This window comes from Mchenga conophoros, linkage group LG18 (genome assembly GCF_057382185.1).
Source record: "Mchenga conophoros isolate Kocher_MC1m ecotype Shallow Benthic linkage group LG18, M_conophoros_male_GT1.1, whole genome shotgun sequence".
NCBI lineage: Eukaryota > Metazoa > Chordata > Actinopteri > Cichliformes > Cichlidae > Mchenga > Mchenga conophoros.
In genome coordinates, this window is record NC_140543.1 from 18729389 (window position 1) to 18947107 (window position 217719).

Here is a 217719-nt window from a genome sequence, read left to right on the forward strand (position 1 = left end):
CAGAAATGAAGGAGAACATATTTTGTACATTTGTTTCTACATGAGCTCTGTGTGATTTGATAAGTATCTGAGGCTGAGACCACAGGACTGTAAAACATGACTTTTGGGCTTCATTTCTGTACTGAACAGTCATTTAAGATTAGCTAGTAAATAACAATTAGCTAATGTTGTTCATCTCACTTTGGTAATGTAAATATAATATGGCCAATATTATATTAATCATTATTAGTTATTACAGCAGTGAACATGAACTCTGTGCCAAACACTGAGCTTCAGTAAAGATTCAAGTTGCATTTATTTATATTTCCCTTCACCTTAAATCTTCACTTAAAGACAAGTATCTGTGACAGTGTATATATAGATGTATTATATATAAGAGACAAATATTGTTCTTTTAATATGTTGGCATTACTAAATTTGGCTCAATATGTGTGGAAAAAGCAAATGTACGAACTGTGATAACTGTTTCTGATAGAATTGGGTGAGAAAATCAGACCCTGTCATAACTGCTTTAAGTCATACAGAATAGATATCAGAGCCTTAAACAGGCTGACTTCTGTTAAATGGGTCAAACTGGGCAGAAAGTAGGGCTGCTCGATTATGGCAATAATCACGATTATTTTCACTGAAATTGAGATCTCGATTATTTGACGATATTTATTTAACCCTTACGACCTACTATAGAACCAAGTCCGCCAGAGCTTATATTATTTTTTTACATGTTGTAGTGCCATTTGTGGGAGCATTTCAAGTTGCTATACAACTGTTATAGCCCATATTTTAATAATATGTATGCATTAAGTCCATAGTAATTACATTAATTGCAAAAAACTACAAAAAAATTGAAAATCGTTTTTGTTTTGTTTTTTTACATATATTTCTACTTGGAGAAATTTAAGAGGTTTATCCCTCAAAACTTTAAATACAAAAAAGTTGCAAAAAATAGTTTACAACAACAGGAAATTTATTTTGAGTGCCTTCATAGTTTTATTTTGGAGATACACCAATTTTTATATACTGCAGGAAAAACGAAAAAACAATCCTATGACGCAAATTTGCAAAGAAAACAGCATGTGCATCAAAATAAAATATTTCCAGCAGTGCAATTTGAGTTCTAAGCATCCCAGAAACTATTCAGGAAAGTCAAACATGACCAGTATAGGCTTTTAAGGCCTACAAGTAAAAAACTACATTTTCTGCGAAAATGACGTCACTTCCAGTTTCGGGCAGGAAATGGCGGACATGCGATAGTTCGCGCTGATGTCTGTTTCACTGCTGTGGGAAGTGTTACGAACAGCTGATCGGATCGGCAAAGCGTGTTTCTGGAATATTATGTTTTTGTTCCTGCAAGAGCTTTTTACGCAATTTTTGCAAAGCTATATGTGGAAGGAAACCGTGACCGAGGACAAGCTGATGGCATAAGATGTAAGTACAACTCCTCCGGTTTCATATGCAAAACAAATTATTGCGCTAGCTTACACGGTTCAGGTTCTACAGGGATTTAAAAATAGTTACACAGCGTGCTGCTCTGACTGGCTTTAAAGGGTTAACAATAACAACGTATTGAATAATGACTTTAAAAAATAATATAAAATAGTGTGCAACACCACTGAAGTTTTTTTTACCTCTCTTTTCAACCAACGGCAGTCACTCTCCTCTCCAAATAACTTCTGCTTAGCTTTCCGAGCTTCCCTCGGGTCCTCTTAATCAGCGGTCTCCACCCTTTTTTGCGCCACGGACCGGTTTATGCCCGACAATATTTTCACGGACCGGCCTTTAAGGTGTCGCGGATAAATGAGGGAGGGGCTAATAATCGGCTCAGTTATTTTTAATGATCGTTGAAAGCCCAGATCGTAATCGTGATTAAAATTTGATTAATTGACCAGCCCTAGCAGAAAGTATACAAACACATAACATCCTTATAGAATATGATGTAACGCTATAGATCAACTTACCTCAGAATATATAAAGCATATAAAAAATTACAGCAATATGATGCAACAAACACAGCAGTGCTACTAATCCAAAAATACTCAAAGCTTCATAGAACTGAAACAAAGATTTATTTTTAGCTCCATTCTGCTGCTGATACATACTTTAGGTTTCTGAACATTAAACTTGTTGCTGCCTTTCATAGTGTGTAACTTGAAGGCCCTGAGTACTTTCTCCCACACTGAAAACACTGGGATGATAACATTATTTGAACATTACCTAATAAGACTGATTCAGGACAGACAATTAGCTATGTTAAACTTTTCTAGCAGTCCTTCACAAACAGGGAACAGTCTGTCTATTCTCTCCATCTGTCAGCTGCTGCTGGCTCTTCCTCCTCCTCTTCCTCACACACTGCTGAGTTTGTCCTGGTGGATCATCAGGGGTGCAAAGCCTCACAGATGATGTGCAGCAGTGGGTCCCTCAGTCTGTCCTCACTCTGGACACTTGCAGTTGTCACACATGGAAATCAAATGTGTGATAAGCTGCAGGATTCAAACACAAGTGTAACTTATAAACACATGTTCATACTTTTATTACACAATCAGAGAGAAAGAAACAGAGAGAGAGTGCACGACAGACAGACAGGTGACAGTCTCAGGTGTATACACTGCTACAAACAGGAGGATTTAATGTTTGTGTTATTACGAGTGCTAAACAAGAAGAGTTCCCAGATGGTACAGTGGACATATGTGTGACTCCTGTGATTAAAGCATCTTTCTTTCAGCTTAACGAGTGAACCGTCAGCTCGTTCAAACACACGTTAAAGTCCCTTTGGCTGACACCACCGAACAGAGGCAGCAATATAACATAGCTAACATTAACAGTGCAGTGGATCCTGCTTGTGCCGTGATATTCAGGACTGCAAACCGAGCAGCATCACTGACTTTCAGCTTGTTGTGTTTGTGGATATATGACTGACTTTAATTATCCACAAAATCATCAGATTCTCTGTAAGATTAAGGTCGACTATCTAACGGCGTATAAAGTAAAGGCTTTAAAACAAAGTAAATGCTGAAAGTACAAACATCGCTAATGAAACATAACTTTGCCAGCATGTGGCCAACAGTAATGTTTTAATGTTCCTCATTATTAAACATTTGCACATAAATAAGTGACATAATATTCAGAACTTACTTTTGAAAGTTTACTCTTTGGCCGCTCCAGTTCTTTGAAGTGTCTCCCAGTCGCTCTGCCCAGTCCCAGTGCACTTGTTAGCATGTTTTGGTTCGTGCAACTGGTCCGTCCGGTTATTGTCTCCCCAGAAACATTTCCGTTGTCTTTTTTCCTATTTCCGTTGTGTTGTGTGTGCTTTTGCAGCGTTTTTCTTTTTGCAGCATTTTTCTTTTTGCAGCGTTTTTCTTTTTGCAGCATTTTTCTTTTTGCAGCGTTTTTCTTTTTGCAAGTGTTTTCTGAAGTTGCAGTCCGTTTGGCCTCTCAGGGCCACCGTAGTAGGTTTACAGTTTTTTTTAAGTATGTTTATTGAGATTTTTTGATATAAGGAAAAAAGAGACACACAAAAAAACAAACAAAAAAAACAGACAACACAACAGCAAGGGCTAAAACACACAAATAAGACAAAAGATTACACTGCAAAGACAAAAATACTACATCAACACTGGCAATAAACAGAAATAAAACTCTAAGGTGGTAGGCTGAGTTATTGGTGATCGATCAAACAGGACTTTGTTTTAATACATGGTCTAAAAATGGCTGCCACACATCAAATTATTTGCAAACCAAGTTCCCCCCATGCCATCTTCAAAAAGTCAGATTTAAAATTTAAATACTCAGAAAAAGCTTTCACAAAACCAGAAACCAACTTTTTAGAATCCGGGGAACTCAGAAGGAGTGTAAAAATTGACCCCTCTTCCAGAAGAGATGGAAAATTAAGAATACTCTGACGAACATAGTTTCTTATCTGTAAATAGTGAAAAAAATGTGACGCAGGGAGAGAGAACTTGTTTTGCAACTGAGTAAATGATGCAAACTGCCTGTCAATATATACGTCTTTGAGAGTAATAATACCTTTCTGTGTCCAGACCTCAAAAGAGGCGTCGAAACACGAGGGTGGAAATGCATGATTACAATATATTGGAGTGTCTGGTAGAGCACAACCTTTTTTGATCTGACTAAAGATTTTAACGCAGTTCAAAGGTTTACAGTTAGGTGAAAACTTCAAGCTATCCAAAGGCAGTGTAGCTTTTTTTTTAAGTTTAAAGGAAGTATATGACACTATAAAGGAAAGAGGGGGATTATTGGCGCATTCTCAGTAAGACAGTTTTTTGGAACATAAATACAGAATAGGCACTTTCCTTGATGAGGATAATTATACTGTTTTTTTTTTTCTTCAATCAGCTTTTCAGCTCAGCATGGGACCCAAGAGTCTAACTTGGATGAATTTTTCACAGCCTTTCAACAGCTTTCAGTTTCAGCCAGTGAGCAACTGACATAAGAGGAACAGGGTACTTAGCTAACCTAAATAAACAGCATCACTGAGCACAACTCAACAGGAGGACACAGTAATGTGCTGCAGCACTCTGGTATTGTTTTTCTGAAGAGACAGGCTCCTCTTCAACCATTTTGTGGCAATGCAACACAGCCAACAGAGACAGGGGTAAAACTGTCACTGGCACTTTCATAAATGCATCCCCATGAATGCCTCGTCTAAGCTATGCAAAGTTTTTTTGTTTTGTTTTGTTGTTTTTTTTTACACAGAAACCACTGTGGCCAGCAGATATTGCACCAGTTTAAGTCAGGAACTGTTACTCGTCCAAAAAAGCAAGGGGCCCATTTAATATTCACTGACTGTAAATCATTTAACAGGAGTCCAACATAATAAAGGCAAACCTTATCAATTTGGCTAGATAGTATAAAGCATTAAAAAACAAACAAATCAAAACTGTAGGAAAGCCAAAAACTGTTATATGGTAAGCTGAAATAATACAGCCAGTGAGAACCAGTTCTTAATGTTTTGATAGTTTCACTACTGTAGTTAATGCAATAGAAGATGTACACTGGTAACGTGAGTTTGTACTTTTACTATATCAGGACCATCAAAATAGGAATATTATTGTATCTACATATTTCAAATTATGGTTCTGTGCTGGGAAGAACCTTAAATAGAGACAATATCATGACTTCATCATTGATTCTGACTTTATGACATCATATTGACAGAGTGAGAATTAGCATGAAATGAAGGCGCTAGAATGGAGGGGAGTTTGTAAAGCAGCTTTCAGAGGCTGTAGCAACGGCCCATATGAACTCTGATAAAAGGATTCAGAAAGAGGTTTCAGCTGAAGCATATGCTGAAACTTGGGCTAGCGTTAAGATCGGCTAATCTGAGCTGAAGTTCACATTTTTATTTTAGCAGATAAAGGAGAAACTTCTCAAGTCAGTTCTACAAGCCACAGGAATTAAATAGTGTGCTATGTTTGAAATGTTATTTAAACAAATATCACTTATAACAAGATTGTGAAAATAAAATGATGGAAGCTATTCCTTTAATTTCTCCTGTTCCAATGTGGTGCAAGCAGCTGCTCTACTTGATTTTGACTTTCAGTAAGTTAGTGCTATTGCTCTTGTTCTCAATGTTAACTTCAACTGAAAAATGATAACGCTGTTGATTTTTCATCCTTCCTTACAGAATGATGACCTTTGTTGATAGGATTTTGAACATCATTCCTTGATCTTTTTTAATTAACGCCCACGACACTATATAAATACACCACATTAAATTTGCTGCCCAAGAAAAGGTTTCTTGCTTCAAAGTTTCATTCATCTAGGTTATGTGTCATATTTAGGACATAATTCCTCATTGCTTAATGTTTCCTGGAGACACTTTGTATAGCAGGAACTACCACAGCACTGTGGTTCTGTGGTTGGTGTTTATCATTCTCTGTCTTTCTGGGGACAGATTTTGTCATCAAGACAGAACTGTAACTGAGCATGAAACAGTCGCAAAACTTTTACATTACCTTACTTTTCGAAATGAAGGTCAAGCTTGAAGATAGCTGTGGTCTGACCCACGGATACTGAATAACAGGGAGATGGACGAGGACAGCCATAGGGGCAGTGGCACCCCAGCATTAACCCTAACCCTTTGTTCTTTTTACGATTTCTAATATATTTTTAAGCGCCCACTATACTTTTAGTATATAAATTTGATTTATCATGTGCATAAACATGTATAATAATGCATGTACATAAAGAGTGTGCATCAAGCCGCTGCATGAGCATTGCAGCTGGTTAAATTCGATTGAATAGAGGTCTCTAGTTTGTTACTGTCTGAAGTCTTGTCCATTTCATTTTCTTAAACTGTTTGATCATATCACTGTGAACAGTGACTTTCATTTGTTTTAACATTTCCCTTCATTCTGCGGATAGAATGGAAAGTGTTGCCATAATGTGTTGCCATGTGGGAAGAGTCATGAAGCCAGAGGCTAACAGCCGAGCCCGTCAAAGGCAAAGTCGGAGCCACGTCCGCCCTTCACATGCACCCACAATACACACATCAGGCCTATGTGTGCATTTCAGCCACTGACTTTCGCTGCAAATGAGTGTTCTCTGAATGTTTCCAGGCTAATTTCAAGCTCACATAAAAATGATTTGAAAAAAAGAAAAAGAAAAGAATGCATTATACAGTAATAAAAAGATGGTACAGATGCCCATCAATCCTTGACTGTTTTCCCATAAGAAGTATGGTTTAGCCCATAAATTCATATCTATATACAATAGCTTGCGCCTATAGTGCATTAAGGGAAGGGTTTGCTCCTACAGGGACCGGCCTTTGGCAGCCTCACTAATGGGACATGGTCCACAGCACCACCTGTTCCAATGAATTTCTCTCTCTGGATCAGCTAGACACCATCACGTGAGAGGCTGCAGAACGGGAGTAATGGAGGGGTAGTGATTTGTGAGACAGCAACGATCATCCCTGATTTCATGGATATTATTCCTGCAGCCATTTAAAAATCAAACATCATCACTACTCTCTCTGCAGGGACAGAGAAGGGGGGCAAGAAGTTAAAAAAAGACAAAAAGGCTTCAAGGACAGGAACCAAAGAGCCCTGCCAGCATAACTTTAGTGGCTTTCAAGTTGATGTGGCTGTGTCACATATAATTATGATTTTTTTGATCACAACAGAGTGACAGTGTTGACAAAAAAAGAAGAAAAAAAACCTCTGGCTGTCCTATTCCAGAGGGGGTATCCCTGCACATTAAATAACTTATATTATGTATAAACTTATATTATGTATTTGACGGGTTATTATTTTAGACTATAAGATAAGAAAAAGTCACAAGCAGAAGACCTGAAAGGCGAGTTAAGTGTGCCTTTCACCTCTACTTGAAGCTCATTTGTAATACAGATGATTCTGTTTGAACACTTTTCCTATCAAATGCACTGTACGTGGCAGGGTGCACAATTTACTGCCAATCCATCTTAATAATTGTCATATGCCAAGTGGAGTGTTGACAGGATGAAACATGGTTATGCACCACCTCGCAAGTATTAAGAAGGACATTTTGTTTTATCACAACACACAACCTATATGTAAAGTAAATCATATTAAGGGGAAATGTTCAATGTGGACTGTTGTGACAAGCAGGGTATACTGTGGAGAATGGGATCGTTAAAATGTGCATTGATGTCGAATGGGGCTTTCAATCTACTCTTGTCTTACCCCTCACCCTATTTATTGTCTTCCTACCAAGTCGCTTTACATTTACAGCTCCAGTCGCATATTCACTTTGAACGCGTGTGCTTGCGTTCATGCATGTTTGTGTAAGTGTGTGTGGTCGGTGCATGTGTGTGTGCCATCCCTGGGTGTTTGTTTGCTAATAGAGTTCTTTAGTCACAGATCTATGTGACAGGTGGCCCTGCTGGCCTCTAGTGAGTGCTCAGTACAAGTGCTCTCCTGGGTGAGGATCTGTCACATTCACTTACATGAGGGAACAATGCCACCCCCACCCCCTCTCAAAACTCAGTGTCCTCCCACACTTTTCTTGAACAGTTTCACAATTTTAAATTCACACTGTTTCCTCTTTTTTTCAGCAAAGTCTACTATGTGCACAAATATCCTGAAGAAAATCCTGACAAACTACCCTAAAGTTTATTGGAAAGTCTGTGACTGCACTCAGAAATAACATTAGTACACATAAAATAACTCACTCTGCTGGTGTCTGGAAGATCTGTTAGATTTAAGCAATGACCATACATACACACGGGTGTGTGTGTGTGTTTTTGTGTACAAATATGCTGCATACTCTTTCTCCAGGAAAAAGTTGTTTTGACTTAGCGACTGAAGTGAAGGAAATAAGTTTTCTACTTCATATTCTTTCTATGCACCCTCTCCAGAACTTTTTATTCTAAGGTCACAATTATGCATTTTGAACTTAGGCAGGCAGTGTGGCTGTGGAAACTCAGATAAACATGCATCTGAGTTTCCACAGCCACACTGTCTTCTTGATGTTGGTGATAACGGTGGTTCTTAAGCCAAAGGTGTGGTCATCTCTACTACTGTCAGATTAATTTTCGCCACTGTTCTGACTTTGTTAAAGGAATAGTCTGACATTATTATTATCATCATCAGTAGTAGTAGTTGATAGATAGACACTGGCTCTACCCTACATTAACAATCCAGAAATTATAATAATAAAATCAAGAAAGCAATAAGAACATTTCCCCACCTGTACTCTGTTCTCCATATTATGACAGTGCTGGTTTACCCAACAAACTGTGGTAACCTGTAGCAGGGTGCTTTATTAAATTTTAATGCTTTCCAGTTAGCTACCTAACAATAGCCCCAGCCAACAGGTGTTGGCAGTTGGCTTGGCTTGTTTTATCTTGTTGATTACCACAAGATAAACAACAACAACAACAAGCTTTTTTATGTCACATCAATGCAGCTATTATATAGATGCACTCAAGGGTTGGACATTGACTTGGTGCAGTCATGAATATGTCAGTGTGCACCTTCATGACAAAACGGACTGGTCTGTCAACACTGAGACCCTCTGCAACAAAGGGTAGAGCTTTATTCTCAGGAGACTTGAATCCTTTAATATGCGTCATGAAATATTGATATTATACTGCTTTGGTTTGTTGGGATAAAAACATCACTCATAAAGACAGTAAGAAGTGGGACAAGCTGGTTAAAACGGCCAGCTCAGCTAGGAGCCAACTAGGAGAGACTGGACTTTGTGCGTGCTGTGCAGGAGAGCTGTATAAGGATCATGTTGCAGGTCATCCTCAGCAACCCCAGACCCCCCCCCCCCCTCCACGTAACACTGGTCAGGCAGAAAAGCACACTAAACAAACGTCTCCTGTTCCTGTACTGCAGAACTGAGCAGTAAAGATTATTGCTCTTACAGGGATGATTCACACTTATCTATCGATCTATGTATCTATAGTAACTTCTCAAGCCATTTTCCCAATATTTTTGCATGCAGCCATTGCTTGAGTTGCCACAAGCTGAGATGTTGACACAACTGGAAAAGCTCTGAAGATTTTTTTTTTCTAAGCATGCTTTTCTTATTAAGTCATCATCCTGGGATAAGACTGATAGAAATATTAATATCAGAAAGCTGAAAGAGAGCTCATACTGTGTCACAGCATTCGCTGTTAAGTTAATGTCATACTGTATGATGCCACTAAGACTGTCACTCAGACTGTAAAGCTGAGGATCTGTTAATCTGTAGGTGGCCATGGTCTCAGTGTTTCAAAGCACACTGGCACCATCCTGAGGCTTCACTCAGCACCTACATCAGTTTAGAAAACATTTTGTCAGGTCTATTGCAGTAAACAAGGGAAATACCCATTCGCCATGTTCATCACAACTCTTTTATGATTCTAAAAACCGCTGTTGTGTGTGACACTAAGTTAAAAAATATTTTGCACATTTATCATACAGCTACTATTATTCATGCTGTGTTGACAAAAATATAGGTTTTGCTTTTTACAGTGTTGTGCTAGATGATTTTGTCTTTCTGGAGGTGTGACTTCTCTTTCTTGGCCTGAAGCAAAATCCATATTGTAAATGATGCATGCAGGCAAACTCTGCACGCTCTGTTTCCTAAACCAAAACCAGTACTTAAAAATTAACATCTGTAGGGAGTGCATCCTTTTTTTTAAAGTCCAGTCTATACACCAAATACGTTCTTGTAACTACAGGTTATATCTAAGGAGCATCCCACTGTTTTGCTTTGATCAGACTAAAAAGAGCTCAAAAGTGGTGGAGCAGACACTAAAGTATGCTAGAGTTTGAGTCAAGTCCGTAAGTCAAGGGTAGAAATCATGGATCTTTCACTTCCAATATTGCGTCTGAATTGCATCTTCCTCTGCCTAGCAGAGCTTACATCTTTAAAATTGTGAATCTCCTCTCTGTATGCAGGCTCTCTGAAAAATTTCACTTTTAGACTAGATTAATTTCTCAGACCTCTGAAAGATCTCTCCACAGGCACAGACCCTGTTTTTTTTTCCAGAAACTAAACAATAACAATTATAACAATTATATTTGCGATATAATCCTTTCCGGAAAAATAACACTCTACTTTAGTTATTTCATCCATTTTATTTTAATCCATTTTCATGTTTTCTGTTGTTTTATCATTGGCCTGATTGCCTGGGATCCAGGGTAATCATTGACCTGTGGGCAGTCCATACATTACCTTGCTGTTCTTTTAGGCCAGACAGGCAGCTCCTTTCTCTATGAGTGAGGTGATCGATGAAAAAAAAAAAAAACAACTGGTGTATTTCTTTCTACTGGCCCGACTACAACACCAGCCTGTTTTTGGCAAATGGAAAGGAGTGAAATGTTTCCAGGACCGAGCTGATGAATGACTGCCATCAAATAGTATATTTTAAAAAAAGGAGCACAATGAAAAGAGCAGAGTTGGCACTGAGGCCAAAGAGGCAACATTCAGTAGCAAATCCGCCAGAGGCTGATTTATAAGTGGAAGTGCCCTAGAATTACAAAAGAAGGAGAGAGACACACAGAGAGAGAAAGAGAGAATATAACTATAACTAATGAATTAGAAATTTTAAATGAAACTGGTGAAACATAAGCTAGCTGACAAGATTTGGTATTTTCCTTTTGTTCTCTGTAAAAAATGTGGTCTACTCCTAAAGGAGGTTTTATGAAACAACAGATAAAGGAGAAGCCTTTTTACAGGAAAAGCTACAGAATACAGACAAAAATCTCCATCACACCCTTGGGTTTTCTGCTCTGTAGAAGTCTCATTTATTGAAGTTTTTTCAAGTCTTTGTCTTATCTACTTTTTATTTCTTTCCTGTGTGGATTTGCCTTTCTTAGAAACCCCTAATATAAGACCTCATGACTCAAAAAAAATTGTTGGCCTTGAGAGTTGGTGTCACATAAGTATTAAGGCACTGGTGGAGTGGTAAAGCCCTCACCTCTTGACTTGACAAATAAGTGAATGTCTTCCTATTTGCCTCAGTAACTTAAAGATGTTTTCCTCATTGACAAGACTTTCAGCTTGTACTCTGACTGTAAAACAATAGGTTATAGAGTAAAACATTAATCATCCCTGATATGTGGCGTGAATATGATGCAGTTTAAAGATATTTAAAAAATGGTTGGTATAATCCCCCTCCAAAAAAATAAAAATCAATAATCGGCCGACTTAGCGCTTTTTTTTTTCTATTGCCTTTTTTGCACAATATTCACAGTCATTTGTATATGATTTATTGATTGACCTTGGTCTAAACAAGAGCATGGATGGCATGGATCAATTCATGAGGAGGAAGCTCTATAGCTCACGAATATAACATATTGATCACCTTGGGCGATAAAGAAGTTGTCAGTGGAGGTCTTGGGAGATTTCTCTCACTCATTCTAACTCTAAAAAATGTGGAGAATCAGTGTTGTGTTATTGAAGGAAGATTTTACTACTGGGACATCCAGATTTTTATGAGCATATTAGTAAAATAGTTAAATCTGTCCACTGGCAGCTCTGACAGCAGATTGTAAACTCAAGCTGAACCCAATGGACCGACACCTTGTGGAAGAGTAAGCTTATAATCAAAAATTCAGTTTGAATGCTTACCTCGTAAATATTTTCTTTTCCCTCTAATGCTGATGCTTGCAGACATCCTATTTCCTTCGATTTGGGAGTTGATGCTGATGGTTTGCAGCATCTGCAGTAGGCTCTTGTGGGTTTCAACCTGACAGCTTGCCTCAATGAAGGCTTGGTAATGAGAAAGACCGTGTTCATTCTGTCTACACGTGTCAGAATGACATATATACGAGTGTTTTTGGAGCTTGTGTGCACTGTGGTTTTCTTCTAACATTGCTTGACAAGTATAGCGACTGAAAAAAAGAGGAAAAATATTCAAACATTTATCTGAACCATCTACTTGTCCAGGATTGAAGATGTGTGAAGATGGTGTAGGCTTTTTGGAGTAATTTTATCCAGACATGACAACAGTGTGGTGCAAATCTCAGCCCCCCTCTGGGTGATGTTTTCAGTGCTGGCTGAACAAAATTGATTAGACTTTGTACTGTAATGTTAGAGTAGCTATGATAGTGTTGTAGTAGCTTTATAATCATACAAATGAAAAGCCCAAAAAAGGGTTAAAATCAGGTTTTGCAAATGTAAAATTGTCAATCATTTTTGCCCAAATGGAGGCCGTGCAACAAGCTACAAACTCAATATGGACTTACACCAACCAGTAAGATGATAGAGAGAGCTTCTCAGCATTACTGATGTAGAGCCATCGGCATCCATGTGCCAGGATTCTGTCCATTTATTCCCCTCTTAGCCCTGTTTTGATCTTCACCATTCTTAAGGAGACATTTAACTGCTAAATTTCATGTTCAACAGCTACTCCCAAATTTTCCTTTTTCTAGCAGCTGGAAATGGGGCTGATAAGAGCAGTGGGCCTGAACCAGAACACAAACTTGCAGACTGTAATAACCAAAGTTTAAAGATAAGGAAACTTTAACAGGACTGAGGCGAACTGAGGAAATTGGGATTTTCTTTTATTTCTTTAAGACCTTTTTACGATGCACATCATCCTTTCTTATTAGAAAAATAATAAGGGTGGCTGTATCTAGACATGTACTGGTACCATGCCATACATCATCAGCTTTGCATTTTGCATCAATTTAGGAAACAAGATTATTCACTGCTTCAACTTTTTCTTTCTGAAAAAAAAGACAGAACAATTATACTATAATCTATGTTATGAAGCTCATCTCCAGGTTGTGAATTAAATGTATATATGTGTATGTGTGTATGTGTGTGTGTATACAGTAGGCAGTAACCAGTTGTGAGATATTCATTTCTGCAGTGTTACAAGAGCCTGAATCATCTTTCCTTGACACTGTGGAAAATCTAAAAGGCCTGAAAGCCACTCTCTCATTATTTACTTATACTTCCACAACACAGAAGAATTTGTTCCCCTCTAATGATCTTGTCATTTGCTGCAATGAAAAACACAAGAATGCAGGCAAAATCACTTAACAAAACACACAGTTGTTGCTGTGAAGGCAAGATATTTATGATCTTTGGCGAGTGGGTGGTAGGTCCCAAACTGATCTTGACAGTACATAACATGCTTAGTGAGGCTGGATTTTCTCAGTCTCTCAGTTTGCAAATGAAGTGGAAAGACAACATGATATACTCAGAACTGACAGAGTTATAAAACCTAAAGCATTTGTGTCACTACCTTTTGTAAAATATGCAAAATGGGAGTGAAACTAAGTGTCAAACTACATGTGTTAGACAGACTGTTCAGTTGTTTTCCAGCTTCTGCTGATAATCATGTTTGTATACAGTTTTTCTGTAGCTCCAATGACAGTATTAACGGTGGAAAATTCTGGTCAAGTCACTGAATGTCTTTGAAGTCAATAGAACTGAACGAGACAGATAGTGGAAAAAAGAGGGGTAAAGGGAAAAAGGGGTCTTAAAATTAAATCCTGGGCAGGTGACAGTGACTTATGCTGAAGGTGATGCAATTTTCCTGTAAAAGCTTCTTGTGACATGTATTACCCTACCCTAGAAAAATACCACAAGTGATGATGGTCAGATGGTTCCCTTCAATTAAGAAGGTTTGGATTCTAAATTTACATTTGAGCTACATTCATCTTTTTTTGTTTTGTTTTGTTTTTCAAAATCACAGAGCATTTACTGCAGTGTATATAACGGTAAACACAGGACAACTAGTCATCTGTTCTCTATGTAATGTAGCTGTCAGCTTTGTTGACTGTTATCTGGCTATGTGTAAATGAGATGAGTGGCCTATGGCTGTTGTGTTCCATAAACTTTGTAGTGCTCATCTAGCAGTATCCAGTTTGCGAAACTTGTATAATTGATTTTTATGTGTCCTTCCTAGAATATGGATTCATTTATAATGAAGATTTCCTTTTTTCAAAGGGTAGAAAAGTGTGTAGAAACAAACATCAGTAATGACAGGATGAGTCTGAACCACCATCTACCACTAGAGGGAGCTGAAGTGCACTGTGTTGAAGTTGAGGAAACCAAAGATCTAGATTCACTCAACCACAGTAGTTTTGGCTGTAACTATGCATTGGCAGGTGAGATAAGGGAATAGGTGGTTTCATCTTCCTGGTTAGGTAAAAAAAACAAAAAAAAACATTATTTTTGTCTTTCAGTTAAAAAATTTAATAAATAAAATAAAAATGAAATATTGTTTTTAGCTCCATATTTCTGCCCCAGCAGTGAGGCTTTTTGCTTAAGTTAGCCCAAGTAGAAAATCTGAGTATGCTCTCTGCATGATTGAATAGGAGTAATGAAGCTGACATGGAATGTGCTCCCTCCCCAGAGCAGAAGACAGAGGGATCCTTTCAAGTTGTTTTTGTCTAACAGCGCTATAATCTCAAGGTCTTTTGGGTCCCTCTGTGAAACAGACAGGGAGAAACAGAACAGATGATAAAGAAAGAGAAGAATCTGTTCTCTCTCTCTCTGTGTCCATCTGTGTGTGTGTGTGTGTGTGTGTGTGTGTGTGTGTGTGTGTGTGTGTGTGTGTGTGTGTGTGTGTGTGTGTGTGTGTGGTCAGCTGACTCATGTTAAGCTGCTAGCCACTTATACTGTGCAGGCATTTCTGTGTTGTGCTGATTCACCTCACTGGTTTGCCATTTTCTATAAAATAACAGCAGAAACTGGATATCCAGTTCTCTGGTCTGTGAGTCTAGGATACAATTTCAGGGGAAATAAGAAAAGATACAGCGCACTGACTTGGATAGAAAAAGGTTTAAATTGCAGAGAAACCATTTATGCTGCATGCATGCATGTACTAGCTGCATCATTCACTTGCATGAATCCATTTTGTTGCACATTTTTCTCTGCATTTCAAAGTTCAAACAAGCTTTTGAAGCACAGTCATGATTGGAGCACACAGAAAGAAGGTTAGGTAACAGAAACTAGCCTTTCATTGTGTTAAACTGAGAAAGTTACAAAATCTAAAAGGGCATGAGGCCAGGAAGCAAGAACACGCACCACTGTGACTAGACTGTGACTAGATATACACAGAAGACTAATTAGGGCAGTCTAGAGACGCCAAGGAAACTAGACACACCTGAACTAGACGAGACCTGGGGATTTAAAATTAAAAGCAAGGTACTAGGAATACCAAACACCTGATACAAACAGAATATACAGAATTACAAATGAATTAAAAATCCCCAGAATACCAACGAACAACAGGAATTAACTAGAAATGATAGTTAACCTAAAATAAAAGGGGCAGAGACAAGAAAACATAAACATAAAACCATAAGTAACAAATGGTAACAGCAGTAAAGCAAACCCAGATTTTAAGTAAATAACTCGAAACCACAAAACACAAGAACCATAACCGAAGAGCGAGTGCTTAATAATGAATTCAAAATCCAAAAGCAGAGCACTGGGAGTCCAAAGTCCAGGACCATTACAAGCATTCGTTTTCTTCATTTACTTCCATAAGAATAAACCCTTTCACAAGTTTTGAAAAGAGGCCTCACATTTGGTTCCCAGGCAAGCCTATAGATTATATAACAGTGTTGGGATTCTCTTCACTGTGGCATGTAGAGAACTTGGCGTGGTGCAGTGATAACAAAGACAGTAGCTTCTGCCTAACAATGCATGGCAACATTACCGAGCAAGTTGTTCACTACTAGAGACAGTTTGCCAGCGTTGCTCTCCATAAATTCCCAAGGTTACAGCTGAAATAAATATGTATTAAGTATTAATTAGCACTGCCCATGTGTAAATGGTAAATAATACCCAAAGTGATAATGAAATCCACTTAGTTGTTGTATTTGTTTGATGGCTCGTATGCACATGTTTAAAAGTTAGAAGCTTCTATGACAAACATGAAGAGTAAAAGTGAATACACAAAGTATTAAAAGCTCAAATATTTTAATACAGTGTCATCTTATGGAATATACACAATCCACATTTCACTTTCACAAGTGCGATAAGAACTCCTTTCTTTAAAGATTACTTAATTTGAAACTGAACAGCATAATCTAGGGGACAGCTCCCTAATCAAACACAACTCATACTATATCAACAAACATTAAGCGACTCAACTGCAATTTAAAGACATGCAAATCTGAAGAATTAAAGCAAGCTTTTAATTAGTAAAGAAGGGACTCCTCTGATGTGTGTGACGCCTGGAGGAACTATTGAAACAGGATCCAGGAAAAGAACCCCACATGATACTAAGTAACTGTTTTAAACGATTTATGTAGCTCATCAATATTCAAGTGTGTATACTGCGCAGATATAAATTTCAGTGTAAAATGAGAAAGCCTGGTGGCCATATTTAGCATTGTAAATAATACTGTATGCATGCATAATTATCAGATTATGCATAAGGTGACTTTTTTGTTTGTTTTTCTTAATTGAGAGTAATCAAAAGAAGAGAAATCCTTCTTCTATGAAACTACTCATTCTGTGTTGTTTTTTGGCTGGACTTGCACGAAGGTAATTACTGGCATTACTCAAGCGTGATGATTGACAATAACAATATATGTCTATATGGCTTTATGTCATGAATGAGATTTTAAATTCAGAGACAAAAATTTAACTTCTGAAATTTATAGTGAATAGTGGATCAATCATGTTATGTGTACACTGATTAGCAGTAATTCAAAATACCCCCAACTGCACCTTGACATGATAAAGTTCTACAAGTTGTAACCTTCATGCCCAAACAGCTAAAGGTTGTCCTGCAAAGGTTGTGTTTGCAGAACAACTAATAAGTCATCTATAAATGAGATTTTGCATGTTATTGCGCGCGTGTGTGTGTGTGTGTGTGTGTGTGTGTGTGTGTGTGTGTGTGTGTGTGTGTGTGTAGGACACACAAAGGTCAAAAGATTTTATCTGAATTATTTATATTGCAACTTAGTGACACATTAACACAGATAACACCAGAGAGACAGACATGGGAAGAGAGATGAAGAGGAGAGGTTGTCAGTTGTTACTTTTAACTGAATTTTATCTTAAACTCTTACTATGTTAACAAAATCCTGTAATATATTTTGATAAAGTGTGTATGTTTTTCTTTCTTTTCCTTTGTTAAAGAAGCATTGTGTTTTCTCGTTGCATTCTCACAAGTTACTGTATGTCAAAGTCACCTCTACTTTGTTGTTGGCCTTTTTGTTCGTTGATAGGGAGCAGAATTGGTGTGTTGGCCTGTGAAGGATCTTTAAGACAAATACTAACACATGAACTATATTAACACTTGAAAATTTTTGGGGAAAGTCCTTCTAGAACAAGGTCACTTACATGGTCACTGAATGCATCATTAGGTTTGGTCTGACAAAATTGTATTGTTACATGTGCAGTACAAGTAAATCATTGTAGATGTGCACTCAGGGCTCACACACTACTCCATCTCAATGCCACCAGCATCTAGCTGGGGGTCATAGTTGGAGGGTAAAGTGGGACAGACTAGCTAAGAACCTAATGCTAGGAGGGGTTATAACAACTGTGGATTCATATATTTGTTTTAGTTTATGATTTTTTTTTTAATTTCTAAGTAATAATCAAAGTAAACAATTAAATTGTCTCTCACCAACAAAGCAAATTCAGATATTTAAAAAAAAAAAAAAAAAAAAAAAAAAAAAACACCAAAAGAAGAGAAAGAGAACGTAAACTGGGGGATGTCAGTTGTTAACAACCTTCATAGATAACGTGTTAAGAATGGATTAGCTATGGATTAAGTATGAGCAGTTGTTAAAGACAGCAATCCAATCTTAGATGTGACACCGTATTCATCATAATGAGCTATGACACAGCTTAACACCGTGAAACCCTTAATTTCAGAAACAGCCAGGGAGAGTGAGGCAGCAGCAGGTCACTCTCCAAATGATGTGACAGAAGATGAGCTCATATCACAGCAGCTAAAAGATATTCCAAGCAATTATTTGTATCAATAGCAGTTTCAGCTTAAACTTTTACATCGCTGACATCAAGTAGCATTCAGCTTTATTGTAATCTGGACCAGTGGTTCTCAGCCCGTGTGCTGTGACTCTTAAACTGCTGCATAACTCTCATGTTCGACAACATGAACACTAACACGAACAAAAAATGGATACGATATGTCATGTAACTGCAGATAACGTAAATCTAATGTAACCTAATGCATTTTAACATGCAAGTACTGTAGTTCAGCATTACAGTTTTAAAAACATAGTACGGTTTGAACACATATTTAAGCTTTTGCATATTAACATTATTGGGTAGTACTTTATAATAATGTCACACTATTAATTGATAAGGTATTAAAAAGTGCTTAATTTACCATTCATATATAATTCGACAACCTTAATATGCCATTTATAAATACAGATATATTATTATGCCTATGATTATGACTATGATTAGGATTATTACTAGCAGTGATATAGTAGCACTGATAGCTGTACATAGTCACACCATGTACTGCAGTGATAGCTGTAATGGCATAACAGTAACAGTTGGATAAACATATCTGTATTTGTAAATGTCATATTAAGGAGCAGTAGTGATATAAAAATGATGACTTAAGCACTTGCCTTATACAGCCTTACTAATGCTTAATAGTGTTATGTTATAACAAAGTGCTAAAGTGCTTTGAAGCTGGATTGAGGATATAAGTACATAAAATTAAAGTTCTGAAACGTTTATTTCCATCTTGTTAAAGTACAGAACATCACATCATGGGGTTGGTTGGGTGGTTGCAGTTAACTGACTTACATTAGTTTATGTTAACTAACTAGTGACAGAACTGATAAGTCAGTGCAAAACAAGGGGACCAAAACTAGCAATCAGTCTAAGGGGATCACTTTTTCACTTCAAGTAAACATACAATTTATGGTTTTAATGGTCGTTGCACATCTTCTTAAGCTGATAACTTGGATGTGTGTATACCAACAGACTGTCGAACTAGGCCAGTGTTAATGGGGTTAATCCCCAAAACCTTTTGCACAGTGGTCTTGTCAAAGGTCTTGCCTTGTTTAAACAATGAGGTGATGTTCAAAAGGACAAAACAAAGCACTCTTTATTCCTGTTTTGTTAATTTGCTCTTGTCACCCCAACTAACTGAATGAGTTCACATGAAAAAATATTGCGTGTGAGATCTGTACACATGTTTTTTTTATGGTGGAAGTAGATACAGTAGCAAATCTGCAATCTAAAAACTAAATTCCAAAAATCAAACTAACAAATTCTAAGACTTATGAAGCATAATGAACCAAAAGTAAAACTGTAAATTATGTATATGATCCTTTTCACAGCTTCATGTTATGTTATGATCATAACATTTTTAACTGTTGATAGAATCAGGGTAATTTTGTCTTATTTTAATGTAGATATTTAAGCAGTATTTATGGTATGGTATTTATTTAGGTATGGTATGTGTTTATATTTAGTATGATGTATTTTTGTATAAAATCACTTTAGCCAAAACATTTTGCTTGAATAGTTTTTTAACCTGATATACCTTGTTTTCATTCAAGGTATTACAATAATTTCAGTGTAATATTTAGATATTACACTGAAATTATTGTAATACCTTGAATGATCTAAATATGGCAATCTTTTCATAACAAGCTATTTTGGGATTACCATACCTTATTATTGTTGAGGGGTTTTATTGTTTACAACTTTTTAAATGGGCTGTGATAAACGGGTGGACATCTAAAGTGACTATAAATGGGCAGTTGCACAGCAAGAATGATTACAGCTTAATATTTGACCTCTATCACATGTTCTGCCTACTATATAAACGTGTCATTTGAATGCCAACCTAACGTCCTGTAAGAATGTCTGTTACAGAAACTAAATCAACATGTTTGATGGAAGCGTGTCAATAAACTACAGGAGGAAAGTGCTGCTTTTATGTTCAACGAATACAGTTTAATAGTTTCCCCTGTTTTGTATGCTCTCTGCTTGATAAGCCTGTCATTTGAATGACATCCAGAACTACTGTAAGAATGTCTGTCAGAGAAAGTTAATCAACATGTTTGATTTAGTTGTGTCAATACACTGCATCAGTAAAGTACTGCTTTTATGTTTAGTGATTACAGCTTCATATTTAACCACTGTTAGGTATGCTGTCTGATATGAAGGCTAACATTTGAATGACATACAGTCAGACATACAGTCAGAATTTCTGCTACAGTGACCTACTCAGCATGTCTGTGTTTAACGCTCCCCTGCAATAGTTCAGCTCAGGCAGCTTGAAGATTTTCAAGCTGTTTGTCCTTTTTTTCCTTAAATCATTACAACCAACCAAAGCACCAATGGCTCAACTGCCTTTTCTCACGCATGGTCATAAAGTGTAAGAAGAAGGTAAGATTATTTACTTTGGAACGTTTCTTTAAAGTGCCATACCAGAAATAAAAATAAATTAATAATATAAAACAACAAATTAATTAAAAGCTGGTCTGTATAGAGACGTCTTCAGCTGCTTTTTGAAAGAGTCAGTGGAGTCTGCACAGCGTAAAGACAGTGGAAGAGAATTCCACAACCTTGGTGCCACTGCCTGAAAAGCCGGATCCCCACGTGTTTGGAACAGAGTACATGGGGCCAAGAGCAACCTCTGACCTGAAGACCTAAGTGCTGGGGAAGAAGCATGAGGTTTCAACAGGTCAGAGATACATTGGGGAGCTTTACCATGTAGAGCCCTAAAAGTTCAAACTGAAATTTTAAATTGAAACCTAAAATTTATTGACAACCAGTGAAGAGAAGCCAAAAGAAGAGTAATAATAATAATAGTAATAACAAAGTAATAGGAGTAGTAAAGGAGCAGAGAAGCCTCCTGTCAGGATTTTTCAGTTTTACTTAATTTAGCATATTTAGAAATTCACTTTTCTCCGATTCAGACCAACACTCTGCAGTAATGGATGTTTTTCTAACACTTGTTTGAGGTTGGTTTGAATGTTATGACATATTATCAAATGCATGTTAGGGAAATCATTTCTGACAGTGAGGACAGTGAGATAGATAACAGTGAGGAGGAGTGAAGAAGAGATGTAGAAGGCAGAAAAACAGTAAAAAGGGTTTAAAATATTGCTTGTCTGGTTGTTACTGAACACATTTAACCCTCCTGTTGTGTTCGCCTCTCAGTAACAGTAGTGATGTTCCTGGGTAAATTTGACCCGGGGCATATTTAAACCGAATAGTTAAATAGTTTTAATAGTGTAAAACTTCTTTGCTTGGATTAATAAGTGTAATCACCGTAAAAGATGAAAACCTGCAAACCCTCCTGCATGTTTATATGGCATAGATACTGTTTGGGTCAGTTTGACCCAGCTGTCAAATGAACGTTAAAGACCTCAGAAGTGTCAAATAATATTTGTTTCTTTGCATTTGTGACAAATATGTCACTCCAATTACACACACACATAAACACACACGTGCACAGACTCCCTATCCTATTGACTTCATCTGTAAAGTGCAAGAATGTAGATGTTGTTGTGACTTTTGACGGGAACCTTTTCTGTTCCCATGAGCAAACTCCGCCTAGTGTGTGTGCACATAAGTGGAGATTCAGCAGAGAAGGAGTAAAAACTTAAAGATATAAAGGATTTTTTTTGTTTCTAACACTTTTGGGTCATTAACAGATGAAGTTGAGTGAGTGATTTATTTTATTATTTTTTATTTGACAACTTTTCTGAACTGGTGACTTTGCACCTTAAAAAATAATCATTTGTAAATATTCTTCTTACTCCTGCAAGTTTTCAAAGCTCCAATATGAATGCGATTTGACACTGAATGAGTAAATGTGCAGTTGCACTGTGTGCATCAAAGATATTGTTTGCTCAGCAGGCAAATCTCTTGACTCCTCCTCCTGAGCAGGATGTTTAATTCCTGTGAGGGGATGCTCGGGTAGTAACCTAATAAAGCTGCTGGATGCAATCCCAGGGCACAATGAGTGGATCATGCTCATCTGACAGACCTGCTTTCTCCAACAACCCTGCGCACGCACGACCTGCTGCTCCTCTGTAAGTACTGCAGGTCACAGCAATTACAACTTGTACAGTAGATAAAATGAAGAGTCAAGTGTCTCTGCTGGTTGAAAAGATCATCAGGACGCATGAATGAAATATATTTCACGTTATGGGGACAAGGAGAGAGAGAATACATTATTGCTTTCGGTAAGTTTTAGATTTTTGTTTGTATTTTTTTTTTCAAAGTTATTGTTTGTTGTCCTGCAGGTTTGCAGGTCTTATATTGTTTTTTGAACGTACATTTTTGTTTTGCAGATATTTGAATTCGTACAAAACAGATTCCTTTTAGCATTAATACTCAAACAATGTACAGTCTTTCCTCATCCTGGTTAAAGTCCCCTGAGTAGCAGCAATTAAAAGTTGTATGCTTTGACTCTAAGAATGATAATTTGCCCTTATGTACAATGTTTAAAGAATGCTCTCAATTGCATTTTGTCATGGAAAAGTCACTTGCTTAAATCCCTAGTGGAGTTATAAATGTTTTGCCCAAAGGCAGCTGCTCTGATAGGGTTCAGTACAATTCCAGCCACATGCACACACTAGGAATCCACAAGTAGGCTAATCATTTTTCTCATTATTCTTTTTGCCAGGAGGTTGCTGTCCTGGTGTAACTGTCAGAACATAATGGTGGCATTTAAAGGGATCTGGACCAAGGACTTCTGGAGGGCTGTGTCTGGAGAATACCTAGCCACACTCATCTTTGTCCTTCTTGGCCTGGGCTCCACCATCAACTGGGCTGCAGGGGAGGAGAAGCCTCCGCCAGCTGACCTAGTCCTTATCTCCCTGTGCTTTGGCCTTACTATTGCCACTATGGTGCAATGCTTTGGCCACATCAGTGGTGGACACATTAACCCTGCAGTCACTGCAGCTATGGTTGTAACTAGAAAACTGAGCCTGGCAAAGGCTGTGTTCTATGTGGCAGCTCAGTGCCTGGGAGCTATTACAGGAGCTGGGATTCTCTACTTAGTCACACCTACTGCTGCCAGAGGGTCCTTTGGTGTGACCACAGTAAGAACTTGGTTGTTATTATGGTTATGATAAATGTAAAATAGGTTTTTACTATTGTTCCTATTGTTTCTTTTCATCATTTGTTTCCCAACCGCATTGTTTCCTAATAAGGTATTCTGATTCTGAATCCTAGGTGAATCCCACCATATCCGTGGGACACGGCTTTCTTGTGGAGCTCCTGATCACATTTGAACTGGTTTTTACCGTCTTCGCCACCTGTGATCCCAAACGCACAGACTTAGGTGGTTCTGCAAGCCTGGCTATTGGTATTGCTGTAGTGATAGGGCACTTATTTGCAGTAAGTAGCTTTCAGCAAGTTAAATAAATACATATAGATAGAAACAATGTCACATTCACAGGAATGGTATATTCAGATCACTTATATAAAAAAATTTAACTACATCAGAGCCTTAGAAATTTTCTGCAACCACATCTACATATCAGCTGACTCATCTAGTACTCCTACAACTAGCAGTGAAACAGATTTAAAGATTAACCTGAAGCTCACATTACATTCCCAAATTAAAGAATTTCAGTGCAAGTTCTTTTCCAAGTGCAAGCTTTTTCAGTGGAAAAAGAGCAGGTGGATCAAGCATCTATTCGTGAATGTGTGATACTCACACTTGTCAGTGTTCACACCCACACGCCATCGCATGGCAACCAATCTCTGGGGGCTTCCTGAAACCTGCAGAGAAAATGAATGCACAGGGAAACAGATATCATCTCTCACAACGCACAACTGATTTCTCATTTGGGCTGTTTACATACATACACACACACACACACACACACACATACACACACACACACACACACACACACACACACATATTGATAATATGCAAATTTATGATGTACAGTCCTTTTAGACTAAAATCAGTATTATTATCCATATTGCAGATCCCATACACAGGAGCCAGCATGAACCCTGCCCGTTCTTTTGGTCCTGCAATGGTCACACTTAACTTCGAGAACCATTGGGTGAGAGATCCTTCTGTATGATGTTATTCTTACTTTAAGGAGTCTGTGCAGGCGAAATTTAATTCAGCATTTCTTCCCTGTTATAGCAGAGAAAAGTCAGTCTTTCTGTGTGGAATGTTATAAATGTTAAATATACAGTATAAACATCCTTTTTAGGTGCGAAGTGTCTCTTTAAGTTGGTTCAATGAAAAAAAAATGCTTCAACTGAGGGTGACTAGTTAGTTGTGAGTTTTAGAAATGCTGAACTGAGATCAATGAAGTGCTAATCCTAATTGAATGAGTTGAGTGAACCCTTGCCAGACCATTTATTTAACTCATCATAGCCTTCAAGGCGTCAAGTCACAGTTTATTAATGTGTAATTATTTGCTAATTAAAATAATTTGCCTAGCGACATAAAAATTGGGTGTTCCATGATGTGAATGACACCAAGTGTAACTCGTTCTCACTGTGTCTGCCGTCATATTCAGAAGTCACTTCAGCCTGCAGACACAAAACGTACCTACCTCTAACAAGGCACCGATTAACCAATTGACTAATTAAGGTGTATGTCTTGCTGCTTGTGTTAGGTCTACTGGGTGGGACCTATTATCGGAGGTATCTTGGCTGCTGGTTTGTATGAGTACCTGTACTGCCCCGACCCTGAGATAAAGAAGAGGATGAAACAAGTCTTCAAGAAGGACCCAACGGGGAAATACAGGGAAGTGGAGGCAGGGGACATTGCCGTCAAGCCCAGCTCCATCCATAACATCAACGTGGAGAAAGCTGATGTTATGTTAACAGGAGAAGTATGACTATCACGTGCACTGGAAATGGAGACTAATTTGTAGAGCACAATCACAATCAAACTTTGGGGTTATCCAACTTAAGACTGCCCCCCCCACCACCACCACCACCACCACCACCACCACCAAACACCACACACACACACACACACACACACAACCCCCTCCCCATCTAAAGACTGTGTCTTTAAAACAGAAAAAAAAATTCTGTCTGTGACACACCCGAACTGCACTGCTTTTATTGTCATAAAGCTTGCGTGATGCTATGGCTCAACATCTGCACCCTGTATAAATGATTTAGGAACAGTGTTGGCATGTGGCATACATTGTACAGCCCACAGTACATGAAGTTAAGGAAATGTTGGTAGGGTCAACCAATTATGTGAGGTCATCGCAGTGAATTGGAGGCGAGAAGAAGAAAATGCAGCCTTGTTATTTTTGGATTAGTGTCACATTTGGTCCTCTTGCTTTATATGTAATTAAAAGTAGAGGCTTTCCTTGTAATCATTAATCACATTACAGATCCCAAGCAAAGTAAGACAGCTCTGACAAGCATTATTATCAGAGTCAGAGCATTAAGTTGGAGAAAAATAAATACAGCTCATTTTGTTTGAAACACAATGTCTTTTGTTTGTTTTTTGTTAAATAAAAATCAAACTCCACTTTTTGCTGTTTATTTTTATCATTTTCCATTTCGTAAAAATGTCATATTTATAAAATATTTTTCTTGTTTTTTTGTTTTATAGATCTATATTCTTGTAAGTGTTTGCTTGGCTGTATATCATATCTTCTCTTTTTTATAGGATAATTGGCTAATCTATGTTTATGTTCAAGTATTATTCAGTTATTGTGCTCGCAATCTGGAACATGTAAAACTGTGAAGTTGCAATAATAAACCTTCTACTACTCAGTTATCATTAATAATTCACCTTTTTTAATATTTCAGCCTCCATAAGAAAACTAGTAATGATACCTATATGTTGTTGTTTTTTTGTTATCCATTCCTCTTGGCTCATTGCTTTCTTATGGTAGGTGGTAGACTCCGGGGAAAAGATAAGTCCAGATCACTGATGTATTGGCTCATCTACACATGGATAATGTCTCCCTGTGGCCCAATAACTGTCTAGGATGTGTGTTCCTTGTGAGTTAAGTCGCTGAGAATATCTCCAAGTAATCTCATTTCATCAACAAAGCACAGGAAATGATAACGCTTCTGATAGGAAATAGAGGTGATCTATTATAGGATTTTTTTTCTTAACTGAAAAAAAAAAACACACACACACACACAAAAAAAATAGGTGCTATCTCATCTTTTTCTACAACATGGAGGAAATGATCAGCCCCACTGATTCTGTTGCATCCACTGAATTTGTCTACATGGTGCAACTAGATTGCATTTGCAAAGTGAAAATACAAGTATGAGTCAGATACTGACTCAAAAGTGTTATTACTCCCATATTGATAGGATCATACCAAAGTCACTGGTTCAGCACAACCTTTATATGGGACAACAGCATCATCTACTGGCCGTGGTGTGAGAAGGGTTCCCTTTTGCATTTCTCCAGGGGAGGGCAGCCACGAGCTTTTAATGGACAGGTTACGCTGCCATAGTCGGCAGACAGTTCGTCTTTTTCACAACTCTATATTTAAATCGATCTAGATCATCAAATGCAAAGTAAACAGCAGTATTAGGTCTTGTGCAGCCCCCATATTAGTACAACAAGAGTCCCAGTAAGTTAATAATGTTTTTTTTCTCTTAAGGGTTGTATTACAAGTTTAAAAATTGATTTAGTTATAGTATTTATTTATTGTGTGCATTTAAGAATGAATGGCAACACTTTTTGTGTTACCATCAGTAATAAATATAGAGAAGTAATGAGGCGGAAACAAAAAGGTAATAACGTAGAAATAGCAAGTTATTACCACTTAATTTCCAAGGTAATGCCTAGGTAACTCTTTTTCTCACCACCCATTATAGCTGAGTAATATGAAAATACTCAAATTTGTACAACTGGTTATAACTAGAATGTAATTAGTAATAGTATAATAATATCCTGGTAACAAAACAATAACCTGATAATAATAAAATGGTAATATGTATGCATTAGAATTTGTATATGCTGACTTTTCAATACTACCTTATGTCCTCTGCATTCTTCTTTTTTTAAAATTAGCAATGCAAAAATGATGCTTCATGTTGTGGTTATTACCTGAGAACACATGCAGCAGTTTCTGTGTAATAGCCAAGAGTAGGGCTGCAAACCCCAAGTGACCATTTTCAACTAATTCCATGTTTGTGTCCCATTAAAGCAAACTTTAAGAAATTTGATGAGTACCTGCAGATATGTGGTCGTTTATGTGTTTACAACTAGAAATCAGGCACAGAAATATCCATACTATTCCAGCTCAAACTTTTTGAACTTTGCTTTAACTGGTTATTAATGTGGAATTAGACAGAAGGGGGAAAGGTTTGATTTTGAAGCCTTGCCTCCTATTTATTACACAGAAACTACAACAAATGTTTCCAAGGAAAAAGCTGCAAGATTAAATATAATGTTTTCATCGTTATCGTCAAAAAAAAAATGCATTGGATATACCAGCATTATAATGTGGTAATAATACACTAATGTTTAAAGCATCAATAATATTGCCTTATGTTGCTAGCAGGTTATTATATTGTTACTAATATATTACTATACTGTCACTAATTGATTTGTTTCTACATTGTTACCTGTGGTTTCTGGCTTTTTATTACCTGATTACATAGATTTCAGCATAGCATCATTCATCATTACTTGGATAGTAGTCGATATTAATTTGGTAATTAAGTGGTAATAACTTGCTTTTCTATATTAGTACCTTCTTGTTTCTGCTGTGTTGTCCTACTATTACTATAACTGAACTGCATAGAATGTTCTACGAAATTAACTCCAACTGTGACTCTTCAGATACTGTTGTGTACTGGAGTTGAGCATTTACAGCACCATCCTTTACCTGCTTGCATGGGGCTATGTCCCTTAAGGCTTCAGTATTTTGAGTCCAGCACCCTTTCATTTATATAGCACAAACAAATGAGTACGTAAATCTGATGTTTTATGCACTGACTGTTTCCTCTCAAGACAGACGATGAGAAATTGATCGTTGGTTGGTTTGGATTTATTGACCCCACTCATCTTCAACTTACATTGAAGAAGACAGGTGACATTTTCCTGATGAATATTTGTGACCTGAAAGTATATGTGACTTTTGTTTCCATACACAGACATTGACTCTTAGATAAATGCGGGACTGTTGGAAATTACCAAACAACATCCTGAGCAAACCACTAGCACAAACAGACAGGAAGCCATTCTCATCAAATGCCCGAGCTATACATGTTTTTATGCCAGAGTACCCAGAGACACCATACAGACTCTACACAAAGGATGCCAGCCAGCTGGAGGGTTTGAACCCAGAAACTTCTTATTGTGACACAACAGTGTTTATCATTGCACTACAACGCCTCACGAAAGTATATCAAACAAATATATCCACTCTATGTTGACAAACTTTCAAAAGTTTGCCTCAGACCCCTCAATTAGGAAAAGCTAATAAAAAGTGATAGCAAATAATACACCAACATTTTTTTCAGCTGTTGTTTGTGAACATCTTGAATGGCTTGTCAGCAAGATGTTGAACAGAAAACTGATAACGCATGGCTAGCCCTCATCGCGTCTGCTTCCATGAGTCATTAATTTGCATTCACATTCAAATACCAACAATGGCTATATGATGGGAATATTGTTATACCCAAAGATTCATTTGCACATCACATAGATGCCAGAAAATTATATTTCAAAGTGCACCCCGTCCTTATCTAATTGAAAACAGACCAATTTCTTGCGACCTCAGATTCCCCATTCCCAGCGTAGAATAGAAAGGGCAAAAGATAAAACATACACCTTAAAGATCATTAGCAATTAATATTTGGGGATTCGTGAAGAAAAACAGCGTTAAACACTTGTTTAATAATTCATACTATAAACAAGAAAGTCTCCCACTTCCTTAATAATTTAGACGTAAGCTAATGTTGATTTATTCAGGAAGGTCTCTGCCACCAGCACTGCCTGGAGTGCCCAAATTTGAATTAAAGTAGGACAGTAGCAGGCGAGTCTGTAATAACATTTGTATAATTTTATTATTGCTCTGGGCTCAGTTCATTTCCTCCTCCAGTAGCTGCGTGAAATTGTTTGATTCTGGAAACTGCCTTGAGTCTGCGGCTCTGGGGTTGGAGGGTGGTACAGGAACAGGAAGGCATGCGACACTCTCTCTGTCTGATGCTGTCAGAAACATAAACACAGACACACACCTACGCGCACACACACTAAACTCCACGTACATGTACATACACACATGCTGAAATGGAGCGAGAGAGAGAGAAATAACTTTGTTATTCTGGGTTTTGTAATACTGTTACATTGGCTCACTTAATAACTCAAGCTGTCTAGAGGATATGATTGATATTCTCACTCACCTTGTCACTTATGATAAATATTATGCTGCATTTATGTGAGATGGCTAGGAAGTGGAATAACTCGTTCATTACATTATCATATCACACAAATATGAGAGTTTGTGTTTATGTCCCTTTCTAGCAGGGAGATTGTCATTTCTTCCTAATATTAGTCCTTTGACTAAGTCAAGCAAAAAATGTTTCTGTGCAAAAGAGTTTGTTTGTAAAGCGGCTAATCTGATGACAGCCCAGCTTTTTTTGGTAACTTTACCACTTGGAAAGCTTTAATTTTATTTGGCCCATGAGGAAGAATTAAACTCCATAATTATTTGGGGGGGGGGGGTTGCTAGGCTATCAACTCTTATCATGTGATTTCTAGTTTGTGTTGTTCCACTACAACTATATTGTGATTTTGTTTACCAATGATAGGACTATCATTTCCAAAATGGTAATTTAGAAAACTCTGATTACTCTAACACAAACAATCAAGTTTGGGAGGTATTAGCTCATGTAACACACACCTGAGACCCCAATGGCTTTGACACAGGAAGGGAGGGTGGAGAAGTTCTGATTGGTTTCCTCGGGGCTCTGCTTCCAACTTCCCACCCGCACACATTCTCTCACTCCTCCCCGTCCTCCCCCTTCAATTCCTTTATGCAGAGCAGCCCAAACTGCAGTTTGATGAAACACATTTGTTTGACTTAACTCTTGCCTCCCCATCATGGCTAAATCTCGAAGGCCTGTCGTTGTAATGTGGCCCAACAGCAATTGGGTTAATGAGAGGATATATGTACAAGTGTGGGACTTGACCGGAGGAGCTGTTTTCCATTTGGGTTTGGTCTGCTCATGTTATTAGGGAAACCTTTATTATTGTTGCCCTCTAGTGGGAACCATATAATAGGATTACATTTTATTAGAGCCTCCCAGCATTACCCAAGCAGCCCCCTCCTCTTGTCTCTCTTCCCCACATAGTAGTGTCACTGACTTCTGTCCACTGTGGGTGGGAAGGGTACATTTGGCGCTGCGAGGGAAGCCAACAAGTGGGGAAACCGATGACACCATAGAGTTGAGATCTCTATTGTTCCTCAGTTACTGAAAAAGAAACTCGCTGTGGTAAAATCTTAATTTTTGCATAACAAACTTGAACAATCTCATGAACATAACAGACTCTGTCATGTTTTGTTTAATGTAGGCTAATAATCAGCGGTTACACTGGTCAGGGCTCTATCTCATCACTCTTCTGCCACATCATAGCTGATATATTGTTACAATTCTCTGTCTTAATATTTTTACACATTACTATATTACATTTTGTCTAAGACCATTAGCTCTAATAGCTCTAGCTAATTGCAGCTGAGGGGTATAAGAAAGGGGTTCCAGTTCTACTTGCAGTGGTTTCCCCGCCTTTTGTTAGTCGGATGACGCAGGTGATGTGATAGATGCAAGCTACCTATGCCTAGGAAGTGGGAGAAATTATTCAAAAGTCGAAATGGAAATCTGGCAGGAGCCATCCTGAAGCTATTATATTAGGTCTGAAATATTCCACATGATGTCTTACCAGATATCTAGTGTGGATGGCATAACATTAGAGTACTACCAGAGACTAGAAAGAGAGGTCGTATTTCTCCCATATTAACTTCTCTCTGTTGGCTCCATGTTAAGTCGAGAATTGTATTTCAAATCCTTTTCCTCACAGATTCCTGAATGATCAGGCCGCATCATATATTAAATACCTCATAGTATCATATTAGTTCAATAGAGCACTTTGGTCTCAGAGTACAGGCTTACTCTTGGTTCCTAAAGTAGGTCCAAAAGTACAATGAGAGACAGAGCCTTCAGCTATCTCCTGTGGAACCAGCTTCCAGTTTGGGAGACAGACACACTCTCTATTTCATACTTTCCTTCTTCATAAAGCTTATAGTTAGATGATCCTGTTCGTGAACCACCCTTTGGCTATGCTGCTGTAGGCTCAGGCTGCTTGGGGACTTCCCATGATGAACTGAGCATTTCTCCTCCACTCCTGTCTTTTTACTCCCCATGCCACAATCGTTCATTTACTCCCACCTCCTTCATAGTATGTGTTTTACCCTATTTGGGGTCTCCATGTATTCCTATTTTCTGTCTTCTCTTTCTCCTCAGCCTTCAACCAAGGGGAGCAGATGGCTGCACCTCCCTAAGCCAGTTTTTTTTCCCCTGTTAAAAGTAAAGTTCTTCCTTCCCACCACTGCCAAATGCTTGTTCATAGGGAGTCATCTGGCTGTTGTGAAATTCTCTCTAGTATTAAACAGTCTTTACCTGAACATAAAGCAAACCTGGCCTGTTGTTGTGAAGTGACACCCTATAAATATAGCTTAGCTGAAATAAAATAAGATTAAACTTAATTGTGTAACTGGAATTAAACTGTTAAAAAAGTCTTAAATCACAAACGTCTCTCTTTTTACTAAATGCCTTTTACCAAGCTTTGGGCCTAGCTGAAATAATCCAGTATGGGTTGCTTGTAAGCTCAAACTCAATTTAACCTTCCACGCTAGCATGGTTTGAACAGAATACCATAGCAAGTCAAACAGGCTGTTAATGCAGGATAGTCTGAACTATAGTTTTAGTATTGTTTGTGTATATTTTGCTAGAATGTATAATATAAATTAATGATCCATTAATATAATTTTCTTTAAAATGATATTGATGCATATTGGCGATCGTGGCTCAAGAGTTGGGCGTTCGCCCCGGCTTGGACAGTCTCGGTCGTTGTGTCCTTGGGCAAGACACTTCACTCGTTGCCTACTGGTGGTGGTCAGAGGACCTGGTGGCCCCACCTCGCCTCTGTCAGTGCGCCCCAAGGTGGCTGTGGCTACAATGTAGCTTGCCATCACCAGTTGTGAATGTGTGTGTGAATGGGTGGATGACTGGATATGTAAAGCGCTTTGGGGTCCTTAGGGACTAGTAAAAGCACTATATAAATACAGACCATTTACCATATTACTGTCTCCTACTTATGATAGCCTGACACCATTATTCCTGTGTGCTAACACACTAGAGTGTGCACTTATAGAAAGGTGTTTTTTCACACTACAAGCAGTGTGCATCAGACCTTACAGTTATTTATATACAGTCTGGCACATGCTCTCTATCATAAGCCTACTCTTTATAGTTTGTTTTTGGATTCAAATCCAGGAAGAAGTATGTATGAAGATATATTTGTTACTGCGGGTAAGTTGTGGCAACCCTGTAACAAGGTCTACACATACTACAAATCCCAGTTTCACCCCTCGTAACAGCCCCACAGCAACACCGAGGGAGGCACATGTACATGCAAACTCAAAAGAGTTTGCATACTGAAAGTTTCTATTGAAGGGAGTGAACAAAGGCTCAACTATTATGCAGACACTTGTTTCTTGTCTTTTTCTGTTTGCTATTACTAATTGAATAAAAGAGCTTCAGTTATACAATTACTATAATTCATGTTTAGCCTTTCAAAGCCTGATGTGACTTGGACTATATTATGGCAAAGGAGAGGTTCTCCAAAGCTAAATTTCATTGTGCCAAAGATAATACTGTATTTGATGAACAGGTCTGGCCTCAAACTGTGCAACCCTGCAGGGCAGACTGAGTCAGGAGCTACAACAGCTACAGCACTTTCCCTTATCCATCCCACTCCCTTACATAACCACAGGCCATGAGAGGGGTGTGGCGGGTAAAGCAGCAGTTATTAACTTGGTCTCAGGCAAAACCAACATCTCTTTTAGTCAACACTGAATTGCAAAGAGAGGAGAGCCGAGTAAGGTACTATAAGTGCAGTGTTAATTCACACAATTTAGGTTTATCAACGGGTTTGGGCGCAGGGGTAGGGGGAGTGTCATGTGTGTAGGTAATAAAATATATATGCAGAGGGCAGTGAATTATTAATGGTAAATGGAGTTTGCTTAGAAGTTACATAAATTATCACTTTGTCCAGAACAGAAACTTATGGGATAATAATAAATGTTAACATGCAGTGTAGCTGTGGCACAATTAAATAATCACACAGTAAACAAGCTGACTAATCTAAATGTTGCACACCAGTACTATTTGAAGTTTGCAATCTTTAGCCACCATAAGGCAGTAGTTATTCTAGCAAGTTAGGGTGCAATTAGGAAAAGTCTAAAGAAAAGCTTTCCTGGACTTCTAATGCTTATTGAACTTCCTCTTTCAAAACTTACTCTCACTAAGTGTTAACAGCAGAGACCAATTGTCATGCAAGTAATCACACCTAGTGTTTCTGAGACATTACTGTAGTCCGTTAAAATAAATAAATAAATAAAAAAAAAGAAAAGAAAAATTCCAGCAGGCGGAGTGAGTTTTCCAGGCTTCCTCTCTGCTTTCTCCAGTGAGAGCATTTATAACCCTATGATGTCATTCAGGTTCGGCAGTTTCTGTTTGGGGCAAATTTAACATCTGCAACCAATCTGGATAATTTGTCCACCAAAATGTGGTACAGCCAGTGAGTGCAGGCCTGCTGTTGCTGCCATTATTTAGGTCTAAATCCAAGTTAAATACCTGCCGTTCACAGGGACATTGGAACAATTGCTTAGGTTCCTTTTTTTGGCAACCAACACCGCACTCATTCAGCAGTCTACCCTGGTTAGTTTCATGATACGCATTTTGAATGCTTTGAAGTTTATATTAAAGACAGCTTCACTCGTGCAGAAAAAAATAACATATGGGATTTCTATAAAGGTTGTTCATTCTTATGGCATCATGGCTGACACCTGATTCTTGAAGTATTGTGGCCCAAACCAGCAACCTGTGGAAAAAGTAACCTCATCTTAACAGTTGAATCCCCTGTCCCTGTGGGACGTGCTGGTCAAAAAGTGGAAAGTTTCATGGCCGAATTGGACGTTCATCCTCAAAAGGCAATTTTGTTTGTAATTTATAAAAGATCTGAGGACACCACTTTCCTGATGAAAAGAGCTGAAATATGTTTTCACATGGTTCAGTCCATCAGTCCCTAGTGACGTGGCATTGTTTCTCCACTGTTGCTTGAACTTCAAAACGAGCTTGGATTCAGTTTTGTCTCTGCGTGAACATTAGGCTACATGGCATGTTTATAAATATTTAGTTTAAATTGATGTCTTATCCATCTTTTTTTCTCTCTGGTTTCTCTGCTTTTTATGTTGGGTAAAGTTACACTAACAGCTTTGCTTTCATATAAGAAAGTTTATGTTCTGCCCAGTAGGGGGCGCAGGAGATATTTCAGCCTTCCTTCATAGTGTATGGTATGGGGATAACTATTAAGAATCTAAAGGAATAACTGTCAACCCTGTGCCCACATGTGCACAAAACACCACTCTTAACTCGGAAAGAATAATTATGCCTGTTGACTTGTAACTTTGAACATGTAATTCCTTTACTGTTTGCATCCCCAAAGTAATTCTAAAAGCCTCAGAAGTGCCTCAATCTTCCTGAAATCATGCATGGTTGAACATTTGAAATGAGCTCGCACATCACCCTCGGGCACTGATTCAGACTTGATTGAGGCAAGGCAAGCTGCAAGTGCTTATTTATACAACTGGTCTACGTCATTTGGAGGTTGTCCAAAGGGAGGAAAGAGACTGAAAAGATCACAAAGACCAAACTCGAGTGAAAATTTCATTTAAGCACATTCTATTAATTTCGTTGATTCAAGGTTAATCAACAAGTTGTCAGGGAGCACATGCTGCGTGTATACGTTAAAGAAGCAAACTAGTCAGGTTAGATGTCTGAAAAGTAAGGGGGAGAAAAAAAATCAAAGGACTCCACCAACAATCTATATAATTATCATCATCTGCTGCCTTTCCTCCCTGGCAGAAAAACACTCCATCCATTTGTAGAAATCGCCCGGGGGAACGTTACATCAAAACTAATCATAACGATTAAAATCAGCTTCTCTGCGAGACCGAGGCAATAGGCAAGTTGGAGGCAGGAGGGGTGAGGGTGTTGTAAATGCAGAAAGAAAAAAAATATTTGATTTTATAAAAACATAAACTCAACAAAGACTGAGGCACTGCTGCTGTGATCTCTTTCTTTGCTCGCGGTTTTATTTTGCAGATTGGTTTAGACTGGGGCAGAGACATGAGCTAATTGTATCCTGATCTTTGCCTTGAGGGGTTTCGGAGCCCTGGAGCAAGTATTCTCTGTATTTTGTTCTGTCTACCTTAGCCAAGCTATTGCATTTCTCACTGGTGTAGGAACAGAGGCAGATCGTGGGCCAAATCGGACGGAAAAGGTGCCCAAAAAGATACTTTATGCCGCTCTATGTTTCAGGTAAGCGAAGATTTATTTGGTTTGATTTTATTCCCGAGGTTGGATGGACTGGGACATAGAGGCGCAGCAGCTTTTACGCATGTGCCAAGCGATTCGAGCGGTACAGTTCTTAAAAAATATTTAACCACTTCCTGGCTATTGTCCCTTACTTACTGTACAAATGTATGCGCGTGACTACAATGTAGGACGTTCTGGTGCATCCAATCTAAACGAACAGCGGGCTCAGACTGTGATCTTGTCGAGCAAAGACTCTACTTATCCACCGTGTGAATTCGCTCCTGGCGCGTTTCAGATCGGAAAACATCGCCGTCTCCGTGTCTGCTGCTGCTGTGCAACTTGCTCGTAACTTACTTAAACCCGCGTTTGTCGTTTTCGTAAAGGTTTTTCGAAGTGAGTTTTGTCGTGAAACACTTCCATTTCCTGGCTGCCCTAGATCTTCTAATGAAAGACGCCATTGTGGAGTAATTTTGCCGAGGGCGTATTTCTTATTCTGTATGACAGGATGTACCTTTTACACACGTCAGTGCGGAATCTGTGAATCATCCGTTAATGCAAGCCATGTCCGCGTTATGAGATTCACATTTATGCATTTAAAGACGAAAATAGGAGCGAATTTAGTCTTTAGTCTAATCGCTTTACCACCGCGCCGTGCGTAATCAACTCCAAGGTCCGGATGCGAATCGGCACAGATATACTTACTCAGTAGTAGTAACAGTATCGACTTATTTCGCCTGTAGGACTATACTTTGTAAACAGACATGTACTCCGTTTAAAGTGTGTACTTTCTACAGTATTGCATGTGGTATCCTAAAATATAAAGATTTTTTTTAAATAAAATAAAATAAAAGATTGTGTTTGATTACTAAACATCTACCACTGGACCCCAGGGAGAATACTCAAATCCAGCTCTGGTCACCTGTAATGAAGCCCTTAGCCAGTTTCACGAGTTCCAGGGGGTGAATGAATAAAGAGAATGGTGGGACTGAGATGTTTGGTTGTCAGGACCGATCACCTGATGGCGCTGTTAAAAAGGGAAAGGGGGGAGGGGGGGGGGGGGGGGAGAACTGTATATAGGGCTTCAGTTCATCTGTTTCACAGTGACAGTAGATTTACAAACAGAGCTCTGAGCTGAAAGAAGACACTTAACAAAACAGGCCAGAATCGCATTAGTGAAACTACAGGATCGGTTTGAACTTCATCTTTGCTTGCTCTCGATTGGAACACTGGGAGAGAAATGCTGTTATTGTATTTTTGTAGTGGCTCTGCCACTCCTGTGCCCTGGGATAGTTTGCTCTATGCCAGTGAACATGCACTACAGTCTCTAACAGCCTGCGGCTACATAGCACTGATCACACTTCCTTATCTGTGATGTCATGCTGATGTACAGCTCCAGTAACTCCACAAAGAATCGTTTTCAAGTAGATTAGTACGTCTGAGAAAACTGAGGGAGTAATTGTGTGTTCCTGGTTGATAAATAAGTAAGCACTACTATGGCTTGTTTTATAGTTACCAGCTGTGTATGAAATTCTTGATCGTGTGGAGAATCAAAGCTTATCCGGACCACCGTGCTCTACTGGAAATGATTATTTTTATGCAAGTTACAGCCAAAAATTGAAATGGTGACTACACACAAAATCAACAAGATGCTTTAAAGTACGGTACAGGTTTGCATAGTATGTTCAAATGTGGTGATGTGTTTGTGTTTGTGTGGGCAACCTCTTCATTCTTTCATTTAATGCCTTAGTACTTTTTCATACTAAACACATCTCCACGGGTCATTTGAAGCATACCAAATACTCCCTTTACTGTTAAGTATAAGACGTGGAGTCAGTTTGAAGACAAAGTCTCTGCAGTCATTGTTCAGAACTTATATGCTTATGTCAGTTGTCATCAAAGAGGGGAGATGTGAAAACAAAAACATTAATGACAATGACAAAAGTTTTATTGAAATGCGGTATTTTGGCTTTGCTGCAGCATGCAGTTACTTTATATTTACAAAGTATACAAAGTCCAGTGGGATATGCATTTGATCTAGCTTACAGTTTTTACCCAAACCATGCTGTTATAACAGTTCATCATTACCTTTTTCATATATATTTTATATATACAGCTAGCAGCAACTGATGTTAACCCAGAGTTTGTAGTTGTCTGTGTATGGACATTTCAAACAAATGGCCACAGGCAACAAAGCAGAGACAACCCATCCAGATTATGTAAATACCAGTCTGCCTGCCTTGAACTGAATGTTAATGCTCTGATCTGAAATGCTAATTGTATCTTGTGAGATATGTCGAAACAGTGAAGAGTTGCATTCTGGGATGGCCAACTTAAAGTCAGTCTGTTACATATGCTGAACCCCAGAAGGCCCTTCAATTATTACAACAGCAGACAGATCCTTGCTTTCTATGTTTTTGGATTAATTATTAGTGGAACACATACCCTGCTATTTCTTACTAAATATTCAACCTGAGCTACTGTAAGGTGTTAGTTCCTTAAAGTTTGAAGAAAGATGGTCTTGCATTAAAGGCCTGAAAGAAAACTGGTGAAAAACAACAGAAACAAAAGGGAGTAGCTCGACTGCTCCGGGCTTTGATGCTCTGCGCATGTTTTAGATTTGTTTGTGCATACTGTGGTGCAACAAAATTACACGAGCTGGATAAACGAACAGATTCCCTGAACACATACGTTTTGACTTCTTTCGCAAACATCCTAACATGCATGGGAGACTTCTGTAGCGCTGTGCCAAATTCAAAATGGCAACAGGTTGGAAAAGCGCTCGTGTGGCACATCTCAGGATTCGTACTTGTAGATTCTGAGGACGCTGTGACCTTTGAACTGATTTTGAGCAACGTAGACACAGGTCCGACTAAAGGTTCACGACACGTCTTTATTTCCAGCAACTCGGGATGATTTTGTGATATGAGAGCTCATTCCCTCAACTGGCTCCCTCCAGCTCCCAACCCTCCACTTCCCACCCACCCAACCACCCGTTCTCTTTCACTCTCTCTTCTTTCTCCCCTGCAATTTTCCATAATGCCTCACAGATTTTACACTCAATCCACCTTTGCAATGACAAGGCTTTGAGGAAATCCAATTCCACCAAGCTGTTTTCAGAACTTACTCTCCACAGGCACACACTTTCTCTCACTCACTCTCTCTCACACACACACACGCACACACCACCATCTCCACAAATTAGTCAGGGAACAAATTACCTGCATTCTGAGTGTGATCCCACGCACTTTGCCGGCTGCCTTACACAGGTCCCCTTTTGAAGAGCAGCCATGTGATTTCTCTCTCTTTTGCCCCGCAGGCCCCTTTGCCTTCTGCGAGGGATTCTGGAGTTGAATTTTAAAACTATGTATGGCTGCTGCCTGCGCTTATCAGCGCGTGCACAAGTGGCATGCAAATCAGACCAGGATCACACACCGCATTGGAGGCCTACACTCAAAGGCAAGCTTAATTGCTAATTGGGTATCTAGGTGTGAAACTCACACTGCCAATGAGAAACAGGAATGTGGATGTTTTAAGGCCAGTGGTTGAACTAATTAATTTTAATCTGAATGTTATTAAAAATTGTGGATTCCCTACATTTCTTCTGCGGAAAAAAAAACAACCCAGGAGAGTGCTGTGGCAGTACTTTTAACCGCAATTGGACATGTTGTGGTCTGGTTTTATACTCCACGATATCATTAGTGTGGTAGCTTTGCAATGCTGATGTGGTCACTGGAGGTGGTGTTAACACCACACCGCAGCGCTTAGACTTGTCAGACACAGAGCCAGGGAGAAACAGATGAAGAAGTTTTATAGCTGCTCTGAGGGTCACACCGTTGATTTGAAGGGGTGTTAGCTGGTACTTCACATGCAGTGTTTCTTTGCTGACCTCAAGGACGTTTAGTTATTGATAACATCTTGCAGCCTGTAAATAGTGAAGAGTCTTTTCCCTTAAAACATCATATTCAGAATGCATTTGGCCATCTAAAAAATAAGAGTGATGTTCCTGACTGCTTTTGTGTGACTGGAAAGCGCACAATCAATCAGGTGCTTATGGCTGGTAAGTGTGTGTATGGGTGGGGGGAGGTTGTATTTTTTTTTGGGGGGGGGGGGGGGGGGGGTTGAATGGGCTATTGCAGTGGTATTTTTTTCTTTTCTTTTCTTTTTTTTGTCCATGTGATTGAGAAGGTTGGCCACTGTTTCGGCTTTGTCACAGACTCAACTTTGTTCGACTGATGTGTTGGAAGGCTGAACAAAAACTGCTGCTGAACAATGGGCAGCAACGTGTAGGGGGGGGGGGCAGTGGTCGCGCGTGGAAACACTGCTCCGAAAAGGGGGGCAAAGGCCAGCTGTTCAAGGTCCAGATGTGGCGTGTTAACCCAAATCGCATCATAAGCAGACGATCGCATTTTGCAGGCTAAGGCAGGATTTGTTTCATTCCGCGAAAATGCGACACACATACCTGCCACTGAAACAGCGACAGCCCAAAAGAGCCGCGGGCGCTACAATGCTAATGTTGTCGGGGGCTTTGACTTCTCCCAGCCACTGCAAAGAAGCCGCTCCGTGTGACAGCAACGGCTTTCGCTCTCACCCCCGGTGCTCGCTATTTTTTTCACGCCTCTTCATTTTTGGCAGGTGTGTTGGAGAGGGTGAAAAAAAAAAGCCTCACTGCTTTCTCCTATCTCTTTGACCCTAAACGTCTGAGCCGTAATGGACGAAACGGATATCATGGACTTAACGCATCAGAAGGCGAGAAAGCGTCCCCGTCCAATCAGTTCCGTGGATGAGTCCGTGCACGCTTCCCTCAAACGGCTCCCGATCCGAGCGGCGGAGTGCAGGGAGAGCTCGCTGATGTTCGCTGTCAGAGGAGAGCCCGTTCCCGCAGCATCTCTGAAGCAAAATGACCATTCGGTGACTTCCTCTCCAACCACAGTGATGCCGGCGCAGGTAAACGCGTAAAAGTGTCGTGTTGTCTGGGGAGGGGGAGAGCGATTTAACTTTCGACTTTATGGAGCGAAGTGCCGGACACTTTGTTTTTTGGTAGTTTTGTTTTTTTTATTTACCGAATCGAAGAAATCATCACCTCGGTGCCCTCAACCGTAGACTGCGCACACAGTGTCAGATAGTCCTTCCTGTGCAATATACTGTAAAATGTATGTGTTGAGTTCACGGTTTTGTTTTGTTTTTATTTGTTTTGTTTTTTAAAGCAGATGTGTCTAATGTCCTGCTCACTCCTTAGTGATCGGGACACTTTTGAGGTTTTCTCCAATCTTCACTCAAACTTTTTCGGGTATAAAGTCATTTTTCATCTCAGAGCTTAACAGAAATCGTCTCCTAATGGTGTTTGTAGGTTATCGTGAGACGTTATTCTCCAAATCCTATTATAGTATTCAAATCAGGAATCATTATTGCTCATTTTCATGACTGAGATTGATGCTCCAAATTAATTTGGTTTTGGAGATTATGGCCCACAGGAGTGGATGCTTGTGGATTGTGGCAACATTCAGGTCAAGGTCGGGCTGCTCTATCTTGCACAGAAAAGGGTAACAAGAAAAAAACCCACCCTTGCTCTCCACTCCTGACTGCAGAATATATTGGATAAAGAAATGCACAGATTGTTGTCTCTTATTAGCCTTTCTTTCTTTTTTCTTTCCTAATATACTAATTTTTTCGATCTTCCCTAGAGTTGTTTTAATTGTCTGTTTCATTTGCAGCAGAAGATTACAATCTAATGTGTCTTCCTACATGCATTTCCTTTGTGCTCCCTCAGGATAATCGCTCCAGCATGTCCAGGCCCATGATCACACGGTCACCGGTGTCTCCCTTGAGTAACCAGGGCATCCCAACACCTGCTCAGCTCACCAAGTCCAATGCTCCTGTGCACATCGATGTAGGTGGGCACATGTACACCAGCAGTCTGGCCACCTTAACAAAATTTCCAGAATCTCGGTGAGTTTGCCCTGCCATACAGATGTATTTTAAGTGGAGGGGGAAGGTTAAGATCCAGGGTCAGGGGTAACCATTTGTGGCAGGATTTTTGCATGTATTGTGTGTTTTACAGGGATGTTTTCTGATGGAGCCTAATGTTTTTTTGTCAGAATTTCCTCGCAGTTTGTTGTTTATTAGTTATTGTTGTAACGCGACGGCCAGATGTCACATTTTGTAAAACTCTGCTATTTTAAAGGGGTAAACAATTTGTGAGCACTTTAAGTGCAGAATGCAGAGAGCAGACAAAGGCAACTTGGTTATTCTGACAGATGTCACAGCGGCAGTAAAGAGCCAAAGGGCATGGAGCCATCTGGAGGCTGGGAGGCCACACTGTCGCTCCAAGCACAGGCCCGCGGGTGACTGCCTCCCTGCCTCAGGCAACCAAGCACCAGCTGGCCTTGACCTCTCAGGACCTTCTTTCTTTCTTTAAGACAGATTTAGTGAGATCAAGTTTAGGTTTTAAAAATTGTTACAAGTATTGTTTGTGAGTGTAAAAAATACACTGATATGTTGTCCTCCTTCTTCCTTCCTTACCTCCCTTTCTGCTTAAATCACCACCCCTCCTCTCTCTCTCTTACGGGCAGAATTGGTCGTCTCTTTGATGGCACAGAGCCTATAGTCCTGGACAGCCTGAAGCAGCACTACTTCATTGACAGGGATGGACACATGTTCCGCTATATCCTCAACTTCCTCAGGACGTCCAAGCTCCTCATCCCCGACGACTTCAAAGTAAGTTGATGCCCATCCTAGAAACTGTAAATTCCCATCAGCCAGTCAGCAGTCCTACAACTTAACACACACAATGAATGCTAAGGCCGTGGAACGCCTTTGGTCACTGGTCCTCCCTGAGTTACTGAAAATGGTTCACATGCTGGAGAGAAAATATCAGGGCTCTACCAAACAAACCCCAATTGCAAAGCATTTCCTCATCAAGAGATGCAGTTTGATTCCTTCTAGCTACAAACTGGCAAAGATTCTTTTGCAATACATAAGTAAAAAAGCAGGCTCGTACTGAAACAATTATACTGACACCCATGGCCATACGATATCCTTTTTTCTGCAGCTCTCTGTGTTCTTGTGCCAAGTGTCCATCCAAGGTGCCTGTCACTGTATGTGGCACATAAGCAGCCCACCCCCCACTCAAATAGTTAAGCAATAATTATTGAACTTGCCCTGGGAGAAAACAAATAACCACATTATCAGATGGACTGTCCACTGTGCAAAAAGTATGTCAGTTAAAATAAGCAGAGGCAAAAGACAAGACCAAGTTCAGGCTAAGGCCATATGCTCAGTGAGTAGATGTTGAGAGGATCATGTGAAAACTGGAATGTGGTGCAGTTTAGGCCCTGCAGTGCTGTGAGTAAAGGCTCTGCTCCTCTAGCCCATGCAACCCTGTGTTACACGTCGCCCTGTATCTTCTCTACTTTGGATCTTTTGTAATTTTTCCTGAGTGGTGTCTCGACTAGGGTTTATTGTTCATTCATGTAGAACAGTGCTTTTAAAGCTTCCTTGTTCTTTCTGGGGGTTTTTTTGGAATATCTCAGCTTTAGAAAGAAAATGACGACTTTTAACTGTTTTGCTTTTTGTGTCTTTTAGTATGTTGCTCTCTAGTATCCAGATTGTCCAGAATTCTGCATCAAGACTACCTGTGTAGAAGATAATATTGTACAATTAAGCATCGATCTAGGAGGGAAAAAACAAAAAATATTACAAAATACTTTGAAATCTAAACAGAATAATCAACAGGAACAACATATTTGATACAACCCTGAAAACATATACCATATTTACCATGGTTTTAATGTGTAAACCGTTAAGGCCGACAACTTCACATTTCTTTTTCGAGAATGCAATGATGTGAAAACCCTTCAACTTTTATATCCTACAGGACTACAGCCTGCTGTATGAGGAAGCACGATATTTCCAGCTGCAGCCCATGCTTGCTGAGCTGGAGCGCTGGCGCCAGGACCAGGAGCTAGGTCGGGTGTCCCGTCCCTGCGAGTGCTTGGTGGTGCGTGTTGCACCCGACCTGGGTGAGAGGATCACACTCAGCGGTGACAAGGCCCTGATCGAAGATGTGTTTCCAGAAATCGGAGACGTTATGTGCAACTCCGTCAATGCTGGCTGGAACCACGACTCCACACACGTCATCCGGTTCCCACTGAATGGGTACTGTCACCTCAACTCTGTCCAGGTTTGTATCCATCTATCTTGAAAACATAATAATTGATTGCAGTAATGTTGTGCTCATTTAGCCTTTTTCTGTCATAAAAAATTAGTTATGTCTGATTGCAGGCTTTCTTTTTTTTTATCTTTTTTAATCCAATCAAATTACAAGAACGGCCTCGCAGAAAAATGGGTGCTTTGATGAGTTCATCAAAGCGCTAATTTAGAAAGCTATCATTACACAAGTCTACCACCATCTTTACTTTCTGTGATTTGTATGGAATAATAATGTTGACTGTAACTGGAGAGCTGAAAAAGGGCTGAGCTTCAGTACTATCCACTGATGTAACACTATGTTTTTGGATGGTTTTGAACATATAACATTGCATCACACAAAAATGAAGCTGTAGGTGTGCTTCATATGCCAAAAAAAAAATCAGTTAATCTGGACTTTTGGTTTTACATACAGTTTGAAAGGTCTCTGTTCAACCCATTACTTCAGGTGAAACCATGTCTCACAACCTATAAACATTTTATTTTGGTCTCTTGGTCTAAAAAGTCATTACATTGGCCAGAGTCTTCCACCATGTGCTAGATGGTTTAAAGACTGAAAACAGAGACCAGAGAAGCTGAAGGAGCCTCTCAGCCCATTTCAAGTTTGTTGTGAATTATTTGAACAATGATGACCAAAACGCCAGCTTACAGTGGGCATTAGGGCCAAACTAATGAAAAGTGATGAGAAAGTTGTTAATGATGAGAGTTTTACATAGTGGAACAGCTGAGACCTTTATCAGTGGTGCAAAAGGAAACTGTAAGGAAGAAGAAAGAGGAAGTTCAGCGTGTAATGAAAACACAAGTCAGTAACTCTGAGTGTCTTAGTGGATCAACAGATTGACGTCCAATTTAAAATAAAATCAAGACTTTGATGGTGTTCTGTTCAAGTATTGTTTCTGCGTATAACATCCGAAAAGCATTTGGCAAGATTTCCTACTAAGAATTGGATGCCTTAGTGAATCAATACCAGCAATATCTTGAGGTTGTGCACTTCTGATATATTAGTTTATCTTTGTTTATTAAAGTTAACTTTGCCTTTGTAAACTCTTATAAGTTATTAGGGGTGTTATAAATCTAAGGGTTGGGAGTCTATTCGAACACCATTCATTACAAGGAGATAGAAAATAAGTTTGTTGTAAGAACTAGAGGTCAAGTTTCAATTTGCTTTCTATTAAAATATGATCCTTTCCCAGGAACTGTGTTTTTACCTGAAACTAATACATGCAAAACTGAAGCTTTTAAAAAATAGGTGTATGCTGCACACACAAGTAAGCCTTTACTCAACAAAACACTCTTTTTGTGTCAACCTCCATTGTTATTGTCTGCATGTATTTGGCAATCCTGCATTTCCCAGATTATAAATTCATACTCCAATAACTCATTGATGGTAAAATCCTCAGACATGCATCCATAAAGGATGAAGTAAAGGCATATTTGAAAAGATTTTACAATGATTTTGGACTATGTCTCCGTCTGAGGAAGTCAAATCACCACCTCCTTCCCAAAAAACACACACACAAACCAGACTCTGGAGTGTGTGTGTGTGTGTGTGTGTGTGTGTGTGAGTCGTGGAGAGCAAGCAAGAGAGTGAGCATGCTCCCTAGCAGGTTGTCCCCAGGCAGGGCCCATAATCCTGTTTGGTTATTAAAGCACGCCGGCGGTGAATGCTGTATCTGCGGCTAATGGAGGCAGGGCGGGGGGTTTGAGAGAAGGAAGGGGAGCAGAGAGAGCTGCCAGCAGTAGGGGGACCTTTGTAGTTTTGGTGAAGGCTTGGGCCTGGGGGAGAATTGGGGAGAGGGTTTTTTTTTTCCTGAGCAGCCCACACTGAGCCAAGTGGCAGAGAGAAAGCCTCACTGCTCCCTGGGGCCTCTTCGATGGAATGTGATCCTACAACCCCCCTGGACACGTCTGTAGATGTCTGCGAGGCTGTGGGATCAGGAACAGCTACACACACATAGACAAACACACATATACACTAGAAAACAATGAAAATGAGGTATGAGGCAATATGAGAGGCTCTTGGTTTTGTGAAAGTCTTGTGAAAGTCCCATCCAAATTCCCGTCACAAGCCGTATGTTGCTGCTACTTACTCCCAAAGCTGTTTCCAATGCTAGACTAAGGCAGCAGCACATAATTGGAGGAGTTTTGGGTGATTGAATGCTTTTCAGCTTTGCAGCAGTGAACAAAAGGTTAGTGGTTAACAATTTAGCATCACTGTTGTAGCGACTCCCTGACTGGCTTATCACACTGACTTTTACCAAGAAATGACCAACCGTGTGCATTTCCTTCTATAATCAATATCTTGCTTCTGACATCCTCCCCCCTTCTATCTTGTTCCACATTTCCCAGGTTCTAGAGCGTCTCCAGCAACGTGGCTTCGAGATCGCTGGCTCCTGCGGCGGAGGCGTGGACTCATCCCAGTTCAGCGAGTACGTCCTGAGGAGGGAACTGAGGAGGACAAGTCAGCGAGGGCCCAATTCAAACAGGATAAAGCAGGAGCAGCTAGACTAGAAGCCTCCCAAGCAGCAGGAGGTGCTAGACTTTTCTGTGGCAGCCAAACGCTTGACGCTGCAGAGCTCTGTGGACTCTGTTTTTCTTTGTTCCCTTGTTGATGTTTTTTGTTTTCTTAAACTTGAGAATCATCTAAAGAATAAAAATGAAGTGCAACAGGAGATTTTTTTTTTTTTTTTTTTTTTTGCCATAAGAAGATACAAGATATTTGATAAGTTTGAGATTGTCCCCCTAAACCAGTTTTAAAAAAGGATTTATATATGCTGGATCCCCAAACAAAGTTTGTTTTAAAACTTGGAGCCTACATTAGGTTGAATAGGAGTCCTAATTTTCCCATATAAATTAAAAAGAAAAGAATTTGTTGCTGATTTTATGTGTTGCATAGCTTTTTTATTTGTATTTTTTTTAACCAGTGACTTGATTCAGTGTCGCTGGCATATTGGTTAAATCAGTTTTTACCCCTTGTTTTGAAAAGGTCACTAATGTGTTGCTTACAGTGCAGAATGTCTTCGTTGTCATAAACAGTTAGTCTCAACAACAGCATCTGTTTTTCATATAATAACATGACGTTAAATAATTACGACACCAATGAAGTGTTTTTTTCTTTAATTGCTTATTTTATTGGCCTAAGTCAAAAAATACAGTTGACATCAAAATTTAACTTCAAAGACTTTTATTTATATATATATATATACACACACACATGTATGCAGTAAGGAAATAGAAGAAGCTACTTTCGTCTGCTCTCTTATTCACAAGGGGTCACCACAGCGGGTGGCTCTGCATGTTTGATTTGACAGATTGTTCTTATTCCGGATGCCCTTCCTGCCACAACCCCAAAAGGGATTTGTGTCTCCTCAAACTGGGGATCTTTCTTTTGTTGGGCAAATGTGTAAACCACTACACTATGGAGCCGCTAGATGCAGTAAGGAAATCATTTTGTGAATTATTATGACACACCATTTGCCTCATCAGGGACTATGAGCTGCAAACCCCCCGCGTCCTACTTTGGGAATTATTTAATTGGATCAAAAAAAATTCCCTTGAGTCATGACCTGTAAATTTTCATCGTATATGTGTTTGTGTTTTTTACATTTAAACTTTTTAAAGGAAATTTTGTTGCTTCAGACATGACTGAACAGATTAAAAGCTTATTGTACTACCCACTCCAAGATCACTTTTATTTGTAGCACATATTCATATGAAGTTGAATATAAAGTATTTCTTAAATAACTGACCCACCTATGCTCCCTAGATTTGAGTAAAGAAGAATGTAGCAAAAAAAAAAGTGAAATAAATCTCAGCTAAAGTAGTTATGGTGTCTGTTCACAGTTTTTACTTTGCTGCAGGGACTGCTTTCACATGTCTCACAGCAGTTAATTAGTAATTCCATAAATTTGATTTTGCTGCATCTGTTGTACCGCTCGCAATTATTTCAAGAAACCTGAATGTATTTATGGCAAACATGATAAAAAAAAAAACCCAAAACATGACATTATGTAGTGTCTTTGCTCTTTCCAACCAGAGAGGTAAAGCAAACTGCCGAGGCAATATTATACCTTGGAGGATTTATGCTGGTGCATCAGTGACTACACAGGGCATTCTTTACTTAGTTATATTGAATAGAGCCGACTTCTCCACGCAAGTCCTGTCAGTTGTACTTCCACATATTCCTGCAGGGTCAAAATCCAAAGTGAAATCCCACACGGAGCCATGTTGTCTTGTCTCCATCCCTTTTGGCAGAATCTCCACTTTCTTTGGCTATCTACAGTTTATGCTATATGTCTCCCTTTCAGGCCCCTTTGCCCCAGATTCCCTTTTGATTGACTGTTATGCTCATAGGCTAGAGGTGCAACTGTGAGTGGTTCAAAGCAATGCTCTGTTCTCAGTCATAAAATCAAAAACAATTCCTGTGCACGTGGAAGAAACTATCAACTTTCAATTAAAAGCACTAGAATTCACTCAATTAAAACTTTGTGTTTAAGACAATACATCATTGGCTAAACATTCTTTTAGCAAAGCTAAATATAATGCTTTAAATATTCAGCTCTTTTAATTTTTATTTCAGTACTCATTATTTAAAATGACTGATCATTTTAAGCAGAGCCATTTGCTTTTTTTTTTGAAAGTTAAGTGAAAAGGTGACATCTTGGCCAGGATATATTGCTACCAGTGACTGCAGATACATTTCTAAAAGCTAAATCATGATTGGAAGAGGTGACCTTGTTGGTTTCTAGATAGATGGGCATCACCCAATTTACAGGAACTTTACTTTGGTGCAACCAAAGCTTACTCAGATTGGTCTATAACACTCAGACTACGAATACACTACAAATCAGAAAGTTTCCACTACCACCAGTCTTATCCCTCCCCTACAGGGTCTGGATATTCACACAGATAGTGGTTTATAACATTTAACACATAGCATAACATATAGCAACAACCTGCAACGACAAAGTACAAAAACCTGCAAAACCAAAAGCCTGTTTTTACTTTACAGGCCAAACAAAGAACTTAATCTTTACATTTTTAGGATTGACTTAACATGTAGATGTTTACACGTAAAAACATGTAAAAACATGTTTTTACGCACACGTAAAAACATGTAAATATAGACATGTAGTTATCTTTGTAGGTGCTGCTGGATAGATTTTGTATCTACCGCTAAGCTAAGCTAAGTTAAGCTAACCAAACCAGCTACTGGCTGTAGCCTCATATGCATCGCATGAGAGTGGTATGCCTGTCTCTCAAGTATTTCTATAGTAACTAGAGCATTTTTTTCTTTTAAAAATATGTTGCTATTCTTAAATAAGTTGTAATTTTATAGGTATATTAATCTTCTTATGAATAAAATGTTATTAAGGATAGTGTCACTCACTAAACCAGTGAGCTTTATTTTAAATTCTGTAGCACTCCTACTTTTTGTGCAACATATGTGATTTTTGTTCTTTAAGTTTACTACCTGTGGGGCAGCCTCAGTATAATGAGACCTTGTCCATCCCTATCGCTTTTCACTTCCTGGATTTAGACTAACTTGAAAAGGAATTAGAGATATCCTCCTCTCAGAACGCATTATGCTGAAGAAAAGATGAATAGTATTAAAAACTGACTTCCAGTTCTTTAAAGGGCAGTAGTTTGGAGGAGAATAAAGTAATCTGGGATCCTCCTCCTTCTTCTGTGGCGCCTCTGTGATTATGTCTCTTTCACTTGCTTTCTCTCTAGTGATTATTTCCAGTCATCAAAAGGCATTGCAGGGCCTGGAGAAAGTGGCTGTGGCCATCTTTCCCTCAATCCCGAGGCTCTGCTTACTCACCACTAGTGAAGGTCAGTGGATGGACTCATTCACCTCATCTTCAGATCATCAGCCCTCGCAGTGCTCAGTTCTACAGCCTATAGTGCAAGCAGTGGCTCCAGTTCCTAATGAATATACAAACTAAACAGACTTATTAGATCATGTACGCTGTACACCATCTTCCTCTAGCTGCAGTCTTCTCTCTTGTTCTGTGTTGATCTGTAGGTAATATTTTCTACCGTAGGTGCCTCCTACCTTTATTGAAAAAGCCTCTTGGCCATTTTATGCCAGCAAGATAATTATAAATGTAACCTATGGCAAAAAAGAAAAACACAACTCCCACATCTCTCCCTTGCCATTTCTCTCTCTCTCTCTCTCTTTCTCTCTTTCTCTTTCCTTCTCTTTCTCTCCCTCCCTTCCTCCCCCAACCTCAGCCTCAGGAGCTGATTTCAAATTTTCAAAGATATCTCATAGTGAGGCTGTGAGATTGAAGGCTCATAAATACCTTTATTATAATATAATGGTCACATATTTCCACCCATTATTTCTGGTGGAAAAGAATAGTTCATTGGTGTGATGAATGTCTCGCAGTCTTTGGTACTTTAAATGTTTTTAGTTGGACAATCGCCGGTAGAATAATATCTCAAACGGACACTCGCTAGTATAATGATATCTCATTGTGGCTTTGCTTCAGTTAATAGCCATTCTCAACCACTGGATGTGTAACATTGCTGACCTTATTTATCTGTTAAAGTCACAAGGCCCTGTCCGTCATGTAGGTTTTGGGAATGCCTACTTTCCAGTAATTTGGGACTATGTAAATATGCTGTCTTCTGGTTCCTTTTTTTCTTTTATAAGAGGAGTGATGGACAATGCTAACGAGGCAGACTTGGTAACATTTATGTATCACTATTCCCATTGGCACAAGCCTGACTGCATGTGCTCACATTAATGAATAGGTGTGTACAAGATTACCACTATGGAATGAAAACAATCTCAAGTCTAATCAACTTCATTTCAAATCTGAAATAAGATTAAGACATTAATCCATGAGGCAGTGTGCAAGGTGTATGGGCAGTTGCTGCAGCACACAGTGCACAGACTCTGCGTTTATGCACAATGTTGATCGAGTGAATTTTTGGGTGAACACTGACAATTCCTATTCCTGTATGTGCAACAAGCCATTTGCACTTCCGAAGAATCATGTGCAGACCTTAACTCTTTCCATCACTGTCATAGATTATATGGACCAGAGTACTGGGCCACATTACAAGTACAGAAGGCACCCAGTCATGGAAATCCATGCCAAAAGACCCTGGTTCACAGTTTTTGTGCTGCTGTTAATGTCAAAGTAGGTTTTAAAAGCTGCACTTAGTGGTCTGCCACTTTGTGGCTGAATTACTTTGTTTTCTATATGGTTCCACTTTGCAATAAGACTGCTCACCGATAGTTAAACAAACTGACTTGTTGCAGTTTTGTCATCCTATTACAGTGCTGAGTGAGCTCTTTAGAAAGACCCATCGTTTCCACAATTTTTGTATGGCAATGAGCCTGAAAGCACCTGAATTCAGATGAAGAGGTGTGGCTCAATTCTTTTGTTTATATAGCGTATATGCGAATGAAGCTATGAGGGACACTAATGAGAGAGTTAACAGAATTATGATCCAGTAATTTATGATAAGTACTTGAGACTTAGAATGATTTTTTTAGGTTCATATGACTGCATTCAGTTTCATCCAGACATTTCCACAACTATAATGGAGCCAAGGTTCAGGTGCATACCATGTGTGTATCGACAGAGGTGTGAAAAAGTATTTACCCATTTCCTAATTTCTTCTTTTTTGATTATTTCATTTATACAGGGTAAAAATCTATCCAGACCTAGTTGGCATTGTGTGAAAGTAATTGTCCCCCAAGACTACTGGGAACACATTCTGTGCACTGTCCAAACTAAAGTTTAGCTTTTTGGAAGATTTGAGTCCCACTGCATCTGGCATAAAATTAACACAGAATTTCATAAAAAGAACATCATGCTTAAAGTCAAACATGGATTTGGCTTTGCTGCTTTAGGACTTGGATGACTTGCCATAATTGATGGAAACGTGAATTTTGCTCTCTACCAGAAAATCCTGAAAGAGAACGTTTGGCCTGCAGTTTGTGGTCTAAAGCTCAAGCCCACTTGGGTTATGCAACAAGACAGTGATCCAAAACATCAGCAAGTCCACCACTGAATGGCACCAAAAAAATAGATAAATAAATAAAAGTGCGTGTTGGAATGGCCTAGTCAAACTTAAATCCAATTGAGATGCTTTGCCATGACCTTAAACATGCTCACAAAACCTCCAGTGTTCCTTTAGCTGTACACTTGTCTCTTGTTCTGTGTTGATCTGTAGAAATATTTTCTACAGTAGGTGCCTCCCATACCTTTATTTAAATTTTGGTGTGGCACAGTCAATGTCGGGACTTAAAGCCAATTGAGATGCCCAGGCATGACCTTAAAAAACCTCCAGTGTGGGTGAATTAAAACAATTCTGCAAAGATGAGTGGACCACAATTCCTCCGCAGCAATATGAAAGGCTCATTGCCAGTTACCACAAACACTTGATTCCAGTTCTTGCTACCAAGGATGGCGCATCCAGTTATACAGGTTTGGGTGCAATTAGTTTTTCAAAGGCAAGTTTTGGATAGCTTTTATTCTGAAATGTTTTTCTCTGATGATCTGATGAACAAATAAGCAAAGATAAGAAATCAGTATGGGGATAAATACTTTTTCACAGCACTGTATGCAGATTTCTAGCACTTGTGGCAGCTAATATTGACTGTGGAGTCTGTAATTAGGTCCCATTTTTTCCTATGTGAAATACATGCTAAGCGTTGCAGTCTTTCGTGTGCTTATCCATTAATGTGACAACATCCAATTTAGACTTCTGAAATGTTGATAGAAGTTAGTAAAATTTGCTAAGTCTGACAGGTTGCTTCCTTAGTTTTTAGGAGAAAGTAACCTGGTGCTCATTCATGGCTGAAGCTAAATGTCTTAGATTAATTGAAAAGTGTTTATATCTGAAAGAGTAGCTTGGTATCTTTATGGATGCATCGTTAAAGCCCGCTCTTACTCCCAACTCATAATACGCTGAGGCTTCTCATACCATTTTAGCTTATACGGTGAGGAAAATTAATGTGTAAAATTGGCAGGTTTTATGCATTCATAAAAACTGAAATTATGTGAAACTTCAAATGGGTCGTTAGGATAACGTGGGCTTGAAACACTACATGTACTAAGAGTAATTTACACCATAGAGCCATACTTTTAAAAAAACCCTCTAAACAACTATTTCTTAAATATGGCTTTACAGAGTTAAATCTGTGTTTTATTTTTACTTATAAAGAGAAATACTTTGTGTATTGAAAACTGGTGGTAAAGGAGTACTCAGCGTAACTTAAAATGTGAAAAGAAAGGCTGATGACCAAGGACCTGTGTGTGGGATTTGGGAGTGACAGTGTGTTGGGGTGTGTTTTGGATATAAAACTGTTTAAGGCATGATGAATTCTATAGAGAATCTCTTACTTTTGTTGCAGGATACTTGTTTACACAAAATGAAAGGGAAACACACACACACACACACACACACACACACACACACACACACACACACACACACACACATGCATAAGGCAACTTCGTATCTATCCACACAAGCATGATACTTTCATTGTATATGGAACATAGCATTTTACCTGGAGTTATTTGCTGAATTTCAAAGATTCATCCTTATGTAAATGAAACAGTCCCTGCAAGTTATTCATGTACAGGGAACTGTCCAGTCAGTCGTTGGGCTACAAGCTCTATGAGACTGTACTTTGAGCTGAGAGGTAGCAGGGTTTAACTTACTGTGTGTACATTTCTTTCGGTTTTGCAGTGTTGTACATATGCATCCTCCACCATGATATACAGAATACTGTCAAAAACAGTAGTTATTATTCCGTAGACCCACCTTTACAATGTAGCCTATGGTGTTTGCCCTATAATGTGCGACAGTGCTCCAAGTGGAGACATTGAGGTAGTGCTTCACAGTATGCTGTGCTTTGTATTGTTTATTTATCAGTCAGGCCTTGAATTATGGTTTGCTTGCAGTGAAGAATTTTAGACCGGACTACGGTCGCTGCAGGCCCCTTGGCATACACTGTACACTGAGAGGGAATCATTTATATTCTACTCCAGAGGTAACAGAAGAACATGAGATTGGGAAACAGCTCAAACACCACTCTGCTTGTGAGGCTCAAGGCGGAGAAAAGTCAAGCTGTTTTTTTTTTTTCTTGTGGGCTGCAAAGCACATTCAAGCAAGTTGTGTTATTCTTTTCTATTTTTTAAACTTATTCCTCCTAAAAAAGAAAAGCTTCATATATAGGCTGTGTCCAGTTTCATTGCCATGCCTAGTGTCTCAGTGGAGGTCTGATGGAATGCTCAGCAGCACGGAAATCTGATCAGTGGAGCTACATGATTAAAGATGACATATTTTAACCTGTGCTGAGAACTGCAAAATCGACTTTTTGGCGAAAACACTAGCAAAGTTACCCCATCACAGCTTTTCTTATTTCCCCCCTCTTACCCTCCTTTCATTGGTTGAGAGTTAATATGAAAAAGCTAGCCTTAATCAAAAGGTCTCAACTATACTGTAACTGTACTGTTCACAAGGAGCACACCTCCCTGCACCAGTCTTTCACATGGGTAGACCTGCATGTTCGGAGTGCTCTAATGATTCTGGAGCTTGCCATTCGAGGGCCACCCATCCATCATAGTGGTAAGGCCAGCGGCTTTATTATAATACAGAGGACAGATATGCTCTGAGGCTATGTGGGACACAATAGAGGTCTTTCAACAGACCTATAAATACATGATCTGTCAGAGTTGCTATCCTGAGGGCGCTCTCAGCCAGGCTCTAGCCCTCCGGTTGGCCATCACTTATGCTAAGATATGCGCCAGCCCCCAGGCTAAGGCTAAGGCTCAGTTCATTTCAGCCCCTCATCAACCACCACATTCTACCTCCAGCCATGAGAATAAATAAGAACAAGATGAAAAAAAATGGTGATTCATTATGATGGAGTGCAAAACCTTAACAAAACAAACAAATCGAGGGAGTGAAAATAAGCAGTGATAGCCCACTATTGACTCTTTGGCAACAGCATCTGAACGAAAAAAAAAGAGCTGTTGCTGAAATAACACAGGGATGTTGATCCAACAGCACACTTCAATATGAGGCAAAAGCTGACTGAAAAGGCTTACATGCCAAGATATTTGCTTTGCTGCGTATCGCAATGGACGACTATATCAAAATTTCTCACAAACATCCCTGTGGAAGTGTGTGTGCTAATAAAAGAAATGTCTGGTGGGTAGATGTCACCTAGAGGAAGAAGTGGAACATCACTGTACTGTCTCCCATCAGCTCTTCCTCCAATATTGTGGGGTTTTTTTTTCAAAGTATATTTTAAGTGATATATGCAGCTCCTCCTCTCCTCCTCATCTTATCTCAGGTGAGAATCTCTTTTCACTGTTGCCTCCAAGCCAAGATCAGCAATCTGGGAGTTGGGTGTGTTCTTTTGGAGATTAGTGCGGATGGAGGCTGTTGCCTGTTGGAATAATAAACAGGTGAAGACTTTAGCTCTGCATAATTCTCTATCTCTGCGCCACCTTAATGTATTAAAATCATATTCTTCCTCTGGGCAGAAAACCAGCAGCAGATTATGTCCGGGGCACGGTGAGTGGAAACCCAATGACAAATCTCACAACTCTCACAACAATGATCACCTGGGCAGGAGGTAGCCATTTATCATGCTTTTCACCAAACCCCAGCTTTCAAAGGTACGATTCGAGCTGTTTAAATTATAAGCATTGCTTAAGTGCCTGGTGATGTGGTAATGCCGTGTTTACACTGCGACACACTTCACTGTATCTGTAAACAACACCTTTCTCCAAACACATGTTCATGTACGCGGCCCTCCACCCCTAACCCAAGTTCTTCCTGTCCCCACTCAGAGCATACCTACAAACCTCAGCCCATCTCTGAGTTCTCCAAGGGTTATTCCAGTCACGCTGACAGCCAAGCCAGGTAGAGAGTTGTGTTTATAATGGCTGGTGTTCCCAGCTTTAGATTTTTTGTGGCCTCATCCATTCACACACTACAACACAACACCCCACCCCCCACCCCCCCTGCACCAGCCTCATCCACCCCCAAGCGCTCCCTCCCCAACTCACTCTCTCCTCTTCTTCTTCCCCCAGATCTCTCTTTGCCACAGCTGCTGCCTCCTGGCCTCACCCAGAGCCTTCAGGAGGCTTCCCAGCTCCCTCTCCTTTTCCCTGAAGCCAAGAAGGAAAAGCAGGCAAAGAAGGAAAATAAAACTTCAGGCACACCACGCAAGGCCATCTGGGTAATCTTGTTCAAAAGGCTTGAGGTGATAGCTGCAATTTACACAGGCAAAAAAAAGAAGAAGAAGAAGAAGAACAGACCTCATTTCCATACCTACCAGCCTCAAGGAGATGAAATTGAATAAACTAAGAATTAGAAAAGAATTACAGTAAAACCAATACGGAATATTCAACATTAGTTCATTTTGTCCTTGTAACACCCCCCTTTTCTCTCACACACACATACACACACACTGACACACACGTGCATATTTTGATTTCTTAAGAAAGAAACCGTTGCGCTGACATGAAGGTGCCATGGACTAACTAACAGAAGCACACAAGTTTACACACTCGGCTGCAATCACACGCTGAAACAGTTCCACTTAAATACACGTGCAGACACACACACAGCCGAGGGGGGAAACAATATATGTGATGAAAGCAAATCAAACTGAAATCCAACATGTTAAAGTCAAGTTGATTAGTGTGGAAATGTAAAAGCATCCTCAACTGGCATATCCCACAGTCATAAAGATATGTTAATTTGCAACTTAATGGCTGAAAGCATAATTTTGCTTATATAAACCTTGAAACATGCTGCATTTCTTAAATGTGCCTTAATTTAATGAAGTAAACACCACCACAAAACAATAAATGCCCCAATTAAAGAACAGGCATGAAGAGAAGTGTCTATTTCCCACTTTGCCCCTGCGGACATATGTATCCAAGCGTGTCTGTGCATTTACCCACACGCAGAAACATATGCATTGTGTGCAACTCATAAACATCATGCCTTCACGTTTCACATTAGCATATCTGCCGTGTTGTTTTAGATGTAGTTTATCTGGTGTGAGATCCAGGCTGCATGTTTCTGTCAATATCGGCGATTATGCATTTTAGTATGAGTGTGGTGGGGGTAGGAATTTAACACGTAAAAGTACAGCAATAACTGCATAGCAATACTGTATAGTTAGCGCACAATGTAGACAGGGCTACCATTCATAATTGCATGCATGTTATTAAAACATATTGCGTATCGGAGGCAAGATGTGCCATCCTCTATTCTTCCTTCCTTCTTTTCCTGCCCCTGTGTCTGTATGTCATCTGGACTGCTTCACACCCCTGGGGGGCATATCCCATCAGGCTTGCTGTGCTCCAATGTGTCCCGACAGACCTGATGTGATCTGAGTGGCTGACGGGTTTGTCCCTGCTGCCCGCTGTCTTTTCACTTCCCTGCTTCGCTCGCACATGTGCCTAAGAAACACACAACCTGATGCAGGCTGACTGGAGTTTGCACCTCCTGTGGAAAGCTTCCAATGTGCATGTGCAATCATCTGCTGCATGCTCATCCACCAAAACGTTTGCAGCTTGCAGGAGTCATGCACAATGCCTCACAATAATAATCTCGAGTTTAATCTCGACTTTCAGTTTCGCCACAGATAATTCCAGTGCGGAACGGGGCTACGTGCTTCACTTCTACTTTTAGTATCTATTTGAATGTGTGCATAAATGTGAATGTTCAATTATGAAACCCCGCTGGAGAGAAACAATGCCCTCTTGGTTCAGTAGCCATCTTACGCACACACACACACACAGAAGCCTGAGGGGATGCAGAAAGAGTGGGGGTTGGATACCATGAGACTAGGGCATCAAACTGGAGCTTAGAGACAGAGATATACCAACTGGAACCTTATACCTACAGGGTGTGTGTCTGTATCTATGTGTGTGTGTGTGTGTGTGTCTCCTCGCATCCTCATGCTAACACAAACTCACACATACGGAGGAAGCAAGTGTCATACTGAGGAAGGGAGAATGCTACATAGGGGGAATGCTGTTTGTGGAGGCTTTGTGTGTGTGTGTATGTGTGCTTGAATATAATCTAATTGCTTACTAGTGGAGGACAAAATTGTTTTGCCTGCAGGTATAAGTATGGGTGGTGCTGATGAGAACTCATCTGATATCTCAATCCACCAATCAGCTAAGCTGGGCCGCCCCAAAGCTTACCTCCTAAAATCGTGACAGTCATATTACAAATAGGGTGTTTGTGAGAGCATTTTTTAAATAGACAGTAAGGGCGATTTAACTCTCAAGAGATCAAGTCATCATAAGCAATGACCTGCGTAGAATGAACATTTCAACTTGTATTTCTCCAAAACATAGGGTTAGGACTGAATCAGCTAAGCTAGGGTAAAAAGGTATTTGGGTGTAAGAGTACCCACTCGAGTATGGAAGCGACAGGGAGCATCAGGCTTTTAGCATTCAATTAAAAAAACAGAAAGAAAGATCAAGGGCACTTTTATTGATATTTGTCTGCACACTTCAGGCGCAGTGCTATATTGCCCTAAGTTCACAGTAATGTTTTTTTTTCTTTTTTTCTGATCAGTGATTAACTACCCTAGTCAGGATCTCAGATCACCTTTAGGTGCTTAACACAACCTAGTGTGTATCACGGCTAAAATAAACCACAGCATGAAGGAAATGGCTGCAGAAATGGCTTAGGGAGGGCATTGATGAAGCAATGCTATTATCGCACTTGTATCCACTCAAGCAGCACAGCTCGGTATTTGCTTGAACTCAAGGTAAAGGTCCGACAAGACAGGTGCTTTCAATCACAAATTTGCTCTCAGTGACTGCCATCAGTATAAATGATGAATTACTTGCTTAGTTTTACTGTAGCGCTCAAACTCTTTCCACTTGAATAATATTGCAGCTCTACTGCTTTAAGATGACACATAAAGTTGGCCATTTCTGACATGATGTTTTGACACTGTCAACTTGGAAAATTCTTCCTCCGAAAGCCCAAGGACATTACCGCCATTTTGGGGGGGCACATGTGACCCTTATGTTGTTTGCGATCATTCTAACTGACTCGTTGAGAGGAGGAGAGGGGTTGCAAGAGGCCACTCAGGTCAGGAGTCAGTCAAGGCATGTGACAACCCCAGGGCGTTGTTGGGAGTGACAGGGAGACCAAGAAGCAGAGCTGTGATGTAGCTGCGAGCCCACGGGTGAAAAGGAGGTCACTGGCCACAGGAAGCGGTGTATAAGTGAGCCCCGAGCTACCGTCCTTAATGAGTGCACATCCCCTGGGGTGTATATCCCAGCAGCCTAACTGCCACATGAAAAACTCCAATCTATAGAGCGCTGCAGGCACAAGAGAGCAGCCATTTTCATGGTCCATTCCCTAAGCCAGGAGCCATCTTATGAGGTAAACAAACCCCAAGTACAAAGATGCTCACCTTGGTATGTGGCCAGTGTTGTTCAATCATTCAATCCGTGCTCTGTGATCCCCTTGTCTTACAATTTGTTTGGTTTGAAAAGCTCACGTCTCAATCTGGGCCTCCTGCAAAGCACTGTAAACTGATTTATTAATAAAGTTTGTGTGCTGCCATGGAACGGAGGCTAATAAAACAGGATCCCTATAGGCTGAGTGGGAGAGATACATTTGAAAATAAACTTTGAGTAACTCATTAGATTAGGAAAATTATAAGAATAATAACCCTGAGCGCTGCCCGAGGAGGCAAATCTCATTAACAGGTTTTTCGATTCCCCCTTTCAATACATTTGTTAAAAGTGCCAGAGAGTGTTCAATTATCACCCGCCCTCTCACCTCCAAGACACGGGGTGACAAGAAACCCCAGAGAAACCTGCAGGGCTAGGGCGGGACCGCGTGTACACAAGAACAAACACATATACACACAGTTTCCATTCATCCACCCTGTGAGTAATGGGCTTTCTGACCATTTGTTTAATACAGTCAACAAACAAGACAAGAGCTGGAGGGCTACTCAGGCAATGCAGTGCCACTTTTGAATGAGTATGAGCACATGAAACACACATATGCTCTCAAGTCTACACATGTCCGAGTGTTATTACCTGGAAAAGAAAGCGTTTGCCCAAATGTATCTTTGTGTTCCCAAAACTCTTTCATTCAGCTGGGTTTCATAAGAGGAACATAAAAGCCCCACCTAAGTTTTTTTTCTCTCATCTCTTTCCAATCTTCCGATTGGCCTTTGGGCTATGTCCTTGAGGCAAAGTTTGGGAGGCTATATTTGCTCTGGAATTATTTACTCTGCCCTCCTCTTTCTCAAGACATGGCAGAGTGCCTAAGGGAGGGTTCAATCCAGCCTATACCTGGAGTGTCTCCACCCAACCCCCCTCTGGTGGTAGGGAAAACAGTGTGCAGCATTGGTTTCTGTCCCACAGGCCTCCAACTACTGCAACAGCTTAGAAAGACATCACAATCTGAAGATCATGGATGAACAAAGCCAGATCCTAAACATACTTTTCTTATGTATTTAGGTGAATGAACGGATTAAAGGCAAAGCTCTGTTAAGACGGTACCCATTATCGTTTACAAGTCAAACCTTTAAAGCAGGGATTTGTTGCCGAGTAAAATAAAAAGGAAGCCGAACTTTATGCTGGAAGTGCATAAACACCTTACACTCGTTTATTTCTGGTACCAATTGGCTAACAGTTAGCGTCATTGCAGCAACACCTAGAGGTAACCTATTTTGCCAGCTAATACTTCTTAAAATAACCTTCAAGATCCATGCAAAGAAGGCGTAAAATGGACTTGCACTCAGAAGACAGCTAAGCAGCTTCCTCATTAGAAAATAAGATTTAAGTTGAGCCACATGTGATTAGGCTGCTTGCAAGTGCCAAATTCAGAAGATTTTGCACAGGCTAAAAATGACTTATGCTGTACCAGAAATTGAATACTAATTGAAGTCTAATATAGTTCTACTTTTGTTGTGATATGCGTTTCTCACTATTAAAAATAATTTAGATCATGTATTAATTTTTTGCAGAAAAGTGTGTCAAACAAAGAAAACACCTGCGCAATCTGGCTGTGAACAACAAGTAAATAATAATAACAAAATAAAATAACACTCATATGAAATCTGTTGACGGGTTAATACATTTCTGCATTTTAAAGGCAGGGATCCACTAGAACGGTCCTCTGGAATTCAGATTTGAAATGTACAAATTAAAGACTACAAATTAAAAATTTAATTAAAGGACACTGTTTTGTTATTTTGTCATTTTAAATGAAAGGGATCAGCATCTGAACCAAAATGATGGATTGTCTCCACGAGTTTCATAAAAATTTCAATTGGCACTTTTTGAATAACAGATGGTAACAGTTACCTCTGCCTCAGCTCTCTGGTACCTGGCAGAGGAACAATGTAAATAACACATATTCGGTACACTGAAGTGCAGACACAAATGTATGATGGCTGTGTGCTATACTTACACTGAGTGTATGAACACGTGTTCTTTTTTACATAAAGAAGGAAGAGGATTGGTAGATATATACATACACTGTATAAAGGCAAGAGAGGAAGTCATTTCTATTCTAGCCTTCTAGCTCCAAACATGGCATCATTCATTTCCATTTCTGTGTTGCCTACGCAACTGTTGAAGCTGCATCACATGCTTGGCTTCATTATTGGTTTCCTTTTATTTTCCGTGGATTGACACTTGGCGTGACAGAGGAAAAGGAGAATGAGTTTAAAAATCAGTCCTTTGAAAATTGCTTTTCATCAAGGAAACGGTGTCTGATGTCTGTGTTATGTCAAAGCACAACCACACACTCTGCAGAGTGGCACTGATGCAGAGGAGCAGAAATCTACATGAGTGCAATGACAACAGTTTTAGGCTTGTAGGGCCCAACCTCTGCCTCATCATGAAGACTTTAAACTTTAAATCTACAAGAGCAGGAGATTTGCGGAATAAGCTGTTTTCCCAGCAGACATTTTGACTTGATTACACAGTGATTATTACAAACTATGGCGCTGCTTTGTTTCATGTCCAGGTAAGCCAATACAGTGAGTAGAGGTGGGCGGATAGATCTAAATATCAATAGTATCGATACCAATTGGTATTCAGAATCAGAATCAGAATCAGAATACTTTATTGATCCCTGGGGGAAATTATTTTGGTATTGGTATCAGATCGACACTAGTGCAATAGGATCGATACTTTATTTCTATCCCGTAAGTTCAGTAAGTATCCCACTGAATTGTGTTATATAAAATATGTTTCGGAAATGAAAAGAAATATACCTCAAACATGCACTATGAAAAATGTCTGGGCCTTTTTGTGTTGACTGTCACATCTATATTATACAGCACGTTTAAACAAGAGTAGTTGACCCAAAGCGCTTAGGAGACATTTACACATTTACATCCCAGCGGTCCAAAAAACCCCAACTGTTTTTAAAATCAATGAAAAGGTGAAATGTGTGTTTTGTTGTGTAACTAAATATTGTGGTGATGTAGTGGTCATTAAAATGTGGTCAGAATTTGCAAATTCATGATAATTTATCTCACAAATCATGCCATACTGCTCTCCCCTACATAAATTGAATATATAGGTTAAGAGTCTCGGCAATGCTGGCCCCGTATTTACTAGATATAAGATCGGACCAAAATTTGCAGTATGGCACAGCACTAACAGTGAGCCACAAGCGTAATACCAGGAAGGTGAAGCAGCTAAATGGAGTTCAACTGTCATTAATTATTTAAAGCTGTTCTTCCTCTATTGTGACATATCAAAAAGTATTCATAAAAAAAGCCTACAGGCAAAAAAAATTACTTCCATTTGCAATTTTGACAATAATGCCACCTGTGAGTGAGGCAGCAAGCAATGAATCATTTATTTGTGAGTATACATCTGTGCATTTAGGCCCACCTGTGTGGCCAAATTGAAAAAGAATACAAACACTAAGATTTGACAGATTTATTTTCATTGAAATGTACCCACCATGTATGAAAATATAATTGCATCTATAGGTTGTTTTTTTTTTGTTTGTTTGTTTGTTTTTTTGGGGAGAGGGGTTGTTTTTAAAGAAAAAAAGGGAACAGTTGTAAAATTTATTGTCTGTGGATGGTTTCATTTTATACCTGTCTTTGCCTGTAGGGGGCAACCTCAATGTGCCACCTAGCTTGAACAATTGTGGGTTCAATTCAGTGCTGTTCTATTTGCGTGACAAGGTAAAAAAGAAAAAAAAGAAAAAAAAAAAGAAAAAAAAAAGAAAACTATTATTGCGCCGTCTATGGCACACACTAACGCTCCTTGTCTAAAAACACAGTCGTGACGCAAAGAATTTAAAACAGAGCTCCTGTTGAAGTGAAATGAGTAACAGTGCTTTCGTGATAGACTGTAGGACAAAAAAAAACTGCAGGCATAGACACACACACACACACACACACACACACACACACACAGTCAAAGTTTTAGTGCTTAGTTTTGATTCAGCTCCTCATTAGCCACAGGGCCCAACTCCGGTTAGCTCCAGTATTAGGCTCAATTAGAACAAGATCCAATTAGAGGGCTCCTTTCCCCTGGGGCAAGGAGAGGCAGGAAATGGAGACTGAGAAATGTATAAGTCGACAACATGCGGACACAGCCAACATAAACAAACTTACTTTGTTGATCTCTGCTGTTGCTACGCAGGAGTCCTCTGGGAGTTAAAACCCTGCTAGTCTAAACTACGAGATAAAACAAAATAAAAAATAAAAAAAGAAAGCAAAAAAAAAAAAAAGCCCCGCAGCAAAACATGAACTCTGTGAACACAAGGGCTCCGACACCATGAAGGGAACGTCTGGGCCCAGAAAATGAAAAGCCCACAGGCGTTTTCCATTTACAGCTAAAAATCCAGCACTAGCTTCTAGCCACGGTTAGTATCAGACTCTCAAAATGAACACTAACACTACAGGGGGAACAAATGAGTAGCTTTCTATTTTCGCTCTATTAAATCTGTCGGTTAATAGACATATACCTTACTACTGACAGAAATCAATAATGTACAATAAGATAAAGGGCAACGAAGAAGTGAAGAATAGAAGGAATAAGTAGGGGGAAAAAGAAAGACAGAAGATCCAATGAGGCGATTCTGAGCTCAGTATTTCTGTCCTCCTATCCGTATGGTTAGAGGTGGTGATGGCGGCAATGTTGTGCGAGCTGTTTGGCTTGCCCTTGCCTCGGGCCCCTAGTGTTCCTCCCTCAGGCGCCATGTGAGGGAAATGGTGTGTGGTGCGAGGGTAAACCTTGACCTGCCTGCCAGGAGGCTGCACACGGAATGAAATGAGCACAAACAAAACGGGGGAAGAGAAGAGGAGGAAGAGGAAGGGTGTCAGGCCAGCAGCAACAGCAGCAGCGGAGGAGGAGGTATATGGCTTCACTTGTATCACCTTTCTGCACCTCTTTTTTTTATTGCTGTCTGATCTGACTCTGGGTGGCAGGATACATGCTGCACATCAGTGACAAGGCGCACACATCTTTCTGATTGGGAGTGCTCAGGTGTTGTGGGTGGCATCCTGGTACGCCGGCAAAGATGGAATGTGAAATGAACCGTTTTTCCTTCATGCTCTGCCAAGTTGTGTTTCAGGGAAAGATGGAAATCCCATTATGTCACATGTCTAACTTGGCCCCATACAAACTCTGAAACTCATTTGTGAAATTGGGTTCAAATCTTAATGAGTTGCAAAGTGGTTTTGGCTGTATAAGTCTGCGGAGAATATGTTTGTGGGGACGTTACGGGAAAATGTGGCAATGCGTCAGCTCTGTTTTAAAAGTTCACTTACAACCAACTTGCAACCTGGAAACCCAGACCTACAGGTCTATTCTGCTTCTAAGTCATTTAAGTGCAATAAGTGCTGTATTTGAAGATTTGCTTATCTTTATGCTGTGAGGATTTTAAAAAGAAAACAAAATTAACAGTTTTAATCACTCGAAACAAGCATGTTGACAGATGTGTGTTTGCCACATCACCCTGCTTACCTGTGAAAAGCCCAGTGAAATCCATTACATACTTTAGAGACGACTCATGAATGGAATAATTAGCACAGCATGCTTTCCGCCCGGCTGGAAGTCTCTCTCGATAATGAACAAAGGAAAGGAAATTAGCTTTTGTCTCATAAAGTCACAACTTCAAAGATCCCTGCCATTGCATTAATACAGCCATAGCCTGCAGCAGCAGGGAAGAGAATAAAATAAGCACTCTCACTCAGACCCCATTCTTATCAAGGTCTTTCTCAGGACAAATACAAGGAGTTTGGCTCTTATAGACCACACATACACACACTGAAAATGGATGAGTGTACGAAATAAGAGGAAGGGGCTTGCACGTCTTTAGGTGTAACGCTATTTCAATGCATTATTCTCCTTTGTGCAGCTGGATGTACACTTAATCATTTCAGATCAACACTTTGGCCCAGGGCTTCCCCAGCTGTGGCCTGGGCGACCTGTGATGGCTGTCTCGCCTAACTGCTGTTCCAGTCAGCTGCCCCCAGGAGCGTGAGTGCTACACTGATCTGGTGCTGGGTCATCTGGCCTGGCACTACTACATTACAGCGCATTAACAAAGGCCTAAACAACCCAGTGTTTGTATCTGACCTGATGCAATTGATGGTGATGGATACAGTTTAGCTCACAAATCGAATCAACGTCGGCGGGGGGTTGGAGGTTTCGAATGCTGTTCTCTGCATAAAACATATGTGCAAAGCAAAAGCACATTGTGGGCAAACTAATATGTATTTTGAATTAGAAAGAAAATGTATGCGGCTGCAGAATGATTGGTGTTGTCGGTGTTCTCATTATCAGCATTAAGAGTTCTGCTCTCAGAACTAAGGGAAGCAGTGCTGATGACGAGGGCGAGGCAAGTATTGTCCAAGGCACTCTCTCCTCGCTTATCTGCTCCTTTATCTGCCGGGATCAGTTGTTAGTGCTGGCAGTTTTCCTCTCCTGTCCTCTGGAGAGAGGTGGCTCTCAGCTGGAGAGAGGTGCCAGAGGCTATGCACTGTCTCCATTGTGTGGAGAGACACACAGAGGCATTGAGAGACTCAGTGCAGGTGCAGAGAGGAGGAGTGAGAGGGAACACACCTGAGGGGGCTGATTTTTTATTTTTTTTCCTCACAAAAGTCAGACTTGTTTTTTGAGGGCCTTTTTAGTGCAGGGACATTTCTTGTCTGGAGGACTTATTTACTGGAGGTGCACTATACTAGAGGGAGGGAAAGGGTTTGCAGTACAAATGCTTCCTCTCTGACTGCCAGAGATACTTGTTTACAGATAGAGGCTGCCAGAATAAATAAAGCATAAAGAACATAATGCAGGACAGCACTATCGCTGGTACTAAAACCGTCTCGTGAATTTAATTAGTCACTTTGTATGAAGAGCAGCCTATGGTATGATGAGGCATGAAACCGGTCCCTGCGTGAGGTCATATTCCTTCAATCACAGGGTGGGTGTTCCCATACAGGCAGAAGCCAAGAACCTAAAGCCGATAACCTCATCTCAGACTGGGAGTTTTCCTGTGAAAGTGATCCTTTTGGTAACTGTTTGTTTAAAAAGTGACAGGCTACAAGAGTCTCGGTGACAGCGTCTATTCATCTCAGAGTGTCAGTTGGAGAGAAAAAGGGAACGAGGGAGGCAGAAAGAGACAAGGAGAGAGGAAGGCAGAAGGAAAGATGCTAAAAGAAAGTCCAGTAAGGAGTAAACGGGAGATTAGAGTGTTTTCACCGAAGGTGTGATTTACCTTTAGCTCTTAACCATCTTCAGATCATCCTACTAGCAATTTCAGAAATTCATCTGTTGGGTGACTGAATGAGTGCTGATGTTTTCATCACTTTCGTTTTAATTATATGTCTCACTCAGCACAGTCTTCCTTCTACTCGGCTAATTTAGATTGAGATCCTTCCAGGCTTTCCCCTATCTTTCATTTCCCTCCCCTTCTTCTCTCCTCTCTGCATCCCATCAGCCCCTTTGTAGAAAAAAAGAGGAAGGAAAAAAACCTTCATGTCTGTGACTTTCTTGCCCTCCAGCGTATGAAGCCCTCTTTTATTTTGATCATCGCAGCACAATGGATTCATGCCATTCTGGCAACTTTATTCAGTATCAGCCCAAATTTACATACTGCTTAACAAGTTTGTGCGTGACTGTTGATGCCTCTGATCAAAGTGCTTTTGGAAATCTTTCTCATCTGATTTTTTTCCTGTCCTTCATTTCAAATGCATGCTGCAGACAGGCATCTTTAACTCAGGGGCAAAGAAAGGTAACCTTAGTGCTGCACAAGCCCAAATGTCATCCAACAAGGAGGGCTCATGTCCCGGGGATAAAGATAATGTAATCTAAGCAGTATACAGTGTGTGACTGTGTGTCTTTGAGTGTGTGTATCTACGCTAGCCTCAGTGTTTGTTGGAGGCTTGGGTTCGGGGGCGTAGGGAGACAGGGGATGACAAAAGTCAAAGCAGTCATGTGTCATTTTCAGTGCTGAAGGGCTGGGACCTGCCTCCAGGGCTGTCCTCTCTGTCAGACGCACTCAGATATCTGCGCTGAACTCTCTCGCTGTCTCTTTCTTTTCCTCTTTCCATCCTTCTCTCCGTCTTTATCTAATGCACGCGCATATGTGCAGCTGCACGTCCATGCACCAGCACACGCAACAACTCTGTGCTCGAAGAGCCATACAGCAACAAAGGTAGAAGAACATTTGCATAATAGAGACTATGCAAAACAGATGACGGTAAACCATAAACATCTGCTTTAGATATACAATATGCAATGAGTATTTTCACATTTCAACATCAGTGTCTTGACCGCGTGCCTGCTGCGGGAGCGAGACTGGAAGGGACGGGAATTGTTCCGTGACCAGAGACGCAACATGTAGCTCCCCACCCACCCAACCCCGATAGGGTCTGTGAAGACAAGTGGGGGAGAATATTTCACCACACTGCAAACCAGCGGTCCATAAATTTTCCACGAGGATAGAAAAGGCTTCACTGCAAAAGCCCTGAAGTAGCCTCTATTTACAATAAAACGGGACTTTTGTAAATTTATGTGGCTACCAGGGCAAACAAGGGAATTGAAAACATTAAAGAACTAAGATTCAAAAAAATACAATGAAAAGAGGGTGTGGGTGGAAAGAGAGGAATCGTGGGAATGCAAGATTGCACCTCCCTCAGGCAATCAAATTATCCTATGGGCCGATGGTTCCTCCTTATGCGTCGGCTGACATTTTCTTGTAACCCCATCCCGAGTAATGCTATGTGATGTGTGTGACTGGCTTCTGCCACGGCCCTCAGAGGCCATGAAGCCCTAGGGCCATTTGCTTTTGGCCTGCAGCATCCCGGGAATTGTTTATTTTAGCTCTGTCTGCCCCCATTTTTTTTTTGCCTCTCCCCCCATCATTTCACTTAAGCTCTCCTCATCTCTCCTGTTCTCTCCATTTCTCTTTCCTTCTTGCCCAGTGGTATCTACTTTCAATTAAAGAAGGATGCACTTCTATTCTTCTGTGAGACAAAACCACTGACAGGTGACTCTTGAGGGGTAACTTAAAACCATGCCTTTGGTCTCTTCACACAAACTGTTAGTAGTATCCCCGCACCTTTCAGAGATTACAAAGGTAATGACGGCTAACAACGACAGCGGTATCTGTTACTTGACTGTATCTCTGTGCTGTGATGGTGAGAGCGGTAGGGGTATGCTGGAGAAAGAAAACAGCTGAAAATCAATGTACGATGTGCATGTGTGCGAGAGAGAGAGAGAGAGGAAAGAGATTTGAAGACAGAAAAAGATAAGATGTGTGATAAGAGATAATAGAATGATATTCAAAATATATCCCTGGAGCTAGAAGTTAAAAGAGAACATTAAAAGAAAACATTTTTGGATAACTTATGGATATGTAAGCCAGTACACCAATACGCCCGAACTTTACTTCATACTGACGCAGAGCCCTAAAGGGCATTGGTGGAGGCAGGCCAATCTGCTATACCCAAACAATGTGTGTGTGTAACTGTCGACATGTGACATGCAGAAAAGGGACAGTGTTGAGAGCGTAGCCTTTTATGACCCAACACACTTTGACAGCTTGGCCATCGCTTGAGGACACAGGCAATGTTGCTTTTTCATGTGACAATTTTAAGCAAAACAACTCTCCCTCGATGGATTCGATTGTTTCAGAGAGCCTTTGTGGCCGTGTACGTTAAAGTACAGAGACACGTCACAGTGGCCAGTAGATTCTGCTCGCTGCTAGCTAGAGGAGTCATACTGTCAATCTGTAGAACAAAAAGTGAGAGAAAGTGTAAGCGATATGATGGAAACTGCTTTTATGCAACACTGCGCTCTGCTGGTAGAGAGGCTGCTAACACGTTGATTAATTTGGCACAAGGAGGGAGACAGGCTTTGCAGGACTAATGCAACCTTAGTTCCCCGAGGATGTGAGTGTGCTTCTATCCTTGAAGCAGTTACCTCATTTGGACCTAAGGACATTTTGCACTGGCAAATTTTAAATATCCCAGGAGGGGCATACTTTGAAATATGGCCACAGGGTGGAACATCAGAATGACAAAAATATAGATACTTAAAGTGAAATCTGCCTGTGACTTGGAGACCAACTAGAGAGGATAGCATTGAACAAGAGGTTCTGACTGTTGAAGTAGATCCAGCAAATTGCTTAAATCTCATCCAGCTATTGTTTAACATCATCTACAAAATACGAATGAATGACGCTTAAAGTGTACATGAACGCACGCAGATGGAAGAGATGCAAGGATTGTTTTTTTTTTAAAAGCTCTGTTACGTGTTCACATTAATACATTGTGTGTGTGCAATTGGCCTGTAAGCTGTGTGTATGCATGCGCATACAAATAATGCACCGTCGACAGCCTGCAGCAGTGTGCATTCTTGCTCGGAGAGTACATGTCCCGAGGCCTTGTTCCTCCGTCAATGACCTCTGGTGAAGCCATTATTTTCTGCATTAATGATGAGTAGCAGCCAGCGATGAGAGAGATGGACTTAGTCCTGAGGCACAGTAGCACCGATTATGGGCAACAACAATGCCAGCAAAAAGAAAGACGGAAAACTCTTCCCACAAGCAGTTCAAACGACTCGGAGTCTTAGCGAAGAATAAGCTGCATTTGCCTTATTGGCAAGATGAATTAGATAACCTAGAGGATTACCCAGAATGCACTATACCTATAGCTTTTCGTTTGGCTAATTTAGCGTCTCTCTGTCCACAATATGAACACCCCCCCAAAAAAACTAATGGCCGCTACAGCCAAGTAATATTAAAATCCAACTGGAAATGCATTAGTGAGAGCAATTAGCGTATGGATGAAATGGCTGAGAGTGAGTTACACAAAACCCATTATGTCCTACAATTTATTAACTTATTACATGGGAAAAGATATCAGAGCACTAATTGATCTCGGACATCAGCAGAAACACCAACCTGTAAAGACTCACAAACAAGACAAAGTGCAATTGCTCTAGTCAAGGCAGCCAGGGCACCCACTCAGGAAATCCTGGCTTGGGGAGATGACTCTAAATGAAGGACTTTACCATTCACCATTATGTCTTTGGTAAGAGTCAGAGGGAACCCCCGGGGCTCTTCAGCACAGCACGGTACAACTTTTCAAAGGGCTCCAGATTAAAGTCACTGAAAGTTCCCACTGGGGTCTGAGGCCAGGATCCCATTAAGCAGCCCTACCACACCGCCGGCCATAATTGTGTCGTTGAGAATTCAGAGCAGTGGTTGCTTGATAAGCGAATTTAGGGAGAAATAAAAAAGGAGAGGCAAAAAAGGGGGTCTCGTTGGGCCACCATTAGACACTTCATTCGTTCATCACTAATTCGTTTTAAATGACTGAGGGAAAGGTGAGCACTTTATAAAGCAATCCAAGCTTCCAGCAACTCCCCACCCCCTTCCATTTTCAGGTCTGTGCAACAGAATGCTGATAAATGAAAAACGTTACACTTTATAGCCACACGCTTCACTTCTGCTGGTGGCGTTTTTAAACTGTAGTTATCTTTATCACACTACTTGCGTTGCAGTAGAATAATCAATAAAGAGAGTGAGGAAATCTTGTGCTCTTTTTCCAAGCCTCATCTTGAAGAAACCAGTCTTTGTTACTAGGAGTGTCACTACTAATAATTTCAGTCATTTTTATACAATGGCTGTATTTCGTAGAGCAAGCTGGTATAATGGAGTGAAACAACTTTTATAATAAATCATACAAACAACTCTGCTTTTATTGAGTATTTTGTTTCATTAAGGTTCTGAGTATCACATACAGTTTATTTTAACACCGGGGAGTTATTAGAATTGCTTACTGAATGATAAAAAAAAATGTGACCATAGTTTAAGATCTGAACCCTAACCTGAGATCTACGACTGTGTGTTTTCGCAATAGTCAGCTCAACAGTTGGATGTATAATTCTGAAGGTCTTTACAACTGGTATAGCATCTACACAATAAGTGAAAATCACAAGTTATGAGTCAGTTCTTTACAATGAAATAAATGAATAAACCTTCTGAAACCTGCTAATATTTGGAACTTAAGTATGATATCATCATCATCATCCAAGTGCAATAAGGACAAGATTTTATACAACTGCTTTATGTGGATTTTTTCTGCTTTTTCTTCTCTGCTTCTTCTTCTTTTTCCTTTTCAATCTCAGCCACCAGGGTCTCAATTTCCTTGGATTCCAAAATCTGCAAAGAACAAAATGCAAACCCATTAGCACTTTAGTGAACTAGTAGAAAAAATAAAGTAACATTTGCCTTGTTAATTACCTTCAGTGGCTGATTTCGTCTGATAACAGCAAGTTCAATATTTTTCCCTCCTGACTGGACAACCTGTGACCAGCAAACAAAAAATAAAGTGAATACTGTGACCAATTCAGGACACATTTACTACGCCTGCTAAGACCCCACACACACACACACACACACACACACACACACCCACCCACCCACCCACCATTGGAAAGCTATATAGAAGTTATAGTTTATTTGGCAGCAGTTTGTGCTCTTTGATGAAACCACGACTGTTTAATTTCACATCATAGAAGATGTAAATACACTGAGTTCAACATATATGGAAATGCAGAAACTAATCGTAACCTTACCTCAAGCAAAGCTTTGATGGCCAACTTGATTGCCTCATTGTCCCCAGCAATGGCTTCTTCTGTGTAATTCTTCTCCAAGAACTCTCTCACAGTTTTTGCGCTACGGCCGATTGCATTTGCCTGTTTTGTTGTTTTTCAAAAATACATTTTTTAAAAGTCATTTTCATACTTGTACAAGAAACCTTTTGGACACAGAAATCCTACTGACCTTCCAGGCATGGTACGTTCCTGACGGGTCCGTCTGATACAGCCTGGGAGTTCCATCGTAGTCAAAGCCAACAATTAATGCAGAGATGCCAAACGGCCTGCGACCATTGCTTTGAGTATAGCGCTACAAATACATTTAAAAAAATAAAAATTAAAAAAAAATTTGACAGGTTATTCATGACTCTGTACTGAAAATGAAACGGCTAGCAACCATGGTGCAGTGCACAAATGCCTACTGAAAGGAATAGCTAACACATGCCTTTTTGAAGGTGTTAACAGTAAACGACTGCTCAGATGCTTCCATACCTGTTTCAGTGTAGCTATGTAGCGTGTGATGTATTCCACTGTGACTGGGTCCTCAACTGTTAGCCTGTGGCTCTGGCACTCAACACGAGCTCTGTTTATCACAATACGAGCATCTGCGGTCAAACCTATAAAACAATGAATGAGGCCATTTAACACATTACAAAGCTAAAACAAAAATATAAAAGCCAAGTACTAACACATGACACAGCTGTCTTCTACTATGCCATGTTAAATAATGAACACATTATTCAGTTATGGAAAGAAAAGTATTATCTGGGATACCTGCAAATGCCATGCAGACGTGCTCATCCAGTGCGCATATCTTGCGGACAGTCCTTTCCTCCTGTAACTTTGCAACAGATTTCTTCTCCACACCAAGGACAACAATGTCTTTACCTCTGATTCCCACCTGCATATATAAAAAAAGAAAACATTAATATTAATTTTCTCCCACAGGCTAGCAGTTGACGTGAGTAAATAGTATACAGCAAATATTCAGATTCCCAAATAAATCTACAAAGCGGATACCTCTGCATGTTTGATTTGGCAGAGTTTTAAGCTGCAAGGCTCCAAATAAGTTTATGTGTCCAGGTGTAAATGAAAAATTCCCCAATAAGTTGACTAAAGAAAGTAAGTACACAATGCAAAGTATATCAGAGGGACAGCTCAGGTTGAGGTTGAGGAGAGATAGTGAATACAGTGAACAAGGGAGCTGACTATGGAGCTGCCAGGCAGGAGCAAATGAGGAAGAGCAAAAAGAAGATACATAAATGTAATGAAGGTGGACATGCAGAGGGTTGGCATGACAGAAGAGGATTCTTGGGATAGGGTGAGACAAAGGCAGATGATCTGCTGTGTTGACCCCTAAAGGGAGCAGCCAAAAGAGGAATTAGAAGAGAGTGATGACATTTTTCAGTTACAACTAGGGCTGCCACAAACGATTATTTTGATAGTCGACTAGTCACCGATTATTTTTGCGATTAGTCGACTAATCAGATCATCATCCATTGGACGTAAAACTACAGCTTATTGCACCAGCAGCATCTGCTCTTATATAACTATCATTAGCTTACAGCTTTAAGTGTTTAAGGTCTGTGCTAACTAAAAATAAAGACAAGATGATAGTTTATTCAATTTTAATGAAATTTGCAGATTGTTTCGGTGAAGTTTAATAAACTTCTTGCTATCTAAAATATAACAGGACACTGGAGTATATTCTGGAGCATCTCACACTTCTGATAATCAGTTGTCTGCTTGACGTTTATTCAGCTGTGTAAAAACTATAACTTTAATCTCAGACAAACTGATTTACTCAGGAACAAATAAAATACAAAAAAAAAAAGCCAAACAATAACATTTTAAGTTATCTAAGTGACTCATATATATTTTAACCTGAGTAGCGAAAGACGGCGGTGGGTTTGAAAACGATTTGCGGGGAGTCCGGTGTTCTCACGGCGCTAGTGAGCCTAGCCCCCGGCTCGCTAACGAGCTAGTGGGTAACAGATGTCTCCGAAAACGTCGGAGCGCTTTTGAAAATATGTGGTGTCCTGATAAACTGAGCAGATATTTGAGGTTTACACAGCTACATTCTCGCCTGAAAATATGTTAAACGTTTATTTTGTGACCCAGAAAGAATAATAAGAGTAACATTAAAACTAACTAGCTGCCGCCATTGTTGGAAACTGCGCTGGGCCGCGCTATGAATTCTGGGACACAGCTGCTGCTCCTTCTTCTTCTTCGGGGTTTAGCGGTAGCTGACATCCTTGTACATGCAATGCTGCCATCTTCTGTTTCAGTCCGTTATTACACTCTTAAATCCTGCCACTTATTCCTGCGTCTTTTGTGATCTTACAAAGCTTCAAACGACGCGTCGACTATTAAATCAGTCGTCGATGATTTTGATAGTCGACGTAATCGTGACTAGTCGACAAATCGTGGCAGCCCTAGTTACAACCTCAGTAAAACCCAATTAAAAACTCTGCTCAGGTCACAGGTGTTTGGGTTTTTTATTTTTATGTGAGGTTTTTTCTGTGGTCCACCTGTCCAAAAAGGAGCCCTCTACAAAGTAATCAGTTATCATAGCCAAATTTACTCAACAACCCTGATTAGGACTTATTTAAGATTACTCCCAAACACTCTAAAGTTAGAATTTTTTTTTTTTTTTTTGCATTTATTTTCATATAATAAATATAAACCGTTTGGTTTAGCCTTCATCGTTTCTCAGTGTCCTTTCTAAGCCACTATTATGACAGATGTTACCTGTAACCAGGGGAGCTGTGACTTAGTAGCTTTGTGAGTTTATAACCTTTGTCACTAAACCTTAACATAACTACCATTAGTTATGAGGCTACTACAGTGGCTTTTCGGTGATTTAGAGGGAGATATAATATGCTGAGTAAAATTCAACTTTCCAGACCAGGTAATAATCAATCATGGGTACTTGCAAACTCCTGTCAGTTAGTACCAACACAACGAAAATGAAAGTTAAGTGAAGAGTGACACAGCGACAAAATGCTAGCTAACGCTGACTGCTTTTTGTTTGCCATTTCCGGCATTAAAAATATGTATTACACATTAGCACGCCAACAAGCTCGTAAAATTGCAACAAAGCCTTTGTCCATAACAGAAGGTGTTAAGAAAGAAAACTGCTAAACACATAAAGGAAACCGCTAGCCGCGCGTTGATCGGCTAATCTAGCGTCACCCATGTTGCTATCGTTAGCTTTAGCATTAGTTTCATTTAAAGACTTACCGCTGTAGAACCTTTCTTTACAGCTTCCTGTGCATACTCCACTTGAAACAGATGACCATCGGGAGAAAAGACAGTAATAGCTCTGTCATATCTTGCCGCCATTGCACCGCAAGACGCGTATTATAGCAATAAACTGGAGAAAAGGCTACCAAATGATTCAGCTTGTTAGCAACAAGCGATTCACTCCGTGTGTTGAAAAGGGCGCCTGCGCATGACCTGTGAACTGAGACGATACCAAAAGTGGAGTCCACCCAGAGGGAACTTGTGATTAAAACATAATACTCTGTATAATTTTATTGGTTCTCCGAAAAACAGAAATCGTAAAAAGTAGAATATTACACTACGAGCATATACGGTATTTTAATATCAAGTTTCATTTACTTTATATATTGAGAGAGGTTCCTCCTTTGAATACGGATGCTATAAGAGTGAATAAGAGTACATAAATCCCAGGACTGATATTAGTTATTACTACCAAAATATATGCAATGTTATTTTTGATTAGATATATACACTAAACGCTCCGCTTTCCCCCTTTTTCTGGCAGTTTATTTTATATGGTCTTATGGTCTAGCTCTAGACTGTTCCATTATATGAAAAATAGGTGAAATTGTAATTTAATTAAGCCAAAATGTGTGTGATTTTAGCTATTTAAATAAATTTTCTTATATATTATGATTTATCTGATCTTAAGTTTTACATCAATTACTCATGTATGGTCAGAACAAGCAGAAATCAGTAACTATGAGTTAAAATGTGCTACTTCGTCCCCCAAAACGGACCACCGCATTACGAAATTGCATCGTATTCTCAACTGCTTGATCTGAGTTCTACCGATTTGTTCAGTGTGTTAGCTACTTTTAACTTTTATGCTGTAGCTTACGTTAATATTCTATAGTATCACCATGTCGGTGGCATTTGCACCTCACAGACAGCGTGGGAAGGGTGATATAACACCCGCTGGAATACAAAAGGTAATTCATCTATTTTAGCGCGTCGCAGAATGGAGGCTGTGGCATCAAACGCGGCTAGCCGTTGAGATAATCAATGTAGCAGTGCCCATCCAAGTCCAACTGTGAGCAGCTCAGGAACAATGTTACAGGGTCAGAGCGCGGTGAATATGAACCTCCCTGGAAACGGCACTCCACGTGTGGAGTACGAGTCTTGGGTGGATTTATCGGACTAACGTATAATTGTGTTTTAGGTTAATGGAGGCCTGTGGTTTTGTTAGCAAAGCACAGCTAGCTAGCAAGACGCGTCTTTTGTTGGCTAGAAACGCACACTCACATTTTACAAAACACGACCCTTCACTGTCTCAAAATTAAGACAGAATAACATTCGGCAAGTAAATTAATTGTCACGCCAAATGACCAAGTTCGTCTGCTTTATTATGAATGTTTTGGGAAGTTATATTGAGTAACACACGTAATAGAAATATCTGAATTTACCATTGCAGTTACTTGATGAAAACAACCAGCTGATCCAGTGCATAATGGATTTCCAGAGTAAAGGCAAAACGGCTGAGTGTTCACAGTAAGTTATTTGAGTTATTAAGTTTTTTTATTTTTTTTATTTCACGTTATATTTATTTCAAGTTCCCATTCACTCAAACACTGCACTGTTCACTTGCCCAGGTATCAACAGATGCTGCACAGAAATTTAGTGTACTTGGCGACGATAGCAGACTCCAATCAGAACATGCAGTCTCTCCTCCCTGCTGTGAGTATGAATTCTTAGTGGTTGTTGTGAATGACTGAAATGTCTGACTGTCTTCTCTGTACCTGTCTTCTTCGATCATACCCAATTCAGGTCACTTGGGTGTTTTAGATAAATCATCAATGTTAAAGAAACATTTTTTTAATGAGATTAAGAATTTTGAACAAAGTCATGTTTTTTTTTTTCCCTGTCAGCAAAATTAAAATAAGTCTTTTGAAAACCCTCATTGTTATGGATGTTCAGTACAAACAGACTGCAGTATTTCTTTATGTATGAGTGCTATCTGTTGAGCTGTTGTAGCTGCCATTTAAGGATTTATTGCCAGTAGTGCTCATTCGCAAGGCTTCATTAAGTAGAATAAATATTTTGGGTGAACAAATTGAATCCTTTGCTGAGAAAATCTATTCATTTCTCAGTTTGGTTAAGCTCTCAGGCACTTGTTAGTAGTGTTTAATATTGATATTGTTTTTATTGGTAGTAGTAGTGTAATTATTGAGTCTGCTTATAGTTGGATTATCCATGCTCTTAATCATTTTGTAACAATTACCCATTTGAATAACAAGTAGGCTACAAGAGTCAAATATGTCAAAAACTAAAAGCACAATTTATTTTTTTCAAGTCATTAAATGTAATCTTGATTAACTCAAAGGAGTGTTTATCAACTAGAACATTTATTAAACCTCAAATAAAGGTGTGCTTTCCTTGACCTTTAAATATAACCGAATTCCAATAAAAGATGTAAATAGGTACATGGAGAGAGGGGGAAAAAATGGTTGAAGTTAGCCCGAGAAAGCCCATCTCACAAGAGCAACTGCCAGTCACAGTGGATGCAGGCAAATGGGGATAAAGAGTCATCATTATATCTCGATTACCTTTGGAAGCCAAAACTTAATTCATATTAAAACTTGATCAATTACTCAGCCCTAAGGTTCCCAGCATCAACAAGCAACACTGTGTACAATGTGTCTGAACACAGTGTAGAAATGGCCCAAAAAAGGCTTTTATTTGCAGTTTATTTGGCGTGCTCATCTACGCAAAACAGTTGTCGGCATCGAATAAGAAGAATTGATAAGCTTGGAGGCATAGAATTTTATTAGACTTGATTAATTCCATTAAAATCTGTTATCGATTTTCAACTGGAACTATTCTTGCATTCCCATCCGTAGTTGCGAAGAAGCACAGTGGTTACAAAAGTGATTGAAGTCACTGATTTGCTGACAATCATATAGTAAAGGAGTGAGTGTATTCTTATGAGTAAATGTTGCTTACATACCTTAAACTCAGATGATGAGTGTGGGCACATTCATTTTCTTAATATGCTGCATGGTGAGCATGTTTCTGGAGGGGTTGTCAATGACTCAAACAGCTGAGATTAGGACCAGCTGTTTGAAAGAAATGCAGACTAGAGAACGGTTTTAATTGCTGCTTTTAAGCCATAAACCGTTTAAACTGCTGCATGCATAACAGTCTTAGTTCAGGCTAGTTTTTTAAGCCAGTTTTGTTCAGTTTGTTGCAACTTTGTCTATCTATGCATTTTTTAATCATTGAAGGTTTCTAGCTGTTCCTTTTATTGAAAAACTTTTTTCCTTTCAGTGTATATTAATAGATTTTATTCTCCTTACATTAGTGTTCTACATGAATGCCGCAATCTCTGTATCAGAGTTATCATATTTTTTTCAGGAGTTTTTATCTCGAGTGGCTCAGGTTGAGATCTGTTTTCAGAGAGGTCATGTGGATTTATTTTTTTGTCTGTGTTGTGCACCTACAGCCGCCCACTCAAAATATGCCCATGGGTCCTGGTGGCATGAACCAAAGTGGCCCCCCTCCTCAGCCTCCTCACGGTCACAACATGCCCTCTGAGGGTATGGTCAGCGGCGGCCCTCCAGCCCCACATATGCAGAACCAGATGAATGGACAGATGCCTGGTATGTGTCCCCCCCCCCCTGCCTTGTCTTTCTTTTCTCTTTCTCCTTTTCCCTCAGTTCCTGTCTCACTTGGGTTGCCTAGCAACACCACAGAACTGTGAGGGAGGTCGCTCTAAGGTATTATAGGCAAACATGCTGAAGGATGATGTCACCCATTTGCCAGCTGTGGTGGTCTTGGGCTTGATTCTCCATCTGATTGTGGTTATCCTTCTCTGCTGAAGTAGCATAGTTCATGCATGCATCATTGTCTTTCTCCTGTTATTGATTGTTTTGTTTTTTTTGGGAGGGAGCATTTTCTTTTCTTTCTTTTCTCTTCTTTTTTTTTTTTTTTTTAAGAAGAACTGAATTAACAATTTTATAAAACAAAATGTGCTGACGTCTGCACCACATGGTAATTAACTGAGGAAAAATGAAAGATATTTGACAAGCCCTGGTAGTACACATTGTGTTTCCCATGTTTCCCATCATGCAGTTCTTATTGTTACATAACAAAGGTAACATCATACACAGTTGGATCAGACATTAAACAGTCTTTAACCTGCCAGCTGCGTAGCACAAAATCTGGGTAATGTCCTGTTGTAGCCATTTGAAAATTTAGGTATTTGTCCTTTGCTATTCACAGCAAGTGTGTGGGCATCATGTGCCTTTGCCTCCTGCACACTCGGGCAGCAAACTATAAGTGGAGTATTTCTTGTTGTGTGCTAGATACGAGAAAATGCAACAGCGAACAATCCCCTGACCTGATCATTCAGCACTATGTGCAGAAATGGAGTAGTCACACAACATAGAAAACACTCTATTATTGTTCTCCTTCGAATTGTGATATCTGGACCCCGTGTTTCATACATTGCTTAGAAGATCCAGTATTAACTGTGTGATCCAGGATCAACTGATCCTTGCTACTGTTATCCAGTTTGTTTGGTTATTCAAAGCTGCAAGAGACTTAAATTTGGCAGGCTGGAATGAATCCTTCAAGATGACTGCTCGTTCTTGTTGTTATCGACAAGGGAAAAATATAGAGACAAGAAAACTATGATTGTCAACTCTGTGATGAAATTATTAGAAAAGTCATCTGGATGTAAATAGCATCAATAGTAACTTACAATTCTACTGGAAGTCTCAGAATATATATATATATATATATATATTTTCTGTTACCTTTCAAAGCATCATGGAGATCTTCTTCTTATTTTTCAGGACCTAATCACATGCCCATGCAAGGTCCTGGTCCAGGCCCCAACCAGCCCCCGAACATGCCCAGTGGCTCTATGAATATGCCCCCCAGCAGCCACGGCTCCATGGGTGGCTACAATCACGCTGTCCCTTCCTCCCAGGGCATGCCATCTCAGAGCCAAATGAATATGACCCAAGGCCAACCCATGGGAAACTATGGGCCTCGTCCAAACATGAACATGCAGCCCAATCAAGGTAAAGCAGAAAACTTGTTATCTTCTACTCAATTGCATTAATTTCCAATTGCATTATTGTATAAAATCGCCCTTCTTTTCTTTTTAGTCATCGTGGACGTGAAATAGGTCTAAAAATACATTCACAAAAGAAAAGTCTTTAACATGTTGAAAATGGTTTTGCAGTGCCTTGTCATTTCTCTGACAGCTCATTTTTATTTTTTATTTTTTTGTTTACTTCAGGTCCAATGATGCACCAGCAGCCTCCCTCACAGCAATATAACATGCCTCCTGGTGGTGGTGGACAGCACTACCAAGGACAACAGAACCCAATGGGCATGATTGGCCAAGTCAACCAGGGGAATCATGTCATGGGGCAAAGGCCAATGCCGCCCTACAGACCCCCACAGCAAGGTATATTCTTTCGGAGTGTGTTTCTTATGTGTGCGAGTTGTGAGTGTTGGTCTTTCCTCTCCCTAACCCACCCTCCTGTATTTCTTACTCTCATTCCTCCCAGTTCCCTCTTATTTCCTCCACTGTTGCTCACAGAGATGTTGGCGACTAAAGATGTAACCTAGAGCCTCCCGCCTCTATAAAAATTAGTCAAGTGACCAAAAGAAAGCTTTCTACTAGGAACTAGTGGCAAGGAATCCATCCTCTTTACTCTTCCCCTCACACAACCAATCCAACAACACCTTGAATCTACTTGTGTGTATGTTGTGTGTATGTGTATGTAGGACCCCCTCAGCAGTATCCAGGGCAGGAAGACTACTATGGGGACCAGTACAGTCACGCAGGACAGGGAGCATCAGAAGGTAGGAGAACCTTCCAGCCGCTTGGAAACAAGGAAAAACAAAAACCTCAACAAATGAACCCAGGACTTGTGTTAAAACACAAATGATGCAAAGAGACTGTGACAAAGCAAACACTTCAGTTTCTTCATTATTTTCTGGGGAAATCAAAGTAAAAAACAAAGGTGCTGCTGTCCATTGATAAATCAGGATCTAAGCAGTCATACAGTTCTTGTAATGCTGACTCCGCTTATTCGTGAACGGGTCTCTTCGAGTTGGGGTGAAAGAAAAGTCAGGGACAGTCTTATTTGAGGCGTCACGGTAAAGTTGTGCAGAAGTAGCCTGATATCATGCTACTGCACTTTTTTGGTGCAGTAGCTGATAAGTACATATGTGTTTATATATATTTTCTATTTGAGCACTCAAGAGTTTTCCTCATTTACCCATTCACATACTCGCATTACAATAGATGCTATGGGGGAAACTTATGAATCACTATGTTGCCCAAGGATACTTCAACATGTAGATTAGAGGATCGAACTGCCAACTTTGCGATTTACCTCCTGAACCACAGCCACCTTATTCATATTTATAAGCACTTGTAGGTGTGCCTCTGTCCACTTCACGTAAAGCAGACTGACATTTGAAATCAAAAACTGTGGGGTTTGTTTAAGAGCCGCAGTAGCGACACTGAAGTCTTCAAATGTTTTTTTTTTTAAAGTATGGCACCTTTGCATTCTTGTCAAAATATAACGGCTCATGTGCAGTAGATTTTCTTGTTGTTGGTGTATTTAGGGATAGTATTAATTGCATAAGCAAACACACTTTTAAGATTACCTACTAAAATGTAGCTTTTTTTTCTTTTCTTTTTTTTTCTTCAATTAACATTTACCTTTTTTTTTTCTCCTTTTGTTTTGATTTTCCCTCTTTCTACACTGTTTCTCTTTTGACCTTTCAAACACAAGTGATTTGCTTTGGGATTTTTCTTTTTGTTTGTTTGTTTTTCTTTTTAGTCGTTTTAATGGCAAAAATGAGGAAAAATATGTATGTTAAAAATGTGCTGCTATTAAATATGATTGTGTATGTTTGAAATTCACAATAATGACCTGTTACCTCTTTTTCCTATCTTAGAAGAAATTATTAATATGTAAACTTGTACTTTATTTTTATATTCGTACTTATTCATACAAAACTGATGTTAGACTTCATACTTCACACAAATCTGATATGGTGGCTGGACACTGACTTCTGACCCTGACACTCCCTACTACAGCCGTAGTGTAGCAGTAGTGTCTGAGTTTTATTTCCTCTATAAGAGCACTGGCACATATCATACTCTTACAAATCAAATTCATCTCTTCATTGGATAGTAAGATATTTTATTCACAGTCTTCCTTGCTTTTGTGCTGTAGTCAATAACATGTTGCTCACATTCGCTGCTGCCCCCTTCCCCCTCAAAGGTAATGCTCAATATGGCCAGCAGCAGGAGGCATACCAGCAAGGCCCACCTCAGCAACAGGGATATCCTCCTCAGCAGCAGTACCCAGGTCAACAGGGCTATCCACCCCAACAACAGGGATATGGTGAGTTACGGCAAAAATTTTATTTCCCCTGTAGGAGGCGCTATAAGCCCTCTTTGGGTGCCTTATAGCCGTTGAAAAAACATTGTTCCTTTATACACTGTTGCTTGATGTAACTAAGCTTTGTGCATATCAAGATATCATTTTGAGCAGAGAGTTGAACGACACAACCGTTCTTAATGATTACAGTTACTTAATTTTAGTAGTGCTGTGTAATATCATGTTAGCAAATTATACATGATAATAGAAACTGTCTGAAAAATAATTGAAAGTAGAAACATTCATGTTTTACAACAATACCTGGAAATAAATTTGTCAAAAAATGTTTTCCTTGCACTTTCAGTGTAGCTCTTGCAGCTTTTAGGCTTTTCTTTCCTCATCCCATTTTTCTCTGCAACTTTCCATCACTCACCCTCTGTCTGAGCCAGAGCTCATGCAAGTAATGAGCTACTGGAGACGCAGAGGTTGTGAGGTGAGATCCATCTGGCACATACACATGCCTGCTCTCTCAGGCCCCCACAAGGTTATGCTCAACAGCATAAGGCATTATGAGCGCCTAATGATGTTGCGTGGGCCTCATTTGACTTCAACTCCAGTCAGACTTTGCCCAGTCCTTCACAACATCTGTACAGGAGCATATATAACATAATAATATAATATATACACAACCTTTTTTTCCCCCCCTGCTTTTTTTCCTGTCTTTCTGGGTTTTGTTTTTTTTTTTTTAAATGATGCTTGCTCCTCTAATGAAGACCAACAGAATCTCTTTGATGTCTCCTTGCATTAGGGAACCACTGCCTGTCTCCAGCCTGACTCACTCGCTCTCATTCATTACTGAGTCAGGCGTGGTGGAGGCAGCCGTAACAAATGGGTCTGACAGATCCGCTATTCTTTTTGTCATCCATCACTTTTTTTTTTATTGCAGCCCACTAGTTAATGTAAACTAACAGGTATTTCCCAAAGTTTTCAGAATAACAAGTCCAAAGCATAAGAAAAATGGAAATGAGTTTGGCAGAATCAGAGCCGGATTAGGACTTCAAGTATAAACCTGTTTTTGATGCTGCACCTTAACACTTCAGTAACACTGGTTGACAGTCAGTTTTTATAGAATTTTCCTGCACTGCATGCTTCAGTGCTTCAACCTAAATTAGTTTTTTTTTTGTTCCATATCCTTTCTTCTTCTTTTTAATAAACTGTGTTCATAATAAACTACACTGTGTGGAAGCATTTCATTTCTCTGTTAACAGTGCCCAGCAATCAAAGAGTTTTGGGTTCACTCAAGGCTGACAAGCATAAAAAGTTCTCCATTTATTAATGTGTTTGTTTGTAGGTCCCTCCCAAAGTGCCCCAGGACAGTATCCTAACTATCCTCAAGGGCAGGGACAGCAGTATGGGGGCTATCGCCCTCCACAACCCGGTCCCCCACAGGGCCAACAGCAGCGCCCTTATGGTTATGACCAGGTGAGTATAACCCCAACAATGGACAGTGACAGAGGCTTGTCTGTACATTGCACTTAGGCTTTCTCTTACTGTGTTTATTGCCATGCTAAGTTGTATGTTATATATAACTCTCAGTTAGACCAGTAATTAATGTAAGTGAAGTACGATGGTAAAAATTAAGCAGTAGTACGTTATGCATGCTGTCATCATATTCGGTGGTTAAATGTGTTCTTCCTAAAAGGGTTTTCTATGTTAATATTGTTGTGTTCTGGCTAATGTGGTATGCCATTCCAGTGAAATATGAGGGCTTTAAAGAAGATTCTTCCTTAAACTTGATGCAGACTGCTCTAGTGTTTAAAGGAAGATCTGTTTGTTGCCCTGTATTTCCTGTGGTCTTATGTGGGGACCACAGCTACACTTTGATATCTTTATCTTTGAATATTCAGGGGCACATGAGGAAATAAAGACCCAGGGATTTGAACCCCTGACTAGCTCTGTAAGAAGCAAAGGTAATGGTTGCTGTGAAGACCTCAACGTCCAATCTAGACGCTTGACCACCTAGCCTTAATTTGCATTTGTTTTGTTTCTTCTGTCTCTCGTCTGTCTTTCTTTACCCATCTTTTCTTTTTCTTAAATTTTTCCTTTTCTATTTTTTTTTCTTTTTTTTATTAACCAGGGGTCGAATTGTAAAGATATGAGGTCCAGAAACACAGCATTCTTAGATTGTAATAAGACAGACAGGAGCTCACATTCTCTGACTGTCCTTAATCTCTACAATGTATGACACTGGTCTTCATAACCAGTGTGTTTGTTGGATTTAAATTTTATCTTTCAAATCATTGTTTCCAAATTTGCTTCCATTGCATTTTCCATTAAAGTCAAACACATACTTCGACCCCTGTGTAGGAATAAAGAGAATACTGCTGTTCTTCCACTGAATTTGTCTCACTTGAAAATTAGTGTCCACTGTTTAATAAGGATTATCGTCCTCAGCCATGCTGCTGCTGAAACCTGAGGTAAAAAGTTCGAATTTAGAGCTCACAGGTTGTGAGGTTATGCTGCCATCTGCTGGTCAAAACCAGTCAGTGCAGGCATAAATCACGGTTTGCAGTATGATATGGTTGAAACCACAGATTTTTGTCTGCACCTTATTGAGATTTGTGAACATAAACTTCTGATTTTTTTTATTTTTTTATTTATTTTTGTTTGTTTGTTTGTTTTGAAAAGGTCAGTATCACGAGGATGTTGCATTTCTCTCCACAGGGCCAGTATGGAAATTACCAGCAATGAGAAGTGATCACAGCAACCAACACAGCTCTGCTCTGATCTCTAAGCTCTGACCTCTGGTCAGTTACGAAGCAGACTTTAATGATGGTTTTAATCTCTCGGACACAAACACACAATGCTCAAAAATACAAGATACAGTTTCCCCTCTCTTTGGGATTTTATCTTTGCTGATAAGATGTAGTCATGTTTATCATATTTGCTGACATTACGTCAAAGTCAGCGAGTCACCTCTGGTCCAGTATGTCTCAAAGCAGCAATGCCTTAAAAATGGAACTGCCTTATCCTTTAGCATTGCAGATTGTGAAATGGGCTAACAAAATTTTGGATAACACATGATGTAAATGTACAGTTTGAATCTACGTGGTGCATTGTTTCTCGATCCTTCAGCTCCCCGATCATCAGAAGCAATAATGCCAGCAGTAGGTAATTGTGTGGGGGACAGGGAAAGATGAAATGGTGCACCAAGTGAACTTCCAGCTAGGCCATGGTACATGTCTTGATGTATGTGATGATGTAAAAATATATTTTATGCTTTTTAGATCAAGCTAACTTTGTATAAGACATTGGAAACTAGTACTAAAGCTGTGTTGTTAATTTCATCAAGTGTATGTGTCAATGTTTTTGTTTCTTTGGTTTTTTTTAATGCTCTTTAAGATCCCATCCAGCACATTTCCTTTAATTGTTTAATTGTGGAACAATTAAATTAAATCTGCAACATCAGCAGCGCGAACACCGAAATATAAGAACAGGGATTTTTTTTGACATACACAGTAATTCATCAGTAAACAAATATGAACATCATACTTATCAGAAATCTGGTGTATTCTGCGAGTTCTTTAGATTTTTTTTTTTCTCTTAAAAAAGTGGGTGAGTAATTTTTTTTTTTTTTTTTTTTTTTTTTTCCCAAACCCACAGTACTTGACAGAATAATGGTTGTTGGCCTCTATTTCATAAATGCGCCCGAAGAGGTAATATGTAGCAGATGCCACTGAAAATTGTGAGTAAATGCTCTCTGGAGCCCTGTTTTTATTTTTTACTTTTTCTATACATGCACCTCAGTCTTGTCCATTGACTGCAAATTAGTGGATGGGGAAAGAATCCAACTCGGTATTACAAATATATCTGGCAAGTACTTCATTTGTTAGTTGATAACGTTAGTTTGTTCACAGTGCTGGAAACCCTCCTCCCCTTTGAATAAACGTCTAAGTTGATGCCATTCAAATAGTGTTGTGTGTGAATAAATGATTGTTACTGTCAAATATGTAACATAAGATGTGAAAATAATGTTCTGAAATCGATTCCTTAATTTCACAGTAAAGACTGGTTGTGCAGTTTTATATTACTGGCTTGATATCTGTATTATGGTGCATATTTTATTGATTCCCACGTGTACAGCGACATAAAAAGAGGAATTCAGTGTCCTCCTGGTATTGTTTATATGGTTGTTTTAATATTTTTCATTCTGCACCCCATTTAAGTGGTGGTCACATTTGTGTCATGGCAATGTATAACTGTACATTATAATAAATCGGAAGAATCTTTAATATATTTTGCCGTGTGTAATTTATAGATATTGACAGTTTATCAAGAGACTGTTTATGACACCAGAAACATTCATCCTGAACAGCATAAACAAGATGTGCACTATTGGTGCTGTCATAATGTGACAGTATGATATAATTGTTTTGTCTTCATCTGCTATCTGGTAGTCAGTTTCCAACTGATAATGACCCTGCCCTGCTCAGCAGCGTGTCTGCTTTGTCCAGATGCATCCAGAGAGGTCCAGACCACATTTACACCCAAAATTACCTTCCGTGTCCCTCTTTCCCCTTCTGCTCCCTCCAGAGAGGGAGAGGGACTACCTGTCACATTGGGGGGAGTGATACAGATGGTACACCAGATGTGTGGCCAAAGCACGTGATGGGAGAGCGGTGCGGTATTAAGAGCGCTGCGGACTGCTTGGGATGCCTTAGTGCTGATGAAATGTGTGTTTGGATTAATGAGTGCAGCAGAAGTGCTTTAAGAAAAGAAGCGAGAAAGAACTTTTTTTTTTTTTGCAGTGCGCCTGTTTTTATTTTTGCTTTATGTGCTTGTGTGAACATTTGTGTATCCCTGCTCAGGTTTAGTGGCGTCGCCTAGTCACCCCACCACCCTGCTGCTCCACAGCTGGCTGCCCCACCCTTCCCAGCTGCCACTGGGGCTCCCCCTGGCCCCTCTGCTTGGCAGAGCTGGCGTTTTGGGCGCTCCCCCACCAGTCCTCCCTGGCAGCTGCTGCCCTCAGCTGCGCTCTTGCAGACGGTATTGGGGTCGGACAAAGTCACTCCTCCTGTGACTGTGTCTCGGGCCGTCGTGGGAGGATGAAGAGGTGGCAAGGAGACTCTTGCTTCCTATAAAAGCTTTGCTTTTTAGGCTCTCGTGGATGCTTGAGGGTTGGAAATACATTCGACAAGCTTAACATTCGAAAAATCCACCTGTTTTTCCATTGAAGAAAAGAAGATGTCTTTGGCTGTGCAGATCTAAATAAGTTATCAAGAAAGCTTGCAGGAGAGCATTACACCATGCATGTTCTGTGATGGCAAATAGTGAAGTGGCAGCATCATTTAAGAGGATGATTATCTTGTTCAATATTTTGATAATTATAATTCAGGGCACCTTTCAGAGGAGGCTCCTAACCACTGAGGAGAAAATGACATCGTGATCATAGCTGGCAGGCAAGATGTGATCTCTCTCTCTTTCTCTCTCCCCCCCCGTCTCCACACTAGCTCTCCTTTTCACTCTCTCATACCCACACTCTCAGTGTGACAGAAAGTCTATGGGGAGGTATAAGAGGTAGTTATGGGGGGAATGCAGCAGCCTCCACAGTTTAATTGGAGATGTGTCACACTAAATAAATGGTGCAAAAACAAGCCCTGACTGGAGGCTTGAGGGAGGGGCCCTGGGGATGCAGCCTGTTTTATTGGGCAGGAGCTTTGCACCGCTCCAGGGTGAAACGGGGCTATGCACTGCTGAGATACCCTCCAACCACCAAACCACCAGGCCTCCCAAAGACTACTGTGGAGGAAAAGACAAAGGCATCCATTTCTCTCTTGCAGGGGAGAAAAGAAAAAAAATTGGTGCTGAGGAGAAGGTGTGGGTGAGTATGGTGACCCGATTGTTTCTCGTCCAAACGGGAGCACATCATAGTCCTCATTCAGTTTCTGAACGCCGGCAAACAAATCCATAACTGAAAAGTCTTGAGTAAGCGCTGTCTGCCTCACTTACTCCTAGATCTTATATATGTCAATTTATGTTTTGAGGAGAAGGCAGCCAACAGCCTCCAGCTAATCCCATTTCCCTGCGTAATCCATAAATGACCTCCAAGTTAGCAGAAGAATGTGTTTTCCGATATTCCATCAATGTTGATATAACTGTTGGACCGCTTTGCTTGTACAGTGCGTGTCTGTTTGTGTGTGCGTGCATTTGCACCTCGGATTGCAGAGTTCACGGCACGAGTTTTGATTTACTTCTACAGTGTGCTGCGGTAATTGGATGTGACACCATTCTCTCTGCTCTCCCTGGGGGATATAACAGAAATCTGACTATTATGGCCCCAGTCATGAATATGTCAGGAAAGCTGCAAACAAAAGGCCCGCGATTTGGATAAGACTCCTTTGTATGTTGTCTCTGCACTGATGTATGAGATAAATGCTGCAAGAGTAAATGAGTTTTCCGTAGAGCAATTTGCTGTGTTTACAAAGAAAGATTAATTGTCATTGTTTAGAAGAAATCATAAATATGGTCGAGACAACGTTTAGTATCGCATTATGCTTGCCAGATACACGCTCGCTTCACGCATATTTGTGTAAGCTATTATATCTAGTTTCAAAACAACTGAAAAGATTTTTTGGACCTGACGATACACAAACAGGGTGATCCCCTAGAAAGACATTGTTTTGCATGCATTTGATGTGCAGAGCTTCGCTTAAATCCCATCGTTTGTTGAGGGTTTAGCTATCAAATCAAATTGAGTGTGCTGTTTTGTATGTGTTCTAGCCTCAAAAAAGTAGTCTCTGGGTAAAATAGCAGGTATGCTGATATTAGTATTCCCACAGCCTGCATAATTGCTGTAATTTGCTTTCCCTTTGGGTAATCTGTAAACATGGCTGTTTTGATGTTTTTGGCATCCTCCATTGGCTGAGCTCTCAACTCCTCCAGTGGAGCCCCCATCCCGGCCCAGGGTGACACAAATAGATCCTTCCCCAGAAGGTGCACGTAGTTCCACATGGGCACAATCAATACAACCCAGTCATCGCTGGAACTGTGGCGGTATTAAAAGCACCCCGTGAGCTGGTTCTCACCATGCCGGCATTTTAGGGAAATAAAGCTATTGATCCTCCAGGGCTTCTGGCAGAGCATTAACCTGGGCCTACAAATTAGAACGTGCTCATCTGGACACATCTGCCTGCAATGTTCCAAAAAAGCCAGTCCCAGGGAGAGAAAAGGAGAGCTGTGAAGCCTGCTGCTTCCAGTGATGAGAAGAGCGCTACTTGACGCCCATGTCAGAGCGGGGGAGGCATCTGGATGCCCAGGACTTCCATTAGAGGCCCAGGATGGTGGCATGGGTCGATGTGGTAAGGTTTTGTTGGGGGTACTCCATCTCAGATCAGTGTGGTTTCTTCTCCCTGTTGTAGGAAGAGGGGGGTTGACCCACAGTAATCCCGAGCTCCTGACTGGAAGGACAATAAGGTAAAGGGCTGCTGCTAATACTGTTTCTTCCAGCAGTGTTGAAGACCTTGCCTTTTTCCCCCTGCTTTTGAATACACTTTATGAAAACTGGACTGTATCTATCACTGTCACTATTCACAAAAATATTCAGTAGAACTTCATATCTCCGTTTTCAGATTATATATTTATTTGTCTGCAAAAACACTTCCCAACATGGAGATCACGAGGCTGTATCAGCCGCTGATTCAAATGTATCACTTGCTCGAATGTCATACAGGTCAGTAATTATTTTTGAGTGGGAGATTAGACTCTGTGTATTAACACACACATTTTCAATACTTCTACTCAGACTTTATTCTAACCATTTTCCTCTGGAATGTAACCCACCTATATGAGATGTGACACCAGTCTAACCCCTTCTTTAACACATAATAGGGTTTAATTGTGAATTCTATATAATACATTTTACATTTAAATGTCTTGCAGACTAGAGGTATTCTGTGCACAACAGGCTTTTGCTTGATTATTGTTTACTGAACAAGAGAACTGATGATATCCCTTTTAACAACGCATTTCACTGGTAATGCTCAAACAGATCGAGACACTTTGGAAACTCTCCCTTTTTTCTCAGCCTGCCCTAACAGTGGGAAGCTTGGAAGTTCTCTGCCCCAGTTCTCCATGTCCTTGAGAGTTGTGCCTTCAGGCCGGGGCTGGTGGGGTCCCGCAGTGCACAATGTGTGCTTCTCACTCAGGCTCCCGCTGTACTCCGCAGCCCCTGCATGGCTCTGGAGAGTTGCCAAGCTCTGAGGGGATGTCCGTGTGAGGTGGGGGCGTGCGCACGTTAGCACAGAACTACTCTAAACATCTCACTTCCTTTTTCCCCATGACAGTCGACCGGATATAAATCACTTTGCTGGATTGGCGGACTACAATGGGATGCTTGGGAAGATTGTTGTTATGAATAATCAGACTAATTGCAATAACCAGTGTGAAGTGATGTGCAAATGAATGAGGAGCTTGTTTTTCCACATTCTGCTTTTGCAAAGGTTAAACCTTAGGGCACGGTCTGATTCCTACTTAGTGAAGTCAATGAAAGCCTGTGTGGAATTTGCATTAAATGGGACGAAAATTAAATTAGTCGTGGTATATTTTTATTATTTTTTTAAGTAATTTTTTAGACATTATTTTATGTCGGCCTTTTGATTGAATTAACATAAGAGCAGAGTATAGGAGGTGGTCTTAATTTGTAGCTGTATGTATTTGACAAATCTCTTTATATTTTATTCAGTGCATTTGTATTGTTGTTCTTTTTTCTCGCAATTAATATGGATATTGGCCAAGAGCAAAGATAAAGATCCATTTTCTAATATTTTGTCCTTGGATTGTGCACTCAGGGAATTCACTCCCCTTCTTCTCTTTCGTTTCCCTGGTTAAGGCATGGGGAATTGGTGGGATGAGAGGCTATTCCCTAAATAGCCCATGGCAAGAGGTATCCTGATTAGCATGCTGCCTGCTCTCTGGCAGCAGTCCTCCAGGCCACCAGTGCTATCACTTATGTGCTGTTTGTATTTGTAGTTGATAGTGTGTGCTGTTATAATTGGAATGAGCTCAGGAACCTCGTTTGCTTTTGATCCGCTGCCAGCCACTCAGAGTGCTACTGGGCCACAGCTCTCACCTCAACACTCCCAGTGGATTATGGGAAACTGCAACGCTTATGTTCTAAAAAGCGCCTGACAGCATCTCACTCAAGGTCGAACAATACAATGGTGAGTGTGGGGAGTAGAACAAAAAAAAAAATATGGGGGAAAAAGTTGAACAGATATTTGATGTAAGACTGGGTATTGAGCTTGGAACTGTCAAAATGACATTTCAGACTTGTGAAACTGAGGCAAAGGGCTGAATGATTGTTTAGAATCATTTTAATAACAAACAACGATATGTGGATTTGCAACTCTGAGAGCATAGCCTAAATCTGCCTTTTTATGAAGAGCAAGATGAGCTACCGATGTGTCGGCGAATCCGTGCGACATGAGCACCAGATGTTTACAACAGGTATCGCGTGTTGTTATCTTGGAATAGCACAGGCCTTACTAATAACTTTAAAGATATGATCTTTCAAAATTTCAGTGCTCCGTGATTTGGCGACACCTATGGTTGGTGTTGGTAACTACAAGTGTAGTTAGATAAGGCTGAAATGCATTGAACAGGTAACAGAAGAGTGACAGCAGACTAAACGTTTGATTCATACCATGAGTCACCACAATCAGATTTCATGCGTCACATAATGCAAAGAGCTTTCTAAGCAACAGCAGGTCACCTCACTGAGAATGTGGATTGGTACATTCGCTCTGGCTGCAACTATTTCTGTCTGGCAGTGCACATTTCAGTTGTTCTTACTGTCTTCATTTTGAAAAGAAAAAAAAAGGTAATTTTCTAGTTTAAAAAAAGTTTAAAATGTGGGATTTCTTCTTCACCAAAAATAGTGAATTCAATTCCACTTTTATTTTTATAGCTCAAAGCCACAACAACAATCATCTCAAGGTGCTTTATATTGTAAGGTAAAGACCCTAGAATAATCCAAATTAAACCCCAACAACCAGAAAACTCTTGGCAAGAGAGAGAAGGAAAATCTCACTTTTAACAGGAAGAAGTCTCCGACAGAACCAGGAGGAAGATGTGGAGGGTGACAGGAAGAAAAAATAAAAGATAGTGACTCTGTATTTTGGCAGATTAATGTTTTTAATGTGCAGACACAGCAGGAGATGATGGATTCCCAACAGCAATAAGGTAGTTTTTGCGATAATGCTGCAGAAGAACAGCAGAGAAATAGCTGCATTGCCACTATCAGTGAAAACCATGAGAATAAGAGTATAGAATTACTGAAAATGGCCTAATTACAAAAAATCAGGCTTGATTTAAAGACAGTCTTATTTAATTACTATTAAATAGTGATAAGTGATACTATTTCCCGGTGATAAGCAATGACACTGACATACAACAAACCCTAATTTTGTCTTATTATGAAAAATCAGGCACATTAAAAATTCTAGCTTCACTTTGGTTTTGTTCATATTAACATCATGGAAGTCTATAAGATGTGGAGAAGACTCTCAATCAATGCACGCTTGTAGTTCATTTTCTTTCACTCTGTGACATTTCTACAGTTTGATCTGCTGGCTCAGCACTTTTCCAGAGTGGACTAACTCTGGGGACTTATAGGAGTTTGATGCTCCCCTGCTGCCAAATGCCAGCAGGCCAATGAAAAAAGATATCTGAAACTCCGTAGCTCAATATTTAATCAAGCGCTGGGTTACATTTGCTGTTTGATTAGGTGAGAGAATTCCACCTCCCAGAGTCTTTGATTGCTTTGAAAATATTTGGCCAAAAAAATGAATACTTCTTTTTGAACTGCGTGCTCACAGCACTAATATTTCAGCATGCATAACAGTTTATGATTGTCAAGATTACATTGGTATTCTATCACAGATGGGACTCAAGTACTTTCTTCTTCTTCTGTTTTTTCCTACGTCATTTATTTTTCTTCTTCTTATAATGTGTAGTAGAAGTAGTAGTGGTGGTGGTGGTGGTGGTGGTAGCAGTGTCACTGTGAGTTTTGGTTATTTTTTTGTGATGATGATTATTATTATGTTGCTGTTTTTGTTGTTGTTACTGTCACCAGGTTCGGCAGCCTCTTTATTATCCATGTTTTTGTCCACAAGTCCATCTTGTCGCATAATAATCACACAGGACTGCAGAGATTCACCTGAGAATACTCCTGATGAGCTTGTTCCAGGAGGGCATTACCACTGGTTAAGTACAAACACCTGCTAAAATATTGGCAATTAGGACATAATTAGCTGCTAATGTATTTCTAATCCGAAGCGGGCCATAGATTTGTCTTTTTCTGCGTAGACTCCTTTTTTTTAATGTTCTCAGTTGTTATTGTTTTCCTCAGGTATTTGTATCCCGAGAACATTGACTAAGTGCCCTAGTTCATCATATGCAAATGGCTTATTAATTACACATGCATTATGCCCGTATTCACAAGACATCAAAGAGCCTGCGAGTCTTCAGATGGTCCCCCTCTGTACCACACTCAGGTTACAAATGCCTGCGTGTGCACTTTCCTGCATGCCTTTTCGGGCAGAATATCTACATCCTCAATTAAAAATTTTCACAGGAACCTCTCTCATCTTTCCTCCTAATATTTGAGAAACACCTCCGGTGGTCTGTGGTTGTTTGGGAACTGCAAATTGCAAATAATCATTTGAGCCTAGATTACATACCATTATTAGAAAGCAGCGAGTCTGTGAGTGCATCTTTGTAAGAAACTTAAACCAATGTTTTCTTTACTAACTCAGACGCATCACTACTAGTTATTTAGCTGTATGGCCCCCTTTTGTACCAGTTTTTCTCCTCACTGATCAGCTCTTTGGGTCACCATAATGACGGTCTAATATCAATTCGTTATCCTGAGCCTCAGACATTTGTGTTCAGCCTGTCTGCATGTTTGTTCTGTCTATCCCTCCCTGGTGAGTTCTCTGTTAACGACCCATACAGCAGGTGTCAGAGTGTGATTTATACAACCTATAATGTCTCACATTGATTAGCAATAGAGCTCTAATGGGATGCCAGCTCTTGAACTCGGGTTAAAAAGGGAACAAAAAAACCACGCATTGCACATCACACCTTCTTAATGTTGCTTTGTATCATCGCGCATCCTATTAATGCAGGAATATCAGCAACCTCAACCTGCCCAATGAGATGGCAAAGAGGAAGTGAGTGCAATCACTCTAACCCTGGGCAGTGCTCTGTTATCAGTCTCTTGTGGGCTCTGACTGGGTGCTACTAGCATAATTAGCACAGCACTCACTTTGATGATAAAAAGGGTAATAGAGCATTCCCCTCCCTCCCCTGCCTACCTGATTTTACCATAATTCATTGATCTAATTAAAATTATTCAGCTGTTAATGGTGTATTTTTTATAGCCGTCATTATTGAAAGGGGAGTTTTGATTAAAGATACTTAAAAATAACATGTGGTCTCCGTTTTAACACTCATAAGACTTTAATTCTTTTATTATTTTCTATTCAACTGTATGTGTTTCTGTTTTGTTACCATCTGCAGGCCCAAATGCTTAAAATATATATTTTCTAAAGTCAGTCTGAAGCAGATATAATGTTCTCCATCCACCCAAGATGTCTCAAAAAACAAAAATCTCACTGAAAATATTGCGTTGGTGTTGAAATACTGTGGTAAACTGAGGCTAATCTAAGCTATTTCTCCTCTTTATTTATAGCAGGGTATATTGTACATCAAAGCCACCAGGTGGGGCCCATTCCTTCACAAGTACATCTCACTTTTGCTATTTTTGTGGAGAATCACAGAAAATGCTTAAGCGAGGTGTTACTCTATGGCATTTTTGTATGGCACCTCTGAAAACATCATTTCTCGTTAGGAGACCAAACTGTTTGTGGTTGTCCTCATTACTAAAAAGGTAGAGCTCTACCCCCAAAGGTAACTTCATCAACACCAGAGACAAATCTATCTTAGGTGCTCTATTTATATTTCTAACTCACTGCCACAAAGATTTATTCTGCTTTCCTGTCAATCCATCTCTCTAATGGGCAATGGCATCCTTTTTAGTTTAGTGCGTGTGTGTATATGTGTGTGCGTGCGCGCATGGGCCCACGTTCTTTAGCACCAGGATTTTTTTTTCATCAGATGCGCAGACAAAAACAAGTACCTCGAAGTCACAGGGCCTGTCTCATCTCTGAAGAGACTCATCTTTAGATAAAGAGCTCAGATGTCATGTAATTAAGATGATAAAAAAAAAAGCCCATTTGCACTTCCATGGGTTATTAATGTGGACTAATGATGCTCAGATCAACTATAAGATGTCTGCTAGTTATGGGGTTAATCTCCTCATTCTCGCAAAAGCCATAAAGATAAACATCTTTACACAGAAATGGGCTTGTGAGGATCCCCAGAGATCTGTATCCCAACTTCATAGGAAAGTTTGAAGGACCAGAAATAAAACTGCTGTAAAGACTTGCATGGGCATTTTTACAAAATAAATTTAAAACAAAGCAAAGAACTCTAAGAAGAAAATGCACTAATTACATTTCTATGTGGGTGGTGGTTTCATGCATCGTATATTTTATTTGATGTGTGCGGAACGAAAATGAAAATGTATATTATTAAATATTTGTAGTACGTAATTTAAATCATTCTAAGCATGCTAAAAGTCTATTCGATAAAGTCCAAAAATATGGACCCTAGCACCCTGGGCAAGAACAGGATATTTACAATATATGCAGCAAAATATCTCCGTGGAGTAACAAATAGCAGTCCCTATATTTATCAATGAGACTTTTTCTTGGCCTCAAAGATTTCAGCTGTTTCAGTGGAGTTTGTAATTCTAACTCACTAAAAGTGGAAACACAAAGTTTCTGGCTAAAAAGTAAAGACGGGATAAATTGTTTCCTGCCTCTAAGGGTCACAAGTCTAAAGTTGAATGTGTAATCACTTCCCCACTTCTCAAATGGATAAAAGTGTGGCGGAACCTGGGTTCACCTGAGTGTATGGGTGGTAGAGCTCATGCTAATACATCAAAAGTGTAAGTGTCACGGCTTCTGATGACTTTATCATAAATGCTCTGATCATTACATTGTCATTAGTTAGCCGACTCGGTTGCATCTCGTTAATGCACGCAAACAATCCGAGGAGCAGCAGATAATGTTGTGTGGTGGTGGTAGTGTTTAATGAGGGTCTGCATTTGCATACTGGCCTCCACCCCCACTTGCATTCCCACCCCTCTCTCATTTATAAAAATAAATCACATTAGAACATCACCAGCTAATAAAGTCGACTCCGGCCCACATCCCACGTCCCAGTGATAGCCAAGTCTCAGTGCAGGAAATACACAAAGCAGTCTCCCAGGATTAGAGAAAACCTATTATAGAAAATTCTCATAAGGCACTGGAACATTCTTCATATTAACATTGTGCTGCTGAAGAAAATTATGCCAGTTGTTGTGCATGATACAATCAAATCATCTATCAAGAATCTCCTCTGGAAGTAGGAGCAAATGTTCAAAGTCAGCCTATCAAGTAATGCAACTACTTAGAGGAGTCAGATTTAATTACATATTCCATCACTGAAAATAGAAATAAAATAGGAGTGGGTTTGATTTTGAAGTAGTTTGTATTCTTGATTGCACTTAATTGTACAGGATACCACCTGAGGCGAGCCAGTTTCACTGCCATTTCTGCATTACCGAACAGCTTTGATTTGGTGAAGAAAAGATTGCACTTTGATTTTGAAGCAAATGCAGCTAATAGCAAAACCCACTTTTTCTTTTTTCCAACTTAAATAGCTCAACCTGTTTAATATGCTTTCCCGATATCATGCAGCGATGGCAACGAACATCGCAGCCAGAACTAGAGAGGTCAAGAGCTGCAACCTCGTAAGAGTACTTTGTCTTGTGTCGGTGTGTCTGTTCGAGTGTGCACACATTTGTGCCCCCAAGTCAAAACCCACTAAATAAACAGTGTGTTTCCTGATGCTTAACGGTGTGCACGGCCCATGCACAGCTGATGTCAATCCACCCAGGACTACCAGTGGCCCCACTTTGCTCACTTACTTACTCTTTGGCTCACTCCATCCTTCCTTCATGCTCAAATTGACACTTGGTGCAGAGGCAGTCAGACAGGGGGCCTCTCCGCCCTGCGCCTCCAGAGATGTGGCCCAGCTGTCAGCCGTCTAATCCAGTCCAACCTCCCCCTGAGCCAGGCAGGAACTCCAGGCTGCTCCCCCTCATCCTCACGCCTAGAGGCACAGCAAACAACTCAGCCTTTTTCAACACTACACACAGCAGGCCGGGAGGGGAGCACTTTGCTAGTCAAATCAGTCTGGACGACTCTTCATAAATCAAGCACAACTGTGTGATAGTGCACTCCAAAAGCCTCGTGATTGAGCTGAAAGACAACATGTTTTTGACCGTATGTCGATATTCTGTTGGTATCAGTTGCATCATATATCACCTGTTAATTTGATGAGAAACTATAGTAAAGATAAGGGATGTAAGGGGAAATAAGCGACACTGCTATTAGCGCAAAACACACACACAAAAACTGTCAAATACTGTAGCTGTACACGACTGTTTTTGTTTCCACTCAGCCATCACAATCTGAACAAAGGCTCAACTGGCTGTATCATCTCCTTTTACATCCTAGGTGTAACTGTTGCCATTGTTACTATGGAAACAACTATAGAGACAAAAACGGCATATTGTCAAATTTAGATACAATGCTAAGAATGAATGAGACACAATACAATCGATTCTATCCAATATTAAGCCACACTCTGGGTAAGCAGTCTGCATCACAATTACTGACTATTTGTTAATACATAAAACAGCATTTTTAAAAGTGGATTTGCTTTTTTGTGCGGTTTGTGAGCGCTCGTAACAGAGTTGTGGGCATGTGTGTTTTGAGGAGTACGTCTGTACCCTTTCGTGTGGATCCCCATGGCATTCCCAATATCTGTATTCCTGTAGATGTGTTTGATGTGTTTGAAGCCACGCAGCATACCTTGGAACATGACAGTAAACATGGCAGAGGCTCTCCCTCAGTGGAGCAGTGATGCACGTCACCCCTTCAGATGTGTGTGACGGGTGTACAAACCAAACCCACCGGGCCACGTTGCCTCCCGGGGATTTTCCTTTACCATGCAGCACTGACTGGCTGCATTTTGCTCAGCGCTCTGCTGTTCTACCCTCGGCCTGAAAACAAAAGAGCAAACTAAACTGGGTGACGAGGAAAGAAAAAGGAGTGCATAATGTGGACTTGTGACAAGTTGCGGAACCCAGTTAACTGGTTATCTGACCCAGCAGCGGTAGATGTCATGATATATTGTGGTCTAATGTTTTCCCTGTGTTTCATCCTTGGAAAATCACTAGTGTATGTTTCCCGCATGCATCCCCGGGGAAATTAAGAGGCACACTACGTATCTCGGGAGAATTCCCCCAAGAATGAGAATAAAGCAGGCAGCATGAAAGAGTAGTGTTGGTGTGAGGGAGTTATTGGTCTGGCAAAGGAATTGCCAACACATCAAAATAGCATGGGTGTTGAACAAGACAGAAACTTGCACCATTTACACCTGCCAGATAGAGAGAGCGTGAGAGAGACTGAATGAGAGGGAGCGTTATTCTAACATGGGAAATTTCCATAGCCACATACGCGCCACCTGATGTGAAGTGCAAGAGTTGAAGCTCCATGTCAGACTGAATTTTTCAAAGTGACATGTACAACATGTTCACATGACAGAGGTGCTTTGAATATTATTTTTGGGTTGATAAGATAAGTCCTTTGTATACAGTAGCAGTTTTATAATATCACAAAGCTTTGAAAGAGAATGTGTGGACCCGAATTAAAAAGTAAGTGCACGAGACTTGACAAAATGCTAAGTAGTTTACAGTATACAGTATGTAGTTTATGAAAATGTATAGTATAGCGTTCCTAAATTCAGTGCACAGACATTAACGTGCCGTACTGGACAGCAACATATGTGAGACAATACTGAAAATGAAACATAAAAAAGTAAGAGTAAATGAGTTTGTGTTGTTTATTTTCTGGGTTTTCTACTTCTTAACATACGAGCAGAGACAACCAACAACCAAAAGCAAACTCAACTCACCATCTCGCCATGAGATCACTTCAGTCATCCATCAACATCCATTAAGTATTCAAAAGTCATTAGTACTTAAGTACTCAGTGCTGTTATGTTCTGTGATATTGTATTTATTTAATTGAGTTAAGTTGTTTAAATATGTGCACTGGTTAATTTTTAATGTCTTTATCCCTGTAAAATAATGACTTACTTATTACTTTTTCAAAACTACTCTGAGTGCCTGGACTTTAGATGTTTTATGGCTTCGTCTGCTCATAATTTCACTTTTTCTCTCTTTTTTCTAAGCTGTCTTTTCATGTTTTGGCTGTTATAATGCCGTAATTTCCCAGATTTTAGAAATAACTAAAGTATTTCTTCTTTTTGTAGTATTATTACTGCCCATTACTGATCAAATTTGCCGTCCTGTAAAGTTTGTGACAGTGTTATTTCACATAGACAAATACTCAAAACCTCCTTTCTGGTAACTTTTGCTACAGTTTTGTTATGATGACACACGCACGCAGACTCATAGGTGATCCATCTAAAGGAAAAACAAGGCGAACACAGTGAAAACGTGTTCTCAAAACCAAATTAGTATGAGCTCTGATTTTGGGATTCTCTACCAGTTTTTTGCTGAATACAGAAGCAGCACTTGTTTTATGTCTATTTATAAAATGACTTAAGTCGTACCGAGATTTTAGAAGATTTCTGAGAACAAGTAAAAACAGGAAATGAAAGGACAGGGCAAAGGGAGAAGATGAAAAGGAGGGGCTGGAGAAGGGCAGTTCATTGAGGGCAGGATGACAGTAAAGAACAGATGAGATGGGGAGGCTGAGGAGTGTTGTTGTAGGTGGTATATTGTAGGAGGGAATAGGAAAGGAGGGGAGTAGTAGAGGGGGGTGAAACTAGGCCATTGTCCAGACTCAGAGCACCAAAGGCCCCGTGTCCCTAGATGCCCTGTGTCAGCCTTCTGACAGGAGAGATGGGACTTTAACACAGAGTTTCTCACCACCATACGCTCCCTGTCTCCTCTGAAGAATACCCCTCCTCCCTGACACACTCACCAGTCAGAGTTTGAGGAGAGAAATGCACTCGTTACAATAAGGAGGGCACATGGCATGGGACCTGAGGCTTTGAGTGCCGCCTCCTCCACACTCTCAGTAGAATTAGGATCTTTCCTGCAAGAAGTGTGCATTTCTAAAGTTGATGTGCAGTAAATAGAATGTTTTAGGCAAGTGCACGACCATATGTTTTTTGTTTTTTTTTTTGCTTGTTGGCCACAACCTTATTAACAGTGAATTCATGACTCTCTGATAGCTAAATTTGAATATTCCTCCTCATCCCTGCAGTCTATTCTGCTCACTCCTACCTCGCAGATAAAGCAGACTTATTGTCAGGCTTAATCAGGTGGTCTGTTACCTTGGCAATTAAAGCCTTGTTAGAGATATAAAACCTTGAGACTCAAATGGAGAGTCCCTAGTGAGTCAAACCACTGAGCAAATCCTTAAACCAAACAACCTTCCAGTGGGAACACTTCTTCTCTGAGGATAGATGTTTAATTATCTCTGCTTGTTTGGGGGGGAAAGGAAGGAAAAACTGTTTCACTCCCTCTTGTTTGTCTTAAAAGCTCATGAGTATTTATTGGAATTAATTAAAGTGGCAATCAGCGAGCTATGTTTGATTGTCACAATGTATTGACCTAAGATGGTGAATGATGGGAGCCGTTTGCGTTAAGATTTAAAATGACTTAGTGCGTTGTTGTGTTCACTGTGAAAATTAAGAACCAAAATCCAAACATAAAATGTCTGTAAAATAAAAAAAATCTTATTACTGGAATATTAAACAGATGCAGAGTTCTTAATGTAATTTAATGAATTAATCTTTAAAATATTGCTGCTAAATGGGAATCCATTTATCATTTATTCCCAGTTGATGCAAAACACCTAACTCTTCTAAACTAGGTCAACAGTTTTCCCCTGTGAACGTTGGAGTTTTTGGAAAATAACGCGGCAAAGTTGAGCGATATCAAGTGATAATTTATCATTATTTAATGATCTCCCACAGACAGTACATCACATATTGTGCAGTCAGTGACAACAGCTGTACGGCATGGCAACGTTCTAATCTCAGCGATTCAACGTTTCTGCACGTTCAGGTTCACAGAAAACTCTGACCCACGCTTTGGTGTCCACCAAAGGCCATTTCTGTTCCTCTCTGTCTCCCTTCATTTTGCCTTTTTTTTTATCTGTTTCTCCTTACCTCTCTGACATTCTCCTCTAAATGGGCCTGGCACACATCCCACTGTCTAACGAAGGTTTTTGTGTGTGTGTGTGTGTGTGTGTGGGAGGTGTTTAGGGAGGTGAGACCTTCTCTGGGACACACTAATCAGCTCAAAGCCAAAGCCCAGGCAGGGAGGCGCTGGACAGGTGAGCGGAACCACTCAGTACACCTACTGGCTGATCTTTAGTTTGAGGGTCAAATCCATCCTTTATGCCACAGTCACTTCTTCATTCTGGTGTCCCCCACTCACCTGGCCTCTGTCCCAGGTTGCCAACTCCCTTCCTTGGGGTCTCTGTGGGAGGAAACAGCGAGCAGCTGCTCTACCAAGGGAGCCTCCTGCTGAATGCACCTTCTGCTAACCCCAAGTGTGTTAACCTTTTCTTTTAATTAACACTGTACCAACTCCCAGCTCCTGCAACCATAGTCCAGAGAGAGGTGGCTGCAACTGTCAGAGAAGCCAAGGAATCATCAGGGGACATGAAAAGGTGGTGGGTGGGTGGGAGTGGTGAAGGTGAGAAGGGTGAGGAGGAAGAGGAGGAGGAGGTGGGATGAATAATGCGTTCATGGCCTGGAAGTGAGGCCTCTTCTAATCCTTCAGAGCCTTCTTTATCTGCATGCCTTCACAAAACTCCAACACACCAGTCACTCTACACAACAACTGCCTATTTTCCAGGGAAAATCCTGAAGTAAATGGGACATTCTGATGAGAAGATCACTACTTAAGTCCACCCTCAAAACTCATCTGTTTAAAATTGCCTATTCTTAAATTTCTGTATGTTTTAACTTTTATCTTCTATTTTTACCATTGTGTATATTTCCAGTTTTTATCTGTTGTACAGTGTCCTTGGGTGCTTTGAAAGGCGCTATTTAAATAAAATGTATTATTATTATTATTACTTCTAATTTACACTATAACTCATAAGGCTGCAGGATAATCAAAAAACCTTTAATTCGTTGTTTAGTCACTCAATTTGCAAGTGTGTGACATTTCAGGAAAACAAAAAAACAACAACTTTCGAACTGTGCATGTTTGTGTTTCTTCACCAGGTTATAAAAACTATAAGCAGTATAGAGGCAGCGGACACACTGAGTAATACATGATATACATTTATTTCTAATTTTATATGCTTCATTAACTTGTTAATTCAGTGTGAAATCCAGTGAACCAAATAACCAGACACCGGTACCCCTCCAGGTGTCTGTCTGACTGTGTAAAATGTTCTGTATGAGAAGGGGCTAGCACAGCTATGTGTGGCAGCCTAGTTAACTAGCACCATATAGAGAGGTGAGCATGCTTGATCTCACCATAAAGTGAAGATCTCCTAATGAGAGAGTGGTAATGAGCAAGAAAAAGAATTACTCTCATTTCTCTTTAAAAAAAAAGTGTTGAAAGCATGAAAGTATGCTGTCTTTTCCTTCCGTCTCATGTGGTGGTGCCAAGTGGAAAGTGTCCATCTTTCACCGGGAGATTTTTATGTTCACCTTGGCTCATGGTAACGTCCCTGGGGATCCTCTTTCTTGGCATGGTCACAGTGGTCACCATTTGCGAGAGATGGGCTGCTGAGGTCAAAACCATTTGAGAAGGACATAAAACCTCTAAAATAATTTTTGATCACACTATGAAACCATCCCATTGTGGTCAAATAATATTCTTTAGGCCAGTAACGCATCACTGTGGAGGTTATTGTTAGAAAAGTAATTTTAGCCGGTGTATATTCTGGACATCAATGCAGCCAGCTGGTGAATGCTAGAGCTTTAGTTTGTCTGCTAATTTTTCATGCTAGCAATTAGCTAGCTGATGGTATTAACCACCTTTCATTGCCTGATCCAGCGCCACGGGTGATAATTTAGTTATCAAACCATGCTAAGACCCTACAATTCAGGTCGCAGCGTTCCAAGTGAGCGATATATGCGAATCTAACATCTCGTGACCCTCGGTTTTATGATGGAGTAAGTAAGGGGGGAAACTGCCAGGACCTTCTCCTCATGAAGACCCAGAGCAAGGGCACTGTCTCCCCAGCCCCATAGATCAGCCAGCCCTGAATGTCAAACTGCACAGCAGCCACTACAGTGCCAGGAGTCCCTCTCTCACTCCCTCTCTGGCCCATGATCTGCTGTCTGGTGACACCACTGTGCTAATGACCTGGTTTGGGATTTGCACCATGGGGCTCCTTGGCTTACGAAGATGGAAGTTGTGGATATCCAGCTGGAAGGTCACCGTTGACGACGTCCACTCACTCCACATTTCCTCTATTCCGTTGACATCCTTCAGTTTTCAAGGAGGTTGACACAGTGCGGCTGTCACCGTTTCTTTGTATATATTTTTTTCAATATAATACACAGTTTCTCAAATTATGAAACAATAATGTCGTTTCCACAGAGTTATTGAAATGCACTATTTATTTATTTATTTATTTTGGTAGTGGGGGACACAATGTTTATGTGAACTGCATGCATATGATGTTTTTGTTTTTGTTTTTTTGCTCCAGAGTTTAATTGCTTGACAATTTGGATAACAGTAAAGTTGGAAAGCAGCACTCACGCCTTGCTTGCCAATGAAGCCTTGTGATTGTTAGCTCTCCATGTAGTTTTTGTTCTTTTTTTTTAATCAGTTTACTGTGAGAAAAAAAAATGCCTCATTGCTTGGAGAGGGCAATGTTTTCAGTCACTCGCTATCTTCACTTTTTTTTCAGCCTCAGGAGTTTGGCTTGTTGGAGCAGAGTGTAAAGTCCCTGGGGAGGAGCTCCTCTGGTGTTGGGGGCACTGCCTCGACCTCGCTCATGCCTGGTGTGGGTGGCATCCAACAAGGGAGACACACAATGGAGAGCAGGACTTGAAGATGGTGATGCTTCTGGTGGGCTCTCTCAGGACTCAGCCTTATTCTCAGGGTCATGCATTCCAGCAATCTCTGTAATTATAAGCAAGTGAGAAAAAAGTCGAGTCTTCTGCCTTTCTCAAAATGAACGTGCCCCACTCCTCAAGGGAAACATTCACATCTCTGAGTTCTAGTAGCTGGACGGGTTTTAATGAGGCAAGTCAAGTGTGTGTGTGTGAGTGTGTGATTGTGCGTGGTTGGTGTACATGTACGTCTGTGTATCTGCCCTCTTCTAACGAGCGTAATTGACCGACTATGCTTTTAAGCCGCCGTTTTTCACCATTTGTGAGAATATTCTACTAAATAGCCTTCAGTGATTATTACTTCTACGGGAGACACTTCATTGGGATTAAAACTTTCTCTGAGTTTTAAACTTCAGTTACTACTTTTTTTTCCTCCCTTTTTTGACAGTGTACTGTTAGAGCCAAATGGACAGAGGTTGAAGAGGCCACAGGTCAAAAGGAACTGCTGAAGAATCCCACCACCCGAGGACCATGAATTCCACTGGGGAACATTTCACCCTGCTGAGAGGCAGAGTGAAATCTGTGATGCAGCAGCACACGCTCGCTCGCTGTGGTGCCTCGATGTCTAGCTAAAATCTACGGGAGATGGGGGGGAAAAAAATCTCTGCACAACTGCTCAGTTTTACTACAAATACCGTGGCAAAAAAAATAAAAATGGAAAAAAAGACTGTGCTTTTGTGCATTCGATAGCATTTCAAAGACTTCTAGTCCACATAATGACTTTTGGAAGCACAACACAATATTGGGGATTGATGTTTATGCAAATGGCTTCATGTGAAGCTACAATGCAGGCCTATAAAACAAAAGAAAATAGTTGAATATTGAAGGCACGTGCAGGTACATGCATGACCTTATGCGCTGAATAGAAATTTCCTGGCTTGCGTTGTTTTCATTGCAAACATGTCATCTTTTCTGTATAACTTTGTTTGATTCCCCTTTCCATTCTCCTCAGAGATGAGACTTGAAACAAAAAACAAAAACAAAAAAAAACATTTGTGATGATCTTCATTGTGCCTATTTGCTCCCAAAATTTCCACATGGTTCTCCTTTCCTTATTTATAAGGGTATCCCTAAGAGGGAAGCCATGTCAGACACGTTTTTTTGGTTTTTTTTTTGGAGCTTCTTGAGCAACATTCCTCACATGAGGTTTCTTCTACTTGAAGAAAAAAAACAACTTCTGAGGAAAAGTGTACTGTAACTTAGAGACTTAACAGTGCAAGCTCTGAGTCAAGCCTTGCTTTGTCACTAATGAAAGTAGCAAAGAGCCCTCGAGGACTGAAGAGCACTGTTTGTTTGTGTTTGTGAGAGGAGGTGTGTATGTGGGGGGGGGGGGGGGGGGGGGGGGGGAGGCAAGGTGGTAAAACTTTGGGAGAGCCGCCTGACAGAGCGCTGAGACACCGAGGGGGGAACTTTGGAGCATTGTTAAGATTGAAGTTTTAAGGCAGCTGAGACCTCCTGACAGATTCCAAGCACCTACAAATAGATGTTTTATATGAGTGTGTTTACCAACTTTACTGTAGTTTGTGAGGGCTTTGAATTTACCAAAGCACCTCGTGTCAATCTGTGTCATACTACCTTTTATTGATCTTCTTCGAGCATTTTATGGCACCATGTGGGTGGGGAGATTATTCCAAAAGCAAAAGGTGTGGACTGCGATTACAAACCGGGGAAAGCTTTGACATCACATATACATCGAAAGCCATATCTTAGAATATTTTAGCCTTGCATTTACTACTGATTGGGGAGAAACGAAGGAAAACAACAAGGCCTCTTTAAAACACGAGCATAATAATGGCTGTCAGTTAATAGCTACGTCTTCTCCCTTATAGGTCTAAATTTTCTATTACTTGTGCATTACTTCTCACTAGATGATTACCTTAAATGCCTGTAACAGTATTGCCTCATTATGAACTCCAACGAGAAACTGGGTATGCCCTATAGAATAAGAGCAGCATTATTATACAACCACATCATTAACTTTTATAGTTATAGCTGACTTTATAGTGAATTTTCTTTAACAACATTACATTTGGCCACACTAAAGGCTATCAAAGGTTGCTGTTAATTTTCTTCTTCTACACCAGCCCGTATTCAGGAGTATATCCAGACTGACTGTTTCTCTCCTTCCCTTTAGGATTGCAGTTGAAAAAAAAAACAAACCTTTGGTTTCCTCTTATATTTGGCTCTGTGGATCAGTCCAAATAAGAATGCACTGAAAGTGGTGGAAAGCAGTTGCGTGACTGTGATTTTTAGATGGGGCCCCTGGCAGAGGCAGCCTCCAGCCTGCAGAGGGGAAGAGTGCAGAGTGAGAAGCCCACTGCAGGGCTCCTCTCTGGATCTCATTTTCACGTAGCAGGGGTAGGTTTGGGGCATGGACCTCCACATGCAGGTGAGGGTGTATTCCAGTGCACCGCTGTGAACATCTTGATAAGAAGGGAAAGGAAAAAAGAAAGAAAGAAAGGAAAAAAGCCATTTCAAACATCATTAAATTAAGACACACTAAAGTGATGATTAAAGAAATGATAAAACAAGAGAAATCACGGAATATTAATATTATAGTGGGTTGTTTTCATTCTATGTAGCCTCTTATTTGAAATGGAAGAAAACAATGTATTTCTCATGAATAACACTGAAATGATTAGGGGATAGGCTGTAATAGTTCTAGTCCGTAGTACGTTAAAAATCCCTCAATCTTAAAGTACACTCGATATCCCAATTCCACGCGTGCCGTTACATGTCATATATGTCAACAGCAAAAGAGAAAATGTCTTTCTGCTTAACCATTTCTACCAGAAGGGGGACCAGTCCGTCTGCCGTAGACGGAGAGTGGCCGACGGCGAGCTGAGGCAGAGGAGACGCCAGGGTGAGCAAGCCGACTTTGGGTTTAGAGTTCGACTCCGGATCCGGGGACAAGCAGATCCAGCAATCCGCATCTTGCCATGATCCCTAGGATTTTAATCATGCCTCTCTGTCTGTGTGTGAGTGCAGGCAGGCTGACAATGATTTCCTCAGTGATTACGTACAGAGCGAGTCCCTGCGGGGTAGGGGCCCCCTCTGGAGCCATCCTGATGGCTTTGGGGGCCTTGCTTCCATTTTCCATTATTATGTGGACTACCGGAGCGACAGCGCAGTCCAAGACCTTGCAGGTTTGTGATGAGGAGGGAGCTTCCATCTTCTCTCTGCTTCTTCATCCTCTTTTTAAGAGCAATTTAGACGTAGACTTAGATCAGATTCCGAACCTAATTCATGATTAGCTGACTGGAGTGAGAAAAGGAAGAGTCTGCAATAGTTTTGATGCTGTTAGGTGGATATGAAGTGAAAAGTGTTATTGTCATTTTTTTTTCCTCTTTTTTTGGGGGGGTTTTGTTGCATTTTTGCACACTCACGGGAGGCGTTTTGCTGATGTCTTTCTCACGCGGATGCATTTGAGATGAGAAGCGAAAAGCAAATATTGCGCTTTTGTTTCTAAACGAACATCATGCCTACACGCGTGTGTGTTTTCCCGGAGAATGGACGCGCATGACGGGATTACTATATTCTCACACTTTTCCCGATACCTAGCTCAACTAAATAAAGTCGCCTATAGCGATCGGGCTAATTGGATTTTATAACATCCACCTACTCATCACAAAATAACAGCAAACTCGTGTACAGACGGCGCGGCCGGGGCTAAGTTGCATCTTTATGTAATGGTAAAAAGGCAGCCGCGGTTTTGGTCAGTCAATTTTAGAGAGACTATACCTTTAGACTATCCCGTCCTACACAAATTGTCAGGCAGAAACTGAGCAACTTCAGCGTTTTCTATAGGATGTCGCGCCGCAAGCAAGCTAAACCAAGATCACTGAAAGGTAAGTGATAAGCCTGTTTGGTGGCTCTCAAAACATTTTGCTTTTTAAGGACATGACACAAAATGTGGACGAGCATGAACTGAATGCTCGTGAAATGTAACTGTCTCTCCCCCCACCCCTTTCTTTCTTTCTTCCTTTCTTTTTTACGCATTTCGAAGTGTTCCTTCCTATTTGTGTTGCGCATGAAATCGACTGTTTACGTACTTGGCATCGGAGGGGGATAAATAATAATACTAATAATATTAATAATAATAAAAAATTAAAAACATGCTCGGCTTTCGGTTCTCACTGTATACTGATGAGAGTTAAAGAAGGGGCAGGGATACGTTTAAAGAGCAACAGTGCAGCGCGACGCTGGCGAACATCTGGATGCGTTAAAGACGCTCCTGGTCGGAACTTGAGCCGTCTGATGGAATGGGGTGCACAGTCACGTGACTCACCCCGTCTGAAAACTCAAAGAGGAAACATTTTATACGTTGGGGAGGGGGGGCTGTGATGTGCGTGCTCGCAAGTGTGTGGTGAGGTGCAAATACTACCCAACGTTTAATACTAATGAGACATTTCATTAAGAAAAAGAAAAAGTTCTGGATTTATCAGTCAGGTTGCTTAAAGCTTGAAAACAGCTGAATTTAATCGGTAACGTCTATGATGTTATTTGGGGTTTTTTTTCTTACTCCCCTTTTTGGTCACTTTTTCCCTTTTTCTTCTTTAAACAGTTGGTTTGGTGGTAATCTGATCTACCATTTGCCACAGAGTGTACATGTCTGTGAGAGTTTCAGAAAGGGGGAGGGAGAGGGAAATAGAGACAGAAAGGGAGAGCAACATACACACACACACATACACACATATTCACACATTACTTTTCTCTGTAGCATTTTAGTGGGGGGAGCTGTAGGTTTTTGGAGGTTGAGCTCCAGTTCATCTGGCAGGCATTGTATTTTGCTCAGCAAATAATTGTCCACAATTTCACATTCCCAGCTTGTGGTCTGTGGACCCCTTTCTCTCTCCCCCCCTTTTCGTTCTCGGAAGTCTTCATCTCAAAGGAAGATTACATGGTCTGTGGTACATTCATGCAGCCACCATTTTAAATCAATACCCAGGAGAGAGTGGAAATGTGAGTGCATGCACATCTTAAAATTGTCACATTCTGTTTCCAGACCTGCACTGCTCTATTCGCGGTAAACAGCTCCATACATAGATTTCATATTTTCTCAGAGCAGATTGGCATTGGCATTATTTTTTTTTCTTGTTTAGTTGGTGTGACATTTGCTATTCTCAAAAGACATATCACATATAATCGTCTCCTGCCAGCATGCCTACATGCTACAAGTGTGTGTGTGTGTGTGTGTGTGTGTGTGTGTGTGTGTGTGTGTGTGTGTGTGTGTGTGTGTGTGTGAGAGAGAGAGAGAGAGACTGTGTGTGTGCATTCAGAAGAACATCTGTTAAGATTTGTGTACATCTAAGTGTGCAGCAGAGAGGGATGCAGAGTGAGCAAATCAGTATGCAAATGAAGTCAGAGTGATGACATTGTTTGTTTTGTTATTGTCACTAAAATTTAAATTGGGAAAATGTGGAGCACGGAACATCGTGACTTTTATGTCTTCATTCCGGCTGCTCAACCGGAGCAGAAATGCAGATACGTCATAGATATTCCCTTGTTTTGGATCGGACCCAAGGAAGGCCAGGCAGATGTTATTTATTGTTCTTTGTCCATCTATTTCCTCAGGGACAGAGATAAACTTATACAGATGTCCACAATAACTTTGTTTGTCTTTTTTTTTTAATTGACATTTGACACTTTATTCTTCTCTATTGTTCAAGGAAGACATGATTGGTCATTTTATTTGTAGTTTCTTGTTTTGTGGCATCTCCTAATTTGTGTCGCTCACATTCATACATGTGTGAGCCCGTGTCTCCTATTCCTGTGTCTTTTCGCGAGCAGACCGGGATCTCCGAGTTCAGATTTCACTTTTATAGGTTGTCTTGAGGCAGTGGTCAATGTGAACGTTCCAATTTTTTCCCCTTTGCTCAGAAAGAACGCATTGTTCTGCAGAGGGGAGAATGAACAGAGATGCCGATGGAACGTGGTGGGAAGGTAGAACGAGCATCATGTGCAGCGTTTTGAGGGACTGGTATGGATAGTATGGACGTGGGGTGCATGCAGAGAAGATGAGAAAATAATGCTGTGACAGTTGGCACTCCTTTTTCCCTTGTGTACCTCCAACACACACCCACTTGCTCAGTATTGGCTGCTTGTGGGAGTCAGAGGTTATGTTTTTGGTCCCATGGAGGAAAAGGGCAACATTACAAGTCCCGTTTCAATTAAGTCTGAGAGACAGATCCGGCTACGTTATTGCTTGGGGGAATAAATGGCACAGGACGAGACCATACATCATTCGCTTATATGCAAACACTTCACCCCAGCCACTGACATTTACTCAATCCTGAGCCTTCTATATTTCTCAACTGTAGGCACATTGTAATTTTGTTTTGATGTGCAGAGGCTTTGGGTCAGCACATTGCCTCAGTCAGTGGTGAGCAGCGAGGAAGGAGGATCTCACTCCAAATCCTGCATGATGACTGCCACGTTGCCTGTCCTCCACTACTTCCTGAATAACATGAGACGCGGTTGATATTTTCATTTGGAGCGCAAATTACACTCTCAGGTCTTGGCACTGATGTGTTCATTGGCCGAGGAGGAAGTTTCCAGGTCTGTCAATTGCATATATAAATATATTTTCTGCACCATTTCCATTAGGTATGGTGATTGCCATGTAATCAGGGCTGTGCCATGTACACCGTAAATATTTGATGATTTTAAGAAACTCAAATTCATCACCAGACAAGTGATCCCAGGAGGTTATCGTGCTTTAAATATACTTGACAGGAAATATCACTTTACACTTTAAATATACCCCTCATGCACTGGGTGGATTTGTAAAATCTGTAATAGGCCTGTAAAAATAAAATTAATGATTAAATTGTCTGTTTTGGGGGAGGGGTTGAATTCCTAAGCTTGTGCATAATAATTCGATTTAAAGTTTTTATTGACGTTTTTCTGGTATTGAAACCAGACCTTTCGGGAAAAACTGAAACAAATATTTACTTGCTTAATCAAAAAAAATTGGCCATAAAATTTGAAGCTTTTCCTTTTAGTGAAAACAAAATTGAACATTTGACACGCATAACCACTCCCACTCCTATTCTCTTCAGTACTTTGAAGCATAGGTCTGTGTATGTACAAAAAATAAATAAATAAAAGTGTGAAGGGGTGGTTAAAGCTTCTGTAGTTTAGTCGGAAACAAGTCAAAAACTAACTTGCCTGTTTTTTTGGGGTTTTTTTTAAGGCAGCCTGTTTGCAGTATGTTCACCGTTAAATGGTCTGAATGTCTAATCTTAATTTTATCAGCTGGAACGCAGACGCATGCTACAGTCCACTCTTTTTTTCTCTTTTCATGTCTAAAAGGTGCGTTATTCTTAGTTTACAGCAAGCTGCAGTATTCCAGTCTGTTCACAATTAATGATCTGTGGCATAACACCCATTAACACTTTTCTAATGTGACACAAAAATATGGATAGTATTATCATTAAGGAAATTATGATGGAGGCATGGAAAAATCCCATTAGCACGGCTGTCAGTGCTCTTGACATGCAGCTCAGTGTGTCGGACTGGGCGTCGCGGGAGCTGGCCGATATGTCTTCTTATTCCATGGCATGTGTCTCTCTTGTTGTCATGGATTGTCTGCCACATGGAGAAAGAGTTCTGATTCAGAGACAATGACGGATTTCCTCCACTGCCGCAAATGAAATGCTACGTTTCTGGGGTTTCTTTCTTTCTTTTTCTTGTCTTTTTTCCCCCTCTCCTCTTGTCTCGTTTGCATTTATGAATAGCATTAATATTTTTGGAAGCTGAAGTTGCAATAATTGCATAATGAGATTATTGATTTGTGACGTTTTTATAGTGCTGCTAGTGGAGTTCTCTCGCGCTCTCTTTCTTTTCTTTTTCTTTTTTCTTTTGCTTACAATGCAAGGCAAAATATAGAATATAAATATTATGCAACATGATTAACATGCTCCTCTATTGCAAATTATTTATGACACCAATCACCAGTTCAAATAATGCTCATTAAGAAAGTTATTCATGTGCAGTGTGTGTTCTCCTCCCTCCCTCCCCAACCCTAATTGAGGAGCGTTGACCTCGTGACCCGAGCTAAATTGAGTTGTAGTCCCTGTGGCGAGCGTCTCCTTCCCGGTCAGTCAGGGCGGATTACACAGCCATTGTGTTCGGCACTTTATCGTCCAAGCTGGCTGTAACCAAGCAGATGAGTCACGCATATCCAGGAACACACTCAGGGCTTTTTTTTTAAATGTCTGAGAAGTGCTGCGAGATACCCTCACACACAAACAGAGACACACCAAATTTGTGGCAATGCTCGCATAAAAGCGCAAGACATGTACGGCATTAAATACATGTATCTGTGCACATACACACTTCCCAAAGCAGCAGGAATTCATTTGATGGATTTGAAAAAGTCCAAGCTTCTGCGACTCTGCCTTATTCATCTCTGTTAAGCCATTAGTTGTTGCTGTTATGGCGTGTCATGGTTTGTGCGCATGTAAATTAGCGTGGGGTATTTTTTCAGTTGTTCAGTTGTGAGGGTTTTGGGGGGGTTTTGTTTCGTTTTGTGTTATTTTTTTATTTTTTGCTCCTCGTTTTGTTCCGATAGAAAATGAATTCATTTCCTAAAAAGTAAGCGTCCCGTCTTGGGAATTGTCACTCACGATATAATGACAGTTACTCCACATTCATTTTTTTTGTGTGTGTGTTTGGCCATTGTGTTAATTAGCGGCCTTTAATGCTGTGCCACTTGTTGTGGGATTATGTTTTTCCTGCTCTGCATTTTGAAAATCAAAGGAGCTGTGCTGAAATGGTCCCATGTGTGTTTGGTATTGTATCAACAAAACCTTGCGGCATGATTACAGTTTGTCACTGACTGAGTGATACACTGTACCTTGTCAAACATTAATTAACTGATAGCAGTGATGCAGTTACAGCAGTGTGGACTGAGTTGCAGTCAGCTGAAGTCATTATGAGGTAATCATGAGCTTCAGAGTATATTAATTAAAAGTGCCCACCCTATTTATATATGTACTGTTATGACTGTTCATCAAATGTCCAGCTAGAAGGAAACGTCACAGGAATTTGGCCTGACTTGACAGCTTACCCTCTATGATTGCTCCTAGCTAGCTATTAATTATCTAGCAGACAGGTGCAAATGAGAAAAGAATTTGCACGGTGATGGAAGTTGTTTACTTTAAATGGCAAAACTTTTAATAAGTTCACCGTGGTGACAAATCATCGCAAACTGCTGTAATGTTTAAGTTCTTATGGCAATGTAAAATAGAATTTTCTGCCTGAACTCCCTCATCTCACCAACAGGGACGGTAATCAAAACAAAAACTCCAGCTCCCACCACCAATCTCTGATAGAACCATGGGGGATTTATTAGGACCCCCTATCTCTAGCCCATTTAAATGATTCTAGATGCAAGGCGCTCAACGGTGTTAGAGAAACTCATTAAACTCTCAGGGCGCCAGCCACTAAGGCCTCCTTTAAGAGGACAAGGTTTCTCTGTTGGCTGAAACAGTCCTCTTTGGAGGCTCTGAGGGATATATACCTCCACGGTGTCCAACTATGTCTGCTCCATCACTTTTAATTGATTTAGCTAATTAATTGCTAGACCCATGACCATTTGTTTTGCATATTTTCTTCCTACATCAATTATAATTGTTGCTCGGGGAAATATTCAAGATATTCGGAAAACATCCCTATATGTAACTGAATTTACATTGTCGTTTCTTTACAAGTTTATTTTGAATAAAAGATTCTTTTTTTCTATATTGGAGTTCCTTGAAAATTCACTTTTGGCTGGACACCGGATGACAGCGAACCATAGTCGCTCCATCGTTTGCTGTCTTCATAAGAAACAGCTCGACACTTTCCTCTTCATTTTTCACTGAAGTTTGACACCTCACTTGACACTAACTTGTGCTCCCCTGTGGAAAAGGCTTCTGCCACCATAGGATCCTGGCTTAATTATGCAAAGTACAGGATATTTTGTGCGATTTTAAAAGTGCGCCAGTTTCTGCTTTGGCAGTCACTGCCACACTCCCCTACTGGGAGGTCCTGTCAGACTCCCCCTTCCTCTTTGCCCAGGAAAATGAAAGGCTAGAAAGAAAAGACATAATGGAGAATGCATTTCAACTGCAGGGGTGGAACGCAGAGGCGTAAGAAGTCCTCAGTGAGACCCTCATTTTACATGGAACAGGTGGGAGACTCTTTTGTTCTCTTCCCGCTGTTAAAATCCATTTCATTTCTTGTACTTGACATGCCACGAGGAACTCTCACCGGTTCCAAAAAGGCTCCAATGTAAAAGGTTCCTACCTTTTACTAAACATAAGTCGTGTTTTTCAAGGCCGGTGCTGTTGTCAGAAAGTCAAAAGTGGTTTAGCTGCCATGCACCTAATGAGCAGATGCGAGTGCCGATCAAGCCGTCACTATTTTGTCACCCACCCTGTTAAAGAGCAAAAACACTTTGCAGCCACTTTGGCTGCATCTATTTTCTATGTGTCTGTTGGCGTCTTATTACATTTGTATACTTTACTGTAGGTTTCATTTTGGATCACAGGATCACAGCTTTAGGAAGATCCATATTTATGCTGCAGTGCTCTTTTCATGATGCCAGTCTAACGTAGCTAACCAGTGCACCGTGCAACCTTCTTACTAATATAGTCATCAAGGTATTTTTCACTTGGTCACTGTTGATGTTGGGAGTGTGTTTCATGGGAGACGTTCATAATTCATCACGTCATTACTCAGTCCAATATGTTATTTACGTGGGTGGCTGTTTGCCTCGTTGCCAAACCTCATACATATGAAAGGCTTGTGCGGATTGCCAAACCACAGGTTGAGCTTTGGAAAGCTGCTGAAATCTCCTGGAGTTTCCATATAGAAAATCTCAATAGTAAATAATAGAAAAGAAGGAAATCTCAATGTGTCTAACTTGTTTTTCGCTGTTAACTGTTTCTTTCCCTCTGTTTCTCCCCCTTCTCTTTTTCTGGCAGTAGAAGACAATGTGACAGAGGACCAGCACAGTCCTGGGCAGACTGCCATTCCAAGCGGTAATGCTCCATTTCATATTTCATCATTTTCGGCTGGAAAGTGGATCATGTGTCTCTGTGTGCGTTTGTGTGTGTGCGCCTATGTGTGTGCGTCTGTCTGTAAAATTTTTTGTTGGGATCAGAATGAAATAAAGTCTGTGCTTCCTGTTTCTGAGGTTTTCTTGCTGTAAACCGAATGGTTGCATGTGTTTTTTATAACTCAAGCGCTTTAGTGCATTTTCCGTGTTTGTGTGCACGCATGCAGGTGTGCCTATAGCTGTCCTTGTGTTTCTGTGTGTTCTTGCCTCTTTTTTTTTTTTTACGCTCTTTGTTTCCAAACCCTCTGTATGATGTAGAATAGAGCTACGCAGATGAATGTGTCCTGTCTCCACGCGTGCCATTCACAGTGGCCCTCCAGGAACAGAGCGGTAATTCAGGTCAGGCTAGCAGAAAGCCCCCTATGAATGAAGCCTGCTCCTGATGCACCACACTGTATATTTTCATTTCATTTGTCTCTGGTAAAGGTTAAGTCTCAGGCGTGGTTATTTTAAACCCGATATGGATGGTTTTGCCCAGCAGGCTGGGGACCCTGGGTACTCCTAGGCTGCCACATTAGTCCAGCATTTACCCATAGCGTTCTGAGTGCCTCTGTGTAAAATACAGGAGCTGTATGCATTACTGCAGTAAATCCTGGCTTAACTCACTTGCTCACTAGTACTCAGTAACTGTTTTTGTCTGATGTCTTGTTTGTTAGCTGGTATCTTAAGGTAGATGTGAGGTTCCTGCACTGATTTAGAAAGAAGCAGTTTTTGCACATACACTTTTCTGCTATCTGTTTCCGACTGAGCTTTTCCTCTTCATCAGACTTACTATTAGACCCTTTTGCCACATATTTGTGTATGGCTAAACTAAATAGCCGGGCCAATACATCTTCTGCTGTGTTAATTTGTATTGATGGCTATTGGTGGGTGGTTCTTTGAAAAGAATCTGCCTCCTTTGCCCGTCTAACCCCGGCTCAAGGGATGAAGGACTGGGCATAAGAGGCAGACTTGCCTCGGAGACCTCCTGTCATCCAGAGCCAAAGCAGAGCTAATGAGTGTGCCTGATTACAACGACCCCCTCAGACACACGAATCTCCCCGTCTCTGCACCGCCTCTATCTCCAGAGCGAGGGGAGACAGCCGCCACATGATCGATGTCTGCCTGTGGAGAAATCAGGAGGGCGCACAAATTAATTTCTCACTTTCCTCATTTGACTTCGTTTGACTGATTTATTTTTTAACCTCCTCTCAGGATGCAGCTTGACGAATGGTCAATGAGGAAATAGTTGTTTGCAGCGATGAACTTTTAAGATACAGCGAGCTTTCGCTTTGCCTATCTGTCACCTGTCTGAGTTTTAAAATGCAGTAATTCTACATAATGCCCCAACAAGTCCTCATAAAATCAAACTGAAAAGCAGCAGAAAGAGCTTACCTGATTGTCATGCGTTTGCTGCTTTGACGGACAGGGCCACAATAGCCATTAGACTTCTGACAAGCTAAGGGCTTCACCAGACATGGTGTCAGGATCTGCCTCATAAGTAGACCCCCAGTTGCGCTCTTCTGTGACTCTGCAAGCATTCTGCAGACCCTGCATCCTGTTTCTTATTCATGTTTGATATGTAGCAAAGGCAAAGGAGAAATGCTAACAAAAGAGGCCCTCTAAAAGATAGACAGTATTATGCATAGTATAGAGGGGCAGGAACAGTGTGATATCTGAGATTTAATGAGGCAGTGTGCTTTTTTACCCAGAGAGTCTGGAGCAGGCTTAAGATCTGCAGCTTGGCTTTACCACTGCGCTGCCTGTGTGTAATTATAACCACATGCTCAGTGCTTTTTCTTCTCTTTTATATATACATCCCTTTCTTTTTTCTTTCTTTCTTTTTTTTTTTTGCTCTTGGCTATTACAGATTGAGGCTTTTTTCTTTCTTTGTTTCTTTTTTTTTTTTTAGAAGACTGTGTCAGCTCTGTCAAAGTGGAGTGGAGTGAGGCAAATAGAAGAGTTTCAGAGATCTGAAGGGGTGTCTGGGTGGCTAGGTGCTCTAGTGTGGAGTAGTGTTGCGTGTTGGTGCGGTGTCTGAGACTCTGGCTCTGGCTGAGGTTGAGGCTGCCCACAGATCAATGTACTGCAGGGCTCGCAACAGCAGGAAGAGGAAAAGGCTCTTTCACTACACCACTTCAGAAAATCATATTCTCTATTATTCATTTCCTTTGATGTTTTACTGCACTAATGGCATAGCAAGGCGCTCCGTGCAATATTATCACTGCCTGTGAGAGCGCAAGTGAGACGGCTGAACAAGAGAAAGAGCATTTGGTGTGTTCAAATGTTGTTTCTCATTCAGCTTCTTTGATTTCCATTCTTCTTTGTGTGCTCATATCTTTTTTTGGTGCAGAGATTTTAATGGCGGTTGATGCCATCTGTATACCTGTGATTATATGTGCTGCTTGCTTCATGAGCTGCTCTCTGTTGTCTCCGTTGTTTGTTCTTGTCTCTCCTGTAATTGTTTGACACCTTTTCTCCCTTCCTTTGCTACTCTTATCTTCATCTCAGCGTGCATCATAAAATTTTCATAAAAATACTACATGTTTATTTGTAATTTATAACAAGGTGCCAAACACTTTCTGCCAGTGCACCACTTTAAGCTCGTCTTTAGTGCTCTAAGAGAAATGGCTTTTGACAAACACCTCTGCTAATCGGTGTTCAAATTTAAAATGGATCAAATGACTGACTAATAATTAGACTTAATAATTAATAATTAGACTTAGACACACACACATGTAAATTCTTGACAATTATTAACAATCTGGCAAGTGTCAAGCTCACAGCCCTGTCGCCGCATCATATTCTTTAATGATGGCGAATCAGTGGATGTGACGGTTTAAGCGGAGAGCCCCGAGTCCCATCCTCACAGAGGAGGATATACTTGGAGGCACATGTGGCATTAGAATGTAGTGTGACCTATATATGGTAGGTTCTCGGCAAAAAAAAAAAAAAAAAAGAAAAGTTTCAGATTTTTAAATAATGAGGTGCCGGCAAGCGTGTGAAGGTTATTCAATCTTAATGTCCTCCTATTTCTGACAGCCTCCCTCACTCTGATAAAGAAGCGTGCCCACCTTTGATCAGGCCTGCCGACACGTGTCGAGAGAAGCTGCTTGCTGGTTGGAATAAATTCTTAATTCGAACTTGGGAGTGGGTTGTTGTAGGACGGGGTGCCATGGAGAGAGGGGAGGGGCGTGGGGTGGTGGAGTGGGGGCATCGTAAGATCAGGATCTTTGTAACATCATGGGGAAATGAGGAGATGGGTCCACTGGTAATGATGTTTTTGACACCCAAGTTCTTACGCTGCACAAAGGAGGCTCTGTCAGGCTAAACCCTGATGGAGCCTGTATCTACAGGCAAGTAAGAACATGGCCCTCAGTGGTTTCACACTTTTTTGTGCTCAGTATGTCTCAGATGCATTTGAGTCAAATTCAGATTAAAACCCTGACATCCGTTAAATTTTGTGCCTAGCATCCACAACTACTTTTTTGTCTTCTCTTTATTGTAGGCCCAAGTTTTTATGAATTTTTCTAGCTTAGGGTTAGATATTAAATCTCCAGTGTTAAGGTTCACGCAGAGACTTAAACTTTTTAGATTAAAATTCTATTAACAGGCTTGGCCAGACAGTTCACTTTATATTATTATTGTTTTTTATTATTATATTTTCTTCTATCCCTCTGTGCTCATGCCTCCCTCTCTCCCTGTGGTCAGTGTCTGCACCTGTCACAGTGTGTGGGCCAGACAGTGGGGGATGAGGCTACGCTTCCTTGCTAGGGACCACGGGTCCCTGGTGGGGCTAATGGAGCAGCGAAGAGAATATCAATTAAAAGGTTATAAATATTTAAAAGCAAAAAAATATTCAATAATATAAGGGTAGGGGGTCCAGGAGAGTCTTCAACTCACAAGATGAAAGTTGTGGCATGATAAATGTCACTAGGCACCATAAGAGATCATAAGTGTGCGCGTGATGGATGGATTTGGACCCGGACAGATATTACACGGCTCTAAAGACGTCAATCACCATTCAGATCCCCACATTTTATTAGTACAGTATTAATGTGCTTTTAGTACAATAAAGGTTTGAAATTTATCCTTAGAAATCATTTTGTTAGATCTTCATTATATCCCCCCTATGAATAATTTCTCAGTCGCAGCTATGATCATCTCCCTTTGAGCCGCCCTTATCAGAGTATGGATCAGCGGTCAGTGTAGCCTCTCTCTTGTCCTTACCTTCCACGCCGACGCTGTTAAGATGCTCATCGGAAATTAACAAGGGTGTTAATTCGAACCTTTGTTTTAAATTAACAAGGGCGTTGGGCCTGATGAAAAATTCTCAATATCTTACACATCTTCGCCCAATATTCCACAGCCATCCCGAGCATACTGGTATCGATCTGCTGTCCAGCCAGTAGAGGCTGGTAGAAGAGAATGTCCTGATCTGATGGATTACTGTATGAGGCCCAGAGGCACAGGAACCTCAGTATTGATGTGGCTCTTTAATCCCACGGTTGGACGTGACCTTGCCGTGTCTAAACCCCCACGCCCCCAGAGCGACTTTCCAAACCACCGCCCCCATCCCCTTCCCCCAAACATGTAACAGTTTACACTTCCAGTGCCGCATCGCTACAGCTCAGGTCGCTCACCTCAGCTGAGTGCAGTGACCCAGCTCGGATTCGCTGAAAGTTGGAGCAGAAAGTTGTTACCTAAAACAAGAGAAAGCAAGGGATTGGAAATCAAACTTACGAATGCATAACGCTGATCCTTTTCCCCGGTAATCATAAAAAAAATGTATTTTATTTGGTCGTTATTGTGGATCTATGAAATAATATGAGAATACCAGTGAAATTCATCCACGCTCTGCTCAGAGGAATGTATTTCTATTTCAGATTAGACATAAAATGCTTAAATGTAGCCATCAGTTGTTTTCCCTGACAGGACCATGCTGTAATATTAGAGAATTTAATGATTCATGAAGGCCTTTGGGAAAAAAAGAAAGTTTTAACCTCCTCCACAGGCACCCTGTAAAAAACACACACACATGAAGTGTTCATATTTCTGTGCATATTGTGAATTCTGTGCCTCTGTGTGCGGATGAATCATAACTCTATATTGTGTGGCTTTTGGCCTCAGTCAGAAGTGTTTCCCCCCAGAGCAAGAAAGGCCTGCATCTGTGAGGATTGGGTTGGGATTTTCATTTTCTTGAAACACCTTCTGTTCTGTTCTGCATGGTCCCACCGGGGACCACAGTGCTGATATTTTTAGAGGGCATGTTCCGAGAGCCTCAGTCGCCAAGAGGGAAGGACAATGGAGGGTGTGATGTTACATCAATACTTGGCGCAAGTGGGGGAAAGAAAAAACCCCTGGGTGGCCTTGATGAGTTCTCGACCGCCTTTCCTCAAGGAATTTCACAGTTTAAGAGCACCCTAACAGAAAGAGGACCTAAAATGGCCGCCCCAGTGCACACGCACCCAGCACCAGTACAGCCACACCTGCACGCTTTTGGTGCCACACACTCCTTGTCCTCAGGCTCTGTTAACTGTGTGCGGGGTGAAAAAAACAGGCTTACTCCTAACATTCCCCTCCGGAGTTTCCAGACAAGCCGAGGAACACTTATTGGAGTGGGGCTTAAAATGGCTGCCAGTGAAGTGCAGAGGCTTTTCTTCCACCCCGCAAAAGCCTAACCAGGGTGGCATGATTGTTTGATTGTAAATATGGTGTTTTAATTAGAAGTATTGTGAAGTGTAAAGGTCGCAATGTGAGGAGAGACAGGGCTGCGGGCCATTCTGCCTATTAATAAGATACTATTCCAAGCTGCTTTGGCTTAACTACGTGTCAGAATGAAGATATGCGTGGTACGCTGCGAGTGAGCGATGCGAGGTTTGATTTGCTGTCGGAACGCTTTAGTATCACGTGAAGAACTTCAGATTAGAGTGGTAATTTGAAAGATGGTTCCTCCTGATTCAGGGTAGTAAGTTGCCCACCCCTGGCACTGCTGCAGCACAAAGCCAACGAGAGACAAAACTGCAGATGGATTGAAGAATATTGATGTGCGCGACCCGCAGCTGCCTGCGAGCAAAGCTGAATAATTTAGGGAAGTGTGTCGTGACGACAGCCCAACACACACCAATCTCAGTTTTTGTGTGTCTTCCTGCGCTATGCTACATACATCCACAGTTCTGGTCTAAATGTCTGAGTAATATGGCAAGGTCTTTCTCCTCTGATAGATGCTGACTGATGCAATTCAGCACTCGCTGGCAGAATTTCATATTTCTTTGGTCCAGCCAAAACTGCAATCCAGGATTTATTAACTACACATATTCCCATCAGTCTAGTTTCATATACTGAAGTTTTGCTTGGGTGAAGCAGGGCAAACACAACGTAAAACCATTTCTAATAACAGAGGGTGCGTGCTTGTGTGTTTGTATGTGTGTGTCGGATTTGTGTGTGCGAGCGTCGTACCGCCTTCTCCGCCTGTATATCTCTCGCCCGCACCTGCCCAACAGTTCTGTTATGGCATGAGTGGTTGAGTTACAGAGGCCCAAATTGAACCTGCATTTTTATTACAGTTTTTATTATTGTTTTTATTAAATCCAGAGTCTAGAAATCCATTTTATTGTCACCCAGAGGAAGCCGTAGTACCTCGCTGTGTGGGTCACCCCTCTGACTATGTGGTGCTGTCATTTCCTGTGGCTCGGCAGATCCAGAGTGCGCCCTCGAGAGGGCGGCGGAGGATGGTGAGACCGGGCATCTAAGGAAGAGGCTGCTCTCTCCAGAGGAAGGAGAGGAGGGAGAGGAGGAGGACGAGGAGCCCGCGCTGCACAGCTGCGACAGCTGCCGGCAGGTGTTCGAGTCGCTGAGCGATCTCACCGAACACAAGATTAATCAATGCCAGCTGACAGGTAAACAACGTTCAGCCCACCGAGCCTCCCCTCCACTCTGCCACTCAGCTCTTCTCCCACTCTCACTCTATGCTTTCATCTGAGAATATGCCACACTATGTGTGTTAGTACACTGCACCAAGGGGAGCACAACACCAGACTACCAGTTTCTTTGGTAGATATCCAGCAGCACAGGCCTCCACACACATAGCGCATTAGTTATATTGTGGTGTACGTTAATATCATCAGAGACGACATCTAAACAGGCCCACACGTGCCCATTAAAATAGATAGCAGTATATGTATTTATAGTATGAGCCTCGTGTCCTTACATGTGTCAGTGCAAGGTTTTATACGGCACCATACTAATTCGAAACGTTTCAATAACACCGAGTATTAGTAACATGGAGCTAGTAGGTCCCACAGTAACCAGACCACCAACTGGAGATGGATCTTTGCTCCAGGAAAGTCCCTCAGCTGCTCCCAGTGCGAGCTAGCTGCAGTAGTAATACCTTGTGGGATTGAAAGAGAAGGATGCCATTGGCAGACTGTGTCATTGACCTGTTGATGGATGAATAGGACTATAAATACCCTGACAAGGTGGCAGACAGAACTAATGATGTGAACTGAAGGTTTCCATGTGCTTCTCCTGGACTTGCTGTCCTCCTTTACATGCCCTGACAGGCCCGTATTGAGAAACACCATCTGATACTCATTTCATAGTGTTTGGGCACATGTCTCGTCTCTTTCTACTGTCAAAAATAAAGTGAACTAAAATGTCCTATTTCTGTTTCAGATGTAGTACAGACGCTATTGTTTGTCATTCAACAGAAAAGCCCAGAGATGTTTACGATTGAGTTGCATTCAGTCTTTAAGTATGATGACTAGCCTGTTTCATTTGGGCTCAAAGTCCAATAAAGTCATGTAGTGCATGGTGTGTAAAAATGCCAGTCATAATTCTTTAATGACAGTCATTGCATGTGTTATCATGAGGATTTTTCTCTTTAATATGTTTAATATTTCTCACTGAACCCAGTAATCGACTCTTTTATTGATGCCCCAGGGATGGTAAATGGACACAAGAGGAGAAATTGCAAGCAAGAAAGTTTATGGCTTAAAGATACACTCGATAATTGAAGTGGAATAGATAGCACATTGAATTTTAAAAAGAAAATGAATGTATGTATAATGTATATATATAAATGAATGTATATAAAACATAAGACAGAAAAAAAAACTCAACTGCACTAGCAACATAAAAAGTAAGCTGGTAAGTAAGCATTTGCAGGAAACAACAACCTCAACCAATTAGAGATGTCGCTGTTTTCAGTTTTGTAGGGTAGTTCTTTTCCGTGACATTGCAAATAAGATGGGTTTCATGCAGACCTGTGGTTCCTACAAGAACACATACTGTTGTTTCACAGTGTTGTAGCTCTTGGTAAGTCTACATTACAACACCATGGCTCATAATCAAAACCCCTGCTTCTAGAACATCACTGTTGCGCTCCATTAGAGGTAGTCCTTTAAGCCTTGTGGTTATGTGCTCTAAGTTCAATGTCACAGCTTACTTTATCCATTTCAAATTTAAAGTCTTGGAGCACCTCAGTGCACAGAAACCCTTCCTAACAAGGCTTTTATTGTGAAACTTTGAAAGAAAGAAAGTGTCGTATAAACATCATATTGTAACCTTAGGTTGTTGTTTTTTTTTTTTAACACAACTTTTTTTGTTGGGTCACTCAGCAGCAGGATGTTATTACTGACTAGCTGACAGACACAGTTGTCGGGGTCATGCGCCTCTCTGACTGTAAGGAATCTTCCCCAGCTGGTAGAAACAGTATTTACGTGTGTTATGCCCCCTCTTAGAATGTTTCAGCTAGCACTTTTGTGTATGCCCAGCAATAGTCTCTTTTCTGTTTACATTCAAGCACAGTTTGATTTCATATTTTGCAACCGTCAGCAAACCACAAATTATAGGTTAGATATCCCATGAGTTTTACAAAGATTTTCCATTAACTGTGAGACAGCCTCAAGTCTCGTGTTTTTGTGTACTCAATATGTAAAAATGCCTTCTGTTACCCTCCTGTCTGTGTTAATTTGAGCAGAAACGCATACATGTGCATTGCACAATTGATTTTATGCCCTGCTATGTGTTTAAATTCAGAAGAAGCGACACTCAATCAGCTAAAGGTTTGAAAACTGACTGCACTCTTCACTTCTGCATTACTGTCATCCAACAAAAAAAATGACTGGTCTAAGGGAAAGAAAGTGCAGAGTCTCCTGTCACTCTTTTTTTCTTCAATCTGACACCCAATTCAATCAAGTCGTTGCAGATGTGTGGACAGTCTTTGTTTGGGGACAATTTGAGGAATGCAGAAAGAAAAGAAAAAAACCCCACAAAGGATTTTATTTAATTAAAGTTCTTCCTATACTTATACTGTTGCACAACACTGAGAAAACAATAATGTTATAAAGTTGTGTTTCTGATTCAGGGACAGGTCTTTAATGTTCAGCAGCATTTTCAGTATGTGGTCATGACTGACTCAGCCATATTTTTTTTCTATAATTAAGCCTGTCTTTTAAAAATGTCAATCTTATGGACAAATAACTCTTAATTGCTCAATGATGAAAAAAAAAAAACACAGTTTGGATAAGAGCCCCTGTGGAAGCCAAACAAAAGATTCTAATTGCCATTAGGGTATTGTGATTGTGCAGAAACACTCTATTAGTATTCAAACACAGTGGGAGAAAAGAAACTTCTAGATGGCATACTAAGTACTTTGAATGTGTGTGTGTATGTCTGTGAGTATGTGTTTGTGCATTCTCTGGAATATGGGATATGAGATTTCCTATGTGGCATTATGTAGACATCCATGACCAATTAATCTGCCTTACATCAAGTCTCTACTCACAGATGGATCCTTTATTAGAGCCGTTTTCTAATCAACCATCAGCACCTGCTAAACTCTCCATTTTTACGATTTCAAATATTTTATTTTTGGTTAACAAATTGCAAAAGCTTGACTGGAACCAATCCATGTATGAAGATTTGCATGCTGACACAACTCTGCATTTTTTCCCCTCCCATCAAAACATATACAGTGAGTTTCCTAAGACAGACAGCCCATATACAGTCAGTAAGCTTAAAAAATACATATTATAAAAGTAGTCGGATAAGGCAAGTGAAATAAAGTCTAAACAGATTCTAACTGTGTGTCGACCACACCCGATGGACAGAGAGAAAGAAAAAGATGTTACATGTCACTGCGATCAATGGCGGCCATTGTCTCTCCCCATCTGGCAGAGGTATAACACCTTCCCATGCACTTAAGCTGTGGCCACTGCAGTGCGCTAAGGGAGCACATGGGTATGGATTGCCTCGTGTCCCCGATGCGATCGGTGCTATTGATCGCACTAATGCTGGACTGCAGAGGAAGGCGAGCGCCTGAGAAAGAGAGCAAGGGAGAAGAAGGGAGATGTGGAGAGTGAAAGAGAGGGAGAGAGAGTGCTGCAGGAATGTGTCCCCAGGGAGCCCGTCTTGGGCTGGGGCAGGGCTTCAGGAATGCTCCCCAGGAGATCCCAGTGAAGGCTAGGGCAGGGCTGGAAGAATGCTCCTCTAGAGAGTTGAGAGTGGAGGCTGGCTGGGGCAGGGCTAGAAGAATGTTCCCCCAGAGCACCCCTCTAACTCTGGGGCAGAAGTAGAGAGGCTCTGAGGGGGGAGACCCCCCACCCCCCCCACCCCACCCCTCGGCTCCAGAATGGCTGCGGATCAGGTTTCCGTGTGGGGATCAGCATCCTGCCGACATGGCTTTAGGCTACCCTGGGGAAGAGACAGGAGGCTGGAGGCATAGCTATTCCATAGGACTTTCCAAAAACGCTTCACAAATGCTTTGTCTCACTATCACGCTGCATTGTCTGCGCACACTTATAGTGTTACCTATCCTTAATGGAGAAAGAGAAACAGTGTGTGTGTAGTTTGACTTTTGTTCTCAGTTGGCACAAGAGATGTTCATATGCCAGGTATGAGATTGCAGTGGTAGGCAAGGAAACATGCCTTCAGGCCTACTCGCCAAAGAAATACCTTGCTTCTCATCTCATTTCAGCTTGTGTTTACTAGCCCACACTGTAAATAAAAATAACACCTCTAGCTCAGAGTTTAATTCAAAAGATTGCATTTTCACACAGCCTTACTCGGTCAATTCTTCAATTCCGCGTCTCTGAAGGTATTTGAATAGCCTAGTGCACACATGGGCTGGCAGCCTAGTGGCCGTTCTTTCATTATGGGTCCAGCTCCCTTGAGCAACACCTTTTCTTGTGTCCTTCACTAGAGGAGGGGCATGTCTGCTCCCCCCAGAGAGATCTGTGCCCTGCTATTTTAACCCTCTGTGAGATGACCTTTTTAATAAGTGTCTTTCTCTGCTTTCCTGCCGGCCACTGTGCGAGCAAACAGAGCATGTCTTCTGCTTCCCTCAGATAAAGGAATCAATCAGAGTGGGTGCAACAGAGAAAGAGAGAGAGATAACTGGGCCATATATGGATTTATATTATGTAGATTTCCCCTTTTCCTCATCCCTGTAGACACTGCAAAATGCACTCAGCTTCAATAAAACACATTTCAGATTTATGAGAAAAATACAAATGAAACACTAATACTCACTGAAAAACAATAACATTTCCTCACAATGCAGAACATGCTAATATGATAGAAACTCTTTCTCTGTTTGCAATGGGCACCATTTCTTTTTTAAACCTGCTGATCAATGTCCCCCCCTTCTATTCCCAACCACAACATGTTTGCTTGAAGTGTTTGAATTCATTTACATCAAGCCTTTGGGTCAGCAGCATGGAAACATTCAGTAATACCCTCAACTATGAACAGACTCCTGGCAGTCCGTGCTTTATACTAACTGTTTCCAACAGGCTCCTATTGGTTGTACTGTTTTTTTTCTACTAACTTTGTGTATTGATCCAACAGCTGCTTTGTAGCTGCCAAGAAGAATGTGCCAAACTGCAAAGACTTTATTCGCTTCAAAAGGGCTCACATAAGAAGAAAAGCGACATGACAAGACCTGATTAGCCGAACTCTGAGCCACCGCCGTTCATCAGAAATTCTGCTGTGTTTTTGCCGGGGTGTCTTGCGACATCCTGGTACAAAGAGCAGCACACTGATTACAAGGCTTTGAAAGGAGGAGAGGCGGTCAGGGGAGAATAGCTACTTCTGGCACAACGCAGCCACTGAAAAGAGACCTCATGCTAGAGTGAGCTCTTACAATTGGGCTTGAGTCTTTCCTGTGTATGTGTTTGTGTGGGGGGCATGTTCTACGTGAGCGTCTGAGAGAAAAGAAAAATAGGTATGGAGGGAAAGAGGTAGAAAAGATATTAAAGTAGATGTTGACTCCGTGGTATAGAGTCCCCGTGCATTTCCTCTTTGTGCAACAGTGCCAGCAACGTTAACAGGAATGTCATTAGGAATTCAAAGCATATGCCCTCGTGAGGACGCCCTCTTTCTCTTTCCCCTGTGCTCCACACGGCACATATTATGCACTGTATAAAGTATTTATTGGTCTTTGTCAGACGAGGGCTGCATTTTCTGCAGAAAAACCATCAAAATAAGAATAGAGGAACTTGCAGGGTTTTTTTTGTGTGTTTTTTTTGCTCGGCTTTGTGGGTTTAAAGCATAAACAACAATGGCTAGCACTGCAACTCTTTGCTTTTCTCGTATCCGCATCCCCCATCTATCTAACACTCTGTGTCTCTCACGTTTTCGCTTGTTCAATCAGTCATCCGTGCACACACAAACACTTATTAACAAGCACGAGCACACACGCTCCCTCTCAGCACCTGCGTGCCTGCACTTTGCATTTTAGACGACACATAATTCATCGCCCAGGAGGCTAAACACATGCCGGGACTTCATCCAGTTGACCTCTTTCTTAAGTAGGTAGCCACAAAAGCCGAGATGACATGTGGACAAAACAGAGATAATCTCCTGCACTCACCCAGAACTACAAGCTACAAGCACCTGAGCGAAAACCTATACCAACAACAGTGTTCTTATTTCCCCTTTTTGCTGTGTAGCGGTCCTTTGAAACTACTGTCTTCAGTTCTGAGACAATGACCAGCCCAAGAAGCGGTTGTTTCGGTTTCTCTCACACTCAGTATCTCTCCCTGGCCCTGGCTCTGCCTGCTCTTTGTTCACTCTCTTCCTCAGCCTGCAAGTCTTTTTCAGCGGCACAAGCAGAAGAATGGCACATTAAATCTTAATAGGACTGCGTCTGGCCGTGTTGAATTGCAGAGCGTGTTAAGCCGGCGCTTTCCTCCCCCTTGGCACACGCTTGTGGAAGTGGAAAACAATTGAATAAAAGAAACCGCTCTCTCTCTCTGTAACACAAGTGACTTCGGCTGTTCTGCTGAAACTATGAGATTGAACTGACTCCAGCTCACAAATGGCTTAAGCCCTTACTAAGAGACTGTAAAATAAACATTTGTACTTTTCAAGATGCATATGTGGAAGGTGCACAGAGGATTTACCTGACCACCCACAATGAAGCCGTCACATTATTCCCTGTTCCAAGTGACAGCTGAAAAATGCTGCCGTAGACTCTGTGCTTAACTGGTGGCTGAGGAGGCAGGAGTAACCTCGCTAGGAGGGATATGTGAAATGTATGAAGAGAAGGAGATAAAAAACTGAATATTTAGATTGAATAAAGTCAGAAAAAATAATAAAGAAGTAGAGAAAAGACAGTGAAGGTAGGGAAGAGCCAATCTTAGCAGCAATGTGAGTCCAGGCCTTCTTTGTAAGGCAGTCAGAGGTGGTAATTAGCCAATGATGAGTTGACGGGTTGTGTGTCCAGTGCTCGGCACTGCTGGGTGGGGCTGTGGGAGGTAGATAAGGCCAGCAGTGGGCTTATCTCTGAGAAGGACAGGCACCAGGCCTGCCAGGCAAATCCACCCACAGACCTGCCGTATTTTATTAACAACATCATTAATGCCAGACAGGTTATGTGCGATGGCTCGGAAGAGAGACGGGAAAAAGTAAAAAACAAATAAAGTCTCAATTCCTGCTTGGCCGGCCAGTCTAAAGTACATAGGCACCGGTTGACGTGTTTTGAAAGCAAGGAGCTTGTGGAGATGTTTACCAGGTAGGCAGCCAACGGAAGGGCACGGAGAGCGAGCTTGGATCTTACCTCTGGGTTTTGCTCATTCTCCTCTGGGTCCCCAGAATTCAAATGATTTTCTTTTTTTCCCTTTCAAACGTGGGACTACTCACCAGAATAATGATGAAGCAGATACAGAGAAACATAACTAGACACAAAGAAAAGGCAAAAATGTTGTTTTTTTTTAACTTTACGGACATCCAGGGTTTCATTTTTAAACACATGCTTTGTAAAATGCTTAGTTTTCCCCATTTCTCTTTCTCTCGCTCACCTGCATCTTTCAATCAGGTGTTCAAAGTTTTGTCTTCTTCATGCTCCTTTAAATTATAGAGCATTAGTAATGCATTTATTACATTTTCTTTAGTTTGCAGTAATCTATTGACCTTGAATCAGATGGCACTATAACAGTTATCAGTTATCCTTTTGTATTAGTATGTGAAATATGCCAAATAGCGTTTGTTCAGTGGCATGTCTCCCTATAATAATAATCACCCCCAGGTTATGAGGATGTGACCTGGGTGCACCAATCAGTGTATACCTCACTCACCCCAATGCACACCTAAATGAAACAGGCTTTTGAATCGTCTTCTGCAATTTCCCCCAATGAAAAAAAAAAAAGTCTTAGGATTTTGCTCATGTCTGTGTGGAAATGTACTGCACATTGATCCCCATAGGGCTTTTTCCTTACATGGCTTTTGCCAAACTCACCAGTAATGGGAGGAAAGGAAGGAGGGAGTCGGAGGGTGGTGGAAAGAGTGACCAGTCCGACAGGTTTATGTCTCCCTGCAGGCTGAGCTCTGTGGAGCGGGCCCACAGGAAGGAACGGAGCCAGCTGTGACGGCATCCTGCTAGCCACTGTGGTTTAGGAGCTTTGGGGCTACACTATCACCAACTCAACATTTCCCCCTCTCCTCTACCCTTCCCAGGGGTTGTTTTTGTTGGCCAGGGGGCAGTGTTTGGGTGGGGGCTGCTATGTGGCTCTGTGGAACAGCCACTCCTACACTTCAGGATATGAGAAGTTGAACCACCCGCAAGGACAGGGATTCTCAAATATCGTGTAAAGTAGCACATTTGTTCCTTAGCACTAATTGCCATTTTCAGACTGGAAGGTAGGTTCATAAATGTTATTTTATGGGCACGATGGGTGTCATTTAAGGTCTCCAAGGCCACCAGCTGGACTATGCTTTGGCAGTGAAAGCACCATGTGCTATAACAGAATGTAATGGTTCAACAGTAAAGACATGCTGTCAGGTAGCACAGAGACGTCCTTCTAATGTTAAGAGCAGTGGACAGATTGGGTGGGGGGGGGGACTGAGAATGTAAAGGTTATCTGATCTATTCCACCTCCAACCTGCCTGGCTGATCAATCTGCTGGAAGAGTCAATCGATTTGATCAGAGAGCCTCTCCTTAGAGAGGACCTCCCAAGGAGTGGGTAGGATTCTGCGAAAGGCTGCCAGCTTGGAACATGTCTCCGCGATAAACCGAGACATTAAAATCCCTGATTAAATAGTAACTCACCACCTGTGGCAGCCATTCTCTAAATAAGCCACTGATTTAAGACGGCAAAGAACATCTACTGGTGCTGTCACTCCACCGTGTTATCAGGCTCATTATAAATGCAATATGTGTACAGTGAAATCACATCAACAAAATCCTGCAAGACTGACTGACAGCCAAGAGAGATCAGGCCGTAGTAAACAGAGTGGTAATCTTTATATTAGGACATTATGTGCCCCCAGTCAAAGCATGATGCATCTTTCTCATCATGAACTTGGTTTGTAGAACATACCCCACAAACAAAGTCAACAGACAAAACCATCTTATGATTGGATTTTAATCCAATTGCATTATTATTCAGGCCTCCCATTGGCCATTCATTACTCTCACATGGAGCCTGTGTGGGTTGTTATCACCCAATCAGGCTCAAGACTGTATTCTGGAGAGCATGCTTTCGTTTGCATCCTTTAAACCCTATGAGCCTTCCCTCTCTCTGGGCCCGCCAACAGAATACCTAATTCCAAAGTAAACTGATTGCTCTCTCCAACAAGATTACGCTGTGATGATGTTAGCCAAATGAGACTGCTATTCAGATGCAACCAGGGCAGGCAAGGATGCTTACCGCAAGATGACTGATCAGCATGTTAAGAGAAACAAGGTTGGGAAAAAAAGAGGAGAAAACGAGGGATAGAAATCGAAAGAGTGCGAGAGAGTTGTGTGCGTGGGGGTAAGCAGAAATGTAATTTGCTTCTCACCTCAGGCGACTGGGCTCTGAGGCCAGTAAATATGCAAACAAGCTGAGCCTGGCCATCAATATGAAGACCCTAGATGATTACTAATCTCCACCGCTGAAGTAGATTGAGGTCTGTTCAGCAGTGCCATGTAGCATGAGGGTAGGGGTGGGGGGGGATTGGGAGGTTAGAGTCCAAACTTCGTCTCCATGTTGGCTGCCAAGATTATGCACAATTTAGAGTTATAGGTGTAGCTGACCTTCAGTTTGGGAAGTGCTATACTATTTATGATGCATACCAATTAGCAATAGAGCGGCAATAAAAATGCAGGCGTCTTAAACCTATATTGTACATGTTTTTGAAAGGATACATTAATCATGTTGTGAATGTAATTCAGAAACTTCTGCTGCAAGTTTCCAGTAACTTTGAACCTTGTTTCAAACTCAGCCTAGTCTTTTCATCATGGAGAGCTCCTTGTCTGATATGAGCTCTTAGACGTGCGGCACAGTAGTTTACCAGCCCATTGTCATTCCCCATCCGTAATCCGGGATAAAACCTATGGGACGCAGACCGGTCTGGAGTCATTAGGTGTGTGCGTGGCTTACCCAGACAGCCAGATAAACCAGATGCCTCGGGATGGCCAGGGGTCATCTCTCTGTGTGAACACGTTGTTGATGTCCTTGTTTGTCTCTACCTCTTCTTTGCCCGTATCCCCCCTCACACCCTTCATCATTCCTTTTTTTGCGTGCTTTCTTTCACTCCCTTGATTGCCCTGCACAGTCATCACAAACACAGAAGTCCGCGTTGGAGCTTAGCAGTCGAAGAACCTGTCAGCTAAAGGGAAGGAGGAAAGAGAGACAGGGGAGTTGACTGTGGCCCTAGGTTGAATGCCTGAGGGTGTACTACGTGTGGAGGATAGTTAGTGCAGAAGGACACGCCACAGTCTGCAGGTGAATTCTCTCATTTTGGGAGACTTAATGCATTTGAATCATCACCTCTAGGGGGACGTCTTATGACTTTCTGTTACAGAATGAGCCTTGATATAAAATGCAGCAAAGGTTGTGTGTGTATGTGTGGTTTGTGTTTTTAATACAGCAGGAGGGCCTGTAAGAGGAATATATATATTCTAAGAAAGTCTTTCCAGTCCTAAACATAATTGACTATTTCTTGTATTTTGGAGTATGTTTCCAGCATTGAGCTTTACCCTCTGCAGTGAGTGCACAAGGCTTGAGGATGTTTACCTGGCATGGTGCCTGTTGTAGCTGCCCTCCTGTTGAGGAAAAGCAGGTCAGGGTATAGCTTTGTGTTTGTTTGTTTGTTTGTGCAGGTGTGTGTTTTTCTCGCACGTGTGTATTGTGTGGCTTGTGAATGTGTATGGCTTCGTGTGTGCACGTATGTGAAGAGGAGGGAAGATCATTAAGATAGAAATAGTCGGAGAGTGCATTACATTCAGCTAGTTAAAAAAAAAACACAGAATGTAATCTAATGTAAGCAGTTATTTTTCAGGAGAGGGCGGGGTGGTCAGTGATGGGGATGGTGGATGGCGGGTAACTGGATTCTCAGTTCACCTGAACCATCCATCTGCTCAGCCATCAATCTTCCTGCTTTCTAGCCCTCCGTTCATTTACTCATCCACCCATTTATCCAGCCTTACCCATGGCCAAAGGGCCATGTCTCTTTGTGGCCCTGATAATCTAGACCAATTTCCTCTGCAATTTATTTCCCAGCCAACCACCCACCTGGTCAAGCAGCATCAGGCTTCTCAAGGTAGAGCCACTCATCCCAGCAAGCCCCTTCCCACCAATCACAGCCTTCCCCCCCCCCCCCCCCCCCCCCTCTGTCCTCAAGCCTTAGATCTTTTTGTCTTTTGTGTTCTGAAGTTTCAGCTTTATACAATAGTAATGGAGCATCCTTTCCTTTACAGTAATCTCTGACACCACTCAGCATGTGTTGTTTACCTCTAATGCCTCAGCCCTTCTTCTTCTTTGATTTCTATTATCATTTCCTATTTCTACCACTTTCTGTGCTCCTTCATCTCCGTCTTTCTCTTCCTTTGTCACTTTCTCTTCCTCTCTTTCTTGCATTCTTTCCTCCTTTTCTCCATCCTGTCATGGCTCTTCAGTATTCTGCTGCTGTCTTGTGTAGAGTGATTTTGCCCAGACACGTCTGGCTCTGGGTAAAGTGCAGTCCCCAGAGAGCGTGCTCCGCAGCCCCCAGGTCGCCAGCACCATGAATACATTATGATCCCCATTTCCATCCTGTTGCCACGGCAGCACTTTTGGAGCCGCAGGGCGATTAAGACGTGTGCTGTCGATACCCTGATAGGAGCAGAAGTTGGATCTGGAAGCTGGCCTTTGATCAGATTTCATCCTCCTGCCTGCTATTGGTAGCTTCAGTGCAGGAAGACAAAGACGGAGTCTTGTGGGCTTTTTATTGGTTTGACAAGCTCACCTGCTGCACATAAGCATACCATGCATCCATCCTTGAGCTTTTTTTCCCACCTCTATGCTTTATCTCTGTCTTTCCTGCCTGAAACCATTTCCCTCCCTTTTTCTCATTTCCTTTGCTCCTCCCCATCACCGCAGTTCAGCTAAGGCAGCATTATACGCAGTCTCTCTCTGCTCTATGATATTCTGCTATGCTCACAAAGGAAGCAACTCCCTTACCTTTTATTGTTTCCTTTTTTCTTTGGGGGATGATGTATAAAACATGGTGCCTCAGGTAGAGGATGTTGGGTAGGAAGCCATGTCCCCCTAAATGGCCAGCCGTGTGCATGCGCCTAACACTTCACTGAGCAATCTGTCAACATGTCAGCAACACATGTTTTGTAAAAAGCCTCTGGTGGGAGCCAGGGGAAAAAAGGCACTCCTGCCAGACCAGAGAGGAAATGCTTTTTTCTCCTCTATGCAGTGGATTTTCTATTGCTGGTGCTCTGTCCCACGGGCCCCCCACCACCACGCTCTCCTCCCCCACACATACACCCGTTGTCTGCACTTCAGAAATTTGAACTGGGGACCCTCGAGGGGGTTTACTGGGAGGGTGGGGGTAGGCTGCGAGGGAGGGGCTCCCTCTTTTTCAGAGCGTATGAAATTGTGAAGGTATATTGTGGCAGGTCCCCAAGCGGTCTTTTCTAATACCTGAGTTTCTGGCGAAGCTGGAAATTACCAGCGGCTCCCCCGAGGGACGGCTTTATCCACACCAGGAAGGGGAGCAGAACTCAGTGGGGAGGTTACTTAATGCATGGCTGAAATAAAAGAATTTCTGAGAGACAGAGGCTGAAAAGCTAGCTTTTTTTTTCTTCATTTTTCACCCCCCTCCTCTCTTACTCTCGTTCCCTCTCCCTTTCTCTTTTCCTCCCCAGTAGTATAGTTTACTACTCTCTGCCTTCTCTTGAAGGGTTCTAGTTTAATAAACTTTCAGAGGATCCTGCTGGTGCAGACAGCTAGACAAATACCCTTGTGTGTTCTCTTTTGTCAGAGATACAGCTTTTTGTTATGTTCTTGCAAATTTGATTTCTCCCTCTGTCTTTCGTTTTCTCTGCCGCCCTCTGTCTCTCTCCCTTTCTGCATTTGTCTTCATCTCCCTTGTCCTTCTCTTGCTTTCTGTCTCCCTCTTTGATTCACAAACACATAAATACACACACACACACACACACACACACGAAGTTAAACTCTCTTGTGGTTGAGTTTATTGTTTGGTCTGTCTCTTCGTTCTCCCCCTCTGTGTTCCCTTTTGTTTTCTGTATGTTTTGTTGTATTGTGCACAGAGGCTGAGATGCAGATAGAATGCAGACAGTTTGCCCTGGGTGAAGAGTGTGCACAAGCATCGCTGTTATCTATTTAACAAAACACATTATTCTATTTATACATGACCAAATTCTTTAAGTTCCGCCTACCGTTAAGGTGCAAAGTGCAGTATATTTTTCATCAAGGAGATTTAGAGCAAAGTGTTGGGGGCAATTTACTCATCTCTGTATAGTTTCTACTCACTGAATCCAGCTGCCTTTTTAATCAGAGCCTGTATCTAATGTCTGTGCATCATTAAGCTTGCCATGTTCATAACCTATAAAAAAACAACAACATAAAAATCTCATCCATGTATGAAATGCCTCTCTCCTTGCATCTTAGTTCCTCTGTCTTCCTCCCCCTCTGCTGTTGGTAAATAATTCAACCTTTCCCTGTAACAAGTGCTGGCCTTAATAGGGAGCAGTACCTGTAGTTGGGATAAACAAGGCAGCCGGCCTCACCAGTGAAACAGAGGGATTTGGGCTTCATGAGGGCAGAGGAATAAGTCGTTTCCTTCTGAAAGGCAGAGTAGACTGGCTGACATTAATTAAACCCTATAGGATAAAGGTTATCTGAGGCCTAGCAAAGCAGAGGCCGTGAATGCAGGATGTTATGTCTGACGAATCCTAATCAAGACTTCTTGGTGAAGCAACATGTACGGGTTGAGGCATTATATGTACGCTATGTCTGTGATATTATTATTCTAAAATCTGTGTTCCTGCGGGAACTAATTTTACAAAAGAGTGGTATTTCATCGATAGAGGAAAGGCACTATGATGTTTGACTGTCTGTTTTCAGTTGCAGACACATGCTGATAAAACAAAAAAATCGTTTTAAAAAAAAAATAAAAAAAATACGAAGAACAGGCTTTGCTAGAGTTTCAATTCCAAGAAATTTCCTGGAGAATTTCATGTTGAGAAAACACTGTTGCCCACTGTGCTCTATGGCGGAAATTGTGCCAAGGAGTCTCCCATGTGATGTGTGATCAGTGTCGGATGTAATGTGTTACTGTAATCTCATCAGCTTGTTCATGACACAGTAATGTAACACAAAACTGCGACTTAATTCAGTAATCATATGATAATCACTAATCAAACAAATCTGAACTTGCTTTTGTTACAGTTCCTCAATTATCTGCATGACGAGTAGAGGGCAAAAGAAAAAAAACCTAATTAGCTTTTTTGTGTGCGCTTACACCAGAATCTCCTCACCTTAATTGGTAAGAGGGTGAAAACATGGCGATGGCAAAACTGCAGGACGGTTTATGACTTTTGAGTTGTTAAGTTATGCACATTGCTTTGAATTTCGTTTGCACACTGTGTCCAGGACAAAAGCAGCTATCTACTGCAGCAAACACAAGATCAAGGCTCTCCAAGTCGCTGCAAACGTGACATGCTAACACAAGGTTAATAGCAAACCACCCAACCCAGAAGTGAGTGTATAACGGCCTCAACCAAGCAGTCAAGGCTAACAAAAGCAGAGATGAACAGGCTTTTAGCTCTGTGTATTCTGCAGCCAAAACACTGTCACTACATTTTCCATGAAGTGTGATTAATCGTCTTTGCGATAAAAGCTGAAATACTACCAGAAAGATCTTGGGTTTGCTTTCCTTATTAGGTTTAGTGATTTGCACATTATATGCAGATTTGACTTAATGCAGTTAACTGTCACAAAAGTAATTAAACAAATAGTTTCATATAGGCAGCAAATAAGGAAAGAAATGCATTTAAAAATAAGTAGTGCCCAGTGCCTTACTTTTTTGAATAACGAACAAAATCCTGCTGTGACTGACTTAGCTGACCCTAAGTTTGGCATGCCACTCGGGTGCCAAGGCTCATGTTTTACAAATTACCCAGAGGGCCGTGCATCACCTCTGTGCCCATATTTTCTCCCTGCTGTATGCATAGTGTGTGGGATTATATTCCCCCAACTCTAGCTCTTCCCTAAGACAATGAACAGCTGCAGAGATGACAGTCACCTCACTAACCCAGGAATGCAGAGAAAATTTCAAATTAGGGGAGAAGCTTCACTCTGACCTATTGGCATACCCCATTTGTCCTGGTTTTAGGTAGGTAAGGCTCCATGTATATGTCATCAGGACACCCGTGGAAATTAAAAGTCACCTTCTTTGAAATGGTCTTGTTATTTAAAATAGCCAAGTAAGTGGGCGAGTGACACGGGTTTTATTACCATCTCATTGTGTTCAGTTTCTATATTAAGGACTTGTTTTGTAACACTAGCTCATCCGCGCGAGTAGTAAAATAGTAATGTGCGCTCCTTCCATATACTGATAACAGCTGATGTCCGCTCATGAAAAGTAATTAGCTGATATGGATGTTGCTGTCAGTGAGAGCTGATATTGGCGGATTATTACATTCACTCTCCTTGAAATGAGTTCATCACAGTAAGCTGTACATCCAGATAGACATTAAGATTGCCACATGTAAGAAGGACAGCTTGTTATTACAGCAGGATAGGAAGATTCCAAGAGGATGTCACAAAACGGCCGCACTATCCACAAAAATTAAAGGACCGAATATATTCTTCTTCTTCTTCTTCTCCTTTTTAAGATATCACAGAATTTGCCTGTGACCGTCGATCTACTCGCCATATGTTGCTTCAGATGCAAAAATCATATGTAAAATTATACAGGGCATCTGAGATGTTTCCTCTGATTTTCTTGTATTGAATTGATGGTAATTCATGTGGGGGATATTTTTTGGCAGGCATGCCAAGCTCCTCTCCTGAGACTAAGATAAATAACCTCCCCAGGTGGTGTTTTTACTTAGTAAACAGGTACTAACCCAAGAATCGCTGGTTTTATGTAAATAGGGAGATAAGTATTTGTTGAGGTGTTGGAGTGAGGGGATGGTATTCAAGGGTGAGATGAACCTCAATAATCTCTTTTAAGGATTTTTCGACAGTGACCCTGAAAGTTTTCCACTAAGTACGTCAGCATGCAAACTTTTAGCAAAACAATCTAGGGGAAAGTGGGTTTTTTTTCAGCTGATAAATAGATAAACATGAATAAATCAATGTGAAGTGATGGATGAATAAGTAAAATGCCCTGTAGTCATTTGTCTAGTTGTATTCAGGCCTCATATCCCATCCTTGTTCTGCAAATGAAGATGAGGGTGAGGGGCAGCGAAGAACGTGCTTCGCTCGGTGAGGTGTTGGCATGTTTGTTTGCCTGTATCGGCGTCTTGTGTGTGCATTTTTATCATCTTTTAGTATTAAGATAGGATGACGAGCTGCCTGGATACCAGCAGAAAACAATGGAAGGGGAAACAAAGCAAACCCCTAAATCTGTCTGCCATTTGCGCTCACATACTGTACACACATGTCATGAGTATCTTGGCACAGTTACTGGGCCAGGGAAGTGCTGGTCTGGGGCCTGGCCCATTCTCCAGAGACACCCCACCACCTCCCACCCCACCACCTCCCCTCGCCTCCTCATTCTCCCCCCCCCCCTCCCCCTTCCTGTGCAGTCTGTGGACGCAGTCTGAGGCGACAAGGTTGCACAACAGCTCTCAAAACCTTCACTTTGCAAAGATGATCATAAAAAAAAAACACAGTCTGCCATTAGAAATCTGTTAAAGAAGGAAAATAATTAGAAGGACTGTGATAATTGTGTCAAGGGGGAGATAGATCAGACGAATTATGGGAAGAACCACAAAATCTTGCCATGGCTTTGTTACTTTGCTGTTTGGTTCATTCCGACATTGATCCACCCTTCCATCTGTCATCCTTTTCCTGTGCTCCTTCTTCAACTCTCCATTTGTATCTCTCTTTCTTTCGTTCTTTCTTCCTTTGTTGGATTCGAGAGTGGAGGAGCCTTCTGGCTTTAACAGAGAAGGGATGAAGATGTTTATTCATCTGGAGGGTATTAGAGCCATGATTAAGGAGGGGAGGGAGTAGTAAGGCTGATGCGACGTCTGCAATGCTCGTTCTTGGGCCGCCTTTGGGATTCTGGCCAACACACACCAGGAAAACAAGAAGTGAAGAAGAATGAAAAAATACTTGTAGTGAAATTCGATTCTCTCGGGAAAGGACAGAAGTTTGAATTTTAGCTGGCTCGCTCTCCCTCTCTCCCTCTCTCTCGCACTCGTTCTCACTCCCTGTCCTCACAGCTAAGCTAATTATTAATGAATGCGGTTTCTGTTGAACCTTGGAGAGGTGTCAGCACTGCAGTCACTGAGGGTTAAGAAATCTTGACATTTAAGACAGGGATGCATGAAAATACATCGTCTTGCTTGAGTTGATGCTTGTTTTTCTTCCCCTCCCGCTTTCCTCTCCACGATGCATGTTTTCTTCTCCCTCTTGGGCTGTCTCCAGTTGTTTTACCACTGACAAGCTGGGCTGGTATTGAGGAGATATCAAATAAAGCCACAGTGTATTAATCGGGGGAACCAAAGGTCATGGGTCAAAAGACAGAGTCAGAGTTCGCTGATAAATGCTAATGCTAAACCTAACACAAGTTCATTTCCAGGTTGTTTGTCCACATGCATGTGATTCTCTTCGTTGTTTGCGATGAGGGGAAGAAAAAAGAGGGAGAGATGAGGATACAAGTATTTTTATGGGCATTTGGCAAACTAACTGGCCCTTTTAAAATATCTCCAGTGCAACTTAAACTAATAAGTGAGACGATCCTTTCTTGAAGTCTAGCCCAAGTTTTATGGGTCACTCTGAGGTAGTTTGATTAAAAAGAATTAGACCCTATTTTCTGAATTCAGTCAGTGCTGTGTTGGGTTTTAAGTAATGGATAGCGTCTCTGGAAACTTGCAGACCAAACCCTATTTTAATGAAGCAACCATACAGTAACTCAGCATATTTCTCTATGCACAACAATTTTTTTCTGTTCCACGGTGATCACATAAATCACATTTCTGTGAGTAACTAAGAGTGTTTGTGGGGGGAGGGGGAAATAAAAGAGCATCCAAGTAAACTCCCGCACAGTGAGAAAATATAGTAGCGGCACAGTGCTGCAGCATCTCTCAAATTGGCTGACTGGCTGGCTGGCTGGCTAGCTGACTGTCCACTGGGTCCTGCGCCTGGTCTGCCGCAGTGTTGAGGGAACAGCACGCACACACGCAGGCACCCTTGCCTATTGAAGCCCGGCCCAGTCCAGTCCCGCCTGGCCCAGCACTCCCTTAGAGCCAGTGCAGTGAGGCAGGCGGTGAAGGGCCATGCTGAGGGACAGATTGTCATCCTCCTTTCTCCCCCTGGGAGGCTCACTGTGGCTGCTGGTCCAGCCAAGACCTGAGGAACAGCCTCCTTCCTGTTTGTGCTGAAGTCTACCTGAAGTGGTCAACGGTCCTCCTACCTTACCAACACCACCAGCTGCTCAGTTGAAGAGGAAATGATACCACTGCCACCGTCGCACTCCCACACACAAACTGCTCCAACTACATCGCAAATACAGCATTGATCATAGATAGATAGATAGAACACCAACATGAGCCATCAAGCCCACCCACTACTACTCTGAATAATAACCTGCGGTGAACCCCAAATTCACCTTTTTGAATAATAGTTTAATTAAATGCCTTGATTTTCCGTTCTCTCGTTAATTTTCCTTTTTCTCATTTGAAAAACGGACTTAATTTTGAAAGGAGGAAAATGAAGCACTCCTGACAATTTAATTCCTCCGCTCCATGTTAGCTTGCCTCATCCTACTATAACACCTTCTTTTCTGGCAGAAAAACACAACAGGGCGCACACAGGGCCAAATAGCGATACAAGATGACATCCCTGCAAATGCTGTGAATTCACATTTTTACAAGCATCAAACGGCAAATTATTAAATTAAAAACATTTTCATAAATAAGTTCACATCTTCTATTAATATTAAGTGTTTTAAGTCTGTTGCTGGCTTCAGATATTTAATAGTATGCAGAATGATAAATGTGTTATCCAGCAGACAGACAGCCCTGACATGCTTTTAGAGTTCAGTCGCTGTGGTTATGGATTATGGTACGATGTTAGCTTTCACAGGAAATGCAATGAGTCAGATCATGCACTAAACATCCTCCCTCTTTTTAAGAAACCTTATCATTGATTATTATTATTCAGCTTGTCTGTTTTGGCAGAGACGCATTAGTGCTGCAGTGACACATCTTTGCAATAAGTAATAAAATTCCTCTTTGGCTGTGTCTCACCGTCACAGAGAGAAAAAAGCATAGTAAAGGATGACTGGCCGCCCTACTTTTCTTGCTCTGGCCTTCCATTTGTCTAACTTTCCTGTGTTGCCACTGGGGTGCTGTGATTTCTGGGACAGTGACCAAGTGCTCCTGTCTGAGCTGGGGGACGTGGGTAATGTGGACAAAGTAGTTGACAGTTTGCCGCTTCCCCATGGTTGAGAGACAGAGCCATGAGGGCCAGAATAATGGACACCCAGACCACAGAGTCAGGACAGCGCTTGATGTTCCAGCTCTTTGTGTCAGGCCCTGCGTGAAAAAATCCCCATTGACTGCAATTTTCCCTTCAAGTTTGTGTGTGTCTGTGTGTGTGTGGATATGTGTTGTGTTGCGCATGTACATGATGTTAGGCCAGAGTAACTTGCTGCTACGGCACTGATGAAACCGCGGGAAGTGAATCCTTATTCCATCTAATGTTTTTCTACCTTGTCCAGTAAAAGACAGCATCCTTGTTCGCTGATCCTCCAGCCGTCTCCCACCACCCCTCCTTCTCATCCTGTAGCATAGTGGATTTGATTGATCTGTAGCAAGGGGGGAGAGGGACCTGACATTTCTCAGCGATGTGTAAAAACATATTGTGTTTGCTAAGAAAAAAAAAGAGGAAAAGAGAGAGACAAACCCAGTATACACACAACACTAGTACCCACACACACACATACACAACACAATGTCTGAGGTTGGGGAAAAAGTGGTGAAAAAGCAGCCTCTTTAACTAGCTGTGCTTGTGCTTATTTGTGTGTGTTAATCAGCTGCATGGTGCAAAAAGCCACATCAAGCCACCTGGTACTTTTGTTGACAGCTACTGGGAATTATCAGTGCTTCATTTTGACTGGATTTGATGTCTTAAAACAGGGATGTAGCAGGACTACTGTGAGTAAAGCCCAGCACTGGGCCTCTTCCAATAGCTCTGTGTCCTCTGAGCTCTCTGTCCTGAATCAACTGAGTCATTTGTTCATCTGACTGGAATTAGTCCCCCCGAAAAAAAAAAAAAAAAAAAAAAGAAAAGAAAAAGCTATCCTTGCCCACCTCATCCTGCTTCTCTGTCAGGAAAAAGAGCGCTAATATAGAAAAAAATATATATATATGTATATTACACCACTTCTTCTATTAGATCTTAAGTGATTGTGTCACAAAGCGGCGTACATGAATACGTGTTGTTCAGACACGCACTGCTATTTGGACATCAGAACAGGGAAAAGTGTTGAGATGACACATGCATCATCTCATGGGAAAGGCTCACTACTTTTCCCAGTAACTGTAAAAAGATCCCCTCTCTGAATATGAAGTGGGGTCACGGTGTTACATCAGACAAGTTGTCAGCTTTTTGTTTATTCAATGAATCCCCAATCCCCAATGTGCCACAAATACACTCACACAAACACATCTCTTATGACAACCACTATGTACAGATCTCTGGTACAACACACAGGAAGATAAGGTTTGGCGACTGAAAGCCTGGCCATGCTTTGCTTCACTAGAATGGCTTTTGAACAAAGTCTAGCTTGTTATAGAAGTGGCAGATGAGTGATGGGGGGGGGAAACATTTTTTCTGATAAGATAAGGTCCTGGACCTGGATAAGAGTTTGGCTTCCTAAATAGAGGAGATGTACTCTGTTGCTGTCAGACAGTGATAAGGCATCATGAACAGCTTCCAGTGCCTCAGACACGAAGGTCTGGGCACCAGAAGTGAGTTGTTCCCAAATGATGCGGTCCCTGAAAGGTTTAAAGAGGGTGTAACTGCAAAAATTACATTTTCTGAAACACAAAAAAAGGTAGATAATTGCTTTTTTTATTGCTTTTTTTTTTTTTTGTACTTTTCATAATGTGGACTAAAAAAGTGTAGATACAAAAAAAATAAAAAATAAATTCCCCCCCCCAAAAAAACACCTCTAAAAAAATGTTTGGTCAACTGAGGCATGGTTTGTATTTTGAGCCAGCTGGAATAAAATAACCAAGGATATTTTCAGTATTTTAAAAGCTCTGCACAAAATCAGCTTGAATACAGATGTAGCTGTTTTTGCTCAGTTGTTTCATATTGTATGAGACATTTCATAATTATCTTTAAAAAGCGAGACATCTATGTGCATGTGTATGAAAGCAATAAAATGCTTTTGCAAAGCAAGATGCAGTTTTTTAGGATATACATGCAAAAGCATTAAATATTATACCAAATGTCAAACCAAGCACCCATGCTTTATCTCAATTACATTTAACAAGAGACTCAGTTACATTTGTGTGCACTCATTCCTGTTACAAATACTTAAAGGCCATTAAAATATTTTTATAATCCCATTTTAAATTTTTTTTCCTGCCAGTTGAACTTTAATGTATACCTTTGTTTCCCTTTTTGCAGTCTCTAACGGAAAGGAGCTTTATTAGATTTTAATATCAATAACTTGGATATTTTATTTATTGGGCCACTGCTAAGCACAGCATACAGCCATACATTTGAAGAACAGTTTATGTGAAAATCCGTCTTTGTTGCCTTCTTTTAAACTCTTACGCTCAAATTATACTGAGACCCAATAGTATTTGTCTACAAAGAAATCAACAGACATTATTCTTTAAACATTTTTGTATCATTTAGCTTTTAAAACATAGACACAGTTTGCCACCATATGTGTTAAAGTCCAAAGGGAAACAATGTCATCATGAAAATTAATGACTTGCTCTCAAAAAATATTTATGCATGCTAATTTTCAAATGCATTAATTGCATAAATAAAAGATTCTTCAGGGGCTTGGAAAGCTATTCTGCTGTGCAGAAAAATGGTAAGCGTACCTGTTCCCAGCATTAGGGATCTTATTTGAACAGGGGTATTTACTTTGGGAAAGGGTGCTATAAATGAACACAGAGGAAGTGCTGCACAAAAGGCAGTTCAGACTGGCTTAGAGGAAACTGAGACCTGCGTGTGAATCGGGAATTCTCAGTGGTTACTTCTGCAGTACCAGGAAAAAAAAAAAAGAAAACATAATTTGTATAGAACAGAAAACGTCTTTATTAATTTAGCATATTTTGATCAGTGAACTTCACAGGCCAAGTTATATTTTTGTGACTTTTAAGAAGTTCTTAGTTACTTTAGCTTCGACTTTAATGTTTATCTTTCTGGTAAATGTGGCAGTGGCACATTTTGTGCCATTCCCTATAGGGGAACTCCAAATGAGGTTGTTTTGTTCCATATAGGAGACATTAAAAAAAAGGAGGGAGGGGGGTAGGGACAGAACTCCCAGAGAGGGACAGGCCTTAAGATGGAGGTCTTCCTCCCAGGACGTGACAGGCTGTTGGCTGGAGGATGCTCAGGAAGGCCTTGGCAGACCAACAAAGACAGCCCTTCAGCTGCAGGGTGTAGTTTTTCAGGCCCCAGCATCCCCTTTGGCAGCGGCACAGAGAGTGCTGGCGTGCACAGGCCCCCGGCCCGAGAGACAGGGAAGTAAGGCCCGTTCTTTTATTTACTCAGGCTGCTGCTGAGGCCTGGGCATTTCTTGTCTGGGTGAAGAAGGAAAAAAAAACAAGTCTCTCTCTCTTTTTCCTCTTGAGGTCTCCTGAGGAAGATTGCTCTTTCATCTGCAGTTGTTCACACACTTGCTTCGGCCATTGGACTTGTATCTGTGTATTCTATGTGTACATGCTATGTGTGCACATGTATATTCTTGTCAGTGTATGCACACAAGTGTGCTCTTGCTCTGTGTGCGCGTGTGTTTGGTGTGAGGTTGGGTGGGGGTGAGCGGTACACAGTAAAACTCCTGCAGTTCTATAGTTTTATCTATCGACTCACCAGAAAAAATAGGTGAAGAAGCACAAAAGGAGAACCTTTGTCTACTGGTTACAGCATGGCTATAACGTATTTGTTGGCCAGTGTGACTATACCCTATGCAGTCCAACGTGAAATCAAATGATGCATTATTACTAACTGTGTTATATTTGCTATCCAGACACAAATTTTAACATAGCTACTTATTCAAAACCCTTCATTGCAACTTCCATATATATGAATCAGATATTACTCTATATATGTCATCACCGTAAGGCCCTAAATAAATAATATACACTGAGCAAACAAACAACGAGAATGGAATGAGATTGTCCTGACAGCTTAGTAATGTCTCAAGGCATCAAGACATCCTCATTTAAGACAGCAGAATTTCATTTAGCCTTGTATACAGAACCATTTATTTGTTTGTTTTATACTATTGTCTCGAAGCCAATACGTTTGACTGTAAGGCATTGGCTGGGGTCATTCTTCTTGCACTGTCTTCTTCTCCTATACCCGGAGAGGCAGTATGAGATAGGGCAGATCCGCCCCCTCTGTGGAGGAGGGCATAGCACTGAGTCACCCATCCTCCCTCAAACCAGAGAGAGAGAGAGAGAGAAAACATTGAGACATGTATGAAAGATAAAGCAAGTAAATCAGGCAAGGTTTGCTCCTTCAGTGAGATGTGTGTACAGAGTGGGCGCCTTGCCAGGGGTGGGAGGTTTCCGGGAGGGCCACGGTGTGGAGGTGGGCTCTCAATGTGCCGCTTTCAGCAGTTTGGAGGGGCAAGGGAATGGCCTCCGACCCCATCTGTTTCCTGAAGATAGGCCCTGATGGGGGTAAGTGCTCAGAGAGGGCATGATATCCTGACAAAGGGCAGATCTCCCAGCAAAAACAACAGAAAGGGGGAGAGAGAGAGAAAGACTTAGATTTGTCAGCTGAAGGAGAGTACAGAGGTTGGATCCTGGAAAGAGCTCGTGCTTTTCCTCCGTCCCTCTCATAAATCTTTGCAGCTTCCTCTTGTTTTTCCCATTCCAAGTTATGGCCTTTTGACATTTTTTTTTTCTGAAGAGGTTGGGATTATGTTGTTTTATTTAGGTAAGGAAGTTCACATCACTTAGATTTCAGCAGCGGGAAGAAGTGGCCTGTAACCTTTTGAACCTGTGGAAAGTGGTGCTCTGTTTTCCATGCATATAACCGCACAGTGAACCAGTGGATTGGAATGTTGGAGCCATTTGAATAGGAACACATTAAAGTGATTGTAAAAAAAAGTTGGTCATTCTCTGCACCTGCTTGTCCTTGACCGAGACAGTAAGCCACCACTAGCCACCTACCCCCTACCCCTCCTTGCATCAGAACATGGATGGCACGTTCATCCATCCACGATCACTTGCCTCACAGCTTAACGCAGACTGCACAGACAAATTTTGTAATAATGCATATTCTATAATCTGATATCTATTGACGGATGTTCTGATGGGTCTATGTTTCATGAAAATCATCCGTTTTGCAGCAGAGCGTTCCCAAAGGCTATGCATAGCTGTGGTTTAAATTGCATATTTAATCTTCTCCTTCATCCTTAAAACTGCTTTTGCCTGTTTTTTTCTTGTCTTAAGGTCATTTCAAGGGCTCTTGTTATTCAAAAATATTCAAGTAATTCTTCAGGAATAATAGAAATGTTCTAATTTACCTCATGCAGGGCTTACATCCTAGAGTAGACCCATTGTCTTGTGTTGGCTTTAAATGTCAGAGAGATTGTGTTTTGAGTCACAGTGGGCTAAGCCATTACATGGCCACATACAAGGTTAATTGTAGTAAAAGTATTTCCACTTATTCTCTTCTCTAATTATACTTTAAATTGCATATTTAATGTAACTTTTTAGATAACACCTAAGGAGAGGTATTGTTTCAGCTGAAGAAAAAATGGTCTACATTGCAAAGAATTTGAAAATCATACACCACAACCTTATAATTACTATGACAAATAACGCCACGGTGGCCTACCTTTTCAAGACTAATGACTTGCTAATATAGTGACTAGCTTACAAAACACCTTTCTAACTCACTCACTTTCTCCATTTTTCCTCCTCCATCTTTTTCCCTCTGACCTGCCCTCAATGCCTTCATTTCTACATTTCTTTCTGTCTTCTTCTCCAGACGGCGCTGATCTTGAGGATGACCCATCGTGTTCTTGGCCAGCATCATCTCCCTCTAGTAAGGATCAGACTTCTCCAGGACACTGTGAGGACTATGATTTTGGCGAGGAAGAAGGAGGCCCTGGCCTACCGTACCCATGCCAGTTCTGCGACAAGTCTTTCAGTCGTTTGAGTTTCCTCAAGCGTCACGAGCAGAGCCACGGTGATAAGCTGCCTTTCAGCTGTACCTTTTGCAGCCGCCTGTTTAAACACAAGCGGAGCCGAGATCGACACGTGAAGCTACACACGGGTGATAAGAAGTATCACTGCGGAGAGTGTGACTCTGCCTTCTCCCGCAGCGATCACCTCAAAATCCACATGAAAACCCACGCCTCCAACAAACCCCACAAGTGCCCTGTGTGCCGTCGAGGCTTCCTTTCCTCCAGCTCTCTCCACGGCCACATGCAAGTACACGAAAGGGGCAAAGATGGCACGGGCTCCGGTTTCTCTAGGGCTGATGAATGGAAGCTGAAAGAAACCCGCAAATGCAGCCGGTGTGAGGAAGGCTTCGATGTTCCAGAAGAGCTCCAAAGGCATATCGCAGAATGCCACCCTGAGTGCTCCCCATCAGAGGATGGAGGCCTGGGTGCCACCCTGCAGTGCATCTACTGCCACGAGCCTTTCAGCGATGAGGGCACCCTGCTGACCCACATTGACCAAGCCCACAGCAGAGATAGGAAGGGCCACACCTGTGCTATCTGCTCAGAGCATTTTCTGTCTGTTGAGGACCTCTATGCTCATATGGACATCCACCAGCTCCCTGAATCTAGTAACCATAGTAACAGCCCTTCCTTGCTGACTGTAGGCTACACCTCTGTGTCTAGCACAACTCCGGACTCCAACCTCTCCGTTGACAGCTCCACAATGGTGGAGACAGCACCACCTGTGCCCAAGACCAGGGGAAGGAGAAAGAGGGCTGCACAGAACACTTCAGACATGGGAGGACGTTCCTCTAAGCAGCCTAAAGTCTCTTACAGTTGCATCTACTGCAACAAGCAAGTGTTCTCCAGTTTGGCTGTGCTTCAAATTCACCTGCGAACCATGCATCTGGACAAGCCAGAGCAGGCTCACACTTGCCAGTTTTGTTTGGAAGTTCTGCCCTCTTTACTAAATCTGAATGAACATCTTAAGCAGGTCCACAATGCAGAAGATCACGCTGCCCTGTTAGCGAGCTTGCCTGATGCCCTCCTTCAGTGTAATTTCTGCCCCGAGGTGTTAAATGACCTAAATGCCCTCCAGGAACACATCCGCTGCTCTCATGGCTTTCCCAGTCCAGTGGCCAAGGAGAGCAATGCCTTTTTCTGCCCCCAGTGCTTCATGGGGTTCTTGACAGAGGCTACCTTGGAGGAGCATGTTCGCCAGACTCACTGTGATGGGGGGAGCCTACGCTTTGACTCCCCCTTGGCTGTTACTCCCAAGGAGCCAATAGTCGAAGTGTACTCCTGTTCATACTGCACCAACTCCCCCATATTCAACAGTGTTCTAAAGCTTAACAAGCACATCAAGGAGAATCACAAGAACATTCCACTAGCCCTGAACTACATCAACAATGGGAAGAAATCCCTCCGCACTCTCAGCCCCTCTTCGCCAATATCTGTGGAACAAACTGCCGTACTGAAACAAGGTAGCTCAGCCTCCCGTGCCACCAGTGAGTTCATATGTAACCAGTGTGGTGCCAAGTATACAAGCTTAGACCTTTTCCAGACTCACCTCAAAACGCATCTGGATGGTCTGCAGCCTCAGCTTACCTGTCCGCAGTGCAACAAGGAGTTTCCCAACCAGGAATCTCTGCTAAAGCATGTGACAATTCACTTCACTATTACGTCGACTTATTACATCTGCGAGAGCTGTGACAAGCAGTTCACTTCAGTGGATGACCTGCAGAAGCACCTACTCGACATGCATACTTTTGTGTTCTTTCGTTGCACTCTGTGCCAAGAGGTGTTCGACTCAAAAGTGTCTACTCAGCTCCACCTGGCTGTGAAGCACAGCAACGAGAAGAAAGTGTACCGCTGCACCTCCTGTAACTGGGACTTCAGGCATGAGACTGACTTGCAGCTTCACGTCAAACACAGCCACCTGGAAAACCAAGGCCGTGCCCACCGCTGCATTTTTTGCGGGGAGTCCTTTGGAACGGAAGTGGAGCTGCAGTGCCACATCACCACCCATAGCAAGAAGTATAACTGCCGCTTCTGCAGCAAGGCTTTCCATGCCATTGTTCTTTTGGAGAAACATTTGAGGGAGAAACACTGTGTGTTTGAGGGAAAGTCACAGAACTGTGGCGCCAATGGTTCTACTGTAGTTGGTGGGGAAAGCCAGCCTAAAGAAGATGCTGAGCTACAAGGTCTCCTAACTAACAGCCATGGTTCAGGGGCAGTAGGTGGATCTGTGATGGAGTCCCAGAACAGCCATGATGGAAGTGAGGAAGAGGTGGACACTGCAGAGCCCATGTATGGATGCGACATATGTGGGGCATCTTATACTATGGAGTCACTGCTCACTAACCACCAGTTGAGAGATCACAATATACGCCCTGGTGAGAGTGCCATGATAAAAAGAAAGGCTGAGATGATCAAGGGTAACCACAAGTGCAATGTTTGCTCCCGTACCTTCTTCTCTGAGGCTGGGCTGAGGGAACATATGCAGACCCACCTTGGGCCTGTCAAACACTACATGTGTCCCATCTGCGGGGAGCGCTTCCCCTCATTGCTCACCCTGACAGAGCACAAGGTCACCCATAGCAAGAGTTTGGACACGGGGAGCTGCCGCATTTGTAAGATGCCACTGCATAGTGAGGAGGACTTCCTGGAGCACTGCCAGATGCACCCTGACCTGAGGAACTCCCTTACAGGTTTCCGCTGTGTTGTTTGCATGCAGACGGTCACCTCCACATTGGAGCTCAAGATCCATGGTACTTTCCACATGCAAAAGACAGGCACTATGTCCGCAAACCAACCCATGGGCCGCACCAATGCCATGTCTCAAAACCAGCAGCAACACCACGCCCCAAAATTTTTCAAGTGTGCCTCCTGCCTAAAAGATTTCCGGTCCAAACTAGACCTGGTAAAGCTGGACATCAACGGACTGCCTTATGGACTCTGCGCGTCCTGTGTGGCGGCTGCCGGCTCCAAGAGCTCCAGCCCAACAGTGAATGGAGGGAGGCAACAGCAGCAGCAGGGGGGAGCCACCACTCCAGCAACAACTACAGCCACATGGGTCCAAGGGGAGAGTCTCAGCCCTGGAGATGGAAAAGGCAAAGGTGTTTCTTCATCGTCCTCATCCTCTTCCACGTCGTCCTCGTCTGCAGCCAAGACACGATGTTCCAGCTGCAATGTGAAGTTTGAATCTGAGGCAGAGTTGCAAAACCATGTCCAGACAGTGCATCGGGAACAGTCTGGGGACAGCAACAGTGGACAGCTGAAGACCCCCCAGGTGTCTCCCATGCCAAGAGCCAGTCCATCGCAAACTGAAGAGGTATTGCTAAGTAGCCTCGCACTAAATAAGTAAATGAAAACATGCAGAGAATTTACAATTTACAAATGACACAAATATTTCTACCATATATCTTTTATTCACACTTGACTGTAATCCCTGTTGTCTGATTTACAGAAGAAGACATACCAGTGCATCAAATGTCAGATGGTGTTCTACAGTGAATGGGACATCCAAGTTCATGTGGCCAACCACATGCTGGGTAGGAGATAGCACTTTCTGATTCATTTATTATGGTTTCTGTTATACTCCAGAAACAAGAGTCATTAAATACAGTGCTTGTGTAATATATACAAATATGTTTGTCCAAATTTCCCAAGTGTTTCTAAAATCTAGCGTAAATTTAATCAACATATCTTTTAGGCATGCAATTTAAGTGTTAAAATCTCACCCGCGCAGTGTGCAAATTATTAAGAAAAATTCACCCAATTTCAGTGTTTTCCTACCTTTTTAAAGATGAATCACATACTAAAAATAAATGTGATATGTAATAAAATATTTGACCCTGTCTCATTCAGGCTCACAAGTATCTGGATCACATCACCAAATAGGTGGAATTATTTTTTTATTTGACCATCAACTGCATCCCCAGTGTTGTGCTTTCATAAACCCACAAGCTTCATTTCTCCATGCATGTGAATGGTATAATATGGTCCGTGTGCATGCTTCAAGCTGAATTTCTCCACTTCAAACCACTCTGTAATTAAGGTAGTTTGAAGTAGTGGAAAATAAAATACACAGATTATTCAAATATTGAAATATCAAACAGATTTGATCATTCTGATCATCCCAAAGATTATCAATCAATTTTCTGAAAAAAAAAAAAAGGTAAAAATTTCTCTAGTTCTTCTATATGTATTTTTGGTTTGTTTGTCTGTTGTACTTTGTCACACAAGTACTGTTTTCAGATGACTGAGATCTGCATACTAGATTTTATACTTTCATGCTCTCTCCTTTTATGACGTCAAATCAACTGAAAAAATGGATATTTGCCATTTCGGTGTTTAATATCAAAAGAAATATTCCAAATTTTGCATTTCATTTCGCAAGATTTCTCAGCTAAGAGTGCTGGTGTACGACTAAGCTCCACATTTTCAAAATGTCTCTACTTTTGGTTGTCATTTGTATGCAGGCAGAATAATTTATAGGGAACAGACAATTGGAAAACAGGTTTTCTTGCCTGCAGTAAGTAGGCGTCTGAATTCCGGTCTCACGTTCCTTTATTCATTCATTTATTCAGCTCGTTTGGCGGCTCTTTCATTACACTGCATTATCTGTTGTCTTCAGTGGGAGAGAGACTCATTGATCTGGAACCAAACCGCCTCTCTGTTTGGGACACGCTTCTAGGCGCAGGTGAATTTAAACACGGTGGGCAATTCTATCAGGACCGGTAGGCAATTCTATCAGGGACCCACTGTTTGTGCATAAACAATCAGAAGCATGTGATTTGTGATTTTGATGCTGCGGTGTATTTGCAAAAGAGAGAGATGAGCTGAGAGTGTGTAGGTGTGTATTTTGTATTCATCTTTGCGATCTGCTCACCCACTAGTCTACTGGGGGTGCCTAATACAGTACCATGCCAGCATTAGTCCTTTCTCTCGCAAAGGCAGGCACGGAGCACACTGGGAGGGTAGAAAACAAACCCCCCTACTGGTTATTTTATGTTTTTCAGCCGCACAAGCACACAGTTTCCCCGTAATAGTGGAATTCAGACAGCTTAAGATAACAGGAGGATAGGTGATTGGGTTATTGTCTGATGTCTTACTTCTCTGATATGCCATCGCTTTGTATTCAACATGATCACGGGTTTCATCTGACTTCTCAAAAGGGTTTCTGTTAGATACGTTTGCTTTGTGATCTCTAAAATAAGGAGAAAACAAAACTCATTGTAATGTGAAGTTGTCAAACAAACAAGAGGAAAACAGAGCAGAATGAAGTAAAGTTAAGGAAATGTGTTTAATGGACAAGGCGTGAGGTACGACATGTGAGCCGTGTTTCAAGCGCTGATCTTGTTCTTTTACGTACCCTCTGAAAAATTGCTCTGTTTAATTTGGAGCATGGTTAAATTCAACCCACACTTTAATCACTGAAGAGCCAATTTGGGCCAAAAACAACCCCCCAAAAAATGCACATTTGGAAAAGCTCTAAATATCTTTTCGACAGAAAAAAAAGGGACACTTTCTCCTTTTAATGACCATCTGCACAGGAGAGGGGAAACAGGGGGCTGGGGTCATCTCCGCTCAGCTGTCAGCGTTATTAGCGTAGGTAATGGAGCAGACGCTGGATTCATAGGGGTGTTGTTTTCATCCATGCCCCGCTCCATGGTGTCAGTTCACACTGATAACTCTATATATAGTGATGTGCCGTGACATAACCATAGTGCTAAGTGTATGGAACAACAAAACCTGAGCCCGTCTCACCCAGACGAGTCCACATTAGCTGCCTTTGTAATACAATAGTCTCCCTCAAACCCGGCGCAATGAGCCTCCACCCCTTACCTCCTCCCATCAGGCCGAAGTGGTCGCGGCTGCCTCTTCTGTCCGACTGCCAGCACATTTTGATGCATGGATATTACACTCAGATGATGACGCTCCTGGTTCAGACATAAAGGGCAGCTCTGGTGCTCAGCTACTCAACATTTACTATGATAATGGAGGTAAATGAAAGGGACGGAGGTAGCCATGGGTGCAGAAGGGTGTGTTGCGGACCAGCCCCAGCCAAGCCTGTGAACGGCCCCACGTGTCTTAAGATGGAGGCTGCAGCCTGCTAGGGCCCAGATGGATCAGTACACATTTGCTGTACAGCTGGTCGCTCTGTTTGGGGACCTGGTGTGATACTCCTATGGAGAAAAAAATGATATCGCCACCATCCAAGGAGCAATTTAATAGCAGGCCAGAAGACAGCTGGCCACTCTTTAGTTTAGAGTTTTTTTGGCATGGCACACTTACAGAATTGAGGGTGTCCGATTTTTCTCCAGAGACACACAGATTTATACAGCTTTCAGCTGTCGCAGTCACTATCAATTCTTTAATTTTCTGTTTTTCTTTGAGATTAGAAGAAAGGCCTCTTCGTGAATAAAAATTTCTCATTTTGAGATGTAATAACTGCATTGCAAAAAAAAAAAATGTAAATAGTAGTCCCCGTTCATTTTTTTTCTTTTCTTTTTTTTTTAAGAGGACCTTTGAAGGTCCTTCACTGACACAAAAGCCTGTTTGGTTTTATCAGCATGCCATCATGCCACCCCATTGCTTCACTTTGACCCCAGTGTAAACTATGACATTTGGAGCCTCATGGGGGGCACGTTTGGCCCATTTATCGCACTGTTTCAAATGTCCCTGTGTGGATTTTCAGAGCCCTGACATGTTTTGAAGCATGGGCTCTGTCTTAAAGGGTTTTGAAGGTGAAAGAGGGTTTAGCTTTTTTTGTGATATCTGCTTTCAATCTCATTCTCATCTCACTTCTGTCCTTTCCAAGTAGCTACTGCCAAGGTGGCAGTACTGAGAAGGACAACTGTAAACAAACAAACCAAACCACATCCCCCCCCAAAAAAGTGTTTTTTGGGGTCACCTCTACAGATTTTTTGGGTTGGTGACAGCACAGAGCTTGAAGCCAAGTCAGGGAGGAGGCTTCTCTCTCAGAGTGGAGCCAGTGGCCTGGTCGGCCCAGGCAAAGGGGGGCACTGGAGGGGTGGAAAGGTTCGGGGGCGGAGAGGGAAAGGCACATTTGCTGTACAGCTGGCCGCTCTGTGTGAAGCAGGCACTGTGGGCCGTTACAGAGCTGGAGAGGAGAGCGAGTGAGAGGCCTTTAGCTCTCCTCTAGTTTCTCCTCCTCCGCTCTGTTCTCTCGTTCTCATTCCCCCTGTCCACTATCTCTCAATATTCCTCTGTCTCAGTATCTAGCGTTTGCATTTTCATATTAACTGAGCTCCATCCTGGCAAAACACACTGTGTTGGCTGTTATTGGAAGAACCGACAGGAGGCACACTGTAACAGTATTTGAAGCTGAAAGCCTTGTTTTGTTTCTTGCTAAGGGCCGCAAATTATCCTTGACACATATCCTCTTGTCTTGGGCCCCTAGAGCAGCTTGGCCAGTGTATGTTGATTATATGGTCTCCATCACTGTCTCTGCCCTGGTGGAAACACATTTACTACCCCATTAAGTGCTTTTTTTCCCTCTTGATACATAAGCAGAATGTGGTATTTTCATTCTTTGTTTCTTTTCCTATAATCCTCTTTGATTAGGTGCGTCTGATGGTGTTCCCTCCGTTTCTAGAGCTCATTCATAGAGCACATACACATGTAATCTGTTAACAAACATGACCAAACACTCCTCATTTGACTCCTAGGGGGCTAAATCAGAGTCAGAACTCAATAAACAACACAGCAGAGGAACAGGATCAATCTTATGAAATAAATAAGAGAACAGGTTTGGACCAGCCATTGGAAACAAAGGAAACCATGCATGCCTTATGCTGAGCGTGATATCTGCCTGCTTTTATTAATTGGTGATTAATAACGCCTCTCTGTTCGTTAGCATAGTCACCTCCCGTGCAGCCAAGTGTGTTGCTGCTAATATGCAATTATGCGCACCTTACTGCTCGTTACATTATACCTCTCCCTGACTAATGTGGGGTCCATGAGGAGAATAGAAATCAGAGCGAGCTGCATAAAAAAGAGCTATCAATAAGATTTTCGCACCCACTGTGTTACTTACCTGTCTGGATGGAAAACAAGAAAAAGTTGGGCTTTTTTTTTCTTTCTTTTTTTTTTCTTTACAAATTCCTCAATGTAACCAGGAGACTGTATTAAAAGTTTAACAGCATTGCAGAGACTGTTTTGCTCTTCCTGGTGTTTTTGTTGTAAAGCAGAGGTAATTGACATCACCATGGGGATGCTCTGTTGCTAGGCCAGACAAGCTCAGTCTGATGTGGTCCTTATCTATTGATTTTCCTGACATTTCCCCACACCTCACAGACTAGGCCAACATGTGAGAAAATATCTGATGCTCTCAGTTCATACAGCCTGTTTGTACAAACTCCGGGCGAACTCTTGCTGCCCCTGACTGCATCGCAATTGGTAGGTTGATGTCACCATGGTGACTTGGGGCAAATTCCTGCCAGTGATTGGCTGAAATCTGCTCAGTTGTTGAGTTAATCGTTGTACGGGACTAATAGTAGTTCAAAAGGAGCATTTAGATTTAAATACCTTGAATTTAAAGACATTCACTGGCATATTTTTCCAATTTTCCCATCCTAGGCTTAGTTAAGGACTTTGGCGACCTGAATAAAGGTAGGCTCTCCCTGTCCTTCTGTTATGTTTTATTGATATACAGGAGAGATGTCTCCTTTAGAGTGTTAATGCCAACCCTTGTTCTGAAGTGAAGCCCATAAATACTGGATGATCAGAATTAACCTCTGCATTACTCCACCTCCCCATGGTCTCTAAGATGTCACCAAGGCCGGAGGTGCATGCACACCCCTGGTCTGCTGGGGTTGCTTAGCAGTCTGACTGGAGGGGGGCTTATGGGAGGAGTGCAAACAGACAGTCCTGCCTTAGTAAAGGTCAGATCTGCAACCTACACCTCTCAAATCCCACTCTGGCCCTGATGGGACCTGGGTTCCAGGCGTGCCTAGAGATGCTTGTGGTAAGGGAGACTTGCAGTGAGAATGAAGTGGAGTGCAACCACTGAACTGCACTGCTTTTAGAGGTTGTCAGCACCAACAGTAGTGTGATAGATATGACCTAACTTTGTGTAGGGGCTCTTACCTGGCGTATTTTTGGAATGTCATTCTGTAGCTATCATATGCTGCTGAATAGAAATGGCTTCCAGTGTTGTTCTCAAAGCTGTTATTAAGCAAGCTTCATAGGTGTAGAGAGGTTTGTTTTAGAAAACAAACAGAGAACAAAAGAGTGCCGCAAAAAAGTTTTAGCTTTATGGACCACAATGGTGGTTTTCCAAAGTACCATGTAACAAATGACTATCCTCATCAAACTTTGGCTGTGTGAATGGTAGACAGGGGAGGAGCGGGGAGGGGAATAGGGTTCTGAAAGGCCCCCCAGCGTCAAAGCCTTAATAATCATGTGAGCAGCGCTGGACTTCATTACCCTCCTGTTCGACAGGCCGAGTGCCAGCCTGGATTGCTGGCTGGCTGTGGCAAGGTCAACGGCGGAGGAAAAACCAGTTACTGTGTTACTCTGGAGCGGAATGGAGAGGGGCGGCCATCTGTCAGCTCAGGCCTGCCATACCCGCAGAGCAAATGGACACGGGCGGCCAGAGGAGAGGCCACAGACACCCATAGAGCTAAACCCAGTGAGCATAACACTGAGGCATGGACACAAATCCAGCCAAAGTGATGGGCATTGGTACCACTAAAACACACACACGCACATATATCTATATATATATCTATATATATATATCTTTCTTTCCTCACAGCATATATATATATATATATATATATATATATATATATATATATATATATATATGAAAGGCAAGGCTGCAGTCAAGAAATTTGGCAGTAAGCTATGTCTGTGTTTATGCATGTTTATTTTTACTATCAGCACACTATTGGGCCCCTACTGCTTTAAATCCAGATGGCAAACCATTTGATAAAAAGTTGACAAAAGTTTCGCTTTGCTTGCCAACAGTAAATGTGTTTAATCAGCTCTTTTATGGAGGCAAACTCCTTCTGAATATAAGTGCAGAAAATGTAGACCATTTTGGACTTTAAAAGACTCATGTTTTCTTCCTAAACACAGCAACATAACACAGTTTTTTTTTCTTCATCAAACTCTCCCATATCCAGTTTTTAGTGTTTCACCTTGCTGGCTGTTTGTCAGCATCTGAGTCGCATGAAACTTCTTTGCGAGGACCTTTATGATGCCCTCTGGCCAAAGTGGAAGAACCCTGTGGAATGTTCCAAAACTCTCTAATAGGTTTCAGGTGCTGCAGGCCACCCGCCAGCCTCCCCACTATCACCCCACTCTGCGTGTCTTGTGTGATAAGACTTCAACAGTCAGAGCACCAGCAATTCTCCTCCATGGGATTGAGGGCAGAGCTAAATGCGAAATGTTTCCCCGTCTCCATTATATATGAGTGTTTTCCGTCTCCTTTGACCGAAGCGGCGAAGTAAATAAAAGTATAGCTTTTCTCGCGAGTGTGGCTCAAGTTCAGACAAGAAATTTAGCAACTCCGCCATCCCACAACTAAGCACAGCTAACGCTCCTTTTTGTTTTCCTCTCGAACCCCCCGGCTTGAGCATCAACACACTCCGGAAAACAGGGAGATGGTCCTGGGCGATTCCCCTCACATTAATGGAAATCACACAGGAACTCCCTGGATGAAAGCCTTATGCGTTATTAAGGTTTAATGTTGATATCAGTGCTTATATGTTTACTTGAGTGCGCGGTGTTGCTGATGTAGAATTGTCAGAGAGGTGCAGATTTAGTAAGGAATTAGTGTACACCCAGGATTTAATTAAGCGGATCTATTTCCATCTTGTTAGAAAGAGATAATGTGAGTACCGCATGCATCATAGGTTACCATATTAAATGCTGCTTCCTGTAACAGCATTATATCTTCTAGAGTGGTGCTTGCAGATTATAGAAAGGAAATGCTATGTTTATCTGAAACAGTTGTCGCTTAAAGACGAGGGCTAAAAACACACGAGCTAGCACGTTGTTTGCCATACTTCTTTGCATACGCAAACATGCTCATTAAAAATGAATTTTAAAAAAAGAAAAATGGTCACACTTCCAATTTCCTTTTACAGATACCTTGTTCCATTTCTCGCATGACAGTGGAGTGTGAACACTGAAGCGACATGGCCTCTTTGTCTCTCCATTCGTCCCACTGCTGCCTAGAGACGTAAACCTTAAGCCACTCACTCGCTGATTAATCTTTTAACATTTATAATTACTAATTAAGTTAGTAAGAGACTTTTAATGTAGTCCTCCTTCAATGGGGAGCAGAGAGGACAACAGATCATTAGCTTCAATAATGAACGCGGATGAGACAGATAATGGCCTATGATAGGTGAATACTGACAGTTATATTAAATGAGGCGAGTATATGGGAAATGCAGCATGGATTCCAAAAGCCATGCAGAGACAAGGTGGTAAAGTGCACCACTAACTCCAGAAAAAAAAGCATGTGAGGCATAAAGAAGTAGCTTGTACTAATTAAAGCATGCATGTAGCTCTCTGATAACGTCACTTTTATATATGCGCTGTGTATTTAACATGCAACGATATCTATATCTGATTTGATAATTGTGTCAAAGCCAGTTTCAAGTGCAGATTTCATGCAGCAATTCACACTGGTTTCATTGAGTTTTTGGTCTCCCTAATGTCATCGGTGTATCTCATTATCACATTATTACATTAGTGTCTGCGTTATCCTGGTGGCTGTAAGTTGCTGCCCATTAAAAGAGTCATTTCATCTCAGGTTTTCTTGTCTTTTTTTTTTTTTTTTTACCTTAACGACGATGCTACTCTGGCACATTTCGTGTGCTTTCCCACTTTGGGGAAGGTGCTTATGCCATAATGATTATTATCATTAAGAAGATATTAATGTGCTTAGTGTTTGCGACCCAGCTGCTCATCATGGCCCGAGCTACCTGCCGGGGGAGGGAAGTGAGCTGCTGCCAAAATGGACAGTGCACATAGGCCACCGCCCACCTGTCCAGAGGTTTCAGGGTCAGTGGAGGTCACACCTACCTCCCTTTCTGCACTCTGCTGAACTAGCGGAGGGATGGCTCAGAACATAAAATTGGAGGAGATGAATTGTGTTATGTGGGATGATGTTAAAAAGTGTAATGGAACGGGCTATGTTTCGGGCTTGACCGTGACTGTGTGCATCCCCTGTCTTATATATACATATTAAATAAATAGTAATATGGGGAATTATATCCTTTAATTCTTAAGTGGCATTAAATCGTGTTTCAGCCCATTTTAGAGGCACTACACTAATACTAAATTTGTTTGCATTAAACTAGAGTTTTACAAATACGTTTGTGTTAACTGGATTTAAAAAAAAATCTTTACATTTTGCACTGGCTCTTGTTTTGAAGCCTTATATCATCATCACCATAGATAGATGGTGCAAGCCAGACTGGCTCCACCTCCAGTCTCTCAGTTTCAAATTGCTGCTTCATTAGGACTTGGAAAAGAAACCCATGGTTACATTTAATCAAACGAATCTTTATGGCAGACCAACATAATCAATCACAATCCTTATCCAATATGCTACATTCTGTAACTACCAAGCTGGCTTGGAGAGAAGTCAATTATGGCCGTACTCTCTCTCATCCACTGCCGACGTAGCTGTGTGTGATATTATACCGTTTCTGCAGTTATTTTCATTATGCAAATCTGGACTGTGCATCTCACACGCGCAACCTTTTTCCTATTCGTGTGGTTAATTCCTGCTTCTCTCTTTTATACTTGCAGTTCTTGTATGATACATGAACTGGGGGGTTGTTGGAGAGTGTGATGTGCCATATCTAGAATAATCAAATTAAGTATTAATGATTTTTGCTCTCAAACTAACACTTGTGTTGCACAGTGGGCTGCAGTCAGTGGTGTTGTTCATATTTCATACGTTTTGTGTCCATACAGAGCTGTTTGCACTGAATCTTTGTGTGCGTGCTTGCGTGTGTGCGTGCGTGCGTGCGTGTGTCTATGAAATCATTTACAGTTTGTTTTTTCCATACAAGTTCTGCTCTCTCGCCCCATATCCTCAAGTACATTTATGTCTGGATGCAAAACACATGCAACTTCACACACTGCAAGCGCGTTTACACATTGTACAGGCGCTCATCGTTTAATCTATCAATCTGTTTTTTTTCCCTCCTTTCCTCCTCATCTTGTGTGTTCTTCCTCCACGCCTTTTCACTTCGGCACTCGGAATCACGCACAATCCACACACACCGCATAATACACATAAGCACGGAAACACACAGAGGCACACGCACACACAAGGTAGCTTGGTTGGTGGGGGCCATGGCTGCAGCTCTTCTGCGCAGTCCCAGAGTGGCTCCCGGGGCTCGGCTGCCAGTTGTTTGCCAGCGTCTCCGGGTGGAATTCATTCAAATTAAAGCGGTGGAATGAGGCCCGAGTCCCAGAATGCCTCGTCCCTCTCCTTCATCAGCATTCCGCCGATGAGAGTAATTAAAGCAGAAATTAATTCTGCTGTAAGCAGAGGAGCCACAGAATAACTGATATTAGAGGCTGGATGATGAATGCTTGGCATCAAGGGAGGTCTCAGGGGAGGAAGAGGAAATTCACAGATCTCTCTTTCTTTCTTTCTCTCTTTCTTTCTTTCTTTCTTTCCTCACAGCCTTTTTCTCTATTTTCCCCTTTTCTGCCCGTTCCTATGTTTGTATTTCTTTATTTTTTGTCGTCTGCATTTCTCTCTCCTGCGTGGTCTATTACTCGTTTCTCATCTTTGCATTTCTTTCATCCTCCATGGCAACATTTGTCCTTCTGTGCCACCTAAAGACTGCTACAAAGCACTGGATCTATTGACTTTAAGCATGACTGAAGACATTGGGAGTAAGCCCCCTCTGCTCAGAAACAGTATTTCACATTCTGTCAGCACCGGTGTTCGTATTTTCAGTCAAAAAAAAAGCATATTAGAGTGAGGTGATGCTGCAAATGCTCGTGCTTTGCTATTTGTTAACAGAAGCCGAAATGGAAAGTGCTTTCAGGTGAATTCTTTAAGGGCACAGTATCAGGCATCACAGAAAAATATAAAGCTGTTGTGATTAGAAATATAGATGATGTTGGCATGAATAAAAATATACAATTATTAAATTAGGGTGTTTATTTAAAAAGGCTTGGAAATAAATAATTTGTAATGTTTTTAAGGCAAGCTGCCTCTTTTTTTTCTCAGGCTTAATTTGAGACTGAACCTTGAATCTCTCCAGATGATGTGATATTCTACCCAGGATGATTCAGTGATCCCCCAGTGTCCCCTGACGCGTTATTTTTGGAATAGCACATCTTTAGCAAGAACAGTCACAAGACTGAAAGACAAACAACTGAACTCTTGAAACACCGGGCCTGGATGAGGCTGTCAGTGTTTTCCTCTCTTAGAATCAAATGGAATTGAACAAAGGTTAGCTCTTTGGGGCTTTATGGTAATGTGATATACGATGCTGCCATGGAATTTGCCAATGCATGTCTTAGCACTGTCTGACTCTAAGGAAGAAGTGAATGGTAATTACGCTGACCTCTGCCCCTCCCTTTCTTATTCTGCCCTCTGGGTAAAAAGCCCGAGGTGGTAATAAACAATAGATAGATCTGTCTTGTTTATATTGCAGCTGCCGCACTCTAATGACACACGAGATTGGTCTCTATTTTGAAAATAATGCATGCCAAGAGGTGCAGGTAGTAAAACTGCATTTTTAATTGGTTTTGTGCAAGAATATCTCAATCAGATGTAAATGAATGGAAGCCCAACCTGAGAGTTACCGACTGTTATTAAGAATTTAGGAGGCTGGCATGGAGTTGAAACACAGAATGAATGATTAGACACTGTAAAGAGCCCCAGATGCAAAAGAGATGCAGACTGGCTAAAGCAGCTACCGACCTGTTGATGAGGCCTCGCCGAATAGAGGCTAAAGATTTCGCTACTACTGCCCAGCAAAGGTGCCCTAAGGGGTCAGAGAAGGTGAATTGTACCCCTGCTCACAGTTTAAAGATGCATAAGATGTTAAAAAACAACATTTTTTTCACCATGATGATTATTTAGATGTAAAAATAATGAATTTCTCTGTTTTGACCTTTTTAAAGTTTCTGCTGAAACTATGAAGTCCTCCCCAATTCTTCCATGTCATTTTTTTTTTATTCCTCCTTTGGAAAGATGATATGAAGCATGAAGCAGAAATAGTGATCATACAGTAAAGACATTTCCTCTAAATTATTTAGCAAGAGTGGCTTTTTATAGACGCAAATTTACCTATGGACCTAAAAGCTTAGTACTTAGCTGCAGTTTTCTGAGAATATCTCTGCAGTGGATCATGTTGCTGTGGAGCATGATATTTCTCTCTATCATTCAAATGGTGTTGCCATTATGAACAGCGCTGGCCTATCTTGATGTCTGCCATCCTGGAAATGGCGGCAGCATTGTTTGTTTGTCTACTTGGTTCCATACACCAATAAAAATACACTCAAAATGAAACCTTGGTGTAACGATGACCTTAAACACAATGACACTCTTTCCCATAACATTGTCCTGTCCAATAGTCCAGAACTCCCCTAAGAGGCCTTACAGCAAGTCTAGGAGGAACCAAATGAGAGAGAAATCGATTACTTTCCTCTCTCCACTGTCTCTGCCCTGGCTGAATTACTGAAACAAGATGCTGCACTTAGAGGAGTCTTTGGAGAGGCAGAGGGAGAGAAAGAGAGGTGGGGAAGAGAGAAACACTTTTAGGGACATGGGTGCCATTTAGACTAGGACCATCTTCTCACAGAAAGCCACTAAAAGCAGTGAATGATCCTCTTCCTGTCCCAGGCTGGGAGTTGGTTAGCCTCCCGTGGTTAAGTGAATACAGAAAATACACTCAGGTTTGAGGTCAAAGCAAGATCATTAAAAACAATATTAATTTCTGAAATCCAAGCACAACAGTCATTCGCATTCACCCCGAACTTGGCCGGAGCACACTCGACTGCTACAGTGTGTGCGTGTCCAAAAGCACAAGACCTACATGGCTACACGGATCCAGTCTGATGTTGTTTTCTGACTTCATAATGTCAAATGGGTGTTGTTTAACATCCACAGATTTTATTGTCTGAACTATGAAGATGAAAATGAAGCCCGCTCGTTTGGTAGATAGAACGTGGTGCTTAAGGGACCCAATCCCTGTAAGTGCCATTAAGTGGAAATTGCCGTTCACATATTCCAGTGGTTTGATTAATTACACTCTCTCATGTGCTTTCATAAAGGCCCAATGAAATATGGGGAGCAAATTGCATTGTGTTCCTGTATCCTGTTATGTAAAAGCAGTTTAATTATTGACACATGTTTTGCCACCTGGCAGGGGAGAGGATGGTTGGACATGAATAGAAATCAAACAATAGATATTATGAAAGGGTAGAGCTAGCACTTGAGATGCCATGTGTTTCCGTATCTGTGACTCACGTTATGTCCCCTTCTTCACCTCGCCTCAGGTCCTCCTCCTGAATCAGAGCAAAGAGCAGTCGTGATCGGCTGCGTGTGTCAAAGTTGTAAGGGAAGCTTTATGTGGAAGTGAGCGCACTTTGAAACCTGTTTAACTTTGGAGGCAGGACTGCTTTTTTAAAGGTCTCTTCTAATAAATGTGTAGTTAATGTGATATTTTGTGAAGGCTTCATAGTCTCTCTAGAGAATTAAAAGATCCCTGCTGGCTTTGTGTGATATCTTAAGAAAGCTCTTTTTTGATCAGAGTAAAGACGCTACTTAGCTGCTGATACACTTTGAACTCAAGGAAGCGGTGTGAGAAGACAACAAGCAAAGTTGCAGTTTTAACATAAATGTCTTTATTTCCCTTTTCTTTCTTTTTTCTTTGTTCCTAGATAAGAGCAGTGCCCTCTACTGCCATGGAGACTGAATAACATGAGTGTTTCAGGGCAGTGTTTGCCTTCTGTTGTAGCCAGTAGTACTTAGGCTCCACTCTATTCTGTATTCTACAGTGTATGTGGAGGTATTAGCTCATAAAACCCTCCTACTGTCATATGAACCCACTGCAGTCCCTGAGCTCTATATGAACAGCAGGGCTCTGATACTTAGTCCCAAGCTGTTCCTGTTTGCCCAAAACGATCAGGCCTGGCCTCGTGCTCTCTACCTGATCTAGTTGACTGGGCTGTGTAAGTTAGGTAGGCAGTCCCTGTCTCCATCCCCCCTCCTCCCTCCCAATATGCACTTGGACCCGGGCTCAGGCTGCACCTTTTGTGTTCCACAGGGATAAGGGGGCCAGATGGAGGAATTTGATTAACCAGCAGTGGAGGACCAAATGTTCAATTGGATACAGAACCAGTTGGAAGACGGGAGGGAGCGAGGGATGAGGCGGGGTAGAGGGAGAAATCTAAAATGGCTGGTCATGTGCACCGGCCAACACTTTGCAAAGGGGAGCCCAAACAGACACTGAGGTGTAGTAATGCAGAAGCCCTTTTCCAAGTACCAGCTGGGCCTTTTAGGAGCCTCTATCCCCACAGCAGACACACGGCAGCCTCCAAGCAGCTTGACTTTACCATATGTGGAACTTTTTTATGCTCCACCTGGTTTCCCCAGGGGACCTGTGCCGCTGGGACGCCGGAGGCAGGTGAATTGCTCTTAATGCAAGGCACTGAATCACTAGGCCAACAACATGAGGGAAGTGCCTAGGGAGAGGAAATGGATCTGCAGAAAGACTGGCGCGGACTGGCGCGACCTTGGAGCTAGTGCCCGCTGTGCAGCAGAAAACTGTGTGCCGTGTCACTGTGCTTCATCTTTAATAATATCCACACTTAGATTTCTTGCACAACATTATGTATTATTTCACAAAGTGGTTTTTTTTCCAAAATGGAACTGTTCCATTTGTAAACTGGCTTTAGTTTAGAGCCTCTGTACTCTTGCCTGAATTCCCCCCCCCCCCCCCCCCTCCCATTTTTCCTATTAGCATTTTTTTTCTTAGAATAATTTACTGATTCACAAAGATTTTGGTTTATGTAATACATATTGTGTGCACTTTGCTAATATTTCTATGCACTCCTGCTTAAATCTAAGTTACATCGTAGCTTCAGTTGTTTCTACTCCTTTACATAGTTTGTGCTGACTTCCAGGACAGGTACTGTAGGTCGAATGAGGGAAAATTTGGCCAAGACAGTGAGGCTGTGGTCACTCTCCTGCTTGCACCTGTCTTACTGAGTCTGTGGCAAAAAGCCAGAGGTCAGGGGTCACCACAGGGGGCTGTCAAGGTCAAAGGTTTATCACTCTCCAAGGGGTCCTGGAGCCATCACTCAGACCCTACAGTACACACGATCTGCCCAGTTGAGGTTTTTTTTTTTTTTCCTTCCCTACTTTTTCTAATCCCTCCAAATGGCTCGGGCAAAACTCCTGACAGCAGCAAGAGAAACAAACTGTGGGGTGTGGAGCTCTAAGCCATCAGCTGGAGATTTCACTTTGAAAAGATTCCCTTTTACTCACTGCCCTTTCCACCAATCAGAGGGCTCGCCAGAGTCCAGGCACCCAGAGCTGCTGCCCTCTGACCCTGCCAGCGGTTGTTGGTTTATTTTGTTTGGGCATTTTGGAGAGGATGGGGCTGCTTTTGACAGTTCAGGCAGCAGGACTTGGATAAGGTCTTTAACAAAGACAGCCAGAGAGGGTGAGTTTCACAGCTCGAAAAAAGGCACAAGCTACCCTGAGCTGGTTTTTGCAGTTTCGGTACTGCACTCGTATTGCTGGAGAGGTTGTCATATTCATTGAGACATGTGGAAAATGGCCCATTTTGGAGGGGAAATAGGGGCCATTCATGCAAAGTCAATCCCATCAAGTAGACAGAAATTCCTCGATACCCATGTTTATGCAGCTGTGCCCGGCGATCAAATTACACCAACCCTCTTGTAACAACCTCGCCTCCTTCTGCCCTTTCTGCTTGTTCCCCCTGACCTCCTCTGAATATGAAAGGGGCCTCAGATGGGTCTCGCCATCACCGGGGAGCAAGGGAGAGGCAACGAGACAAAAGGGGGCACCTAACCTAGAGTTTTACCTACCCGCAACAGTAATTGGGTCAAAGCCACGGAGCTTCCATGGGTCAGCGGAGGGGCCCGTCATATGAGGGGCACATAGGGGCAGTCAAAGAAGGCCCGTCCCCAGAGAAGAAGTACTAACCGTCATGCTGTAGCACCAACTCTGACAGACCGCAGGGAACGGACCCACCGCATCGAGCTTGTCAGCTGTTCCGGCAGCGCGGAGCGATCGTGGAGCGCTCCACTGGGAGTGTATTACTGAAGGCTTTTCTTCTCTGCCTCTGTGTTTTATTTTTTTGGGTGGGGAGGGCAGGGTTGCAAGTCTGTGTGCAAGAGGGGGTGTTGAGGGGTATAATTTAGAGCACAGAGGGAGCTTCGTCTCTCCATCTTATGATTTGGAGGTGAAGACAAGCGCCCTCGGGGGCCCCCTGTCAGAGCTTTTGGGCGCGCTCAATGCAGACTTCAATAAAAACACACAAAAAGAATTCCCCCACAAGGGCGCCCGGCTGAATTGCTGACGCCAATGTAAAAGATTCAGTTTTCTGTGAATCATTTAGTACAGCGACCCTGAGCTCTCTACACAACGTGACAATAACAGGAAACCCCCCTCTGTCCTCCTCATCATGAAAAAACGAGACTTGCAACAAACCCGGAGAATGCAGAATTATTTTTTTCACACATACAATTTCACACATCGATCACCCTCTGCCACTCCTCCATTTTCCTCTTCCCCTCCCATCTCTCACTCCTCTTCTCTTTCCTTCTCTCACTGTATTCCTGTCATGACAAATGTCAAACACAGTCAGTTAGGAGAGCGGGGTTTTTTTTTCTAACCCTTTTTTTTCCTTCTTCTTCTTCTTGGTAACCAAGAGCTTGCCAAGACGAATGTGCGCTGGGACAAGACTGCTGCAGAAGCATCACATTGGAGCATCAGCATCAGATATTTCTGTGAAAGTAACAGAAATGTTTGAAGGTGTTGTCACAAGCTCACAGGTTCCTGCTGTTTGTGTGCACCAGAGGGAAATGGCGCCTTCTCAGCCCTTTTGTCTCCTCCCTCCCCATTGTTGTTTTTAAACTTATTTCTCTGTTTAGTTGTTATCACTTTTATTGTGGTTAAGAATCTCAGCATGGCTGTTTTTGTGGATTTTGACAGAGGGGGTTGGTGTTATAGTCAGAGTTAAAATTAGAGGAGTTGCTTTTCTGTGTGACTTGGAGACATGTCATCTTCTGGAAGCAGTGGGGAGTCTGTCAGTCACAGCCATGGTGTGTTTTAATCATCTCTGTCCCACTTGGTGAAGCGCTGACGGTTAGAGTGAGGGTTACCTCCCCTGGACAATACCAGTATGCTAGAATCTCATACACTCTGATGTCAGACATAGCAACCAGTTAAGAAATATGAGACGTTTCTTCCTCAAGTTAATCCTGCAAATTCAATGGGGGAATCAAGCAACGTCTGGTGAATCTGAAGATATATCACGAGTGCGTTTGAAGGGTTTTCTGATCTTTCAAAAGATATGACAGCTGGAAGGAGATTGGCAACAAAATAGCAGGAGTTTGTCACTATAATAAGAGCATGACGCTGATAGAATAATCAAAACCCACGACATCTTAGAAGCTTAATGAGTGGGGGCTCCCCCCAAGCGAGCAATAATAATAGTGTTTTGTAATTCTATCGCCATTATAATGATACTCTAAGGAATTTTAAATAGACATTTCTTTGTAAAACAAAGTAGGTTAGACTGCAAATTATATTTTCCATAATGAAGCAGCTGTGACTACAAGCATGTATTTACAGTGCTTGCATGTGACGACGCCATAAGAGTTAGGCCACACTGGCCTTTTTTACAGGACGCCCATCCTGCTCGTTTTCCTTTAACCCCTATCTGAGCATGCTCCCTGCTGTCCTCTCCAGAGATATGGATTCTCATTTCTGAGAGCATCCTCTGACAGTCTTAATGGACAAGTATTCTCTACGAGGATCGGAGAGCTCTCGCTGAAAAGACTGCTCTCGTCATCGCTGGAATAAGTACGTTTTTCTCCTCTCCTCTTCTGCCCCGAACCCATCTAAGGTTGCTTTTAAGGGGCAGAAATTAAACCGAGCCTTCAGAGAGCAATGAAAACAGAAAACAAGGGTGGAGAGCGGATGCTTTTGATGCCACCTTAATGTCAAACAAGCACTGTACAACAGAAAGCATTTAAATATTAAAGGATAAATTGCAAATGCATTAACAAATATGAATCCTAAATACCGTTTTCGTTCGCAGATGCATGACATAAGCCACTAAATTGAGCTTTAAACAGAAGTACTTAGAAAAATATTCCTGCAAGGCCCCAAGCAATTAGTCCAGCTGCCTGCCTTTGTCCACCTACCCATTGTGTTCTTTGTAAAAACCATTCTCTTACACCTCCACTTACTCCATCCTTTGAGACGCCATTGGAAATCCAGGGCTCTGAGTTGAACCCACAGTTGGTTTAAGTGTAATGAAATGTATGTCATGTCTCTGGCTCGCTCCCTCTGGCTTCCCCTCACCCCTGGCCCCCTGAAAGCACTGCCTTTGACAGGAAGGCCTCTGTGGCTTCTGCTGCAGTGATCTTTAGCCCCTTCAGGTCCCACTGACTATTTAGGATGTCCCTGTGATTTGAGGGTGGACTCAACCGTCCACACATGTTTCAGAGCACCAAGTGATAGACAGATAATAGACAGATAGATGAGAGTGGGAGCCTTGGACAGCTAAACAAGCCCCGTGGGAAATTTTACTCTGATTCCCGACTGCATTTTATAACAAATAACCTCTATCCTGTTACTATTTATTAATGTTTTACAGTACGCTTACGGAAAACACCAAGTTGGCTATGCTTATCATACGCACTGGGAGCCTAGCAATGTGCACATTTACTCTGCGGTTTATGCTGTTTATCTGTTATGTGTGTTCTGTCCTACATTGTGCACATTATAGAGACCCCATGGTAACAGAAGTCAGATGCAGTGTCTGTAAGAGGACCCAAGCTGAGCCATTTCAGATGATGCGCATTTAAATTTGTACATATATTGACTATGGAGTTCTCCGTTTATTTATCATACATTCAATCTTTATGCAGATGAGGGTGAACGCATCATGCATGGCACACCTAGGTTGCATCTCGATGTGTGTATCTTTATGAGGCTTTTTTTTGTTTTCTTTTTTTATTTACCTAAAGCTTTGTGAGCGTGAGACTCTTATGTGTCTGTGCATGGATATTGCAGCTTGGAGAGCGTGTGCATGTCCACTATATTAGACGGAGCGTGCGAGGGGTGCCTCAGCGTGAGTGTACTGCTGTCTGTTCAGAGCTCTCTGCACCAGCAGGGTGCGCCATTCCAATTTACCCATCAGCCGTGGAGGTAGGGGGTAAAAGTGCGGGGCAGCACTGTCGGAGATTTCACATTCGAGGGACGAGATTACCAGTCAGGGGACCCCTGTGTGGAGGTGATGAGGGAGGGCGACTGCAGGGGCACAGTGTGAGGGAGTTGGGGCTGATGGAGGATGGGGGAAGGGGGAAGGGGGAGGGCAACAAGACTCCAGCACCACCCTGGAATCCATGGGCTCTCTGTTTTCTGGGGAGCATAGCTGCCAAGCTGCACATCTGTTTGACACCAGGCGCTGTGGTATGGCAGTCAGGGGCTGTCTGTCCCGATTCACGTCTCTTCGCCCTCTAGTTTGTTGTAAGGATCTGGACAACTTTTGAAGCCTATCTCTTTTGAAATCCTTCTTAAAACTGTGCAGGTTTTTGGAAAAGAAAACCAAAAATAAAGGACAGATGGAGTCTCACTTTCATAACAGCAAATATTTATACTTCTACAGCTCTCTTTTTTTATTTCCTCTAATCACATGCTCGTGAAAGATTTGTATATCCTAAAACTCTGGAGCATAATCATGGCATTAAAAATCATCTTTAGCAGTTACCTCAGGCCCACAGACCAAGCCTGCTTTTGGCTGTACTCACTCAGTCTGTATTTGAGTGTCAGCCAAGTCAGCCGTGGCTGCTCCAGAGACCCAGAAGTCTGTTGGGGAGACAGGACATTCCAAACAGCATAACTCATTCTTTACACCATCTCCACCACTATTAGTTAATTATATGCAGGTGTTTTCCTTTCTGCTTTTTTTTCATTGTTGTTTTTTTTTTGTTTGTAGATCTAATAAAAATGTGACCAAAGTACATAAAGCCAGAAACACGGCGAAAAAAGAAGGGAGAGATAGTGTTGAGGAAGTGGCTGAATGTGCTGCATGAAGCAAATTATTGCCCCCATGTAGATTCATCAGTTCTCCCTGCTGGATTAAGGAAGGGCCTTTCTAATGAAGTTCGCCCCGTCAAAATGAAGGGACTAATTCTGATTTAGCTGAGGTAATGAACTTCCCCTCTCCTAGTGAGAGCAGCACCATGGGGTGGTTGTGCAGGGGGGGTGGGGGCAAAGGAGAGTGGCAGCAAGAGAGAGGGAAGACGAGACGGAAGAGAGACATGGAAGGAGGACAGATAGAGCTAGAAGGGAGAGAGAAAGCTAGGTGGAGAATGAGGGGGAAAAAAATTATGCAAAACGGCTGTCTCGTATTTGCTGAGATGTATTAAATTTCCAGTGCGGGTGCCTGTGTTATATAAAATTATGTTAATGTCTTGTGGCCCGCTGCGAATGGCGGCTTGCTGGTCCTGAGCATGCGTGGCTGGCCGCTACATGGAGCGCACTCAGTGGGACTCAGCTTTTCTATTAAGGAAAACCTCTAGACACCTGATGATGAATTCTCTCTCACCAAATGTTCCCCCTTTTTTGTGTCGAAAATATGAGCGCTTTTCTAAATGACTTTGGAGAGCCTGGCGTGGCGCTTGGCGGCCTCCATCGAGCAGGGGGGAAAGGGGTGTGGGGGGGGGTCCCTCTGCAGCAGGCTAAGGGAGTCAATTAAGGCAAGCGCTGATAATTATAAGCCGGCAGAACGCAGAGGCTGGCTAATTGTACAGTGTTCCATGCCGCGAGCCCAGCCATGGGGCCTCTGCTCAACGCTCTCCTTCCCTGCTCCATTGTGCGGACCTCAAACCCCATAAACCCACAAACCTCGGCGCGACAATGCCACAGTGAGGCTACCAAAAAAAGCCGGTCATGTGTCCATAATGAACTTTTTACATTCAGGCCACTCACTCTGTCGAGACCTGAAAGAGAGTCTGGTCTGTATTCACATCTCATGTATTTCTTTTTTGCTCTTTTACGTTACTTTTACTTTCCTCGCTGTTGTGTTTCTGTTCTTCTTTGTAAAAAAATTTTCCCTCACTTTGCGAAGCAACTTTCATAGAGTACAAGATCCTTGGAAAGTCAGGGCATAGTCACTTGACCTTTGTTTCCTTCTAACAAGAAAAAAAGCCCAGCAGTTTAGAATAGGCACGTATAGAGTAAATTAGAGCATTTCAGTGTAGAATGGTGTTTGTGTGGCTGCAGGGGGTCCGGCACTCCATGCAATCCATCTCAGCAGCCTGCACTGTTTGTCCCCAATGGACCTCCGTACCTGCCTGCAGCTGCAGCGCCTACATATCATTCGTTAACAAGTATTCGCCTCTTGCCTTTGTTGTTGTAGATTTCTCCCTTTTCTTTCTTCTTCTGTTCTGTCTCCGTGACCTGCACACTGTTCATTTGACCGAGTTTTAGCCATTGCGGGCTTTAGCTGCGAGAATTGCAGGTAGCGTGGAAACACAAAATGGCAGCGCATTCTTCAAACGGTACTGCAGATCCAAATCCTGCTGAAACGCCAGCTTCATCTGGTTTTACCAGCTACTCTCCCTTTGGCAGACTGAAGAGTGAAACATTCAATTCACTGTTTCAAATCTAAAATTATCCGTAAGCACAAAAACTGAAAAATAGACAGTGTTCTGGCCACTACACCAGATATTCCAAGATATCTGGACTTATTTGAAATATATATATATATATATATAATATATATATTCCTGGATGAGAGGCAACAGGTCTGCATAATTTCCGTCCAATTTTTCTTTTATGTAGTTATGTAGTCAAGTTATCATAAAGGTGAGTCATTAAACATAAAACAAAGCACAGAAGGCTCTGCACAAATACTGGCGTTCATGTAGTCAGTGGCACACAGACTCTTTTGCATAACTGGCCTCAGGTATTCTAGTAGAAAATGGTTTAATGTATTGTAGTAATTCATAGCGAAGCGGTGTCCTTAATAATTCAGTAATGACTGTTAATTATAGCCTTTTTCTATATATATATTACATTTTTATTTACATATATAAAAATCTGAGCATTGCTATATACATGTGTAGGGAATCGGAGCAAATAGCTCAACTAAAAATGTCTGCTCGTTGTGCTTATGGAGAAGGAGAAAAGTCCTTATGCTTGCATCCCTCTTGTTTTGTAAAACCCAAAAGGTGTTCTAGTCGGCTAAACCTTTTGTAACACCCATTCAAGCGTTACGCATGTTTATCTCGACACAAAAACCTGCCAGTTTGGTGTTTCTACCTCTGGCGTGGTAGCCAAGGGAGCTGTGAAGCGGTTAATGTAGGCGCAGAGTGGCTGATCCTAGCAGGAGCCTAGCCCTGCTCTGATTAGCACCTCCAACGAGCTGCCATGCATCAGAGCTGACATTCTCCGAGAGTCATGTTCCCCCAGAATCCTTTGCTCTCGCTGTGCGAGGGCGTCACCACTACTGACATGTCACAGCCAACAATCTCACTTCACCTCTCATTCTCCCTCTGGAGGTTGGAAAGCAGCATCAGCCGCGCTCCAGCGTTGGGACCCTGACATGGGGGCTCAGCTTATCTTTTTTTTTTTACTTCTTTCTTGCAGACACAGGCTATATCTTTTCCACGCAGGTCTTACTACAGTACCAACACCTTTCATTTTGTATTGTAGTAAGTTCTCCAGTATCTCGATTCCATTAGCTAGCTCAAACACATTACCATCACTGTTTGTGTAATGCATTAGGTCTTTGATGGAGTGTGTGGAGGGGTTGGGGGGATTTTACAATGCCTGAGTAAAATCTTATACTTGAATCTCAAACATTTTGCACTTGATTGACTCTGTCCTTCTAAAACTGTGGAGGCAGGAGATAGATATTAGTGCTGTTCCCCCCGGGCAGTTCTCCAATCAGCTTCAGTCCAGGGGGAGTCCATCCCTTTGCGTTCCCACCTACAACCTCCCTACCCCCACATGCTGCATTCACCAGGCCCTAATGGGTGTAGCAATACTTCTGAAATGAGTTTATTCCTTATGAGCAGTGCCTCCACCTCAAGAGAGCGCACCACACAGAGGTGGAGTCAATTTGTATTCACCCATAATTCCCTGGGCCTTAATCACTCTGATTTTCCTCCCATTATCTGTTAATGGATAGTTCCCGCGGAGAGAAGAGAGAAGTAAACCCACCTACTGTTTACAGGCCTGAAGCTGTCTACTCTGCTACCATCCACAATCCCATGGTGGGTTGTATATACAGCAGTGAGTCCGCTGAAAACCGAATCTTCTTGGATTATTAACATATAACTCCAATATGTGGCTGAATAGCAGGAGACAGATGGTGGAATAGAAACCAAACTCTTGCTAAAGGTGAAATTCCTCATAAACAAGATTGTTCTGAAAATAAATGTAAAAAAAGGCATTTCTGTTTTTATGGCCAGGTTTGGCAGCTTAGAAACTCAGCACTGACCTGTTAGTTATAAATCGACCCCCCCCCCCCCCCCCCCCCCCTACACACACACACACACACACGCATTCTTCACGCATTCCCTGTGATTACTATGGTTGTTGTGCCTGTATCTTGTTTAAAACAACCACTAAATATTCCCAATTTGTTCCCCCAGTTGTTTGCTCATTACTTTCAGCGCAGAAGTGCCTTGATTGATGCCGTTAATATCATCTGCTTTGGCGACACGAGAAACACGGGCCCCTGTGAGCCTGAGCTTCAGAGAACTGTTCATTATGCCCCAGAGAAGAGCGCAGATCTAAGTATCAGATTTTTCTTGTCCAAAGTCAAATGCTGAAAGTGGTCCTGAATTCCCTTCGCATTCTCACTGCTCCTCGGCAGAATTGTTTAAAGGGAGAAAGGGGCAGTGGTGGTGAGGGAAGCGGTGGCGTTGGAATGGAATAAGCTGAGGGAGAGTTTTTAATTAAGCAATGCCCTGCGATATACTTAATTACACATTATTGTCAGAAAGTTAGAGCGCCTTTAGTTACATCGGTTTCAGTCACTGTCAGCTGACGGCTGTGCGTTTGTACTCTTAAGCACAATAAAACATCTATCAGAATCGCAGGCGCTTTTACCGCTGCCTTACAAAATTCAATATGCTGCAGCTGTGTCGCTGTTACATAAAGAGTTCACTAAACTATGCAAGCGAGACCTGCAAGCCCCAGCGTCCCAAACAACCTTCAACGGCACATGAACTTCAGCCTGGATACAAAAAAAGGGAAAAAAGTAAACAGCGCAGAGAAATAAAGACCATTCTTTTTGAGAGTAGTTTTTTCCTCTCCCCCTCTCCTGTCCTCCACATGGGAGAGATATTAGGCGTTTGTGTTTTAAGGAGCTGTGAAATACATAAACCATGAGCCACAGGAACGCAAGGCCCTGTGGATATGCAGATGGGCTTACTTTGCTGGTGTCAGGGATGCTTAGAGGGAGCAGACACAGGAGCAGTTCTCATCTAAAGGATTTTCTTAGGAGTGCGGAGGGACAGGGTGGTGGCAGTGGAGAACACCCGGGAGACTCTGAAACAGAGAGTGGGAGGAGGGAAAGGGAGAGAGATGAGGATAGAGAGAGAGGGCTGACAGTCCCCTGTGGCCCTGTAACTATATCCAGAGTCTGCTCGGTGGATAGAGAGGGGTGGGGGCTCACGCAGGGCCATGCTGATTGGGCAGCCCAAGAGAAGGGCTGGGGGAGCAACAGGAAGTGACCTCAGCCCAATGAGGCAGCTATAGGGGCGAGCAAGCTGACTTCCTCCCTTGGCTCTCACTAAGAAACAAGCTGCCAGCCTGATTCAACCCCTGTTACACTGCTGAATACAAACCCAGCCCTAAACAGGCTACATTAGAGGTGCTAACGGAGCAGAATTTGCTTGTGATAGGCCCTCACTTAAACCTCGTTTTCCTTCTCAGTCGCATATCCTCAACACTAAAAGATATTATATATCAACAGTGGCGTCATCTTAATGTTGACAAATCATGTGAAAATTAATACTTTGACTCCACAAGTATAAGTAGCTTTGTGGCCAAAAGCCTTGTGAGCATTGTGGCCACATAAAGTGCCTGTAGAGAAATCATTCTAAGGCATGGATTTGCTAACAGTAAGAAAAAAACAAAATTGCTCCTGTATTCTTTAAATTGGGAACATTCTGTTTCATTTATATCTGTCATTTTCACCTGATGCACCTGCTCACAGACACAGTCACACACATGCACACATGCAAGGTCAGTCAGGCAGGTGCAGAGTTATATGCATAATGAAGCAGGCCAGGTCTCCAAAGGGACCGCATTGTGCACTAGGGTCAAATGAGGGCTGCACATATGGCAGAAGAACAGATCTGTGCACGCTGCAGCAAGGTTGACCTTAGTGTACACTGTCACACAGATAAGCAAACTGAATGGTGATCAAAGAGGACAGTGATCCTCTTGCACGGCTGCGTGGATGCGCTCGTGGCAAACACCCCCTCCCCTTCCCCTCTTTCGCTGATGCCTGCTGCTACACTCAGATGCACATGTAGGCTACAGAGTATCTCATCTGTCAAATGCATGATTGCAGAACACAGCATCAACTCTTTCCCTTTCAAACTACCATGAGCTGCTTTGATCAGCTTTTACCTTTTGTGAGACAGACATACAGGAATGTTGTCTGTGAGCTTGTGCTGATGCACAACTAATTTGGGTTTTTTTAGGTTTCAGACATCATATTAAAGGATATGCATGATGAAAGAAGATTAAGAAGAAAAAAAATGGAAAAAATGTGTTATAGTAAAAACTGCAGTGTACTGCAAAGAGCCTGACACTGTAGGAGATGTTTTCATTCCTTTTTTTTCCAGAATATTGGGGTTATTGGGTCACAGTTGTCTCTATTTGTCAGTATCAGTCGATGAGTGCAAACACTGCGATACTGCCTATTTTTATGTCTAGTTTCAGCTTTAAGAAATTCAGAAAAACATTTTAGAGCTAAGGCTTTTTTTTCATTCTCTAATATTTTAGAAATAATTGCCCAGTATAGCTTAAAATGTGGTGGCCAAGGTGACCATATTCTTGGAAAGCTTTGCTTTTCAGATTACTTGTTTGCCAAATTTGCCTAAAGCATGTTCAACTAACCCTCTACCTGGACCCACCAGGAATCAAGCTCTGCACAGCTGTTTAGGTGGATTATGTATACATGCTTCTGGCACCCAGGGTCTATGCGGTGAGCACTGGGCTGCAGAGACCTGGGGATAAACCATGGCTGAGTCCCAGAGGTATGCACCCCCGCCCCTTTGCCGTACAGTAGCAAGAGTTTGATCGAGCACTAGTCTGGCAGAGTGCATAAGCCTTTTATTGACACACTGGAGATGGGCAGTTCTCTAAAAGTCTGAGTCAGCAGATTGTTGTGCTGCAAAGAAATGTGCAGGTCTACCACGATGACATTTATTTAAGCTATCATTGGCTGTGGTTGAGGTAGTCAAATGTTGATATAGACATTTGGGTATTTTTAAAGCAAAGAAGATAATCTGTCGTGCAAGTGAGCGTGCTGTAAAGGAGAGTTGGGTTTATACGAGTTGATGAGAGCCGAGATCAGGGACATATAAGTAAGGTTTGAGAAGCATTTTTTCAGTTATTTGGGGGGGGATTTTGTCCTTGAAAAACTGATAATGACCCTCTGCACCGTTTGACATGCACTGTTTGACTATTGTTGATTTATTTTTGATTCGCAGTCTGCGAAGCACATATGACTCTTTCCTCCTCCATTTAGACTTTGCAGATTTATTTTTATGTAAGTTGATGAAAAGAAAAGGGAAAAAAAGATGACACTCGCCATGTTCAAAGTGCAAGCCCTCGTCTGAGCTATTAGGACCCCAGCTGGTCATCCAATTTATGCCTGATGGGAGCAGATCACACAATATTTTTTTTTCCTGTTTGAGTCATGAAAATCACAGACACAAGAGTGTTCCTATAAATTTGTTAAATTTAAATTTCATGTTAAAAGGGAAGAGGGAAAAAAGGACCAGGACAAAGTGAGATCTCTGCAACTCCTCAGCCATTCATGCTCTGCTTCTTCCGCCTCTTATGGTTTTCTGCGTATTTTCTTTTTTTTGTTGTTTCTTCTCTACAGAGGAAGGATTGAACCATGAATGCAAGCTCTGCAGTCAGTCATTCGACTCACCAGCGAAGCTTCAATGCCACCTGATTGAGCACAGCTTTGAGGGCATGGGTGGAACCTTCAAGTGCCCGGTCTGCTTTACAGGTGCGTATTGTGCATGTGTTTGTGTGCATGCAAGCGTGTGTGTATCGTGCAGTATCAGCCCAGTGAACACATGGAAAGATTATAAATTAAAAGTTTTTTTTATGTTAACTTTTCTAACACAGTTACATTTTCAACAAAGCTTCTTTGCATGTTTTTTCTTTTTCGCTTTGAAGGCAAATGGGTTCTAAATGAGTTGGGAAAGGTCGATCAAGCAGGCCAGCTAAAGCTAAGAGCAGTTTGCTGCATGTGGATTTTTATTTAGTCAAATTGCCTCCAAATCAAGGCCAAAGAAGTGTCATGAGGTGAGAGGGGGAGAAAGAAAGAGAGCAGGGGGGAAGGCAGTGTGAGCTGAGGGGAGATGGGGGATTGAGGAGTGGGGAAAGAAAAGGAGATGTGCTAATTGTGGATGGCAGTGGTGCTGATAGCTGTAATGATCTCATCTGTCTCTGTGCGTGGAGGTGGAAGGACCGGACTCCTCCTGAGAGGATAGCGCCCTCCTTCAGTGTCAACAGGGTTAACTATCTCTATAATGAAATCTGCAAAGTCGTTAACTTCAGCTCTTCACTCTTTCTCCCATCTCAGCTCTTTACTCTTCCTAACACTTTTTTGGTCCTCAGCTCATTTCCCCCTCTTGTGCTTCCTGTAACCCCCCATCCACCCATTGCACAAAAACTAATTTGTCTCTCCTTCACTTGTTACATCAATTAACATCATTAGTTCACATTTTGCGCGTTGCTCAAAGTTGTTTTCACATCTTTTTTTTTAACTCCAGATCCCCCTCACATCGCCGCTCCTTCTTCCTTTTCCTTCTTTCTCTCCACTCCCCTCCCTCTAGTCTGCTCCACTTCTCTCATTGCTGTTTTGGCCTTATCTCTCTTTTAGGAGAGGCCTATTGATATTTCCCCACCCCGAACCCCCCCCCCCCCCCCCCCCCCCTCCTCCTCCTCCTACCCCTCACAGGGGTCTGGGCATTTAATATACAGAGCATGCCTCCTTCATCTGAGCCTTCATTTTCCACCGCCGGCTTTGACAGACAGGTCCCCCCTCTCCCTCTGCGTCCATATCGATCACGGCGCATGAGAGAGAGGGATGCTGGGAGGGAGAGGGGAGGAGGGAGAGACAGAGTACACCCTCAGGACAGCGGTCGCAGTGCAGACAGACAGATGGGCGAAGGCCTATGGTAGCGGGGAAGGAAGGCTGTGGAGAGTATGGGATGAACAGAAAGGCCTCCCTCTGTTGGGGATGCAGGGGACAGGCAGACTGAAGTCAGAGCACTTGGAGAAAAAGGAGCAGTTGAGAGATTGGCTAAACAGCTGAATGTATCTCTTCAAGCTGAGCTTGACATAAAGTAAAGAAAAAACACTTGTTTAACACCCTAACATAACTCTACTTACAGTATATTGTCAGATAATATGCACTAAGTTCGTTTTTTTATGTGCTTCATTTCATGGACTTTTTTGGATTTTTTATCACTACACAGAGTAGTAGAAAAAGTTAATTACAACTTTTCATCGATAGAACATACATATTAAGTTAAGATACCAGTAAATTTAAGCAGCAAAAAACAAAATAATGTTTTCTATATATTTCTTTGTGTTTTACTGACACTTAATGGAAACCATAGAAGCCATTTAACTTTTGCACTTTAGTACTTTTGTTGCATTGTTGAGGCAGTAATGATGTAAAAAAAATAGTTTTCTACTAAAAAGTACCACACAAAAGTACTTTAAAGTAAATAAAAAGTACTTCAGTGTTATCAGAAAAATGTAGTACAAAAATTGCAAAAAGGTAAAAAAACAAACAAAAAAAACAGCTATTATGTACATTTATGAATGAGTTCTTATACATATGTTGCAACATACTTGTCCAAAGTAGAGCTAATTTTAACTGTTAGTTTAAGGTAGTGCATTAACATATAACAAGATTATCCGGTGATTCATACATAAAGTTGTAATATACAGATATCAAGTGATAATGGTAAATGAAACGGTTATATTCACATCGAAACACTTTAAAACAATACTTAAGTGTATTACCAAATAGACTGAAGTACTTTTTACTTCTGGTCATTAAAACTGTTTTGTTTTCAGGGAACGCTTTCTAAAATCAACCATTTTTGTTTGCACCATTTTAAATCCATATTTGCATATTAAAAGGATTCCCATTTTAGGTATAATGATTGGAACATGAACATGAAAGCAAAACTTTGATCAAACTAGGTGGTGGAGGTAGTAGTTCCTGGGTTATTGAGTCCGCTTGATTAACAAGGTTACTCTTTGTTTAAAAGATCATCCCCCCGTGATGCCCATGTTTTAGTTTGATCTACCCCCATGCGACCTGAAAAACGCAACGGGAGGTAGAGAATGAATGTCATTCTTTGACACACCTGATTACTCTCAATCCACACCAATGGGAATGGCGAGAGGACAAAAAAAAAAAAAACCTAGCACAAAACAGACCGGAGCAGAAGTATGGAGCGGGGGGGAAGTAAGTTGTCGATGGTGGATGAGGAGAGACAAAATAGAAGAGAAAAGGAGACAAACTTAGAGGAAACTGAGAAGGTTGCAACTGGCAAGTTTGGATGTGAGATGAAAGGAGGGAAGTGGAGGAGGAAAAGAGAACTGTGTAGGGGAGGGAGGGTAAATGGAGAGAGGTCCATAAGCCCCTGGATGATGAGAGAGAGGCTGACTCTCCCAGGACAGATTTGACAGGTTTCAGAAGTGGGGGAGCCTGCAGCTAGAAGTGTCTGCCTGCACCCTTAGGAGCAGTAGCGAGGGCTGGTGTGGAAATTGTGATTGGGAATATGTGCTTAAGACAAACAAAACAGAAGAAAGTGTGCCTGATGAAAGTCCTGTGTATGTGTGTGCGCGCGTGTGTGTCTGTACGTGTGTGTATACGTATACACTTTTCTTTTACTTATGTCACAGCGTGAAGTAGAAACTTAAAAAACTAGAGGAGGCGCTGCTTTAGAATCCACACGAGTCTGACAACTACAGTAGTTTAATTAGTTTTTTTTGTGTTTAGTTGCTGCGCATGTTTGCGCTGGTGCTTGATGTTAGAATTATGACATCTTACCACCAAAAACAAATAAAACACACGGGCTTAGCCTTTTCCCGAAATTTCGCAGTTATCGGCTCCATATCAACTCGCGCGGCCGACTTATTTGTGTTGCCTCGAAACTCTCGTATCGGCCTCTGCATTGTGAACCCTTGGATTAAGCAGGAACCAGTACGTGTAAGCTAGATGAATAAATAAAGGAAAAAGGAAAAAGAGGGGGGGAAGGATAAACTTATTTTTCCTCTCTGCACAAACAGCTCAGTATTGGTGCAGTGCAGCCTGCAGAGAGCACCACCCTGCCAAAATAAAGATGAGCTGGGGCCTGTAGTAAAGGAGACGTCTGCCATGGGCGGCCCCTGAGATCTAATCAGAGGGCTTAATATCCCCCACAGCGAGGAGACCTTGGCCCCTCAGCCCCCTCAGCCCTGACACCCCTGACGCCCAACCCGGCTCAGCGCTCTGTTCAGCTCTGCTCCGACTCCACAGCCAACAAACTCCACAAAGTTCTCTCTTTCCCTCTCTCGCTCCCTCCCTCTCTCGCTCCCTCCCTCTCTCTCTCCCTCGCTCATACTCAGCAGGGAGAGACACAATGGGCAGCCACTGATCCTGTTTGGATGTGGTTTTGGATTATTTCTTCCTTGTTTTTCTATGTCCTCATTTTAACCCTCTAGAAAGACATGCCTGTGTTCCTCCTCTAAATGGGCAATGCAATGGCATATTTTATATCTGACTCATGCTGCCAAATGCCAATGCAATGTCCCCCCATTGCCCATTTCAGCTTATCCCTTTATTACACGTTGCATGCTAATTTGAAAAACAACGACGAAGACAAAGGACTCCAAATTTGAACCCTGCTGTTAATTAAATGTTTACCACAGTAAATATTAGTGATTGCTGATTCTTGCAATCATCTTTAGTAAACATAAATACAGCCCGAGCCTTTAAAAATGTCAAAAACAAACATATATAAATTAGCAGAAAAGTATTTATTGGACTTACACTGGCATTAAAACATTTCAGGCCCCCGGTGCTTTAAATTAACTGTCACTTCCCACTTGTGTGTAAGTGACTGCCAAGCTATAAATTGATAAATGCGCTGCTGATTAAATGTAACTCTTACTGGAAGTGGACCAGAGATGCATGTAAATAGCAAGAAACAGCTAACTTGACATCTCAGTTGTGTTTGGCCCTATTGTACAGTATTTGAAGGCCCCCCAAGTCTCAAATCCATTTTTATTTTTGCTGTATTGACTTTTTCCTCCTCTAGCCAAAGACATAATGAAGGCTTCCTGCAGCTGCTGTGACCTGTTTCTGTACAGTATATGCAGACAAAACACAGCTAAAGAAATAGGCTATTGTTTATCAGCACATTATTTTTCCTTTCCAAGCTGTGTATTCCCCACAAAGAAAATTGTCATCGTTTTTGGAGCATAAAAGAGGCACAAATGTGCATGATAGCCGAGGCCTTAACCTTGAGCGGTAATATTTTGTAACCCGACTGTAAAAGCAGCCGTGTAGCCGCAGTTATGTTTATCCTCATATCGCCGCAGCCATTAGTTTCAGAAATGGACCATGGAGTTGTTTGTCAATTAGAGGAGGTTTGTTCATTTCTGGTTTAACATGCTGCCGTGTTCCAGAGACAGCTGTCACCCAGGCATTAGCAGTCGTAAGGCATCGCAGCACTGCGTCTGCTTTGGATCTAAACTTTTATTTCCCAGGTCAGGCGTGTGGCATTCGATGCGTCTCAAGTCTATATGACTCAGTAATTAATAACCCGGCTCTCACGTGAGCTCAAACTGGGACACGCTGAAGTTGCGGAGCCTCGCCAAGGGGGTTGCAGCAACCTCCCCAAAGCAATCGCCAGCAGACACTTCACCTTTTGTGGCTTTGCTCCCCCACCCCTCTTTCTCCTTGTGGCTCTCAGTGCATGCATTAGAAGAAAAGTTATTTCGAGCTGTAAGAAATTCAAATGAAGCCCCCACATGCTAACTTTTCCAGAGCATCCAGACCTTTGAGATTAGGCAGCCATCCTTAAAGCACAAGGGTCTGGGATAACAAACGGCATGTTTGAAGTGCTCCTTAGAGAATCCAGACACACACACACGTGCCAGACACATACACTCAAGACGCACACAGTTGCGTCCCCCTTGGCGTCTCAGCGTGGACTGTGGCTTAATTAAAGCACAAATGTACGGTATATGTTTTAAGTACCAGCAAGTTGTGTGTTTCCATGATGGTGAATGTAGTCTGCATGAATAAATAGCGCAACACCATGAATATTTATATTGTCAATATAATTAGCGATGTAGACTAATGGAGGCCATGTTTTGCACTTGAAGCCATGCCAATTTTTGCGGTTGTTTATTTTCCGGCTTGTTGTCCCCACAGTAGCGCTAAATAAAGACCGTTGTTATTCTCAAAACATTATGCATCCGCTAGCTGTGGCGCCATGCGTATGACCACTGCAGTTTTACTTTTAACACCTAAATTGTTCTCTGTTGTTTTTGGGGGGCTCATAGCGCATGCATTTGTTTGTGATTAACTTATTTTTCTTGCCATTTGACATAGTCTGCTTTTGATTTTTATTCGGGCTAAAGCACTCAGGACGTTGCCTTGATGGAAGCGACATCTTTCTTTAATTTAGCCCCATCAATAAGAAGAAGAAGCAGAAAAAAAACAAGTCTTAATCTTGCAGCGTGTAAGCTAATGTATGCTAATATTTATCAATTTCTTCTCTACCCTTTGACACCCCCCCCCCCCCCCCCCCCCCCCTACCTTCTCATGTATGTGAGCAGTGTTTGTCCAGGCCAATAAGCTCCAGCAGCACATCTTCTCTGCCCACGGACAGGAGGATAAGATCTATGACTGCTCACAGTGCCCGCAGAAGTTCTTCTTCCAGACAGAGTTACAGGTGAGCCTTGGGCCGGGGGGAGCTGAAGGGGCCTCTAGCAGAAACTGTGACTGCTAATCACACATGACAGCTTAACAAACACTAAACACCGCTCACAGCACTCTGGTTATCCCCCTCCATCCCGGCTGGGATGAGAGACTCAGAAGGAATTATTTCAGTCCGTTTCCAAAACTCATTTGTGATGTGCAGATATGATTTGATTTGCTTATTAGACCAGCAGAGCACTAAAATATCTGGAATTAGAGGATTAGTGGAATGTTCGTTTTTGAAGAGGTAATTACATACGGTGCAGAGGCAAAAACACAGTTGAGTCAATATGCCTGCATCTCCCCTTCTAATCACAGAGGAGGCCTCGTGGCTAAATATGAGCTTTGTCCTCTGGGAGACCGTATCTGCCCTTCAACAAAGTTAGTAGTTGGACTTATGAACTCGCAATGTTAGAGAGATAATCCATTTTCTAGCAATCTTTTTCCATGGTCCTTGGAGAACCTGAAAAAATGAAACAAACCTTATTATATTATTTCACTGTGGAGGTGCTTTCAAGCAGCTCTGTTTTGTTTGGGGGATTCTTTATCATACACATGGCACACTTCTCATATCCACATTTTTTCTCTTACCTTTTTGAAACGAAATCATTAAAATATGAGCGGTCTTAAAAGAACACCGTGTTCAGCGTAATCACTTAAAGTATTTTAATTCACCTTAAAGTGCTAAGAGAAGCCAGTAGCCCCTGACCATATCCTCTATGTGCATCTATTTGAAACTTGGATTAGCTGCGCCATGTATTAGCTGGGTAGCTGGTGGAAATATCCAGGGCTCGGCTGGCAATTGATCGGCAATGATTTTCATATTGAGATTCAGGTTGTAAACGCAGAGGTGTGCGTCTGCCAGGAGGAAGGTGAATGCGATCATTATCTGCTGGTCATTTGAGCATACAAACATGAATAAAACAAGGCCTGATCTACTGACATGCAACTCCACTGCAGAGAAGATTATTTAACAAGGCTCGCACTCCACCAAACTGCCAATGTGGAAGCCTTTCATTCACTTCAAGCTCTGCTATTTATCACATTTTCATCTCTCATTGGTACAAATGTTCTCTATATAGCGAGGGTTGTAGCAGGTACCTGTAAACAATCTCAAATAACCTGGGGATGTTTTCCTACTTTTTTTTTTTTTTTTTTTTTGTCTGACATTTTTTGGAATGAAGTGATCTCCACCTCCCGGAGGTGATGTTTCATGCATGATTATATTGTTTTACTCTGTGTGAAGAGACAAGAGCAGAACATGAAAGACCTATGGCACTCTCTTGTGAAACAGAGGGTTATGAAAGGAGAGCAGGAACGAGCTTGGGGGATAAGACGATCATTATGCTCAACATGTGCCATGCTCTCAAGGCAGTCCCATGTCTCTGCATGCTCACAGTCTCAAACATATACGGAGCACATATAGATACAAATATGTGCACTGCTTTCTTATGCAAAAACAGCGACTTTTTTTGTATACATGCCACGGCCAGCTCGTATCTTCAAGCTATTTTTTCACATTTTTATATTAGCATGCTAAAAATTGATTCAGTAAATGTTGGAATTGCTGCATCGCCCAGTTAAAACCTTACAAAGAGTGCAGGTTGGAGGCTTGTTTTTTAGTTGCTGTTTGTTTGCGGTTGCCATTTCCCATGCATCACACTTCAAAATGTCTCACTGACACAGGGCAGTCGTTTGTCAGTCTGTCAGAAGTGGAGCTGTCTTCCAGCAGCGAGAGCTCTCTCTCTTCGCCGGGTCTTGAGTTTGGAGTTTCTCCCTATTTCTCCCTGACACTCTGGCCCACTCACCGGCTGCCTGGGCTCCTCATCTCTCACAGTAGTCGGAGGGGTCAAAGGGCCGGTGCAAGCTGGGAGAAGGAGCGGCGAGAGGGAGAGCTGCCACGGCAGGTAAAGGGAAGCAGGAAAGATATTTTATTAATTTGCTGCTGAGATCCTGAAACAGACCAAAGGCTGTGACAGGTATCCAGCGCACCACTCCACATCATCCCCCCACCACCTCCCCCTGTGAACTCTACCCTGCAAGGGGCTAGCCAATTTTCGCCAGCCTGTCGAGATGGATGATGGGAGAGCATCCGTCTAATCAGCCCTCCTAGGACCCCCCGCCCAGCCACCCCCCTCAGACCGGCCAGATTGACTGACTCCTGGGCCTGTGTGCCCCAGAATCCATATTCCAATGGAGAATAATCTCTCTTTCTCTTCTTCACCTTCCCTCCATTTCTCAATTTCTCTCACAAAAATAAGCTGTGAGACGCATAGACCATCCTTCCCTTCGAAGATCTCCGGAGGACTCCCCTCTACCATCACAAACTCACACAGCCTGCACCCTGCGCATCCCTTTCCCTCAAATATGGAGCAGTCTAGATATTTCATGAAGTGCTGATAGGGAGGGCAAGGAGGCTGGCTGTGCTCTGCTCTCTCTGACCCTCAACTTCTGCCCACCCCTTGAGCAACAAACAGACATAGCTTCACTTCAGAATACACTCCCACCAAAGTAAAATCCACTGTCTTCCCGTTGCTAGCGTCCCCGTTTGAGACAAAAAAAAAATGTCCCTGGGTTCTAATAAAGGCCATATTGCAATGTGAAACTTGATAATGAACTTCCTTTCCCCTTCATGTTGCCGTCGGATACAGTAGCTTTTCACATTGCAGAAAGAACAGAGCCACTGACAATGCTGCTAGGCTGGATTAATTAGCCAGATTCATTAACTGATGGATGCGCAGTATTAGCCACAGCTTAAATCTGACATTTCTCCGAGTGCAGTTCGTTTGTGAAGAAACGGACAAGTTCAGCTCTCGTACCACAGTATACTGGAGGGCTGCAATCATAGGATTCTCTCCCAATGATCTCAATTTCTCCATAGACAAGACAATGAGGCTGAAGTTACACAACAGTCAAGATGACATTTTCTGCGTGAGACTCCCTTGTTCCTTTTAAGCTGGGGTTGTCTCTGCTCCTTCCATCCTCCAGTTTCATTATCATTCCTTGGAAGTGACATGAGATTTTAAGTCATGTGTTAAGTCGCGCTGTGATCGACGGAGGAGTGGAAGGACTGAGATGCTGCATGACTTCTCCCTCTCTCCTCAGACGCCCGCAGGACACATACCTTAATTGGAGTGTCTTTTAAAAGGATTCCTTCAAAGACAATTCAAAGCTCCCTGGCCTTAATGAGTGCTGAAAGTGACAAGAGCACATCTGCATCATGTTCTACTTCCCCACACAAATGAGATTCTCCTCTCCCCGTGTGATACCCATTATTGCCAAGCTGTGTCCAATTCTGCTGTTTTAATTAAGCATATTTATAGGCTTTGCGGTCACCAGGTCATTGTAAACAGCTATGTATGTCATAACATGTGTCCAGGATAGAAAATAGGGAGAAAAAGGGGACTGATGGACACCGAGTGAGAAGAAGGGGGTAGCTGTATTAGATGGAAATAATTGTTGCCAAAGAAATCAGCGCAGTGTATGCTTTGCGCATTACAATGCAGCAAATGTCTGGAGTTGATTCTCTGAGTGATGGATCTTTAAAAAAAAAAAGCAAAAACAATATTTTTGGGTTTTATTTCCCTCCTTCCTTTTCATGAAGCATTCTTCAGTCTGAAGCACAGAGACCCAATTCCCCAGAAGTTATTCTTTCTTTCTTTTTTTTTGCCTCATGAATTTTAAAATATGCCCCGAAAAAATGCCCTAACTGCCCCGAGTCCCAAACGTGCGGCAAAAAAAAGAAGTAAAGCTTCATGTGTTTGTCCCTAAGTGGTGCTCAAACACCAAATTTTCTCTGAATATCTTGATCTGCCAAGTGTGACAGCTCTTCACGCTTTTGGAAGTTGCATATATATTTATATATATTTCCTTTCATATGACAACTTGTTTTCTTCTTCATCACCCCAGGTGCTCCGCATCCTGTCACCATTTCAAAAAAAGTTGCACTACAAAATAAAAGAACAAGGAATTAGGAAGAAAGTAACGGTGGCTTTTGTGAGGTGCCATCATTAATATTTTAGCGTATTTGTAATTACACTGTACACACACGGCTCTGCACTGTAAACGGGGACATAAACTCTCTTAGACGACTCGTGATGAATCACTGGTGTTCTAGTTTTGTAGGTGGATCAGAATTAGACAGCATGACAGACCTAATGATCCTAGGAGGATATTCTTTTTCTTGGTGCAAGAGTATGTTTGTGTGTATACATCTGCGTGCGTGCTGTATGTATTTGTCTTTGTCTCCATCTCTCCCAGGGTCTGATATGTGCATGCAAACACAATGTCTGGAGGGAGACATGACAAAAACTCCCAGAAGCCTTTGAGCCACTCTTTTTTTTTTCCTTTTTCCTCTGTTGCACCACTGGGGAAAGTTAAATCCAAACAAAAGAGGAGACGCTTGGTGTACTGTGCTAGAATCCATCACCGGATCTCTCCCTCAAACATGTCTCCTTTACTTTTCTTAGTTGACTTTTTCCAGCAACTTTGATAAAATACCATTTCAAGCGCTTCCCAGGAAACTCACTACAGGTTTAATTTACTCTCCGTGGTGATCTGATTTTTCAAGTGTCTGTTATGCTGTTGATGTTAACAAAATGCAACAGAGGCCAAAATAAACAGCATTAGAACAATTATTCCCCCCTCGAATTTCATATTCGCACATCATAACAGCCAAGTAATTTGACTCTTCAGCTCTGGAAAAGCAGGCTGAATGGCACCAATTGTGGGTCAATTAAAAGTTTATTTTGCGATCCGCTCCTCTATTTTGGCGAGGAAAACAGGAGAGTGCAGCTCGACTGTCGCCTTCGTGTGAAAGCGTGGAAGTGCAAGAGAAAATATAGTCCTCAAATAAATTGCTGCATTTGTGAAGTGGCATATCTACTGCAGCGGCGCTGGAGAGGTGGGGGGGTGCTCTGTAGTATCCCTAGTCAAAGTCTGTCCCTGACTGAAGTGGTTAAATGTGAAAGTAATTGTGTTTTGTTTCTGGGACTGACATGTGGAACCCCATGGACCCCATCTCCCTCCTAGTGACAGGCAGAGATCCTCCCCCCTCGCTCTGTCTAATTAGAGGATGTAGCCCAGGGCTCATGTCCCAGGAAGACCCATCCCCCTCCCAAGATGGCTCCCCTAAGAAAGCCCTTAATTGGGTTCTTTAGTCATAGTCTTCATTTTGGCTGGAAAGGCATCTGTGTGTTGCTATCACCTCAGAATACAGTTTGTATCGCTCTCTTGTGTTTTTTTTTTTCGTTCTCTCTTTTTCTGCCTCTTGCTGGCCCTCTTTCTATTGCTTTTCCTCTCTCCCCTCTCCCCGTCTCCCACTCTCTCCTCACTTAATGAGGCCCCATAATAACACAGCAGTTGTGCAGTTGTTTTGCTACCTCAGTCAAACAGCGGGATCACTGCATAGTGTGTTTCTAGTACCATTCACTTGTCTACTTAGACAGGGTAATGAGTATCATTTGGAGCTACAAAGCACCAGCTCGCAAAAAAGGGTGGTCAGTCATCTCCAGTTACACCTCAGAAGTATTTGGTTGGGGTAGTTAGACATCTAATCAAAGCTTTTTTTGAACATTATGGATTTATTATATATTTTTACAACTGTTCGGTGTGGAAATGACTCACGTGGAAGACGCTGAAATCCATTGCTGTTGTCAACTCCACCCTAGCGTTTTGCTGTTACTGTATGACTATGACTCCCCGAGCACCTCGCTTCAAACAAGGCAGTCTGTTACCAAGGAGACCAGGCCGGTTGTGGCATAACAGTGTTTGGGGTCAACCCTCCCTACGGCCTGATAAGTGATGACTGTGGAGAATGCCAACCGCTGTATTATTTATTTATTTGATTGTGTTCTTCATTGGCTAAACTAGCCAGCAGTAAGCCTGGCCTCAGGTCAAAGCAGGAAGGGATTACTCCCTCAGTGGACTGGTCAACAGCAGAGAATGCACAAAGGGAGGACTGAGTCAATACTGGGCCGAGTTCAGCACACCATTAAAGATCAAGAAGGAATGCAACGCTCCTGTCTATCCCCACAGTAGTTTTGAACAGCGAGAAAACATTTTACGTGGCAGCAAAGCATGAATTGCAACCGCAAAAAATCACCAGAGAAACAGAGCGGCCATTACTTATCGAAGGCCGCTGTACATCTTTCGGTCGTTACGCAAACATAAATGAGCCTAAATAACTAAGTGATTAAATTCCTTCAAGTCAGTCTACAATGTGGAGGCTGCAGAAACGAATGCAGGTTCTTTGTTTTAGTATCGTTCGGTGACATTCTCTCTTATGCCTTAATTAAATTCCTGAGTGATGACTACGGGTATGCGTAGGTCTCAGTGGTTTTGTGCGTCGTCCCCGTGCTCCAGATGCGGCTATGCAGACTTACTGCATGCCAGGCATGTGATGTAAAGGCAGAGGCTTTCATTCGGAGCTTCGGGAGGGCGGCGTTTATAGTTTTGATTAGCTTTTTAAATATTTCATCATAGATAAATAAAAAAAGGAACTTGGGCTGCAGGTGTTACATGGATGTGCTGAACTCTTGAAATAAACAGTTTCTTTAATCTGATCTTTAATCTCCACTGTAAGTAAGTTTGATTTATGGATTGCTGTCACACCAGCATCTCCAATCATGTAAAGAAATGTTCTAACTCCAAGACTCTAACTCTACTTTATTTCTTTTTGTTAGAGCTTCCTTTACTAAAAATCAAAAGTGAGTAACATTATCATACTGTTTTCTAGCTGCATTTCTTCCTACCTTTGTATGGATTACTAATATAGTAATTATGCTGCTAGTGTAAATGTGACTTTATCATAAACTTCTTACGATTGTAGCTTATAGCAGCAGTTAAGCCATTTAATTACAGGTCAGTTACATTTTCAACACTTGTTTTTTGAGGGTGGCATAATGCGACAGATTCTGGTCTATTCACTAGTCAACGCTGCACAATGTTTTATTTGTTTAAGAAGCCTTAAATAGGCCATAGCTTATAAAGTCATTATTGTTCGCTCAGCTCTCTAACCACTCAATAAAGCCCGGGTTTAATGTTACATGCCGGATAACACCAGGTAGAAGAGCAGATACAATGTACTTAACATGTGCTCAGCAGGTATTAACATTATGCTAATCAAACATTGTTAGCTTTGTGATTAAGCTTTACATCCTCTCTCTGTGATGTTGGGCAATCTGAAGATTGTCTTTAATACGGCAAGATCAGATGAAAGGGAGAACGTGTCTGCTAGTCCACTGGCCTTCCTCTGCAGAGCTGATGTAAGAGATGCACCTCTGTTGCCTCACTGGAGACCGGGTGCTATCGATGGAGACCAGAGCAATGGGGAACGACATAAAGAATGATTAGTTAATAAATCAGCTCCCTAGCCTGCTTGCTCTTTCCCGGTCTCCGCTCTTCCCCAATCGTTCCCCATATTTTCCCCTCGCTCTCTCCTTCTTTGCAGCCGCGTTAAATTCCTAAGACATGTTGCACCTGTTTGCATGGGTACACAAGACCCCTGCCGGGTGTTCTCCCTTCTCTTCCACTACCCCTGAGGGCGTTGCAGTAGGGTGATGTAATAAGATGAAAGTGGTGGTTTAACGGTGGCGGGGAGTCGGTGAGAGAACGGGAGAGGAGGAAGAGGCTCGCTCCGAGCCAGTGCAGCCAGTGCTCATAAGGGAGAAGCGGGTGCGCATTATTGATCAGTGCAAAATTTAATTTAGTGGAGAATTGACTGCTATGGTTTACCTGAACACTGCTGGTAACTGGGCCCTGCAGCAGGCCTGTGTGGCCAGCAGGTGGTTGAAAGGATCGAGGAGGAGATTAAGGGTTGGATATAAGGGAAGGAAATGGATGATAAGGGGAATGGCAGAGTTTCAGGGGGAATAGGATGGCATTGAAGGAGGGAGTTAAGATGAGAGCTAAAAGGCTTAATGGAGGGCATCTAATCCTAAATTGCAGTGATTCTAGTGTGACACCATTAGTGACATCCTCCTTCCTAGGGCAGTGGACATTTTGGTCATTTTGATGTGAATAATGCGATTTTCTATGTAACGTGACATTTGTTGAAGCGCACCGTGGGTATTTTACTTATCCAACACTTGCGCCGAGGCACTCGAAGAACTTGACAAGGATGAAGACGGGAAAGTGAATTTTCACTCTCCCTCCCTTTTACCACCTTCCGCACTCGTACACAGAACAGTTTATAGCTACTCTGCAGAGTTCAGTATCCACAGAGATAAAGGTATCAGTTTCATTTTCTTTTAATGTTTTTTTTATTCCTCCCTCCCTCTTTTCCTCTATTTCCCTTTAGTCTGCATGGCTGCCACAGCCACTGAAGTCGTTTAACACCGTCCTTGAGAAAGCCCTCAGTGAGAAAACTCCTGGCATGTTTAAGGAAAAGGTAGAATGCAGTGTGTGTCAGACAGAGCTGGGACATGCAGAGGGGGGAGCCATTCCCCAGAGGGGTTATTTTCCCCTCTAATAGCTGTTACGAGCCCTACATTATATCCAAGGAGCTACATTCCTTTGGGGTCCACAGACACACACACACACACACACACACCTAGACGCACTGGCACACTCACACAAAGGCATGCACACTCAGTTGAGCACAAATTTTCTCTCTGTGTTTCTCTCTCTTTCACATACACACACACACACACACTCAGTTCTAGCCGCTTTGCTCTCCCCGTGTCAATATCCTGCCATTTGAAGTCACGTACTGCAGGGGCTTCTGGGAGTCGCTGAGGAGCCAGGCTGACGGGTAATGGGCCGCATTCATTAATAAGGTTGCCGTGCTCCTGTCCCTCCTCAGCAACGCCAAGGATGTCTTCACCGGGGGGTAGGGGGTTGGTGGAGTGTGAGGAGGGGGAGGAGGTGAGGTGAGGAGAAAGAGAGAGAGAGAGAGAGCATCCCATGGGGAGTCTCCTCCCAGACTCACTTAAAGGAGCTTTATTTCAGCAAGAGAGGAAAGATGGAAGCAGAGGAGCTGTCCGGAGCCGCCTCTCTTTAAAAAAGGGAGCGCAGGGCCCAGGTGAGCTACACTAACCCGTACAGGGGTCACAATCCTGTTCCCCGTCAAACAGCTTATTACCCCACCTGTCGGGAAGTAATCGTCCTAGCTGAAAGGAAAGCTGTCGAGGCGTTTAAATGCTTTATATGGAGGCAGCCGAAAGGGTAAAGAGGGAAGGAATGAATGCAAGGGGGCTAATAGTTGCTCCCTACTGCTGCCCGAGGGATTCTGCACCACTGAAGGTGACTGCTTTGGTAAACCTTCAGACTGAGGTTGCGCTACTCATTTTCGGTTGTATTTGAAAGGCTAGTTAAGCAGTAAATGTAGTGTAATTTCACATACTTTGATTACACATTTCCGTGCCTATGTGTAGGGTAAAATGTATGTGTGTACCGAGTGTGCGGCGGATGTGTGTATTTGTGCATGCATGCGTAGTGATGTCTCTGTGACAGGTGTGTCTAGTCCATGCCAGTTTAGAGAGTCCAAGGCTGTGTTTTAAACAGAGCACAGCAAGTGGGGCATGTAGTTTGCATTAAAGGGATTAGCAGTCACTTCAAAAGATGACCTGGATTCAGCCCACCAGGGACACCAGTTACACACCCCCTGGTCCACACTCCCTTTAAAGAACCTGGCACAGCTGCAACACTACAACCACTCTCGACGGTCTGTGTGTGTGCTTGCATAATTTTGGAAGATACAGCACAACAGTGCGATATTGTCAGCTTGTTATCCTGTCATAGTGAATTGTGCACAGTTAGAGACTTACAGAAGTGTGGAGGATCAAATCTTCTGAGGCCTTATCTGCGTGTGAAGTATTCCTTTTTTGGGGGTACATTTACAGCATGCTTAATGCACGTAGTCAGCGGACAGACAGAACTCCAAGGATGATATTCCATCGGGTCTGTCAGTGTGTTGTTATGGATTCGCTTTTGATTGGACAGGCAGGGTGGGATGTTATCGGTCAGTGGTCTTATGTGTCTGAGATTTAACTGTGGTATGGGCCCAAAGCTGACTACTATTGATCTACAGACCGATTTGACTTCCTTGCAAGTTAATTAGAAGGGAATGACGATGATATTCAAACATTGAGATGACCACACGGCAGTGCTCATGTCTGGATCATCGAATTTAAACAGAACTGTAAGCTTTGAGAACATCTACAGCCATATAAGGAGGTTTTGTTATGTCTTTTTAATGAAGGGGAAGGATTTTTTTTTTTTTTTTTTTGGATTTCTGTTTTTGCGGTGTATGCCATCATAATGTTTTCCCTCTTTCTTTTTGTGTCCTTGCAGAACCACACGTTGACTCAGCACAGCAGCTAACATGGCAAAGCTCAGCGCCGTGGCCGAGAACAAGGATCACATGACGCACAGAATTATGCCCGACCGCCAATTACCGTCAGTGCAGTTTCCCACTGACTGTCTTGCACTGAAATTTTCAGTTACACCACAAGAAACGATGCCAGAGCAAGAAAAAAGAAAAGCAAAGCAAAGAAAATAAAAGAAGGAGGGGGGGGAGAACAAAAAAGAAACCTCTCAGTAGGCCTACTTTACTAACCATTATTTCAGAAATAAAGAAAAAGCCAACTTGTTTGTACATAGACTTCTTCATGTGTTGCTTAACTACAGCTATATTGCAATCTTATACAGTATTTGCCGATGTACAGTTCAAAATGTTTGTCCAAAAAAAAAAATGAGAGACAGAGAAGAGGGAGGGAGGGAGGGAAAGAAAAAAATATTCATTACATTGTCAGTCAGACCAGATGGGACTGAAGGAGAAACAGGGTGCCACTGAGAGCATAGGAAGCTGTAGGAACTGGTGAGTGTTGTCAGGAAGACTCTTTTCATCAGTGCCACTCCTACTGCGCAGTACGTCACTCTGTATCCTGACATGGTCAATCATTATTGGGTGAAAAAAAAAAGCTCGATTCACCAGCGTAGGCTGAAACCTTGTCTGTGTGTTCGTCCTAATATGGCTGCCAGAGGACCAGCTGTGAACTGTGGTGCGACTAATCTCCACTGCCTGCGCTGGAGTTCAGACGAGAGGTGAAAAGGAAAAAAAATAAATTAAAAAATCATCCCAGAGAACAGAAAAAACAGGACAGAGGACAAGATGCTGATATATGCAAACGCAGTGACACAGATTTGGAAAAGGCTAGCTCCTTCTGTTGGCTCATGAACAGAGGCGCGAAACTCCCATGTGGCTCTCAGAGCGTGGGGAAATCTCCAGCCCACTGATTCAACCTGTACATTTCTGTTATTAATGTTTACTGCTCGTTCAAGCCTGGAGATTACTGGAATAATTTTTTTTTGTTTATGTTTTGTTATCTCTACTTGTTCTCTTTTTTTTCACAATGGGGGAAGTAAATCCAGTTGAATTTGGGATCATGAACGCTGAACACAATTTCGGTCTGTCACGGGATTTACCGTGGTTGCAAAACTCCATCCCTGGCTCTCCTGGAGAGTGCCCAAGTACTTTTTCTTGTTGTTGTGTTTTTATTTTGTTTTTTTCTTTAACTTTTTTAAATTTTTTTGCAGTGTCCCATTGCTCTCTGCTCAAGCTGGAAGCCACTGTGGCATCATACACAACTTTAATCCATTCTGTTATGTAAATGTTTTGCATTCATTGAACCTGAGATGCACTTTTGTATGAAACTTTAATGTTTTGACATTTTGATCGAGAATCGTTCGTACGCAGTTTACAGGAAATCACCATCTCCTGCGGCAAAAAGACAGTTATCTCCGATGTTATTAAAATGTATTGTACAAATATGGAGTTCTGTATTTGGCAGACCTCATTTTTTTGTGTTGCACATGTGATGGAAATATTAAAAACTGTATGAGGAAATGGACTCCATGTCCCTCCATCTTAACAGTCTGTATGTTAATGTGTTGGTGTGTGCGTGTGAGTGTGTGTGTGTGTGTGTGTGTGCGTGTGTGTGTGTGTGAGTGAGCGAGAACACAATTAACCCATCAGACGAGACCTATGACAGCATAAACAGGATCATCATCAGATGCTTACACCGCTTTTTTTTTTTTCATTGTATCAAATTGCATCCTATTTTTTCTCCCTCCCTCGTGGCTCACACTAACGAACATCTGAGCATCTTAAGGGAGGTCTGTGTTATTAATGACTCCATTACCCATCACCCTGTGCGGTCCCATTCTACACACCCTTGCGCTGGGTCTATTTAGGGAGCCTCCAGCACTCCGGGGGACAGAGGAAAAGATTCTTCTGCCTTTGCCGAATGGGACAAAACCCGCGCAACAACATCTGTCTGTCTCAGTAGATGATTCATCAGCGGTGACACACGAGCAGCATAACATTTGTTGAAGCTTTCAGTTTTGTTTTGAAAAGGCTCAGCGCTGCAGCTCAAAGCACTTTAACTGTGGTGAGTAACAAGACTGAAAAGTGATGGTTCATTTGAAATAAACAGTGGATACGGCTTTCGAGTTGTACTGTATCTAAAAACACTGCATACTTAACTGTGTTATAAGAACAATAGGAGGAAAAAAACACGCTTATATGTTATTTTGATCCATTAAGACCAGAATATATAAAAAAGCAAGGATGCGATCCCTTGGATTGGGATTTAAGCTAATTTGTGCCATGATCACAATCACAAGATCTGAGAATTTTATCAAACATCTGTATAATTCAGCTTTTCCTAAACATGCACAACATGAAATGCACATTAGGTTTTACAACATTAACATATTGGGGATTGTGGACAGGGCCTCACACAATGACTGACTTTCACAATGAAGATGCAACCCCTCATCCTAATCGAAAGTGGTACATCCCAGCATTAACTGTCATACCAAATGCAAGCTGGGCATCCATTAAACAACTTTGCTAGCATCTCCCTGTGCCAGGCACTTTTAATAAGCTTCAAGGGCATTTGAACAGGTCCAAAACTTTGCTTTGCCAGAGATGGACTGGCCCACATCATCCATTACATTAAATTGGGTGGCGGCCTCCAGCTCATATTTATGATTTAATTAAATTCACTTGTGAGGCGTATCAGAACCACTGCGGCCTCCCTTTTAACGCCAGCCTAAGCAGCAAAACGTACACACACGCGCGCAGCTACACACGTTGTGTTTTTGACACTCGCCCAAGTGTGTGAGACTTTGTGGGCGCTTTGGCAGGGGGGTTCTCATGGGTTCATTTAAAGCAATATAATTACACAGCCCCCAAGTATTCTTCCATCAGAAAGCAGCAGAATGGATGACTTGTTCAGAGATAACTTAGCCTGGCTGATCCTCTGCGGTGTCGTCGTACCGAACATAACCTCAGTGCAAGTGGCACTCAATGCTGCTCAGAGCCTGGCCGGTCCTTAGTGGAACTGGGCAATCGGGCCAGATGTTTGGGAGTCGCTGAAATGGCATTGTTCTTGTCCGGGATGTGTAAAATGGGATTTCTTTTTTTGGCGCTGTTGTTTTTGATTTTGATTTTTGTTTTGTTTTCCTATTCTATTCGACAGCCACACACCCTTAGTCCTCTGGAGTAAAAGTGTCAGCCTGTGTAAGGACTATATTAAAGAATTAAGAGAGCTTACTGAGGCTGTGCAATGTGCTGCACTCCAGGAAGCTCAAAATGTGTCATTTCTCCCCCTGTATGGACAAACCCACACAAATCTAAGTATGCATTCAGTGCTCGTCCCTTGTGTTCCAGTGTCCTTGCTATTGCTCTTCTTTGGTGCAAAATTTAGTTTGGTGAAAACTCCACATTGTTAGGCTGCACATTCCTCCCACTGAAGGAGACCTCAGAGACCTCTTATGGCATTCAATATGTGTGCCCAAGCGTGAGATCCAGATCCATTTGGCCGGGAGATCCGCTGGGAGTGTCTGAGGTAACCCAATCTCTCACACCGGCACTTCACATCCAGAGAGCCATCTTTTCACTTCAGAACTGTGTCAGCAAAATGGACGCCTCAACCTCAGCGTGTAGCTCTGCCAGGGTGTTTATGGACAGAGCGCCACGGCCTCTGTTATTGTTTGAGCATTTCCTGTGTAAGCTTGTGAACACCCTGTTTCTATTTATTTGAAATGCCACGAAAGTAATGAGAAAAGGAAAATAAACAACAGAAATGATATGTTGTCTTCCTCAGAGTGAAGTTACTTTAAAGACTTTTCTTCAGCAAATGTTTGAATGGAAAAAGAGCTTCATTGGGCATAATTAAGGACCACAATTGAAATTTCCAAGCTATTTTTCCTGTCCTGGGTCACAGGACAGGAAAAAGTGGGAAGCAAAGTTTGTCACGCAGGAAATGCATGTATAGATAAACAAATACACTCACACTCTTTCCTCCTCTGTAGCCCCTTCTAATGATCCCCCTGCTTCCTGTACAGGGAGAAGTGAAGGTGAGTATCCCCCTCCAGTCATCTCCTTTTGCCTCACCAAGACAGACACCTGAAATAGACAAGGTACTAGATGGGCTAGGATTTTCAAAAATGTATTAAACGCCAAGCAATAAAAAATAGACCAGGCGGGGTCAGATTTACTGCAACTCTCCAGGCTCTAAAGCCAGTGTGGCTGGTGTGATGATATGAGGACAAGAGAAGAGTCGAACAAAAGGAGGGGAAAGGGAAAGAAACTATCAATAATGCAGGGTACACTGTATACAGCTGACAGTAAAAATGGAAAAGACACTGCCTAACAGAGAGGAGGGATGAGTGCATTGTATGTAAGTGCCAGAACACATCATTGGTCAAGTTATTCAGTTTGGGGTTTTTTTTCTTTGTTTGTTTTTTGCAACTAGTTCGAATGGTCTACTTTTATGGAATAGTGTGCAGCAATGTCAGCACAAATATCTGCACTTCTTAACATGTTTTTAACATTTTTAATGAGCAGGACTATTTGCAGTTTGGGTTTATTTAATGAACACATGGCGCAAATAGTGGTGTGTGTGTGTGCATAAAGTAAATGTGCAGAAGGAGAATGTAGAGCAATATGAATTTATTGTTTTTAAAAAGGATCATCTTTATTTTTTGCTTTATTTTTGTTGAATTTTAGCAAAACACATTGCTTCATATTTTCTACTCATTTTGCTCTCGTTTGCTTGTTTGTAAGAATAATGGCTTCAATCCTCCAGTGTTCCACACTTTTTACCTCTTCTTCTTCTCTTTCTTCTTATTTTGTCTCTATCCCTATCCCCCCCCCCCTTTACATTGGAGCATCCCGTTCATTCCCTTCCCGTCTTTTCATCATTTATTCTCACCCTCTCTCACCCATGTCAGTCTTCCTGGCTGTTCGTCTTCCACCACTCCTCCTCTTGCTTTGCATCTCTTGTATTGTAAACAGCTCACAAAAGCATGACAAGGTCTCCGCTCGTGTTCCCTGTGCCTCCCTTCTCTGTTCTCCGAGCTATTTGTTATTGTCTCCTCGCTATCGTGCGTGTTTGTCTCTATCACGCGTTCTTTATTCTGTTTTTTTCCTCTGCGTCAGAAAAGCAAAAGTTAATTAAATATGGAACGAGATGGAGCAGCATCTCTTTAAACCATCATGTCATTAAAATGGCATCCCTGAGAGATCAGCTTAAAAGAAGTTGGAGAACAATGTCTTCTCAGTCAGATATTTATGGGCCTGGTTATGTAAACATGCTCCCTTTATTCACTATGTATATTTCATGTAATTATCGCTTTTTGTAGCGCTTTCCCCCTGAGATTCATACAGGCAAGAAGTTACTGGGGGAATGTCATTAGAAGAGACTATTGTTACAGCGCTGCTATGATACTGCACAGAAAGAAAAAAAAAGCTGCATTCGCCATCCTGGTGAAACTTTTATCTATATTTGACTTCATCATATTAAAAAAATCATCAATGTCTTGTTAAAATATATGTGCAGCTCATGGCCTATTCACACACTTACCCATATTTAACAACAACAACAAAAAAAGCACAGCGAGTAATGCATTCAACAGTATTTTTGCTCCTTCCAGCAGCATTTGATCTAGATACCAGGAACATTCACTGATGATTTACAGGTTTACGAAAAAACCTTGATGCCTCTTATTTAGACCGCCCATGCATTCATCTGTTAGACAAGCTAAAGATCTGGAGTGAACTAGATTCCTTCAGCAGCAGAGGCCAGCGACTGGTGCTTGAAGGCCTGGGTGCCAGCTGATGGAAGCCGCTAATTAAGAGGGCTGGAGAGCCAGTGGGGCGCCTTATGAAACAGGGGCACCTGGGTTTCACATGAGGGGGGCGGGTATCCATCACTACTCATCTGTGTTGCACAGCAAAGACGATAGTCGGCTCCAGCACCGTGCCACGTAGCGCGCTTTCACTCAAGCCTAATGTCAAAATACAGCTCTCGCAACGACCTCCTCTGCCCTCTCGCAGCTTGTTTGCCATCACAGAGGGAGGTGTTATTGCATAGCATGATGAAATTGCACGTGTCGAGATGCATTTCATTCGAGCCAAATGGACTTAAATGCAGATGCAAAAAGAAACAGCCGCGTATAGACACATAATAGAAAATGAAGCGTGCACACACTCAAACATCTATACTCCCACATGCATAACTTAATGCCCCTCTCCCTTCCATTGTTCAGTGAGTCTTCTTAGCTGCAGGGTCAAAATGTCTCCAAGTAATCTAACTAGCTCCGACTTATGGGACAATATAAGGTCTGCCATGAGTTCTGTCGTTACAGTTTCACGCACCAGAGGCAGATACAGCTCTAGACCACCAGTGAACCTGCCATATTGCTATCCAACCTGACCCCACAGTTGCAGTAAACCTAAGTGAACCGCAGTTTCGAAAGTCGACAGCAATAACCACTGCAGAATTGCTTTTAATCAACGTCTGAAATGAGGGTGACTTGAAGCGTCGCCCCATGCTGATTAAATGTAATTGTTTAATTGCCAAGTGCTGGGAACCCATCCTAAGAGGATTCCAATGGAATTATTTAATCTCTAGTCAGGAAGTACACTGCAGGAAAAAGCTGAGGGAAAACGAAAGCAAAAAAAAAAGAAAAAAAATCAAGCAGAATTAGCCTTTTTATATGTGTATTTTTGATTACATCATGAAATATTAACTGGGGTTTACAATTAGTTAGCTCAGAACAGAATGAGGTGGAGGACCATGATGCATTCACTAGTGTGGTTGCAGTTTTTGACCTGTCATGATAAAGTGTGTGATGCTGTCTGCAGGTTTACTTTTACATTCCAGCTTTACCCTGGAAATAACAAAACTGTAGAATATTGGCTCTACGTTGTAAAGAGTGCCTGTAGCTTTTGCCACATATTACCGTTGCTTCATACCACATCTGCCACCTTTTACAGTCTCTTTGGTATTATCCAGTTTGAAAACAAGAGATTCCAGCATTAAATCACTCCAACAAAGTGCTACAGGAGGAGCTCTAAGAGTTTACTATTCAAAGACCCTCATGGGGAAGTTAAAAAGGCCCTCTCCCCCCTCTGATCACCTACTGATCTCTGCTAATGGGGCTCTATAAACTTAAGGGGTACAGGTGTGCTCCATTTGAGGTCACAACACGTTGCTTGGGGTCACAAACAGCCACCATTAACACACAACACAGACATGGTGGGATTAAGAGCCACGTGAACACACATTTCTATGTGTTCGTAATTATTATCTCTCATCTGTATTTCCCATGGCGCTACCTCTCCTAGACCAATTTAAGCTGGCATGATCCCCAATTGGTTTGGCACACAAGCCATGACATTTCAATCTATCAACAAAATCAATAGCAGTACGCCTCTTAATATAACTGTACACAGTGCAAGTGCTCCACAGTAAAAAACGTTCTTGCTGTCGCATTCAAATAAACAGAGAGTAAAGCCAGCCTCGCCATTCTGCTGATAAATGCAGTTCTGCCCTCCCGAGGGAAACGTGCCTGCATCCCTCTGGTCAGAAGTGTGCTTCTGCCCCCCCATCCCCCCCCCCCCCCCCCAACACGCCACGGGCAGAGAGAGAGTGGGTTGGTTTGGGGTGGGGGTTGTGGGGGAGTAGGCAGAGGCCACTTCCCTGCAGCTGTGCCCTTATTCCCAGCACCTGACCAGGGGCCCAGATGTGCACACAGGCAAAAGCAACAATTTGAGAAATGTAAGTCCCCTGTGGGACCCAGGCACCTGCAAATGTAACCTCACTATCTAACATGATGGCGTAATTACAGGTCTAACAAGTCTACATCTGGAAAGGACTCATTTAATCTATCAAATCAAACGTTATCAGACTGGGGAACAATACAAAAATGGAATCGCACTCTCAGCATTTCATCTGCACATCAAACAAAGTCCACACTGCATTTGGCGCTGACCCAATTAGCCATCAAGTAGACAGCAACTACAGGGCACACGGCGGTCATTTACAACACAACGCAGAGAGAAACTTTTATTTATTTCACTCCACGCCTGCATAAAGATCATGAGCCAGTTAAAGACACGTGTTTTTATATTTGCTTTCATTCTTTAAAAAAGGAAAAAAGCTGATGTTTAATACAGTGCGGTTCCTATGAGCCAAGAAGATCACATACGAGCCGTCACTAATAGTAACTATTACAGCTGCACAAATATATAGCATTTATAGCACCAATAGCATTACATCACACGGTGACTCTATTTAACATTAGCCAGAGCACAGAACATACTGCTACTGATTAGGTTTTTAAAATTTTAAAGTTGCTATATGCAGTTTACAGTAAACTGACTGGCCGACTTCACTTCATAAAGCTTTGCACTCAAAGGAAACTATAAAGGTTAATGGTGACATCTAGTGGCACATACAGATATATACACATGGTAATCACAGTAAAAATGGGGGTTTGGGCATATATAATCCATCACTAATATATAACATTTTACCTTAAATATAGGCTTTAAAAGCAGATCTCATTTTTAAAATTGCACACTTGAACCTAATGGCACTTTGTATTTTCCTCACTGTGCTTCTGGCATTACAGGAGCAGTAAACCTTCTGACAGTAGAGGGTGATAGTGATCTGTTTATTTAAGCTCTGGCCACAGTGGAGGAAACCCTTTAAATATATTTATTCTCACACAAAATAATCTATCTATCTTACCTGTTGCTTAATTAAAAAAGACAATTAATGTGCCAATAAAATGAATTGCTTGACAATATTTCACTGACACGTAAGCTTGCAGATTATATTGCAATGTTTGGGGGTTTTTGCATTATATTTGTGTATATGTGTTTCACCTCCTCGTGATTTTTTTCTTCCTCATATTCAACAACTGACATAACACTGCTAATAGTTTTTCAGTTCCTTCTCCAGCTTCTTATCAAAATACATTTGGGGATATTTCTATGCCTCTTAACACATCCTTTGGCTGAACACAGGAAAACTGATTGCTAAATTCTGATATGTTTTGCAGCAAAAATCTTGAACTTCCAAATGCTGAAAAACACAACTGAAAACTGTGAGTTACTTTCTATATAACAAACTATGGTGCACAGATTGGTTTCAACGGTTTATAAACACATCCATCAACAGTTCAGGCGCATTGTTCATCACCATCCATCCACAGGCATCAGTTTGTCACTGGCCAGTGCGTAGGACAGATGATGGGGGAGTAGTGTGCCGCTTTGGGCAGAGAATCTTGCTAAAGGCCCTGCGGAAGCTACTGTGGCACAGCGGGTAGAGGAATGGGTTAATAGCAGAGTTGAGCCACAGGAGCCAGAAGGTGACCTCGTACCAGTGATGCTGGATGCATCGCCCTCTGCAGGCAGCACGGATGATCATCAGTAGGGTGTACGGTGCCCAGCAGATGGCAAACACACATACTATGATGGCCAGAGACTTAGCAATTTTCTTATCCCTGGACAGACGGCTAGGATGGGCTGCCCTGCTGTTTGAGGCATCTAGCTTACCCAAACCAGGAGAGGATGTCTGGGAGTTGATAGAGCCTCTTACAGCCAGTTTTATCCCAAACCCCCAATTGTGGGACAGGGGGATACCTTCCCCCTGGGCAGAGGCGGGTTCACTTGCTTGAAGGTGAAGCTGAGCCTCCCTGCTGTGCAGCCTCCTCCTGCGTATACTGAGGTAAATGCTGAGGTTGAAGAAAGCCACAGAGATGAAAGGAGAAAAAAACTCCAGCATAGAGGCACTCAGCAGGAAGTACCAAGAGTAATAGAACTCTGCGAAGCACTCATCCTTTGGCACACGGCTTCTGCCCACCACCAGCTCCCAGAATATGATAGCAGGGCCATAGAGGACAAAGGCTAGCACCCAGACTGCAGTCATGTTGATTATGGCTTGATGAGTCATGCTCTGTCTGGCACGGTAGCTTACCTGCAGTAAATACATACATAAATCAGGAAATATACTTTAGAAATCCTGCCAGGGTAAAGACACTCAATTAGTCAGTTATTGTAGACATATTTGCAAATGGTTGTTTAGCTACTGCAGCAATACTGGAGGATGAGGCTTTCTGGCTGTATAATGCAGTTTTAGAAGAAGGACACAATATGAAAAAGGTCATATTACAGCCTAACTCTCACATTCACAATATTCTTGATAATAAATTACAAGTGAAACTAGACTGAAAAATTATTATGTTTAAAAAGAAGAAGAAATGTCCGTCACTACTTAGTATTGTTCTCCAAATTTTTAGCCTATTTTCTTCATAATTTACTACTAAATCGCCAAAACAAGTGCAAATTTTATCTGTCATTCTGTCTGAAGGTTTGTCAAGATTAGTTTAAAAACTATCAAAACTACAATGTGGTGGAGAGGTGTAGAATGGCCGTAGGAAGAAAACATTGAAATTTGGTACAGATCCAGATCATTTTCACTGGCTTGGCAGAGGATGAGCCCTTTGAGTGCCCTTCTAAACTGAGCTGCTTTAGTCATGCATGAATAAGTGTGCAGCGTCTATGAATATCTAGTCAGAGTGGGGTTTAATGTAACTGTTTTATATACTGCAATGTTAATAATATTTAGTAAAATAGTTTTTTAAGTACCAAGTAGTATTTGTTTTTCTCAATAATGTGAGAGTACAGCAAAAGAATACATTTTTCCCCTAAGTTGTATCCAAAAATTTATTTAGTTTTTTTAAAAACACTATTTTACAATTCACTGTCTTGCTTCAGCTAATGATAGGCAGTAATTATGGTCACTGTGTCTGTAAGATTAGAGTCAGATGGTGAAACCCTTCAACACCAACACCTTTATTTTTAACTTGCAAAGAGCCAGAGTTTGTTGTCATTTTTAAGTTGATCTTGGAAATAGTTTTCCAGACTTTGTGAAGATCTTTCAAAGTTTTTCTTTGGACACTGCCTGCTTTTTGATTCGTTTTCAGCCCAGTCTTTTACCTGATCATTTTTATTTTCATTTAAGAGTTATAGAAAAAAAGGAAACTGGACAAGAGGAGGACACAGAAAGAGAAGTGCAGGATTACAAAGCAGGTGAAGATTGTCTTAAGGTCATGTCGGTCGAACGGTCGCTGTTAAGAAGCTCTTCTTAAGGAATGGAAACAGGGAAAAAATAATGTATCCCAAATTACACAAAAACTGGGCTTCAGTTCTTAGCTCTTACTGAGTGATGAATCCAAATTTAAAAATTTGGTTTGAATTGCCATCAGTAGATACAGAGGATGCCAGGCGAGAGGTAAAAAAGTGAGTGTCTAGAACCATCTGTAAAACAAGGGGAGAGGCTCTACCATGGTTTGATGCTGCGTTCTAGCCAGTGGTGTTGGGAATCTTGTCAAAACTGCTGAATTGTGAACTCAGAAAAGTACAGCAAGATTTTGAGCCACCATGCAATACCATCTGAAAAGCATCTGATTGGAAATGACTTCATTTTTAAGCATGACAGTGATTCCAAACACACTGCCAATGCAGTAAAAGCACACCTGGATAGAAAAACACATAATGGACCGCTATCAGTCATGATCTGAGGCCCAGACCTTAATATTACTGAAGCAGTGTGGGATCATCTTGACAAAGAAGAGAACAAAAGGCTGCCAACATCCAAAGAAGAGCTTTGGGTGTTCTTGAAGAAGCCTGGAAAAGTATTCCTGAAGACTGCTTAAAGAAAAGACAAGAAAGCTGCCTAACAGACTGTGAACCTACCAAATATTGACTTTCATGCATGTTAGAATTGTACAAACTCTATTTTTGCCTGATATGCTTTTTTCGTGCACGTTTGCACATGTTTAAATAATTTACCACATCTATTTCCCCAAAAGATGAGGGATGACTCACCACTTTTGTACAGTACTATATTTATCAACCGTCATAGTATACTGATGGAAAGACCAAATAAACACATAATGAGAACATCAATGTAACAATGTGCAGTACAAAAGTCAGTGAAGTACCCCTTATCACCACTTGTCTCAATTAGTGTCACATCCTATGTCTCTGCCCACATTCTTGCCCAGCTCGCAGCATCTCTGAGCACACACGTTTGTCACCTTCTGTCTTTCTGATTAACTCAAGACCTTCTGCAAATAATATGAAAGATGATTTCACTTTTGTTTGCATAAATTTGTATGACATGAACATGGCCCCTCAGCTATACATGTTAATCAGTTAAGACATATAGTGTTAACATGAGGCATGTTGACTCTACACTCGTAAATCTGTCTTTTTTATTTAAAGAAAACTTTGTTAAATTCTTTCTAAGATCTTAGTAGGCAAACTCCCTCTTACATTCCAAACTAGCTCATTAATTACGTTGTTTTCTCTCTGACACTGCTATTAGAATTTTAGAAATGTGTTGACATTTGATCTATTTAACAGTCAGTATTTGTCTACATCTTTTCATTTCAAAGACAAACTTTGTCTGTGACTGCTGCTGACCCTTTGTCTTTCCATGTTCAGAGAAAAATGCTTTTAGGAAAATGTTGCTTGGCTGCCGGTGGCCTGTTTCTACTACGATTGATCTCTTCAGGTTGGAACGACCATGGTACGGAGGAGGATCTCTATGATCAAAGCTTGCTAATTAAAGAAGACCCTCTTTCTCTCCGGTGTTATTTGTATTCATTGCTCTGATGTTAAGTGTTTCCTTTCTGAAAGGAAACAGAGCCCTCTCTTTGTCCACTATGCCAAGCCTTGTCCCACCTTTGAGTTATCGCACATATCTGTAGGACACAGTCAGCTGTGTAAGGCACAGACAAGCCCCGACAACAGGCTAAATGGGGCTAACGTCTTCAGAAAAAATTCTCCTCAGAAAGTGTGTTCCAAAGCAGGAAGAGATAGAGTATATACAGGAGCAGTGATGTACCATTGTCTTTCTATGTTTTAGAGGGGGGAAAAATCAATTAATTACTGAGTGGCAATAAAGCAGATTTTAAGATTAAACAATTTTTTTGACAGTGATTTATTGTATACTGAATATTTTCTGAAGCCCAGTTTGTCCCAAAGTCATAACGCAACTTTTTTCTATCTTCATCATGTGGAAAAACTATAATTAGCGGTGGCGCTGGGCCTGAACGGGTCAGGAATGATTAACCTCTGCAGATGGGCACATTTGGGAGACTGAGCTTCGATTGCCCCTACCGATGACCTGGGAGATTCATTGGAAACTAAGCCACACAGTGGAAGAATAAACACTGGTGTATCTGCAAATAAGTGAGATTTTAAACATTTAATATTACCCTTTAAAAGACTCATTCAAATAGATAAATGGGTGAATAGCAGAAAGAGGGCGACAATATTATTCTTTACAAATATGGGAGTTAATTTTGTTCTGTCAGAGTCCCTTAAATTATTTTTGACATCTGTGAGCATGGCAAATTCCACGACATATTCCACTCACTGCTCTGGTGACTGACAGGAAGCGGTCGTAGCTGATGAGAACAATGCTGAAGACAGACGCCGAACAAAGCAGGTAGTCCATGACCAGCCACAGCTTACACAGTCCTCGACCCAGCGTCCACCTGCCTGTGAGGATGTAGGGGATGTACACCGGGATGCAAAATGCTCCTAGAGAAATAGTGATGATGTAATGGGAGCAGAAACCAAAGCAAAAATAACAATACTTAGTATATTTTCATTTCTTTAGGGAGGAAAACATGTAACCAGATTATCAATATACCACAATACACTTGCTAACATAAAATATGTCTTTACAGGAGACGTTATGGTGGTGGATAATTAAAGAACACTTTAAATATATATTTAAATGTTATTACAACATTTCTGCATGACTGTTTCTATACTGCTTGCATTCTCTAATAAAGCAGATTAAACTGTAAATGTGAAAGAGAAGTGCTTATAAATGAGGCAAAATTCGCCCTTGCCAAATGAAAAATGTATCAAGCTCTCTGATTATTTATTGTCAGTCACATTCATTTAACTGATTAGCAGCTATTTAATCTTGTAATCTAGCTCCAGTCAATCAGTGCACAGGTATCTATTAGCAGCCATCTCCATTGCAGGGAGAATGAAAGCCATAAGAAACAGGTCCTTATCACTAAAATACTGTGGGAATTTCAAAACTTTACATATCATCGAATATTCACGCATGGATCATATGCTATCAGATTGCATCACATCAAAACATGTTAAGTTAATATGTGCATTTTATCATATCAACTTCACTAGCTTGTCTGATATTCCATGCTCTGCAAGGCAGACTGCGCTTGGACTTACCTACAAGAAAATCGGATATTGCTAGATTCAGGAAGTAGTAATTGCACTGTCTCCTCAAACTCTTGTCCACTTTAAATGCCAAGATGACGAGCGCGTTGCCCAAAACTATCACAACAACCAAAGTCACCATCATCACCATTAAAATGACAATCATGGGTCCCGAGAAGACGAAGCTGCTCTGGACTCTAGTGGAGGCATTGCCAAAATAGTACCCAGTGGAGTTGGAATCAGTTTGCCCCTCTGACATGGTCCTGATGTGAGGTGAATGCTGCGGTCGTTAAATCCCCAACGGGCCAGCTCTAAATGTAATAAGCAACAGGTGCCAGGCGAACGGACGCTGCGTTCAACACCCCATGTTCCGAAAGCTCCGGTTTACTGATGGAACTGAGCATTATGTCCACGGATATCCACGAGAGAGCGCAACGCACAACACGACCCGGGCACCTGATGAATTACGCACGTCTATCATTGTTTGTCTGGCATGAAGCACTTCGTTGAAATGAGAATTTTTCTCCACACAACCATTAAACTGCAATTTTAGAAGTGACCAAAGTCTGTGACGTTACTGGCACAAATCTTTAGTTTGGTTTTAAACTTAGGTGCGATATGCCTTTAATAAATAATTGAGGGAAAGCAAGCGAGCTTATATTTCAACAGCATCCTATCCGGTGGTGTTTATGGAAAGGTAGTTTCTGTCTTTTTACAGTAAATTGAGATGTCTCACCTCTGAATGCATTAGTCTGTGCCTTACTGACTTTTCCCCCCTTTAAAACATATTCAGGATGTGAATCAACACAGGAAGCACTTAATAGCCGTCCCTCGCATTTTCTTCGCTGAAATAAATTCATAAAAGTCTCATATCTGATTCACAGACGCACATTCCCCTCGCCACGGCTCACACAAGGTGAAAAGCATGTGGGTGTGCGCGCAGCTCGCAGGAAGCCCATTTAGGCTATGCTGTTATAGTAATTTAATTCGCTATGGGATGATGCATACACATAGTAGCATGCTGAGGGTTTGACACCAGCTAACTGTCCAGACAATTACCTCATCCCAAACGCATCGTGAGTGAGCAAAAGAACATTTCCTTTAAGCTATAAAAAACTTTTTTTCTTGTTTCGCTTGTTTACTTCCGTCCTTTGCTGTCAAAATGCTTCTTATATTGTTTTTTCCTAATCATGGAGTCTCTCTCTCTCTCTCTCTCTCTCTCTCTCTCTCTCTCTGTCTGGTTTCCTTGAAACCTCAACGTCTGAGGTTTGATTCTAAAAGAAGAAGTCTTACAATTTTTGTTGAGGATTCAATAAAAAAAAAATGATAAGGCTCATTTACATATTATCTTGCCAGCTCCTCAACTGTGATCCAGGAAAAATGAGAAACATTAAAGAACAGTAGAAGTGACTGAAAGAATTTAGTCTGAATAACTGTTATTTTGGAGCCACCGTCATCTCTCAGTTAGCCGCGTTGGAGATGCAACACTGAGTAGCAGAGTAATGCAAGTACACATTTTCACACAGTCCATTTAGCATTGTTAAAAGAAGATGAGTGCGCTATCATGTGAGAAATGTTTCAAAATTGGTCAAACATGACAATGCATTTGTGAGTTTGAAGAAACAGGGACTGAGTGGAAATGTGGAAAGATAATAACAAAAAGCACACCGGCAGCAAGGGTAGGTTAGGGATTACATAAGAGGCTACCCTCTCATATTGTACTGTGAGTTGAGCATACAGTCTATGTAATGACAGGTCTAAAGTATGAACAGCTGAATTGCTTTTAGTTGGACATTTACATATGAATTGAACAAAGTCTTGGACTGTAACTACTCAAATTGTTGTTCCTTATAACCTAATTAACACAATGCCACAGTCTGCTAAGGATTGGTTGTCTCAGCAACATTTCCCTAAGGTCAGACTGTGCAATACTCAATGTAACAGCAAAAACATCAAAGTGGTACATCCCAGACTCTACAGGGCCCCAATTAGCAAACATTTAACCAATTGTTAAATGTCCACAATAGTACAGATTGACAGAAAAAAGCCTCTTCTGTCCAAAAGGAAAATGACAGCACAGCTTTCATCTTCAAAGTTGCATTTAAACAAACCACAAGATTTCTGGAACAATGTCCTTTATGTACAAAAGACCAAAGTGGAGACGTTTGGAGACGCAGCAGAGGGCTGATCTGGGCAGCTTTGCAGGCACTGGACCGGGAAACCTTGCAGTCATTGAGTCGACCATGAACTCCTCTGTTTACCAATGTATTCTAGACTCAAATGTGTCAAACAGCTAAAGCTTTCCTGAAATGATGTCAAACAACAGGTCAATGATCCCAAGCACACCATTAAATCTACAATCTGGCTGAAAAAGAAAAGAATGAAGTTGTTCTAATGGCCCAGTCAATATCCAGACCTTAACCAGACTGAAATGTTGTAACGGGACCTTAAGAGAGCTGTGTATAAATGCATCCCCCAAACCTCAATGAACTGGAGATGCATTCTAAAGAAGCCTGGGTCAAAAGGTATAAACGTACAGGATATTAGTTGAAGTTATTGCAGTTAGAGACTAGAGACCAGACTGCATAGAGTCCTAGACTCCTGTGAAAATTCTTTTTTTCAGATAGATAGATAGATAGATAGATAGATAGATAGATAGATAGATAGATAGATAGATAGATAGATAGATAGATAGATAGATAGATAGATAGATAGATAGATAGATAGACTAAAGTATAGTTAGTGAAGCGCTGAAACAATTAAATATTGAGAACTGGTTAACATGAATATTCTTCTTCTTCTTAACAAAAGTGTGTCAGGAAAGCAATCTGTTTAGCAGGTGCACTGCTGCTGGATTTGGAAATACAAATGAAATACCTCATCTAAATATGGAGGGCACTCAAAAAGAAAGCAGTGTCATGGAGGGTACACAGAGGCTCTAGTGTTGCCTATTATACTGTGTCCTGCTGTGGCTCTCCATTACTCTAGTGCTCAAGTGTTTGCGTTTGGATGCTGGGCTGGAATACAGATGCTACAATACTGTAACAGTGTGCCTATCCACAGTAATCACCATCAAGATTTAACCAAAAACATGCACAGGTAAATGGCCTGTATTTGTATAGCGCTTTACTAGTCCCTAAGGACCCCAAGGCGCACACATTCATATGGTGACAGCAAGCTACATTGTAGCCACAGCCACCTGGGGTGCACTGACAGAGGCAAGGCTGCCAGACACTGGCGCCACTGAGCACTCTGACCACCACCAGTAGGCAATGGGTGAAGTGTCTTGCCCAAGGACACAACGACTGAGACTGTGCAAGCCGGGACTCGAACCGGCAACCTTCCGATTATAAGGCAAACTCCCAACTCTTGAGCCACAATCGCCCCAGCAAAGTTACACCCTGAGTCATCATTTTGCAAAATTGTTTCTGCCATTTTGTAAAAGTCTATTCCAGATTAGTTTTTAATGTGTAGAAATATATTTATATTTAAACTAAACATACTAAAGCAAAATGCATGGCTTCACACACGAACGCAAGCAATATTTGGGAAATATGATTGGCAAGAAAAAGGTTAAAAGGCCTTTTCACTATTGGTCATTGTTGTAAGTGGATTACAAAGGAATAATCAGAAAAATGCATTGACATACATGTATTCATTTTTTGTCTGTGGAGCTCAAAAATCTAAAATATGTGAAGTTTTTATAATTGCTGCCTTCATTTACTGTTTTGCAGCTTGAGACTTGATCTAAGTCTTCCTAAATGTCACACTGATAGCAAAATTGCAATCTTAAATCTCCTAGATAAATTGATTCCTGTCCTTGCTGATTTTTCTACCTGAAAGAACTCATGTTCAGTGAACACTAAACAGACCTATTATAGTGGATGGTTATGGGTGCAGATTTGTTTTCACTTGGCTCAGTTCTGAGGAGCTCCTGACAAGCAGCCAACTGCAACTTGGGTTTGAAAAAGCATTTAAAGAAATTGCAATCTGCCTCACACAACCCCAATAATAAAAAAAAAAATTGAGAAAAATCTAAATAAAAACAGAACAAAAACACAAAGGGTCTGGAGTGTGGGCAGGCCAAGTTACCACCTGGATTCTTCTACTACAAACCAGCGCTGTTATAATAGATCCAGTATGCAGTATGCAGTTTAGCATTGTCTTGGTCAAATATGTAAGGCTATCCCTGAAAAAGACGTGATCTAGATAAGTTGCTCTAATACCTTTATGTGAAAGTCAGATGATCCCTCTCCTCTTTTGTCCAGAGGATGCAGGGGCAATGTCCCCCCCCCCGCCCAAAAAAAAAGTGAACTTCAACTTGTTCCCATAGGGCGAGAGGCCGTGTGCAGCATGGACAGGTCGCCAGCCTGTCGCAGGTTGGTAGCTGGGAGAGGCTCCAGTCCCTCCGCGACCATGGATGGATGGATGTCATGGTCCTGGGTCGAGCGACCCAGTGTTTGAGTTTATGTATCTTTTGTATTTATTTGTGCCTTAGCTTAGTTCACCTAGTTAATTTCTAGATTACTGTGTAGTCCTGTTTCTTAGTTGTTTATGTCATCTCCCCCTGTACTAGTCTCCCTGGTTCATGAGTCATGTCTGTGTGGTTATGTTTGGTTCATGTCATGTCTAGTCTCCATGTTTCCTGTTTTACTTTGAAAGTCTGTATTCAATGTCAGTATATGTAGTTTCACTCTCCCTGTCCTGTCATTAGGTTCATGTGTATCAGCTGTTCCCCCTCATGTGTCTCCACTTCCCCTGATCACCTCATGTGTGTATTTAGTCCTCAGTCTTGCTGTGTTCAGTGTCGCGTCGTCTGTGTTATCTCCCATACCCCTTGTCATAGTTTCCCAGTCTATGTTCAGGTTTTCCCTCAGTTACTTTGTTGTTGTTTTTTCCGTGAGTTTTCGGCCCTAAATAAAGGCTCGCCTTTTTTTAAGTCCAGTTTTGTGTCCTCACCTCTGTCTGCGCTTGGGTCCTCTACTCACTCCACACGGTCTGCCCCGGCAGTCCGTGACAGATGGATACAGAAAAGCTTTCTATTTTCCAGTTCAGTCCATTATAAATTAGATTTGGCCCAGAGAAGACTGTGGTGTCTTAGGACCATGGACCCATCACACATGATAGACCGTTAACCTGTATTTGTGGATGACACAGTGAACTGTGTTCACAGACAGTGATTTCTGGAAGGCTTCCTGAGCCCATGCAGTGATTTCCATGACAGAATCATGCCTGTACTTAATGCAGTGCTGCCTGAGGGGATACTCATTTCAGCTTTGTCCCTTACACACAAAGATTTCTCCATATTTCCAGAATCTTTTGATGATAGTATGTGCTGTGGAAGATGAGATGTATTTGAGGTCATCACAATTTTACTTTGAGGAACATATTTTGAAATTGTTCCGTACTTTGTAGACGGAGTTTTTTACAGAATGCTGAACGTCTGCCCAGCTTTACTTCTGAGAAACTTTGGCTCTCTAAGATGCTCTTTTTGTGTTAATAACACAAAAAGAGTGTGTTAATAACCTTTTGCCAGTTAACCTAATTAGTTACAAAGTGTTCCTCCATGTGTTTTTCTCTTTAGCAGCACTCACTTTTCCAGCCTTTTGCTGCCCTTCTGCCAACTTCAGACTTTGTTGCTGCCATCAAATTCAAATTGAGCTTCTTAAAATTGTAAACATTTGATATGTTTTCTATGTTCTACCATGACTAAAATATGGCTTTATGAGATTTTTAAACCCCTAAATTCTGCTTTTATTTAGATTTCACACAATGGCTTTTCAGCTATTTTTATTTTTCAGCTTTATTTTTCTTAACTGTTAACTACTGTTGGACAGGGCTGCATCAATATGCTAGTATGGGCTAATTGCCATTTGGGCACAACAGATATATCCCCTGGTAGTCTAAGGCTTCACATCACATCAGCACTGTCAGAGTTTACATAATAAATGCTGATCATTAATGAGAGAGCTGAACTCATAGTTGGATGGCTTCTCAGTCTCACAGTCTGTTTGGGAAAGCTGCCTGTGAGATGAAGGGTGCTGGCATTTACCTTATGCTCTAGATCCACAGAAGCTCATTGAAATGCCGTGGGTGTGCCTCATCGTGACAGTATTTGGACTTGTTTAATTTTTCATCTGATTTTCAAAAGCTCCAAGCTGTTTAGTCCATGTATCTCTTTACCCCATCCACATGTCAAAATTTGTCAAGTAAGTCATCACTGCAAATATAACTGAATTGTATGTAAGTAAACATTAAGGGGAAATCCAATGCTTTAAGAGCGCGTTTATACTGCCATCACATTTTGAGCTGTTTGTGTGATTTAGAAATTCTTTCCTTTTTTAAAAGGTTCCCTTCCACCACGATGCAAACAGCTCTTGTGGTTTATTTTAATATCCTCTTAGATGCTGTGGAAAGACTTTCTGCTTTCACTAGTATTTAAATCAGTTTTGCTTATTGTGATGTAAATATTTATTATCATCTCTCCCAAAATAGCATCCTATCTAAATTGGAATATCAAAGTCTTATCAAAGCAATTATAAATGTCTTGACACCTATCAGTGCTACTGATAACAACCTTGTGAAAATAAACACAGCTGAACCTAAGGATCCACGGAGGTTCAGTCAATCAAGAGACAATTTGGAAGCTTCACTTTTTTTGAGAATCGATGCATGCACTCGGTTGATGAGTCATCCTTTAATTGATTGCAATAATTTATGATAAATGCTCTGTCTGGGCTTGATTTCCATGCGGTCCACGCTTTGTGATCCTGACCCGATCTTGATCCTGATGATGGGATCCTGTGTGTATTTCCACAACTTGTTACTAAGAATTCCTCCTTATGTAGATACAGTACACGTTGATATACAGATCACCTCTTAATACGCTCTTAAATATTGCTGAATCTACTGTTACATACAGTACAGCAGGAATGCTGCAGATGCAAAGTGCTGTGTGTATTTTTGGCAGTCTTGTACATTGATGAGACATCTGCTTGCAAGAACTTTATTTTCTTTATTTCAGGTATTACATTATATGTGGTATGGTATGACAATGTCTAAGGCAGCACAAGCAGGGAGCATGGGGGAAAATATAATAAAAGGATAGAGTAAGAATAGAAATGCACAATGTATCGCCAACTGCTGCACCTCTAAGAAAAATCAAACATACAGCACCTGGAACACAAAATTTACAAAATACACAGATACATAAATCGACAATCTTCTTGTAGTGTGAGTGTGAATATGATACAGAGAGCCAAGAAAGTGAGAGTGCCTGTGTCTTTCTCGCGAATGTACTTGATAATGAGGGTGGAGTGTCGCAATAATGCCCCCCCAGGAGCCAGAGGCAGACAGAGAAGGAATCAGGAAACCCACGCCATTGGCAGCCCCCAAGAGTACCAGAGACCTAAAGCCACACATCTCAGCAACATCTGCATATCCGTCCAAGCAGGAGAACGAGGGAAGCCTAAGATGGGGTGCCCAAGGACAAAAGGTGAGAGTTTACCCCACTAGAGGCTGCCTGGTACAAGTCAAGAACAGGGCTCCAAGTGGTGCGAGTCAAGAACAGGGCTCCAAGTGCCCAAGAACCACTTGGAGCCCTGTTCTTTACTCGCACCACTGCCGGGTACCAGAACCACCTGGCACCTGGCAGAACCCCCACGCCCCAAGAGGAGAAGCGGGCCACCAAGGGAGTGAGCAGGAGTGTTCAGCAGGGAGCAGTGACCATGTCCCACAGGGGCCAAAGCTCAGAAAGACCCAGACCCAGCCCAACACACTCACTCATACAGACCATTCACTCACTCACTCTCACCCACCCACTAATGACACACGGTTCGATCCCCGGGCTCTCTGTCGTGATCGTTGTGTCCTTGGGCAAGACACTTTACCCTACCGCCTACTGGTGTTGGCCAGAGGGGCCGATGGCGCGATATGGCAGCCTCGCTTCTG

At 41.8% G+C, this 217719-nt stretch overlaps 6 protein-coding genes and 1 long non-coding RNA gene across 19 annotated transcripts; 5 read left to right on the forward strand and 2 right to left on the reverse strand.

The window, feature by feature from the left end:
- The first annotated feature begins 22359 nt into the window (after positions 1 to 22359).
- On the forward strand, positions 22360 to 26135 carry LOC146553577 (aquaporin-4-like). Of its 2 annotated transcripts, none has more exons than XM_085254612.1 (5): positions 22360 to 22454; positions 23051 to 23468; positions 23602 to 23766; positions 24369 to 24449; positions 25017 to 26135. In XM_085254612.1, the coding sequence occupies exons 1-5, from the start codon at positions 22363 to 22365 to the stop codon at positions 25239 to 25241; spliced, it is 981 nt and encodes a 326-aa protein (XP_085110738.1). In that variant the 5' UTR covers positions 22360 to 22362; the 3' UTR covers positions 25242 to 26135. The 2 variants fall into 2 exon arrangements, with proteins under 2 accessions (XP_085110738.1, XP_085110739.1); XM_085254613.1 differs by having other exon boundaries at positions 22379 to 22607.
- Positions 26136 to 35646: 9511 nt separating this feature from the next.
- LOC146553578 (BTB/POZ domain-containing protein KCTD1) lies at positions 35647 to 47650 on the forward strand. 4 transcript variants are annotated; one of them, XM_085254986.1, is made up of 6 exons: positions 35647 to 36003; positions 39317 to 39456; positions 41768 to 41946; positions 42570 to 42714; positions 43874 to 44179; positions 46555 to 47650. In XM_085254986.1, exons 2-6 carry the CDS (start codon positions 39367 to 39369, stop codon positions 46714 to 46716), a joined length of 882 nt encoding a protein of 293 aa, XP_085111112.1. In that variant the 5' UTR covers positions 35647 to 36003; positions 39317 to 39366; the 3' UTR covers positions 46717 to 47650. The 4 variants fall into 4 exon arrangements, with proteins under 4 accessions (XP_085111112.1, XP_085111113.1, XP_085111114.1 ...); XM_085254987.1 differs by lacking the exon at positions 39317 to 39456; XM_085254988.1 differs by lacking the exons at positions 35647 to 36003; positions 39317 to 39456 and adding an exon at positions 39822 to 40057.
- A 23755-nt stretch (positions 47651 to 71405) lies between these two features.
- On the reverse strand, positions 71406 to 75797 carry psma8 (proteasome 20S subunit alpha 8). The gene is made up of 7 exons (XM_085253258.1): positions 75582 to 75797; positions 73113 to 73239; positions 72831 to 72955; positions 72526 to 72648; positions 72318 to 72437; positions 71983 to 72045; positions 71406 to 71901 (listed from the first exon to the last, which is right to left on the reverse strand). Exons 1-7 carry the CDS (start codon positions 75681 to 75683, stop codon positions 71806 to 71808), a joined length of 756 nt encoding a protein of 251 aa, XP_085109384.1. The 5' UTR covers positions 75684 to 75797; the 3' UTR covers positions 71406 to 71805.
- Positions 75798 to 76371: 574 nt separating this feature from the next.
- ss18 (SS18 subunit of BAF chromatin remodeling complex) lies at positions 76372 to 87270 on the forward strand. Of its 6 annotated transcripts, XM_085253255.1 has the most exons (11): positions 76372 to 76555; positions 77038 to 77114; positions 77216 to 77300; positions 79066 to 79222; positions 80420 to 80650; positions 80872 to 81042; positions 81366 to 81443; positions 82880 to 83002; positions 84330 to 84460; positions 84886 to 84948; positions 85703 to 87270. In XM_085253255.1, exons 1-10 carry the CDS (start codon positions 76487 to 76489, stop codon positions 84901 to 84903), a joined length of 1140 nt encoding a protein of 379 aa, XP_085109381.1. In that variant the 5' UTR covers positions 76372 to 76486; the 3' UTR covers positions 84904 to 84948; positions 85703 to 87270. The 6 variants fall into 6 exon arrangements, 5 of the variants coding, with proteins under 5 accessions (XP_085109381.1, XP_085109377.1, XP_085109383.1 ...); XR_014889386.1 differs by having other exon boundaries at positions 84330 to 84948; XM_085253254.1 differs by lacking the exon at positions 84886 to 84948 and having other exon boundaries at positions 76373 to 76555.
- Positions 87271 to 92162: 4892 nt separating this feature from the next.
- Positions 92163 to 105944, forward strand: LOC146553581 (uncharacterized). 2 transcript variants are annotated; one of them, XR_014889540.1, is made up of 4 exons: positions 92163 to 92196; positions 102458 to 102528; positions 105076 to 105413; positions 105669 to 105944. It is a non-coding gene; the product is annotated as an uncharacterized LOC146553581 (long non-coding RNA). The 2 variants fall into 2 exon arrangements; XR_014889539.1 differs by lacking the exon at positions 92163 to 92196 and having other exon boundaries at positions 102383 to 102528.
- Positions 105945 to 108432: 2488 nt separating this feature from the next.
- On the forward strand, positions 108433 to 197047 carry LOC146553582 (zinc finger protein 521-like). 3 transcript variants are annotated; one of them, XM_085253472.1, is made up of 9 exons: positions 108433 to 109128; positions 116254 to 116310; positions 123065 to 123265; positions 148518 to 152029; positions 152165 to 152249; positions 152566 to 152598; positions 179070 to 179201; positions 185054 to 185169; positions 195489 to 197047. In XM_085253472.1, the coding sequence occupies exons 1-9, from the start codon at positions 109089 to 109091 to the stop codon at positions 195516 to 195518; spliced, it is 4206 nt and encodes a 1401-aa protein (XP_085109598.1). In that variant the 5' UTR covers positions 108433 to 109088; the 3' UTR covers positions 195519 to 197047. The 3 variants fall into 3 exon arrangements, with proteins under 3 accessions (XP_085109598.1, XP_085109599.1, XP_085109600.1); XM_085253473.1 differs by having other exon boundaries at positions 116257 to 116310; XM_085253474.1 differs by lacking the exon at positions 152566 to 152598.
- Positions 197048 to 203603: 6556 nt separating this feature from the next.
- LOC146553583 (histamine H3 receptor) lies at positions 203604 to 210052 on the reverse strand. Its single transcript, XM_085254033.1, has 3 exons — positions 209782 to 210052; positions 208946 to 209112; positions 203604 to 205474 (listed from the first exon to the last, which is right to left on the reverse strand). Exons 1-3 carry the CDS (start codon positions 210026 to 210028, stop codon positions 204722 to 204724), a joined length of 1167 nt encoding a protein of 388 aa, XP_085110159.1. The 5' UTR covers positions 210029 to 210052; the 3' UTR covers positions 203604 to 204721.
- Between the last annotated feature and the right edge of the window lie 7667 nt (positions 210053 to 217719).

Bases quoted from the DNA above. Each gene is read 5' to 3' on its own strand.
- LOC146553582 (XM_085253472.1), top strand. From the start codon at position 109,089: ATGTCGCGCCGCAAGCAAGCTAAACCAAGATCACTGAAAG. The intron at 123,266-148,517 runs GTAAACAACGTT...CTTCTTCTCCAG, and splicing joins TAATCAATGCCAGCTGACAG to ACGGCGCTGATCTTGAGGAT. The intron at 152,030-152,164 runs GTATTGCTAAGT...TCTGATTTACAG, and splicing joins GTCCATCGCAAACTGAAGAG to AAGAAGACATACCAGTGCAT.
- LOC146553577 (XM_085254612.1), top strand. From the start codon at position 22,363: ATGCAATCCCAGGGCACAATGAGTGGATCATGCTCATCTGACAGACCT. The intron at 23,469-23,601 runs GTAAGAACTTGG...TCTGAATCCTAG, and splicing joins GGTCCTTTGGTGTGACCACA to GTGAATCCCACCATATCCGT. The intron at 23,767-24,368 runs GTAAGTAGCTTT...TCCATATTGCAG, and splicing joins TGATAGGGCACTTATTTGCA to ATCCCATACACAGGAGCCAG.
- ss18 (XM_085253251.1), top strand. From the start codon at position 76,487: ATGTCGGTGGCATTTGCACCTCACAGACAGCGTGGGAAGGGTGATATA. The intron at 79,223-80,419 runs GTATGTGTCCCC...CTTATTTTTCAG, and splicing joins GATGAATGGACAGATGCCTG to GACCTAATCACATGCCCATG. The intron at 81,043-81,365 runs GTATATTCTTTC...ATGTGTATGTAG, and splicing joins CTACAGACCCCCACAGCAAG to GACCCCCTCAGCAGTATCCA.
- LOC146553578 (XM_085254984.1), top strand. From the start codon at position 40,708: ATGGACGAAACGGATATCATGGACTTAACGCATCAGAAGGCGAGAAAG. The intron at 41,947-42,569 runs GTGAGTTTGCCC...TCTTACGGGCAG, and splicing joins ACAAAATTTCCAGAATCTCG to AATTGGTCGTCTCTTTGATG. The intron at 42,715-43,873 runs GTAAGTTGATGC...TATATCCTACAG, and splicing joins TCATCCCCGACGACTTCAAA to GACTACAGCCTGCTGTATGA.
- psma8 (XM_085253258.1), bottom strand. From the start codon at position 75,683: ATGGCGGCAAGATATGACAGAGCTATTACTGTCTTTTCTCCCGATGGT. The intron at 72,956-73,112 runs GTATCCCAGATA...ATTGTTTTATAG, and splicing joins CGTCTGCATGGCATTTGCAG to GTTTGACCGCAGATGCTCGT. The intron at 72,046-72,317 runs GTAAGGTTACGA...TGCTGGTCACAG, and splicing joins CCATCAAAGCTTTGCTTGAG to GTTGTCCAGTCAGGAGGGAA.
- LOC146553583 (XM_085254033.1), bottom strand. From the start codon at position 210,028: ATGTCAGAGGGGCAAACTGATTCCAACTCCACTGGGTACTATTTTGGC. The intron at 209,113-209,781 runs GTAAGTCCAAGC...CTATTTCTCTAG, and splicing joins AATATCCGATTTTCTTGTAG to GAGCATTTTGCATCCCGGTG. The intron at 205,475-208,945 runs GTGAGTGGAATA...TATTTACTGCAG, and splicing joins TCCTGTCAGTCACCAGAGCA to GTAAGCTACCGTGCCAGACA.